At 42.3% G+C, this 213,902-nt stretch overlaps 3 protein-coding genes and 2 pseudogenes across 4 annotated transcripts; 3 read left to right on the forward strand and 2 right to left on the reverse strand.

The window, feature by feature from the left end:
- The first annotated feature begins 2,544 nt into the window (after nucleotides 1–2,544).
- On the forward strand, nucleotides 2,545–69,402 carry Slc5a1 (solute carrier family 5 member 1). The gene is made up of 15 exons (XM_048343370.1): nucleotides 2,545–2,875; nucleotides 11,683–11,754; nucleotides 31,335–31,439; nucleotides 32,869–32,928; nucleotides 34,504–34,608; nucleotides 46,361–46,466; nucleotides 49,124–49,204; nucleotides 51,722–51,942; nucleotides 52,425–52,560; nucleotides 54,788–54,895; nucleotides 58,185–58,335; nucleotides 59,254–59,422; nucleotides 62,219–62,434; nucleotides 65,934–66,042; nucleotides 69,004–69,402. The coding sequence occupies exons 1-15, from the start codon at nucleotides 2,747–2,749 to the stop codon at nucleotides 69,219–69,221; spliced, it is 1,986 nt and encodes a 661-aa protein (XP_048199327.1). The 5' UTR covers nucleotides 2,545–2,746; the 3' UTR covers nucleotides 69,222–69,402.
- Nucleotides 69,403–75,138: 5,736 nt separating this feature from the next.
- LOC125347995 (solute carrier family 5 member 4-like) lies at nucleotides 75,139–128,953 on the reverse strand. Its single transcript, XM_048340934.1, has 15 exons — nucleotides 128,819–128,953; nucleotides 127,653–127,724; nucleotides 125,394–125,498; nucleotides 114,268–114,327; nucleotides 111,223–111,327; nucleotides 107,834–107,939; nucleotides 106,776–106,856; nucleotides 103,990–104,210; nucleotides 100,050–100,185; nucleotides 98,724–98,831; nucleotides 96,615–96,765; nucleotides 91,929–92,097; nucleotides 79,992–80,207; nucleotides 78,541–78,643; nucleotides 75,139–75,353 (listed from the first exon to the last, which is right to left on the reverse strand). Exons 1-15 carry the CDS (start codon nucleotides 128,951–128,953, stop codon nucleotides 75,139–75,141), a joined length of 1,983 nt encoding a protein of 660 aa, XP_048196891.1.
- Nucleotides 128,954–139,059: 10,106 nt separating this feature from the next.
- LOC125347996 (solute carrier family 5 member 4-like) lies at nucleotides 139,060–173,960 on the reverse strand. 2 transcript variants are annotated; one of them, XM_048340936.1, is made up of 15 exons: nucleotides 173,826–173,960; nucleotides 173,087–173,158; nucleotides 170,728–170,832; nucleotides 168,516–168,575; nucleotides 165,518–165,622; nucleotides 159,491–159,596; nucleotides 157,301–157,381; nucleotides 154,372–154,592; nucleotides 151,619–151,754; nucleotides 150,554–150,661; nucleotides 148,815–148,965; nucleotides 147,712–147,880; nucleotides 144,382–144,597; nucleotides 142,531–142,633; nucleotides 139,060–139,274 (listed from the first exon to the last, which is right to left on the reverse strand). In XM_048340936.1, the coding sequence occupies exons 1-15, from the start codon at nucleotides 173,958–173,960 to the stop codon at nucleotides 139,060–139,062; spliced, it is 1,983 nt and encodes a 660-aa protein (XP_048196893.1). The 2 variants fall into 2 exon arrangements, with proteins under 2 accessions (XP_048196893.1, XP_048196894.1); XM_048340937.1 differs by lacking the exon at nucleotides 173,826–173,960 and having other exon boundaries at nucleotides 142,516–142,633.
- Nucleotides 173,961–186,608: 12,648 nt separating this feature from the next.
- LOC125347751 lies at nucleotides 186,609–190,855 on the forward strand (annotated as a pseudogene).
- A 3,825-nt stretch (nucleotides 190,856–194,680) lies between these two features.
- Nucleotides 194,681–196,524, forward strand: LOC125347752 (annotated as a pseudogene).
- Nucleotides 196,525–213,902: the final 17,378 nt, after the last annotated feature.

Raw genomic sequence — 213,902 nt, forward strand, 5'->3', positions numbered from 1 at the left:
ATCGAACTGAGAGCTTCATGTGTAGGAGGCAAGCACTCTTGCCACTAGGCCATATTCCCAGCCCGTATTTTTTGCTTTTGAGGCAAAACCATCCCAGGCTCGTTTTGGACTCTCATTTCAGCCTTCCTAGTGCTGAAATTATAGGCATGAACTAGTATGCCCATGCTTTCTGTGTGTTTTAGAAGGGACTCAAGGCTTAACACAGTTATCTCTTGGTCTCTAAGGGAGACTGATTTTGGAGTCTCCCATGGAGATAAAAATCTGAAGATATTCAAGATTTTCATACAAAATGGTATAATATTTGCACACAATATGCACAGAATCCATGCATACCCTACTGTATATTTTTGATCATTAGGTTTCTTATAATACCTAATACAGTGTAAAGGGCAGGATATAACTGTTATAATTGCATTGTTCTGGGAATAATGAAAAAATGTTTATACTGGATCAGAACAGATGGAGGGTTTTTTTTGTGTGTGTGTAAATAGTTTCCATTAATGATTGGATCTTGCAAATACAGAACCCACAGTTATGGACAGAAGAAAGACCTTGAAGGGGGTGGGGTCTTTCTGTAGTCTCCTAATGGGTCCTCCTACCCTAGTCCCATTTCTTCTTCCTCCTCCTTACAGAGTGTGGGTGTGGAGTGGATAACACTCCTGGGGGGTGGTTAGTCTTCAGGCTGTGGGTAAGATTGTAGGTAGATGGGTAGCTACAATATTATGCTGAATTATTTACTACGGTTAAGATATAGAATCACCTAAGACATATGGCATATACATGTGCACATCTGAAAGAAGCTGGGAGAAGGGCACAGAATGAGTGGAAAATTGGGGACAAATACAGTAGAGGGGGCCCACCAGTTGCAATGGACACTGATGAGAGCAAACCAAGCAACTCAAGGACAGCGGGGAGGAGGGAAGAAATGAGAGAAAAAGAAGAAATAGATTACACTAAGCAAAAGGAAAGAAATGTATATGTATATGTCACCTTATCTGGAAGGAATTGTTTTACTGTTAATAATCATAGCAGTCATAAGCATTGTAGACTAGATTGACAATGTTCATCAAGGGGAAGATTTTTTTTTTTTGGCCAGTCCTGGGCCTTGGACTCAGGGCCTGAGCACTGTCCCTGGCTTCTTCCCGCTCAAGGCTAGCACTCTGCCACTTGAGCCACAGCGCTGCTTCTGGCCGTTTTCTGTATATGTGGTGCTGGGGAATCGAACCTAGGGCCTCGTGTATCCGAGGCAGGCACTCTTGCCACTAGGCTATATCCCCAGCCCGAAGATTTTTTTTTAAATGAAGAAAGCAAGGGGGTGGTAGATTGGGGAGAGGGAAGGAGGGAAAAATGAGGAAGGGGTAACAAGTATGACAAGAAATGTATATGTATTCACTACCTTAAGTATGTAACTATAACCCCTCTGTACATCATCTTGACAATAAACAAAAAGATACAGAATCAGCCCATATGCCCCTCAGTGGGTGACTGGATCAAGAAAATGTGGCACAGATATGTAATGGAATTCTATGCTTCCATTAGAAAGAATGACACTGCCCCATTCATTAGGAAATGAAAAAGACTTCTATTAGGCCAAGTAAGCTAGACCCAAAGAAACATAGGCTGCATGGTTTCCCTTATTTGAAATAACTAGAATATGTCCATAAATCTACAAGTTAATCCAATGGATAGTAAAAGACAAATAATTACACTTAGACATGATTAATTAAACAGCACTCTAAGCGTTCGCACAGTGAGAACAAAGGAGGATATTCTAGGAGGGGATCACAATGGCTCAATAGCTATGTGTGTAGGACCATATAAAATGATGGTTATTGAAATGAACTCCAAGAAATGGAAACAAGAGTGTTTTTTAAAAAATTGCATTGTTTGCAGTTATTTTTTTCCTTCTCTCCCCCCCCCCCCCTTTGGTTTATTCCCTGTTGTCACTGTTTTTGATATCTGTACCCTTTGTCTTGTTTATTAGTTTATCTGACTTGGGGAAGGGAAGGGGAATCACAGAAATGGTGGGACAAAGGGTGAACCAATTCAACAGTGAAACTCACTAGACACTGTGTTGGAAATGAACTTTACAACTTGAGGGGGGAGGGAAGGAGATCAGAGGTGAAAAAAGTGGGAGAAAGTGAGAGAGGGGTAACACTGTTCAAAAAGAAAAGTACTCATTACCTGATTCATGGAACTGTAACCCTTCTTATATCACCTTAACAGTAACATTTAAATTAAAAAGAAATCTCCAAATCCAGAAAAGAAAAGAGATCAAGATCGTACTGAATTTTGTTTCTGCATCAGAGATCAAGAACTTGGACCGATTTCTCAGGAGAAGCCTGCACTCCGTTTAGAGATCCTGGGACTTAGACCAGAGGCAGATGAGAGGTGGCTGACAGCTATCTGGGCCCCTCAGGTGGGAGCCTTTGACAGGGTTTACAGGAGCACTGCGGGGCCTTTGTGCCTGGCCGGCACCACCCCCTGGCAGGCCCCTCCCTGCTGGCTGGCACAGCCTTTACCTGCCCAGCCCCTGCCACCTCTCACCTCCCGCCTGCAGCTCTGCCCAGCTCCTCATTCTGCTCCAGGAGCAGAAGCTGCAGCACAGCCCACAGCTCCCACCTGTTGTCTGGGGTCCTCCCGGTGGGGGTGGGGGAGTGGCGGCTGATCATTATAACAGGGAGGCTGAATAAGGAACTTGCTGGACGGGGCAGACGGGGAGGGACCTGTCACCACCATCTCCGCCATGGACAGCAGCACCTGGAGCCCCACGGCCACCCCTGCACCTATCCCCACTCATGAGCGCATCCGCAATGCCGCTGACATCTCCGTGATTGTCATCTACTTCGTGGTAGTGATGGCCGTCGGACTGTGGGTATGTAGGGGGCCCTGGGACGCGGGGTGAGGGTACCCCCCCACCCTATGGTGGGATGAGGGGAGGGGGCAGCTGGGAGAAGCTGTAGCCTGGCTTAGCTGAAAGGCATTGATGGGTTCTCACAGAGTCCTCATGGAAATGCCTTGGGAAAGCTGAGAGGGGGCTAAGGGTATGGGGTGAAGGAAGCACTATTATTGTTATTAATTTTATTATTGTTGGTAGTGGGGCTTGAACTTAGGGCCTGGGGCACTCTCCGTCCTTGGGTTTTTTTTTTTTTTTCCTCAAGCCTAGAGCTTTACCACTTTGAGTTCATTGGTCCTTAAGGTAAGAACCTTAAGGACTTTGCGGCCCAGGCTGGCTTTGAACTGCCATCCCCAGATATCTCAGCCTCCAGTGTAGCTAAGATTACAGGTGTGAGCCACCAGCGCCTGGCCAAAGTGTTCTTATTTTTGGAGGGGGGCAAGCAAAGGTGAACGGAAGATTTAAGGGTGCTGAGGGGAGCCTGCCAGGAAGGCCCCAGGGGATGTGGAGAACTGGGGAGCAGACTGGCAGGCAGAAGATTGCATAGAAGGGGACAGAGAAGAAGGGGGGCAGATTTCAGGTGAAGGGAGGGTCTCCTTGGGGACCCTCATAGAAACCCAGTTTCCTTTGGGAGAGAAGCAGCTGTAGAGCTAAAAAGTCCCAGCCTCAGCCAGCTATGGAGAATGCTGATCAAGGCCTCAGCGACTTGGTGTTGGATGGGGGATGTCCCAGGGCCTGGGGTTAAGTTAAAGATGGGGAAACTGGGTGGAGTACTAGGAGAAGTAGGAGAAGGAAGCCTTGAAAGTGGCCAGGTGTTGGGGTGGGGGAAATTAGGAGGAAAGAGGGAGAGGGAGAGAGAGAGAGAGAGAGAGAGAGAGAGCAAAGTGCCTGTGTCTCCCTTGGGACTTGGGACATACCAAACCTGAGAAACTTGTTCTCAGTCCAGGGACTTGGAACGCTCATTAATGACAGATAGTGGCACACCCAACCACTAGAAGACAGATGTGAATATTCCAGAGGTTGTCATGGAGGGGAGAGCAGCAGGCAGACAGGTTGCTGGGATGGCCAGCATTGGACTCTCGCTTAGAGGAGAGAAGGGAGGACTTTAACCCATCCACTGCCATGGAACTTATTTTCAAGGATAAAACGATGTGGAAATGTGGAAGTATTCCTTGGACTCTATCAATATTCCCAGCTTTCTTTCTTTCTTTCTTTCTTTCTTTCTTTCTTTCTTTCTTTCTTTCTTTCTTCTTCTTTCTTTCTTTCTTTCTTTCTCTCTTTCTTTCTTTCTTTCTTTCTTTCTCTCTTTCTTTCTTTCTCTCTCTCTTTCTCTCTTTCTTTCTTTCTTTCTTTCTTTCTTTCTTTCTCTTCTTTCTTTCTTTCTTTCTTTCTTTCTTTCTTTCTTTCTTTCTTTCTTTCTTTCTTTCTTTCTTTTTTCCAGTCCAACTCACCAACTCAGGGTCTAAGCACTGGCTTCTTTTTGCTCAAGGCTAGACTCTACCACTTGAGCAACAGTACCACTTCTGGCTTTTTCTATATATGTGGTACTGAGGAATCGAACCCAGGGCTTCATGTATGTGAGGCAAGCACTCTACCACTAGGCCATATTCCCAGCCTTTTCCCAGCTTTCTTGGCATGGTGGAAAATGTCTATCTAGGAACAAGACTATTTGCTCTGTGTGTGTGTGTGTGTGTGTGTGGCCTTGAACTCAAGGTCTGGACACTGTTTCTGAGCTTTTGTGCTCAAGGCTAGTGCTCTGCCACTTGAACCACTTCTAGCTTTTTGGTGGTGCATGGGAGATAAGTCTCACAAACTTTCCTGCCTGGGCTGGCTTTGAACCTTGATCCTCAGATCTCAGCCTCTTGAATAGCTAGGATTATGTGAGTGAGCCATCAGGGCTTGGCAAGAGGAATTACATTTAATAATGGCTTTCACATAGTTTAAGCCAAATGATGTAGAGTCACTATCTGTAGCCTCAGTTTAGCCAAGTGTGAGCTAAGCACTCGCTGTCCTTGAGTTTTTTTGCTCAGATAAGTTAAGTCTGTATTCTTAGGACCTGCCAAGGATATTATGAGAATTTTTAGAGATGGATTAAAAAACCTTTTGTGAACTCTAATGTACAAACCAACCAACCAACCAACCAACAACAACCCAGAACCACTATTGCCAGGCCCTGGTGACTCATGTCTGTCTGCAATCTTAGTTACTTAGGAGGCTTAGATTTGAGGATCACAGTTCAAAGCCAGCTTAGAGAGAAAAAAGTTCATGAAATGCTTATCTCCAGTTAATTAAACAGTAAAAGTGTGGTTAAAGTGGTAGATTGCTGGCCTTGAGGAAAAAAATCAAAATGTGAGGCCCTGAGTTCAAGTTCCAGTACTGACACAAAAATACAGAACAAAGAATAATTGTCATTTACCTTCCAGGGCATGATCTAGAGGCTGAATAATTGTTGTCATTTTAAGTAAAATGGGCAAAAGCAGTCAGCAGTCAGCATCTTCAAACAACACCACTGACAGGGAAGACAGGAATGAATCTCTATTTAACAGATGAAGAAGTTAAAACCCCCAGTGCCTAGGAATTGCCTTAGATTTTGCAATAGATGTCTTGGTCTTGGAGCCCAGGGATTTTGACCCCTATTTTTCTGGATTTATTTTTTGTCAGTTATGTGGCTTGAATTTGGGGCCTGGATGCTGTCCTTGAGCTCTTCAACTCAAGGCTAATCCTCTACCACTTTGAGCTACAGCACCACTTCCAGTTTTCTGGTGGTTCATTAGAGTCTCATGGACTTTCCTACCTGGGCTGGCTTTGAACTGTGATTCTTAGATCTCAGCCTCCTGAGTAGCTAGAATTATAGGCATGAGCAACTGGTGCCTGGCTAATCCCTGGTTTTTAATAGCACCGGGCTCTCTGCCATGTTGCTTCTTCCCTTACTCATTCCAGTTTGTATGTCCTGGAGTCAAGATATGGAGCCATCATTTGCTAACCCATTTTCCAGACAACCACGGATAGTCTTACTCCTCTTAACCAATCTCATTTTTGTTCAATCCTGCTGGTGCTTACTTTTTTTTTTTTTTTTTTACTATGTTTGCACTTTTGAAATATCTGTAAATTGGTACCACTTGTCTTGTTAAACGCTCCTTAACAAGCTGCTAGTATTTGTCTACATTTAATCTTTCTCCATTAGTCAGTGTTTCTGGACCCTGATTATTTAAATGCTGGATTTCTTCTAATCAACAATCCTCATGTATGTATGTATGTATGTATGTATGTATGTATGTAGGTAGGTAGGTTGGTTGTAGGGCTTGAACTTAGGGCCTAGGACTGTCCCTGAGCTCTTTTGCTCAAGGCTAACACTGTACTATTTTGAGCCACAACTCCACTTCCAGTTTTTAAGTGGTTAATTGGAGATAAGAGTCTCATGGGGATTTTTCTTCCTGAGTTAGCTTTGAACCACGATCCTCAGATCTCAGCCTCCTGAGTAGCTAGGATAATAGGCATGAGCCACCAGTGCCCAGTAACAGTCTTCTTTTTTGCCTTTTTAAGGGGGGGGGTGGGGAGAGTGACAGTACTAGGGCTTGGACCCAGGGTCTTGTGTTCTCACTTGACTTTTTTACTCAAAGCTGTTGCTCTATCACTTGAGCTATAGCTCTACTTCTCCTGAGTAGCTAGGGCTACAGGTGTGTGCTTCTTCTCCATCTCTGTCTCCTTCTATTCTTCTTCCTCTTCCTTCCTTCTCCTCCCTCTCCTCCTCCTCCTCCTCCTCCTCCTCCTCCTCCTACTCCTCCTCCTCCTCCTCCTCCTCCTCCTCCTCCTCCTCTTCTTCTTCTTCTCCTTCTTCTTCTTCTTCTTCTTCTTCTTCTTCTTCTTCTTCTTCTTCTTCTTCTTCTTCTTCTTCTTCTTCTTCTTCTTCTTCTTCTTCTTCTTCTTCTTCTTCTTCTTCTTCTTCTTCTTCTTCTTCTTCTTCTTCTTCTTCTTCTTCTTCTTCTTCTTCTTCTTCTTCTTCTTCTTCTTCCTCCTGCCTTCCTCTTGCTCCTGTTCTCTTCCTTCTCCTTCTTCTTGTCTGGTCCTGGCTTGAACTCAGGGCCTGGGCTTTGTTCTTGAGCTTTTTTTTTTTTTTTTTGCTCAAGGCCAGTGCTCTATCACTCTATCACAACTCCACGTCTGGTTTTTTGGTGGTTAATGGGAAATAAGAGTATCACAGACTTTCCTGCCAGGGCTGGCTTGGAATAGGGATTCTTAGATCTCAACCTCCAGAGTAGTCAGGGTTACAGGCATGAGCCATCAGCACCCAGCCTGAGCTTATTCGTGCTGAGAGATTTCGTTAAGCTCTCTTGCAATTTCCTTATGGCAGGAGTTGTTAAAAACGATTTCCATGGTCCAAGTCGGACACAGCTTGTTTTTGGATGTCCCACAGCCTTAGAAAAATCTTTTTTTAAAAAACACCTTTAAAGTTATTAAAAATAGGAAAAAACAAAATGAATAGAGAACATGTAGCAGAGATTATGTGAATCCCACAAAACCTGAAGTATTTTCCACAAGGTCCTTTTACTTGTGGCTCAGATGAACGCATACACAGTTGTATTGTTGATGCCTGAATTGTAATGGCTGTAGAATCAATATGAACATTCAATGCCTGTTCTGGAATTGTTTCTGGAGAACTTCAACCTTTTCCTTTGAAAGTGAACATTAGGATCAGAGATGGTGACCAAAAGGCAATCAGATGAATCAGTATCAGAGCTGGGATTCAAATCCAAGCCTTAGGAGGCCAAAGAAGATGCTCTTTATTTATTTTTTATTGGGATACTCTTCACCTTCCTTAAAGAGACTATCTTTTTTTTTTGGGAAAATCTTCTTTTTTTGTTCTTTCTACCCCTGTATTCAAGTGACTATCTCTAAGTTATGTTAAATTCCTTCTTTCCTTACGTGTTCTCATAATGATAGGGGCCTGAAGTTTTATTCTGTCTTCATCCTTACACATGTTGCCTTACACATGTAAAGTGACTTACACATGTCACCTTTATTTATTTTTACATTTTTAAGCTCAGTATTACTTACTTGTACAGGGAATTTCATTTCGGTATGTTTATACATGCAAACAATGAACCTTGGCCAGGCTCAACTCTTTCTCTGTTACTCTCTTCTCCCTTCCACATTCCCTAAATCAAACATCTCTCTTGTGAACCATCTGACAAAGTTATTTCAGTAAGTTATAAACAGACTTCACACGAGTATATCTAGCAGAAATTTTCTCCAGTGGCACAATAAATTCTCATCTTGAGGCAACAGTGACTGACAGGAAGTCCTTCCTAGCACCCAACTCAGACTTGACCTCTATTTTATTTATTTGTTTGTTTATATATGCATTTATGTCAGTCCTGGGCCTTGAACTCTGGGCATGGCATTATCCCTAAGCTTCTTTTGCTCAAGGCTAGCATTTTACCACTTGAGCTGCAACAGCACCGCTTCTGGCTTTTTCTGTGACTCACTGGAGATAAGAGTCTCACAGACCTTCCTACCCAGGCTGGCTTTGAATGGTGATCCTCAGATCTCAGCCTCCTGAGCAGCTAGTATTACAGGTGTGAGCCACCGGCGCCTTGCTCTCCCACTTCATGAATTGGAAGACAATGGTCATACCAGAGTCTTCTCCAGGCCCAATATCTCCTTTTTAACCTGTTCTTGATTTAAACATAGGTTTTAAACTCCGTTTAGCTCCATGATGTTATCATTTCATTAAGAAAAGAAAAAAGAAAGAAAAACCCAAAACACATGAGTCAGTAGTTTTGCAAAAGAAGAGCTCAGGAAGCCCTTAGTCCTTGCCATTTTAGGTCCCTCCTCACCCAGCACTAGGGTGGATCACATCATGATCTTGTCATGATTTGCCGAGGGGGATCTGGAACTTTGGAATTTCCTTTGTATCATTCTTCATCATAAGACAATACCTTTCCAGGCACACTGACTGGGTATTATCAGAGATTAAAAATGTGTAATATGGTAACACAAAGTAAAACAACAGCAACAATAAAGTAAGGGCTTTGAAGGTAGAAATGGAGTTCTCTGGGTGTTCAGAGGAGGGAGATTTTTGTGTTTGGAGGACACAGGGGAGATTTCCCTGGGAGAGTTCAGGTAAACATTCACAAGGAAGATGGGATTTGAGGGTAGGGATGATCTGGACATGTAGAGATGATAAGATGATCATTTTACAGAATACTTCCACCTCCTTACTTTTTGCCCATCCCTAAGACTTTTTTTTGGGTCAGTCATGGGGTTTGAACTCAGGGCCTGGGTTCTGTCCTTGAACATTTCTTCTTAAGGCTAGCAGTCTACCATTTCTGAGCCACAGCTCCACTTCCAGTTTTCTGGTGGTTAATTGGAGAGAAGAGTCTCATGGACTTGCCTGATGGAGCTGGCTTCAAACCTTGATCCTCAGATCTTAGCCTCCTAAGTAGCTAGGATTATAGACATGATCCACCAGCACCTGGGTTTAATTTTTTTCCCTGAATTATTCCAGCTCCACCATCTAAACTCTGCTTTCCCATCTTTCTCCAAGTTTTACATTACTGAAACCAGGTGAGAAATATTTTCATATGGGTCCCAAGCCCACTTTTTCTGTCTTTCCAACCATGACTGGTATTAATCAACCTTCTTGGACTTTAGAATGACCTTTTCCCTGCCAACTTCTGGAAGCTGAGTTCTTACAGTTTATTTCTGTTTCCTCTCTAGCTACCTTCTCTGGATATTTCTTCTTAGATATTTTGATCATCTTGCTATTCCCAGGAAAACTACTACGGAGCTTTCGGCGTATGTCCTGAGGAAGTGACAACCCTGCCAAGCATTCAGAGAGTCCTCAGACATGCCCTTCCTGCTACTTTCTGGGATGCAGGGGTACCCAGCACAATCTGTTGATTGATTGTATGCAGAAAGGTCCTGCTTTATGAAGGACTATGGCCAATAGGGCTTTACGCTCTGAACTCTACCAGATCTGTTACCAGACCTGTTGCAGACATGTTTGCTGAATGAAAAGAGTTTGTTACTGCCTGAAATGCCACCATCAGAAGTGAATTCCTTTGGATCAGTGATGTTCTTTAGCTTCTGTTGTCCCTTTGGAAGATACAAACACCACTGATAGATGCAAATTACCAGTCAGTGATTTTTCAAGAACCTTCTTGAATGCCTGCTAATAACAAGTGTAGTCATTGCTAAAGAGTAGCTAGTGACCAAGAGAGAGGAAGGGGAAGAGGGCAAGAGACCTAAGGCAGAGACATGGTCCCCATTTTGTGCTGGAGCACTGGGCCTGGGCTTGAGTATGACTTGTATCAGCAATAAACTACAGGCTGATGGGTGACAATTCCATTGGCACCATGAGAAATTTTGGTCATCATGTATTGATGATACATGCCATTTTTTTTTCTTCTTCCAAATTTTCAGTGGCTCTCTGTGGCCTGTGAAAAAAGCCTGAGCTGCAGTGTCACTTCTCTGCCTCGCCTCCATTCTTGTGTGACAGCTAGCACCAGCGGCTGACATTCTGCCAACACTCTTACAGTAGTTACAATCATCACAGAGTAAGGATTCCTGCATTCCTACTATACTCTCAGGGTAAAAGCTTTGAATTGGGTTTGAATGTCTGGCCCTCTATGTAATATTTATACCCACCCTTTGCATTCTTATGGCATTTTTCACTTTTTTTTTGTCTGTTGTGAGGCTTTGTACCTGAGCTCTTCAGCTCAAGGCTAGTACTCTAGCACTTGAGCCACAGCACCACTTCTGGTTTTCTGGTGGTAAATTGGAGACAAGAGTCTCATGGACTTTCCTTCCTGGACTGGATTTGAACCTTGATCCTCAGATCTCAGCCTCCTGAGCAGCTAGGATCACAGGTGTAAGAAAAAAATAATAGCACATGGCCATTTGTCATGTTTTTGTTATTAGCTTTGTTGAGATACAATTTATATATCATATAGTTTTTTTTTTTTTGAGGGGATGGTACAGGATATTGAACCGAGGGCCTCATCCATGGTAGGCAAATGCTCAACCACTTGAGCCATGCTACCAGCCCTTCTGCTTTTTCTTTTGCCTTTCAGCTAGGCTTTTGCTCATATTACCTGGGATTGGTTTTCAATTCTCAAACCTCCTGACTCTGCCTTTCAACAGCTGGGATTACAGGCATGTACCACCACATCCAGCCCCATCTAGTACTTTTTTTTTTTTTTTTTTGGCCAGTCCTGGGCCTTGGACTCCGGGCCTGAGCACTGTCCCTGGCTTCTTCCCGCTCAAGGCTAGCACTCCGCCACTTGAGCCACAGCGCCGCTTCTGGCCGTTTTCTGTATATGTGGTGCTGGGGAATCGAACCTAGGGCCTCGTGTATCCGAGGCAGGCACTCTTGCCACTAGGCTATATCCCCAGCCCCCCATCTAGTACTTTTTAAAAGCATGGTATTTCATTAGGTACCTTGATATAGTTGTAAGAATGGCACATAAAGTTTCATTTCCCCTTGTCTGACACATTAATAAACACATTTGGTAGAGTGACCAACTGGCTTGAAGCTCCACAGTAACCCAAGAACAGTGCTAGCTGTCCGACAAACTGTTCAAGACTTCTGAATCTCAGTTTCCTTGTAGGCCCCTGCCTCTTGGAGCTGACTGTTGTTGAGTCTCCAGAAAAATGAGGGCTGTGCAAATGTTTCAGAAGAGAGTGGGTTACAGAAAGTACCAGTGTATAGGGAGGTGTGGCCTTTTGCCAGACAAGGTCACTCTTCTGGTTTTCTATTAAAATTTTGATTCTTTCTTCCCCAGGCTATGTTTTCCACTAACCGAGGAACTGTTGGAGGTTTCTTCTTGGCAGGGCGCAGTATGGTTTGGTGGCCGGTAAGTTTGTTTGTTTTTGAGATGTTTGTTTAACTATGAGACTTCTGTTAGGGACTCATTTTCTTCCTGGTGTTGGGTGATGGTGAGTCTTTCTTCTCACCTGGATACTTGATAATGGGTCCTCTGCTTAGCAAGTCTCCAGTGGATCCTTAATTTCTTTTAATACTTTAAATATGCCCTTCTTGAGGTAAAGCATTTCTTTTTTTGCTTCATTTTATGTAATCTTTTTTTTTTTTGCCATTCCTGGGGCTTGAGCACTGTCCCTGAGCTTCTTTTGCTCAAGGCTAGCACTCTACCACTTGACCCACAGCACCACTTCTGGATTTTTCTGTGTATGTGGTGCTGAGGAATCGAATCGAGGGCTTCATGCATGCCAGGCAAGCACTCCATCACTAAGCCACACCCCCAGCCCCTATTTAATCTATTTTACTTGGCATAATTTCTTACATGCAACTAAAGACATTTTATTTAAAAATGAATAAAACAATTAAAAATAACTAAGATATAGCATTTTAAAATCTCTAAACTCTTAGAAAATGAAAAATATACTTGGTAATAATCCATGACTCAGAGAGAAAAGTTCTTAAAGGGAACTGAAGAAATTTACTGAGCTGAACAAACATGAACATATACACAAATTAAAAATGTCACCATGATGGCAATTTATAGCAGTAGATGCTTGTATTAGAAATTTCAGCTGTTCTCGGTAGAACAGTTGCTAGGGATAACTAGTTAGGTTCCTCTAAATAATATCTTTAAAAAATAAATTTATTGTAAAGGTGATATACAGAAGGGTTACCATTATATAAGTCAGATATTGAGCATATTTCTTTTCAAAGTGTTACCTCTTCCCTCATTTTCTCCCCCCACCCACATCCTTAATTTCTTGTGATAACCTGTTGATAAATAAGGTTTAAAATCATTGAAGGGAGAAATAAAGGCACAGTTTGCAAGATAGGCAGTTTGGAGAAACAAAAAGAACACTTTTGCATGAATCTGGGTTCCCATTTCTCTATCTACAACATGGGATTGAGCCAGACACTGGTGGTTCACACCTGTAATCCTAGCTAGTTAGGAGGCTAAGAGCTGAGGATCAAAGTTTGAAGCCAGCCAGGGCAGACAATTCAGAGTGACTTTGTTTCTAATTAGCCCGCAAAAAGTCAGCTGGAAGCATGACTCAGATGGTAGAGTACCAATTGTGAGTGAAGCAAGCTGAACAAGAGCACAGGTCCTGAGTTCAAGGCCTGGTTAAAAAAAAAAGATTGAATTTTACCTTTTAAGAGTGTTCCAAGGGGCTGGGGATATGGCCTAGTGGCAAGAGTGCTTGCCTCGTATACATGAGGCCCTGGGTTCGATTCCCCAGCACCACATATACAGAAAATGGCCGGAAGGGGCGCTGTGGCTCAAGTGGCAGAGTGCTAGCCTTGAGCAAGAAGAAGCCAGGGACAGTGCTCAGTCCCTGAGTCCAAGCCCCAGGACTGGCCAAAAAAAAAAAAAAAAAAAAAAAGAGTGTTCCAAGAATTGAAGATGCCTTTTGTTTGTTTGTAAGAAGAAAACTCAGGGCCTTGTACTTACTAGGCAGGCACTCAACCACTTAAGCCATTCTTTCAGCCTTCTTTTTTTTCCCAGATAGGGTCTTGTGTTGTTTTCCTGAGCTAGCCTCAAACCATTAGTTGCCTGATTTTTGCCGCCAGAGTTGCTGGGATTACAAGCATAAGTCACCAGCACTAAGCTTGATCCCATTTCATAGACATAGAAGAGGAAACTCAGATTCATCTGAAATTGCTTCAAACCACGATCTTGATCTCAGAATCCCAAGTATCTAGGATTACAGAGATGAGCTGTTAGTATCTGGCTCATTCATGTTTTACTATTTGTGTGTGCTAGTCCTGGGGCTTGAAGTCAGGGCCTGGGCAATGTTCTTGAGCTTTTGTGCTCAAGGCTAATCCTTTACCACTTGAGCTACAGCTCTACTCCCAGTTCAAATGGGGATAAGAGTCTCACAGACATTTCTACCCAGCTGGCTTTGAACTGCGATCCTCACATCTCAGCTTCCTGAGGAACTAGGATTCCAGGTGTGAGCCCCTGTGCCCAGGCCTTGTCTTTTATTCTTGTTAGCTAGGAATACTGGGTGGATGCTGATTTTGGTGGTAAGTCCCTCATGGAGGTCTCCTTTACCCTTTGATGGGTCCAGGCATGTGAAGAGAGGCTTCCTTCTGGTTTTGTGTCATGCTCTAGACTTCGTTACTTTCCTAAAAGCAGATATTGAAGATCCATCTTTGATCTCAAAGTTCAAGGCAAGACTGGGGGCATCCAGAGCTTTCAGTCTGATAAAGAACCACTGGTTCCACAGGCTATTTAAAATGAAGTTGAAATGATGGAAAATAAAAAATAAAATTGACTTCCCTGAGCACATAGCCACATTTCAAGGTAGCACTGCAGATTTTAGATACTGGGCAGTGATGATCTTGACCATTTCTTTATTGTAGCACATTCTATTGCATAGGGCCTTTATATGGGTGGGAAATTTGATGAATTAGAATGGAACAGGAACTTGCCATTTAATTATAGTTTTTAGGATTTAAATGATGATTATTAATTATTATTATTATTATTTTATCGGTCATGGGGTTTGAACTCTGGGCCTGGACTCTGTCTCTGAGCTCTACCACTTGAGCCATAGCACCACTTCTGGTTTTGTGGTGGTTAATTGGAGATAAGAGTCTCATGGACTTTCCTGTTTGGGCTGGCTTTGAATGGCAATCCTCAGATCTCAGCCTCCTGAGTAGCTAGGATTACAGATGTGAGCCACTGGTGCCTGGCAACACATTACATCATGGCCAGCAGTGATATCTTCCTTCTGGTTAGTGCCTGAGTTTGGCTTGCCACTGAGGGTTGGTTGATGAGAGAGATTAACTTTCCCTGAGCAGGTGGGGCTCAGTGGTTTATGTGGGCTTTCCCATGGGTTTTGTTTTCCTTACGCACAGCTCAGGATTGGATTATTCTCACCAATAGAAACACCATTCTTCTTTTGTGTAGAAGTTATTGCTTTCTTATTGAAGGTGACATACAATGCTTCTGCCAGAGGTAGCTTGTGTCATTACATAAATGGTTTCTAAGGCTTGGTCAGGTCTTAGAACCACAGGAGATAAGGTAGGTATACAGTGACTGGTTAGTGGCTAGCAAATGGACTGCTAAGAAATGAGAGGGGAGCATTTCCCTTAAGTTGCCAAGGCAACTTTCCCACTGCAACTCTTTCTGGTAGACAGCTCTTGGCAGCCTCCAGTAATGGAAACGAGTGGTGGGTATCTGAGACCATGACCATTGAGCTGTGTAGATTTAACTGCCAATCTATGGATCATGTAAACTAATTAACACAGCTTACATGAGTGATCTGTTTATACCACTGCAAAATCATCAATTCCAGTGATACACTCTCTACATTTTAAAATAAAACAATGATTTACAGTAGTATGAATGAATCAGTATATATACACAGAAGTTATGTTAATATTTCACTTCTTTTTTTTGTGCTGTCCCTTGGAGATTGAACTCAGTTCTTCAGCACTTTTGTCTGGCTATTTCTGATAAAGATAGATGCTCTCTACCACTTGTGCCATACCACCACTTCCAGTTTTTGTTTTTTGTTTTTGTTTTTTTGGTTAACTGGAGTCTCACAGACTTTTCTGCCTGGCCTAATACTGAATCTCAATCTTTAGGTCTTTAGACTCTTGAATAGCTAAGACGACAGATGTGAGCCACCAGAGCTCACTTTAGTATTTTTTAGAACCAAGCAATGGCAGTCTATAGCATAAGTAGCAATGTTATTTTTTTTAAATTTCTTCATGTGATATATGTCTTCATGGTGATGAGTGTCTTAGACTCAATCAAATATATTTGTTGAACTTGGGGCCTCACACTTGCTTGGCTTTTTTGTATTTATTTATTGCTATTTTTCGCAGTTGTTGCTCTACCACTTAAGTCATGCCTTTAGTCCAGATTTTTTCTGGTTAATTGGAGATAAGAATATCTTTGATTCATCTGCCTGGGCTGGCTTAGAATCTTGATCCTCAGATCTCAGCCTCCCGAGTGGCTAGGATTACAGGTGTCATCATCATACAGGTGTCATTGTTTCCAATGTAGGGGGAGTAGACAGAAAGTTCCAGAAGAGAGTTCCAGGGTATTTATGGGAAGGAAGGAAGGAAGGAAGGAAGGAAGTTCTGGTAGGGCCCTGGGTTGATAACCTGAGGTAGGAAGGACTCCAGAAAAGCAGAGAAACCAGAGAGAGCTTTTCAGAGGAGAGAGGTTGGAGGCAGTAGGCAGTCCTTGATTTGGGGGTGGGGTGGAGGCTATGGCAAAAATCCAGGAGCTCAGGAGAAAGGCCTTGTCCCTAAAGTTATTCTTCAAGAGAGAGGCTGTGCCTTGGACAAAAGTGAGGGGCAGTCTGAGGGGTGGGACAGGGCCTCTGTAGCTGAAATTGCAAGAGGAATGAACTTTGGGTGGGAGGCAGGCACGGAGGCCTTCAGGAGTTTGAGTTGAGCTTGAGTCAAGCAAGCTCCACTGACTACTCACTTGCAACCATGACATGGTGCTGATGTAACCAAGCATTGGCGAGTGGGTCAGGATTTCCCTTGTCTGTGGCTCTGTGGTTTGGCTCCTTGCTCTAAGGAGTTTGGGTGTCATTGGAGGACAATGGGAGTGAAGGAAGATGAGGAAGTTCACAGCAGAGCCGTGTAGGGGAATTCCCCACGCCTTGGCAGCAGGAATGACTAAGAAGCCAGGCCCCAGTCACACATGGGGCCCAGGCCAGAGGAGGGCTGGGCTTCTGGAAGGAGGTTGGTGGTACTTTTACCTTGGCAGAGCTGGCTCCATAGGAATGTCAGGTTTCACAGGACTGAGCCAACCCGCCGATCATCCCCTGACACTCAGAAGCAAGCATTCCAAAGGGCAGAGAGTGGGAACCATGCAGAGAGCCAAAGGATTTGGCCTTGTCCACTTTGTGACCCAGGGTAATTCATTAAAGCACTCTGAATCTCAAGAGAGGCTCTAATGGGAGACAGTCAGATGAGGGGATCACCAAGGCTCTTTTCAGAGCTAAAATGCCAAGATTCTAGCAGGCAGGGCAGGGGCACACATGCAAGAAATGAGTGCAGGCATGACATCTACTCAGTCTCTCAGCAGCAAGGATCTTGAAGAAATAAAGGACTGAGTGTGGTTGTGCATACCTATAATCCCGACACTCAGGATGCTGAAGCAGGAGGATCACTAGTGAGCTGCGTAGTGTCTCAAAGAAAGCAAAACAAAACATAACACACCAAAGTACAACGTCAGAACAAACAGAACCACATGTTTTTCAAAAGCCAGAAATAATTTATTTTCCTTGTTATCAAACAATTATCCAAAAACAACATATTGCTGTGTTTTAGGGTATGGGTCGAGAAACTTTTTTTGCAAATGTCCAGATAGTAAATGTTCCCATCTTTGTAGCTGTGTGATTATGCTCCTTATTCAACTATGCTGATAGGGTGTGAAAATACCCACAGGATGTAGATGAATGTGGTTTGTGTTCTAATGAAATGTTATTTGCAAAAACAGATCTTTTGTTTTTGGTGCTGGTCGTAGGGTTTGGACTCAGATCCTGTGTCCTGAGCACTGTCCCTGAGGTTTTTGGTTTTTTTTTTCCCTCAAGACTAGCCACTCTATCCTTTGAGCCACAGCCCCACTTATGGCCTTTTGGTAGTTAATTGGAGGTAAGAATTTTACAGACTTTCCTGCCCGAGCCAGCTTCAAACCTCAATCCTCAGATCTCAGCCTCCTGAGTAGCTAGGATTACAGGCATGAGCTATAGGCACCTGGCAGATTTGTTGATTTGAAAACACATGTTCCGTCTCAGAGCAGTGCCTGCCAGTAAACTCTCAGATTTCTTCTTTTTTAAAATTCCATGTTCTTTTTTTCTTTCAACTGGAACCTTTTGAAAGATTGTCACACTCCTTACCTGATTGAAGGCTCAGTGTTGTAGCTGTTAAGTACAGTAAAGATGATGATTAACTTCATTGCCAGCCCAAGAACAAAGATAAGGACCCGGCAGGGACTCCTTCTGCTCTTCCAATTGCCTAGGTCTCTTCCTTTTCCTCTTTAAAATGGAAATTTACGAGGCTAGTAGGTGTGGCCTAAAGGTTAACAAGAAAATCAAGAGCTTTTTAAAAATTGTTTAAAAACTCATGCTATACAAAGACCTGGATGGAAATGATCCTTGAGTAAAGAGGCAGCTTTTCGAAGTTTGAAAACTAAACTAACCTTGAGTTTTAAAACCTAAAGAACTGGCCAGGTGCTGGGGGCTCATGCCTGAGATCTTAGCTACACAGGAGGCTGAGATCTGAGGATTGTGATTTGAAGCCAGGCTGGGCAGGAAAGTCCATGAGACTCTTACCTCCAATTAAGCACCCACAAAGCTGGAAATTGAAGAGAGGCTCCAAGTGCATGATAGCCTTGTGGAAAAAACTGAGGGACAGTGCTTAGGGCCTGAGTTTCAGCCTCAGGACTAGCACATGCTTGTGTGTACGTATGTGTTTGCACATACACATGTGTGCACATATACACAACACACCCTAAAAATACGAAAACAGCCATATATGATGGCACTACAGGGCCCAAAGAACATCTTTGGTAGGTCTAAGCTAGGTAGAAGATCATGAAAGCGAAAGGAAGACAGAGACCCAGGGCAAATAGACACAGGAGAGGCAGAAAACAGTAAGGGAGAAAGCTCCAGGAAGAAGTGAGATGGAGAGACCAGTAGTTGCTTATTTAAAAGCCTGGGAGATGTAATTAGTGCCTCTTTTGACACCCTATGCCCTTAGGTCCGCTCCTGTTCCAATGGCTTTCATTTATATGGCTCTATTTGTGTCCTTATTTATCCCAGTGGTCCATTATCAAGGCCTAATACTTTCTATCTTTCTGTGTGTGTGGTGTTTGTGTGTGTGTGTGTGGGAGTGTGCATGTATATATGTTTGTGTGTGCCAGTGCTGGAGCTTGAACTCAGGGTCTCATGCTTTTGGTTGTTTTTTTCACTCAATGTCTGGTGCTCTACCACTTGATCCACGGCTCCACTTCCATTTTTGCTGGTTAATTGTAGATAAGAGTCACATGGGCTTTTCCTCTTGAGCGGCTTTGAGCCTTAATCCTCATCTTTCAGCCTCTTGAGTAGCCAGGATTACAGGCATGAGCCATCAGTGCCTGGTTTCTTCTTTTTGAGACAGTGTCTCAATATATAGCCCAGGTTGGCCTTGAATTCATGATCCTTTTGTTTCAGTCTCCTGAGCTCTTGGATTACAGGTATGTGCCACCACACCTGGGCTGAGGAGCTCCTTTGATTAATGCATAGCCCCTCCTCTATTCCACATATTCTTTGTGTTGTCTAGGCATTAAATGGCTGCTGTGAGCCAGAATTCTGCCATCTTGTTAGTACCAAGTTCCTGGCTTTTCCTTTCCCACTGGCTGCTGTCCTCATATTTTCTAACAGATTAGCACTAATGTGCTCAGAGGAAGCAATAGGTAAATGGCAGTTGATGTTTTCAGTTGATTGGCTCATAGGACGTCTGTGGATTATTCACACGACCAATCCATCTGGGTTTTTCCCTGTCTACCATTTGCATATGGCAGGGTGAGTCACCTGCACCTAGGCGTATCTTTTCAGGTAAATTTCATATTAGAAATGCAGGGAAAATTCAGAACCTAGATTATGAATCCAGCCCGCCTTGGTTTGAGCACCACTCAGCTCCATTCAGTGGTACTGGTGGCCTCCAGTGAGTTACTCTCTCTGTGCCTTAGAGTCCTCAACGACAACAGAGAGACTATTGCACCTACCCCATAGAATTTTGTGTTTGGTGAGGGTGCTGGGGTTTGAACTCGGGGTCTTGTGCTTGCCAAGCAGACACTTTACCACTTGAGCCACACTTTAGCCTTGTGAAGTTGTTTTGAAGATTAAATTAGTTAGTACATGTAACTGCCTCAGGACAGTATATAATTAGTACTCTTCGATTATTATTATTATTACTATTACTTAGTAATTGCTCAGTAATTGCCCGGCCTGGGCAATGTCTCTGAGGTTTTTGCTCAAGGCTAGAGCTCTACCATTTGAGGCACAGCTCCACTGGAATCTTTTTGGTGGCTAATTGGAGATAAGAGTCCTAAAGACTTTCTTTCCTGGGCTGGCGTCGAGCTGAAATCCTTAGAACTCATCCTCCCAAGTAGAGAGGATTACAAGTGTAAGCCACTGGTGTTCTGTTTGGTTATTATTTTTTAAGACAGAGTTTGACTCTATATCCTTGGTCTTAGACTCATGATCTTCTGGTCTCAGACTTCCATGTGTTGGGATTATAAACCTGCACTACAATGCCTGGATTATCACAATCATTATCTCATCTCCAGCTTCTCTCCTGAGCTGTGAACCAAATCATTAATGAATTTGGTTATTCATCCATTTGGTTGTTTTTTATTCTACAACTACATGGGAATTACCTACTATGTGCCAGATTCTGTGGCAAATACTCACGTACATATGTGCATATATCTGTAAATCACTCATTATGTATAATATTGCACATAATACATAATATACATAAAATATAAATATATTACAACAATTATATGAATATGCACAGATATATGTTATAAATACATAATATATAAAATATGTTAAATATTATATAATATAGTATATACTATTACATATAATTATGTGCTACACATCATATATATTATATCACATATAACATGTTATATATATTTATTATATAATATGTAATATATTGTGTGTACTATACATAATACATATGATATGTGCATGTATACACATATAAAACACATTTACATACACATGTACATCTACATACACATGTACATGTAATACACATAATAAATAGAATGCATGTAATATATATTATATAACATATAAGATATAATATGCATTATATCATGTATAATATATATTATATTACATAGATTACCTTATATAGATTACATTACATGTAATATGCTACACTATATTATATGTAGTTATACTTTATTATATATTATTATATATTGCATACTATATCATATATGTTTATATCTATTATTGTCAGAAGGTATCTGGGAGGAAATATATTTGAGTCAAGGGCTGGTGGGTGGGAAGAAGGGTCTTTCTTCACCTACAAAAGCAGGTCAGTGGGGGCCTTTTCTAAGACCTGAAAGAGCAGGAGGAGCTAGGCCGGGCTGAGAACTACTTAATAAAGAGATGGTGGTTTTGTTGCTTTGATCTGATTGACAGGGACGATAGGTGGCAAGTCCTTAGCTTGGCTGAGAGAAGATACCAGGAGTCAGACATATTTATTCAAGCCAAAGGTAGAGTTTTCTTGAAGCAGAAGTGATTCTAAAGCATTTGTGCACACCTGCAGGAGTGTGAGGGTCTGTGTGGCCCGAGGGTCAATCAGGGGTCCTGCGTCCCCAGTCTCAGGCACTTTATTGAGACAGGGTTTCATGACTATGCTAGCGAGCATGCTAGAGATACATCGTTGTGGAGGTTTTCAAGGATTGGGAGAGCATTTCCAGGAATCAGGGGAATGGAGAATAGGTTTACCTAATAAGGCATCCCCAGAGCCTAGATGGAGGTGTGTGCGAGAACCCCCACTGTCATGAGATGCAAATGAGATTTCCAGATCATTCCCGGAGGTAGACAAATCGCTGTTGGGGTGTTGCTGAGGACGGCTGGCCACTGTGGGAAGAAGCAGCTTCAAGTGTAGTCAGCCATCCTATCAGAACAGTGGAGGAACAGGATGCCTTGTAGATGTGCCTGGGTAGAGTTCTGGATCTGTTCCCTGGCTGCTTTGTGGCGTTCATCTTCCCTTTCCACCTGCCTACCCCGATCATGACCACCATGCATTGTGTACAGGGACCATCCATCAAGTTGTACCCCAGACATGTGTATCATTAATTATTCTCTGTCAAAACCAGCAAAGGAGAGGAAGGCCATGTGAGAGCTGGGGCTATTTATAGAATCCAAGCAGAAGAAACAGGAGCCAAAGGCCCCAAGCTAGGAAGGAACTTGATGTAGAAGAACTAAAAATGGATCCAACAGAGGAGAGAGTTAATCTTTCACATTAGCTTCTTTGGTGGGTTGGTGATTCTAAAGACAGGTTAATCTAGAATTGGTGGATAGATTGGTTTAGTCTAGCAACCTTGACCCCTAAATGCCACTGTAAGACCTCACTGGCTTTTAAATTTGTTTGTGTGTGTGCCAAAGATCACTGGGAAAATACCAGTTTGGCAGTGGTTTCCTGGTTTTCTGTCATTTTGGTTCTTGGGGCAGGAAGAGATGTATGTGGAGATCATGACTGAAAGACAGCCATTGTCTATGTGGACAGAGCGGACAGAGTAAACAGAGAAGCAGAGAAAGCTGGAACATAGCTATGTCTAAATATTTACCAGAGTCTCAGAAAATAATCCGATGATACAAACCCCACTTTCTTTTTTTGTCCCAGTCCAGGAAGTTCAGTCTCTGAGATTGAACTGGCAACAGTCAAAGGTTGAACCTTTCCAACACCCTCCTACCCCCTTTAAAAATATACCCTGTTAGCATTTCCCTAGCCTCAGGTCCTCAGCTCCTCCCACTAGCCCCCAGATCCACCTATACCTAATGAAGCACTCCTACTCACTACCTACTTACTTCCCCTTTACCCCCAGAGAGAGAGAGAGAGAGAGAGAGAGAGAGAGAGAGAGAGAGAGAGAGAGAGAGACAGAGAGACAGAGAGACAGAGAGAGACAGAGAGAGACAGAGAGAGACAGAGAGACAGAGACAAAGACAGAGACAGAGACAGAGAGAGAGGCGGCCACCTGGATAAGGTGCAGACGCCATGTAGCTCCCTCTCCTGTGGGAACTATGGCCCCACTAATAAACCTCCTTATGAACCTTCTTCTCCTGTCTGTGATTATCTCCGCATGGTCCCCTGGGATGGCCGGGACATATCCTTTCATACCAGAATAAAGGGAAAGCAAAGCTAATCAAGGTCAAAGACCAAAAAGTATGGTCTTCACAGGGGAGGATTGCGATGTGTAAGTCCTTCAAATAAGGAACTTCTCGCATGTTCAGGAGGGGGAAGGGAGAGGCCAAGGGAAACAGAGAGCAGACTCATGGACAGAGGAAGTGGAGGGGGATGAATCCAGTGTCCATGTGTGAAAATGAATCCAGGGAACTTGAGGGGGGTGGATGGGGTTTGAAGAGATGGGGGAGAATGTTGGAAGGGGGGATGTGACATTGATTAAGACGCTTTGTACTCATAAATTGAGATACTGTATCACTACTTGGAGATAATTTAAAAAAAGAAAAGAAACAAAGGCCAATTCATCAGAGAGTGAAGGAAGAATCTGAAATAAAGTATATAGCCTGGCACATGCTGTTCCTGAGTTATGTCAAATGGGTAGCAGGATCTCACCACACAGTTCCCATTTAGGGAAAGAGGAGAAAATATTCAAGAAGAAGGAGGAAGTTTACTGGTCTGCCCAAGGCCTTTAGTTATCTTTCTGTAGGACCTTAGGAAAGTTATTTTACTCCTCTGATCCTTAATCTCCTCATCTTTACAATGAAGATGAGAATATTACAAACCTTACAGAACTATTGTTGGGCATCAAATAAAACAAAGGCCTAGTCCAGTGCAGGCCACCCATGCCTGTAATCCTAGTTACTCAATAGGCTGAGATCTAGAGGACTGAGGTTTGAAGCCAGCTCAGGCAGAAAAGTCTGGGAGATTTTAGCTCCAAAATAACCATCAAAAAGCTAGACTGGAGGCATGGCTCAAGCAGCAGAGCATCCATGGTGAGCAAGCAAGTTGAATGAGCACAAGGCCTTGGGTTTAAGCTCCTGTACTGACAAAGAAGGAGGAGGAGGAGGAGGAATAACAACTGGTGATTCTCCCCTCTCATTCTCTCAGAACAGGGCTCTCAAAATGTGGTACATCAGCAAAATGACTGGCCTAAGCTCACACATGGCAGAACTAAAATCAGAAGCAGTTTGGAAGGCTCCTAGGATACAAATGAAGGAAAGAAAAGGATTATCTCCAGGCACCGATGGCTCACGCCTATAACCCTAGCTACTCAGTAGGCTGAGATCTGGGCAGATAAGTCTGTGACATTCCATCACTAGTTAATGAGCAAAATGCTGTACTGAAGGCATGGCTCAAGTAGTAGAGCACCAGCAGTGGTTAAAAAAGCCAAGGAAGAATAACACACACACACACACACACACACACACACATACACACACAATGTCAGTGAAATTAGTAGTGCTTTCAAGTATGATTACTGACTAGGGCACTTTAAAACATATCTTTATAATTGACATGGGCTAACTGGGTATGTTTATGGAGAGTGGGTATGACATATCAATACATACAGGTAACATGTAATAAGCAGATCAGGGTAAATATAATACTCAGTTACTTCAATGTTTATTTTTTTGAGTTGTCACTTTCAAAATCCTCCCTAATATCGATTTTGAAATATTCAAAATTTTTTTTCAAATTCATTGGCTGGCTTTGATTTTGAAGTGAGGTCCTGTCAATTTCCTTGGACAATTTTGGTTCCTGGCCCTGGGTTCCTGGTACTGCTTGTGATAGAATGTCTTTCTTTCTTTCTTTTTTTTTTTTTTTTTTTTGGCCAGTCCTGGGCCTTGGACTCAGGGCCTGAGCACTGTCCCTGGCTTCTTCCCGCTCAAGGCTAGCACTCCGCCACTTGAGCCACAGCGCCGCTTCTGGCCGTTTTTCTGTATATGTGGTGCTGGGGAATCGAACCTAGGGCCTCGTGTATCCGAGGCAGGCACTCTTGCCACTAGGCTATCTCCCCAGCCCCAGAATGTCTTTCTTAGAGTGCGAAAGTAAAGATGAGTTACTGTGTAAAACTCCAATCACTTTCCTCTTCAGGGCTTTAATTTTGATTTCATATGAAAATAACAAGATTGTTCTTAATCATCTGCAAGGTAACTGCAACTCTAATAGAGATGGGTGTGATTAAAGTACCCATTTTTTGTTTTTATCGCACAAAATCTAATTGTAGTTAGTATCAGTGACAGTTTCATGTCTTTCTGTGATACCAATACAAACACCTGATTTCCCTGCTGCTTTTGTTCTCAGTGCTTAGGTTCTGCCAGCTGAGTCAGAGAGAGCTCCAGAATTGCTCTTCCAAAGGCTTTAAACAATTGTGTTCTGATTAAAATCACACAAGTCCACCATGAAGCACTGGAAAAAGTGTAACTTGGAAAAGTGTAAAAATAAATTTGTTTTGGGGCTGGGAATATGGCCTAGTGGCAAGAGTGTTTGCCTTGTATACATGAAGCCCTGGGTTCAATTCCCCAGCACCACATATACAGTAAATGACCAGAAGTGGCGCTGTGGCTCAAGTGGCAGAAAGCTAGCCTTGAGCAAAAAGAAGCCAGGGACAGTGCTAAGGCCCTGAGTTCAAGCCCCAGGACTGGCAAAAAAAATTGTTTTATCTTTTTGTGTGTGTGTGGTTAGTCATGGGGCTTGAACTCAGGGCCTGAGCTTTTTTTTTCTCAAGGCTAGGCCTCTACCAATTTGGGTCACAGCTCCCCCACTTTCAGTTTTTTGGTAGTTAATTAGAGATAGTGTCTCATGGACTTTCCTGTCTGGGCTGACTTTGAACGGTGATCATCAGATCTCAGCCTCCTGAGTAGCTAGGATTACAGGCGCAAGCTATGGATTGCCTAGCTCCACTTGTTTTATCTTTAAAAAGAAACACTTATATTTGAGTATTTCTCTACCTATTTATATACACATGTGTATACATACATACACATGTGCATTTAAACACTTTGAAGATCAGGCCGGTATGAAGGCTCAAGCCTGTAATCCTAGCTACTTAAGAAGCAGAGGATCACATAGTTCCAGGTCAGCAAAGGCAAAAAGTTTGAGAGAGTCCATTTCAACCTGTGGCTGGGTATGGTGGTGCAAACCTGCCATCTCAGTGACAGGGGAAGCACAGATAGGTAGATGGTAGTCCAGGATGGCCTTGTCAGAAAGCAACACCGAGTCTCAAAAATGGCTTACACATGGGGGCTGGGAATATGGCCTAGTGGTAAAGTGCTTGCCTTGCATGCATGAAGTCCTGGGTTCGATTCCTAAGCACCACATAAACAGAAAAAGCCGGAAGTGGAGCTGTGGTTCAAGTGGTAGAGTGCTAGCCTTGAGCAAAAAGAAGCCAGGGACAGTGTTCAGGTCCTGAGTTCAAGTCCCAGGACTGGAAAAAACCCCAACCAACCAACCAACCAAACAAACAAAAACCTTACACATAAAAGGCTGTCAATAAAACATGAGGGCAGTGCAAAAACAAAACAAACAAACAAAAAAACCAACCAAAAATCAAAACAAAACCAAAAAACCAATCCCTCCCAACAGTTTGAGGATCATACGGTATATGACTTTATATGTATGTTATGAATTATCATCATCATTATTTTATTATTATTTGGGCAGTACTAGGGTTTGAAGTCAGGACCTTGTGCTTGCCAGGCCTTGAGTTCCATACATGGGTATCGATTGATTCATTTCATCTTCTTTATTAATTTTCTTATTCCTTTTCCCTTTTATTCTATTTTAAATTTTTTATTTTTCTTATGGTTATTATAAAGGTGATGTGCAGAGAGATTACTGTTACATAGGTCAAGTAACAAGTGCATTTCTTTTTGTTTTATTTATTTATTTATTTATTTTGCCAGTCGTGGGGCTTGAACTCAGGGCCTGAGCACTGTCCCTGGCTTCTTTTTCGCTCAAGGCTAGCACTCTACCACTTGAGCCACAGCACCACTTCTGGCTTTTTCTATATATGTGGTGCTGAGGAACTGAACCCAGGGCTTCATGTATACGAGGCAAGTACTCTACCACTAAGCCATATTCCCAGCCCCACAGTGCATTTCTTTTTGGAAAGTGTCACCCCTTCTTCGCTCTCTCCCAGTTTTTCCCTCTCGTCCCCACCCACAAGTTATATAGTTAATTTTCGACATAGTGTCTAGTGAATGCCACTGTTGCATTTCTTCACCATTTGTTCCTGCATCTCTGTGCTCCTCTTCTCTTCTTCCTCTATCTATCTATCTATCTATCTATCTATCTATCTATCTATCTATCTATCTATCTATCTATCTATTTATCTATCTATCTATCTACCAGCCAGTCTTGGGGCTTGGACTCAGTGCCTGGGCACTGTCCCTGGCTTCTTTTTGCTCAAGGCTAGCAGTCTACCACTTGAGCCACAGTGCCAGTTCCAGTTCCAACTATTTCTGTTTATATGGTGCTGAGGAATTGAACCCAGGGTTTCATGCATGCTAGGCAAGCACTCTACCACTGAGCCACATTCCCAGCCACCTTCTTCCTTTTTAAAAACAACTTTAACGAGTTGGATTCTAATTTTGTAGGTTGAGTTAAATACTTTAGTTACATTCATCACCTTTTGCCCTCTCTTTTTGCCTCCCTCCTCCAATGGATGTCTCTATACCCTCTTAAAAAAAAAAACCCATAATAACAAAAACCCAGTTTCTGCTTCACATTCCTGTTTTTTTTTTTTTTTTTTTGTGTGTGTGTGTGTGTGTGTGTGTGTGTGTGTGTGTATGTGTGTGTGTCAGTCCTGGGGCTTGAACTCAGGGCCTGAACGCTGCTCCTGAACTTCTTTTGCTCAAAGTTAGCACTCTACCACTCGACCCACAGCTCCTACTTTCAGCTTTTAGGTAGTTTATTGGAGCAAAGAGTCTCACAGACATTCTTGCCTGGTCTGGCATTGAACCACCATCCTCAGATCTCAGCCTCCTGAGACGCTAGGATTATAGGTGTGAGCCACCTGTGCCTGGATTTTCATTTTCTTTCTGGTCTAGATCCCACATATGAGAAAGCACCTACACTACTGGCTTTTGCATCCTGGAGTCTCAAAAGGAGACTTTGTGTCCTTGAATACATGCTGCCATCCTAAGCGTCCTAAGCACAGTCCTTCCTGGTATGTCCCTACCCTATGCAGCTAGAAGGAACAATGGCAGCTGGGAGGCATTTGGTCACCAGGGGTCCTTATGAGCAGGAGAGAAGTATTTAAAGATTTGCTACCATTTGTCACGCAGAGCCCACTCACATGGAAGGCCCCATCACGGGGCTTCAGTTTGAAGGCTAGAGCAGTGTTTGGGGAGGTGGAGCTTGATGGAGAGGGAGTTCCAGGAAGATGGCAATGGCACCATCAGAAACCGCCAAGGCCAGGTGCTCTTGGCTCTCACCTGCAATTCTAGCTTCTCAGGAGGCTATGATCTGAGGATTACAGTTCAAAACCAGCCTGGTCATGACCGTCTATAAGACATTTATCTTCAATTAGCCACCAAAAGGGGAATAAAAAAGCTGGGAGTGGAACTGTGACTCAAGTGGTAGAGTGCTAACTCTGAGTTCAAGCCCCAGGACCAGCACACACACACACACACACACACACACACACACACACACACACACACACACACACAGATTTTGGGAAACAGCCTCTTTCACTCCAACATTTTTATTTTCTAGATCTTAGCATTCTGACTTTATAGCTAGAAACAGCAGTTCTTCCAAAACAGATAAAAACCAAGTTGAGGAAATGATGACTTTGAATAGCGCCTAAACACTATTATGCATAAGAATCACCAGGCAGCTGTGTGCCAGTGGCTCATACCTATAATCACACACAGGTTTTATACCTGTTTTTTCCCCCCCTCTGGTACTGGGGGTCTTGAACTCAGAGCCTTGCACTCTCATTCAGCTTTCTTGCTTGTGCCTGGTATTCTACCACTATACCTGCAGCCCAGCCTTTGGCTGGTTAATTAGAGATGAAGTCTTACATACTTTTCTGCCTGGCCTGGTTTTGAGCCATTGATGGACCAAGTCTCAGCCTTCTGACTAGTTAAGGTTATAGGCTTGAGTTGCTCACTGGTGCTTGGCTTTTTAAAATTTTCTTGAAGGGTGAAATAATTGCCTTCTTGGGAGAACCTAGAGCAAAGGTTCACCAAGTAGAGTCAACCAGCGAGGTGACAGTCATTACTGATTCATCATCTCCTTTGGGTCCTGCATAACCCTGTCAGGAGAGGAGATGGGACGCCAGCAGGTAAGAGCATTCAGATGGTAAGAGGCCAGGAAAGCATTCTATCTATCTATCTATCTATCTATCTATCTATCTATCTATCTATCTATCTATCTAATATATCATATAGCTCATCTACACACACATATACACACACATACACACATTTTCCCCTCAGTACTGGGGTATGAACTTTGAACTCAGGGCCTTGTACTTGCTTGGAAAGCAATCTCCCACTTGAGTTGCACTACTAGCCCTGCTTTTTGCAGGTTATTTTAGAAATGGAGCCTAGCCTTGAACTACAATCCTCCAGATCTCAGCTTCCTGAGTAGCTAGGATTATAGGCATGAGCCCCTGGTGCCAGTCTCAAATGATTTTTTTTTTAAAGCTGCCTGCTGCCTTTGTAGTAGATAGAATTTTACTTTAAAATCTTGGTGAGTTCTTAGGACTTAAGCCTTTAAGTCTGGGGCTGTCAGAAAGATCATCCGCTAGGTCTCTAGGAGGGATGGTGGCCAGGACAATGACATAACCTCAATGTGTTTTGGGAAGGTAACTGGCTTATGTGGGTGAGTTTGTGGAGGCGACTGATAGAGGGTGAGACTTGAGATCATCCAGTTCTAGTTCTGTCTAGAGCTAGACAGGCAGCCAAGGGTGATGTAGAAAGTGCTAGAAGCCAAAGACTTTGTGAAAGTAGAATCAGGGATCAGGATAAGTGAGAATGTACAGTTCATGCAGTAAAGGGAAGGAAAAGAGAATGTATTCAAGGTGGTACCCTTGAGAGAAATGGACCTTTGCTGATTCCAGAACATTCTAGTACCACAAAACAAACAAACAAACAATCTTCTGGCCCCATTCTGTATCCTTCTCAGAGGATGAGTGGTGGAGGGTGTCAAGGGCCACTTGAGATGTGTTAAAGTCCAACAGTGCCTCCTTCCCCCTGAGGGAAGGCTTGTTGAATTTAAGATTAATCTAATTCAGTTAATCATTTCTGATAATAATGTTCTTAATGGTACAGCATTAAGGTTTAATAATTGATGAAGTGAAAGGTGATAACTTACAAAAGAATGGCTGGGAGCAGGTGGGCTGGTAGCTTTCGGACAGTTTCTTGGAGTAATGTATCTTTTGGGAAATACAGATTTTTGTTTTAGATTTGGACCATGTTAGGGACATTAGAAAAATACACACACGAAAATAAAACAGTGAAATCTCAGGGAATTATGTAGGAAGTAGGTATGGGGAGGAGGGAGAAGAGTAGAGGGGTGCTTTTGATGAGGGTGCATTACATGAATGTATGGAAATACCACAACAAACCCTCCTGTGTGACTAATATGTGCTAACAGAATGTTAAAAAAATTTAAATCAATTAACAGGGAAAAATTAGAAAAATAACTATAAGCTTCCTCCTATATCCTTAACAAAAACAGTAGCCATGATACAGCTGATCCCTAACCTACTATGGTTTAGTTAAGCATAAAGTTCTTCAACCTTATGATGGTGTCAAAGCTTACCAATGCAGCCATTCCATTTTGAGAATAATAAAAAGGATGAAGTATAATTTGTGGCCTTTCACTCAATCAATGATTAAATCTAATGCTGTACTGCTAAGAACATAATTATCATGAGTTACATAACACCTTGCTATAGAACAGACTTGTGTTATATTATTTTTCCCAACTGTGGGCAAATGTATGTGCACTGACAAATCTTAATGTTGGCTAGACTAAGGCCGTGATGTTGGTAGATTAAGTGCATTAAATATACTGTGTGTGTGGGTACTGGGGCTTGAACTCAGGGCCTGGGCACTATCCTCGTGCTTGAGGCTAGTGCTCTATCACTTGAACTACGATCCTACTTCTGGCTTTTTGCTGGTTAACTGGATATAATAGTCTCACCAGCCTTTTTCGGGCTGGGCTGGCTTGCAATCCTCAGATCTCAACCTCTTGAGTCACTTAGGATTACAGGTGTGAGCACCAGTGCCCCGCCTCCATGCCCTTCCGTATGACAAGTGACTGAGGCCCAGGTGTTTCTTTCCAGAGTCTCCTATTTACTGTAAGCCCAACTGGCAGAAGGCCCTAGGCCACAGGCCAGCCGGAGGACATGGAGTTGAACACTTGGGAGTAGCCTTGAGAAGACTTTTATGAGCAGTCCAGTGGGCTAGTGGGGTGGGATGGGCTTCCTCTGTCTTCATTGCTTAGTATGGGGTTCGAAGACTCACTGGTGATTTGCTTTGGGGACACATCCTGCCACCCTGTCTTTAATCCTCTCCTTTTCACTTTCAAGACACCTGTCCCCACCCCCCCACCTGCTTGGGGGAACAAGTGACCCAAACCTATGGCTATCATGTTCAAGTTCCCAGCTTGCCTTGCGCTCTCACATCTCTTCTGGCTTGGGCCTATCCCGAGGGTCCTGGTGAAGCCTAGTGTCCTCCCCTGAGGTTGTGTTTGTGTTTTCAGATCGGAGCCTCTCTGTTCGCCAGTAACATCGGAAGTGGACACTTCGTGGGGCTGGCTGGGACAGGAGCTGCCTCAGGCATAGCCATGGGGGGCTTCGAATGGAATGTGAGTAACAACAGAACCCAGGCATCCTCCTGGTGGAAGGAACCTGTACTAGGCTCTCATTACTACCACAAGATACCTGAGGCGAGCTAATCTTATAAAGGAAAGAAGCGTGTTGAGCACATAGCTTTGGAGATTAAAAGTCCAAACAGCTTGGTGTAGACTCTGACAAAGGGCCCACTGGGCCTCACAACCTCATAGCAGATGACAATGGTGATGCATATATTAGAGGTAGAGAGCACAGCACTCTTATGCAGGGAGCCACAGAAGTTGGGGGAGACCAAACTCAGGCTTTTTGTGTTGGCACTGGGGTTTGAACTGAGGGCCTGGGCCATCCCTTCATGCTTTTTCTCAAGGCTTGCACCTTCCTCGAGGCTGGTTTGCATAAGCAATCCTCTGACCTCAGCCTTCTGAGTAGCTAGGGTTTTACAGGTGTGAGCCACTGTGCCAGGCCGAGGCTCAGACTTTTTATAACAACCCTCCGTCCAGCACTACCCGGCAGGAAGACATCACTACCCTGAGCAGTGCTCTCAATGGCTCAAAGGCCTGCCATTATGCCCCACCTTTTAAAGGACCCCATCACCTCCCACTAGACTAAGGAATAGGTCTGGAAGATGTAAAGCCTTGTGTGGACATGTGTTAAATCAGATCCAAACCACAGTCTTTGAAGTTAGCCAGTTTAGTCAGTAGAGGAGATTGAGATGTTAGGGAACCCTTTAAAACCACCTTGGAGTACAGATGGGGGAGGGCAGATGGAAGTAAGCTCAGAGCCCTACCTCCCTTCTACTACAGTAGCATGAGATAGCCACTCTTATGATCTCTTTTTTTCTCTGGGTGTTAGAAAGACAAAGATCCCAGTACCACTCTAGCCAGTTTGGAAATGTTTACCACCATTTTTCCCCATTATTATTTTTTCTCTGTATGTTATTAATTAATTAATTTTCCAGTGCTGGGACTTGCACTCAGAGCCTGTGGCTCTCTCTTAACCTTTTGACTACCACGGGAGCCACACTTCCCTGCTTCCAGGTCTTTGGGTGATTAATAGGAGATAAGAGTCTTCCAGATTTATCCAAGTGGGCTGGTTGTAGGCTACAATGGAATCCCTAGCTCTCAACCTCCTGAGTCGCTAGGATTTCATGCCTGAGCTATCTGTGCCAGCTCTCCATGGGATTGCACCATTTGTAAACCAGAAAGGAGGCTGAGGTCTGGCTGGCCCCCTGAGGGTTGTGCTGTGTGTGGGCAGCTTGCAAGGTTTCTGTGCGTTACCCCAGGCATCAGAGGCCTTCTCCAGTCTTCACCTAGGGAGCTGTCCTCAGAGCTTCATAAAAGAAAGTTCTGGTTGATTTGCCTCTAGCAGCAAGGGGTCCTTCAGTTGAGCAGGGATGAGTTAAAGTTTCTCCTGATTTGAATCCACCTCTTCTTTTGGTTTCAGGCCCTGATTCTTGTGGTTGTCCTGGGCTGGATTTTTGTCCCCATTTATATTAAGGCTGGGGTAAGTATCTTCTCTCTTGTTCTATTGCCTCCTTGTAAGTACACATATGAGAGGGCAGAGGAAAAAGCCATCTTTTGAGAAAATCCCATAAAAATGGGGTCAAGGAGTGAGAAAAGCGGTAGCTTGGCTTTGGTTGCCAGATTGTAAACGTAGTTTCTTCCGGCTCCAAGCTTGTGTCCAATTGCGTGACTGTGACCTGTAAGATGGTCCTTGAGCAGCCCCTTCTGCTTGGATCCTGTGCTTCTTTGACTTGCTCGTGGTGTAATGGCCTCTAGTCTCTACTCTTAGAAGAGGAGCAGATACAGAAAAAGGATTCCATTTCCCTTTCATTTGTGCATATGAGTAGATCTTATACATTGAGTATGCAGCTGGAACTCAACCATCAAATGCACGATTGGTCCTCTTTCTCTCTGACTTGGACATAGCAGCTCCCGTGTGTAACTTTGCACTTCAGGAGCCAAAGGCTATATGGGGAACACTCAGGCAGGTGCTTCGTCTTCTGCAAGTTCCCAGGTGGCAGATAACACATGTTGCAGTGGGACAAGGGCTAAGCGTGGAGGCAGTGAGACAGGAAGTGAAGTCCTTTGTGGAAAGGACCTAGGAGCACATTTGGGCAGGCCTGTGGCCATATTCCTTCACACTGCCTGAGTGGAGAGTCTTGGCAAAGGTCAAATTCAGCCTTGGCCAACTTGTTTGGTCCACTGGCAGGATATATCCTTGCCTTGTTTGAAGAGGTGATCTGTCTGGTCATCTCTATAATTACATATCATATGTCATATATTACATATAACATGTTTCATATGATGTATGATCATATTTCATATGATGTATTAAATATATTATATCACATATAATGTATGATGCACATAGTATATAATATATTATACATTGCATATTCTATATTATTATGTAGAATATATGATATATAATTCTAATATATATTAAAATGTATGTTATTTCATTATCTACATATGATTTAAATATTACTTAGCTATTTAAATATTAAATTATTTAATCTATTTGACATATATAACATAATAATACAAAGAACATATTGTTTAGCATATATAACACATAATATATAACATATACATACTACATATATGTATATGATACATAACACATAATATAATACATAATAAATGATAAAATAATATAATAAATATGTATGTTTATATACCATGTGCTGTCTCTATATGCTTATTTACATTTGTATTTGTATTTATTTATATTGATGTCCCACCTTCTCCGGGCCTACTTCATTATGTCTGGTCATCTGTTCATTCAGAAGCAGATGTCTTATTGCATACTTTCTGTGTGTTAGGATAACATCAGCTACTTTTCTAGTGGAGTAAGTATGTTCTAGAGAACTGGAAAGCACACACAGGCAGGAAGTTCGGTGCCATCTGGCCGCTTTGCATGCTTTCTGAGCCAACAGGATTAGGAATCCTTCACCACATTTCTATGCCTTGGACACCAGGATGGACCCCATTTTTCTGCCTGCTTGGGCCCTCTGGGAGCCTCTGGCTGGTAGTGACCTGGTCACTGTGGTTGACCCCCCCTCCCCTCATACAGGTGGTGACCATGCCCGAGTATCTGCGGAAGCGGTTTGGAGGCAAGCGGATCCAGATCTACCTTTCCGTTCTGTCTGTGTTGCTCTACATTTTCACCAAGATTTCTGTGAGTACATGGGCGTAGGGGCTGGGACTGTCTGCCTCAGAAGCTGCCCACTCTCACTGGCCAGGAAGCAGGGCCACCCCACCCACAGGCAGCTCTATTGTTCCCACCAACGCAGGTGGTAAACCTTGCTCCCCGGGGTCAGAGTGCAATGTCATGCATCAAGGAGCCAGTGGCCTTCAGTGGAACTGCTTGTTCGCCTCTGCTATGTGGGGTAAAACCCTAACAGGTTTATGCAGGTTTAGTTGGAGCTGTTCTTAACAGAAGATTAAGAGGCAATTAGGCCAGTAGCTCATGCTAATTCTAGCTACTCAGGAGGCTGAGATCTGAGGATCATGGTGGCAGACAAATCCAAGAGATTCTTCTCTCCAATTAACCAGCAAAAAGCCAGAAGTGGAAAATGTGGCTCAAGTGGTAGAGTATCAGCCTTGAGTGTAACAACAACAACTACAACAACAACAACAAGCAATAGCATGAGGTCTTGAGTTCAAGCCACAGTACTAGCAGAAACACACAAAAGAGAAGCAGTTTGGATATCATACAACCCAGCATTCCCCTTACTGAGTGTATAGCCAAAGGAAATGAAATCAGCTTCTCAAAGACATACCTGTAGCTTCTCTATGTTTATGGTAGCATGATTCACAACAGCCAAGATAGGGAATAAACCTAAGTTCATATTAGTACATCCATGGCTAGAGGAAACAATGTGGTTTGTATGCACAATGATGTGCTATTTAGGTTTAAAAAAGAAGGAAATCTTGTCTTGGCAACCATGTGAGTGAACATGGAAGACTTCATATTAAGTGAAACAGGCCAGGCACTAGACAACAAATACCACTTGGCCTAACTTATATGTGGGTTTAAAAGAAGTTGACCTTATAGATATAGAAATTGTGTGATATACCTCAGAGCCTGGCATGATGGGTGGAGGAGGTTGGGGAGATGTTGGTCCATGGGTATAAAATTCCAGAGAGGTAGGAGAAAAATCAATTCAACAGAGTTACTGGGCATCATGGTGATCACAGCTAATAACAAGGGATTATATTTTGAAAGTCATGGAAAATTTCACAAACACACTCACATATACAAGTATGAGACATAATGGATATGTTAATTAGCTCAGTTGAGCTAATTAACACTTTCTGGGCAAGTGATCTATTACTTGAGCCACACTTCCAGTCTGAATCTTTGCTGGTTAATTGGAGACAGAGTCTAGCAAACTTTTCTTTTCTTTTTTTTTTTTTTTTTTTTGGCCAGTCCTGGGGCTTGGACTCAGGGCCTGAGCACTGTCCCTGGCTTCCTTTTGCTCAAGGCTAGCACTCTACCACTTGAACCACAGCGCCACTTCTGGCCTTTTCTGTATATGTGGTGCAGAGGAATCGAACCCAGGGCTTCGTATATACGAGGCAAGCACTCTACCACTAGGCCATATTTCCAGCCTAGTTTTGGTACTCTTAAAAAAAAATGTCTAACCAGTGCCAACACTAAAAGGAACTACTGGAATCGTTTTTTGTTTTTTTATGCTTATTCAGTTACACTTTTTTTTTTTTTTTTTTGGCCAGTCCTGGGCCTTGGACTCAGGGCCTGAGCACTGTCCCTGGCTTCTTTTTGCTCAAGGCTAGCACTCTGCCACTTGAGCCACAGTGCCACTTCTGGCCATTTTCTGTATATGTGGTGCTGGGGAATCGAACCCAGGGCCTCATGTATACAAGGCAAGCACTCTTGCCACTAGGCCATATCCCCAGCCCTCATTTACACTTTCATATTTATATTTTGTTTGAGGGAGGTAGATGTCTTAGTTCAATTTTTCATGTACTTATTGGCCACTTAAAAATTATGTATTTATTATCTTTAAGTAGTTGTACAAAGGAGTTGCCACTCAACATATTAGTTATGAATACAATGCACCTTGATTGATGTCACCCCTTTCATCATTCTCCCCATCCCTCAACTCAATGCCTCCCCTTTATTTTCTTTTTTAAAAATTTTAAGGTGCATTTTATTTACAATGTGAGATAATGCATTACAAATGGATGATGCAGTTACAAACAGTAACTGATAACTTAATTTTCATGAAAAAAGTATACAAATATATTACAAGAAATTCTATATAGTAAACATTAGAAATTGATATAGTAAACATATACTACTTTTTTTCTATGCAATTATTATTGTCATTTAAAGCTTAAATACTGGTTTCAAGTATCCCCTATAAAATACCTCTACTTTATTAAAATACTGGCAATTTTTTTTTGCTGTAAACAAAGATTGATACATTAATAGTAGATTCAGGGTTTTACAGTGACTTTAACCTGCTAGAAATTATTTCACACACATTGAACAACACAGATTGTAGGACTAATGACAGCTTTTGATTAAAGTGGGCATTGTTGCAAGGACACCCCTTTATTTTCTTAATTTCAAAGGCTATGCATTGGATTTTATGGCTGCCTTCTCCCAGCCCTTTCCTTTCTCCATTCATTTATCTTCCTTCTTGACCCCACCTTCTACCTTTCAAGTACCAGTTTCCTGGTATTCACTTTAACATTTGATTGATTGATTGATTGATTATTATTATTATTATTATTATTTTTTGCCAGTCCTGGGCCTTGGACTCAGGGCCTGAGCACTGTCCCTGGCTTCTTCCCGCTCAAGGCTAGCACTCTGCCACTTGAGCCACAGCGCTGCTTCTGGCCGTTTTCTGTATATGTGGTGCTGGGGAATCGAACCTAGGGCCTCGTGTATACGAGGCAGGCACTCTTGCCACTAGGCTATATCCCCAGCCAGATTGATTGATTATTAAGGTGTTGTACAGGGAAGTTACTGCTTCATAAGTCAGGAAATGAGTACATTTCTTTTTGGCAATGTCACCCCTTCTCTGATATTCATTTTGTTAGACTGTGAGTTAGTCTTTCTAAGGAATTACAACATTTGAATTGTCCCATGCAAATACCATATTTTGCTTAATACACTGTGTGCTCTTGAATATAACCTCCTTGTGTTTACTTGTGCATTTACAAATTAGTTATAGCTTCCACATATGAGAGAAAAATGCATCCGTTGTCTCTCTGTGCCTGGCTTATTTCTCTTTACATAATTTTTTTCAAGTCCATCCATTTCTTTGCAAATGATGTAATATTATTCTTCCTAATGGATGAGTACAATTTCATTGTATCTATATTCCATATTTCTACCATCCATTTGTTCATTGAGGGGCACCTGGGCTGTTCCCATACCTTGGCTATGGCAAATAGTACAGCAATTAACATGGTTGTGCAAGTGGCTTTACTGTATTCTGATTTGTAATCTTTTGGGGGAGGTAAGTGTCTTAGTCTATTTTTTTGCTATAATTGAATGTCATATGCTGGGTGATTTATAAAGAATAGAGGTAGAGTTCTGGAAAGTCTAAGAGCAAAGGGCTAGCATCTGATAAAGACCTTCCTGCTGCATCATGACAAAGCTGGAAGTATCACATGGTAGAATGGTGCCAATGTTTGCCAGATGAGATCTCAGTCCTACTCCCTGGGCTGATCACATCGTCCAACCCTAACTACCTCCTAAAGGCTCCATGTACAAACACTTTTGGGAAGTGAGTATTAGAAGAGTTGAAGAAATCAGGTTATGCTGGGCGCAGGTGGCTCATATCTGTACTCCTAACTACTCACAAGGCTGAGGTCTGAGGATCATGGTTCAAAGCCAGCACAGATGGGAAAGTCCATGAGAACCTTCTCTCCAAGGAACCACCAGAAAACTGGAAGTGGCTCTGTGGCTCAAAGTGGTAGAGCACTAGCCTTGAGCAAAAGTGCTCAGGGACAGTACCCAGTCCCTGAGTTCAAACCCCATGACCGATAAACAATAATAACAACAACAACAACAGCAAAAACAAAACCATTTGGTTATGGATTCATAAGAGAGGGAAGGGCATTGACCTAAGAAGAGAACACAATGTAACAGAATGTAAGTAAAAGGCTGGGGCATCATACTAGAAGGAACTGTACACTGGTGAGGGAGCTGTATCTCCATTGGGCTTAAATTTTAATGAGCATGTAGAGCAGCATGCTGGGCTTTCCTTTCTCAGAGGTAAGCACTCTCCAAGTCCACAGTTCAAACTGGGGAAAGTGTTGATTTCAGTTGCCATGGCAAGGGCAGTCTCTTTCCCTGGAGCTGGCATAGGGGTAGTCGTATAATTAAACTAGTGCTCGACCTCTCTTCCTGCCTGCTCCATCACCTCGCCTATTTTTCAGGTTACTGATTAAACTGCATTGGACTTCAGAGTTTCTAGGTAGCTGAGGGGTAGTTTCTTTAGGCTTATATTCTGACTTATTTTCCAGAAGTCTGAGCTCTTCTTACTCCCCTCCTCCTCCTCCTCCTCCTCCTCCTCCTCCTCCTCCTCCTCCTCCTCCTCCTCCTCCTTCTCATTCTCCTTCTTCCTCCTCCTCCTCCTCCTTCTCCTCCTCCTCCTCCTTCTTCTTCTCATTCTCCTTCTTCCTCTTCCTCCTCCTCCTCCTCCTCCTCCTCCTCCTCCTCCTCCTCCTCCTCCTCTTCCTCCTCCTCCTCCTCTTCCTCCTCCTCCTCTTCCTCCTCCTCCTCCTCTTCCTCCTCCTCCTCCTCCTCCTCCTCCTCCTTCCTCCTCCTCCTCCTCCTCCTCCTCCTCCTCCTCCTCCTCCTCCTCCTCCTCCTCCTCCTCCTCCTTCTCCGCCTCCTCCTCCTCCTCCTTTTGCTTCCTGGATTTTGGATTTGAATTGCACATGATTCCCGAGGTTCTTTACTAGGGATTCTGACCATTTCATGTGAAACTGAATCACAGATAGCACCATCTGTTTGCATGTGCACACATTATACATCCACACCTATGCACAAGTAAATGTGACCATGTGTACATATGTATACACATGTGTGTATTTAAACACCAAAGACACTATTGCTCTTATTGTTTTATCTACTTTTTATTGGAACTAGCCTTGAGAGAAAAAACAATCTCAAGGACTGCACCTAGGCTCTCAGTTCAAGCCCCAGGACTGGCACACACAACAAGAAAGGAACCATGTCTACAAAAAGTCACTATACTCAGGGAAATCTGAAGAATGACCTTCATGGATTTAAGTATGATCTTCATTTCATTGATCTTCTTTCTGTTTGAACTCAGGGCCTGGGTGCTGTTCCTGAACCTTTTTTTCCCCCTTCAAAGCTAACACTTGACTACTTGAGCTACAGCTCCATCCAAGTTTTTTTTGTTTGTTTTTTTGTTTTGTTTTTTTGCTGGTTAATTGGAGATAAGAGCCACAAAGCTTTTTCTGCTGCGACTGGATTTCTCTGTAATCCTCAGCTGTCAGCCTCCTGAGTAGCTCCGATGACAGGCATGAGTCATTGGCACTCAGCCCTCATTGTTTTCCAAGTCTTACATTCTCCAAGTACCAACTTAGTTAAATTCAAGACCCCAGGAAAAGTGAGAGCTAGTCAACTGAAACTCACATTATAAGTGAGCTCCCAAGACGAGGAATGGGAAGGACCTGGGAAGGAGCTGAAGAGGGATGTGGGTGCCAATGGGAGAGGCTTTATCCTTGTAAATCAGGCTTGTAAATTCCACTGGCTTGCCATGAGTCGTGGATCAGGAAAGTTAAAAACGAATCCCACTGAATCAGCTGAATTTGTTAGAAGCCCAGTACACAGGAGTACAGGACTCATGGATTAAAGAGAAAACAACCTTGCCAGTTAATAGAGTGCACAAAGATTAATGTGTGTGTGTGTGTGTGTGTGTGTGTGTGTGTGTGTGTGTGTGTGGTTTGTGACGATGAAAGGCCATCGAGACCCATCTCAGGACAGAATATCTGTGATCTGGTGGAGAGTTTTGGCAGAATGTAAAGCTCCAACAGGTGTAGAATTGGTGGAAGACAAAAAGCAAAGGGAAAAATGCAATCATGTGCCTTGAGGGTCGGGCTGGCATGGGGAAGGAGGAGGGAGAACCATGGAAGGAGTGACATGCATCAAGATGTGTTGTCCACAGGAATTGGACTTGTTGAATTGAAATCCCTTGTGTACAACTACTTAAAAGTCAACATCAAATGCAACCAACAACCAAACGAAAACCAAAGGTTGCCATCTTGTGGTCTTGCTCTTTGGCATTCTGAGATCCTGCACACTTCATAAGCTCCTGAATTTGACCCTTGGAAGCTCCTCCTTTATCAAGTTCTGAGAAGCATTTTGTTTTGCAAGATTTCCGTGCACAGTGTATCTCATTCAGATGCGCAGAATCACTTGAGATAAAGCCTCCAGTTTTATGCTTTGCACGTGACAGCTTAAATGTCTCTGTTCATATTCCCCATGAGCGATTATCAGAGATCATGAGGGCAATAAACTTTTATAGCAATTCTGCCGTACATTTGGAAACCTTAGGTCAAGATAAAAAGCTTTGGGTTTTGATGAAAGCTGTTTGCCAGAGATGGCCTGGTTTGTGAAGTCAAAAACATTTCCTACCTGACACTGTATAGAAAATGTTTGCCCAAAGTGTGCTCTCTGGACTCAAGGCACGTTTCAATTTCATTTTAAGGTGGTTTTGCTTAGCAGCATTGGGCAAGTTCCCTTTCCCTGCTCTCCTCTTCTTCCCTCCCTTTATCTTCCCTTCCCACACCTTCCTTCACCTTCCTTCCCCTTTCATTTCCTTCCCTCTCCCCAACCACCCCTTTTCTTCTTTTTCCTCCCCTTCCTTCCTACCTCTTTCTATCTCTTTATTTTCTCTATTTCATCCTTCCTCTTTCCCTCCCTTCCCCCTTTCTCTCTCACTCCTCTTTTCCCAAGGACGACAGGTTAGCTCTTTTATATCAAGACTGGCAGTTTAGCCTTTATTTATTTTTTTTCTTTTTGTCTATCATGGGCTTGAATTCAGGGCCTGAGCATTGTCCCTGCGCTCTTTTGCTCAAAGCTAGTGTTCTACCACTTGGAGCCATAGTGCCACTTCTGGTTTGGGGTTGGTTAATTGGACATGAGAGTCTCACGAACTTTCCTGCCAGAGCTGGCTTTGAACCGGGGTCCTTACTCAGCCTCCTGAGCAGCTAGGATTACAGGTGTGAGCCACCAGTGCCCAGCTCTATCCCCTATTTTTACAAATGAAAAAAATTAACAAAGTATTTCAAACATACAAAAGCACAAGAAAGTAATATAGCAAATGCTCATATCTACCACTCAAAGATTTTTGCAGACCTAAACAATTTAACATTTTTAAAGAGAAATAAAACAACTCAGGTGGCTCGTCTCCCTTCCTTTTTATGTGTGTGTGGGCTTGAGCTAGAGTCTCAAACACCTGCTGAACTATGTCAGTCACAGCTGGTGCTCTGCCACTTGTGCCACACCACTACTTTCCGCTTTTTGCCAGTTAATTGGAGATAGTCTTGCAGAGTTGTCTGTGTGTACTGGAATTTCAGATCGCAGTCTCCTAAATAGCTAGGGTTATAAGTGTGAGCTACTGTGGCTCTGTGTCTCTTCCTCCCCAAGTTCTTCTTCTTTCTTAAGTAATGTGAAAGTTTATTAGCCAAGAAATGTGAAAGAGAAAATAATATGGTGTAGATATGCCATGGGAAGATTGGATTTCAATACATCTTCAGCCATCTTTCTCTATACCTTCCTCCTCCTCCTTCTTCCTCTTCTACTTCCTCTTCCTCCTTTTCATCCTCCTCTTCTTCCTTCTTCTTTTTTGATGTGGATACTGGGGCTTGAACTCAGGGCCTGAGTTTTGTCCCTGAGCTTTTTCACTCTAGTGGTATTCTACCACTTGATCCATACCTCCACTTCTGGATTTTTGCTGGAAACAAAAGTCTCATGGACTTTCCTGCCCTGGTTGGTTTTGAACCATAATCTTCAGATCTGTTTCCTGAGTAGCTAGGAGCTGGGACCCAGCTTTCTAAACTCCTTTTGATCCTAGTTTCCTCTTTCCTAAAAGATGAATACTGCCTTAAACCTGCTATATATTAGTCTATATTTTATGTTCTATGCAGATATATAGTTATGCATCCTTTATGAATATGTTGTATTTTAAAATTTCTGCTCTACTTTTGAAACTTTGAGGAAAATGTATCAATGACGTTTAAGAAGATCTTGAGGTAGAAAAATTACTCATAATCTTATAACTCTAAGCAAACATTTTCATATTTTGGCATTGCCTGTGTACCCAATAGTGCGGATTCTAGAGTTAGAGTGAAAATGTGCAAACCAGCTGGGGGCTTAGCTTAGACGTGGAACATTTGTGTTGCATGTAGAAAACTCTGTGTTAAGTCCCTAACGCTAATCATCAAATACACCTAGAAAGAAAAATTATAGGCTGTTCTCCTCTTACCAGGCTTGAACTCAGGGCTTCAGACTCTCATTTGGCTTGCTTGCCCACAAGCTGGTACCTTACCACATGAGCTGTGCTTCTGGTCAGGCATTTTGCCAGTTAATGGAAGATAGAATCCCAAAAGCTTTTCTGATAGGACTGGCTTCAGAACTCCAGGTCTCAGCCTGGTTTACAGGTGTGAGCCACAAGAGCCTGCCCAGCAAGGGGCTCTTTCTTCCTTTCAGCTGTCCCAGAATCTAGAGCTTTCCTTGCCTACCAGCCTTTCCTACTCCCAGGCATTGGCAGTCCAAAGCCTCTGGAGTCAGGCTTCCTGTGTAAAGATGGGGACATTGAGAAGCAGAGAGAATATATACTTGGCCTCACAGGCCTTAGAGTGCCCAGGCCTGAATCTCAGGTTCTCTGAGCCCCAGTCCTGGGAATGGGGTGTTTCTTTCCCAGTGACTGCCACTCCTCTTACCAGCTAGTGCTGCCTGTCCTTCAGCTGGTGATGACATTTAGTCTCCCAGGGTAAGAGGAGAGGGATGGGGGGGATCTGGGAGAAGTGGAGCAGAGGCGCAGGGTCTTCTGAAGTTCTATCAGAGAGGGGCTCAGACATGAACAAATAAGCATGAAATTGTTATTCTATCAAATACCAGAAGCAGGGGATGGAAGGATGTCTCAATCTCTTTCATATTGCTATCACAATATCAAAGATTGATTAATTTATAAAGCATAGCGATTGATTCCATATAGTTTGGGAAACTGGCAAGTCCAAGGGCATCATTCAAGGCATGAGGGCTGCCTGGCTGAGTCTCACATAGTGAGAGGAAGCTCAAAAGCCCAGGCCTCACTCGCTCTCCTTCCTTCCTTCCTTCTTTCCTTCCTTCCTTCCTTCCTTCCTTCCTTCCTTCCTTCCTTCCTTCCTTCCTTCCTTCCTTCCTTCCTTCCTTCCTTCCTCCCTCTCTTGCTCCCTCTCTTGCTCCCTCCCTCCTTTCTTCCCTCCTTCCCTCCCTGTCTCCCTTCCTCCTTCCCTCTTCTCTTTCTCTTTCTCTCTCCCCACTCTCCTTTCCTTTCCCTTTCCTTTCCTTTCTTTGTACTGATACTGGGGTTGAACTCAAGGACTCAGTGCTGCCTTTTACCTTTTCCTCTCAAGGCTATAGTGCTCTACCATTTGAGCCACAGCTTCACTTTGGGCTCCTTGCTGGAGATTTTGGCTCTTTGGCTCTTAAATGAAGATAGAGCCTCATGGACTTTCCTGCCTGGTGTTCGATCCTCCAATTCCAGATTTTTGAGTAGCTAGATTACTAGTGTGAGCCACCAACACCCATTCTTTCTCTCTCAGAAATCCAGTAATTCTAAATAGGATCCTTAGCTTAATGGTGTCCTTTTATTCTAATAGCATCCAAATACTATGAACAATATGGATTTGGGAACTGAGGTTCCAATGCATGAACTTTTGGGGGTATCCACTAAAACCATAGAGGAAGGAGGGGATGGGAGACCTGAGCCACTGGAGAGCTCTGGGGAGCTGGAGTGGGGCTGAGGAGGAGGATGGATGGAGATTAGACTGGAGCTGTAACAGAGCTGAGTTAAAAAACCCAGGGATTTGAGCCTTTTGCATGCCTTGAAACATATTAGACTTTATGTAACATAAAACCACACTCATCCCATTCAGGGAAAGTCTAGTTTCTTCTCCAGCTGAAGACTTGAAAAAATTCACCATGATGATCCTTGAATACTACCCTTTCCTATGAATCCCGTGGTTATGTTGGAGAGAACATGAAAATTGATTTTGGGAGACCCTTGCGCCCTCTGCTGGTTGATATTAGCAACTGCACCATCCTGCCAAGTGGAAAATTCACTATGCAACAGGGAGAAGATAATGAAAGGATAATGGAAGGATAATGGAGAGCATAATTAATAGGCCCAGGAGCAAAGAGGGAACAAGACCCCTGAGAAGAGAGATCATTTAGAGAGAACCACTTCCGAGCAAGCCTTCCATTCAGAGGGGTCTGGTGATGTTCTGGATGTGTTTGAGTTAAAATGAACTCCCTGTGGGTTGGGAAGAGAACATTTTTAATCGTGCTGAAGTGTCTCTCCACTCCTGGAGTGGTAGTGATTGTGCTGAGTTTTCCACTCGACTCAAAATAATTGAGATTTGCTTTTGGGAATAGATCCAATAAGCCATGTTCCCCAATACCCCCATTGTCTGGGTACCATGTCTCATGCCTGTAATCATAGCTACTGAGAAGACTGAGATCTGAGAATTGAGGTTTAAATCCAGCCAGGGCAGGAAAGTCAGTGAGACTCTTATCTTGAATTAATCAACAAAAAGCTGGCTCAAATGGTAGAATGCCAGCCTTGAGCACAAAATCTCAGAGACAGCACCCAGGTTCTGAGTTCAAGCCCCAGCACCCCCTCCTCTCCTAAACCCCTCCCACCATGGGTGACTACAAGCAACAGTCTATAGGTGGGTTGGAGATAAGGTATTGATTGCTCTTCCTTAGCAAAAAAGCCCTTTTGAATGTGTGTGTGTGTGTGTGTGTGTGTGTGAGAGTGTGTGTGTGTGTGTGTGTGTGTGTGTGCTAGAACTGACACTTGAATTCAGGGTCTTGTACTCTCCCTTGTTTTTTGTTGCTTTCAAGGCTAGTGCTCTATCACTTGAGCCACACCTCCACTTCTGCCTTTTTGCTAGTTAGTTGGAGTTAAGAGTCTTTGATTCCAACCTTGAGTCTCAGATCGTAGCCTCCTTTTCTTTTTGCTCAAGCTAGCACTCTGCCACTTGAGCCACAGTGGCACTTCTGTCAGTTTTCTATATATGTAGTGTTGAGGAATCGAACCCAGGGCTTCAGGTATACAAGGCAAGCACTCTTGCCACTAGGCCATATTCCCAGTCCCAGATCTTAGCCTCCTGAATAGCTAAGATCATAGGCATGATCTTAGCACAGCAACAAAAAGACCTTTACAGTTAATTAAGTTTAGAACCATCCTGTACTACCTTCCTCTTCTAGAGATTTGTAGTCTGTTGTCTATACTAAAGGATCACAGAAGTTGTATATCAAAGAATCTGGCTTACATTGATTAAATCACAGATCTTTTGGGCCATGAATACCTAGTCACATTTTTTGGGCCATTAGTCACCCTCAGTCACACTTGCTTGACAGCTCATGAATAGAGCTCATTGGCCCTTCTTTTTTTTTTTTTTTTTTTTGGCCAGTCCTGGGGCTTGGACTCAGGGCCTGAATACTGTCCCTGGCTTCTTTTTGCTCAAGGCTAGCACTCTGCCACTTGAGCCGCAGCGCCACTTCTGGCCATTTTCTGTATATGTGGTGCTGGGGAATCGAACCCAGGGCCTCATGTATACGAGGCAGACACTCTTGCCACTAGGCCATATCCCCAACCCCTCATTGGCCCTTCTTAACCCTAATGTTACTTCTCTTCTCCTTCTAGGCAGACATCTTCTCTGGAGCTATATTCATCAATATGGCCTTGGGTCTGGATATATACTTGGCTATAGTTATTTTATTAGCAATCACTGGCCTTTACACAATTACAGGTAAGTCCATTCCAATGAATCAGCAGTTCAAGCCCTACTGCTTATGAAGGATAAATGGAACTTATGCAACGTGGTGCCTTTTCTTGAGAAAGAGAGATGTCCTGAAGACACAGCTTTAGAATGAGTGTGTGCTTGTTTTCTACTATAAGTCACATCAATGAATGCTCCTTGAAAGGCCCAGTGGTGCCTCTGGGGTACAGTCAGGATAGCTTTGTGTGTATGTGCATGTGTCTATGTATATGTGTGTATGTGTGTGTGTGTGTGAGAGAGAGAGAGAGAGAGACAGACAGACAGTACTGGGCCTAAACTCAGGGCCTTGTGCTCTTGCTTAGCTTTTTCACAAGGCTGGCATTCTGCCACTTGAGCCACAGCTCACTTCCAGCTTTTTGGTGGTTCACTGGAGATGAGTCTCTTGAATTTGTCTGCCTGACTTGGCTCTAAATCATGATCCTCACATCTCAGCTTCCCGAGTAACTAGGATTACAAGAGTGAGCCATCGGTGCCCAGCTTCAGGGCAGCTTCTTCCAGGAGTTTAGGGAGAGCTTGACTTAGGTGCAGGAAGAAGTGAGAGCGAGGAGTGGGAGCAGGGACAGGGCTGGCACAGGGTGAGGCAGGGTTGTCTAGCAGACATGCTTGGCTGGAGGATGGTGGTCAGCGGGAAGTGGGACGAGTGGTTGTGGGGTGTAAGGCCATTCAAGTAATGCACAGAGGAAACCAGATAGAAGCCTTGGATTCTGTGTGAGAGGGACTGGGAGCCACTCTAGGAGGAGAGAGAGGGGGAATGTCACACAGAGGTTTGAGAGGAAGATTGAAGAGGTGACCAGAGAAGCAATAACATTGAAGGTTTTTTTTGTTGGCTGTGGGGTTTGAACTCAGGGCATGGGCACTTTTTTCATTGAGCTTTTTTTTCCCCTTAAAACTCCGGGATAGTGCTCAACCATTTTGGGCATAGCTCCACTTCCAGCCTTCTGGTGGTTAATTGGAGATTAGAATCTCATGGATTTTTCTACCTGGGCTGGCTTTGAACTGAGATCCTCAGATCTCAGCCTCCTGAGTAGCAAGGATTACAGGTGTGATCCACCAGCACACGTCAAGTGATAGATTTTGTTGTTGTTGTTGTTGGTTGTAGGGCTTCAACTCTGGGCCTGGGTGCTGTCCCTGAGCCTCTTTGTGCTCAAGGCTAGCGCTCCACCTCTTTGAGTCACAGTGATACTACCAGTTTTTGAGTGGTTAGCTGGAGATAAGAGTCTCACAGGACTTTTCTGCCCTGGCTGGTTTCAAACCACAGTCCTCAGATCTCAGCCTCTAAGTAGCTAGGATTATAGGTGTGAGCCTTTGGTGCCTGGCTGGTGAGAGATCTTCTAAAGACAAGTTACTCTGCTTTGTTTAGGAGAGGCAGGATCAGCAATGGAACTTCCTGCTCAATTAGAGACTTACATATTTAAGGGCAAAGAGTTATTGAGATGGTTCTAGAAAAGAAAGAGTGGCTAATTTGTTAATGTCCCCAGGATTCTTCACAGTCAGCCTTTTGCTCTTCCCCTGTCTTCTTTTGGAGATGCATCCTTCTACTATCGAGAACCTATCTCCTTTGACCCATCTCCTGGCTTAAAAGTGTCACCTAAGAGCTGGGCACCAGTGGCTCATGTCTGTAATCCCCACTACTCAGGAGGCTGAGATATGAGAGTTGTGGTTTGAAATCAGCCCAGGAGGAAAGTCTGTGAGACCCTTGTCCCCAATAAACTACCAAAAATATGGAAGTGAAGCTGTGGCTCAAGTGGTAGAGCACTATTCTTGAGCAAAAGAAGTCCAGGGACAACACCTAGACCCCACATTCAAGTCCCAAGACTGGCAATTAACAAAAAGTGTCCACATCAGATTTTTCTCACTCACGAATAAAGAAATGAAGCAAGGTGCTGGTAGCTCATGCCTGTAATCCTAGCTACTTAGGAGGCTGAGATCTGAGGATCACAGTTCAAAGCCAGCCTGGGCTGGAAAGATTGTGAGACTCTTCCAATTAATCACCAGAAAACCAAGAGTGGCCCTGTGGCTTAAAGTGGCTAGAGCACTAGCCTTTAGCTGAAGAGCTCAGGGACAGCACCCAGGCACAGAATTCAAGCCCCATGACTGAAGAAAAAAAAGAAAATAAGAAAATAGAAATAGAGAAATAATCTAAGTGTCAGTGGCCCACAACTGTGAATCCTAGTGACTCAGGAGGCTGGATTCTGAGTATGACAGTTCAAAGCCAGCCAGAGAAGGAAAGTTTATGTATGAGACTCTTATCTCCAGTGAGTCACAAAAAAGCCAGAACTGGAGGTATGACTCAAGTGGTAGAGCACTAGCCTTGAATAGGAAAGCCAAGTGTGAGAGAGTGAGGCCCTGAGTTCAAGCCTCAGAACTGACATTAGAAAATAATAAAGAAATGCTCTTTCTCAGTGGTATCAAAGGCACCTGCATGTAAATGGGAAGCTGGGCACTCTGAGTAGCAAGTACAGCAACAGGATTTGGGAGGGGAAGGAAGGTGAGTGGTGGGTGTGTGGGTTGGTTCTTAGAAGGTGTGCAAGAGGTAGGGGGTAGGGCTGGGGTGTGTGGGAAGAGTAGGTGGGCACAAGGGTCAGCATCCAGGTAAAGTCATCCCTGTTGTCTTATTTCCTGCTCAGGGGGCCTGGCAGCTGTCATTTACACAGACACTTTGCAGACCGCCATCATGCTCGTGGGCTCTTTCATCCTAACTGGATTTGGTAAGTAGGGCTAGGGCAGGGTGAGGAAGAAGAACAGATCTGTGGGGTCCTAGGAAGAGAAAAGCCAGTTCAATTCCTCTGGCTGCCCCAGGCCCAGGCAGTGAACTCCAGTGTTCCTGGCTCCTCCAAGGCCAGTGGGCCAGCCCACATTTGGGGGCTGTGGTGGTGGGCGTGGGCAGCGCCCTCATCCTGGGAGGACTCAGGTTGGGACAGATGCAGGAGCACATTGAGTCCCTGCTGTTCGCTGTAGCTTGGGTCAGTGGCCCCAGGGGAGTCTGTGATATCCTGATTTCTGTCTGCAGAAATGAAGCCAGGAAAAGAAGATTTTTAAAAAAGAGCTAAGCATTGGTGGCTCATGCCTGTAATCCTAGCTACTCAGGAGGCTGAGATCTGAGGATCATGGTTCAAAGCCAGAAAGGGTAGGAAACTGTTTTTGGTCAATTGTGGGGCTTGAACTCTGGGCTAAGGTGTTGTCCCTGAGCTCTTCAGCACTGTCCCTGGCTCCTTTTTGTTTAAGGCTGGTGCTCTACCACTTGAGCCACAGTGCCACTTCTGGTTTTCTGATGGTTAATTGGAGATAGGAATCTGCCTGGACTGGCTTTGATCTGAGATCCTCCGATCTTACGCTTCTAAGTAGCTAGGGTTACAGGCGTGAGCCACTGGCACCTGTCAGCCTGGGACTCTTATCTCCAATTAGCCACCAGAAAACCAGAAGTGGCACTGTGGCTTAAAGTGATAGAGTGCTAGAGTTGAGCAAAAGGCTCAGGGACAGTGCCCAGGCCCCAAGTTCAAGCCCCACAACTGACAAAAAAAAAAAAAAAGAAACCAATAAATATCTATCAAGATAAACATATTTTGATATTTCATTTTCCTTTTTTTCTAAAAGAATAAAATTTTAATTAAAAATGGTTTGAATTTGGGGCTTGGCACTTGCAAGGATTTCTTGCTTTACCACTTGAACTATGCCTCCAGTCTAGTCTTTTGCTGGTTAATTGGAGATGGAATCTGCTAGACTTTTCTTTCCTGTGTTGGCTTCAAGCTATAGTCCTCCAGGTCTTAGCCTCCTGAGTAGCTAGGATTACAAGTGTGAGCCACCTGCACCTAGAATAATTTAAACACTTTCATATTTTAAGATATTTTATATAAATATTCACCAATGTTATATTTTCAGTCTTTAATAATAACTTGTCTACATTGTGATGTTAAATATCTCACTCTTTTATGAATTGATGGTAAAGTGATCATTTCCCCAACAATGCTCTTGTTTGACAAAATTTTAAAACTGGTGTCTTGAACATTCTCATTCCTCAATTTCTTGAAATTTTACTTGTCTATAAAATCCTAAAGACAACTGTGGAAATTCAAGCTCCAGAGATACTTGTCTTGAGAGGATACATAAGTGCCTCTGTGTGTGTGTGTGTCTTGGGGCTTGAACTCAGGGCCTGGGCACTATACCTGAACTGTTTTGCTCAAGGCTAGTATTCAACCCTTCGAGTCACATCTTCACTTCCAGTTTTTTTGGAGGTTAATTTGAGATAATCTCACAGACTTTCCTGCCTGGGCTGGCTTTGAACTACAAACCTCAAATCTCAGCTTCCTGAGTAGCTAGGACTATAGGTGTGAGTCACGGGTACCCAGGTCAAAACACTTTTTATTTGTGGGTACACAAGACCCTTTCTGTGACCTGCAAAGACTCTTACCCACTCACTAGCATTCAGGTTTCTGTAACTTGCATTTGGTTTGTCCTCGTACATCCATCCCAGGGGCCAGCGAGGGGGAGGCTGGCTGACTCACTCAAGGACACCCAGCTGAGAGGTGGCAGGGTTGCCAATTCCTCAGCCTTCCACTGCATTGCTGTGAGACAGCTCTGTGTCCGGGCTCCTGCAGTGTGCAGTTCTAGTCTGTGTTCTGAGTCTAAAAGAGAAGTAAACTGTAGACTCTTTTGCGTCTAAAACCAAAGCCTTCCCTTATTATCATTATTATTTATTTTTTAGTTGGTCTTGAGACTTGAATTCAGGGCCTGGACACTGTCCCTGAGGTATCCCCCTCCCCCCAAAGTTAGTGTTCTACTATTGAGGCTACAGCTTTGCTTCTGATTTTGCATGGTTAATTGGAGATAAGAGTCTCATGATTTTCCTGCCCAGGCTGGTTTTGAACCAGGATCCTCATCTCAGCCTCCTGATGACAAGCCTGAGGCACCAGGGCCAGGCATCAGAATCTTCCTTGAAATAATTAAAACACCTCCCCACTTGTGTGACATTGTTTATAAATGGAACTCTTTTCCCTTCAAGGTGGTGCCTCAAAATAGACCCTAGGAGGGCTGGGCGGGGTTCAGAATCCCATTTGATGGAGAAGAAACCTGAGGCCCAGGATGGGCAGGCAATATGTCCAAGGCCACACAGTAAAAACTCTCTCAGATGTGGAGGGCCTCTTTCAGAAACCCACCAAAGAAACCAGTATATAAAAGAAGAGTTTGGAAGTATTTATCATACTTGTGTTTGTGCCCATGTTCTCTAGCTTTTCACGAAGTGGGAGGGTATGAAGGCTTCATGGAGAAATACATGAACGCCATTCCCACCGTGGTTTCGGATGGAAATCTCACTGTCAAGAAAGAATGCTACACCCCAAGGGAGGACTCCTTCCATATCTTCCGCGATCCCCTCAAGGGAGACATCCCATGGCCCGGACTCATCTTTGGACTAGCCATCCTGGCCTTATGGTACTGGTGCACAGATCAGGTACTGAAGGGGGACAGACATGGTGGAGGGGCTCTCACATGGTTTGTGGGGTTAAGAAAGTTGGGAGAGAGAACCAGGCCCTGATGGCTCACACCTGTAGTCCTAGTTACACAGGAAGCTGAGATCTGAAGATCCAGGTTCAAAGCCAGGTTAGAAAAGTCCTGTGAGACCTTTATCTCCAATTAACCACCAGATAACTGGAGATGGAGCTATGGCTCCAAGTGCTAGAGCACTAGCCTTGAACAAAAGAGCTCAGGGACAGTGCTCAGATCCTGAATTAAAGCCCCATGACCACCACCACCACCACCACCATCACCACCACCAACAAAACATGGGGGAGAAGAGGACTCATGCTCTGTGGATCACTGAGCACATGGGAGTCGCAGGCCAAGGGCGGAGGATGGGGAATCTGGGTGAACTGGGTATAGGCGGGGCAGGACCTCTAGGTTGAACCCCTTCCTCACTTGGCTTCCCTGGGGCAGGTCATTGTACAGCGCTGTCTCTCAGCCAAGAACATGTCCCACGTGAAGGCGGGCTGCATCCTGTGCGGCTACCTGAAGCTGCTGCCCATGTTCCTCATGGTGATGCCAGGAATGATCAGCCGCATTCTCTACACAGGTGACTCCTTCAACTAAAGGCACAGCTATGGCTCCTCCTTCCCTGCCATTTCTCCCTCCTTTCCTTTCTTACTTGTCTTCCTTTTCTCTATGCTTCTGTCTCTCTCTTGAAACTTTGTAAAGTCCTGACATACCTCCAGGTTGCCTCTTCTAGATACAATATTCGCTCAACTGTAGTCCTTCCCCCCCCCCTAATAGGTTCTAGCGGTGTCTAGCATGTTCTTTATAGTTGTAATGTCAAAGGGCCCCGTCAGTCTCTCTGCCTCTGGCTCTGAGCCCTGGTCTCCTGCACTCTCTCTGGGAAGCTGAAAAATGAACCAAGCCTTGTACCTTGCTATCTGGGACGACTGAATCTTCCTTGGTCCTTAGTGACTTTTACAGAGTGGCCATTTGCATGATGATGATGATGATGATGATGATGACGACAATGATGAGGATGACATTAGTCATCATGAGTCAAAATGATTTCATAAGATGTGAAATGATGGTGATGAGACGAGAGCACCCTGAGTGACAGTTGGGTGGGTGCCCATCCACGTGAAGTCAGGACAGCCCAGAGGCCCTGTCCCTGTCATCACTCTTGGCTCTCCTACTCTTCTTCTGGCTATTTGGTTATAAGAAAAATATAGTTACTTTAGGGCTGGGAACATGGCCTAGTGGCAAGAGTGCTTGCCTCGTATACATGAAGCCCTGGGTTCAATTCCCCAGCACCAAATATATAGAAAATGGTCAGAAGTGGCGCTGTGGCTCAAGTGGCTGAGTGTTAGCCTTGAGCAAAAAGAAGCCAGGGACAGTGCTCAGGCCCTGAGTCCAAGGCCCAGGACTGGCCAAAAAAAAAATATATATATATATATATAGTTACTTTATGTATTCTGGACTTTTATATTCATAGATTCAGCCAACTGCACATTGGAAAATATGCAAAAGGGTTTGTGTGTCTACTGAATATGTATATACTTTTGTTGCTGTTGTTTTGTTTTGGTGTCAGTCCTGAAGCTTGAACTTAGGACCTAGGTGTGGTCTCTGGGCGTGTTTTCTCAAGGCTACCACTCTATCACTGAGCCAAAGCTCCTCTTCTGGCTCTTTTTCTTCTGGTTAATTGGAGATAAGAGTCTCCTGGACTTACATGCCTGCACTGGCTGTGAATTGAGATCATCGGCTCTTAGCCTCCTGAGTAGTTAAGATTATAGGCATGAACCACCAGTGCCTGACTTAGACTTTTTTCTTATAATCTTTCACTAAACAATATAACTATTTACAGAGCATTTTATATCCTATTGGGTATTGTTAGTACTTATAAATGATAATTAGTATTTTAAGGAATAAGATGATTTAAAATATATAGGAACACATGCACAGGTTATATACAAGATACTGCTGTTATATTTAAGGGATGTGGGAATCTGAAGACATTGGTTTGCATCTGAGGGGTGTCCTGGAGTCCATCCCCCAGGGACACTGAATGGTAACTGTCTAGCTCACTCAATAGTTCATACTATAATGGCAACTATATATACTTCTTTTTTTTGCCTGTCCTGGGGCTTGAACTCAGGGCCTTGGCTTCTTTTTGCTCAAGGCCAGCACTCTACCACTTAAGCCACAGCGCCACTTCTGACTTTTTCTATATATGTGGTGCTGAGTAATCGAACCCAGGGCTTCATGTATGCGAGGCAAGCAGTCTACCACGAGGCCATATTCCCCAGCCCTACATATACTTATTAATTAAACAGAACAAGAGTGAATCAGTGCTAAATGAAATGTACTTGTAGTACTTATCAAATATTTATTGATCTCAACTGATACATGTTTCTAGAATTTCTCTCTCTCTCTCTCTTTTCTCTCTCTCTCTCTTACACACACAGCCTCAAAATTAGGAGTCAGAAAATCACTGTCATTTTCAGGAGAAGAGAATGCTTACTGTTGAGTTTCAGACAGTTATGTAAGGTTGAAGAATCGTACCTCCTCCCCTCTTACCCTGAGATTTCTTTATTTCCCTTTTCTCCTCTGTCTTGGATGTGCTCTTCCGTCGGAACCTGGGGATATATGAAGACCACAAGGGCAGAGGCATGGTAGGAAAGGGCTTAGCTGGGAGACGAATTCATTGTGGGTATCATTCTGAGGGCCTTGTGCAGGAATGCCTTGTTTGAAGCCTTGTTTCATGAAAGCAAACTTTGGAATTCTTTTCCCAATGTCTGCTTACTGACGTGACTTTTCCTTTGTCTCTCCAGATAAGATTGCCTGTGTCCTCCCCTCTGAATGTGAGAAACATTGTGGCACTAAAGTTGGCTGCACCAACATTGCCTACCCAACCTTGGTGGTGGAACTCATGCCTAATGGTGAGTTTCTCTTGGAAGGCTGGAAGGATCTTTATTGGGAGGCTGATTTGATTTAGGCTCTATCTAGAGTCTCTCTCTTCTCTCTCTCTCCCTACCCCTTCTCTCTGTTTGTCAGTCCTGGGGCTTGAACTTTTACTTAGCTTTTTTGTTGTTACTGTTCAAGGCTCTACCACTTCTGGCTTTTTGGTGATAATTGATTAACTGGAGGTAAGAGTCTCACAGACTTTCCTGCTGGGCTGGCTTGAATAGCAGTCCTCAGATCTCAACCTCCTGAGTAGCCAGGATTACTAGCCTCTAAGCATCACACGGAGAGCCTGGCACTGGCGGCTCACACTTGTAACCCATCCTACTCAGGAGGCTGAGCTGTGAGGATCACAGTTTGAAGCCAGCCCAGGCAGGAAAGCCTATAAGACTTCTTTCCCATTAAGCACCAAAAAAGCTGGAAGTAGAGCTAGTTAATTGGAGCTAAGAGTCTCTTGAGTTAGTCCACCTGGATTGGCTTCAAACCTTGATCCTCAGATCTCAGCCTCCTGAGTAGCTAGGATTATAGGCATGAAATACTTGCTTTCCACTTGAAGCAAAACCATTTCTAAGCAAAGAGTGTTTGTAGGGAAAGCCTTATTCCAGTGTTTTGGGGTTTTGTCCATGTCTTTAGTCAATAGCACTGGACTGTATATACTTGAAAATGACTAAGAGAGATTTTAGGTGTTCTCACTACTAAAAATGATAAATATGTGGTGCTTGCCTGTGTAATCTTAGCACTCAGGAGAGTGAGGTAGAAGGATCAAGAGTTCAAGGCCAGGGACTGGGGATATGGCCTAGTGGCAAGAGTGCCTGCCTCGGATACACGAGGCCCTAGGTTCGATTCCCCAGCACCACATATACAGAAAAACGGCCAGAAGCGGCACTGTGGCTCAAGTGGCAGAGTGCTAGCCTTGAGCGGGAAGAAGCCAGGGACAGTGCTCAGGCCCTGAGTCCAAGGCCCAGGACTGGCCAAAAAAAAAAAAAAAAAAAAAAAAAAAGAGTTCAAGGCCAGCTTGAGCTATATAGCAAGATGCTTTCTAAAAAAATAAACATGTGAGGTAATAGATATATGAATTTAGCCATTCCACATGGGGTGCATATTTCAACACATTATAATTTTATACACACATACACATTATAATTTTAATTCATCAGTTAATAATAAGTAGAGCTCTACAACAGTAGATACTAATATAAAGCTTGAACTAAGCTTCTTATATCCAAGTGAGGTTTACTGGTAGGATAAATTGTCTTCCAGGCTCCTCCAAAGAAATACATGAAAAGCTTGGTATGGTGGCTCCTGCCTAGAATCCTAGCTACTCAGGAGGCTGAGACGGACAGGATCCTGGTTCATGGCCAGCCCAGGCAAAATAACGTTGATAAGACTGCATCACAGTTGATTCAAAAAAAGCTGGGTGCAGTGGTATTTTTCTGTCATTCCAGCTGTGTAGGAAGTGTGAAGAGAAAGTCAAATCTCAGGCTGGCTTGGAGGAAAAAGCTAACTTTTATTTGAAATATAACAGAAACAAGAAGGGCTAGGGCCATAGTGGTAGAGCACCTGCCTTGCAGGTGTAAGACCCTGAGTTCAAACACAGTTACCACCGCTACCTACATACACACACACACACACACACACACACAACACACACACACACACGGATACTATGAGGAAAAGGCAAGATTTTTAGTTCTAGAAGGAAGAAGTTTGAAGCTGTAGGTGAGTAGAATTTCTTACCACAAAGAAGATGATGTCCTCAGTGATTGATTAGTTAGGTCTGAATCTGTCATAGCTGCAGTTTTGGGGTTGATCTGTGGAGGTTACACTTCATGTTTCACACTGAAGAAAAATAACTCCTAATTCAGATTTAAGGGCTATAAGTCTGGTTTGGTTAAGGAAGACTCTAAAGATTAAAAAAATCATAAATATTAACTGTGTACACCTAGAAAAACCTTGAAACTATCACTCAAAAGAATCACACAGGCTATCTGGTCAAGTCTTTAATTTTACAATTGGGGAAACTGAGGCTTATAGGGAGAGAGTGATTTTTTTTTTCTAAGATCCCACAGAAACTTGGTCTGCCATTTGGCTTGCTTCACTTTGCTAAGGCTGGAACTGAGGAATTTGAAGAGGGCAAGGAATCCTTTTTTGGGGGTCTGTGTGCCAGTCCTGGGGCTTAAACTCAGGGCCTGGGTGCTGTCCCTGAGCTTTTTGTTTGAGGCTAGTGCTCTACCACTTGAACCATAGCACCATGTCTGGATTTTGGGTGGTAAGTTGGAGAAAAGAATCTCACAGACTTTTCTGCCCAGAGTTGCCTTCAAACTAGATCCTCTGATACCAGCCTCCTGAGTAGCTCAGAATACAGGTGTGAGTTACCATGCTTTGCTGGGATTTTTGTTTTTGTTTTTAATCACATGTGTAACCTTGAGCAAGCCATTTGTGTTTAAATGATATAAAAATGTGAGTGATGGTTAACTACTGAGTTGGGATGCTTATTAATTAAGGTGGCAATTAGAAAGAGTCACAATGGCTAAAAGGTGTGGCTTGGGTCACAGTGGTCTCTGTAGGGGTGTTTATGTTGTGTCTTGAGATTGGCTCCTTACACTGTGCTGGGGGTAGATCTGTGTGCCCCAGAAAGATGTAGTATGCAGAATACCAGGAAGCTGTGTTTCCACATGCATTACTAGTCTTCCATTCTCACAGACCCTTTGGCTATGATAGCTGGCATTTATTTTTGTTTTTGGTGCTGGTCCTGGTAATTAAACTCATGGCCTGGCTCTGTTCCTGAGTTTTTTTTTTTTTTTTTTTTTGCTCAGGACTAGTAGTCTACTACTTGAGCCCCAGCTCCATTTCTATTTTTTTTTTTTTGCCCGGGGCTTGAACTCAGTGCCTGGGCACTGGCCTTGAGGTCTTTTTCCTCCAGGTTAGCACTCTACTACTTGAGCCACAGCGCCAGTTCCAGCTTTTTCTGTGTACCAAGGAATTGAACCCAGGGCTTTGTACATGCTAGGTAAGCACTTTACCACTAGGACAAACTCCTAGCTCACTTCTGGCTTTTTGATCATTAGTTGAGGATTAAGAGTCCCACCGACTCCTTACCAAGCTGGCTTTGAACCATGATCATTAGATCTTAGCTGCCTTAGTATTCAAGATTACAGATGTAAGCCACCAGGTGCCTAGTTATCTGACATTTGTAATGGTGAATTCCCCCATTGTCTTCTCCCTCCCAGGCAAAGGAATATTTGTCATCCCTCACTTCTTTTCCAGGGCTTCGAGGCCTGATGCTGTCAGTCATGATGGCCTCTCTCATGAGCTCCCTGACCTCCATTTTCAACAGTGCCAGCACCCTCTTCACCATGGACATCTACACCAAGATCCGGAAGAAGGCCTCTGAGAAAGAGCTCATGATTGTGGGAAGGTAAGCGCAGCTTCCTCCTGCTGGGCTCCGTCAAGTACATCATCTCTTCAGGGATTATTAGGACCTGTGGTAAAATGCGGCTGTAGTTCACTGAGAAATTCTCCATGAGGAGCAAGAATGAGAATATGATCTTTGTTTCTATACTCAACTCTCAAAGTGGATTTAAAAAAAAAATTTGGTTTGGCCCTATGAAACTTATTTCCTTTCCATTTTTCCCCCCCCTCCAATCCCCTGGAGTGTGAACTCAAGGCTTTGTGCTTATTCAGCTTACTGTTTGGCTTACACTCTGCTGCTTGAATGAATTTGCTTCTTGTTTTCTCTTACTGTGATTCCACTAGATAGCTATGTATTTGTAAAGGTACACGTATGTGTACTTATTTGCTTGTGACTCTCTCTATATGTGTGTGTGATACATAGTGATAGGCTAATGTATATAGCATTATTTTTCAATTTGTTTTTAAGTTTAAAAAATTACTGCTACTATTTATTATTATTATTATTGTTATTATTATTATTATTATTGTCAGATGTGAAGCTTAAACTCAGGGCCTGGGTGCTATCCCTGAGCTCTTTTGTTCTAGGCTAGCACTCTACTACTTTAAGCTACAGCACCACTTCCAGTTTTCTGGTGGGTAATTGGAGATAAGAGTCTCTCAGTGAGTTTTCTGCCTGGGCTAGCTTCAAACCATGATCCTCAGAGCTCATCCTTCTGAGTAGGTAGGATTACAGATGTGAGCCACCAGTGCCTGGTTTGTTCAAGTTTCTATGCAGGGTCTTGTTATGTTGCTCAGGTTGGCTTCAGACTCACAATCCTTCTGCCTTAGCCTCCTAAGTGTTGGGATTACATGAGTACACAGGAATGTTGTGATTTTTTGTTGCTGCTGCTCTTGATAGTCTGTTGTACTGTTTTGATTTCAGGGTGTTCATTCTTGTGCTCATTGGCATTAGTATTGCCTGGGTTCCGATGGTGCAGTCAGCTCAAAGTGGACAGCTATTTGATTACATCCAGTCCATCACCAGTTACTTGGGACCACCGATTGCGGCTGTCTTCCTGCTTGCTATTTTCTGCAAGAGAGTCAATGAGCCAGTAGGTATCATTCGCATATGTCCAGAAAGGCTAATTTACCACAGAAATTCCTCTGGAGATTTGCATATTCTCTGGGGGTGGGGGTGGGAGATTCTATTTCCTAAATACCTTTTTTGTATGCCAGCACTGGGGCTTGAACTTAGGGCCTAGGTGCTGTCCCTTGGTTTTTCTGCTGAAGGTTGGTGCTCTACTACTTGAACACCAGTTTTGGTTTATTGCTGGTTAATGGAAGGTAAGAGTCTCATGAACTTTCCTGCCTTGGCTGACTTTGAATCTAGATCCTCAGATCGCGGCCTCCTGAGTAGCTATGATTACAGGTATGAACCACTGGCACCCGACTTTCCTAGCAATCTTAAGCAGACATAGATGTGTCACTAAAACTTTGTATGAGAAACTATTGAGAAACCCTGGGTTTCTGTGTTGGAGTTAACTCCCCCAGAGTTAGTAATGGATCTATTTTCTTTCTGATGCTCCTGGTACATTTACTATTGTACATTTTCTATCCAATCTTGCTGATTCTGACCTGAGTCCAAACTTCCCAGCGGCTCAGCAGTGAACTTGACTTTGCTAGCTAGCAGTTTTCCAAATCCACTGAAGGACACAGTCCTAGGAAAGGAAGTAAGATAGAAAGCCAGGGGGTCATAACATATGATACAAAATATATGGAGGAAGCACTGTGAGCCCAATCTGGCAGGGAGAGCTTCTGAGAGGTCGTAGGACTGACTGGAGAGATTTCAAGCTGGAGCAGAAAGAGAATGCAAGGCAGAGAGAACAGCCTGCCCAAATGAGGAACTGGAAGAATAAAAATAAGGCAAGGGGCTCATGAGGAATAGTATTACCAGGATTGAAGGGAGGTGATGTACACGAATAACGAAAGACATAGCTGGCAAGGCAGGCCAAGACTAAAGGTTAAAGAATTTGGGTCAACAAAGGGCACATATTTTTGTGCGCCATGTGAAAGTTAAATCTGAATTTTACATATAGGAATACATATACAGGGTCATAAACATATGCACACAAACAAATTGGCTAACGTATGGCCTACACAGGTATGGATTACAAGGATGCAGCTCCTTTGGTCAATGAACTTACAGTTTAACAAAATGAATACTTGTACAATGTGGGGTGTGTGCGTGTGTGTGCGAGTGTGTGTGTGTGTGTGTCTAGAAGGAAGGCAGACAAACAGAGAGAGGAAAAGTAGGTGAATACAGTCATAATATTCATGGTAATTTTTTTTTCCTGTTGGTTGTGAGGCTTAAACTCAGGTCCTGGGTGCTGTCCCTGAGCCTCTTTGTGCTCAAGGCTGGCGCTCCACCACTTGAGCCATGGCACCACTTCGAGCCATACTATTCAATGTACATATGTGAAAATGAAAATGGAATGAGGGACTTGAGGGGATGAGGGCATTGGGAGAGATGAAGGAGAATGATGAAAGGGGTGACATTGATCAAGATGCTTTGTGTTCATAAACACACAGGTTGAATTGAAGTCCCTTCTACAAAGACTTAAAGATAATAAAAAAAATTAAAAAAGAAGAATATGGGCCAACAGCAGGGGGTGATGGGGACATTTAGTAACATTTGGAAAGACATTTAATTGTTCTAATTCTGATAATGCTATAGGAGTCTAATGGGTAGGGGTTGGGGCTGTACTGGGCATCCTAAATGGCAAAGGATGACACTCCCAAAGAATTGGCCAGTCCAGAGAGAGGGCTGTCATAGAGCAACTCTGGGCTCCACTCTCTGGAGTACAGCAAGTTGGGATTGCAGGGAGACTCTCAGAACTAGTCAGACACCGGCCAAGTATTGAGGGGAATGTCAAAGGCTTTCAGATTTTTCAAGACCTTCTTCAGGATAAAGACCAAAGGAGTAAAAATAGGTTAATTTCCAAAACAGAAAGGAGCCAGGTACTAGTGACTCACGCCTGTAATCTTAGTTACTTAGAAGAAGCTAAGATCTGAGAACCACAGTACAAAGCCAGCTTGGGCAGGAAAGTCTGTGATACTCTTATTTACACACACACTCTCTCTCACACACACAAACACACACATCTCTTCCCCCAAAGCCTGAAGTGGAGCTGTGGCTCAAGTGGTAGAAACTCAGGGACAGCACCCAGGTCCTGAGTTCAAAGCCAAGGATCAGCTCACAAAACAAACAAACAAAAGAAAAAAAATCCAGCACTGGTGGCTTCTCTTAGTAATCTTAGCTGCTGAGAAGGCTGAGATCTAAAAATTGAGGTTAGTGTTTCAAAGTCAGCCCAGGTAGGAAACTGTGAGACTCTTAACTCCAATTAACCACTAGAAAACTGGAAATGAAGCTGTGGCTCAAAGTGGTAGAGCACTAGCCTTGAGCAAAAAAGTTCAGAGACAGTGCCCAGGCTCTGAGTTCAACTGACCCCCTACCTCTGCCCTCACCCCCCAAAAAATAAAGAAAGAAAAGGAAATCCTTAACAAGCTTATTGATACTATTCAAATCAAGTGAAATCAGGATCTTATTGGAAGGAATAACTGTACAGGGGTTGAATGAGAAGTGTGTTTTTCCTCATTACAGTATTTCTAAATGTTATATTCTGTTTGCATGTCTATGTGTGTGTATGTGCTGACAGTAGGGTTTGAATTAGGGCCTCTTGTTCATACTTGACATTTTGACTCTGCTATTCTGGTTTCACAATGGTCTGGAGTCCATTTCCCTTTTCTAATTTATTCCTTTGCCTCTGTCCTAAGGAATGTTAATAGATTAGATGTTTGTTAGCTGTTTATGTATTGGGCATTAGTTAACACAAGGTTTTTGTTCACAGGGAGCCTTTTGGGGACTGATGCTTGGATTTTTGATTGGGATCTCCCGGATGATAACTGAATTTGCCTACGGAACAGGGAGCTGCATGGAGCCCAGCAACTGCCCCACGATTATCTGTGGGGTGCATTACTTGTACTTTGCCATTATCCTCTTTGTCATCAGTATCATCACCGTCTTGGTCATCTCCCTCTTCACCAAGCCCATTCCAGATGTGCACGTGAGTACCCTCTTGGAGACCTTTCCTGCTCATCTCTCATGTTCAGGCCGTGACACTGCTGGGTCGCCATGGCTCCAGGAGACAATCACACAGTTACATGTTCAATGTGGTATCTGCTTGCCATTGGTTTCACGTCGACAGGTGCAGGGCAGGAAACAGGGCATGCCAGCCAGGTAGCATCAGGCTTGTGAAAGTCCTCCCTTGTGAAAGGGCTCTATGGAGGGGCTGGCTAGTCTCTGGATCCAGCCCAGGCACACGTGGAATCAGATCTCATGAGTGGACAAACTCCCCTGACTGGAAGTGTGTGTGTGTGTGTGTGTGTGTGTGTGTGTGTGTGTGTGTGTGTGTTACTGGGGTTTGAACTCAGGGGCTTGAACTTGTTAAGCAAGCACTCTACCACATGAGCCACACACCAGTATTTATTGTGATGGTGCCACGGTCAGAGTTTCCAGAGATCCTAGAAAGGGACCATATTGCCAGGAGCTGATGGCTCACAGGAAGCTACTCAGGAAGCTAAGATCTGAGGATTGTGGTTCAAAGCCAGGCAAGAAAGTCCATAAGACTCTAATATTCAATTAGCTATCAAAAAAGCTGGAAGTGGAGCTGTGGCTCTAGTGGTAGAGCACTAGCCATGAGCAAAAAAAATCCCAAACACTAAACAACAACAAAACCCTAAAAGCTCAGGAACAGTACCCAGGCCCTGAGTTCAAGTCCCAGGACTGATGCATGCATGCACCCACACACACGTGCACATATACACACACAGAAGAAAGAGACCATGTCTACAAAAATCACTATTCTCAGAGAAATCTGAAGTATGGCAACCTCCTCCTCCTCCTCTTCTTCCTCTTTCTCCTTCTCCACCTCTTTCTTTTCCTCCTTCTCTGCCTCTTCTTCCTCCCTCCCCGCCCCAGTGCTCTCCCTCCTCCCCTTCCTCTCTCCCATCTTCCTCCTCCTCCTTCTCCTTCTGTAACTCATTTTCTGTCCCTTAGCTTTTTTCACTCAAGGTTGGCACTCTACCACATGAGCCACAGCTCAGCATTGGCTTTTTTTTGTGGCAAATTGGAAATAAGAGTCTTATGGATTTTACTGCCCCAGCTGACTTCAAACTGCAACCCACAAATCTCAGGCTCCTAAGTAGCTAGTATTGTAGGGGTGAGCCAATGCCATTTAGCTTTTTTAAAAGTTGTATTTATTGATTGATTGATTCATCGATGGATTGATTGCCAGTCCTGGGGCTTGGATTGAGAACCTGAGCACTATCCCTGGCTTCTTTATGCTCAAGGCTAGCACTCTACCACTTGAGCTACAGCACCACATCTACCACATCTGGCTTTTTCTGTTTATGTGGTGCTGAGGAATCGAACCCAGGGCTTCATGCATGCAAGGCAAACACTCTACCACTAAGCTGTATTCCCAGCCCCAAGATTTTTTTTTTATTTTGGCCAGTCTTGGGGCTTGAACTCAGGGCCTGAGCACTGTCCCTGGGTTCTTTTTGATTAAGGCTAGCACTCTACCACTTGAGTATAAGCACCACTTCCGGCTTTTTCTGTTTATGTGGTGCTGAGGAATTGAACCTTGGGCTTTGTGCATGCTAGGCAAACACTCTACCACTAAGCCACATTCCCAGCTCTGGCATTTAGATTTGACTTACTTCTTAACCATTTTTTCCTCAGCTCAGCAACCAAATGATGGTTTTATTGAAGTCTGACATTTTCTTTCTTTCTTTCTTTTTTTTTTTTTTTTTGGCCAGTCCTGGCGCTTGGACTCAGGGCCTGAGCACTGTCCCTGGCTTCTTTTTGCTCAAGGCTAGCACTCTGCCACTTGAGCCACAGCGCCACTTCTGGCCATTTTCTGTATATGTGGTTTTGGGGAATCGAACCCAGGGCTTCATGTATACGAGGTGAGCACTCTTGCCACTAGGCCATATCCCCAGCCCTGACATTTTCTAATAATATGTCTTAGTCTATTTTTTTTACTGCTATTAGAGAACACCACAGGTTGTGTAAGTTACGGACAAAATTATTATTTAGCTTACTGTTCTGGAATCTGGGAAGTTCAATATTAAGTGGTTGTGTCTGGTGAGAGGATTTTTGCAGCACTGAAAAAGAGAGAGAAAGAAAGAAAGAAAGAGAGAGAGAACTTATTGGTAAAGCACTTCCATAATCATTGCATAGTTGCATTGAGAGCAGAGCTCATGAGCTGATTACTTCTTTTTTTTTTTTCCCAGTCCTGGGGATTGGACTCAGGGCCTGAGCACTTGTCCCTGGCTTCTTTTTGCTCAAGGATAGCACTCTGCCACTTGAGCCACAGCACCACTTCTGGCCATTTTCTGTATATGTGGTGCTAGGGAATTGAACCCAGGGCCTCATGTATACAAGACAAGCACTCTTGCCACTAGGCCATATCCCCAGCCCCCTAATTACTTCTTAAAGTTCCCATCTTTTAATACTGTCACAATGGCAGTCCCATTTCAACATGAGTTTGTGAGGGGATAGTGAAAGCATAGCACAATATCAATGTCCAATTGAATCAGACTTTAAGAATTGTGGGTATACTTCTTTAACTCTAAATAGCCCAATAGTTTAGCATTCTTCTATAGCCTTCCCAATCAAAGTAAAGATGACCAATTATAGGCCTATATTATCTTAAGCAGATAGTCTGGTAACCAAAAATGACTTTTTTGTATGTGTGTGTCAGTCTTGGGCCTGTGCTCTGTCTCTGAGCTTTTTTGTCCCAGGTTAGCTGCTCTGCTACTTGAGCCATAGTGCTGCTTCTGGCTCTTTAGGTGGTTAATTGTAGATAAGAGTCATATGGCCTTTGCTGCCCTGCCTGGCTTTACGCTGAGATCCTCAGATCTCAGCCTGCTGAGTAGTAAAGATTAGAGATGTGAGCCACCAGCACTTGGCTCATCCCACCCTTTAAAAAATGATTTTCAAGGGAACAGAGCCAGCAAATTAACCCAAAGTCATATTTATTCTTAGGAAAAGGAAGGGTTTTAGTTAGCACTCTACTCATGTGTACCCAACTGCAAGGCCAAGGGAATTCCTGGGACCTTTAACCTCATTGTTACATTTTTAAGAGCTGTGACAAACCTTCTTGTCAAACAAACAATGCTTTTATAGTTGTAGAATCACAGCTCTCGGCAGTGTTGTCTCTTGGCTGGATGTGGTGTGTGTGTGTGTCTGTGTGTGTGTCTGTGTGGTATAAATACTGGGGCTTGAACTCTCACTTGGCATTTTTTACTCAGGGCTGGCACTTTACTACTTAAGCCATGCTTCTACTGCTGGCTTTTTGCTGGTTAATTGGAGATTACAGACTTTCCTGCCCAGGCTGGCTGTGAACTATGATTCTCAGATCTCAGCTTCCTGAGTAGCTATAACTACAGGCACGAGCTACTAGTGCCTGCCTCTCCTTTTCTTTTCTTGATGCATTATCTCTTTGTTCTCCTAAGACTTTGCTTGGATCTTTCTGGAAAACTCTTATGATCTCTCCACAGCTCTATCGTCTGTGCTGGAGCCTTCGCAACAGCAAAGAGGAGCGTATTGACCTGGATGCAGAGGAGGAAGAGGAGATCGAAGAACCCCCAAAGGAGACCATTGAAATAGGTGATTTCCCCAAGCCATAATAGGTTACTTGGACCACAGCAAGTCTCTATTGAAGCCTTCACTCAATGCCTTCATCAAAGCTCAGGATGGGAGATGAGATGGATAAAAGGGTATGGCGAGGTTCACTCTTAGGCCTGACAAAGTCCAGGGGTCATTCGAGCTTCTGCACCTTCATATTTTACCTTGTTCAGTGAGTCAGTGAGCAGACAAGAAAGTTGCCACCTTGCCAGAGCACAGCTGGGGATAGGGGAAGCGTCAGAGTTCTTCTGACACAGGCGATGCATGGAGAATCGATGGGACTAAAAGGAATTCAGTTCTAATCACAGATCTTGTGTCTTTCCATAGCAGATTTAGAAAGCCTAACAATGATGGTTAGTTGGTGCTCAAAGGCACCTTTATGATCTTTTCTTTTGTGGTGCTCAGGATTGATTTTAGGGCCTAGCACATGTGATCACTGAGTTACACTTTCAGCCCAGTGCTTACTTTAGAAATTCATGCTTTCTTTGTCAGGCACTGGTGGCTCACACCTGAAGTCCTAACTGTTCAAGAGGCTGAGATCTGAGGATCACAGTTTGAAGCCAGCCCAGGCAGGAAAGTCTGTGAGACTCTTATCTCCAATTAGGCATACATACACAAAAAAGCCAGCGGTGGAGCTGTGACTCAAGTAGTAGAGCATTAGCCTGGATCATAAGAGCTATGATATTTGCACCCAGGTCCTGAGGTTAATTAATCCCCAGGACTGATGTGTGCATGCCTGTGCATTCATGCACACACACACACACACACACACACACACACACACACACACACACACACACAAAATCAATGCCTTCTTTAGCTTCAGTGTTGTAACTTTTATTTCCTGCATGGGAGATGGATGGCTGGAACATGAAGAGTTCTGGGAGCTCAAGTTTATGTGCTTTACCTGGTACTGGCATAAAGGGCTTGTCATTCATTCCTGAGGTAGAACAAGTTCTGAATGTGGCCATCAGGCAAGTCATCAGTGGCTAGTTCTGGATTCACTAGATGCCTAGGGATCATTTGATCTTATCACCCCACTGTACAGATGTGTAAGTTGGGGAGACTTTGTGGATGACCTCAACTCTGATAAAATCTGCTCTTTTTTTCCATTTTATTTTTCTTCATTGTTAAAGTGATGTACAGGGGGGTGGTTACAGTTTCATATGTAAGGCAGTGAGGGGCTGGGAATATGGCCTAGTGGCAAAAGTGCTTGCCTCCTATACATAAAGCCCTGGGCTCGATTCCCCAGCACCATATATATATAGAAAACAGCCAGAAGTGGCACTGTGGCTCAAGTGGCAGAGTGCTAGCCTTGAGCAAAAAGAGGCCAGGGCTAGTGCTCAGGCCCTGAGTCCAAGCCCCAGGACTGGCAAAAACAAACAAACATATGTAAGGCAGTGAGTATATTTCTTATCCTTGCTAACAACTTGTCAGTTCCAAAACTTGGAGGAATGTTAAGAGCCATGAGCAGCTGACCATGGTGCTGAAAACAGCCCCTTCCTGCTCTAGAGCAGGCAGGTGTGTGAATATGTATGCCATGCCCCCTACCTCTTTTAACTTCAAATGTATCTTCAGGATGTCAGTGGTTTACACCTGTAATCCTAACTACTCAGGAGGCTGAGATATGAGAATCACAGTTCAATGCCCAGCCCTTCGTTTTCTTTTTTCTTTCTTTCTTTCTCTCCTTCCTTCCTTCTCTCTCTCCTTCCTTCCTTCTTCTCCTCTTTCTTCTTTCTCTTTCTTTCTTTCTTTTGTAAAATCTGAGAAGCATAGAGCAATGGTCTCTTGACATGATGCCAAAATACATAGTAACCTCACTCTCATGTCTAATGAGTGGTAGAGCCCGGAGCTTGAAATCAGGTGTGTCAACCTCCACAGTCACACCTGGGTTCTGAGGAGGGAGCTTGTTCCCTTGGTGGGCACCCATATTGAATGTCAGGGCCTGGTGAGTGGTTTGATTTAGCAGTGTTGATGTACAGCAGCCAGGAAGTGTTGGTCCCATGCTGCTCTGTGTCAGAAGCTATCCTGACCAGCCCTTTCTCACAGGTGGGTTTATCATAAAGGCTTAGAATGGACAGATGTAGCTAGTTCTCTCCTGAGCCATGTGGGCCACCCTGCTTCCTCTGATATAGAGAACAGAAAGGAGTTTGTGGATTTTCCAGGTGGGTTTCTGTATTCTTCATAATTCATAGTTCGCCAGTCCATGGTTAACTCCCCCTTCTCTCTCATCAATTATTATTAGATCTGATTATCCTGTAGAACACATTAGTGCTGATAGAGATAAAACTCAGGCTAGAGAAGAACGATGGAAGGGATGACATTGATCAACATAAATTGTACTCATAAATAGATATGCTGAAATGAAACCCCTTTGTACAACTACTTAAAAACATTAATTAGAAAAAAAACTGGCCAGGCATCAGTGGCTCACACCTGTAACCTTAGCTACTCATGAGGCTGAGATATTCAAAGCCAGTCCAGGCAGGAAAGTCCATGAGACTTATCTCTAATTAAACACCCCAAAAAAGCCATAAGTGAAGCTGTGGTTCAAGTGGTAGTGCACTAGCCTCGAGCATAAAAACTCAGCAGCCAGGCCCTGAGTTCAAGCCCTAGGGCTGGTGCACACTCACGCATTGCACACACATACACACACACAAATCAAAAATCCAAAAAACCATTAACAAACCACAAAACACCCTCAGGCTTGCTGATCAACAGGCTGCGGAGGTCATCTAATGACATTGTCTTCTACCGAAGTTCATTTGAATATGGCCTATATTCCCCTGGATATTTGAGTTGGGAAAAATTTGAATATTTGCAAGTATTTCATTTTGATAGCTGCTCCATGGCGAGTCGTGATAGGCCTGGAAGCTTTTTTTGTTCCTGGTCCCTTTTGCCTTTGTGTCTAATAATCCCTTTTCTACCTTTCCTTGAACAAAGAAGTTCCCCAGGAAAGAAAAGGTTGCTTCCGGCGAGCCTATGACCTGTTCTGTGGGCTGGACCAGGACAAGGGACCCAAGCTGACGAAGGAGGAGGAGGCGGCCATGAAGCTGAAGCTGACGGACACCTCGGAGAAGCCGCTGTGGAGGACGGTGGTGAACATCAACGGCATCATCCTGCTGGCCGTGGCTGTCTTTTGCCATGCTTACTTTGCCTGATTCCTGCTGTGGTTCCCCAGACGCGTGGTTCTTCCTTGACCTCCTTTGACTCCCATTCTGTGGTTTTGAAGGGAAATCAATCTGTTGTAAATTTTTCCTGGTTGGAGAACCATGTACATGTGTAACGATAGGTTAGCTGGAAGAAAAAAAAACACCTCATTTTCCCCCTTTTGTTAACTTATAACTTATGCATTTGAAATGAATGTGCTACGGTCATTTGTGTATGTACATACTGGAGCTGCAGAAGAAAAAGTGGATTTATGTCAATCCAGGAAGAGCCAGACTCAGAAACAGAAGCCTCGTGATCCCCAATCTAAGTTGGTATCAGAGAGACTGAGTTTGTCAGCCCTGTGTGTAATCCTTAAATATTGCGTTTAGAATTTTGCTCTCCTTGGTTCCTGCCACTTTCCCTATCAGATTTCTAATTTCTGATTTCTCTTCTCTTTTCCCATTTCCACTTCCTCCAATCCCTCTCTTCTCTTCCTTCTTTCCATTTTCTTTCTCTTTCTCTCTTCTCTTTTTTTTCTGTCTGTTCTCCCTTCCTCCTGCTTCCCACCCTCCTTACCTTCCTCCCTTCTTCCTTCCTTTTCTCCTTCCTTTTCCTTTTCTCCCCCTTTCCCCACCATCAAATCTTTTCCAAGTTATTTTCCTTCAGAACAAGAAAAGTCAATGTGATAAATCCATGAACATGTGCATGTGGAGGATGGGAGCTTGTCTAGGGCATTTCATTTTGGAAGAAGGAGTCCCTGAAAGAAATGACTTAGCCCAAAGTCTGAGTCTCAGCCTCTTGTCTCAGGCCTGTAGTAGAAGCCCAGGGAATTTTCTGGCCTTCTTAGAAATTACCCATTATATGTTACCCCTGTTGGAGAGTTTATTCATTTTGGCATTTGCTGTGCCTGGAATACCTTTGCCTCTCAGGGAGGTTTGTTGCCTAAATGACTAATAAAGATTTTATTTATAGATAGTTGCCTGATCCTTTGTTAACCATTGTTTTAAATGGTGGCAGAACAGAGTATAGCCTGAGGTGCTCATAATGAGCAGAAGCACATTTTCCAGTGGCAATGCTGCCTCTGGGGTGATATTAATGTTGACATCTGTGCCATGTCAACGTGACAGAGCAAATGAGCCTGCCCATGCATCTGTCATCTCAGTGCGAGTAACATATTCTACAGCCCATCTCAAAAAGATATAGCTAAGCCCGGATATGAGTTTCAGTGGCAAACTGGTAGATTACAGGGTATCTCATAGCTGCATAAAGTCCCTTCAGAATACACATCCAATTATGTAACTGGGGCCCAGTAAATGATATATAGTAATAGAATAATTTTAGATGTGCAGGTGAGAGCTGTCCTATCATATAAGTTAAAGGTAGGAGAAGAATATTGATATTCAGTTCATAGCTGGGTGTCAGTGGCTCATGCTTATAATATTCTAGGTACTCAGGAGTGTGTGACCTGGAGATTTAAAGCTTCACCGAAAGTCTGTGAGACTCTTGTCTTCAAAGGACTAGCAAAATGCTGGACCAGAGGTGTGGCTCAAGTGGTAGAGTGCCACTTGTGAGCAAGAAAACTAGAGTGCAAAGTCTTGAGTTCAAGGGCTGGTACTGACCTTTTTCATGAACACATGAAAAAATGTGTATAGAAATGAAAAAACAAGCTTTAGAGGGCCACAGAGTCCCTTTAAAATGCAGATGCTTATTTAAAATAAATAAGAAATATCTTAAAATGAAAATACAAATGTCCTTATCTACAGAACATAGTGGGTCCTGGAGTCTTTGACTAACCTGAGGTGAACATTGTGACTTTTGGATCTCACTGGAGCCTGCTCTTTCCCAGTGCTGAGAAAACCATCTTTGAAAAGATGCATTGCGGCTTAGGCTTTTCTTGTTCCCCTTCACAAAAGCAAATCATGGGAGAAAAACCATATATGTGCTTGATTGGAGAAGGGGGTTTTATTAGTTCTTCCCATCCACCCCAAGAAAATCTTCCTTAGCCTCTAGATCCTTATTTGGGACATGAAGTTGTTTCAGTGATACGTCATTGTTTTACCAGGTTGAGGAGTATGGGATTAAGGAGGTAGAGAGGAGGGTGTTGGTATTGGCATTGTTTGATTGGTTCCTGGGGATGCAGGTGAATTCAAATGGCCAATTTAAGTCTTGAGAGGAAAAAGCCAATTAAGAGCACAAGGCCCTGGGTTCAAACTGCAGTACCAGCACAAAACAAAACAACCAATAAACTAAGGTGTGTGGAGAGGTTCCAAGGTCCTGTCTGTCTGAAAAGCAGACTTATGAGTCCTGTTATTTTGAAAGTTCAAAATTGAGATCCAGTATTACCATTAATATTCTGTCCCAGCTCCAAAATAAAAAGGGGTTGGGAGGAGAGGGTAAAAAGTTTGTGGGACTATTTTAACCAATACCCTGAGTGTGCAGGTGTGTGTCTGCCATGCCTGTAACACTGCAGTTGTAGGTAGGAAGATTGCAGACCAAAGTTGACCCCAGGGCAAAAACCACAAGATTGTATCTGAAAAATAAGAGAAGACAAGAAGAGTCCACCACTGGTGGCTCATGCCTGTAATCTTTGCAACCCGCGAGGAGGCTGGGATCTGGAGGATTGTGGTTTGAAGCCAGCCTAGGGAGAAAAGAATGTGAGGCTTGTAATAATCAGCAAAACACCAGATTGCCATTGTAGCACAAGTGGTAGAGCACAAGTTGAGCAAGCATGTGGAATTCCAAAGGGCTTCAAATAGCCAAAACAGTCTTACAAAAGGCAAACCAACGTAGCCTGGTACCAGTGGCTTGCACCGTTATCCTCACTACTCAGGAGACTGAGATCTGAGGATTGTGGTTTGAAGTCAGCCTGGGTAGAAAAGTCCCCATTAGACTCTTATCACCAACTAACCACTCAAAAACCAGAAGTGGTGCTGTGGTAGAGTACTAGACTTGAGCAACAGAGCTCAGGGACAAGCCTTGAGTTCAAGCCCCACAACCAACAGCAATAAAAAAGGACAAACACTTCTGATTCCAAAATTTCCCAAAAGTCCAGTGCCCAGTGACTCATACCTGTCATCCTAGCTACTACGGAGGCTGAGATCTGAGGACTGTGGTTCAAAGCCAGCCCAGATAGGAAAGTCTGAGAGACTTATCTCCAATTAATTACTCACACACACAAACAAAGCTGGAAGCTGAGCTGTGGCTCAAGTGGTGGAGCACTAGGCCTGAGCTGAAAAAGCTCAGGGACAGCACCCAGGCCTCCAGTTCAGGCCCAGGCCCAGGCCTGACACAAACAAACAAACAAACGAACAACAACAACAAAACCTTCCCACAAAGCTACAGAAATCAAGACAGTGTTTTAGTGGCTTAAGTATGAACATGCCGATGAATGGAATAGAACAGAGAATTCAGAATCAGATATCTCTGTTTTTAAGACCGATAAAGGAGGGTAGGTAACAATCTTTTCAACGAATAGTTCTGGGACAACTAGATATTCACATGCAAAAAAATCCAGTTGGATCCCTATGCATCATTATGTAAGTATCAAAGACCTAAAGACCTAGTAGAAAGCATGGAAGAAAAATACATGAGATTATACTGGTGGGTCGTGATCTGCTTTAGAAACTCCAAAGGTTCCCCTTTGATCTTTGAGTGGAGGCCCAACCTTCTTGTGGCCTGGCTCATGGGATCCTACAGTACACACTCCTGTTCATCTTCCCACTTCTGTCCTCTTCCATCTTTTCTTTGCTGCTAGTGCTCCAGCTACCTTGCACCACTTCCAGTTCCTTATATGTCCTATATGCGCTCTCCATTTGGGATTTCCCAAACATTTCCTTCTGCCCATTAAAAAAAGGATTTTATTTTTATTTTTATTTTTTTGCTGAGCACCGGTGGCTCACACCTGTAATCCTAGCTACTCAGGAAGCTGAGAACTGAGGATTGTGGTCTGAAGCCAGCTTGGGCAGCCAAGTCCCCAGGGTGGCTCAGAGTGGCAGGGCACTAGCCTTGAGCAAAAATGCTCAGGCACAGTGCCTCACCCTGAGTTCAAATCCCATGACCTACAGGAAAAAAAAGTGATATACTTTTTATGGAAAAAAATTATGTTAGATGAAATTAGGATCATAGAGACACAGGACATATGTTTTTAAAATGTTTCTTTTTAATATTTATTATAAATATATATTTATATATTTATATATATAATATGTATTATATATAAATATATATAATTATAAGTATAGAGGGGTTACAGTTTTATAACTCAGGTAATGAGTACGTTTCTTTTTGGTCAGTGTCACCCCTTTCCTCTCTCTTTTCCAGTTTTTCCCTCCCATCCCCACCCACAAGTTGTCGAGTTCATTTTCAATGTGGGGTCCAGTGAGTACCACTGCTGTATTTGCTCACCTTTGTCTCTCCATACACTATGTCCTGAGGGGTCACTCTCCTTCTTCCCTCCCTCCCTTCCCAGGCCAATGTCAACAAGCTTCCTTGTTCCATTTTCACACTCAAGCATGGACTATTTAGTCAGATTTGCCATCCTTCACCTCTCCATTTAACTCCCCCAGCACTCACCTCACAGAGAGTGCATTCCACTTGCCTTTTTTTGCTAGATGTGAGTTGTGCAGGTTAATTGTTCAGAGGCTTCACCATGGTATCTCATACATATGTATACTGTACTTTAATCAGATTAACTAATATTTGTGTATATGTCTATGTAAATCTTTGTCTTTTAGGTCTAGCATCCACTACTGAGAAAACACATATGGCTTTTGTCTTTCTGAGTCTAGTTTATTTTGCTTAATATGATGGTTCCTCGATCCATTCATTTCCCTGTAAATAATGTAATTCTATTCTTCTTGGGACTGAATAATATCTATAATATATAAATATTAATTATAATTAAATGATATAAACACAATTATATGTCATATTAATATGATGTATTATATATCATATAAATATTACCATATATTAATGTGATATGTAATGTAATATAATATACAAACATATAGAATATGCAATATTATATGATGTATTTATAAATAAATATGTATTTGAAATTTGCTAAGATGGTAGATCTTAAGCATTCTCTTGACATAGAAGAAGGTAAGTCAGGTCATGGATGTATTATCTTTATTGCAGTAATCATTTCACAGTGTTTACCTGTATCAAATCATCATGTTGCCCACCTTAAATATATACAAGCTGTCATTTGCCACTCATGCCTTCACAAATTTAGAAAAAGATTTGGGGCCTCTCCACCTGCTACATGTACTTGTAAGGAGTCACTTTCTTACCTTTATTAATTATCAACATTTAAAAAAATTGACATAAGGGCTGGGAATATGGCCTAGAGGTGGAGTGCTTTCTTCATGTACAGGAAGCCCTGGGTTCGATTCCTCAGCACCACATATATAGAAAAAGCTGGAAGTGGCATTGTGGCTCAAGTGGTAGAGTGCTAGCCTTGAGCAAAAAGAAGCCAGGGACAGTGCTCAGGCCCTGAGTTCAAGGCCCGGGGGTGGGGGGAACAAGCAAAAAAAAAATTGACATAAAGGGATAACAAAAGCAAAAAACAAAATCAAGTCTGAAGTCGTCTCTCTTTTTTTTTCTTTTGGCCAGTCCTGGGCCTTGGACTCAGGGCCTGAGCACTGTCCCTGGCTTCCTTTTGCTCAAGGCTAGCACTCTGCCACCTGAGCCACAGTGCCACTTCTGGCTGTTTTCTGTATCTGTGGTGCTGGGGAATCGAACCCAGGGCCTCATGTATACGAGGCAAGCTCTCTTGCCACTAGGCCATATCCCCAGCCCTGAAGTCGTCTCTTTAGCGTACATGATGGAACGGCTAGTCTTTCTTTGTAATGCAACAAGTGCGGGAATGGAGAAAGTGCTGGGATCCTGGACCCACACTGCGATGCCGAGATAAGAGTTCATTCAGGCAAAGTAACCGTAGTAAAACGCTGCCACGGCCAAGGCGAAGATGGCGTTGGCGTTCGCCACGCTCCTCCACACTGGCTGCTCTGACGTGTCTGTGAGCTTCTTCCTCAGGGCTTCTTCCTCTTCTCTGGCCAGCTTGGGCCCTGTCTTCCGCAAGCCACAGAATAAGTTGTAGCCTCTCTTGAGACATCCACTTGGTTCCTCAGGAGGGTCTGAAACAAGGGAAAATAAGTCATGACAACAGATGGGAAGTCACATAGGGCTGTGAGGATTGACTAGACCACTTAGCAAAGCCAGAGGACTTCTGGGGGAAAATACAGATACATTTGAATATGTAAAAAACAAAAAAGCTGGGCACTGGGTGGCTCATGCCTATAATTCCAGCTTCTCAGGAATCTGACATTTGAGGATTGCGGTGCCACGCCAACTTGGGCAGTCGTCTGTGAAACTCTTAGCTCCAATTAACTACCAAAAAGCTGGAATTGGAGCTGTGTGGTTCAAGTGGTAGAGTGCTAGCTTTGAGCAAAAGAAAAAAGAAAAGCTCAGAGAAAACACCCAGGCCTTGAGTTCAAGCCCCAGGAATAGCACCAAAGAAAAAATTTGCATGGCATAAATCACTAAAATGTGCTGAAGATTTGCACCTGCTAGCCCCAGAGGGTTTTATGTCTTTAATATACAATGGATTTTTAAGACAATAAAGAATAGACCATAAACAACCCCATTTGAACATACTAGAGAGATAAATAAATTGAAACAGAACAGGACATGGGCTTTCTCTTTTTGAGTGTTAAACCCAGGGTCTTGCACTTGTTGAGCAGGTGCTCCGCTGCTGAGTCATGCTTGCAGCCCTGTTTTGTGTCATTTTTTTTTAGATAGAATCTTGTTTTCTGCCAGGGTGAGCTCCAGGCCCATGATCTCTGCCTGTTTTAGGCTTCCTCTTGTTGTTGGGATGATAGACACATGCCCCTGCATTGAACTTCCCTCTCTTTTCTGCCTGGGTCATCCAGGAACCACAATTATTCCAATTTCAGCCTGCCATGCACTTTGGGATGACAGGCGCATGCTACTGCATCCGCCTGTGGGTGGAGAAGGGATCTCACAAGCTTTTAAGAACCGTTAAATTGCAATTCTCCCATTATCAGGCTCTCAAGTAGCTCAGATTACAGGCTTAAGTCATCAGTGCTGGAGGTAAATAGTTTTTAAGATCACTGAAGAAGAGAGAAATTTACATTAAAATGAAACCAAAATATCAGTTTTCATCTATCAGTGTAAAAAATATAAAGGTTTCAGAAAGTACTATGTTAAAGAGTCTGTATAGAACTAGGCACCGGGCTGGGGAGATAGCCTAGTGGCAAGAGTGCCTGCCTCGGATACCCGAGGCCCTAGGTTCGATTCCCCAGCACCACATATACAGAAAACGGTCAGAAGCGGCGCTGTGGCTCAAGTGGCAGAGTGCTAGCCTTGAGCGGGAAGAAGCCAGGGACAGTGCTCAGGCCCTGAGTCCAAGGCCCAGGACTGGCAAAAAAAAAAAAAAAAAAAAAAAAAAAAAAAAAAAAAGAACTAGGCACTGGCAGACTTTGTAACATGGAAAACAGAATTCAGTCCTTACAGAGGGGAATTTGAAATATATAGCAAAATTGTATAGTTAATTCTTTGATCCAACAATCAAACTTCTCAAAATCAGTGCCAAAGGTGTATATTGGCAAAAATACAACAACAACAACAAAAACAACGTACAAGAATATTTTCTGTAGCATTGAAAAATTTAAGGCATACTTCTTTCTTTGAGCCATAGTGCCACTTTTGGATTTTGAGTGATTCATTGGAGGTAAGAGTCTCACAGGAACTTTTCTACCTGGGCTGGCTTTGAACTGTGATCCTCAAATCTCAGCCTTCTGAGTAGCTAGGATTATAGACATGAGTCACTGGTGCCTGGCTTTGCCTAACTTTTAAAACATATTTCTACACTCAGATATTGTGGGGAAAAATCATAGTAAAAATAAGACTATGCTTAGAAAAAATGATTCTTCAAGAGTCTTAGTTACTTGCTTAGAAGAGAAGAGAGGGTAGAAATCAATGATCCCTCCCCCACCAGAACAAACCCAAATAATATAAATGGAAAGGTACACAGATGAGACCTAAAGGTTAATGAAATAAAGAAGTTACTTTGCATCTGTGAATGAAAATAGCAAAATGAAACTCACCGAAAGCTGTTGAATAATAGAGGGTAAAAGGTATGGGAAAAGTGAGAGTAAGAGTGTGTATGTATGTGTGCGTTTGTCAGTCTGTTTCAAGTATTGTATATGCTTGTGTGAAACATTTTAGTAATCCCTCTGGACAAGTGACATACACTTAAAAAATAATAGCAGGAAATAAAACAGTGAGCACCAATGTGAGAGAGGGCAGGGTAGAGACAGTGAAGGCGGTGAATATGGTGAAAACTGTTTGTAAACGTGTGAGAACATGGAACGCTGAAGCTTGCTGAGATAGGTTTGTGAGGGAAGAAGGGATGAGAGAGAGAGAGAGAGAGAGAGAGAGAGACAGACAGACAGAAAGGGTGAATCTGATCAAAGTCTACATGTCAAAATAAAAGCCTAGGCCAAGAGCTGGTGGCTCACACCTGTAATCTTAGCTATTCATAAATCTGAGATCTGAGATCTGAGGAGCACAGCTCCAAGCCAGTCAGGACAGGAAAGGCCATGAGACTTATCTCCAATAAACCACGTAGAAAAAGCAGGAAGTGCAGCTGTGGATAAAGTGGTAGAGCACTAGCCTTCAGCAAAGAAATTCAGGGACAGTTCTGAGTTCAAGCTCCAGGACTGACACATAAACAGATAAATAACTAAATAAGCAAATAAAATAGACAAATACATAAGCAAACAAATGTCTCTCATACCACTAATTGATGCTTATTAAAGTGTAGGAAAAAAGAAAAGTAGTATAATCATAAAAGTAACAAGTGAAAAAATTTGAATTTTTTTTTTTTTGCCAGTCCTGGTGCTTGAACCCAGTGCCTGACCTTGTCCCTGGCTTCCTTTCGCTCAAAGCTAGCACTCTACCACTTGAGTCACAGGACCACTTCCAGCTTTTTCTGTTGATGTGGTACTGAGGAATCAAACCCAGGGCTTCATACATGCTAGGCAAGCACTCTACCACTAAGCCACATTCCTAGATCCACAGAGGTATTTCTACAAATGATTTACTTTGTGCTGGATCATGGTGTGAGGCCAGCTCAGGGGAAAAAGTTCATGAGATTCTATCCAAACAGAAAAAGCTGGGCAACCATGGTGTAGACCTGCCATCCCATCTATGGTGGAAGGGATAAATAGAGACATCATGGCCCAGAGGCCCATGATGGCATAAAAGCTATGAAAACCAAAATGTAAGCCAGGTTATTACCTTCCTCAATACCATCAGCAGCTTCTTCCTCCTTTTTCTCTTCAGTGTCCCAATCGATTCGTTCCTCTGTACTGTTCCGAAGAGTCCAGCACAGGCGATACAACTGACCAGAGATCATGCATAGTACATTAGTGAAGAGCAAATGTGCCCAATAATTGAATGGTAATTTAGTTATATATTTATAAAATTAAACTGGACCACAGAGTATGGATCATAAGGAAAAGACTTTCCTCAACTCTTCTCATGTACCAAGCATTTACCAATGCACTAAGCATTTAAAATAATTACTGTTTGTTTGTTTGTTTGTTTGTTTTTGGTCATGGGGCTTGAACTCTGGGGCTGGGCACTGTCCCTGAGCTCTTCAGCTCAAGGAGCCACAGCACCACTTCCAGTTTTCTGGAGGTTAATTGGAGATAAGACTCTCACAGACTTTTCTGCTTGGGATGGCTTTGAACCATGGGGTATAGAGTGCTAGTTTAGTATATGGGTACGAATGTGTCATCATGATAACTAGCCATTTTATCTGTTCTTTATGTTGGATGCCTTTAAATTTTAGTTGCTTTTCCCTTGTTCTTTATGAAACACATAATAAGTTGTTGTGGACTAACTGAAGTTAATACTCCTCTGTAATCTATTTTGGTTATCTGTTATCTGAACTCCTTCCCACTTGCCTATCTTCCAGTAACTATCATTTTTAAATTAGCTTCCTATGTATCGATCCATCGATCCATCGATCCATCGATCGATCGATCTATCAATCCATCCATCCATCCATCATCTATCTATCAGTTCTGTCGATTGAATTTAGGGCCTGGTCACTGTGTCTTTGCTTTTTTTGCTCAAAGCTTAATCTCTACCATTTGAGCTATAGCTCCACTTTGGGTATTTTTTTGGTGATTAACTGGAGATAAGAGTCTCCTAGACTTTTCTGCCCAGGCTGGCTTCAAACTATGATCCTCATACCTTCAGCCTCCTGAGTAGCTAGAATTGCAGGCCACCAGCACCCTGATGGCACATTTTTTTTTCTTTTGTCAGTCATGGGGTTTAAACTCAGGGCCTGGGTGCTGTCCCTGAGTTATTTTGCTCAAGGCAAGTGCTCCACCACTTTGAGCCACACTTCCTCTTCTTATGGTTAATTGGAGATAAGAGTCTCCCAGACTTTCCTGTCTGGACTGGCTATGAGCCATGATCCTCAGAACTCAGCCTCCTGAGTAGCTAAGATTACAGGCATGAGCTGCTGAAACCTGGCTTTGGCATACTTATTAGTTCACTGTTGCTTCTCACATACCAGGCACAAATTGTCCAGTGGATTGACTGGATTCTGATCCCTTAGGATCTTCTAACTCTGAGAGTGCCATGGCCATTGACCTGTGACTCCCATATCAGTTGCAGCTTTGGAAGATGAATAACTCTGACTTCCTTACAAGCATCTTGTCATAGTTTGTACTCACATGTACATCGGGGATGGGTTTTGTTAGGAGAGAGACTCCCAAGATGACTAGCACGGACACAGAAAAGATAATGATGGCAAAGTACAGGTAGTGCACTCCACAGATAATCTTGGGGCAGTTACTGGCAGCCAAGCAAGTCCCCGTTCCATAGGAGAATTCTGCAATCATGCGAATCAGGCCCATGGCAAGTCCGACCATTAGACCCCAGAATGCTCCCTGTAAAAAGAGACAAGGATAAAGGCAGAGTGTTTAGGAAAGATGAGAAAATCATTCTGGTAAGTGACAGTAATCACCTCACCTGCTTTCTCAGTTAAGGATTAAGTGGTGGTGGATCTCAGACAAGTTTCTCCAATAAGGAAAGTGGTTGCCTCTGGTGCCCACACACTACTCTTGTACTATTCTCTGGTTCCAGTATCCAACTGTCAACCGCTACCTAGGCTGAAGGGTTTCCTGGCTTTTTGTTTTGTAGATAGATTAAAAACTTGTGATTTTTATGCATGGATGTATGTATATATGTCTGTACATGTGTACATATATAGGTATTTACTTAGTGCCAGACCTGATGTTTGAACTGAGGGCCTGGGCATTGTCCCTGAGCTTTTGTGCTCAAAGATACCTCTCTGAGCCATAAGGTCATTTCCAGCTTTTTGGTAGTTAATTGGAGGTAAGAGTCTCATGGAATTTCCTGCCTGAGTTGGCTTTGAATGATAATCCTCAGATCTCAGCCTTCTGGAAAATTAGGATTACAGGTGTGAGAAACCAATGCCTGGAGATTAAAATTTTTGTTTGTTTGTTTGTTTGTGTGTGTGTGTGTGTGTGTGTGTGTGTGTGTGTGTGTGTGTGTGTGTGTGTGTGTGTTGGTTTGAGGGCTTGAGCTCAGGGCCTGGATACCGCTGTCCCTTAGCTTTTTTCCTCAAGGCTAATGCTTTATCAATGGAGCCACAGCTCCACTCTGGATTTTTTGATGGTAAATTGGATATGAATCTGACTGGGCTTTGATTCTCAGATCTCAACTTTTCAAGTAGCTAGGATTTTATGTCTAAGACATTGACATTGGTGCATGGTCTCCCTGATATGTGGTTGTTGGAGGGGGTGGCGAGAACAGTAGAGATCATGTCTGGAAAATAACAAACTTCTTTTCAAATGCTATTTCTACATGTTTTGGTCAGCGACTTTACATCATGTCTCTAAAACCAAACAATTACTAAATAAACATAAAAGGTCTAGGATAGACCTGCCAGGAGCACAATAGCTCAACAGCTACATACATATGAGTATATAAGATGAGGCTAAGCAAAATGAACTCCAAGAAATGGAACAGGAGGATTTTACTGTTGTCATTATGTTTAATGTACTAGGTGAATTTCCTTTGATGTACCCCCTGTGGTCCCTGTATATGATTCTGGTACACTAGATATTGTATATATGCTTATATGAACTGGGGAAGGGAAAGAAAAATGAAGGAGGGTGTAACAAATATGACAAGAAATGTACTCAATACCTTACTATGTAACTATACCCTCTCTGTACATCACCTTATCAATAAAATTTAATTAAAAAAAGACATTGGTGCCTGGTTTTTGTGATTTATTTAGTAGAATTAATAGACTTCTATGATTTGTTATACAACTTGCCAAGGTAAATAGTTTTGAGAGGTCTATGAAGTCTGATAATTAAGCATATTTATTTTCTCTGAGAAATGATGGTGGTTGGGATTGGAGGTGTGGCTCAGTTAGTAGCATGCTAGCTGATGAGGGAAAGCATCAGGTGCTAAGTTTGAGTCTTGGTCTCAGACCTTAAAAAAAAAAAGAAGAAACTATGGTGTCTGGAAACGTGTGTCCTTTTTGTGCCTTGTATAAAATGCTATGTTTTATGCAAACAATACTGCATGGAGATTAAGTGTATAACTTTGTTGAAGGAATTCACGCGCTATGAAAGCACATACATCAGAAATTATGCTACACTTGTTACCTCATCAGAAAGTCATCATAATAAGGCTCACATCTAGGAATAATGAAGGGATTAAATATACATGGCCAACAACAATCAACTATTTATAGATTAATTAATTGACCTATTGCAAATTGCTATTGCAATTAGCTGTCTTTGTATGGTAGATTTTCTTCTCAGCATTTCATATATGTTACTACTTTTAGTCCTCACAGCAAACTCATAGGTAGGATTATCTACCTATATAGGTAGGACTACTGCAATCGTTTTCTTTTTAAAATTTTTATTGACAAACTGATGTACAGAGAAGTTACAGTTTCATACGTTAGGCATTGAATACATTTCTTGTACTGTTTGTTACCTCATCCATCATTCCCCCCTTCCCTTCCCCCTTCCCCTTTCCCCCCATGAGTTGTTCAGTTCATTTACACCAGTTTTGCAAGTATTGCTTTTGTAGTTGTTTGTATTTTTTTTTACTCTATATACCACTGTTTACCAGTATACATGGTTTCCAATATACTCAGATAAGATGCAGAGATAGTGTAGGTACAACCACAGGAAGGGGATACAAGAGGATCATCAATAATAAAAGCTACAGTTACACATAGCACATTGACAGTAGTTACAACAATGATATAACAATTGTTTCCATAACATGGAGTTCATTTCACTTAGCATCATCTTATGTGTTCATAAGGGTATAGCTATTGGGCTCTTGTGATATTCTGCTGTGACTAGCCTAAACCTGTGCTAATTATTCCCTATAAGGGAGACCATAGAGTCCATGTTTCTTTGGGTCTGGCTCACTTCACTTAGTATAACTTTTTCCAAGTCCTTCCATTTCCTTACAAATGGGTCAATGTCATTCGTTCTGATAGAGGCATAAAATTCCATTGTGTATATGTACCACGTTTTCCTGATCCATTCGTCTACTAAGGTACATCTGGGTTGGTTCCAGATTCTAGCTATGACTATGACAAATTGTGCTGCGATGAACATTGTTGTGCTGGTGGCTTTAGTGTGATTTTGTTTATGGTCTTATGGATAGATACCCAAAAGTGGGGCTGCTGGGTCATAGGGGAGCTCTATGTTTAGCCTTCTGAGGAATCTCCATACTGCTTGCCAGAGTGGCTGAACCAGTTTACATTCCCACCAACAATGAAATAGGGTTCCCTTTTGGCCACAGCCCCTCCAACAATTGTTATTGTTGGTTTTCTTTGTTTTTGTTTTTGGCCAGTCCTGGGCCTTGAACTCAGGGCCTGAGCACTGTCTCTGGCTTCTTTTTGCTCAGGGCTACACTCTGTCACTTGAGCCACAGCGCCACTTCTGCCATTTTCTATATATGTGGTGCTGAGGAATCGAACCCAGGGCTTCATCTATACAAGGCAAGCACTCTTGCCACTAGGCCATATTCCCAGCCCGGTTTTCTTGATATAGGACATTCTTACTGGGGTGAGATGGAATCTCAATGTTGTTTTGATTTGCATTTCTTTTATGGACAGTGATGTAGAAAACCATTCTCATTTCCTCCTCAGAGAAGTCTCTTTTTAATTCTTTAGCCCACTTGATGAAGGGGCTATTGGTTCTTTGAGGATTTGTTTTGGAAGAATGTATTTTTTTAAGTTCTGCATATATTTTAGATACGAGGCCTTTGTCCGTTGTATGGCCAGTAAAGATCTTTTCCCAATCTGTGGGCTTTCTGTTTATCTTGCGAGCTATGTCCTTTGAACTGCAGAAGCTCTGCAGTTTGATGCAGTCCCATTTGTCCAACCTTTCTTTGATTTGTAGCCTTTCTGGGTCTTTGTTAAGGAAGTTCCGTCCTGTGCCAAGGAGCCCAAGTGTTTCTCCTACTCCTTCCGTTAGTGTTTTCAGGGTATCTGTTTTGATTTCGAGGTCTTTGATCCATTTGGAATTGATTTTGGTACAGGGTGATATATAAGGATCTAGTTTTAGTTTGTTGCATGTGTTGAACCAGTTTTGCCAGCACCATTTGTTAAAGAGGCTGTCTTTCTTCCATCCTATTTTTTTAAGCTCCTTTATCAAAGATCAAGTAGACGTAGTTCTGTGGGTTCATTTCTGAGTCTTCAATTCTGTTCCATTGGTCTTCAGGCCTGTTTCGGTGCCAATACCAAGCTGTTTTTTTTTTTTTTTTTTTTATTACTATAGCTTTATAATACAGCTTGAAGTTGGGTATTGTAATTCCTCCAGCACTGTTCTTTCTGCTTAGGATTGTTTTTGCTATTCTGGGTCTTTCATTGTTCCATATGAATTTCTGGATTGCTTCCTCTATTTCATTAAAAAATGGTGTTGGAATATTAATGGGCATTGCATTGAATTTGTAGATAGCCTTTGGCAATATTGCTATTTTGATTATATTAATCCTCCCAATCCAGGAACATGGGAGGTTTTTCCATTTCCTTAGTTCTGCCTTAATTTCATTTTTCATGTTTTTAAAGTTCTCATCATAGAGGTCTTTCACTTCTTTGGTTAAGGTTATTCCTAGGTACTTTATGTTTTTTGAGGCTATTGCAAATGGAATTGCTTTCCTGATTTTAGCCTTGGCATTTGGGTCATTAGCATATAGAAATGCCATTGATTTTTGAGGGTTTATTTTATATCCTGCAACTTTGCCAAAGTTTTGGATCAGCTCTAGTAGCTTGGGAGTAGAGTCTATGGGGTTCTTTAGGTATAGGATCATGTCATCCGTGAAGAGAGAAAGTTTAACTTCATCTTTTCCTTTTTGGATCCCCTTTATATTTTCTTCTTGCCTAATTGCTCTGGCTAGGAATTCTAGTACTATGTTGAAGAGAAGGAGAGAGAGTGGACATCCCTGTCTTGTTTCTGATTTTAAAGGGCTTTAAAGGGCTTTAGTTTTTCACCATTTAAAGTTATGCTTGCTGTTGGTTTGTCATAAACTGCCTTGATTATATTCAGGAATGTTCCCTGGAATCCAAGTTTTTCCAGGGCTTTTAGCATAAATGGGTGCTGGATTTTATGAAACGCTTTTTCTGCATCCAGTGATATAACCATGTGGTTCTTTACCTTGCTCCGGTGTTGATGTGGTGGATTACATTAATTGACTTGCGTATATTGAACCAACTTTGCATCCCTGGGATGAATCCAGTTTTTTGTTTTTTTTTAAAAGTTTTTATTATCAAACTGATGTACAGAGAGGTTACAGTTTCATACGTTAGGCATTGGATACATTTCTTGCACTGTTTGTTATCTTGTCCCTCATACCCCCCTCTCCCCTCCCCCTTACCCTTTCCCCCCCTGAGGTGTTCAGTTCATTTACACCAAACAGTTTTGCAAGTATTGCTTTTGTAGTTGTTTCTCTTTTTTTTACCCTGTGTCTCTCAATTTTGGTATTCCCTTTCAATTTCCTAGTTCTAATACCAGTATACACGGTTTCCAATATACTCAGATAAGATTACAGAGATAGTGTAGATACAATCACAGGAAGGTGATACAAGAACATCATCAATAGTAGAAGCTACAGACACACATGGGACATTGAAAGTAGTTACAACTGTGATATAACAATCATTTCCATAACATGGAGTTCATTTCACTTAGCATCATCTTATGTCATCATAACGGTATAGCTATTGGGCTCTTGTGATATTCTGCTGTGACTTGCCTAAACCTGTGCTAATTATTCCCAATAAGGGAGACCATAGAGTCCATGTTTCTTTGGGTCTGGCTCACTTCACTTAGTATAATTTTTTCCAAGTCCTTCCATTTCCTTACAAATGGGGCAATGTCATTCTTTCTGATAGAGGCATACAATTCCATTGTGTATATGTACCACATTTTCCTGATCCATTCGTCTACGGAGGGGCATCCGGGTTGGTTCCAGATTTTCCCTATGACAAATTGTGCTGCAATGAACATTGTTGTGCTGGTGGCTTTACTGTGATTTTGTTTGTGTTTTTTTGGATAGATACCCAAAAGTGGAGTTACTGGGTCATAGGGGAGTTCTACATTTAGCCTTCTGAGGAATCTCCATACTGCTTGCCAGAGTGGCTGAACCAGTTTACATTCCCACCAACAATGAAGTAGGGTTCCCTTTTGGCCACATCCCCTCCAACAATTGTTATTGTTAGTTTTCTTGATATATGACATTCTTACTGGGGTGAGATGGAATCTCAATGTTGTTTTGATTTGCATTTCTTTTATTGCCAGTGATGTAGAGCACTTTTTAATATGTCTCTTGGCCATTCTCATTTCCTCATCAGAGAAGTCTCTTTGTAAGTGTTTAGCCCACTTGATGAGGGGGCTATTGGTTCTTTGCAGTTTTGTTTTGGAAGAAGGTGATTTTTTTAGTTCTGCATATATTTTAGAGATGAGGCCTTTGTCTGTTGAATGTCTGGTAAAGATCTTCTCCCAGTCTGTGGGCTTTCTGTTTATCTTGCGAGCTATGTCCTTTGCCGTGCAGAAGCTCTGAAGTTTGATGCAGTCCCATTTGTCCAACCTTTCTTTGATTTGTAGCCTTTCTGGGTCTTTGTTAAGGAAGTCCGTCCTGCGCCAAGGAGCCCAAGTGTTTCTCCTACTCCTTCCTTTAGTGTTTTTAGGGTGTCTGTTTTGATTTCGAGGTCTTTAATCCATTTGGAATTGATTTTGGTGCAGGGTGATATATAAGGATCTAGTTTTAGTTTGTTGCATGTGTTGAGCCAGTTTTTCCAGCACAATTTGTTAAAGAGGCTATCTTTCTTCCAAACTATTGTTTTAGCCCCTTTATCAAAGATTAAGTAGGCGTAGTTCTGTCGTTCATTCCCGGGTCTTCAATTCTGTTCCATTGGTCTTCAGGCCTGTTCCTGGGATGAATCCAGTTTGATCATGGTGTATGATTTTTTTTTTTTTTGATGACCTGTTGAATTCGATTGGCCAGAATTTTGTTGAGAATTTTTGCATCTGTGTTATCAGGGAAATTGGTCTATATTTCTCTTTCCGTGATGAGTCCCTGCCTGGTTTTGGGATGAGGGTTATACTGGCTTCATAGAATGTATCTGGCAGTGAACGTTCTCTTTCAATTTCATTGAAGAGTTTGAGAAATATTGGTGTGAGTTATGTTTTGAAGGCCTTGTAGAATTCTGCTGTGAATCCGTCTGGACCTGGGCTTTTCTTGGTGGGAGATCACTTATTGCCATTTCTATTTCAATGCTGGATATGGGTCTGTTTAGAAGGTTTAAATCTTCATGGTTGAGTTTGGGGATATCAATTTTTTCTAGGAAATCATCCATTTCTTCCAAGTTCTCGAATTTGTTGGCATAAAGGTTTTCAAAATAGTCCCTTATTGTGTTCTGAATTTTGGTTATTTCTGTGGTGATGTTACCTGTTTCATCTCTGATCTTGTTTATTTGAGTGTGTTGCCTTTGTTTTTTGGTCAGGTTTGCTAGGGGTCTGTCTATTTTGCTGATTTTTTCAAAGAACCAACTCTTTGTTGATTCCTTCGGTGGTTGTTTTTTTTTTTTGCCTCTAATTCATTTAATTTTGATTTGATTTTAACTATTTGCTCCCATTTATTGACTTGGGGTTTGGCTTGTTGTTCTCTTTTTAGGAGATTAAGGTGCTTTCTTAAATTATTGAGTTGCTGTTTCTCCAGTTTGTTAATGTAGGCACTCAGAGATATAAATTTTCCTCTGAGTACTGCCTTTGCTGTGTCCCAAAGGAGCTAGTATTTTGTGTACTCATCTTGGTTGAATTCCATAAACATTTGAATTTCTGTTTTAATTTCCTCAATGACCCACTGATGGTTCAGCAGTGTGTTGTTTAGTCTCTATGAATTGTAGGATTTTTGCGGTGGCTGTTTGAGTTGAGCTCTAATTTTATTCCATTGTGGTCTGAGAGAATGCAGGTAATGTTTCAATACTTCTGAATTTGTACAGATTTTCTTTGTGCCCTAAGATGTGTTCTATTTTGGACAACGGTCCATGTGCTGCTGAAAAGAATGTGTATTCTGTTGTTGCTGGATGGAATATTCTGTAGATGTCTGTTAAGTCTAATTGGTCTATAAAATTGTTTAGTTCTGTGGTTCCTTTGTTCAGTTTTTGGCATGTTGATCTGTCCAGAGGTGACAGTGGAGTGTTAAAGTCCCCAACTATAAATGTGTTTGGGTCTATGAGTGCTTTTAGAGTCAATAGTGTTTGTTTGATGAAGTTGGGGGCTCCCATATTTGGTGTATAGATATTTAGGATGGTTATATCTTTCTGTAGGAGAGATCCTTTTATTAGTATGTAGTAACCTTTGTCTCTTCTTACCTTTTTAAATTTGAAGTCAATTTTGTCTGATACTAGGATTGCAACTCCAGCCTGCTTATGGGGGTCATTTGCTTGGTAGATTTGATTCCAGCCTTTCACTTTTAGAAGATGTTTACTTTTGCTGGATAGATGTGTCTCTTGGAGGCAGCAGAAAGATGGATCTTGATTTTTGATCCATCTTATGAGCCTATTGTTTGATTGGAGAATTAAGTCCATTAATGTTGAGAGTTAAGTTTGGGAGATGATAATTTGTCCCTTTCATTATAGCTATCTTGTTAAAAGCTGTGTCTTCCCAATTCTTGATCTAATATTCTGGTTTTCTATTTAGGGTGCATTTCTCGGTCTGTATTGTGATCTTGATTATTTTCCCTGTATAGTACATCGTTGAGGATTTTCTGTAAAGCTGGTTTGGTGGAGCTATATTGTTTCAGTTTTTCCTTACTGTGGAAGACTTTTATTTGACCTTTGGCTATGAATGAGAGTTTGGCTGGGTACAGTATTCTTGGTTGGTAGTTATTTTTATTTAGGGTTTGGTATACTCATTCCAGACTCTCCTTGCTTTCATGGTCTCTGCTGAGAAATCTGGGAGTAATTCTGATTGGTTTTCCTTTATATGTGATTATTTTCTTCTCCCTAACAGCTTTAAGGATTCTTTCCTTGGACTCTATTAATCCTGTTTTGATCACAATGTGTCTATGGGATGTCCTATTCTGGTCAGGTCGGTTTAGGCTTCTAAATGCTTCTTGTATCTGTATAGGCCTATTATTCTGGATATTTGGGAAGTTCTTGGCTAATATTCTGTTAAATAGGTTGCCTATTCCATTAACTTCTTTCTCTAGGTTTTCCTCATACCTATTAGCCTTAAATTGGGCTTCCTGATTGTGTCTTGGAGCTCCTGGAGTGATCTGTTTTGTTGACTGGATTGGTTTTGTATTGATTTTTGATCTTTCTTTATAGCTTCTAGGGAATCTTCAGCTCCTGAGATTCAATCCTCTGCTTCAGCTAGTCAGGACTGTAGGCTAGCTACTTGATTTCGAATCTCTTTTCCTTCTGACTGGTCTTTCCTGATGATTTCCATGTCCTTGGTATAATTATCTCTTAGGTCATGCATGGACTTCTTTACTTCATTAACTTCATTAATTTGGTTTTGAGTGCTGTCTCTCAAATCTTTTAGCTGGGTAGCTATCTTTTCATTTGACTCTTGAAGTTCATTTATCTTTCTATTTGTGGAGGCCATGAAATAGTCTATTACTTTATGGAAGGATTGATGTATTGATTCAAACTTTTCATTTATCATGTTTATCAGTAAACTTTGTAGGGTATTTTGAGGGTTCTATTTTATGTCTTTGATTGACTGCTCTGCTTCCTGCTTGTTTTGAGTGGGAGATAAGACTCCATTGTTTACCATCTTTCTTGTGTTTCTTCTGCCCATTTGGATTGGGAATGCCAATCTACAAGGACCTGTGAGCACTGTTTAAGATCCAAAGCAGACCTTACCAAGCACTGTTGTGTAAATCTTAGAAATTCACTATTATATACAGATACCTTGTATACCTGATTATAAAATTAGATTTGGTGTACCTAAAGAATACAATTTCAATATAACAACTAATCCTGAGCCCTGTTTTCAGTAGTTACTTATTTACTGTTACAACCCTATGAGCAATTTTTGTTCTTATATTAAGTTCTTTTTGGACTGGCTTTCTCTATGAACCCTTTTGATTCACTCTGATTGAGCAGGGATAGCCTCTATCCAATAACCAGGGGTAAATGGAATCTGGAGGTCCTGAAAGTAAATCAGGAGGGTAGGTTAGAGGTAGAGAAGAGAATAGAGTAAAATGTATGGGGCGAGGTGATGATTTTGGTTTAGTTTCAGTGGCGTGGAAATGTGGAGAAGAGTAGAATCAGTAGAAAGAACAGGTTAAAATTATAGACAATGGAGAGTTAGCAGAAAAGAGTGAAGGTTTTTTCACTGGAAAGAAATTTTAAAGAAAGAGAATGTGAAGAGAGAAACAAAGAAAAAATACTGGAAGACAAATGCACAAAACAGAGAAAAATTATTTAAAAAAAAATTTAAAAAAACCTGATAAAACAAACAAATAAAAATGGAAAACAAGAAACCAACGAAGTCTCAGAAATGAAAAAAAAAAAAAAAGAAGTTTAAAAAATGGAGTCTTCCTTGTTTGGGTGGGCTTTCTTTAGTCTCTGGCTTCCTTGTGATGGTCTGCAGTCTATTTTGCTGCTTGGCTGGTTTGACTTGCTTTCAGTTTTCTGGGGTGGATCTGCTTTGACCCTCTCCCCGTTAGTGAAATCCTGGGGCTATGTGGTTTGCACAGCTTGCAGGTAGGCCTTGGGTGTCCTCTGTAGATGGGGAATGTGAACAGTCTTGGGAACCGTGGCTCCTCCCGTCTGCTTTGGGGCTGCTGCCTTTAATGCCTGGCTTTGAATAGGCTGTGGACTCAGCAGGGCGGGGCGCCTCTGGCCTGGTTTACCTGGCTGAGAGTCGCTTGCCTGGGGAAGGTTCCTCCCTCCTGGGTGGGGCAGCCTCCTTGGTGGAGTTGGCTATGGAATTCAGCTCAGTTTGGGGCTGGGAATTGGGCTTCCTCTGTGATGGGACTGTTTATCTGTCTCAGGAACTGTTTGTTCTCCTGTCTGGTTGTTCAGTGCCACTGGTAGCTGCTCGCCGCTTTCAGTTTTAATTTAGAAATTCTGGCAGGCAGGGTGGGGCACCTCTGGCTGTGTTCACCTGAGTGTGTGAGCTGGGGCCAGGACGAGCCTCCTGCCTGGGCAGGGGTCGTTCTCCTGGGCAGAGCTGGCTCTCACTGATTGGTCCCTCTTGCCCTTTTCAAAGATGGCCCCTTTGTCCTCACTTTCCCTAGCCCTGCTTTAGTTCCAGTCTGGTCTGACTCTATGCCAGTGTCAAAGATGGCGCTTTGCTCTGGCAGTGGGGGAAAGGCTACCTCCCAGAAGCTGCTCTGTGGGTGTGAGTGAGAATGTCTTTTGTGGGGTACTCATGCTTTCTCTGCGAATTCAGCCTGTCCGTGCTCAGCCTGCGATCTGCATCTGTCTGCTGCTGTCTGGAGGATTTCTCCCTGGTCACCGCTGTGTGCTTTAGGTGTGCAGAGTGTGGGGCTCTGTGTCAGCGCTGGCACTGACGTGGTGGCTGGACACCGCCCGGAGCTCAAATCTGTGTTTTCAGGCCAGCACAGTCGATTTTTCCTTCCTGGCCAGAATCCCTGTATTGTTATAACTTACTTGGGCTGTCTTTCTAGGAGTAAAAGTTTCACTGGAGTAGTAAAACTGTGATGTTGGAGGGAGCTCAGCTTGGGCTCTGCTGCTCCTCCGCCCTCTTCCCGGAAGTCTTTGAAATCATTTTCATTAAACAGAAAGTGAGGTTATTTGTTTTAGAATATCATATGGTTATGTGGTAGAGGCATCATTCAGCCTGATAACTTATTTCCTGAACTTGCTGTGTTCCTCAGTACTGTCCTGACTATAGACATAATATTTTGGAAGAAACAAAGGGTTTGTAGGCATAGAGAATATAAATGGAAAGTATCCTCACTCTTTAGTAAGAACGAGGAATTGTGGCGACCACAGCTGAAACTGAGATAGGACTTAAATTGCAAAGGTAGGGCAGGAAGTATGTAGGTGGCTTCCTTAGTGGGAAAGAGAAAAAGTTCCTTTTTCTCACTCCAGCAAGGAAAGTTCCCCAGTTTTCACCTACCTGTTCATTGACTCTTTTGCAGAAGATGGCAAGCAGAAAGACAGCTGCAATGGGAGGTCCGAGGTAGCTAGAAATTGCTTCTGTGTAATGGATCAGCTGCCCACCTTGAGAGACCTCTACTAAGGGGACCCAGAGGATGCTGGTGACAATTAATACAATGACAAATACCCTGGGAAGAAAGCAAAATGACTTCAGTATGAAACAGAAACATTACAGGTACCTCTACTGGGCTTTAGTTTGCAAATTTATTTGGTGCCAGCCATTGGTTTCAAAACAAAAATCAAACTCCTTGACTTGACATGATGGGCTTTGCTAAGGGATTATCTGTGAGTATAAAAGAATTACTTGAGCCAGGCATCAGTGGCTCACACCTCTAGTCCTAGCTACTCAGGAGGCTGAGTAGTAATCTGGAGAGTTGTGGTTTATAGCCAGCTTGGGAATAAGACTTAATCTCCAAAATAACCAGTAGAAATGCCTGACTGGAGGGGTGGCTCAAGTGATAGAGCACCATCTAAGCAAGCAAACTGCTGAAGTGCTTAGGCTAGTCACAGCAGATGATCACAAGAGCCCAATAGCTATACCCTTATGAACACATAAGATGATGCTAAGTGAAATGAACTCCATGTTATGGAAATGACTGTTATATCATGGTTGTAATTACTTTCAACATATGATGTGAAACCATAGCTTCTATTATTGATGACCCTCTTGTATCCTCTTCCTGTGGTTGTACCTGCACTATCTCTGTATCTTATCTGAGTATATTGGAAATCATGTATAGTGGTATTAGAACTAGGAAACTGAAAGGGAATACCAAAATTGAGAAACACAAGGTAAAAAGCCAAACGACTACAAAAGCAATACTTGCAAAACTGTTTGGTGTAAATCAATTGAACAACTCATGGGGAGAAAGGGAAAGGGAGAGGGGGAAGAGGGGAATGAGGGAGGAGGTAACAAACAGTGCAAGAAATGTATCTAATGCCTAACGTATGAAACTGTAACCTCTCTGTACATCAGTTTGACAATAAAAAAACAACAACAAACTGCTGAAGTGCAAGATCCTGAGTTCAAACTCTGGTACCAGGAACACAAATCATGGTAACTTCATCTGTGATATTAAATGCTCACTCATAAAACAGCTCAAATGTTGTCTACTAGCAACATATATTCTTAGAAATAAACAAAATGTTGGTTTTATTAGTGAGCAATTATTTGAACAAAGAAGAAAACAGATGCCCATTTTTGCCTTTTCCTTGCTTAAGGGACACTAAGTTTGTTTTAATAGGTAAGAATTAAACAACTTTATATATTGCAGCATGTTGGATGAATTGACAAGAAACAGTAATCTGTGCACTTATCTCTCCTAATACTCCATAGCACAGGTTAAAACATTGGCTAGTGGAAACCTGGTGCTAGTGGTTCATGCCTGTAATCCTAACTACTTAGGAGGCTGAGATCTGAACATTGAGGTTCAAAGTCAGCCTGGGCAGGAAAGTCAATGAGACATTTATCTCCAATTAACGAGCATAGAAAGCCAAAAGTGGAGTTGTGGCTCATGTTGTAGAGAGCCAGCCTTGAGTGCAAAAGCTACAGGACAAGGCTGAGACCCTGAGTTCAAGCCCCAGTACTGGCACAAAAAATACTGGCTGGTGGTAAAAGACTATTAGAAGACCCTAGGGTCCAAGAAACATTACTTATTCAATTTTCCTTCCTTTGCTTTCCTTCCTTCCTTCTTCTCTTTCTTCTTACTTTTCCAAATGGCAGTGTCTTCTGTGTTTGTTGTATAAAGAAATGAAAACAATAGTTCACTAGACTGAGTAGAAGATCATTATCCGAAACACAGATGTGGTAGTAGGGAGGTTAGAGGAATGAGCCTCAGAAGACTGAGGCACAGGTATCTCAATTAAACTTGCAAAAATCTCTACAGCCTTCCAACAACGGATGCTACACAACATGGAAAGGCTTAACCACACACCTAACACACAGCAGTCACACAGATCAATACTCCCCTTCCTCTCATCATCATTATTGTCATCATCATCATCGAGAAGACACTAGCTTACTACAGCTCACTCAATTGCTTTCATTCAGATCATGTGTAGAATAAAATCTGAAGACTTGCTATGTTGTAAATGGGCCTCTGGCTACCTAAGCTCAGTTTCCTACCACTTTCTTCCAAGTGTAAACTCTGCCCTTTGTTGTCAACCAAAACACCATGACCTGGGGCTCATTTTCTTCTTTCCTCCTGGGCTCTGCTCAAAGCCACCTCTTCAGGAGGATTTTCTGGGCACCTACATTAAGTCCCTACCATCCTTCCAATCCGCTTTATTTTTCTTCCTAACCTTTATTGTTACCAGAGGTAGCATGCATTTATTGCCTTTTTATGCCCACAAAGGCATAAATTCTGTGTAGGTTTTCTCTCACTCCATATTTCTGTTATGGGAGATAATACGCCATTTAATAAGAGAAGACAAAGAAAAGTCATCAATTTGTCATTAACATTTAAAGAAGATTTATGTCCAAGATCATTAGTAGGACTACTTTATCTTGAGCCTCTTGAATACCAGCTAGCACTTTCTCCAGCATAGCAGCAAAGATGTGTATTCTTCCTACAGCATTTTTTTTAGAGTCAAGATCTTCAAAGTCAAGTCCTTTTGCATTCCCCACTCCAAGTGTTTCATTTACTAGAGCAAAATCTTTAAAAAAGGAGGGATTTGTGGAGGGAGGTTGGGGGAAAATAATGAAAAGGGTGAACATAGTCAAGATGCAATGTACTTAGAAACTGATTCGTTGAGTGGTAACCCCTTTGTGCAATTACTTAAAGATAATAAAAATATTTAAAAAGATATGTTTTTCTTAAAACCAACTTTATAAGAAAGCTGATAATACCCTTTCAAGATGGGCATGTTAGGGTTTGAATTCAAGGCCTCAGGCTTGCTAGGTAGGCACTCTACTGCTTGAGCCACAACTCCAGCCCTTTTTGTTCTGGTTACTTTTTAATTTTTTGATTTTTTTTCCAGTTCTGGGGCTTGAACTCTGGGCCAGGGTACTTTCCCTGAGCTCTTTTTGCTCAAGTCTAGCACTCTACCACTTTGAGCCATAGCACCGTTTTTGGCTTTTTCTGTGATTAATTGGAGATAAGAGTCTCATGGACTTTCTTGCCTGAACTGGCTTCAAACCATGATCCTCAGATCCCAGCCTCCTAAGTAGCTAGGATTACAGGTGTGCGCCATCCCCACCCAGCTATTCTGGTTACTTTTGAAATAGGGTTTGATGGGAATCTGCTTTGTTCTCATCACTCCATGCTGCTCCTATGGCCCACTGGGCCCCTCCCCGGGCCGGGGGCTCCCTGGTTCTCAAGAAAACCTCACCCCTGCCCTTATCTGAAAGTGCAGGACGGTTGGTGTCTACCACAAAACCCCAAACAGGACAATTCATACAATAAATTCCTAACAGGACAGTGCAAAAAGAAATGCCAAAGAAGAGTCTCACTCTAGAATGTATAAGAACCTACTCCCCCTCTTTGTTTCTCCAGTCTTGCTTGGTGTTACATGGAGTCCCTTTGCAGCCGTGATGAAAGCCTGCTCTGGTCTGCTGAGGGCTCTCTGCCTTCTTTCTCTCCTTTCATCTGCTTGATCGTTCCTAACACTCAGTTTCCTAACAGGGTTTGGCTCCTAGGCTGGTGGATGGCTATCCTCTCACCATGGCTAGAATGACAGAGGTGCACTCAGCACTCTTTTCTATAGACACAAAGTGCTGTGTCCTTGAATGCGATTGCTTCTCTCCTGGAATGGCTGAGGCTTTGGCGTCCCGGTTTCTCCCACACAGTGAGTGAGATTTCATTTAAAAGGGAGGAGAGTGGGGCTTCAGTTTCTTTTCTACCTGTTTGTGAGGTCCTGGAATGAATTTGAAGTGCTATGCCACAAGTAAACAGCAACACATTTTCATTATTAAAAATATTGCACGCATTATCAAAATATGCTGGTGAATTTGAAAGTATAGGAATAGAAAAGATCCATTTAGAAATGTATAGAGAGAAAGCATCAGTCTACTGTATACTCTGCTAAGAGTAGATGGGAGTTGTGTACTTTATGAAAACGTGATTGGAGGCAGTAAGGTGAGAAGTCTAAATAATTTAAAAAAGAAAAACACCAGAGTCTGGGCAGTGCAATCTATGCTTGCAATCCTACCTACTCAGGAGGTTGAGATCTGAGGCTCATTATGCGAAGCCAGCCAGGGAAGGAAAGTCCGTGAGAATCTTATCTCCAATGACTCACTGAAAAGCCAGAAGTGGAGCTGTGACTCAAATGGTAGAGTGCCAACCATGAGTGGAAAAAGGTGAATGGGAGCTCAAGGCCCTGAGTTTAAACTTTAGTACAAACACATATAAAGAAAATGAAAAGAAAGAAGGAAGGAAAGAGGAAGAGATAGAAAGAATGGAAGGAAGAAAGAAAAAAGACAGAAAGATATATAATCAGAGGCACCTGAAAGTCTGACAAAACAATTATTTCATGAAAAATATGTCTTTATGTGGAGAGATAAGTGCAACTAAATGCCTTTTGTCTTCACTTCCCCTGTTGTAGAACTCCACGATTATTCTCACTGAAGGCAGAGTTGGGAGCTCTAGATCAGTTGTGCCTTTGTACTTCTCCCAGGAGTTCTAGTTAGAGATTCGGATTTGCTCACCGTCCAGCTATCAGGAGCTCTCTCTCGGATGCCTTCTTCCGCACCTTGGTGTAGAGGTCTATGGTGAAGAGGGTGCTGGCACTGTTGAAGATGGAGGTCAGGGAGCTCATGAGAGAGGCCAACATGACTGACAACATCAGGCCTCGCAGCCCTGGAGCCAGGAAAGGGTGCAAGTGTTGGTTAGGGACTGGGTGCCATGATCTTTGAGGGCCAGACCAAGCCAGAGAATTCCTCAGTGATACTACGTGTCATTTGAAACATTGGTTAACCAAGGTGCCCATCAATACACAATAGTATATAGATTTTGCTACACATTTCCTGATGATCAGCTGAGAATTTAAATCACAAATACAAACTTGGAGGGCTTCAGCTGGAACCCTGTTGAGAATCAGTCGTGTCATCTTTATGGAAGATTTCTTTGCTTCGCAAAGACTCACAGAAGCTGAGAAGAAGAGACCAAGTCAGCATTTCTGCCAAGGAAGTCTTGGATAGGGCAAAGCCAAGAGATAGTTTTGTTTTTGTTTTAGTGGTACTGGGGTTTGAACTCATGGCCTCATGCTTGCTAGGCAAGTACTTTGCCAACAAGCCATGCTTTCAGTCCTTTTCTGCAGAAGTTATTATTATTTATTGTTTTGAGAGGTCCAATTGGAAGTCTTTATTGGAGGGCTGGTGACTGCAGGTGAACTCCTGCCTCAAAGACCTGCTGCCCCATGGACTATACTTAACAACGTTAGAAAACTGAGCCATGAGAGTAGCAGAGGAAAGAAAGAGAAGCAAAACAATACCAACAAATCAACTCCAATGGAGAGATGGACACCATAGGGACTGGAGGAGAGCCAGGAGACAGTAGGCATGGTGTCTATTTTCTTTTCTTTCTTTCTTTATAAAGATAGGGTCTCACTTCCTGCCTAGACTCATGCCTAGGCTGTGAACTTCTTGCTTTTGACATTGCACTAAAGCTACTAGACAGGCATGTACCATTATGCCCACTTTTGTGGAGATGGAATGTCATGGACTTTCCTGCTCAGGTTGATGTGGAACCAGGAGCCCACCATATTCAGCTTCCCATGTAGCTAAGATGATGACAGGCATATACCCAGAGCCCAGCTATTGGTTGAAGAGGGGGTCTCATGAACTTTTCTGTCTGGCCTGGCCTCAAACCACAATCCTCTTCATCTCAGTCTCCTAAAGTAGCTAGGATTACAGGTGTGAGCCACCAGTGTCCTGCTAAAGCCAAGAGTTTTGAACCATTATAGAACGTTCAGACTCCAGTTTCCCCTGTCTATTAGTAATGGCTCTGAACCTTCTAGAACAGAGAAGGATGGGGGGCATAGCTGCTGTCATGCTTGTGTGTAATGTTTATTTCATCCGCTAAAAATTCACGTGTGTCACGGCAATGTTAACTACTGTTTCTGAGCTCTGTGCTTTGCTCTGCTTCTGTTTTCCACAGCAATGGTCGCCTCCTGTCATCCTAACAACTTACTTATTTCATAAACATAGTTTATTTTCTATCTCATGAAGTCGAATGTGAGTTGCAAGAGGTAAGGTATTTTTCCCTCATGCATTGGTGTTTCTAAGGACCCAAGCTGACACATAATCAATACCTTGAGATCTGTGACTTGAGGAGGACTGGGTGACAGAAAGCAAGTTACTTGAACTCTAAGCTTTGGAGTGTATGTTTGTGGCAATACAAATATTTTCTTGGCAAGCAGACCATCCAAACGTACTTGATTAACTTGGAAGTCAGCCTAGAACCTGAAGGAATGGGGACTCTTCTGCCAGAATCTGCATCTATATGACTGTTATCTTGTCAAAGTTCCTCAAGAATACCAGTTTATTCAGTGGCTCACGTCTATAATCCTAGCCACTCAGGAGGCTGAGATCTGAGGATCGCAGTTTGAAGCCAACTCTGGGTAGGAAGGTTCACGAGCTTCTTATCTCCAGTTAACCATCAAAAAACTAGAAGTGGCACTGTGACTCAAAGTGGAAGAGGGCTAGTTTTGAGCAAAACAACTCAGGGACAACACCCAGGTCCCTGAATTCAAGGCCCTGGACTGGGGATAAAAAGAAATGTATTGATCTGGCCTCTAGGGTTATACATGAACTTACCAGCTGGCATGAGTTCCAGCACCAGTGTTGGGTATGCATAGTTAGTGCAGCCAACATCCACACCGCAGTGTTTCACACATTCAGAAGGCACGACACAAGCCACCATATCTGAGGACAGATGTAGAGATGAGTTCAGCGAGCAGTACAACCATGGAGAGAAATAGATGAAGAAGTGGATGAATAACATGGGTATGAGGAAACATAGTTGCCTCGAGATGTGAGATTGAAATTGGTAATTGATATGATAGATTGGGTCTCTCTTTGTGCAGAAGATGACCTAAGCATCTCACTGCCATAGAACTTCATGTTCTGACTCTTGGAGCAGAACTGTCCCTTGGGATATGGTCCAACTTTAGAGCAAACAGAAGCTGCTGATTTCATCCTCTGAGATCACTACACATCAGCACAAAACAAAACAGCAGCAGTTACAACAGGAAGTTAGGTGACCAGTCAAAGTCAACCCACTATTTTCTGCATTCATGAAGCAAGGTCATGTGTCATGGTCAATTGATGTGACTCTTCCATGTATTTTTCATAAAGGGGATTCACGCAATTTTGGTTTTTGTTTTGGAGCTTGCACTCAGGGCCTGGGTGCTATTCCTTAGCTTTTTATCCTCAAGGTTGGCTTCTACCACTTGAACAACAGCTCTACTTCCCGCTTTTTGGTGGTTAATTGGAGTTAAGAGTCTCTCGATCATTTTCTGCCAGGGCTGGCTTTGAATCATGATTCTTAGATCTCATACTCAAAGATGTCACCATGCTCAACCAGGATACCTCACCCTACCTCATTCGCCAAATTCTCTCTCATCCCACAGTGCTCTTCTTCACAGCCTCAAAATGTCCTTAAATTAAATTAGCAAGCAAAACAAGACCCACAAGTCTCAAATGCCCATAGGCAGAATAAGAGAGATAAGGAAATGGTAGGAAATGGGCCAAAATTGTCCTGCCTCTCACCTCCCCTGCATAAAGTATTCCCTCAGCCTGTAATGTTGTTTTTCTTGCCATCGCAATGGGTTTAATACAAAGTCAAGTTTTAAATGAGACTTGAAAATACTTCTCAAGCTGGTAGCCAGTGGCTCACACCTAGCTACTCAAGAGGCTGAGATCCGAGGACCTCGACTTAAAAGTTCACGAGACTTTATCTCCAATTAATCACCAGAAGTAGAATTATGGCTTCGAGTGGCAGCGTGCCAGCCTGGAGTGAAAAATCAGGGACAGTGCCCGGTCCATGAGTTCAAGCAATAGTTGTGGAGCGCACGAGCACACACACATACCCCTTCTCAGATTTCAAGCATAAAGGGGAGGAGCTATGGATTCAGAGCTTGCCTGTGTAGAGAATGCGGCTGATCATTCCTGGCATCACCATGAGGAACATGGGCAGCAGCTTCAGGTAGCCGCACAGGATACAGGCAGCCTTCACGTGGGACATGTTCTTGCCACACAAGCAGCGCTGTACAATGACCTGCCAGGAAAGCATGATTGAAAGAGGGTGAGCATGCCATTTCAGGGATTCGTACTCTAATAACAAATACTGCGGTGAGCCAGAAAGTAATGGGCTTTAGAGTAAGACCATAATTTGCATTAATCCTTTTATACAGCATTTCCTCTCTCTTTTTTTTGATGAGGATATGATAATTATAGAAAGTGATTTCATGTGCTATATCCTATTATTCTCCTCTTTTTATGTGTGTGTGTGCTGGTCCTAGGGCTTGAACTCAGGGCCTGGGTGCTGTCCCTGAGGGTTTTTTTGCTCAAGGCTAAGTAAGTGTCTAACCCTTCAGCAACAGCTCCACTTCCTGCTTTGCTTTTCTTAGAAAGTATTTTTGGTGGTTAATTGGACATAAGAGTCTCACAGACTTTCCCACCCGGGCTGGCTTTGAACTGCAATCCTCCCATCTCAGCCTACTAAGTAGCTAGGAATAACAGGTGTGAGCCACAGGCACTGGCTTTTCTCTCCTAAGAACAATTACAATGGGTTTGATTCTTTTATTTTCATATGTGGGAAGTATTTTCTAAATACTTTGATCGCATTCACCCCACAATTCCTGTACTAAAAAAAAAAGATACTATTCTGCATAAGAGGCATGGCTCAAGTGGTAGAGTGCCTACCTGGTAAACACAGGCCTTAAGTCCTGAGTTCCAACTCTTGTACTACAAAGAAGAAATAGGATCCCTCTCCTCACCCTCCCCACTGCTGTTGGTTCCCACCTGGAACAATCTTCAAACACTTATGCCATTCATTATTTTTAGGTCTACATTATGTGTAGGAGAGAAAACATAGGACATTTGTTTTGCTCAGTCTGTTTTGTTTCACTTAATGTGATGATTTCTAGTTCTCATTTTCCTGCAAACAGCATAATTTTGTTCTTCTTAAAGACTGAATGATACTATATTGAATAATACTACATGGATAATACTAAACACACACACACACATACACACACATTCAGCTGATGAACATCTAGGCTGACTCCATAGTGTGGCAATTGTGAATAATGCTACATTCATAATTTTTGGAGTGGTACAGCATTATTGTTTAGTAGTTCTATTAAAAATTGTTTTTTGTCCAGTACTTTTTTTTTTTTGGGGGGGGAGGCATTCCTGGGGCTTGAACTCAGGGCTTGGACATTGTCCTTGAGCTTTTGTGCTCAAGACTAGTGCTCTACCACTTGAGCCCTAACTCCATTTCTGGCTTTTTGGTGGTTAATTGGAGATAAGAATCTCATAGACTTTTCTGCCCAGACTAGCTTTCACTTGAGATTCTCAGGTCTGTCTGCTGAGTAGCTAGAATTAAAGGCATGAGCCACCAGCATCTAGCAAAATAAGCTAATTTTGTATGAGATGAGAAAGAATAACATAAATTATCTCCTTTCTTTCTCTCTTTTGTCTTCTTCCTGCTCCCTGCCTTCTTTTTTTTCCTTTTCTTTTCTCTTTTTCTTCTTCCTCCCTTCCTTCCCTATTTTCTTGTCTTTTTTTTCATTAAAAAGTCTTAAATCCAAAGGCAGGAAAACTGGAGGATGAAGTAGAGCAAAGAGCTGAGGAGATGGAAAACTGGAAGCAAAGGCAAGAAGACGAGATTCGAGCATGGGGGCAAATGCGGGTAATCAGCATTTGGGAGGCTGGGGCAGAAATAGCCTTAGTCCAAGGCCAGCCTGGATTACAGAGTGAGAGCTTTTCTTTGTTTGTAATTTGAGACAATGTTCTGTTAGCCCAAGTCGAATGTGCAACCCTCCTTCCTAAACTTGGCAGAGTGCTGGGAGTATAGTCCTGTGATACCACACTGCCTAAAAACAAAGCAAAGCAAAGCAGAAGAAAGCAAAGCCCAAACACAAATTGGACGCACCTAAAACAACAACAACCAAACTCTCAAATTATCCAGAGTAATGGCTACCAGATTAAATAGGATCACAGTCATACATTGCAAAGGATAAAAATAGATCCACAGCATAGGAGATTGTGGTGAAAATTTCAAATTCAGAGGACAAAGGAAACACAAGCTGCCAGAGAGAAACTGAAACTATACCCCAAAGGATTAAGAATAACCACGTTTCTCATCTTAGACTCCAGAAGACAATAGATCCAAGACTTCCAACATAATGAGAAATGCGGCTGTGGCTAAACTAATAACTAAGGAAAGTTAAGAGTAAAGAAGGACATGTTTAGACTTGCAAATTCAAAAAACAATCTACATCCTGATGGGATCTATCTAAGGAAATGACTAGGAGGCTTGTTTACCCTTAAAGAAAGAACAAATGAAGAAATAAAATAACCTGAGATGAAGACAAAGGAGATACAACCTAGGACTGTAGCAAAAGAATCTCAAAGGTTGTAGTGAAGGGCGTTTTGGGTGAGGATGACAACCTGTCATAGTCAGAGAGCAAAGCTCTGTGAGTGACTGAGAAAAGGAATTAGGAAGAGTACTTGATGCATTTGTAAGTGTTGAGAGTAGACTTTTTGGCAATTTGTAGAGGATTTGGTGCCTTGTAAGAATAATTACTGCTCAGATGCTGGTGGCTCATTCTTGTAATCCCAGCTGAGGCTGGGATCTGAGGATCAGATCATAGTTTGAAGCCAGCGTGGCAGGAAAGTCTGTGAGACTCTTATCTCCAGAAAACTATTCAGGAAGCAGTGTCGCACAAGTGGTAGAGTGCTAGCCTTGAGCAAAAGAAGCTCAGGGACAGTGTCCAGGCCCTGAGTTCAAACCCCAGGACTGACACAATCACAAAAAGAAAGATTGCTAAGCAATACTAAAATGGAGGATGATGAATCATTAATTCCATGGAAAAGAGAAAGCTAAAGAAAAAAAAAAATCAGTCGAAGAATGTCCTTGTAGCTCAACAATTACCTTTATGTGGGCCTTAAAATGATAGCATTCAATGTTGATCTCTGTCTTTAAGACTATAATCCTATTGGGAAGGCTGAGAAATGTGAATTTTGCTTTGGTGGCATTGGGAATGAGAAGTTGAAAGACCTGAATTATCTATCGTCATGAGGGGCCATAACATTTTTCTTAAATTTGGATAACCAAGAGGAAGGAATGAGTCATTTGAATCACTTGGGTGCACGTTCAGGAGCATATTCAGATTGAAGGTATTTGGGTTAGGGTATGAGAATGTTGATTTGTAGTGAAGTTTAAGGTAATGTCCTGCTATACTGATAATCCACACATCAGACTTTGAATTGTAGGATTAATAGAGTAGAATTAAATATCAAAGTACTTAAAGCAACAAGAAAAGTTTGCTTCTGAAGGTAGAGAGTGGGATAGTAGGCAGGTAGCTATGTTTTATAACAAGCATTGTAAACATGTTTGACTCTTTGAATGTTGGTGTGTACAAGCTAATTGTGTGTGTGTGTGTGTGCACACGCCCATGTGCATATGTGCTGGTTCTAGGCCTTGAACTCTGGGCCTGGGTGCTGTCCCTGAGACTTTTTTGTTTGTTTGTTTGAAGCTAGCACTTGAGCCATAGCTCCACTTCTGAATTTTGGTGGTTAATTGTTGATAAGAGTCTCATGGAGTTTTCTGCCGGAGCTGGCTTCAAACCATGATCCTCAGATCGAAGTGGTCTGAGTAGTTAGGATTCCAAGTGTGAGCCATTGGCACGCAGAGAAATGAGTGGATTTTGTATGAGATGAGAAAGAACAACATAAATTATTCCTTCCTTCCCTCCTTCCCTCCTTTCCTTCCTTCCTTTCTGCCCACCTCCTTTCTTCCTTCCTCTCTTTCTGACACACACATGCACACACGTGCACACACACATTCTTTTACCTGGTCTGTGCACCAGTACCATACAGCTGTAATGACCATCCCAAATACAGTTCCTGGCCATGGGATATCTCCAGTGGTAGCATCCCGGAAAATGTGGAAGGAGTCCTCCTGTGGAGTGTAGCACCTGGGGCTGATTGTCAGGTTGTCCCCCGCAACTACTGATGGGATGGCATTCATGTACTTCTCTGCAAAGCTCTCATAGCCTCCAACTTCAATGAATGCTAAGAAGACATTATATAAAATAAAGCATCAGGAAAATCTAAGGCATCTAATATGTTTGATTACTCCTTTGTGTTAAGGGGTGCATAAAAGCACCCCATTAGTCTGGCCAAATTCTTAGTGACCGTTTCCCACAATCTAGGACCTCGTTAGCATTGTCCATGGTAACAGACTGGCTTTCACAAAGTATACAAAACAACTATTTTTTTCTCTTTATATCCTTTAAATTTTTGGTTTCATGTCTAGCAAAAATTTGTGGCAAAAATATAGCTGTCAGTTAAGGTTGGCACTGGTGGCTAACACTTACAAGTGTTAGCTACTCAGGAGGCTGAGATCTGAGGATTGTCCAGGCAGGAACTTCTTAAGACTCTTATCTCCAATTAACCATTAAAAAAAGCCAGAAGTGGAGTTGTGGCACAAGTGGTAGAGCACTAGCCTTGAGCACAAAAGCAATATATATATATATATATATGTATATATATATGTATATATGTGTATACTCACACACACACACATATATATATATATTCAACAGACTGATAGTGCTGTCTCTGCCATCCAGAGCAGAGTCAAAGCTGATGGTAGCTCACAGAGCAATCCTAATAGAATCAGTCACCTTCAACCCCAATTTTTGGAAAGAAATGGAAAGCAAAGGCCTTAGATCTTGGCTGGTCTGACCTTACTCACAATTTGATTCTCAGGTGTCAAACTTTATTTTAACTATTAGAATGTTGGGACGATAAAAGGGAGAAATTGGAGAAAGCAGATTTGATTTGATGAGGAGAAAAGGCCAATCACATGTGCACAAAAGTTATAGTTGATTTTAGAAAGGCCAGTCATCTGGGGCTGACTTAGTTTCATACAATACAATTTTTATTAGAGTATCATATAGTTTTAAAGTTAACATTCTTTATTACTACTACTACTACTATTAATTAGTACTGGTAATGGGGCTTGAACTCAGGGCCTGGAACTGTCCCTTATCTCTTTGCTCAAAGCTGGCCACTCTACCACTAAAGCCACATAGCTCCACTTTCTTCCTCTTCATTATTAAATTGAGCACATACATTTCCTCAAGTATCATGCTGGGATTATGTGAAAAATGAATGTAACAGGCCGGACAATATAAGGGATTTGCTTTTATTAGGTAAAAATGATTCATAACAAAATACATGGAAGACCATGGATATAAAAATGTCTCAGGCCTGGGAATATGGCCTCGTGGTAAAGTGCTGGTTTTGTATACATGAAGCCCTGGGTTCGATTCCTCAGCACCACATATATAGAAAAAGCCAGAAGTGGCGCTGTGGCTCAAGTGGCAGAGTGCTAGCCTTGAGCAAAAAAAAAAAAAAAAAAAAAAAGAAGAAGAAGAAGAAGAAGCCAGGGACAGTGCTCAGTCCCTGAGTTCAAGCCCCAGGACTGGCAAAACAACAAAACCAAACAAACAAGAATGCCTGTCTCTTGATCCAAAAAGTAAGAGAAGTGAGACTGAGGAGAATCCAAGGGAGTTAACTCTGAAGTCAGAGGTTCATTGTCAAAGAAAAATGAATAAGATTAGCACAGAAGTTGTATATGACTAGACAGAATGTACACAGGAACTGGTTCATTGGAACTGGTCTCCAGAATATTATACAATGGAAATTTTCTGTTTTTATTAGTGTTCTCCCCCCCCCAAAAAAAAATCTCGCTCACTTAGCTTTATCTTAGATACTTGGATATTGATCAACAAAAGAACTCAAATTTGATAGGGTCATATGGTGAATGACATCCCTACTGTGTGGCACCAACCATCATTGTGGATTTGCAGTTATTTCAGTTTTTGCTTCATCCATCTTCAAGTTATGTGATTAGGTGCATGTATATTCAGTTTTGCTGTATTTAGTCATGCTCAAGTAGATGGAGCATATTGGGAACAGTCCAGGAGAGAGATGTTTATTTTCACCCTCTACCCTTTCTACTATATTAATGATCTATTCAAAGATAAACGCACAGCAGAGTAAAAAAAAAATAACAAATTGCTTGCTAGCAAGACTTAAGAAATGGAACTAGCTAATGATACAGATAACTGAGAGTCACAATGGAAAATCTAATCTATGCTTATGTATTTTAAAAAAAGGTTGAATAATATATTTTAATGGATTTCCACCCCAAGCTGCCACAATTAGATTTCAGATGTCTAATTTTTTCCAGATATTAAAATTTTCATTTTACAAAATTGTATATAACTTAAAAGTTTTTGTTGTGCTTTGGGTCCAATGCACCAATATTTCTGTAAAGCTATTAACCACATGGTATTGATTTTATCCATTCTGAACACTTAAGGATATTAATGTTAAACAAGAAGACACTTTATGTAAGTAATTCTTATTTTCCAAACAAATAATATCCTGTACTATTTCTTTGTGAGGAGGTAGCAAAGCAAGAAAAAAAAAGCCAGGCAGTTTATTTCAATGATGGGAATTAGGTAAATGCTAGGAAAATGTGACTCAGTAGAGTTGAGAGCAATGGTCGGAAGTAGCCAGGGAGAAATTGTTATCTAGAGGTTTGTCCAGGTTGTCATTTCTTACCAAATACCATGAGGATAAAAGATCCAGTCAGCATGATGAAGGCCTGGAGTGTGTCTGTGTAAATCACTGAGGCCAAGCCCCCTATGAAGAGAAAGAAAAGGACCAGGGAATTTTTTAATCCATGTGAACCCATGTATCTTCTGTCATGTCTGGGATGTCCTTCTTCAAATCATCTAAATAAGTCAAGGGAAAACACATCAAAAGCTCCTGAGCCACAAGCTTGTCTTGACATCATTATCTCCTCAGCACGTGTGTCTTTCATGGATTCTTCTATTTCCTTTGTCTTGTTCTGAATTAGTTTTGGTTACAGTGGGGTTTCATTGTGTGTGTGTGTTTGTCTGTGTGTGTGTGTGTGTGTGTGTGTGTGTGTGTTTTCAGTCAGAATATTCAGTGCATAGCCTAGAACCTAGGTAAATTGAGGGAGAGACACATGCTATGTTGAATTGTAACCCCCTTTGTATGATTATTCAAAGATAATAAAAGTATAATTAGAAACAAAATATTCCTTAGAGGCAGGGGCAAAATTTTAATAGGAAAGTTCTTGAAAAAAAATCCCTCAATTTCAGGGGAGGCTGGAGTGAAGAACAGAGGGAAAAGCATGAAACCAGTTGACCCACAATCCTGACTTGGTTTGCATTTATTAATACTAGCAGAATTAAAAAGTCAGATATAACTTGAGAGTATGAGTAGGGTAGGGAAAGATGGAAGAGAATGAGAAGGGGTGAGTGACATTGATCAAGACTGTACTGTACTGATTCATTGAATTTCAGTTCATTGTACCACTACCTAAAGATAATAAAAACTATGAAAACAAAAGGCTCCCTCCATTTCCTCCATTGAGCATAGCAACCTGAGCAAAATCATTAGTAATTTTGCAAAGCCATTTTTCACTCCAGCATTGGGAACATGTCATTATCTTGTGAATTGAATACTAGAGTTAGTAATTTATTATGTTTTCTGCAGTGTAGTGTGTGTGTGTGTGTGTGTGTGTGTGTGTGTGTGTGTATGTGTGATAGCAGCAGAAGACAACAATTGGGGAAAACACACAGCAGACTTACCTGTGATGGTATAAACAGCAGTGATAGCCAGAAGGATGAAGATGGCTAGGTAAAGGTCCAATCCCAAAGCCAGCTTTATGAATATTGCACCAGAGAATATGTCTGCCTAAACAGGGACCAGTCAGAATGGGAAAGAAAGATGCATTTGAGATCTCTGGGTTCTCCTCTTCAACAGTGGTGCTCATGCCTATGCTCTTCTTTTCCTGGTACATTCTTATTCATCATTCAAGACTCCACATATCACTCCCTATAGCAAGATCTTCCATAAAGCTTCAAATAGCAGTTGTCATTCTCTTCTGTATATCCATAGCTGTTAGCTCATTGCTCAATTGAGTTGCTTATTAAATGAAGTGATACATCCTGAGGGTGCTGTTCATACCATGAAGCTTAGAGAGGCTAAATGCATATAGGAAGCCTCTTGACTGGGATGAAGCATTAAGTATATTCTGAAAATTTATATTCTTGTTTGCCTATGAGGATGTTTATCTATCTGTCTATCTATCTATCTATCTATCTATCTATCTATCTATCTATCTATCTATCTATCTATCTATCTATCTATCTCTGTAGGCAGCATTGGGGTTTGAATTTAAGGCCTTATGCTTGCTAGGTAGGCATTCTTGAAGAACCATGCCCCTTGCCAACATTAGAACATTTTTGGAGCCGGGCACCCACGGCTCACACCTGTTATTCTTAGTACTCAAAAGGCTAAGAGCTGAGGATCACAGTTCAAAGCCAGCCTGGGCAGGAAGTCTATGAGATGCTTATCTTTAACCATCAGAAAACTGGAAGTGGTGCTGTGGCTCAAAGTGGCAGAGCGCTAGCCTTGAGTGCAAAAGCTCTAGCACCCAGGCCCTGAGTTCAAGCCCCATGACTGACCAAAAAAAAAAAAAAAAAAAAGAAAAGACAAAAACAGAAAACTTTTTTTGGTCAACTATATCAGGATTGAATTATTTACATAAGTCAATTTGAGGACTCTTGTAGGTCAATTCTGATATAACACGAACATTACAGTATGTGTAATAATCCCATGCAAACCAGTGACGAGTGGCAATTCAGGAGTTCATATTAATCACATAGCTTGGCGGATGAGGGAGTGGTGACCCTTGCCCTCAGCATGCTGAATGCTTGCTGGTAACTAATGGAGGGAGTTCTGAAATTAGAAACCCATCATTTGGCAATCACCATAGCCTTTAACTGCCTTAGTATGTGTTTGTGCGCCTTAGAGCCACAAAGCTATAGAGGTCAGAGACAGAGAACTGGGAGATTGTCAAGTCCAACTCATTTGGGAGACATGTAAGCACAAAAGCCATGGCACTCCAGGGGCTCCTCTGCTTCTAATCTGTCTATCTGGGGGACTGCTGGAGAGACCACTTCCATTTCCACCTAGCAGAGAGCAGGGCCTCTCCAGCCTGTGCACAAAATGTCTCCAGTGTTTGTTTGTCCATATACTCAGTTCCAGATAGTATTTCAGTGTATTTGTATATATTGTCCCAGAGGCTAATTATTTCACGTGAGGCATTTTAATGTCTTGTTTTTGTTTTATTTTTTGCCAGTTCTGGGGCTTGCACTCAGGGCCTGAGCACTGTTCCTGGCTTCTTTTTGCTCAAGACTAGCACTCTTGAGTCACAGCACCACTTCCGGCTTTTTCTATATATGTGGTGCTGAGGACTCAAACCCAGGGCTTCATGTATATGAGGCTAGCACTTTACCACTAGGCCATATTTCCAGCCATTCTAATCTCTTATCACTTTGTTGTAGGGTGAATTCCTGTGGCTCAGGAATCTTTGATACCTTAACACAGAGGTTAATAACGAGTGCCTGCTTAAAAATGCTCACTTTGCATATGGAAAGTTCATGGCATCCCTTGGAAGCAGTTGATTGACTTGCAACAAGGACTTCCCTTCTCCTCCCCCTCCTGCCCCCCCTACCGCCTCCAAACAGAAAAGCAGTTAGTGAGGGCTAGCTTTTTCCCTCGTGAACATTGGGACTGCTAGCCTGGACTGTAAACTTGGGGAGATTATTTTCTTAGTCACTGTTATTTCTTGTTTTCTTCAGATGCTATTGAAACTTCATGTGCTGCTGAAGTTCATATCTTCTTTCATCACTAATTTTCTCCAAGGAATGATAATAGTAAAAATTTTTGTGCCAGTACTGAGAGTCAAACTCAGGGCCTTATGCTCACTTGGTTTTTTGTTTTTTCTTCTCCCAAGGCTGGTGTTCCTCCATTCCTGGCTTTTTGGTGGTTAATTAGAACTAAGAGTCTCCTGTACTTTCCTGCCTGGGCTGGCTTTGAAATGATCCTCAGATCTTAGCCTCCTGAGTAGCTAAGATTAAAGGTGTAAACCAACAGCCCTCAGCAGCTTAGGAATAATTAGTTTAATATTTATTTATGACACTGTTTTACAGGGAATCATTTTACATAAAATAGGATGACTTTTAGCTCAGATATTTGAGACTCAAATGGAAAATGTGGAAAAGGCAAAAGGAGGAAGTAGGGCTATGATTCAAGTAGTAGGGTGCCAGCCTTCAGTGAAAAAGTTCAGCAATTTAAAGAGGCCCTGGGGCTGGAAATGTGGTAGAGTGCTTGCCTAGCATGTATGAAGCCCTGGCTTCCATTCCTCAGTACCACATACAGAGAAAAAGCTGGAAATAGCCCTGTGGCTCAAGTGGTAGAGAACTAGTCTTGAGCATAGAGACGTTCAGGGATAAGTACCCAGGCCCTGAGTTCAAAACCCAGGACCAGCAAAAAAAAAAAAAAAAAGCAAAAAAAAAAGGCCGGCGCACTCACGTGCATGCACACCCACACACACACTGAAATAAAAAAGGCAAGAGAAATCCTTTTTACTACCAAGTAATCATTATTACTTGAATAGTTCTGTTCTATTCTATCTGTATATGCACTTTTTTTTTGTCTGTCCTGGGATTTGAACACAGGTCGTGGGCACCGTCCCTGAGCTCTTTTGCTCAAGGCTAGCACTCTACCACTTTGAGCCACAGTGCCACTTCTGGTTTTCTGGTGGTTAATTGGAAGAAAGAGTCTACGGACTTTCGTGCCCGGGCTGGTTTTGAACCTCGATCCTAAGATTTCGGCCTCCTGAGTAGGTAGGATTATAGGCATGAGCCACCAGCCTCTATTTTTATACAGAGAGTAGATTTATACTTTAAAAGCTCTCATTACTTGGAGGTTTATTACACGATGAATGCAGGGCTCCCGAGCTCTTTTCCTTATTGGAACTTGATAAAGAGATCACAGGGAACTTAAGACATCTGTGTGCTTTGACCCTGTTTATGCTGTGAATGGCCTACATATCTAGTCTCTGTTCTTAGCATGCTGGCCTTATCTGGCAAATTCTCAACACTACAAGACCAGGAGGTACCAAACTCACTGAGATTTTCAAAGCCACACAGGCAAAGAGAGAGAGAATGGATAGGTAGATCTGGAGTCGTTTCCCGCCAAACCTCTTCTTGAGATATTCTGGCATGGTCATCACCTGCAGGCAGATAGAGACAGAATTTCACCTTCAGAGCCAAGGACATCCAATATTTGCTAAGCAACTCTGAACAGTTAAGCAGGATGCTTGGCACTGCTGGAGGAAATGGACAATAACAGCAGGGTTCCTTGGTAAGAGTGGTAAGTCTGCAAAGATCAGAGCCAGTAGTGGCAGAATGGCCATCTTGGAATCTCTTCCTGCCTGTGATAATGACTACATATTGTGATCTGTGGCAGATGATCATCTCTGAATCTTCTTCCTCAAAGTGTGTGTTTACTATGAAAATACAGGTAGGACTTGTGTCACAGCTCAAGTGGTAAAGTACTTGCCTTGCAAGTGCCAGGCTCTGAGTTCAGTCTCTAGTACCACAAAAAGAAAAGCAAAGAAAAGTACTTGTAAACTAGCCACACCACCACCAAATGCCTAAAACTCAATAAATGTGTGTGTGTGTGTGTGTGTGTGTGTGTGTGTGTGCATGTGTGCGCATGCACGCATGTGTCAGTACTGGGGCTTGAACTCAGGGCCTGGATACTGTCTGTTAGCTTTTTTGCGCAAGGCTAGCACTCTCCCAGTTGAGCCAACACTCCACTTCTGTATTTATAGTGGTTAATTGGAGATAATAGTCTCCCAGACTTTTCTGCCCTGGCTGAATTTGAACCTCAATCTTCAACGATCCTCAAAAAATCTCAGCCTCTTTAGTAGCTAGGATTACAGGTGTGAGCCACAGGTGCCTGGCCAATAAATTCTTTCTTTTTCTTTTTGCTAGTAATATTGGAATCTAATGAAAAATAGTATTACTTATAAATAACAAACCAAGATAAGAGTTGCACAATAAATAGATACATACATTATAAATATATACTGAGTATGTATTAATATAAGTGTCTGTTGAAAAGAGGATTATATTAGCCCTCCTTATCATTTTGCTTTTGTGCTTGTACTGAGGCTTGAATTCAGAGCCTTGAATTCTTTTCTTTTTCTTGGTACTGAGGATTGAACCCAGCACATTGCACTTGAGAGGCAAGTGTTTTGCCACTGAGTTACATACTGAAACCTGACATCCTTGCTTAGCTCTTTGAGTCAAGCTGATTCTCTACTACTTGAGTCACACCTCCATTCTCAACATGAACTCCCTGTTTAGAGAAAAATTTCGTTATTGAAATATAAGGCTAACTGTAGACTGAATAGCAGAAGTGCAGCTTTCTGATTGCTTCAGAGCAAATCATGCTTGTGTTCAGTCTTCTCCAGTTGATAAAAGGATGTTACTAGATTGATATAACTCTTACCAAAATCAAGAAGGGGAACTTTTGGTAGCTCAACAACTAAGAGTGACCCCTGAGAGATGGTAACCACCTCAGAGAACAAACATGTGAGTTCTGTGATATGAGCCCTTGAGCCAAAGATAGCATCTTCCCACAGAGCTTCAGGTCTGGAACTAAAAGGGCTACCCAATGAGCAAATGGTGAATATAAAATGTCCTGTAGTAGCATAAAAACAGCAGAATGAAATCCACTAAAAACTTTTAAAAAGGAATGTATGGGAGGGCGGAAGAGTAGAGACTAATACTAAGGGTATACATTTGATAAGTATGTATGCATGTATCACAACAAACTCTCCCTGTGTTAATTTATGCTAATTAAAAAAGAGACATTTCAGGGAAGACTTCAAAAACTCTATGCCAGAAACTGAAGTATGAGATTAATGCATCTGTGTGGAACTAAAGAACAATGAAAACAACAACAACAATAAATAACAACCCCCGCCCCTGGAAATGAGACTGCTTTGGATTTTATTTGTCTCCCAAAGGGAGCACACTAGAAGTTTTTAGAAGCTTGATTTCCTGTCTGATGATATTATAGTAAGGTGGAATTTAAGACATGGCAATTAGGGAGGGAATAAGGCTTTTCTTGAGGGAATGAGGTAGGTCTCAAAGGAGTGTGTTAGGTCTCTTGCTTATGCAGGACTAGATTAGAATTTTATTAGAGTGGATTGTTCTAAAGTAAATTTGGCAAATGCTCTTTCACTTGAGCAATGTCCCCGGATCCTTTTGCTTTTACTTTGTTTTTCAGATAGAGTCTCACTACCTTTGCCTCGGCTGGCTCCACATCATGATTTTTTTGTCTCTGCCTGCAGAATAGCTGGAATTACAAAAATATGCCACAATGTTGGGCCCTACAACATACCTTTAAAATCACCCGGAATCCTACCTATACCAGAAGATCTACCTACATTTCCCACTGCCCCCATTTCTCTATTTTACTGCCTCTGATTTTTGTTTTGTTTTGATTTTGTGCTGGTCCTGGGGCTTGAACTCAGGGCCTGGGCATTGTCACTGAGCTTTTGTGCTCAAGACTAATGTTCTACCACTTTGAACCACAGCACCATTTTTGGCTTTTCTTGGTGGCTAATTACAGATAAGAATCCCACAGACTTTCTTGCCCAGGCTGGCTATGAACCATGATCTTCAGATCTCAGCTCCTGAGAAGCTAGGATTACAGGTATGAGCCTCCAGCACCTGACTTTACATCCTCTGTTTTAACTATAATTCTGTTTTACCTCTAAGTAAAGCTTTTATCTATTGTTTTATTGACTCTTCTGGCATTACCTAACTTTATCACCTGTAGAAGTGAGTCTTAAGGTTTACATCAGATCACTGCTGTGAAGCTTTTCTCAAAAAAGCTAGAAAATGCCAGCCTCAAGATTCCTACATCAGGTTAACATCTACCCCCATGGTCATTACGCCCGAGCCATCACTGGTTTCCCCTTGGCATGGTCATATTCTGTACTGGGAGATCCTCTAGGCAGAGAATTTGTCTTAGCATTAGGACTGGTGAGAGTTGGAAATCCAGGTTTTATAACTGAGCAGAATGAGCAAAGGAAGAAACAAATGCCTGACAGATACATTTGAAATATTTCCCCAGAATACTTGTGGATACTCACCCCTGCTTTGATGTAGATAGGGACAAAGAACCATCCTAGAACCAGCAACAGCAGCAAAGACTATAAAGAAACCAAGCATGAAATTAAGGAGGTTTGGCTCCAAGGCCTAATTATTTCATGACCACTGAGTCTGAAAAGTGTACTAGGACATCCTCATCCTTGTCCTATTTAACACGCATGACTCCTAAACAACTCTGGCTTCCTTTCCTGTGTCTCTATGATTCAGAGGCTGCCATTTTCCCAGGCTTAGAATGTGTGGTTAAAATTGGTCAGAAGAGAGAGAGAGGAAGATGGCACCGTCATAATAGGGCACCCCAACTCACTCCAACCGAATAGTGAGCTGAGAACTCCAGCACCCAACACCCCATCAAGAGTTCAGCAAACCCAACAACCAGAAGCAACAGAAAAACACAGGAAACAAAAAAGAACAAAAAAAGAAGAGCCTATAACCTGCACGGAGCTGGAAAATCTCCAGGGTACCCCCCCCCCCCCCCCGCACCTGCCGATCCGGGCTCGAACAGGACCAGGCTGGGAAAGGGGACCTGGTGCCGGTAAATGGGACCACAGACCGTCAGCAACCAGAGAAGTAACAGCCGAAAAGTCACACCAGGAGTGCAGAGCCCAGACAACAGGAACTCCACAGGCCCCAGATGGAGCAGACCGACCGAGACAGACAGCAGCATGGGACGGAATGGCTGGGAACAGACAACAACAGTAGGGGAACCGGGCGGCGCAGACAGGGAGAGCTGGATGGGGAGAGCCATGACTGCCACCACCAAACGACCGATCGCCACACCCCAGCACCCCAGCCCTGAAAAGCCCACAGCAGTGCAGGACACACACACAATCCAGGACCAGTAAGTTCTCCATTACCCCCTCCACCCCAACGGGAGACCAGCTCTAGCAGAGACCCAAACCCTACAAAGAAGTTAGAACTCCCTCCCTACCCCAAGGGAACAAAGGAGCCCCATATCTGGCAGCTCTAGGACCTTACAGCCTCTGGGAGGACACGGGAGCTAGCAGAGGCAGAGCAGCGCCCAACAAAGTAACCGGGAAACACCTTAGTCAGGCATCCCCCCAAAGCCCCAGCTGAGGAGCCTGAACCTGGCTGCACCAGCCCCCCCCCCGCCCCCCCAGCAGGGGCCTGGGGACTGGTAGGCCTTGGAACACCACCTGAGGTGCCCTAGTTTGCGTGGACTTTTTGAACAACAGTCACAGACTTGCTGGTGTGCAATACCCACCCAGCACGAACACCTGGGCCCGAACACACACCCCTCTCACAGAGGAGGCGCAGAGAGTCTATGGGCACCAACCCGTGCCCAGACACTTGAACCTGCTGGGGTCCACACATACCGCCCCCCACAGCAGACTCGCGAAAGGGCACAAGCACCCTCCAACAACTTGGGGCAGCATGCCCCCAAAGGAAGCACTAGAGTGCACATGCACGTGCCCACCAGAGGGCCAGGGTGGGCCAGCATGCTAGACCTCCAGCAGGAGGATCTACTGCCCAACCCCCAGTGGGAGTGCACAAGCGGGCAAGCTGCCCCCTCAGCAGCAACACCAGCTCTGATAGGCGCCCTCCGCACAGGTGGGCAGGGCAACTGAGTGGCAGTGCCCACTCTGATAGGCGCACTCTGCAAGGTGGGCAGGGCCCCACAGCGGCAGTGCCCACTCTGATAGGCGCACTCCGCACAGGTGGGTGGGCCACCCCTCAACAGCAACACCTGCTCTGACAGGAGCAATACACACAGGTGGGAGAGCCACCTCTCAGCGGCAATTCTCAGTCTGAGAGGTGAGCTCCTCTAACCACGGTACCAAGTGGGAAGAGAATCAAAGAAGAGAAAAGCCTCCATGACACGCTGAATCAGCGACCTGCATACCCCCATCAGGGGCACACTAGGGTCAGCACAACACAGTGGCAGGGCACAGTCCTGCAGAGAAAGACAAAGAGCCTATCCACCCCCAAGAGCAGTGAGGGTGACCACCCCAGCAACAACCGAGATGGTCACGTTCACCCACTGGGCAGTAAGGTTCAACAGCCAAACTCAAACCCAGAGCCAGGACACAAACAAGTCTCCATTGACGGACCAGCAGGACCAAAAAGCCAAGCCAAGGTCGCCACCTACAGGTTCAGATCTCCAGATGTGCAAATCACAAAGAAATATTACAAATTTCATGGAAGGTCAAGCCAACTCGCCAGCTCCAAAAAGTAGTACGACTGAAGAGGAGATGGAGAATAAAAAAACAACTGAGGCTAAGATAGCAGAAATGACAGAAAGACTCAGGAACAATTTCAGAAAACAATTTCAGGAGTTGAGAATGGAAGTCTTGAAGGACCTTCAGGAAGTCAAGAAAGAAATGGAAGCAAAAATGGATACAGTGCACTCCTCTGTTAAAGAAGACCTTAACATCCTGAGAAGTGAAATGCATGAAAAAAATAGATTTAAAATACAACTCTTTAAAGGAAGAAATTTCCACCATCAGAGCTGATCTGGCAACCATAAATAGCTCACTGACATCCATAAACTCGAAGCCACATCACAAAGAATTGGTGATATTGAATCCCGAATCTCTCTTTTGGATGACAATGCAGCTGATAAGGACCAGAAAATTACTGCACTCCAAGAAACGGTTAAACTCCAGGGCAGACTAATCCAGGAGCTAGTGGACAAAGACAAGAGATATAAACTGCACATAATTGGAATAGATGAAGGAGCCAAATACCAGAGCAGAGGGCTACAACATATTTTCAATAGAGTTATTGAAGAAAACTTCCTCAATCTCACAAGGGACCTCACCCAAGTAACTGAAGCCTATAGGAACCCTGGCAGACCAGACCCTAGAAAATCCTTGCCCAGGCACATAATAATCAAGACTTCAGATCTCAAGAATAAAGAGCAAATTTTGAATGCAGCCAAAATGAAGAAAGCTATATTACAATGGAGAAAGGATCGGGATAACAGCTGACCTCTCCACACAAACCTACAACACACGAAGAGCGTGGAAGAACACAATCCAAGCTCTCCAGGCCAACAATTGCCAACCCAAAATTAGATATCCAGCAAAACTAGAATTCACCTTTGAGGGAAAAACAAGATCTTTCCATAGCAAAGAGAAGCTAAAGGAGTATGTGAACAAAAAACCAGCCTTACAGCGAATTCTAAGAGGGAAACCCCACCCAACAGAAAACCTACAGGGCCCCCAGACAGAAACAGAAAGAAACTACAATAGCCATAGCCCAACAGAAAGAGCAGCTCAATAAAGAAAAGAAAAAAAGGAGAGAAAAAACAGCCTAACGGGAAAATGGAAGGGAAAAAACCACTCTTATCCATGATCTCTTTGAATATAAATGGTATAAACTCTTCAATAAAGAGGAGTAGACTGACAGAGTGGATCCGTAAACAAAAAGTTGCCATCTGTTGTCTTCAAGAGACCCATCTTACAGCAAGGGACAAAAACAGGCTCCAAATGAAAGGATGGAGCAAGATCTTCCAAGCAAATGCACCTACCAAAACGGCAGGAGTAGCCATCCTGATTTCAGACAAGCTGGACTTCTCATTAAAATCAACTCAAAAAGACAAAGAGGGGACTATATTTTAATACAAGGAAAAATCCAGAATCAAGACATCACAGTGATGAATTTTTACTCACCAAACAAAAGAGGCCCTACATATGTCAAGCAAATTCTCACAGAACTACAGAACAAGATAGACCCAAACACAATCACAGTGGGAGACTTTAATACTCCACTCTCTCCAAGAGACAGATCCAACACCCAGAGGATTAACAAGGGAGCGGAAGACCTAAGTAACACCATATCCCAAATGGATCTGATAGATCTGTACAGAGTCTTTCACTCTACAGAGACCCAATACACATTCTTCTCAGCAGCCCATGGAACATACTCCAAAATAGATCATGTCATAGCCCACACAAAGAACCTCAGCAAATACAAAAGTATTGACGTCATCCCATGTATTATATCTGACCACAGTGGAATCAAGGTAACCCTCAATAACAAAGGATACCACAGAGGCTATACAAATACTTGGAGGCTAAACCCCTCACTGTTATCTAACACTTGGGCCACAGACCAAATTAAGGATGAAATTAACAAATTCATAAGCCACAATGACAATGAAAATACATCACAAAGAAACCTATGGGATACAGCTAAGGAAGTACTGAGGGGCAAGATCATTTCCCTCAGCACTCACATTAAAAGAATGGAAGCAGAGCAGGTGAATAACCTCACGATGAAACTAAAACAACTGGAGAAACAAGAAACCATCGAATCTAAAATAACTAGGAGGAGAGAGATCACAAAGATTAAAGAAGAGATAAATCTGATTGAAAATAGAAAGACCATTCAACAAATAAATAAAACTAAAAGCTGGTTCTTTGAGAAAATAAATAAAATTGACAGACCCCTCGCAAGACTAACAAAGAAAGAAGAGAAGAGACTCATATACGTAAAATCAGGGACTCCATTGGAAAAATTACAACAAATACACATGATATTCAAACAATCATAAGGAACTATTTCCAGAACCTCTACTCACTAAAAAACAATAATTTTACAGAAATGGATCAATTCCTAGAGAAGTATAAACTCCCCAACTGAACCAAAAAGAAATAAATCAACTAAATAAACCAATAACTTACAGTGAGATACAGGGGGTAATCAAGAGGCTCCCAACAAAGAAAAGCCCAGGGCCAGATGGATTCACCAGTGAATTCTATAAAACCTTTAGTGAGGAGCTAATACCAATACTCCTCAAACTCTTCTGTGAAATAAAAACAGAGGGAGAAATCCCAAACTCGTTCTATGAAGTGAATATTATACTCATCCCCAAACCAGGCAAAGACCCAACAAAAAAAGAGAACTACAGACCAATATCACTAATGAACACAGACGCAAAGCTCCACAATAAAATATTAGCTAACAGGATCCAGAAACTGATCAAGAAAATTATACATCATGACCAAGTAAGCTTCATCCCACAGTCACAAGGATGGTTCAACATCTGTAAATCAATCAATGTAATTTACCACATAAACAAAACTAAAATCAAGAATCACATTGTTATCTCAGTCGATGCCCAAAAAGCCTTTGACAAAATACAACATCCATACTTATTAAAAGCTCTGGAGAGAACAGGAATAGATGGAACATTCCTTAAAACAATAAAAGCCATATACAACAGACCAACTGCTAATAACATATTAAATGGGGAGGAACTAAAATCATTCCCCCTAAACTCAGGAACAAGACAAGGATGCCCACTCTCCCCACTTCTTTTCAACATAGTGTTGGAATCCCTAGCCATAGCAATAAGGCAAGAGGAGGGCATCAAAGGGCTCCACATCGGCAAAGAAGAAATCAAGCTATCCCTATTCGCACATGACATGATCTTATATCTGAAGGACCCAAAAAAAACTCATCCCCAAACTCCTACACCTAATAAACCATTTTGGCAAGGTAGCAGGATACAAAATCAATCCACAAAAGTCAGCAGCTTTTCTGTACACCAGCAATGTAAGCAGAAAAGGAAATTATGGAAATAATTAATTACCTAGGGATCAACCTAACTAAAGATGTGAAGGACCTATTTAATGAGAACTATAATCTAATAAGAGAAATCAAAGAAGACACAAGGAGATGGAAAGACCTCCCATGCTCATGGGTAGGCAGAATCAATATAGTGAAAATGGCCATATTGTCCAAATTGTTATACAAATTCAATGCAATCCCCATCAAGATCCCAGCTACATTCTTCACTGAAACAGAGAAACCAACCCATAAATTCGTATGGAACAGCAAAAGACCTAGAATAGCCAAAGCAATTCTAGGCAAAAAAAGCAGTGCAGGAGGTATCACAATACCAGACTTCAAGCTCTACTATAGAGCCATCATAACAAAAACAGCCTGGTATTGGTATAAAACAGACCTGAAGACCAATGGAATAGAACTGAAGATCCAGAAATAAAACCGCACTCTTACAGTCAGCTGATATTTGACAAGGAGCTAAAGACATACAATGGAAAAAACAGAGCCTCTTCAACTACTGGTGTTGGGAAAACTGGCCAGCCATATGCAGAAAACTCAAAGTAGACCCTAGCCTATCACCATGCACCAAGATCAACTCAAAATGGATCAAGGACCTCAATATCAGACCTGAATCATTGAAACTACTGAAGGACAGAGTAGGAAAGACACTAGAACTTATAGGTACAGGAAGGAACTTCCTGAATAGAGTCCCAGGGACACAACAGATAGGGGAGAGACTCGACAAATGGAATTACTACAAAATAAAAAGTTTCTGCACAGCTAAGGACATAGCCATCAATATAGAAAGACAGCCAACCGTATGGGAAAGGATCTTTACCAGCACAGCAACAGACAAAGGCCAATATCCGTCATCCACAGAGAACTAAAAAAAAACTAACCCCCTCAAAGCCCAATAAACCAATTATGAAATGGGCAAAGGAGCTAAAGAGAGACTTCACAGGAGAAGAGATAAAAATGGCAAAGAAACCCATGAGGAAATGTTCAACATCCCTGGCAGTAAAGGAAATGCAAATAAAAACAACCCTGAGATACCACCTCACTCCAGTTAGAATGGCCTATACTCTGAACTCAGGCAACAACAAATGCTGGAGGGGGTGTGGGGAAAGAGGAACCCTTCTCCATTGTTGGTGGGAGTGCAAATTAGTACAACCACTTTGGAGAACAGTATGGAGGTTCCTCAAAAAGCTCAACATAGACATACCCTATGACCCAGCCATACCACTTCTAGGCATCTATCCTGAACAACAGGTCCCAAGATATCAAAAAGACATCTGCACTTCCATGTTTATCGCTGCATAATTCACAATAGCCAAAATATGGAAACAACCCAGATGCCCCTCCGTAGATGAATGGATCAAAAAAATATGGTTACCTATACACAATGGAATACTACATAGCGATTAGAAATGGTAAAATATTGGTATTCGCAGGGAAATGGTCAGAACTTGAACAAATAATGTTGAGCGAGACAAGCCTAGAACACAGAAAACAAAGGGGCATGATCTCCTTGATATATGACTGTTAAGGTCGGGGGAGGGGGAGACAGTAGAGACCAGGTCTGCGAAACCAAAAACTTCTTGTCAAATGGTATTTCCCACAGGTTTAGGTCAGTGACCCTACATTATGTAACTAAAACCAACTCAACTACTCAACATATAAAGGCCAAAAATAGACCTCTCAGTGGATCACAATAGCTCAAAAGCTATGTACGTATGTTCATATAAGACAAGGATAAGTAAACTCTATTGTTGACGTTACGTTTAAAGTCCTAGGTGAATTTCCTTTGGCGTAGGCCACATGGCTACTGTGTATGTTTTTGGTACACTGTGTAATGTATATATGTCTACCTGATCTAGGGAAGGGAAAGAAAAACAGGGTGTAAGATATCACAAGAAATGTATACACTGCCCTATTATGTAACTGTATCCCTTTTGCACAACACCTTGTCAAAAATTTTGTTTAATTAATAAATAAATTTAAAAAATGGTCAGAAGAAGTGGGTGGCTCATGCCTGTAATCCTAGATACTCAGGATGCTGAGATCTGAGGATCATAATTTGAAGCCAGTTTGGGCAGGAAAGTCCCTGAAACTCTTAGTCCAATTTGCCACCAAAAATAAATAAATAGCTAGAAATAGAGCTTTGGCTCAAGTGGTAGAGCTCTAGCTTTGGACAAAAGAAACTCAGGGATGGAGCTCAGGGCCTAAGTTCAAGCTCCAGGACCAGCACAAAACAAAACAAATGGTCAGAAGAGCTAGGTGCTGGTTGCTCACACCTACTCTCTCCTGAGAGCAACTCAGGATCTGAGATCTGAGAATGGCGGAACAGAGTCAAAGCTGGCCTACAAATCCATATGACTTGGATAGCCAATTAACCAGCAAAATGGTAGAAATGGAGAATGGTTCAGGTAGCAGAGAATCAGCCATGACTCAAGTGAGAGTCTGAGGTGCAGAGTTGAAGCCCTGGGACTGGCACACACAAAAAGTTAGTAAGTAAACAAACTAATAAATAAACAAGAATATTTTGGGTGGTGGGAGATCTGATTGGTATATATTATATGTAATATGGAGAGAGAATAACAAAACACATTAAATGATTAAAAATAAAACAGGAAGGGAGAAGACGGATACAAGAGTAATGGGGTTGGTGGCACGTATGATGAAAATACATTGTATGCCTGTATGGAAGTATCACAATAAATCCTACTGTAAAATTGAAAGAAAACTCCAAGTACCCTTTAAGGCTTGTCCAATGGCAATGATAGTCATATAATATTGGAATGCAAGCTTTACAAAAAGTCGCCACATGTGACTTCTGTGGTCCTCACAATGAGTGGGCAGTTATTGTGGTGGGATTTGGGCCTCCTAGAGATTAAGGAAGCCCAAGGCCAAAGGCAAAATGAGAAGAAGCAGCATTATCTGTAGCCTGGTAATGATGCTTATTAAGCAATAGGTCAGGCCATTCTTTCCGTTATACCTTTGGAAGCTGTTTTTATTCTTGAGTCCATAGTACTGTATAAACAAATCTCAGGCCATAGGGCATATCTGGCCTTTGGATAGATGCATAGTGAAGTAGCAAAATGAAAAATTCAACAAGAAAAGGGCAAAAGAATTTGTGATGACCCCAGGCCAGTTCTTGAGTCCATCCAGGGATGATACGTTTACATGTTTGTTATGACTCAACTTTCTTGCACATAAGCATCTTCTTCTTTGCTGATATGCATGCCATGATGTGATATTAGCTACTCTGGAGGCTGAGATTGGGAGGGTCATAGATTGAGGCTGGTCCAGGCAAAAAGTCTATAAGGGACCCCCCCCCACCCCCCAATTCTCAACTAATAGCTCAGTGAGGTGGTGCATGCCTATCATCTCAGCTACATGGAAGACTGAGATGGAGGAAGTTTGAGGTTTCAAGCTAGCTAGGACAAAAAAGTTCTTGAAACGTCATGTCAATGGGAGAAACTACCTGGTGGTACACACTTGTCACCCCAATTACTTGGAGAAAGCCTCACATAGGAAGCTTATGGCTGGTGTGGAGGTACAGGTAAAAAGTAAGACCCTACCTCAAGAATTATGAGTGAGACGGAGAGACAGTAGAGACCAAGTCTGTGAACACTGTATATGTTCTTGATACATTGTATATTGCATATGTGTCTACCTGACCTAGACAAGGGATGGAAAAACAGGTCGTAAGATATCACACACGGCCCTACTATGTAACTGCACCCTCTTTGCACAACACCTTGTAAAAAAATTTATGTTCAATTAATAAAAAAAATAAATAAATTAAAAAAAAAGAATTATGAGTGTAAAAAATGGTCTTAGAATGCTTATAAATCTACAAGTTAGCACACTGCATGGTAAAATACAAAACCACAAAACACTGGGGCATAATAAATTATACAAGTCGCTTCACACCCAGTAAGACCAAAGGAGGACACTCTTAGGAGAGGAACACAAAAGCACAATGCCTCTGGTCATATGAAATAATATTTCTTGAAATGAACTCCTGGAAATGGAAGCAAAAGCTTTTTTTTCCTTTTTGCTGTTTCTGATTTCTTTCCTTTTTGTCTTATTTGTTCATTTATCTGACTTTGGGAGGGTCAGTGGGGAGTGGGCCCAGAAATGAGAAGACAAAGTGTGAACAAAGGCAGCAGTGGTCCTCACTAGGTGCTACACTGTCAATGAACTGTACAACTTGTGGGTGGGAACGGGAGGAAAAACTGGGAGAAAGCAAGGGATGGGGCGACGTTATTCAAAAAGAAATGTACTCTTTACCTGACTTATAAAATTGTAACCCTTCTGTACATCACCTTTACAATAACAACAAAAATGCATAGAAACGGCCTTAGAGGTATAGTCCAATAGTACAGTACCCCTATAACACCACAAATAAAAGAAATAAGAAGGAAATAAAAGATCCAAAAGTGATGCTGTGGCTCCAATGCTAGAGTGCTAGCCTTGGGCACAAAGAGGCTCAGGGACAGTGGCCAGGCCCTGAGTTCAAGCCCAATGACCGTCAAAAAACAAAACAAAACAAAGAGATTTAAAAAAAAAATCTCAGGCTACTCAAGAACAAGAACTATGCCACCCTCACTACATGCTTAGCCCCGCACTCAGTGATAGGATGACATAAATGTACGAGTGGAAGTTTCCAGTCCACAAAGAACTTAGGATCTGATCAGAACAACAAAAGGTCTGCTGGTGAAATGGTGACAGAACAATTTGGAACTGAATTACGATCTTGTAGATTCTTCTTACTCAACTAATTCACTCCTTTAGTCTCCTTTCACTTCCGAGGTCATGCTCACATGGACAGTTTCTACTTCCTGGTATATCAGCACCAGGAAGCTCCTTGGATTTGTTCCTAGCCCCTACCCACAGCTGCGTCATGAATATACCTTCTATGTGATCTCTCAGTGCATCTGAATACTTCTTTCCTTCCTTCCTTCCTTCCTTTCTTTTTTCCTTTTCCTTCCTCCCTGCTTCCCTCTCTTCCTCTCTCCTTTCCTCTCCCCCCTCCCCTCCCTCCTTTCCTCCCTCCTTCCTTCCTCTTTTCTAAAATTTGGTGATACTGGGGTTTTGAAGTTAGGGCCTTGGGATATGGTTTTCTTTTTATTAATAAAAACATTTTGTATTACCTTTAAGTAGTTGTACAAAGGGGTTACCATTTAACAAGTCCATTTATAAGTACAATGTATCATGACCTATATGACTCCTTTCATTGTTCTCCTGTGTTATAGTTTGATTAAAGTATATGGATTTTTTTTTAATGTGCCAGTACTGGGACTTGAACTCAGGGTCTGAGTGCTGTTCTGTCCCTTCACTTTTTTTGCTCAAAGCTGGCACTCTGCCACTTGAGCCCCAGCTCCACTTCTGGTTTTTTGGTAGCGAATTGGAAATTGGAGGCTCATGGACTTTTCTTCCCCTGGGGTGGCTTTGAACCATGATCCTCTGATCTCAACCTCCTGAGTGGTTAGGATTAGCAGCATGGGCTACTAGTATCCTGCTCTGGATATGGGTTTAATGTAAAGGAAGAGGCCTTGATGCCACTTACATGAGATTCAAAGGCTGCCACAGCAATCCCAGAAGCTGCCCCAGTCCCAGCCAGACCCACAAAATGGCCACTGCCGATGTTACTGGCGAAGAGAGAGGCTCCCATCTGGAAGACAAGAGAAGAAACTATGCTTAGAACCAAATCAGACTTTTGGAATACGGATAGATGTTGATGTGTTCCAATCACAACTTTTTTGAGCAAGAGTTAGGAAATTAGGGTTCATAGCTAACTGAAACCTCTCACCAGTTTTTGTGTGGCCCATAAATAAAGTGTTGTGGGTTTCCCCCCTATTTTTAAATGATTACAAAATAATGGTGGATTATATTTTATGAAGTATAAAAATGTGAGATTAAACAAAAATGAAAATTTAATACCCATAAATAATTCTATTGGAATTCAACTGTGTTTCTTGTTTTTGCATATTGATGGTGCATTATTTGTGCTGCAATGGTTGGGTTGTGGGGTCCAGTTGACTTGATGGCTGATAAAGCCTTAAAATATTTACAAGTTGGCTTTTTATAGGAAAACTTGAATTTTGCCATAGGAGAACATTGGTGATTCTACTTATTCTGTAGGTTGAGTCTATCCTTGGCTAAATTCTGCCAGATCTCCTATCAGATCTTATCTTTTGAATTAGCCACTTTGGACCCTAAAGTTGTGTAGCAGAGAATTCCCTCTGTTATCCAAGTTTTGAGACTTTTATTCCCTGTTTCACTGCATATTCTATCTTTAAGATTCACAGAGGAGAGAACTTCTTGGAATGGGCATCGGTCTGGGAAAGCAAAATTGAAGTGAGACCCTACAGTGTTTCTTTTGTCACTACCTGTAAAGCCCACCATAAAACTGATTCATTTGGTGATACTGGGGCTTGAACTCAGGGCCGGTGCTTGCTAGGCAGGTGGTGCTCTATCATTTTAGCTACTCTGCCAATCTCCTTCATTTTTTTTCTTTCGTTACCTTTTGAATGGCATCTTACTTTTTTCCTAGTGATGACCTGTGCCACAGTCCCCCTATCTATATGCTTCCTACATAGCTGGGATGACAGGTAGGCTGCTATCTCACACAGCCTTTTGTGGTTGAGATGAGAGTCTTCTGCGCATTTTTGTCTGGCCTAGCCAGATCCTCTCAAATTGGCCTCCTGAAATGACTCCTAGGATTACAGGTACTACTACCTGTAAAATACCTTCTTCTATTCAGATACTTGGGGCTAGAAGGAATGGAGTTGGTTTGTGGCTTTGGGATTGGTTGACACTGGCTTGTTTCATAAATAAACAAAGAAGGCAATGTATGTTTGATTGGATGCCCCAAATAAATATCCATTTTGAGTATGCAGTTGGTCAGATCCAATCATCCTGTCCAGGTTGTTTCCCAAACTCCTTTGTATTTCATTTAGATAAGTGAGGAGATACAGAATTGACTGAAAAGACATGGTATTCTTAGCACAATTCAAGAGTCTCAAAGCTCATGGAGGAAGTTATAGCCTTTACTTCAGTAGAAACATGGTGGAAGGACCACATAGGCAAACTCAAGTGTCCCAAGAGGATCACCATGGATACAATCATAGGGAAACTCTATCATTAGCACGTGTACAATGCATGTTATAGATATGCTAGATAACCATTTAGGGCAAAGTTCCTGAGATCTGGAAGAGAGCCAGACAGTCAAGGAAGGAAGCAGAAAGTGGAGGTTACCAGATAAGAAGAATGACATTAGTTCAGCAATGGGAGCCAAGAAGAAACGTGTGGATCTCATAAGCCAGGGCAGAAAAGAAAAGACATGACACAATTGACCCTTAAAGGGGTTGGAGGCATGGCTCAGTTGGTAGAGCACTAGGCAATGAGCCCAAACGTCAGGTACCAAGTTGAGTCCCAGTCTCAGATCTAAAAAAAAAAAGAAGCTAAGACAGAATATTTCGTGAGAGGATCAGAGGAAAACCATGAATAGAGCTCAACCAAACCAGTCTTCAATTGGTAATACTAGTTTTTCTGGAATGACAGGTCATAGCCATGAAGTAAATGATTTATGTAAAGAGCCACCTAGCAAGTAGGTAACAAATCTACAAAGTATCCACATTGGGGTTGGAAGCATGGTTCAGTTGGTAGAGTGCTCACCAAGGAGCAAAGCCTTGGTATGGAGTTCAAGTCCCAGTCTTGCAACAACAATAACAACAAAACAAAACAAAAAAAGCACCCATCTCTCCAATGCTCTTATGCACAAACACATGCAGAATATTTATCTGTGGAAAATGGACCTACTTACAGGCCACCAGGCTATGTCTCGACCAGCCAGGAAGAAGCCTCTGACAGTATCTCGGTTGGTCTTCAGCATTGCCTAAGAAGAAAGGAAGACATGAGAATCAGGCCAACCACCATCACCATTATGAACCAATAACAAGACTCATAGCTTCCCTGGGGTCAGGCTGGGGTGCTGGCACTTGGTGAGTGTTTTAACACTCCTATAGAGAGAAATGTTTACCTAGATATTCTGCTACTTAAAAAATTTTTTGTACCAATTCTGGGGCTTGAACTCAGAGCCTGGGTGCTGTTCTTTTTGCTTAAGGTTGGTGCTCTACCGCTTGAGCCACAGCTCCACTTCTGGATTTTAGTGAAGATTGGAGTCTCACAGACTTCCCTGAAAAGGCTAGTTTATAACCACAGTCCTCAGATCTTGGCCTCTTCAGTAGCTAGGATTACAGGTGTGGCCACCGGTGCCTGGCTTATGCTTATGATATGGTAGAAAAGAATAGGTTTCATTATGGCATTTCTACACATATTTCCAAAGCGCATTTCTACACATATGTCCAAAGTGCTTTGATCCTATTCACACCCCTCCTGTTCCTCTCAGGCCCTTCTCCCCAAATAGTCCTCTCTCCATTTAAGCTCATGTCCTGCACTAATTTTCGATGGACTTAAATATTACAGTTTTATAGCAACTCAGAGCTGGAAGGACTTCAATACACCACAAAACAGCTGTTTATTTCCATACATGAAAACATCATGATGTTTCACTAAAGCTGTCCTTGGAAACATATTTACAGCCTCAAACCCATTATTCAAAGAACAAAGAGAAAGAATGAACGAACTCTAAATGAGTTAGGTACTTAAAAGGAAATAAACAAACAATAGAGGGCATGAGAATATGGAAAATATCATTTTTGTTCATTCTGCTGGGTGCTGGAGAGACTAAGCAGAGTGAGTGTAGTTCTGGCATTGTCTCCGTTCAAATGATGGGGTTGCTAGGTGAACCCCAGTTTACTCAGTGTAAGTGTTATTAATGTAATACACCAGGAAATTATTTGGAGAGAAAAGCAATGACATTTGTGAGAAATGCTGATGCCACCTCCATTTCTTCTGCAACACCTCTCCCCCCTCACAACACTTTACCCAGCCCTGGTGCCCACCCCGAAAGCCTAGAGTCCCACATACCCACAGCCCGACAGCCATCACCACTATGAAATAGATGACAACGACAGAGATGTCAGCAGCATTTTGGATGCGCGCTGACAAGGCAGGCAGCTCTGGGATTCCAGAACTGGTGCTGGGGCTTACTGCGCTGTCCATGGCTCTGGATGGTTCTCTCCCCAACTCAAGGTGACTCATTAATATAAGCACTGGATTAATGATTAGCCCCAGCCAGGTCAGGCGAGATAGCAAAGCCAGGACCTGGGCAGGGAGACTTTTAAACCTCTTCTAAATCCAAGCTCTGAAACACTGGCCCCCAAATGGTTAGTGTCAGCTCTGATGGAGTGTAGAAACTGGAGAGGGGACAGAAATAGGATGATATTGAGAGCTAGAAAGTGGGTGGACAGGAGGGGTGGAAAGGTAAGATATTGAAGGAGATTTGACCAGTTTCAGAAAGGATGACAAAGAGGGAGGGAAAAATATAGAAGTGGAGGGAAGAGGAAAGAGATGGGTCAGAGTGTGATGGTTCTTTACAAAGTAGATAAGATTCCTCACACATACATACATATACATATATGTGTAACTATGCATACATACCTATGCATATATATTCATGCATATGTATATATATGGATATTCATATGTATATGTATGTGCATATATGTATATATGCATGGGTGTGTGCATATATACATATACACATATATACATATATATTTTTGTGTGGGGTGTGTGTGTGTGCTGAGGGCTTGGGTGCTGTCCCTGACTTTTTGTGCTCAAGATTGGTGCTCTATTAGTTGAGCCACAGCTCCACTTCTGGCTTTTGGTAGTTAATTGGAGTCAAGAGTCTCAGACTTTCATGCCCAAGATCCTCAGATCTTAGCCTCTTGAGTAGCTATATATGAGCCACCAATACCCAGGGGACTCCTGATACTAACACACACACACACACACACACACACACACACACGTACATGATAAATTATATAGGACTCTAGACTTTCATACTCTGAGGTCAAAGGAAGATATGCATAGGAGTATTTGACTAAAGCTCAATATCTATGTGCATATAGTCATATAAAATAACATTTTATGAAATGAACACCAAGAAAAGGAAATGAGATATCTTTTAGTTGCCATTGTTGCTGTTACTAGTTTCTTTTCCTTTTTAGTTTGTATTTGGGAGGGTAAGGGGCCATCACAGAGAAGGTGGAGCAAAGGGTGAACAAGTACAACAGTGGTACTCACTAGACAGTATGAGAAAATGAACTTTACATCTCATGGGTATGGATGGGAGGGAAAAACAGGGAGCAAGTGAGAGAAGGGGGAGATATGGTTCAAAAAGAATTGTACTCATTACCTGATTCACATAACTGTAACTTCTCTGTATGTCAACTCTACCATAACCATACAAATAAATTAAAAATAAACATTTAAAAGATGATGAGAAAATATTTTAATTGTTGCATTTCAAGGGCTCCCAAGTCATCCATTTGTTTGGAACAGGTAGTCTGAGTGGACACACAGGACCTTGGTAACTCATGCATGAAGGTGATATGGCTCTGACAGGACCAGGGATGAGGGATGAGGACAGGGCTCTGTTAGAAATGTTGATAATGAGCAAGTCAACCTAAAGTCATGTGATGTTGATTCTCATGAGTAAAGACCCTTGACACTGAAAACAACCTGCTTGACATTGAGACTAAAACCCTGACCTCCTCACCTCCCATATTTGGTGTATAAAACATATACAACCATGTTATTATCATTTTTATCCATTGTAAGTGCACAATTCTGTAGCAGCATTTACAGTGTTGTGACACCATCATTCCAGAACTTTTCATATTCCAACTTCTGTGTCCAAGAAACCTCTCTAACTTTCCCTCTCTAAGTCTCTATCCTACTTTCTGTCTCTTTGAATTTATCTATTCTTTAGAACCCCATAAGGTGAAATTATACACTAATGGTCATTTGGCATATGGCCTATGCATGTGGTATGTTTTCAAGGTTCCATGTGTTGTGGGGTCCACATATTGACATGCAATGAGACACTCAGATTAGAAATTTTTTTAAAAAGGATTTTATTGAGTAAGAAAATACTGGAGTGCCAGGACTGCAGGTTGGGATCTCAAGATGCAGTCTCGGGCCATCTCGGAAGGCTGCTTATATATCCAAAAATGACAGGAATTTTCCCTTTAGCTTAACTATAGGGGCTTTTTACTTCTGAGAGGTGTCGGTCACAACAAACAGGTCAGGGCGTCTTGATCTTCACTGGAAATCATCTAACAACCAGGTGGCTAAACAGGATGAAACTCTCTGGGGTGGGGAGTGTTACAGGTGTGATCAATACAGAACAAAATAAGTTCAAAGCGTGTTGGGTAAATACAACTACGTAACTTCACAGCAGGGGCCAGCTTCAGAAAAGTTTTACATTGAACAATACAGAGCAGTAAAAGAAAAGTTTTACATTGAACACTACAGAACAATATTAGCAATAGTTGTTGAAAGCCAGCATAGCAACAGACTAGTTATCTTCATCATCTCACATGTTGTAGCATATAGTAGAATTACGTTAATCTCCAAGGTTGAATAATAGAACATTGCATGCATATATTATATTTTATCTATTCATTCATCTCTGCAAGTACATTGGGATTGTACATTAGTCAGCATTTTGTTACTTTAATACAATTCCTAAGATAAGATAACTTAATAAGGAAGAGAATTATTTAGCCCACACTTTTGGAATTTGAAAGTCCAAATGGTAGGGCCTAGGCTCTGGACTCATGATGGATGATGACCGGCAGAGTGTAAGTTAGAGAGAGACCATGTTTTGGCTGGCCACCATGGCTCATGCCTATTATCTCAGCTACAATAATAGTTGGGAATTCAATACCACATTTTCCCATGGTAAGTGAATCACGTAGACAAGATCAAGAGGAAATATAAAAATCCAACAATCTTATAGACCAAATGGACTCCAAAGATATTTTAAAAGTACACAGGCACCAGTGGCTCAGGAGGCGGAGATCTGAGGATTCATGGTTCAAAGCCATCTCAGTGTTTGCAAACTGCTGTGGCCGGGAGCAAAACAATGATGGAGACTGGACTGTGGAACTGGTTTCGGGGTGCCAGGGGACCTGCTGCCTGACTCCAGCAACAGATTCAGAGGGTCTCATGAACAGGGCTTTTATTTTTGTTTTTAAATTTTATTGACAAGGTAATGTACAGAGGGGGTACAGTTACAATAAGGTAGTGAGTACATTTCTTGTCATATTTGTTATACCCTTCCTCATTTTTCTTTCCCTTCCCTAGTTCAGATAAGCATATATACAATATCTAATGTACCAAAATCATATACAGTAACCACATGGGGTACGCCAAAGGAAATTCACCTAGTACATTAAATGTTACAACAATAGAATCCTCCTGTTTCCATCTCTTAGAGTTCATTTTGCTTAGCCTCATCTTATACAATCATATGTATATATCTGTTGAGCTCTTGCGATCCTCTGATAGGTCCATCCTAGACCTTTTTATGCTTATTCAGTAATTGTTTGGTTTTAGAGACATGATGTAAAGTCGCTGACCAAAACATGTGGAAATACCATTTGAAAAGAAGTTTGTTATTTTACAGATCTGGTCTCTACTGTTGCCCCCTCAAAAAAAGAACCCCACATATCAGGGAGACCATGTGCCTTTGTTCTCTGTGCTCTAGACTTGTCTAACTTAACATTGTTTATTCGAGCTCTGATCATTTCCCTGCAAATATCATTATTTTATCATTTCTAGTCACTGTGTAGTATTTCATTGTGTACAGGTACCACATTTTTTTGTATCCATTCATCTGTAGTGGGGCATCTGGGTTGTTTCTGTAGTGCCAGAATCCAAATACCCCAAAGACCACCGAGACCGGGATCGATGCAAGAGCAAAGGTGCCGTTTATTATCAAATGCACATTTTGGCCAATGTGCTCTCTAGAGGCAGCTGAGAGATGAGGCCCTGAGGAAGGGGATTACACACTTTTTATACAGGTGAACAAACAACTTTGGGAACTTTCCATGTTGACAGCCATTCTATTGGTTGACCTTGAGTAATGTCTGATATTTTCAAACCTGGTTGGTTAGGGGCAATCTTTACATTTCAAGACAGCAATGGTTTATTCCTGGCTAGGTCAGCTTACCTATCTGTTCCTTGCAGCTTTCCCCCTATCTGTTGCTTGGTCGGTTACTGGGTGGGCACATAGTTGTGTTTTTTTCCCAGTAGCTATGTTTTTAACTTCTCGGAGTCAGCTCTAACATGGTTGCTTCTTTTCCAAAATGGAGTCACTTTGGTCTCACAGTTTTCATATTTTGGCTATTGTGAATTGTGCAGCAATAAACATGGATGTGCAGATGTCTTTATGGTATCCTGGGACCCTTTGTTCAGGATAGATGCCTAGGAGTGATATGGTTGGGTCATAGGGTATGTCTATGCTGAGCTTTTTGAGGAACCTCCATATTGTTCTCCAGAGTGGTTGTATTAATTTGCACTCCCACCAACAGTGGAGAAGGGTTCCTCTTTCTCCACATCCCCTCCAGCATTTGTTGTTGCCTGAGTTCAGAGTATAGGCCATTCTAACTGGAGTGAGGTGGTATCTCAGGGTTGTTTTTATTTGCATTTCCTTTACTGCCAGGGATGTTGAACATTTCCTCATCTGTTTCTTTGCCATTTTTATTTCTTCTCCTGTGAAGTATCTCCTTACCTCCTTTGCCCATTTAATAATTGGTTTACTGGGTTTGGAGGGGCTTAGTTTTTTTGAGTTCTCCGTAGATGACGGATATTAGGCCTTTGTTGCTGTGTTGGTGAAGATCCTTTCCCATATGGTTGGCTGTCTTTCTAGTTTAGTGGCTATGTCTTTAGCTGTGCAGAACCTTTTTATTTTGTAGTAGTCCCATTTGTCGAGTCTCTCCCCTATCTGTTGTAGGGCTTTTATTAATCATCAAATAGGGGAATACGTGCAGAAAGCAAGGTAGCAGTCTCTTAGAAGTTATGGACACCAGAACTGGGGGGCGGGGGGAGGGACGACAATCCTAGGATTGGTGGCTTCCAGAAAACAGGAGGTGATGGTGAGCAGCAAACAAGCACAATTTGGTTAGGCTCCTACCTGGATCCAAGGTCTGGGGAAGTTTGGAAGCTGAATTGTTTACACCTAGGGTGGAACCTGTGGCCTTTGTAATGCTAAGAGCAAGAGATCTTTCTCAGGCCACTTTCAGCCTTCTGAGAGTCAGAGAATGGTGTTCCAATTCTCTTTGGCAGACCTCATGGCTCCTCACTTTGGGTTCCCACATCTCAGGGAAGAAAAGTCTGTGAGACTCAAATCCAATTACCAAAAGAAAACAGGAAGTAGCTCTGTGGCTCAAGGTGGCAGAGCACTAGTCTTGAGCAAAACAGCTCAAGGACAGCACCCAGGCCTGGAGTTCAAGCCCCATGACCGACAAAAAAGATACTTAAAGCAATGGGTCATACACACACACGCACACACATATATATGATTGTATATATACATATACATATATGTGTATACTTTGCATCTGATGTGCCAGACCGACGACGCCCCCATAAACCACCAAGGAGCCGATCTGATGCAAGGACAGATTGAGCCAGTCCCATAACGGTCCATGGCAGTGGCCATGCGGTCTTGAGCCCGCGCCCCCCCAACCTCCCGCTTTCTTGGTCCGCAGGGTTTTTATTGACAATAGGGTAGGGGGAGGGATAACCATGACAATGGCTTGTGATTGGGTGGGAATTCACCGGCTTACACTTGACTGGCTGGTTAGTTTGCGGGCAAGCTCTGTCTCTGACTCCTTGGCTAGGGGTGTGCTCATTTTTCATAAGGGAGTGGTTGTGGGATAGGGAAGGGGGTGGGGGCACTATTGTTTACTGGGAGAGGGAATCTTCCCAGGCTTCTGAGCAGGGGGGCTGGGGAGATAGTGGGGATGGAGTCAGCTTCTGCCCTCTTTTGCTGGCCAGATCTGACTTCCACATCACACATCAGCCCATGAGACAGTGGTATAGAATAGACTATATGCTGTGTCACAAAACAGGTCTTAATAAATTAACAAAAAAAAACCCACCAGGGCTGGGGATATGGCCTAGTGGCAAGAGAGCTTGCCTCGTATACATGAGGCCCTGGGTTCGATTCCCCAGCACCACATATACAGAAAATGGCCAGAAGTGGCGCTGTGGCTCAAGTGTCAGAGTGCTAGCCTTGAGCAAAAGGAAGCCAGGGACAGTGCTCAGGCCCTGAGTCCAAGGCCCAGGACAAAAAAACCCACCAAATCATATAATGTGTGGTTTTTTTCTAAACATATTGGCATCAAATAGGAAACCAAAAACAAGAGAAACAAGAAATCAAGAACTTTAGACATAGTGTAAACATATGGAAGCTAAAGAATGTGCTCTTGAAGGACTAAGCTACAGGCTATGCTAGAAGGCTATGCTAAGGAGGAAGATGAGTGATTCTGAGTAGTTTTCCTCATGTGTATTGGTCTTTTGTATATCTTTCTTTTGAGAAAACTCCAATCACATCATTTGTTCATCCTTTACTTGGGTTTGTTTGTTGTTAATTTTTTAAGTTCTTTCTATGTTCTGGAGCTTACTGATGAATCTTATAGGGACTCTCTCTGTTTCTTTCTTGTATAGAACCTCTTAGTTTAATGAAGTTCCATTGTTTTCTTATTTATTTATTTTTACTCATGCTTTTAAGGTCTTATCACACACACACAAAAAATCACTGCCAGAAATCATGTCTGTGAGTGTTTCCCCTATGTCATCCTCTAGTGTATTTTTGTTTGTCTGTTTTTTAGGCCGCATACTTAGCTGTTCCATGCATTCTGGTTGTTTTGTTTGTTTTTAATGTATGGTGAGAGAAAGAGCTGGTTCCATTGCTCTTTGTATGGATATTCAGCCTTTTTTCCCATCTATCTGTATTGTGGCCTCTTGGTTAAAGTTCAATTGTTTGTGGATGCATGGGTTTATTTCTGGGCTCTCTATTCTGTTCAGCCAAAGCATTTCCTCTTCCTGAAACTAGAGTTTTTATAACCCAGTCTCAAGCTTCAGGAGATTCACCTGTCTGGTCCATCCACTTTCCCCCATCCTCACCCAAACAAAGAGACATGGTGAAGGACAGAGAAATGAGGTTTATTATATGACACAGGCATGCACAGAAAAATAGCACTTCAGCTATCTTTAGGGGTACAGGCATGAGCTTTAGGTTTTATAGACAAAAGAAATGAGGCAAAGGGAGAGAGGTAGACATAATTATTAAACATTAATTGTCAGCGTATGGCATATCTGATTATAATTCCTGTCCTTGTTCTGAGAGGAGTTCTGGAGAAGTGTTTGGTTTTTTTTTTTTTGGGGGGGGATCACTTTCCTATAGAAGCTGATGCTAGGTTACAGGGTAAGGGTGTGTGTGTGTGTGTGTGTGTGTGTGTGTGTGTGTGTGTGTGTGTGTCCAAAAGCTGGCAATTCTGAACTAAAAAAAGTGTTATGAATAAGCCATGCACAAATATACACACAAATAGCCACTGTGAATAGAATAGGCACAGAGCTACTTAGAAATTTCATTTTTTAACAAATGGAAAATTTGAAATGAATGCTAACAATTGTTTGAAAACTTCAAATATGTATGTGTGTGTATATATATATGCACACAATTTATATATGTGTATATATACATATATATGAAGTCAGTTTAATTCTAAATGTTGCAATTTTAAAATATTCTGAGTTGGCCAAAAAACAAAAAGGAAATAAAGCCTTGCTGAGTGCTGGTGGCTCATGCCTGTAATCCTAGCTACTCAGGAGCCTGAGATCTAAGGATTGAGGTTCAAATCCATCCTTGGGCAGGAATGTCTGTGAGACTCTTATCTCCAATTAACCACCAGAAAACCAGAAGTGGTGCTGTGCTTCAAAGTGGAAGGGCACTAGCCTTGAGAAAAAAAGCTCAGGGACAGCACCCAGGCCCTGAGTTCAAGCCCCATGACCACCACCAACAGAAAGCCTTTAACTTAGAAACCAATTGTGACCAAAGAGTTTTATCTTCAGCAGTACACAGGTAGGAGAACCTATAGTAGCACTAGTCTCCTAAATACATTGAATGTTCTAGAAGGTCTATACCCAAGGGAAAGACAGAGAACATTAGTCAAATCTTCACTTGATTACTAACCCCTGATCACATGTAATCCAATCAAGAACAAAATCGAAACAGAGACATGAATCATTCATGTATTGCTTTCCTTTTTCTGTTCATATCTTTCTTACAGAATCTAAATGGAAGAAATTTTCATTTACTTTTTTAAGTCTAAAAAATCATTCTCTTAATTAAAACATTCAGAATATCTAATAGAAGTTTTCCTAATAAAACAACAAATTTATCAAGAGTTTCTTACCTAGAAGTAAACGGTATTTTAAATGTACAATTCACTATTATTTTTGGCTGTATAATGCTTAACATCTCAAGTGTCTTTTTGATAGGTAGGAGTGCTATCTGCAGAGTTAGTATGTTTTTGCTTCTCTCTCTCTCTCTCTCTCTCTCTCTCTCTCTCTCTCTCTCTCTCTCTCTCTCTCTCTCTCTCTCCTACTAGGGGTTGAACTCAGGGCCTCACACTTGCTTAGCTGGTATTCTGCCACTTGATCCATGCTTCCAGCCCTGCTTTTTTTGCTGGAGATGATTATTTTTGGAGATGGTATCTAGTACCTACTATGCTTTTCTGTCTAGGTTGACACTGAACAATGATCCTTCATATTTAAGCCTCATAATAATACTATAGGCATGAGCCACTGGTGCCCAGCCTTCTTTCTCCTCCTCCTCCCCTCCCCCAGTTCTGGGCTTGAACTCAGGGCTTGAGCATTGTCCCTAAGCCTTTTTGTGCTCAAGGCTAGTGCTCTACCATGCGAGCCACAGTGCCACTTCTGGTCTTTTATGTATATGTGGTTACTAAGGAATTGAACCCAGGGCTTTTTTTTTTTTTTTAAATTAAGGCATCCATTTGTTTCACTGAAGAGTTAAACACTGGGATCTACATACTAAATACTAGACCGTAAGATTTTTTTTGGAAAGACACATATGGAAGTATGGAAATGTGGATTTCTGGTTCTAGTTCTAACACTGACACATGTGTAAAACTTACATAAGTCCCAGAGCTCCTTTAAGATGGATAATTCATTTAGAAAGTTACAGATTTCCATTAATGAAAAGATAAAAAAATATTTTTAGGTGATCTGTTCTTGTCACACTTAAGTTCTATTTCACTGTGGGGGATGTACTAAAGATAGATGCATTAGTACATTACAAATAATTATAAAGGCAGATACATAAGGAAGTTTGCCCCTCCTGAGAAAGCGTCCTGGGTCATGTGCACAGGGGGAGAGGGCTGGATTATTTTTGCAGGTATGTGATGGTAATTCACAGGCACCTCATACAACATCCAGTGGCTACCACATCTGCATAGGAAGTCAATTGAAAAGAGAGATGTTGCTCAAGGGGTACAAATTTCCAGAGACAAGAGGAATGAATTCTGGACATTTAGTGCTATACTTAAATATACTTCTTGTATATTTCCAGGGAGCTAAGTGAGAAGATCTTAAGGTTGTCAGTATAAACGACAAAAGACAACCATATGCGCAGATGGGATGTATTTAATTTGATCAAGACATTCATCTCCAATTCAATTATTACATTTTAGTCCTCAAACATTATATATATATACACACACACACACATATATACACACTTAGATAGAGCTAAAAAGAAGTGTGTTTGTGTGTGTGTGTTTCAGTCCTAGGGCTTAAACTCAGGGCCTGGGAGCTGTTCTTGATGTCTTTTTGTTTGTTTGCTCAAGGTGATTATTTTACCATTTGAGCCACAGCTCTATTTCCAGCTTTTTGGTGGTCAATTGGAGGTCAGAATCTCACAGACTTTCCTGCCCAGGCTGGCTTTGAATTGTCATCCTCAGGTCTCAGCCTCCTGAACAGCTATGATTATAGGCATGAGCCATCGGTGCTCAGCTGGAAAGAAGTTTGACCTATTTTCCAGAAAGCAATAAATTATAAATATATATACATAGATAGATAGATAGATGTGAACTAGCTGTCTATCTATCCACCTACCTATCTATCAATCTGGATGTAATTTGGGTATTTTTTTTTTGCAATCAATTGAAGCTGATAAAATGATTCACTGCTGAGCCAGTGTTGTAGTGGCTGAGACAGAGCCACTTTCAAGCAAAGTAGGTGTAGACAAAAACTGTCACAGCCAGGAGGAGGATGGCATTGATGTTTACTATGTTCCTCCACAGTGGCTGCTCTGACGTGTCTGTAAGCTTCTTCTTCAGGGCTTCTTCCTCTTCTTTGGTCAGCTTGGGTCCTGTCTTCTGCAAGCCACAGAATAGGTTATAGCTTCTCTTGAGACACCCATGGGGTTTCTCGGAAGGGTCTGAAACGAAGAAGCATAAACCATTGCAAAGATGGCAAATGGAAATCTGTGTCAAAGGAAAGAAAGATCACACTCATAAACATCAAATAGAAAATTTTGCATCTAACAAAGTTAAAAGTAGTAAAACCTCAGGCACTAGTGGCTTATGCCTGTGATCTTAGCTACTCAGGAGGCTGAGATCAGAGGATCATGATTTGAAGCCAGCCTAGGCAGGAAAGTCTGTGAGACTATGGAATTGTCACTAAAATGGAAGAAGATGAGTCTTGAGTGCAAAAGCTCAGGGACAGAGCCCATGCCTGGAGTTCAAGCCCCAGGACTGCATGCACCCCCCCCCCCCCACATATACATACAAAAGTAGTGAAAAAGGAGGGAAACAATGGGATATTATATCACAAAGCATTTAATATTCTCAGTATTTAATGTTTTTCTTAAAGAAGGAAAGACCATTGGCAACTCCATGTAAATATACTAGAGAGATTAAGAAACAGTTAAAAGAAAAAGAGAGATATTTCTTAAGATAACTTGGAAAGGAGACATTTAAATTAGACCTACGTTGAGGCCAGGCATTGGGCGCTCATGCCTGCAATCCTAGCTACTCAGGAGCCTGAGATCTGAGGATTGAAGATGAAAACCAGCCTGGGTAGGAAAGTCTGTGTGTCCTTTATCTCCAGTTAGGAACCAAACAAGCTGGAAGTGGAGCTGTGGCTCAAGTGGTAGAGTGCTACTTTGACTGAAAAAGCTGAAGGACAGAGCCAAGGCCCTGAGTTCAAGCCCCAGGGCCAGCACAAAAACACTCCCCCCAATACTTCCCAATCTCATCTGTAAGTGGCAAACTTCAGACATGTTTAATATGTTACGTTAGTGAGTCATTATGAAAGTAGAAACTTACACACATTGTTGCTAGAAAGTATGATTTTAATCTTATGGAAGGAGAGTTGAGAATAAATAAGAATTGTGTGTGCATTAGCCCTTTAACCTTATACATTTGTTCAAATCTATCTCAATGATATACTGGTTTATATGCAAAGCAAATTATAATGCAAAGCTATTTGTTGCTACATTGGAAAATTTAAAGCATATCTCTCAAGTCAAATATTTATGAAAAATTATAAAGGAAGTAAGATAATCCTTAGAAATAAATGGTAAAGAAAATTACATAAAATAAATATGTGAGTTGCAGCCCAAGTACTACTTTAAAAGAAATATATATATATATATACACATATATATATCCTTTGTTCTTAAAGAAGACTGAAATGAAGCAGCTGAAAATTAAAGAGAGAATATTCAACCTAAATTAAAAACTGTATCCAACAGAATAAGCCCAATAATGCAGGTGGGAATATAGACAAAGAGAACAAAAGTAATGAGATAGAATAGTGAGATAATAACAAGAGAAGCCAAAAGTTCTTTGGAGGGGCTGGGGATATAGCCTAGTGGCAAGAGTGCCTGCCTCGGATACACGAGGCCCTAGGTTCGATTCCCCAGCACCACATATACAGAAAATGGCCAGAAGCCGCGCTGTGGCTCAAGTGGCAGAGTGCTAGCCTTGAGCGGGAAGAAGCCAGGGACAGTGCTCAGGCCCTGAGTCCAAGGCCCACGACTGGCCAAAAAAAAAAAAAAAGTTCTTTGGAAAGAGTAGAGTAATGTGATTTTGGTAAGATTTCTGAAGAAACAGGAGAAATCAGAAAAATGAAGGGAAATACAGGTACAGAAATAGAAGAAAGCTAAAGGGAGGAAAAACAATATGAAAATATATTTAAACTATGTATAGAATGAACACAAGTCAACAAATATAGTATCTTCTAGGACTGATTCATGGATATATGGAAATGCTGAATGGCCATTATTTAAATTTGATTAGTATTTAAGAAACTTCTCTTTTGTACTTTCTCTCACACACAGAGTACATGAATGCATTACTGGCACAATACTAAAATTTTAATGGAGATATCAATCTCATTGTAATATTCCCGTAAAACATAGGCTAATGGATAATTTAGTCTGTAAAATAAGTCACTGATTTAACACTAAAACCAAGTACAAAAGGGGGACATCATAGGATATTTTAATGCAAGGCACTCTGCTTATACAACTCAAGAGGTAAATGATGTCGATCCTTTCTTCAGTTTGAAGAAAATCAACCAAACCAAGCCACTGGTGAGCAGTTCACCACAACAAATCCTGACCTACTAGAGCTTTTCAGTGGTTTAGAAATCAATTAGACAGTCAAGGTTATAGTGATGGCTTCTAGGGGAAGTTTTCATGAAGGAAGTGCAATTAGGACCTAGTTAATGGATCATTGTTTTCTCTTGAATGAGAGGTAGAAAAATTCTACAGAGAATGGCATTATGTGGAGAAATTAAGGAATATTCCTACCTGGAACTGGAGAGTGAATAGGAGAGGATAATGAGAAATGAGATTCTAGAGGTTGGGCCACAGGACTTCAGCACAACCAACAAAGATTGCTTTATTAAGAACGAACGACCAATCAAGACTGATTTATTGCTAATGAATGAGCAATCAAGAGTGATTTGTTGAGCACAATATGTGAGTAAGAACTGGAGAGTTGGGCCAAGTACTGGAGGCTCATGTGTCTAATCTTAGCTATTCAAGAGGCTGACATCTGAGGACTGAAATTTGAAGCCAGCCCAGGCAGATAAGTTTGAGAGACTCTTATCACCCATTAGCCAGCAAAAAGCTGGATGTGGAGGTGTGGCTCAAGTGGTAAAGCACCAGTCTTGAGTGAAAGAACTAAAAGAGGGTATAAGGCCCTGAGTTCAAGCCCCAGCTTGCACGAGCAGATGTGTGCATGCATGTGTGCACACACACACAAAGTAACTGTTAATTCAGCTAGCACAGTTTCATGGATGGATGATTGGAGGATGAACAAATGGACAGGCAGCGAATAACTGGATTTCATTTTCATATGTCTTGGTTGCTGAGGAGGTAAAATTTGAAAGGTTTTTTTTTTTTTTGGTCAGTCCTGGGGCTTGAATTTACTGTCTTTGAGCTTTTTTGCTCAAGGTTAAACTACAGCTCCACTTCTGGATGTTTAATGGTTAATTGGAAATAAGAGTCTCATGAACTTTCCTGTCCAGGTTTGATTTGAACTGTGATCCTCAGATCTTAGCCTCCTGAGTAGCTCAGATTACTAGCACTGAGCCACTAGCACTGAGTAAAATTGCAATTTTAATTTGTTACACATATAATGGCTTTTTAAAAAGGTGAATTTAATAACATAAAAACACATCACCATCTTCAATAGGATCATCAACTTCGTCTTGTCTTTTCTCTTCTGCATCTATATCAATTCTTTCTTCTGTACTATTCCGAAGAGCCCAGCACAAACGATACAACTGACCCCAGAAAACAGACAAGGTTATAAGGGATGGGGAAATACAATGTTCCAGTGCTACCCACTGAGCCACTGAGCGTTGAATGGAAAGACACAAGAATGAATCATAGTTTCCAAAGAAAGCATGGAAATGCTAATTTCATATAACAATAAAAATAATTTGTGGTTAACTTGTAGGAAAGAAATATGCCTCAAGGACCCTGAGACTATTTAATTAATTTATCTTCTGAAATTCTGTGAGGTTTGAACTTGCAGAGACTATGCACCCTTTTCTTATACTACAGTTTTACTATAGTATATACTATACTTTTACTTCCTAACTGTACTAAGTTCTTTGAATTTCCAGCTCATTTTCCAATATTTATTTATTTATTTATTTATTTATTTATTTATTTATTTATTTTTGCCAGTCAAGACGCAGGGCCTGAGCACTGTCCTTGGCTTCTTTTATGCTTTTTATTTTTTGCTCAAGACTAGAATTCCACCCCCTTAGCCACAGCACCACTTCTGGCTTTTTCTGTTTATGTGGCGCTGAGGAATCAAACCCAGGACTTCATGCATGCTAGGCAAGTACTCTATCATGAAGACACATTCCCAGCCTCCAATCCTTTACTTTTAATTCAAGAGTACTAGGTGAAAAATTGTTGCTTGGTTCATGCTTGAGTGATAATTTCCTAGGACATTCTTGTTAGGTCAACCCCTCTCCCCCTTATTTACCTGCCAGAAACCACTAGTCACCGGAGTCAACAATGGACCCGCTGTGGTCCCACCTCCCGATTTCCCTGTATAATCTGGCTCAGCATGAGTCTCCTTTCTCTCTTTTTTTTCTCTTCTCCTTCCCCTCTGTCTCCCCGCCCCTCCATCTTGTGTGGGCTGGCAGTTCGCTCTCCTTCCAATAAACTCTTTTCTGCCACCATGTGGTCGGGTTCCTAGCTCTGATTTCATTACAATGATTTCGTTTACCTGACACTTGTGTATTAGTTTAGGCTTTAGAAAGAAAGGAAGTAATGATAATAATTACTATTATATAATAATGCATATTTATATAATAATTATACAATATATGATCATTATTATATTGCATATAATAGATACAATGTTATTAATATAATTTACATATTATAATAATTAGTATATACTAATATCGTGCATATTAATAGAATATATCATGTGTATTGATATATAGTTGTATTTATTTAATAGTTGTGATTATGTAATATATAATATAATTATGATTGTGTTAATATTTAATACTTATGATTAGTGCTGGTACTGGGGCTTGAACTCAGCACATGGGCAGTGTTCCTTTACTTTTTCTCTCAAGGGTGGTGTTCTATCTCTTGAGTCAAGAACTCCACTTCTGGCTTATTGGTAGTTAATTGGAGGTAAGACTCAGACTTTTTCTGCCTTGGCTGGCTTTGAGCTGCCATCTTCCTATCTCAGCCTTTTTTTTTTGCCAGTTCTGGCGCTTGGACTCAGGGCCTGAGCACTGTCCCTGGCTTCTTTTTGCTCAAGGCTAGCACTCTACCACTTGAGCCACAGCGCCACTTCTGGCCATTTTCTATATATGTGGTGCTGGGGAATCGAACCCTGGGCTTCAGGTATACGAGGCAAGCACTCTTGCCACTAGGCCATATTCCCAGCCTTATCTCAGCCTTTTGAGTAGCTAGAATTACAGGCATAAGCCACCAGCTCCTGACTAGAAACTCCGTTTTTGAAATGGGCCTTCAGCCATTATGCATTACTCACGTGTACATCAGGAATTGGTTTTGTGAGGAAGGACACTGCCAGGACCACCACTGAGGTCACACAGAAGAGGATGATGCCAAAGTACATGTAGTGCACTCCACAGATAATCTTGGGACAGTTACTGGCAACCAGGCAAGTCCCCGTCCCATAGGCAAACTCCGTGATCATACGGGTAAGGCCTATCACAAGTCCAGACAGCAGTCCCCAGAAGGCTCCCTGCCAAAGGAGCACCAACAAAATCCATGTTTAGAAAGCATGATTGCATTATTTGAGTCACCTTTACCATCCCGCCTGTCTTCTCCAGGGACAGGTCCCTGGCTGACTATGACCATAAGCTTTTCATAGGAAGGCAGGGACACTTAAAGGCACTGTCTCTGACCAAACCTGCAGTTTTAAATTTTATTTTATTATTTTTATCATATATAGATTTTAAAACTAGTGATTTATGTTCTAGAATGAATAGAACTATGACTGTCATGATACCATTTTTCATGTCTGGGAATAGGTAGTTCTGACAGGTTTATTAAACTCAATTGAAAGCATTTATTTTATCTAAGAAAATTTAATGGGAACATGGTTTGGAAACGAGTGTCCCCTGTTCTCTCACCTCAGGTGCTGTGTTTTAGGAAAGTATCTTGAGTGGAAATTAGGAATATGAGCTTTGGATGGAGAAAGACTGGGCCCGAATCCCACTTATTAATTCAGACACGGCAAGCACTCAGGTAGTAACTTCTCTTTACCTGTTCTTCAGCAGAAAGGTAGGCTAACAAAACCAACAGAAGCCAGGCACAGGTGTCTCTCACATCTATAATTCTAGCTATTCAGAAAACCAAGATCTGAGGATTGAAATTCAAAGCCAGCACAGGCAGGAATATCCATGAGACTCTTATCTCCAATAAAATACCAAAAAAAAAGCCAGAAGTAGAGCTGTGGCTCAAGTAGTAGAACACAAAAGCTCAAAGACATTGTCCAGGCCCAGAGTTCAAGTCCCAGGACTGGCACCAAAACAAGCCAAAAAGAACCCCAAAACAAATAACACCACACCAAACCTAACAGGAATGATGAAAGGATTAAACATAAATGGCCCGTGCCAATTAATCAATTCTTTGTATCATAATAGAAACAAACATGTTTGAGCCATTATTGGTGAGGCAGATTTTCTTCTATGAATTTTACATTTTTCACCTCATTCAGTTCCCATCAGGTAGGTGCAATAATTGCTTTCATATTATAGTCGTGATTTACTTAAGGCCACAAGACATGGTAGAGCAATAATTGGAACATGGAAATCTATGTCCCCAATAGGTTTTCTCAGCACTGTACCATGAATGCATATGATTTATGAGAGATATAAAGGCTTTCTTATGAGTATGGGTTGTCTATTTCCACACTTTTGTGAGGAAAAGAAATCATAGCTTATCATAATCTAATTTAAAATGGGCCTTGGGTTGTGTATACATCCAATGGAAAGAATGTACTGTTTGTTTTGTTTTGTTTTGTTGGTCATGGGGCTTGAACTCAGGGCATGGGAGCTGTCCCTGAGCTCTTTTGTTCAAGGCTAGCACTACGCCAGTTTGAGCCACAGCTTCACTCTGGTTTTGTTGTGTTTAATTGGAGGTAAAAGAATGTCACAGACTTTCCTGCCTGGGATGACTTTGAGCCACCATCCTTACATCTCAGCCTCCTGAGTAGCTAGGATTACAGGCATGAGCCACCAGTGCCTGGCTTGTTTGTTTGTTTTTGATAGTACTGGTTATTGTGCTAGGCAAGTGCTCTACCACTTGAGATGATGTCTTGCTAACTTTTGCTCAGACTGGCCTTGCAAAATGGTCTTCTCAATCTTTGCTTTCTGAGTAGCTTGGATTATAGGTGTAAGCCATTATTCCTGGTTCTACAAATGTATTTTTTTTTTAAGGTTTCAACTTAACATTTATTGTACTCACTGCAGGACACCGCTAAACCATCAGACTTACAAAGCTGAAAGCACATTTCCTAGGAGAGAACAGTAATTTACTCAAAGTAACCACTGAAGATTCGAGGATGGATATTTTTCAAGTGTCATTCATCAAGTTTGAAAACAAGTGGCCTAAAATGTTTTTGCACCATATTATCCAGCCCTTGGTTATTTTCTGCCATTTTCCCAACTCTGTACTTTGTCCTGTTACATTTGTAACACTTCACTGTCTCTAGTTCACCTGTCTTCCCACGCCCAAGTGTGAAATCCAAAGATCTGTTATTTTACTTTTTGTTGGTCATGGGGCTTGAACCTGGGACCTGGGTGCTGTCTCTGAGCATTTCTGCTCAAAACAGGTGCTCTACCACTTTGAGCCAGAGCATCACTTCCAGTTTTCTAGTGGTTTATTGGAGTCTCAGGAACTTTCTTGCCTGGGCTGGCTTTGAATTGTGATCCTCAGATCTCAGTCTCCTGAGCAGCTAGGATTATGGGTATGAGCCACTGGCACCCAGCTTAGATCCAATTTATAATACCATCAAGTTTATAGATGTTCTCCTTATTGTTACTGAAAATTTTAATACTTAAATGTTTAATTGGAAACTGTTGGTTAGAATACAGTCACAATTAAACCATTAATATTTTCCAGGGAATATTTAATAATAAACAGGGTAGGTAACATATCCTTATCTAATGCTAATTTTACACCGCTGGAAATCAAAACAAAACCTACTGCTCCTTGGACCTGCTTTATGTGTATATACTCAGTACAATGTAAAAAAATACTGTAACTACAATTTTACAATGTCATAATTTAAATAGGTGTCAAGTATCCTTTTTTTCAGATTCCTTTGAAAATCATTTGAAGCTTGGAAAAAAGTTTCATATCTGTCTTCTTCAGCTTCATCCTGTAGTCAAGATTCAGATAGTGGAGGCTTCCATTCAACCTTTTAGAGAGGACATATTCTTTTTAATGGTGTCCCACTACATTTCCTAGGTTGGTACAGATCTCCTGAGCTCAAGTTATTTTCCCTCTATAGGCTCTTGACTAGCTGACACTACAAGCACGTCTGTCATACTCAGGTGAAGAAAGTATTATCCTATCCAAGGAGAAGATATGTATCGGGCTGTGCATGTGGCTTAGTGGTGGAGAGCTTGCGTGGCATGTGGGAAGCCCTGGGTTTGATTCCTCAGTACTACATAAACAGAAAAAAAATGCAGAAAGTGGTGCTGTGGCTCAAGTGATAGGGCACTATCCTTGAGTACAGAGAGGCTCAGAGACAGTGCCCAGGCCCTGAGTTCAAGCCCTAGGACTGGCCCCCCAAAAGATATATATTGGTTTCTCATTCTGACAGAGAAAAAAATTTTTTTTCACTCACCGGTTCATTGACTCTTTTACAAAAGACACCAAGCAGGAAAACTGTTGCAAGTGGTGGCCCGAGGTAGCTGGAGATTGATCCTAGGTAATGGAAGAGTTGTCCCTTTTGAAATACCTGTACTAATGGGACCCACAGAAGGCCAATGACAAGTAGAACAAGGATAAAGAGCCTGGCAAAAAAAACACACAACACCAAAAAATAAAACACAATGATTTAAGTAGGAAGCAAAAGCATTGTGGGTACTTCCACTCTGCTTTCTTAAATTCTTTGTTTGCACTGGTACTGGTGCTTGAACTCAGGACTTGTCACCCTTACTTGCTCAAGGCTGGTGCTCTACCACTTGAACTACACCTTTACTTTGAGCATTTTCCTTGATAAGACTTTCCCATTTTTCTTTGTCTCTCTTTTTCCTTCCCTCCCTCCCTCCCTCCCTCCCTCCCTCCCTCCCTCCCTCCCTCCCTCCCTTCCTTCCTTCCTCCTTTCTTCCTTCCTTCTTTCCCATCCCTTCCTATCTCCCCCTTCTCCCTCTTTTTTTCCTTCCTTCCTTCCTTCCTTCCTTCCTTCCTTCCTTCCTTCCTTCCTTCCTTCCTTCCTTCCTTCTTCTCTTTCTTTCTTTCTTTCTTTCTTTCTTTCTTTCTTTCTTTCTTTCTTTCTTTCTTTCTTTCTTTCTTTCTTTCTTTCTTTCTTTCTTTCTCTCTTTCTCTCTTTCTTTCTTCTTTCTTTCCTTCTTCCCTCTCTCTTTCTGTTTCTGTCCTGGGGCTTGATCTCAGGGCCTGGATTGATGCTGTCCCTGACATTTTTTGCTCAAAGCTGGCATTCTATCACCTGAGAAGGAGAAGGGAAAAGAGTAGGATAAGAAAGAGTAATAGATGGAGTGAATATGATTAAAGTATACTATATATGTATGTATATATATGTCACTATTAAACTCTTTACTTTGCACAATGTGACATACACTGATTTAAAAAATATGGCCTCGGTTTTTGTATCTGGAAAGGAAAGAGCTGAATTAAGGCCTCTGAAAAGTCCCTTTTCCCAGTGTAGAACTTTTAGCTCACTGTCACTGAAATCAGAGACTAGTTAGAAATTTTGGATTCTCTCACCGTCCAGCTATCAGGAGCTCTCTCTCAGATGCCTTCTTCCTCACATTAGTGTAGATGTTCATAGTGAAGACAGTGCTGGCACTGTTGAAGATGGAAGTCAGGGAGCTCATGAGAGAGGCCAACATGACGGACAGCATCAGGCCTCGAAGCCCTGGAGCCAGGAAAGGGAGTGAGTATCGGTTAGGGTATGCATGCCATGATCTATGAGTACTTTGTTAAACCAGAGTACTGTACCATTCAAAGATAGGAGGGTCCTATGCAGCCTGGACCAGATATTGTCATTATCAATATCTATCTAGATATCCAATTTTTCTGGTGATTTAAGAATAATTCAGTAGAGATTTAGTTCTAAATATTAACCTGGAGGTCATTTTCTGGACAGTAATTTTGGAAAAGAATTCATTATTCTCTCTCTCTCTCAACTCTTAGAGACTTAGAGAATTGGAGAGGAAGGGATCTGATAGGTGACAGAGCCTTTGATGGGGGAAAGCTGAGATTTTAAAATATTATGGAATCTTCACTAGAGTTCCTTCTGCCCATTAGTAAGGATCTTAATCTGGGAGAGAGTAGGCTGGGGTGTGTGCTATGTTATGGTTGTAAGTCATTCTTCATTCTGAAAATGCTCATGGGTGCCAAGGGGAAGAGAGACTACAGAAGTGGTAGCTAACTATCGAGGGCCATAAGATATAAGATCACCTGGTCATTCTTTTTTTTTGGCCAGTCCTGGGGCTTGAACTCAGGGCCTGAGCACTGTCCCTGCCTTCTTTTTGCTCGAGGCTAGCACTCTGCCACTTGAGCCACAGCGCCACTTATGGCCGTTTTCTATATATGTGGTGCTGGGGAATCAAACCAAGGGCTTCATGTATAGGAGGCAAGCACTCTTACCACCAGGCCATATTCCCAGCCCCCACCTGGTCATTCTTGAGCTGTGCACACAGTTCTTATTTTCTCTGTCCATCAGGAATCCTAACTATTTCATAGGTGTGGTTATTTTCTATCTTTCAAAAAACTGCAATGTGCCAGGCCCTGGTATCTCACACCTTAGCTACTCAGAAGGCTGAGATCTGAGAATTACAGTCTAAAGTCAGCCAGGGCAGGAAAGTCCAAGAGATTCTTATTTCCAATTAACTACCAGAAAACTGGAAGCAGAGCTGTGTATGGCTCAAAGTGGTAGAGTGCAAGCCTTGAGCCAAAGTGCTCAGGGACAACACCAAGGCCCTGAGTTCAAGCCCTACAACTGAAAAAAAATAAAAACAAAACAAACCACAATGTAGTTCCAAAGAGGAAGAGCATTTCTATTCATGTCACTGACCTTTTCTAAGGAACAAAACCCATGCCTGAAAAAACAGTAGGCTCTTAATAGCTAGCTATAAATCAAATAGGTTGAAATATAGTGTTTGGATATCACTACACTAATGGAAACAAGGCCAATAGTGAAACTGTAGTCCTCTGAATTTATGCATTTGTGGCCATACAATTCATTCACTGAGAAAGAGTTCATTTATAAGGTTTTGACAGAGTTGGTCATCAGCCTTAAATCAGAAGGAATATTTTTCAATAGAAATTGCTCATCTCTATAATCTCTAGTCCCATCATAGAGCCATAGTCTTATGGAGGATGTTCAAGAAATATTTAAATTAATGAAAGTAAGAACTTCCAAGGATTATTCCACAATCCTTCCTTATGGTTTATCTATAGGCTTGGCCTTCAAATCTGTCTGAACCTGGACATATACTAACCATCAGGCATGAGTTCCATCACCAGCGTTGGGTAGGCATAGTTACTGCAGCCGACTTCATTGCCACAGTGTTTCTCACATTCAGAAGGTATGACACAGGCCACCTTATCTGAGGAGAGATGCTGAAGTGAGTTCAGTGAGCAGGACTCAACCAAATACAATCCATACACACATTGGAGATGAGAGGTAAGAGCCTATGTGGAAATTTGATTTCTTTTTCAAATTTTTATTATCAAACTGATGTACAGAGAGGTGGAAATTTGATTTTGAACTTGGAATTTGATACCATGGATCGTGTCATTCTTTTCTCAGAATGGAATCTCCAGAATGTCTTATAGCTTCTCTTGTACCTGCTCACTATTTATCTCTGCATTCTCTACTGTTATAACCAACACTAAAATACTGCAATAAGAAATTATATCGGTCACTTAGTGGCCATTTTGGAATTTATTTGAAATAAACTTATGCCTACTTGAGAAAGCCTAGTGAATCCAGTATTATCTGATGGATTTGCTCAATAGAAATAAGTTCCTGGACTAACCAGAGAAAGTCACTTATCTATCCTTCCACCTTTTATAATAAAGAAGGTACAGTTGTAGTTCATCTGACCTGGCTCAGAAATTAATGCTCCCCAAATAATTTGATTCCCAACATAGAAATTCAATAGATGTCCTAGAGGGACCAAAAAGTAAGAATGCATCTCACAGATCATCAAAGATGTCACTGAGCCTGATCACAATAACTCACATTTTCTCAATTCCACTCCATCCTGCCATGCTCTTTGATTGTATTCTCTGGATGCTCTTGCATTAAAGTCATTTATGGAATTAGGGACCACCATTTCAAATGTCTGTGTAACAGGTAAGGAGTGTAAAAGGGATATGGAAATGGCCAAAATAAGCCAAATGTTCTTGCCTCTGACATTGTACAAGTGTCTCCCTCCATCAGTAATTTTGCTTTCAATTCTGTTCCCAAAGGGTTTTCTAGTCTATCAGGGTTTTCCTACATCTTAAATATCACCAAGGATTCAAGCATAAAGGGGAGGAGCTATGGACTCAGAGCTTGCCTGTGTAGAGAATGCGGCTGATCATTCCTGGCATCACCATGAGGAACATGGGCAGCAGCTTCAGGTAGCCGCACAGGATGCAGGCGGCCTTCACGTGGGACATGTTCTTTCCTGATAGGCAGCGCTGCACAATAACCTGCCAGGAAAACATCACGTATTTATGGACAAAAAGATCAGCCCGTGATTTCAAAGAAGTTGAAGGTCCCTTTGGGGTTTTTATTATTTTACAATTAGTATTGAAGTCATCATGGTTAGTGGAAAATAACCAGGTTTTGGAGTACGATTGGGATTTGAATGATTATTCTTCCCCTTCCTTCCTTCCTTCCTTCCTTCCTTCCTTCCTTCCTTCCTTCCTTCCTTCCTTCCTTCCTTCCTTCCTTTTTATTATTTTTTGATGGTCCTTGGGCTTGAACTCTGGGCCTGTGCACTGTCCTTCAGCTTCTATTGCTCAATGCTAGAGCTCTACCACTCGAGCCACAGTGGCACTTCTGTTTTTGTTTTTGTTTTTGTTTTTGAGTAATTATTGGAGATAAGGGTCTCGCAGACTTTCCTGCTTGGGCTGGTTTGAACTGTGATCCTCAGATCTTAACCTCCTAAGTAGCTAGTATTGGTGTTTCTCAGATTTCTTGTTACTGTCATGTTTTTTTCTATTTAAAAATTTGTAGGTGTTTGTTTGATATAAATTGCTTTTGAAGAACTGCTTTGGTCCCAAAATATTTGAGTATGTTGTGTTTCCATTTTCCCTTGGTTCAGGAAATAGTTAAAATTTGCCAGATGCTGATGGCTCATGCCTGTAATCTTAGCTGCTCAGGAGGCTGAGATCTGAAGAACATGATTCAAAGCCCAGGCAGGAAAGTCTATGAGACTCTTATGTCCAATTTTTGACCCTCGTGGATGATTTCCAATGACCTCTCTTCAAGCTTGTTCTTTGTATTGCTGGATCTATCTTTTCTTTTTGAGTCCCATTATTGCATTTTATTAGTTTTTATTTTTCTGGTTAATTTGTAGCTGTTTTGTTCCCCCTCTTCCCCTTTGTCGCCATTCCTTATGGTTTGATGATTCTCTATAGCCATATGCTATGAGTCATTTAAAACATCTTTTGTTGAATGATGTCCATTTGATATCTTTTTTCTAAAGTTCTCAGTTTATTCAATACATTGATATATTGTTCTTTTTTTAATATCAGTGAGTTTCTTTTCTTCCTTCTTTCCTTCTTTTTTTTTTTTTGGCATAAGACCAGGACTTGAACCCAATACCTGACATATTTCCTCATTGGCTAACATTCTGCCAACTGAGCCATGACTCTAACCCTCAGTATAAAGAATTATAGCTGCCATTTTGAATTCTGTGTCAGGTAAATTCCATATCTCCATTTCATTAGGTTTTATTTCTGGGAAATTTTCTTGTTCTTTCATTTGAAATATATTTTCTAGAGTCTCTATATATTTTTTGCTCTCTGTGTGGGTTTTTGTACATTAAAGAAAAGAGCCATTTGTCCAAGTCTTGGTAGATTGTTCTTATGTAAGAGTTATTCTTCCTCAATCTCCAAACCAGAATCTAGGTACCTATTAACTCTTTCTGTTTGTCCTACTTGCCATCTTTGTTCTTACTGGATCCTATGAAATTATTGTATAAATTATTGTTATTAACCACAGGGAGACAGACAGAGGTCAGTCTCATGGGATGCCTCCTGAGAAGCTTGGATTTTGGATATTTATTACATTTCTTTATTTCCTTGCAAGTAGCTGAGAACCAGTTTCTCTTTCCTTCTTTCTTTATTTTCCCCTGTATAGTACATTGAGAAAAGGGACTATTCAGTACTCCTGTTGAACCTGGGGGGACAGTTGCTGAATATTTGAAAGTTACCTTTGTTTGCTTTATGGATTAAGAAATTTTAGCAGAGCTCTCTCTTCTCCCAGAGGCTCTGTTGGCATTAGAAGCAAGTACCTTAGGAAATCTTTGCCTTCATTGGGAAAAGATTGTAGACATCAGGGGCATTCAATATGCTCAGAAACTACTTCAAGAAAGAATCTTCAATTCTTACAGCAAGCTAGGAAAATGATGAAGCGAATACCCAATCTCCTGTTCAAGTAGCAATAAGCCTCAGAAGCTTTTTGGGGGGGAGGGGAATGGAGAGTCATCTGGTCTAAAGTTATGACTGAAATAAGTCAGGAAACATGTGCAGGAAAGATCTGATTTTCCTAACAGTCAGAGAGAGGTCTTCAGCCTTCCTCTAATGAGAAATTTTAGTAATCTGTCATTACAAGCAAGCCAGGAGAGACAGCACAGAAGATGCCATCCCTCTTGTTCTTGCTGGCAGAGGTCTCTAAACTCTTGCCAGAGAGAGGTTGTAGGGCTGGATTGTCTTTGGGGAAAGCTGGGGAAGAAATCACAGGGAGCATCATTATTCCTGTTTAGGTTTATTCCTGCTTTTTTTTTTTTTTTTTCTTCCTAGGATAGGCTCCCGATACTAACTTGTTAGAGACAAGAACCTTTGGGAGCTATGCTGAGAAAGGATGTAGCCAAACACTTTGGGGGTGGGAGCAGGTAATCTGGGCTGATTTGGGGAGTTGCAGCATCTGGAAGGACTCACATAGTGGAAAACACAAAGGAGTTGTTTTCTGTAACAGCTTTATAGTCATGCTTGACCCTTTAAATGACATGTATGTGCATGAAATAGGAGCCAGATGTTTTTCTGTGGAACCAGACAAAGCAACATGAGCATATCCACACAGACAAATATATATTCTCACCTGATCTGCACACCAGTAGTACAGAGCTATAATGCTCATTCCAAACATCATTCCTGGCCAAGGAATATCTCCAGTGATAGGATCACGGAAAAGGTGGAAGGAGTCCTCCTGAGGAGTGTAGCATCTGGGGTTGATTGTCAGATTGTCCCCTTCAATTACAGTTGGGATGGCATTCATGTACTTCTCTGTAAAGCTCTCATAGCCTCCAACCTCAGCAAATGCTGAAAGACATCAAATACAATAAAATGTGTTATGGAAATTCAAAGCACTTGTGTTTGATGATTATTCCTTTATAGTGGATATGTGTAGCACTTCACATTAGCCTTGTCCAATCTTCAGTGATCTTTTCTCATGACCCATACCTTCCTAGGACGTCATTAACATCAGCCAGATTGACTTTCCCAAAGTACATATAGTAAAAGCAATATCTAAATTTTTTTCCTTATGATACCCTGTAGGGAACTCTGAAGCTGACCTGTGAGACTTGGAAAAGGTTTGAGAGGTTGAAATGCTACCTTGACAGTACTTGGAATGCTGAGAATTGGTCATGGCAGGGTTAAAACAGACAGCTCTGGAGTGGGTTGAGAGACTGGAGTGTCATTCCCTTTCTTAGTGCTGGAAGGGCTGAGAGTTAGACCTTGAAATCTAGATAAAGCTAGATACATGTTTGGATTTTGCCTGGGTTACAGTCTTTACTCTCATAACAATAAAGGAGCCAGTTATTCTCACAAAGTCTGCTTTGTCTCTGATTGTAATAACAATATGGATTTTTGGGAGTCACTCCTGGGGCTTGAACTCAGAGCCTAGGCACTGTCCTTGAGCTTCTTTTTGCTCCAGGCTAGCAATCTACCACTTGAGCCACAGCACTACTTCCAGCGTTTTCTGTTTATGTGGTGCTGAGGAATGAAACCTGGGGCTTCATGTATGCTAGGCAAGCATGCTACCACTAAGCCACATTCACAGACTAGATCTTTGTTTTTTGCACGTACCCATAGTCACCTTCCCTATACTAAACCTAATAAATAAGCTTGCTCAGTGGAAGCCAGTGAGCACTGGCCCTCCACCCCCACCCCTCTCTCTTGTCATTTTTTCAGCTACAGTATCCTGTTGTGCTGCCTTGGGTTGTGGTTAGCAACAATATCCTATATAATTTTGGTTTTGTGTCTAGCTGTATGGTAAAAATATAACATATTGTCATTGCTGTCTCACAACCCTCCAGAGTAAAGACAAAGCCGTGTGCGAGCTCACAGAGTAATCCTAAAGGAATCAGTCGCCAAACACCCCACTCCTCTGAAAAGGACAGGGAACAATGTCCTCCTCAGAGCTTGGCTGGTTTGACCTTATAACCTGGTTTTAGGTGCATTACATTCTGCAAATGTTAAAATAAAACAGAAACAGGGAAGGTATGGAAGAGAAATTAAAGACAATAGTTTAAGCATGATGAAGGGAGAGGGTGTGATTCAGCTCACAGTGGTTCTGGAAAGGCTAGTCATCTGTACACAGGAAGTACAGTTGGTATTAGAAAGAGGACCCTGGGGTTCAAGTGAAGCCAAATTCATCAGAATGGCCACAATGACTGTAGGGCTGAGATTGACTCATTTAATTATTCATTATGTCATTGATCATGTACCATGTACCAAACATTGTGCTGAGATTATACACAGTGGATTTTCAAGACAGGATATTACCTTATACCACCAGCATAAGAAAATTTCTTCTTCCAGAAAACATTTGTGAAACCATATTTGGAATGTGACTGCACTGAGCTAGCCACTTATAATATGTTCAGACACAGTAAACATGGCTAGGCAACCAGGAAAGTAAATTTGAGTTTATTTAATTTTACTTAAAGTAGCATCGTTTGTGGTTGACGGTATCTATATTGTGTGGACATCACTCCCTGTGGTCGCACATGTGTTGTCTTTGTATTTCTAAAAGATTTTGACTCATGTTGCATTCAAGCTCTGTGGTTAGGTACATGCATGTTAAGAATTGTTTTATTCATTGATACCTGAATGAAGCATGACTCTACAGGACAGGGAAAAAACTGTATTTCCATCTTATATCCTTTTTATTGTGTTTATGATTTCCTATACAGAGATAAATAAGCACTATAAAAAGAAGATTAAAAAGTAGACAGATGGATATTGCTTTTTGTCATGATTTAAGAGACCGAAGTGAGAGCCATCAGGAAAAATCTAATAGTATGCTTGTTTGTTTCAACAATAGATTGAGTAATCTATTTTACTCAATTGATAGTTTATTCAATAATATATCTTGGAATTATGCATTTATTTGAAGACAGTTATAATGAAGTTGATATTATTATCTAAGTGTTTCCTAAACTATATAAAACTTCATCATGAAAATTCTACAAAGATGAAGGATTTCTATGCTTTGAATCCAATGAAGAAATATTTGTATAAACCAACCCAATAGAACCAATTTTGTCCATGCCAAACACAAAGAAATTAAGGTTGGAAAAATAATTTGAGTAATAATTTTCCTTTCATTTTTAACATGTCCATTTATTTATAGAATGCATCTTGATCATAATCCCTTCTGTCATTCTCTCCTTTCCAAACTAGTTTTATCAAGCATTCTTGTTCCATTTTCATCATATGTATATATTTTAATTTTACTATATTCATCCCTTTTCTCTCTCCATTTGTTTTCCCTCTCTCACTAGTATCTACAGCTCGGACAAGACATGATTTAATTTCTTAATGTTTAGGTGTGGGTTTTTTTTTTGCTAAAGTGAATAGCTTTCTCACAGAATTCTTCTTCCTCCAATTCTGCATACTGAAATATTAAAGGAACCAGGCAGACATTTCTACTATGTGAATTATACATATGGTGGGGGAAATGTGACCTGAATACAACTGGGAGGCAGCACTGGGGAGCAGACAGCAAGAAACATCTCACTTACCAAATCCTGTGAGAATCAAAGAGCCAATGATCATGATGGCAGCCTGGAGAGTATCTGTATAAATCACTGAGGCCAAGCCCCCTGTGGAGAGAAAAACAATAGACCAAGACATTTTACTCTGGTGTCCTGATTTATCTGCTTTCATCTTGGGATTCTTCTCTATCCCAATGATTAGGTCATTAGAAAGCATACCTACAAATTTTGTACTGGCATAATTATCCCTTTAGTATTTATGTTATTTCATGGATTTTCTCTTTCCCTTGGCTTGCCTCTAGTAAGAGTTTCTGTGAATTTTAGTGGAGCTCTATCTTTGTGTGTTTTTGAATATTAGATAAGGGAAAAGTGCAAATTTTTGGTATCATAGAAGTTTGTTATAACAATGGCTCATTTGGCACAGTATATGTGCTCAATAAGTTTAGCCAACTGATTTTATTTCAGTGTTGGGCCCTATTTTATTGTGCTTTTTGTTGTTGTTTTTATTTATTTACTTTTGCTGGTCCTAGGCCTTGAACTCTGTCCCTAAGCTCCTTTTGTGCAAGACTAGCATTCTACCATTTGAGCTACAGTACCACTTTCAGCTTTTTCTGAATGGCTAGGATTACAAGTGTGAGCCACTGGTGCCTGGCTGCACCCTATTTTTGTTTTAGTAGATGAATATCAGAACTAATTATTGACTTGTGTTTTGTAACAATGTTATAAAAGAAAGAAAGAAAAAAGTTCTCATCTGGGGGCAGCTCAAATCTATAACCCTAATTACTTGAGAAAAGCAGGTGGGGAGATTGAGGTTCAAGGCCAGCTTGGGTATAAAAGTTCTCAAGACTTCATTTCTCTCAGTGTTCGTATGCAATCACACACAACTGTTATCCCAGTTAAAGGAGAAGCACAATGGCTATGAGCAGTGTTGTGCACTGTTATCTCCAGCAACATGGGAAGCACACGTAGAAGGATCATAGTTCAGACTGGCCTGGACATTAAGTGAGATGCTATCTCAAAAACCGTGGTAGCAAAAAGGGGGTGGGGCTGTGATTCAAGTGATAAGAGTATTGGGTCCAGCAAGTTCAAGGCCCTGAGTCCAATTCCTAGTACTACAAAAAGTATTCAAATCTTTCAGCTCTAAACTCATTAGATTCTCAGCAAGAAAGGTATTTCTTTTGTGAGAGTCATGAAAAAAAACAAGAATGATCTGGAAAGCAGAGGAATAGGCCCCTATCTCTCATTTTATCTGAAACATATGTTCAAAAGCATAAAAATAGTTTCAGAACTAAGTCCTGGCAAAGAGGCTCATGCTTATAATCACAGCTACTCAGAAGGCTGAGAACAGGAAAATGGTTAGCTTGAGGAAAAGTTAGTGAGACCTTACTTCAATCACTAAGCTGGGCATGGTGTTGTATGCTTCTAATCCCAGCTACATGGGAGGCTATAGGTAGGAGAATTGCAGTCTAAGGCTGACTGTGGGGAAAAATGCAAGCCCTTATCTGAATAATAACTAAATTAAAAAGGACTGGGGTCTAGCTCAAGTGGTAGAGTGCTTTCCTTGAAAGGGCTTGAGTACAAACCCTAGCATTGCCAAAAATAAATAAGGGGCTCTTTTAATTATTAAAGCTATTATTTGCTTTATCTCTTCCAACCTTCCTGGAATAAAATATATATGATAATTAAAAATTCATGAAAAACAAATTATTATTAATTAATATGCACGAGACATGACACGCACATACCCAATTACGAAAGTCTGCTAGGACGGTTACACACACACATCTTTCTTCACAATCATAGGGCTCAACTCTTCCCTTTCATGTGTGCCAATCATGGTTCTCTCCTATGTCCTGCATCATGTGTTCATTTGAGCCTGCCCTTGCATTTTCTAGTCTCATATCTGACATGCTCTTTCATGGTCAACTCTCCACATATGATACACAGAATTTAAAATGACAATTTAGGTACCAAACCCACAGCTGAACTAAACTGATAAAGTTTCCTACTCCATCCAATATATCATTTTCTCCAGTCAAGCCCACTCACTTCTAACATTGAGGATTCGACCATGTTTCTGCCAGTTGTGTTTCTGGTCCTGGACCTGATTCTTATGATGGGAATGAAATGATATCTTTATCTAGGCAATGGCAAGGCAAACAATGAGATTACCATTCACAGGTTGGAATGAGATTATCAGAAGACAGCATCACTCACCTGTAATGGTATAAACAGCAGTGATAGCCAACAGGATGAAGATGGCCAGGTAAAGGTCCAGTCCAAAGGCCAACTGGATGAATATGGCTCCAGAGAATATGTTGGACTACAAGGAGAAAAGGTAGGAAAGAAATAGGTGCCAGGCTCTTTTTTCTTTACTTCCATGTCTATTTTCCTTTCTTTTCTAGATAGATTTCTTCAAACACTTTGGAACTTTATTTAGATGGACCCACAACAATATCTCCCATAAACAACACTTTACTCACTCTTCTTGTACTCTAAAAGAAGCTAGTTCACTGCTCAATCAAGGCATTTATTGAAAGAGGTGACGCAACCCAAGAACTCTTTCAGTACACATGATTTGGAGAGGCTCAATAATCACTTACAATAACTCTCTTGACGTGGGAGTTGAAAAATGCATTTTTCTTTCTAGAACTTTTCTATTGTTATTATAAAGCTGATATACAGAAGGGTTACAATTTTTAAGTCAGGTAAAGAGTACATTTCTTTTTGAACAATGTCACACCATTTTCCTCACTCACTCCCAGTTTTTCACTTCCATCCATACCCATAAATTGTAGAGTCATTTTCAATGTAGTATCCAGTGAGTACCAGTGCTGCATTTCTTTGTTTTTTCCCCCTCTATTTCTGTGCCTCCCCTTACACTTCCAAAGACATATAAATCAACAAATAGAAAAAAGAAAAGACAGCAAAAAAGAACAAATCTCTTGTTTTCATTTCCTGGAGTTCATTTCAATAAATAGTGTTTTGTATGATCAGATGCACATAGGCATTGTGCCTTTCTGTTCCTCTCCCAAGAGTATCCAAAAATGTATCCTTGAAATTAAAAATTTTGTCCTAAATGAGTTTTAGGATTATGAATACTTTCCATGTCCTATAACCACATAAAAGGATTATGTCTTTTTCAAAAGATGATTTTTCTCTTTTCTGGAAAACTTGAACTACCAAGGATTTTTTTTCCTACCTGGAATTTACACATACCCTTCTCAATTATAAGAAGTCTTTAAAGTTCCTGTAAGGTGAGTATTGCTGTTTATAGTTATTTTGCATCCAAGGAGACTAAGGCTCAGTGAATTTATCCTAGGTCATCCAGGTAGAAAGTGGATCTATGCAGTTTGATCCCAGGTTCACACTATTAAACACCTTGTTATACTGCAACGGTGGGACTTTTCTTAATAAAATACATTAAGAAACACTTGGATATATAGACAAATCATCTGGGAAGATAATGATTGTAATGGCATCATTTTGAACTTCCATAAGTAAACAGAGGTAAACAAAGGCATTATAGTCAAATAAATAGATTATAGGCAAACAAATGGATAAATAGATTCATGAATAGATTAGTATGAGAGAAGTTGGAGTGATTTTTGCCTTTGGTAGCATGCTGAATGCTGACCTGTAACTAGGAAGGAATTCTGAAATTGGAAAATTGTCATTTAGCAACCATCACAGCAAAAACTGGATTAGGTGAAAATCATCTGGGAATGCTAAATCTGGTGAGAAATTTTAAAGAGGAATAAGGTATTGGGATGACAAAGTATCTTATCATAGACTTATTATTAGTTTCACAGGGGAGAGTAGTTACAGTAGAAATTGGGCCAAATCTTTACCAGATGATCAAAATTAATATTACCTCTAATAATGAATGCCTCCCATATGGGATATATTGAACAGAACACAACTTTCTTTACCTATTATTCTAGCCAAGAATGTGAGACACAAATCCAATCATTAGGGAACATCAGACAAATCTCAAATGAAGATTAGAAGCTTGACAACTAAATGTAATCCCTGACTCTAAGCTGCACCCAGTACTGGAGAAGACGTGAAAATGGGCATTGCTGAATCAATGGACACATTTAGGAATAGATATCAATTAGTTAAAACTATTTCACCAATGTTACTTGGATTAAAATGGATAGTTTTGTTGTGATTTTGCAAGAAACTACACCTATCCCTAAAAACATGAATAAGCTAGTTTTTGATTAGTATTTTATTATTTTGCAACTATCTTAATAAAGATCAGACCAGGTAAAAATCACAGGGTTAGATAAAATCGTAGATGAATGTCAAGTCTGGGAGTACATTTACATAAAATTGCTGGGGGATAAAGGGAGATGGTATATATTACAATTTCAAATTGTTAAAATGAGAGAGAGACAGAGAAAAGAACAAAAAGGAAGAGGATGAATGAAGAGAAAGGGAGTAGGAGAAAGAGGGAGGGGAAGCAGATGGAGCAGGGAGAAAGGGGCAGAAGCCAAAAAATATATTGGTGCATCATTCATGTTCTAGGGCAATGAAAATGAGTAACTGCACCAATAATATGATAAATCTCACAAACACAACCCTGAATAAAGCGAGGTTGGAAGCAAAATATATTCTTTGGTTATGCTGTTATTAAGTTCAAGAGATTTTTTTTTTTAAACAAAAAGATAGGTTTATTGGGGACGTAAAAAGTGACCAAAAGGGGCTGGGGATATAGCCTAGTGGCAAGAGTGCCTGCCTCGGATACACGAGGCCCTAGGTTCGATTCCCCAGCACCACATATACAGAAAACGGCCAGAAGCGGCGCTGTGGCTCAAGTGGCAGAGTGCTAGCCTTGAGCGGGAAGAAGCCAGGGACAGTGCTCAGGCCCTGAGTCCAAGGCCCACGACTGGCCAAAAAAAAAAAAAAGTGACCAAAAGGGAACCGACCGGCCTTGGTCCCAGCCGAGAATCGGGAACCGAGACTGCCGACCACTTGTGCAGGATCAGGGACCAGACTTGGGAGCTGGATCCGCCCGCACGTGTGCAGCCCAGACTCGGGAGCTGGGACCATGTGTCCGTGTGGCCTTCCAGCCGGGTTATAATGCGAACATCACAGTCAAACTTGCCACACGCAGGTGGCCAATGAAGATACAACACTTACAGAGCATGCTAGGCGCCACGCAGGTGGCCAATAGAGTTACAGTCTGTCTCATAGTATCTACTTGAACCAACCTATCATTCTAGTTAGAATTGGTGCATGGATTTGGCCGGGCTCACATGATGCAGGTGGATACGCCTACTCATAGGAGGGCACAGGTTTAATGAGTTCAAGAGATTCTTAATGAAAAAAATTATGTAAGGGTGATGTACAGAGGGGCTATAGTTACATAAGTAAGGTAATGAGTAAATTTCTTGTTGCACATTGTTATCCCCTCAGGAGATTCTTATCTCCAATAAACTACCTCCCAGAAAAGCTGGAAGTGGAGCTCTGTCTCAAGTGGTAGAGTGATACCCTTGAGAAAAAAGAATCTCAGGGACATGGAAGTGGTGCCATGGCTCAAGTGGTGGAGAGGTAGCCTTGAGCTGAAGAGCTCAGAGACAGTGCCCAGGCCCTGAGTTCAAGCCCCAGGACAGGTTCAAAAACATCTTTCTAACACAAAGAAATGGTAAGTATCTAGAAGATGAGTATGCCAGTTACCCTGATTTTTATTTTATTTATTTATTTATTATTTTTTTTTGCCAGTCCTGGGGCTTGGACTCAGGGCCTGAGCACTGTCCCTGGCTTCTTCCCGCTCAAGGCTAGCACTCTGCCACTTGAGCCACAGCGCCGCTTCTGGCCGTTTTCTGTATATGTGGTGCTGGGGAATCGAACCTAGGGCCTCGTGTATCCGAGGCAGGCACTCTTGCCACTAGGCTATCTCCCCAGCCCCTGATTTTTATTTTTAAAGAGGTATATACAGTATCAAAATATCACACGTATTTCATAAACATATATACATATATTTGCCAGCTCTGGTGCTTAAACTCTGGTCCAAAGCACTTTCACTGAGCTCCTTTTGTGCAAGGCTAGCTCTCTAACACTTGAGCCACAGCCCCACTTCTGGCTTTTTTGGTGGCTTTTTCTGTGATTGGAGATTACAGTCTCACAGACTTTCATGCCTGGGCTGGCTTCAAGCTGTGATCCTCAGATCTCAGCCTCCTGAGTAGCTAGAATTACAGCCATGAGCAATCAGCACTTGGCTACATACTATTATATATTAATTAAAAACAATTACAAAGAAAAAAACTAAATTATCTTATTATAAATTCCTTGACTCTTATTTTGTAAGTGACCATCAAGATATTAAATAGATGGTTTAAAATTTATCTGTAGGGGCTGGGGATATAGCCTAGTGGCAAGAGTGCCTGCCTCGGATACACGAGGCCCTAGGTTCGATTCCCCAGCACCACATATACAGAAAACGGCCAGAAGCGGCGCTGTGGCTCAAGTGGCAGAGTGCTAGCCTTGAGCGGGAAGAAGCCAGGGACAGTGCTCAGGCCCTGAGTCCAAGGCCCAGGACTGGCCAAAAGAAAAAAAAAAAAATTTATCTGTAAGTAGCTTATATATCAGTGACCATTTTATTGTGGCAAATAAAATATTGTGGCACAAAACTTGTAACTTACACTGTTTTTGAATGTTCAGTATGATGGCATGAATAAAATCACAATAGTGAAAATATTTCCCATTATAAAGATTAAGTACAATGACAAAGGATTTTTGTTGTTGTTGTTGCTATAAAGGACGGTATTGGACTAACTTCCAGTATCTGAATGGAACCCTAGATTAGATAATAGCTTGGATCAAAGTTAATTTCCTGATTTTAAATTTTGCAATGTGGTTTTCTAAAGAAGATCATTATCTTTCTGAACATAAAATAAAATATTTAGGAATCAAGGGACAACATACCTACTGCTGGAAGTTGAATGTCCCCCAATTACTTTTTTTCCTACAACCTAAGATATAAATAGCTCCTCCAAATATGCCATTCTAATTTCATAGTGTTATCTAATAACTAACCACTACAGAATCTGCTATCACAGTGTAAAAGTACATCATCGAGTCTAAGATTAATCATATCATCCTCAAGCATAAACATGCAGGCAAGAATGGATTCCTGCTGTGCTATCTATTGTTCCACACAGCACAGATCCTGAATGACACTTTCTCTCTAAGAAGTATGAGCTCCCACAACCTCTATGGCTGCTGTCAATCTGCCAGAGCTAGAGAGCAGCTGGGAGATTACCAAGTAAAGCTCAGTTGGAAACACAAGTGTACATACAGTTCATGTGCTGTACAGCTCATGTGTATAGCTCATGGGTCCATGTGCTTTACTTGGTCTCCTCTAGATTTTTTTCTCCCACATTTTAATTAGCATCAATTAAATGTACAGGAGATTTCATTTTGACCTGTCCATGTATGCATGCAATGTACTTTGATCAGATTTGTTCCTTTGTCACTCTTATAGCGCCTCCTTTCCAAAACCAATCTCAGTGAGCTTCGTTGTTGTAGCTGGTTAACTTCCAATAGCAATGACTCAGCTTAACAGATTAAACAAAAGTAAAAATTCCCCCTTTATTTTTCCTCTTAGGAACATTGAGACCTCTGTGTGGATTGTAAGCTGTTATAAACTATTGTAAACTACTTTGTAAACTGAGTGACATAATTGTTTTCAACACGAATGCAGAAGGAGCAATAACATTTTTTTTCTTGTTTCCTACCCATGCTATTAAATCTTCATCATTTTTTCTGCCTTATTCCTGATCATTTCCTAGGAATGGTAACTTTAAAAAATGTTAACTTCTTTAAAAACATTTTTATTTTATATTGTGCTTGAACTCAGGGCCTGGGAACTGTTGCTTTTGCTCATGGCTCGCAGTCTACCACTTGAACCATACCCCACTGGGTTGGTTTTGAACTATGATCCCCAGATCTAAGCTTCCTTGAGTGTCTGATAGGTGTGAGCTACTGGCACCCAACTCTGACTTCATTTAACATTTAACTGTGATATCTTTTTTATTGAGGGATTCTTAGACAAAATAGGGTAAACTTAAGAAAAGTCATTCTCTTTTGTCTAATTAGTATTTTATATAGAGATCCTAGGGAATTTAAGCCATGCAAACGGCTTCAGATTACTGTCTTTACAAAGACTATTGTACATTTCCTGATTTCAGCTGTCTGGTCCAAGTTTTGGGAGCTAAAATACCATGAGGTACTCACTGAGATTTGCATGACCATAAGCATGACCAGGGAGAGGATGGAGAGGTAGATCTGGAGTCGCTTCCCACCAAACCTCTTCTTGAGATATTCTGGCATGGTCATTATCTACAGGCAGACAAGAATACAACCTCAGAATCGAGCATTGTCACATTGTCACTATGGACAGTTAAGCACTATTCTTGGCATGTTAGGCATAATCAAGAGAGAAAGACATGGCCCCATGGGTAGAACGAGAAAGAACTAGAATGTATATAAGCACTGGGGGCAGATCCTCTTGATGATTTCCTAGCTCCAATATTTACTATATGAATGATCTTTAGAAAGTGGAGGTTTAACATATACGTAGATCTTCAATGCCTCCCACTACACTATTTTGTTATATACATCAACAAATAATTTTTATTACTTTCACCACATTGCAGTCATTAAAAGTAATATTACTTATAAAAAACAAACCTCAATTAGGTCACCCAATAAATTGATAATGAAATAAATTCAATTATACACATATAGTATCTACAGGAGTTTCTTTTTGGAAAGGAGAGAGATATGTGAATTTCCACCCCTTTTTTTTTTATATTGGGGCTTTCATTCCTGAAGTATGAGACTGAACATCTTGATCCCACCAAATCCCATGGCAATGATCTAAAGTCAAAATATGTCATTAAAAGGAAAGCAGATTAAAAAAAAAAGGAAACCTTCCAGGCTGGTTATGAAAAACAGGAAGAGAAGGTGTGCAATTGGCGTGCCACAGACGCTATTGACACAGACAAATTGAAACCAGGTGTTACGCATCTGGATAATGGGAAGAAGATGCCAATGGCATCTTAAAATTCTCTGAAGCTGTTTCTCCCATCATAGGCCAGAGATCTAGGAGGACCAAATGTTTTCAGGCAATGGACCTATGGTACTGTCTTATGTATTTGCTGCCTAGGGGAAGCTCAGGATTCTGTTTTACACAGTGCAGAGTGCAATGATCTGCCAGCATAGCAGGGGTTCCAATGGGGCCAAGCACACTCCACGCTCTCACTCTACAAAGAGCAAGTGGCAGACTTTGATGGCATCTGTATGTTACCACTGCTGAAGATAAACAGAATCAAAGACTTATGGAGTCATGGGCATTTCCATGGTGATTACCATGGAAGGCCTGAAAAAGGCCAGGCACCACTACATCACTCCTGGGACAGTGCCTAGTGGAGTTGTGCAAATGGAACTCCAGCAGACAACCAAGAAAAGTGAGAGTGATTGGCAGCATGCAACATTAGCCTGGAAAAGCTGCAAGTGCTAGGCTCTAAGTCCTGAGAGTTACTGTATAAACTGAGCCCAACAAAGTAATAAGAATGGTGCTTTCCAAAGCCTTTGGGTGTGTCTGGGGGGATGTGTGTGGGGAGGACATTCGTGTTCTAGCCCAGTATCCACAGGACTCCTGAGATGGTTTAGCCCTCAGGCTTAGTATTTGCTGTGCTGTGTTTTGATATTGATGAGATCTATGATCCTTTTGGGAGATGCTATGTCTCTCTTTTGGAATAGTAATGTATAACCGATAATTGTCTCACCGTTTTATCAGAGAAAGAACGTATTTTTACTAAGTCATAGCTAGAAAGTTTCCAGTGGAGTTTCACCTGTGACTTTGGACTTGGACTTGTGAATTGATGATGGAATAAGTTGAGGCTTGGAGATGATTGCCAGAGAGAACACAATTTAGATTGTGAGATAGACATGAATTTTACAGTGTAGTCACAGGCCTATGGTTTGAATATCAAAAAGATCAGTGAGGCTCACATTTTGTCCAGAGTGAAGAATAGATATCAAGTGACCATTAGAAGAAGACAATTGAATAATGATTACTTAATGAATGGATTATCCTAATGAATAGTTTTATTCCACTGTCACAGGAGTGGGTTCTTGAGAGGATGGGTTGTATAGGGCAAGGCCATTCCATATTTTCTGGCATGCCACCATTTTCTTTTCTGCTTCTTCAACATATGCAACAGTGGCTATAGTCAAGGCAATGCTGGCACTGTGCTCTTTAATCTTCAGAACTGCGTACTGAATAAACCTCTTTTCTTTATGAAGTATCAGATGGTAAGATTTTGTAACAGCAATACAATGAACTAAAATCAAATTGCAAAGGCACAAAACTCCCATTTCCAAAGTGAATTTTGTGATTTATTCTTATCCACCACCTAGATTCCTTCTGGAATCTCTTGCTCTACTGGAGGAGGCCTCAGGTTTCCAGGCTCTTGAACTTCAGACCTTAGAGTGTATAATAATGCTTCTTTAGTAACTTCCTTTGTTATTTGCTATCAAGTCTGTTTTTTTTTTTATCTTACTTAGTCCCAGAAGCAACTCCTTTACTTTTCTTTTTCTTTCCTCTAGAACCATAAATTATTTTCTAAACCTTTTCATGGATCACCTGCTCAATCCATTCTCACCCTGACATCTAAGCTGAGCTTCCTAAACTACAGGTCTCATTATGAATCTTAAGTGCGTGAAAGCCTGTATTTATCATATCTGACAGAATGCACGACACAGCTTTGAAATCTAGAATGTATAGGTCTTTTCCCTGCATCGACAGACCCTCCTCCATCTCCCACCACTCTTCTTCCATATATTCCCCATATGCAAAGTCCTTTCACAATTTCAACTTCATTATGTTTTAGGTAAGGTTTTTCTATCTTTGGAGGTGACAGGAATCTCTCAAAGATGAAGCCAGGATACGTTTGAGGATCTTTCCTTGAAGAACATAAGGGGTCCAAGATGCAGGATTTTTATATCACAATGCTCATTATGCAAGATCACTACAGATTTCTCACCTGACCATAGCCATAGTGTACACTGCAAGCCTTTCCAAGGAAGGGATTTGCTTGATTGTGAATTCTTAGCAACAGGCCAAGTAAAGGCTGAGTACTCATGTTTGATTATTAAAAGTTCATGGATAAAGGAATGCCTGGAGGTAGGCTTGAGAGGCTGCCCCTGAGTACATGTAGATACTCACCCCTGCCTTAATGTAGATGGGGACAAAGAACCACCCTAGGACCAGCACCAGCACCAAGGCCTACAAGAAACCAATGAAAGAGGGTGAGATGAAAGAGACTTGCTTGTAGGACTTATTAGATCTCATAGTCTAGAGAAAAGTTGTCTTAGACCCTATCCTGTTGAATACTTAAGATCCTCAGTTAGTTGTTGATTTCTTTCCTTTGTGTCTATGATTCAGAGGCAACCATTTTCTGTGGTTTAGGATGTGATCAAAGATATGTGGGAAAGCATGTGGAACAAAATTGATCTGAGTCCAGTTGGGCCATTGGAAAATCATCCAAAGAAATCAGAAAGGACTCTGGTGATAGAAGATTCTCAGTGCTTATCATATCTTTCTAATGAGAAAGTAATGATAAAAAATAAAACTTATCATTTAATATCTAACATTTACTGAGTTTTTACATGACATGTATTACAGATGCCATTTTAATAACCAAGTGAAGCAAACACTATTCTTATTTTACAGGAGTGAAAAGTGAGCATCACAGAGATTAAGGAAGCCCAAGGTTATAGGCTTTACAAAGAACCAGCTGAGCTATCTGTGCCTGGTAATCACAGCCACCTGGGGCATAGATCACTTTGATGGTGACTCTAGAAGCAGAGTCCATAGGTCTGGCAAAATGAAACTCTCACTATGGAGCCTATAAGGAGTCTAGTATACACTAGAGCTCCTGGTATTACTCAAGTGGAATCAAGGACAAATCCTCAAGATATTTATGGTGACTTGAGGTCACTTCCTGTGTTTACCCAATGATGATCTATTTAAATTTGTTTTCCCAGTGAAGCATCTTCTTCTGATTGATATGCACTATCATGTTGACACACAATGTCCCTCCCCCAAATGCCATCACTAAAACAAGGATGGTAGAAAAGAATAGACAAAAACTACCAGTTACTCAAGAACCATTTACAATACTCTGACTGTGTGCCCTGCCACATGATAGGTAATATGCTGATCTGAGTGCAAGATGGGACAGGTTCCTTTCCTTTCCAAACTTAGGGTATGATGAAAAGCAGATGGCTTTTGTGAAACCATAGCCAAACAATTAGAAACCCAGTCACAAGAGTTTTATCTGTTGTATCTCAAAACATTTACTGCTGCCTCCACTGTTGATGTTTTGATCAGTTTGACAGTTTCTAATTAGCCATTTGGCATCAGTACCAAGAGTCTCCCTTGACACTGCTAGGTCTATGTAGGATTTATTCCCACAGGATCCTTCAATATACTGTGCATCATTTTCTTCTCATGCATTCTATACTGTAGTGGAATGCATATTTTTCACCCACTGGAAGGTAAATTTCTCCAAAGAAAGGAACTATTGGATTTACATGAAAAATATTCCTTGTTACCTAGTTTATGTCTGGACACAATGTCCAGAAAGGATAGAGATCTCAAACTGTCAAAGGGGACCAAGTGAAAGTGGACATTGAGCCATAGAGAAAATGACATTTTGGGTACAAGAATTACTGGAGAAATGGCAAGAAGTTAATAACAAGCCTGGTATGGCTCAGGTAGGAAAGGGCAAACAAAACATTAACTAAGAGAAAGACAAATAAAAATCAAACCAAGCCAGGCCCTGATGGCTCATGGTTATAAATGCTAGCTACTCAGGCTGAGATCTGAAGTTTGTGGTTCAAAGCCAGCCCGGGCAGGACAAAGGCAGCCTCCTAGAGTCTTTTTATGTTCAAGGAACCACCAAAAATCTGGAAGTGGAGCTGTGGTTCAAGTGGTAGAATATTAGCCTTGAGTGAAAAAGCTAAGGGATAGCACCTGGGCCCTGAGTTCAAGCCCTAGTATTTGAGAAATAAAATCCAAACTGAAGAAAAGAACAGAACCAGACACTGGGGGCTCACACCTGTAATCCTAGCTAATCAGGAGGCTGAGATCTGAGGATCACAGTCCAAAGCCAGTCTAGGCAAGAGAGTCCATTAGACTCTTATCTCCAATTAACCACCTGAAAAACAGAAGTGGCACTGTGGCTCAAAGTAGAGCACTAACCTTGAGCTCAAGAGCTCGGAGATAGTGCTCAGACTCTGAGTTCCAATTCCATGACTGACTTAAAAAAAGAGAAAGAGAGAACAGATATATGTCTTAGAAAAGTCTGGGTCTGATTTGGTCCAAATATCTTGATGTGGCTCAATTTAGAGTAAAAGTCCTTTGCATTACTTACATTCCATTCATTTGCTACAACAGCTATTCCAGTAGCTGCCCCAGTCCCAGCCAGTCCTACAAAGTGGCCACTGCCTATGTTACTGGCAAAGAGAGAGGCTCCCATCTGGAAGGCAACAGAAGAAATTACTGTTATAGTTAAGTGATTCAAATTAGACTTAATGCAAATGGAGAGATATGAAGGGGACACAAATCACTACTGTTTTAGAGTGGGAGCCAGCAAGCCATGTTCTGTGGAAGAAATCTAGAATATCACCACTTTTGAATGTGGACCATATGTGAAGGATGTTTGTGGGGGGAAAAGATCTGAATAGCCAAAATTAGTTTTAAAAATTTAATGAGTGTAGCTAAAATATGAAACCAACCCAGAGGCCCATCAGTAGATAAATGGATCTAGAAAATGTGGTATATATACACAACAGACTTCGATGTTTCTATCAGAAAGAATGGCATTGCCCCATTCATAAGAAAATGGAAAGACTTAGAAAAAATCATATTAAGTGAAGTGAGCCAGGCCCAAAGCAACATAGACTCTATGGTCTCCCTCTTTGATAGTAATTAGTATATATCTAGGATAGTCCTAGCAGATGAGCAATAGCTCAATAGTTATGTACATACGATCACATAAGATGACACTAAGTGAAATGATCACCAAAATATGGAAACAAGTGGTTTATCACTGACGTTATTATTCTTAATGTACTATGTGAAATTATTTATTTTTTATTCTGTTCATCTTCCCTATGATTTAGCCCCTGTTGTCACTGTGTTTGATTCTGGTATCCTTAGTATTTTATATATGTTTGTCTGAATTAGGGAAGGGAAGGGGAAACATTAAAATGTTGAGTCAAAGTGTAAAAGTCGAACCAATGCAACAGCAATACTTACAAAGCCATATGTTGTAAACTAACTGTACAACTCAGGGGGGATGGGAAGGAGGGAAGGTGGGAGAAAAATGAGGGAGAGGGTAACAAGTTGGACAAGAAATGTTCTGTCTAATGTGTGTAACTGTAACCCCTCTGTACATCACCTGGACAATAATTTTTTTAATCTAATGAGTGATTAAATTTTGTGAAATGTGAAAATGTAGAATTAAGTGAAATGTCAATTTCGGCATCGAGTGGGTCTAGGGAAAGGGAGTAGATAGAATGGAGACTATGACAGAAGGAGGAGACTCTGATCCAGAAGCACTGGCCATTTACATGGACATGTTAAATTGTATCCTCCTGATACAAGCTTTCGAAGTTCAGAAAATAAAAGATTTTTTTTTAAAACAAGCATGTTCATTGGTTTTACATATTGACTATAGGTGCTTTTGTAATGCAATGTAAAAGCTATATATTTGAAAATTTATATAAACTTTAAACCCTAGAGTACTTAAAATCATGCTTCTTAAAAAAGAAAAAACACTGATATCTGCTTTTGAAGTACATTAATACATCTACCAATATGTTCTGAGTTGAGCTTATCTTTGGTCAAAAACTATCAGACATACCATGCTCCGGTGGCTCACACTTGTCAGCAGCAATAGGACATTATTCTCATTTATCTCCCTTTCCACCATATTGTCTGCTGTTAAAGACTCACAGATCAAGAGAGATCCCTTGAGTGAGTTATGAATGGAGTACCAGCTGTGAAAGAACAGAATAAGGGCCTGGGACCCAATGATGCTTCATATATTCCAATGTTTAGTTCTGTCATATTCATTTTTTTTCTGTTCAGCTAGTTGGGAGGGATATTGAGATTGTTTGAGTGCCTACTAGAAAGTAAGCTTCTCAAAAACTTGGGATTGGTTGAGACTTGCATGTTCCACAAGATAGTACACAAAGGCAATGTCTGAATTTTCCAAATAAAATTTGAGTTGGCAGTTGGTCTGCTCCCCTCCCCTCCCCTCCTCTCCCCTCTCCTCTCTCTTTTGTGGGTCTTGAACTCAGGACCTGGGCATTGTCTCTGAACTTTTTTGCTCAAGGCTAGTGCTCTACCACTTGAGCCATGGCTCTACTTCCTGCTTTTTTGGTGCTTAACTGGAAATAAGAGTCTTACAGAATTTCCTGCCTGGGCTGGTTTCTCAGCTTCCTGAGTAACCAGGATTATAGGCATGAGCCATTGGCTCCCAGCAAAAGTTGGTTATTTCTTTTCTACTGGCCAGGTCAATTCTGAAGCTCAATTTTCTTTTGCACTATGTACACATGCAAGATCTATGAAAGAATCATTGAGGATCCACAACATCCAATTCACTCTTTAGGTTTACAGAGGAAGATGCAGCCTCATCTCAAACATTTCTATAAACACACGTGTGCACGTTTGGATGCACAAGCACACACTTTATTAATTTATCTCCAGGAAAGTGGTCTACTTACTGGCCACCAGGAGACATCTCGACCAGCCAGGAAGAAACCTCCAACAGTGCCTCGGTTGGTCTTCAGCATGGCCTGAGCAGAAAGACATGTGAGAATTAAGGTGTCACTGCAGCTGCACTCACAGGATTTACATGGTACTCCAGTCACTGTGGTGAACATGCTGACAGAGGTGACTTTGTGGCACTCCCCCAGAGAACAAGTCTTTTCCAAAAACTGTGATAATCATCAATTTTTAAAGAAATTTAAAATCATAGTTTTATTAAGAAAAAAAACAAAACTCAGAGTTGGAAGGAGTTCAAGAGATGTTATTGTGAAAAGCTGGTCTTGATTTTATTTATAAAAACAGTGTGAGGTAACCCTAATGCTGTGCTCAGATGAAGATTTGGAGCATCGAAACCCCTATTCAAAAGACTGGATGCAATACAAATAAATGATTTAATTATCCGACCTGCAAAGTCAGAAAAGAAACAAACAATAAAGGGAAAATAAAGAAAATGAGCTAACAAAAATGTTTTGTTCACTTGGCTTGGTACAAAAGATTCCAAATATATTAAATAAACTGAGAGTTTTCCAGTCCTGGCTCTGTTTAAATGATGAATTAATTCTCTCAGCAAAGTATTACTTATGTCACACACCAGGAAATGGTTCAGATAGAAACACAATGGCACCCATGAAAATTGCCAAGACACTTCAACCCAACCCTGATGCCCACCCAAAAACTGATTTGAATCCTACATACCCATATTCCAACAGCTATCACGACTATGAAATAGATGATAATGACAGAGATGTCAGCAGCACTTTGGATGCGTTTTGGCAATGCAGGGGTCTCTGGGGTCTCAGTGACAGTGCTGGGGCTTAATGTGCTGGCCATGGTGGCAGGTGGTGGAGATCCCATCCCGAGAATGGCTCTTCTTTATAGAAGCACAGGGTTAATGATCAGCCTTCGGCAGGTGTGCATGTGAGATATCAGGACTGAGTCCAGGCACGTGGACTTTTAAACTTCTCTTGGCAACTGAGACCTTGGCCTTCCAGCACTTCATATTGCCCTCTGTAGTGCATTGGAATGAAATGCATCCCAGAAATAGAACACAAACTGAAAGTGAACATGGAATTGGGATAGAGTGCACCAATGGAGATCTGATCAGTTTAGTTGGGTCTATGGGGAAATAGTGAGAGACAAGAAAGGGAGAAGACTAGAGGGATGCGATCAAGGAAGGATGGATGAAAGGTAGACTTCCTTACAGAATAGAGAAGATCCTCCATCAACCGTTTTATTATTTGAAAATAAAATTACTCATTCACTTAAAGGTTTCCCCAAATACAGCATTTACTAGGAACAGATAGTTGAAAAAAACTCCACATGATACATCAGGACAACGACACTTCATTCGAGAAAGGAAAGTGGCTCTACACCTACCATTTTAACATTTAAGTGTGCAATACAGTGGCATGGTAGTAAGTACAACTGCAATTACCACCTTCCAATTTTGGAACTTTTCCATTATCCCACACCAAATTCCTTAAGTATGATTGATATACATATTACAATACATTACAATAGATGTATAATATATACAATATATTATACATTACTATATATTTACACACACAATGTATTTTCTTTTTTTTTTTTTTCTTTTTTTTTTTTTTGGCCAGTCCTGGGCCTTGGACTCAGGGCCTGAGCACTGTCCCTGGCTTCTTCCCGCTCAAGGCTAGCACTCTGCCACTTGAGCCACAGCGCCGCTTCTGGCCGTTTTCTGTATATGTGGTGCTGGGGAATTGAACCTAGGGCCTCGTGTATCCGAGGCAGGCACTCTTGCCACTAGGCTATATCCCCAGCCCCAACACACACAATGTATTTTCTCTCCAGCCTCTGGTAAGTCTTTTGCCTTCTATCCTCATGAATTTGTCTATTCTAAGAACCTGACACAGCAGGAATCATACAATGTCAAAGAATGCTTTCCTTTTGTGCATTATTTTACTTTAGTTGATGCCAATCTAGAGTTCATGAGAGGAGGAGTGAAGGAAGTAAAATCAGATACAAAAGAGCAGCCTATAGGTCTATGCTTATTGCAGCACTACTTGCAATCACTAAGGTATGCAATCAGTAGAGGTGCCCATCAACAGATGAACAAGCAAGGAATATATGGGATAGCTGCCCAACGGGGCATGATCGGTCATGCTATGTTGAAAAGGCCCAGGACTGTACATAGACTCCTTTCTTTTGCCAGTCAGGGGGCTTGGACTCAGGACCTGAGCACTGTCCCTGGTTTCTTTTTGCTGAAGAAGTGGTATTCTACCACTTGAGCCACAGCACCACTTCCAGCTTTTTCTATATATGTGGTGCTGAAGAATCAAACCCAGGGCTTCATGTATGCAAGGCAAGCACTCTACCACTAAAGCCATATTCCTAGCCCCTGTGGATAGACTCTTGTGTCAAAGATCTACAGACCTAAATCAAGCCCAAACCAAGCTTTTAAAGACAATGGCCACATGTTTGGGTGGAGCCCAAACTTCAGCAAAACACTGTACATAAAAACAGCACCAAGATTAAGGCTCCTTTGGGGCTAAACAACATGATACATCTACATATTCCCCAAAGCAGGGCTCTTCTTCATCCACCCATTCAAAGGATGGCTTGTGGGCTGGGGATATGGCCTAGTGGCGAGAGAGCTTGCCTTGTATACATTAGGCCCTGGGTTTGATTCCCCAGCACCACATATACAAAAAATGGCCAGAAGTGGCACTGTGGCTCAAGTGGTAGAGTGCTAGCCTTGAGCAAAACGGAAGCCAGGGATAGTGCTCAGGCCCTGAGTCCAAGGCCCAGGACTGGCAAAAAAAAAAACACAAAAAAACAAAAAACAAAGGATGGCTTGTCTCACCTCCAGACTCTGGAAGCTGGGGGGATAGCCTCCATCACCTGGCTGGGCACCAGGATGGCTGTGAACTTCAAATGTAGAGACACAGCATGGGGATGAGGCAAGTGAGGGTGCTGAGGTTGGTGACATACTTCTAGGAGCAACAGGAGTTGGAATTTCCATTTCCAAACTAACTCTCTCCTTTCCTGCCCCAAATACATCACTGCTACTTCTCCTGGTCACTCAGCGGTTGACTTCAACAGCAGCAAAGAAGAAACCAGTAGAGTGCATGTAATTCATTTCCTCTCTCACTTCTTTTCTTTTCATTGCTTGTTACTCGGAATTGAAGTCAGACTGCTAGGAATGGAGGCAGGCACCCAGTCCTTGCATTTCAGATTCTTTTTATTTATTTATTTATTTTTTTTGGCCAGTCCTGGGCCTTGGACTCAGGGCCTGAGCACTGTCCCTGGCTTCTTCCCGCTCAAGGCTAGCACTCTGCCACTTGAGCCACAGCGCCGCTTCTGGCCGTTTTCTGTATATGTGGTGCTGGGGAATCGAACCTAGGGCCTCGTGTATTTGAGGCAGGCACTCTTGCCACTAGGCTATATCCCCAGCCCCGCATTTCAGATTCTTGAGGAGGCTCCCTGGCTTTTTTCTAGTGGAGGTGGACTAAGATCTTGTGCTTCCAGAGTAGCTGTGACAACTGGTGGCATCCTGCTCCTAGGTTTATATGCTGGAGATTCCCTAGTGGCAGTTTAGGGTGGTCTCCAGCTGTGATAATCCTGTCTCAGCCTCCCTAGTAGATTCTTAGTGTGAGCCATTCTGCCAGGCTTTTTCATTTCCTGTTCATCCTGCCTCTTTCTTGTTAGCTATTCTCTTCTCTTTTCTCCAGTTTTGATAATTTTCCTCCTCAAATACTTGATTTTGTACAGGCAATTGACACACACACACGCATACGTGCACACACACACACACACATCTTAGGATTTTTTTTTTTTTTTTTTTTTTTTTGGCCAGTCCTGGGCCTTGGACTCAGGGCCTGAGCACTGTCCCTGGCTTCTTCCCGCTCAAGGCTGCTAGCACTCTGCCACTTGAGCCACAGCGCCGCTTCTGGCCGTTTTCTGTATATGTGGTGCTGGGGAATCGAACCTAGGGCCTCGTGTATCCGAGGCAGGCACTCTTTGCCACTAGGCTATATCCCGAGCCCCACATCTTAGGATTTTAAAGGAAAGGACAGGCCCCATGTAATGGGTCCTCAGGTTATGTTTCTTATTGTGCAAAGACAACAGAATGTCTTTCAGCAGCTGGAGTTGGTCAAGACCTTACTGGACCACACAGACTTATTTATTATTGTCCTGTGGTCCATGATTGTACAAGCATTGTTGTGTGACACTTCAATATAGATAGGTCTACCATATCTATAAAATTCCTCCTGCCCATATATTATTTATTTAGAATTGCTCTGGTTTCTGCACCCAGAATGCACTAATGAATTGACCTAACAAACTTGCATTCCTGATAGGCAGGGGTTAGAAGGGTTGAGTCTCACCTGCTGCAGGGGGACCCAAGGAAGTCAGGTTCTGCTGAAAGCAGCCAGTTTAGACATATTTGGGTGTATGCAAACATGCCAACTGTGTACCTTCCAGATGTCAGCACTTTCTCATTCCTCAGATTCCTTTGGAAGACTGACATCTTCAGTGATGAGGAAGAGTGCTGAAGCCAGCCGGCAGCGAAAAGGGAATCTTGACTGAGGTGGGGGGGGCGAGGATTAAAGAAAAGGAAAAATACAAGACAAGAGAAAAAAGACAAGAGGCAAAGATGGGGTATGGGAGGTCTGCAGCTCAAGATTGTAACTCAAGTCTGCAACCATGTTTATTCTTAACTTCCAGTTTATATGCAGTTTGAAAACCAGGAAATCGCATAGGCTTAAAATTCCAGAACACAAAAAGGCTTGGAGTTAGCAATACCTGACGATAGCTAAGACAGGATGAGGTTAGTTAACATAAGAATGGACTCATGGCAGACATAGTGAAGCATTTCCGATTTTCCGTTAAGCTATGTCCTTGCATGTCCTTGAAAACATAGCCAGAGGTCAGAATGAGATTAGCTGCTGGCTGGGCTCCCAACAGAAGAGGAGAAACATGATGAGTTTATAGGCATAGTTCTAGTAGAAAGCAAGTAAGGACTCAAAATTATGCATTGATTACATAATTTTTCTTTTTTTTTTTTTTTTTGGTACCTCAAGAAACAGCAGCTGGGGCTGAGGATATGGCCTAGTGGCAAGAGTGCTTGCCTCGTGTACATGAGGCCCTGGGTTCAATTCCCCAGCACCACATATACAGAAAACAGCCAGAAGTGGCGCTGTGGCTCAAGTGGCAGAGTGCTAGCCTTGAGCAAAAAAGAAGCCAGGGACAGTTCTCAGGCCCTGAGTCCAAGCCCCAGGACTGGCAAAAAAAAAAAAAAAAAGAAAAGAAACAGTAGCTGCCTGGTACTAGTGGTTCATGCCTATAATCCTAGCTACTTAAGAGGCTGAGATCTGAGGACCTCAGATCTTGGGCAACAAAGTCCATAAGACATCTCCAATTAACTAGAAAAAGAAGAAGAAGAAAAAAGAGGAAGAGGAGGAAAAGGAGAAGTAGAGGAAGAGGAAGAAGGAGGAAGAAGAGGAGGAGGAGCAAAAGCAACAGTAGCAGAAAAAGAAGAAGGAGAAGAAAGGATGAGGAGGAGGAGGAGGAAGAATTAGAAGACAAAGAAGAAGAAGTGAAAGACTAGGATGACTCCATCTTGAAACTGCAACCATCTTGTTGTTTGGGTTAAGCTAAGAATAAACCAATTGGCCATAAAATTCCATTTCTCGGATGGACCAACAGGTTCGGGAATGTTCCAGCTACTTTGACCACCCTGGAATGTCGTCAGACCAATTTTAGAGAACCCCTAGCCCCGAGTCAATCAGATTTGTCCTCACACCCCAACCCTGCACCTGGCTCATGTCAATTAGATTTGTCCTCACACCCCAACCCTGCATCTGGTTCATGTCAATCAGATTTGTCCTCACACCCCAATCCTGCCTGCACCTGGTTTATGTAACTTTGTGATTTTTTCCTTTAAATACCCATGTAAAACTCTGCTCTCGGCCTTCCTCCTAACCTCCGCTGCGTCGAAGTGTAGGATGAGGTCCAGGCTGCAGCTCGCCTGAATAAAGCCTTGCTTTTGCATTTCGGAATGTCTCTCAGTGGTCTTCTTGGTGGTCTCCTTGTGACATGGGCATAACAGAAGAAGGAGGAGGAGGAGAAGGTGGAAGAGTAATGGACTTATGACTTAAGTCATAGAGCCTAGCCTTGAGCAAAGAAGCTCAGGACAGTTCCCAGGCACTGAGTTTAAGACCTAGGACAGGTGCACACACACAGTATGCGCACACACACAGAGAAAGAAATGCAGCAAAACTAAGTAGAGCCCAGATTGACTGCTGGTGTATGTAAGCATGCATATGAAAATAGGAGAGGTCACAATCTCCAGGCCATTAAGATTGTTGCAGGAAGAGATGTCTATCCTGTAGGCTCTGCTGCTGAGTGCCTGCCCCTTCAGCAGGTGAAATTACAAGGAGAGCCTGTAGGAGCTGGAAGGGCTACTAAGTGCCTGTTTTAAGAGGAGGCCTCTCATGTGCCCTTTGTGAAGATGCCGAAAGTGTGGTTCAGCTCTTGTACTGAGGATCTGTCCTGCCTTCCTAACTCCCCAAAGTCAATAGCCTTATGGCCAGAGATTCTCTCGATGTGTGAGACATTAGTAAATAATCCTGCCATTCCCATTTAGGGCCCCTGGGAAGTAAAGTGACCAGAGAAAAGAGCCAAGGAACCTTTGAGTGCCGCCAAGAGTGGGCTCCGTCTCCCAGCAGAAAGGCCTGGTACTCCTACAGAGCGATGTAGTGTATGACACGGGTGATAGAGACCTGACTGCTTCTCTGTAGTTGTGGAGGCCACAGTCAAAAACGTAATCTTTGTCACTTGTTTTATGTGATAATTCCAAGTCAAACATGGATCAATGTAAGGACCTCATTTGAAAGTACATACTATTCCACATTCGTTCATCAGGAATCTGGGAGCCTGAAGCTCCTCTAGTCCACAGGCATGGAGATGTCTTGATAACAGTATGGATCCAGGATAAAACAGCCACCTTCTGTTATATCCCGAGAGCAAGAGAAATCCATGGAGGCATAACTAAAGGTGGGAAGGGGTTTTATTTACAAAGGAACTTTATTTGCAGCCTAAAATTCAGAACCAGAAGAGCCCTCCACCTCCAAATACTGGCCTGTGACTACCTGGTCCTGGGCAACCAGAACCAGAACCCAGAACCAAGACCAGTCCTGACCAAACCTCCCTTCCTTAACCTCCAACAGCTTCAACCTCCAAACCCCTTGAGGAGCGAGCTTCCTTCTATTCCTCCTTCCTGCAGGCCTTGCTTCTCCTCAGGTCTCAGGCCTCCTCACAGGCCTTAGGCTTCTCTGTAAGCCTTGGGCCTCAGGGTTCTCCTCAGACCTCAGGCTTCAAACCTCTCCACAAACCTCAGGCTTCAGACTTCCCCACAGGCCACAGGCTCCTCTATGCTCTCTGCAGGCCAGTTCCTTTCTGTTCTTCTGGCAGGCACCACCTACTTTCCTCCCTCCTTCCTCTCCTCTTCTCCTCCTCCCTTTTTTTCCTCTTTCAAAGGGGAATGCACACACACACACACACACACACACACACACACTACAGTGGCACTAAAGCCAGTGTGGGGCAGGGCTTCCTTGGCTGCCCTTCCCACATTCTTGATGGTGCAGCAGCCCAATGCCATGTCCCCTCCTCGGGGGCAGTGACAACAGCAGGGACAGGACTTCCTGTCCCACTGGCTATTACACCTTCCAGGTCACTATTTCCTATGCTTGACATTAGGGGTTCACCGGCATGACATGGCTAAAGTTCCAGAGCCCATCACATCTGCAACCCTTTTTATATAAACTTGGTTTACTGGGGCTGAGTACTTTCTAGGCCTGATGGAGGAAGCGAATTTCAAGACTCAAACATTTCCTGGGCCCAATCTTGAATAGTTTTGAACACCGGCGCTTGTAGTTTGCTTTTCATTTGTCTTCATTTCTCCACGAGGAAATGATAAGGATCCACCTTCTCTCTCCAGAAGGCTGACCCTGTCCTCAAAAAGGACTGAGAAGAAGTGAGCACAAAGCTTTGCAAACTGTCCCTGAGAGTTCGGTGTCCCAATGCTACTCTCAGAGCAAAATTGCCCTGGTGGTCAAGGCAAGGCAGTCTAGAAGGGCTTTTTCTTCCTAGTTATAATTTTGTATTGAATAAGTATTTGTTTGTAAAATAAATAAATAAATAAATAAAAGGGAAGTCTTGAATTTATGAAAAAAGGATGCCAAAGCCAGCTGAGTTCAGGAGAAAGCTGTAGAGGGCAGGGGCAGGGGTTGAGCCAAGGCAGGCACATGGGAGGGGGAGTCCTGGCAGAACTCTGGGAAACTCTCCAAAGGAAAGGCTGAGGAAAGCAGGTTCTACCCAGGGTGGGCTGAAGATGACGACCCGCAGGTTCCAGGGAGGAGGGACCAAGGGACAGGCCACGGGCAACGAGTAGGAAGGTGGGGTGGAGCTAGGGCTCCAGGTCGCTGGGCCACGAATGCCACAGAGCCCGGGGGAGGGGGGATGCCCAGTAAAGAACAGGCTCAGAGGCTTCCATGCCCGGACGTCTTTCTCCCCATCTCAGGAAACCTCCACCTCTCCCTACCCCAACCCTTCTGTCGCCTCACTGTGTCCCTCACTCTCCTGACACCCCTGTCTCCCCTGATCCTTCTCCCCCTCTTAGTCCCCTGCCCGACACCCCTACTCCCAAGCCCCACCCCTCGCTGGGTCACAGGCCTACTCATCCCCACAGCCTCCCTTCCTCCCACCTCCCAATCCCGGGGCACGTCCGGTCCTGGACTCCCGTCCACTCCACCAAGATCTCGCGAGATTTCGCATGAGCGCCCGCAAACTGCTGAGTCATCCTCGGGTTCCTCGGGCTACAGCAGCCATAGCCGAGGCCTGGAGGACGCCTGGCGAGGCGCGGTGGGGAAGACACGGTAAATTCAAGCAGCGCCCTCGTCTCCTTCCCGGTGCCCACCCCGCCCTGGGTTCCCAGTTTTCCACCCGAAAGTGGGCTGTGGCCTTGCGGGGTGAAGCCAAGCGCACCCGCGGCCCACGTGAGCCGGCGGCCCGGCCCTGGGAAGGCGGCCACGGCCAGGGGTGTTGGAGCCAGGGGTGTTGGATGCCGTCCTTCAGCGATCCGGGGCCTCGGGGCGGGACGGGGTGCTGTCCTCTGTGGGCAGGGTATGGGTTTGAAACGGGGTGTCTCTCCTGGGGACCCTGCCTCTGCGCAGGCCTGGGGGTGGAGGCCGCCCTCAGAGGCTCGGGGTCCCAGAGCAGGGAGCGGGGAGAAGTGACGCGGGGCGGGACGGGGGTCAGCGACCCTCAGGGGAGGGTCACTTGTCACCAGCTCAGGTCTGTCACTCACATGGACCTCAAACTCAGCGAAGAGAAACGGGTGCTGAAGGCTCGGAATGTGGCCTAGTGGTAGAGTGCTTGACTTATATACATTGTTATGCCAAGTCGAGAAACGACGAGACGCAGACATTCCAAAATGCAAAAGCAAGGCAAGAATTTATTCAAGCGAGCCCTAGCTTGGGGCCTTGTCCTACCCACGGACACAGCGGAGGTTAGGAGGCAGCCTTGAGCTGCGATTACACAGAGCTTATGAAGGCAAAAGACAAAGTTACAGCAATCAGGTGTTTAAGCAAGCAAAATTACGGGTACAAATCTGATTGACTCAGGGTTCGAAGCATTCTAGGGGAAGTTAGAGTTAAGCATTCCCAGGCGTTTAGAGTTCTTGACCGGCTGGGCCCTAATAAGCTTGCCCTGGGTTTGCTCAGACAACAAAATGGGGGCTGCCTGGAAATGGGGTTTACTTCAACTTCTTCATTCCCCTTTCAACATAAAGCCCTGGGTTCAATTCCTCAGCACCACATATATAGAAAAAAGCCAGAAGTGGCGCTGTGGCTCAGGAGGTAGAGTGCTAGCCTTGAGCCAAAAGAAGTCAGGGACAGTGCTCAGGCCCTGAGTCCAAGCCCCAAGACTGGGGGCGAGGGAGTCTTGGAGCTGGGTGTTTGTGGCCCACACTTGTATTTCTAGCTGCTCAGGAAGCTGAGATAGGAGGATTGCAATTCACAGGAAAATCCGACTCCTATCTTTAACCACCCAAAAGCTAGAGGGATGTGAGCTGGGAATGCTGGGAATGTGGCATGCATGAAGCCCTGGGTTCAATTTTTCAGCACCACATGTATAGAAAAGGCTGGAAATGGCACTTTCGCTCAATGGTAGAGTGTTAGCCTTGAGAAACAAGAAGCCAGGGACAGTGCTCAGGCCCTGAGTTCAAGCCCCAAGACTAGCCAGAAAAAGGGGGAAAAAGCTCAGGGATAGTGGCTAGGTCCTGAGTCCAAGCCCCAGGACTGGCAGGCATGCAAGTGCACTGCTCACACAGGAGAGTTGGGCTGGATGTGGTATAGAACACTTAGAGTGTAGGACTTGGAAAGATAGAGAGTTCAAGGCTAGCCTGGTCTACATAGATATTTTGTGTCAAAATTAATCAATCAGTTAAATGAGGAGAGTCCTCCTGAGGTCAGGATGGAGTCTGCAGAGCTCAGTTTCCTCTGCAATTCTCCCAGGCCTACATTCCATAACCATATGTGTTAAAACCCAGTTTCCTTGCTTTTGGAGCATTTTCTTATTGCTGTCAGACTCGTGTGGAAGCTGGTGACTGGCAGGACAGGACATCGTGAGAAAGAAATATTGGAGTACTGGAGTGCAGTCTGAGTTGAGCTGGTGTGGAAGAAGTTATCAGGTAAGATGGTCCCCAATCATCTCAGTTACCTGGATATCACCTGTTAATGCTGATCTTTGTCATTGAGTAGCTAAAGAGACTCTCCATCCTGATGCATTTCTTAGGGAAGTAGGAAAAGTCTTTATTTTCCTAAATCATTTTTTTCCATTTTGCACAAATGTATTCTCTTGCTGTTTTGCAAGAAGGATCACTTAGCTGGGCAGTGTGGCTCATGCATGTTATCCTAACCACTTATGAGATGGGGACTGGGAGAGTGACAGAGACCATTTCAGCTAGTATACTGAGGATTGTTGTGTATGCCTATTATCTCAGCTACACAAGAGGCCCAGGTAGGAGGACTGCAGTCTGAGGTTAGCCTAGGACAATAACATGAGACCATACCTGAAAAATAACTAAGGGCTAAGCCTTAGCTCAAATGGAACAGTACCTGCTTCACAAACATGACATCCTGACTTCAAATCAGTTTTTTAGGAAGCAGCTCTAGTGTGTTGAGGACCCCATACTCAAGCTGTGGTCACATTCACAATGTCTGTTTATTATGCTAATTTGACTTGTTGGGGGTCAGTGGACCTGAGGTGGTCAGTCCTGGAAAACTGGTTTATCTTGGTTCACTCTCAGGTTATACATTTTCAACTACTCTAGCCTCTCATATCAGGTGGGATACACCTTGGCCTTGAATGGTTTCTGTGGTGTGTGGACACTGTAGGTCAGCAAGATGAGGTTGAAAAGCTCAGGATATTTTTGTTTACTTATCCACAATGAAGCCATCATTGTCAACCATCAGTTTTTGGAACTTCCATTTTTTCTTTCCTTTTCTTTTTTTCTTTCCTGTTCCCCTTTTCCCTGTTTCTCTTTTCTTTTTATTGATTTATTTTTGATGATTCATGAGTTTGAACTCAAAGCCTGCTGCTTCTTGGTAGGCAAGCAATGTACCACTTGAGCTATATGCCCCCTTAGTCCTTTTGCTTTTTGTTTTTCAGGTAGGGTTTGTGATTTTTCCCAAGCCAGTCTTGGACCATGGTTAAATATCACTGGGAGGCTTCAGTAGTTGAAAATATGTACCTGTACTTCTTCAGTATCCAGGATTATAGATGTGCACATTCTTGTTCAACTTGCTTTGTTTGTATTCTTCCCTTTTGGAGTAGTAGTAGGCTTTGAATTTGTGTTCTGTACTTGGTAGGCAGGTACTCTTTTGCTAAGCCATATCTCCAGTTCTTTTTATGAAATGGTTATTTTGAAATATTGTCTTTGTTTTTTCTGTGTCCACATTTGGACCTGGATTTGCCTTTGTTTTTTGTTATTGTTTTTGTTTTGTATCCCATCACAACTGGGATGATAGCCATGTGCCATCACACTTCCTTAGGGATGGAGTCTCCTGGACATTTTTTCATGGGCAGGCCTGTAACTGTGATCCCTCCCAGTCTCGGCCCAACATTGAAGACTAAAGAAAAATAGTTCACTATTCTAATGGAATTTAGTTTTCATAGCACTAGAAAAATATACATTATACTTTTTAGATGCTTAATCAAAATCAACACACATGCAGATTCGCTTTTTCTTGTGTCACCAAGATTTAAATGAGGCAGTCACATTGCAATGTTTATATTGCCAGCCTATACAATAGTTTTAGAAGGTTGCACAGGTTGCATTGATGCTTCTAATAGTAAATGAGTGGAAATCAATAAAGCGAAAACCAGACACCAAATAGTCACTTTAATCCTTGAAGCAAGGATCTTTGGGAAAAGTGTTAAGTTTTTCTTCCTACTTTATGGAAAAATCAGGACCAGTGTTCATAAAAAGGTAAAAAATGTCTATATCCTTTTCAAGTTAGGATATAAAGTGGATAAAATTTTTGGAATCTTAAAATTCTTTCTCTAGTCTCTATTTAAGAAGATACTCATCCATATATAATGCCATAAAGTAAAACAACGTTCATAAGTAGACTTCATTTGACACAGAGGCCATAAATATTTCTTCTGTGTACCTAATGCTTCTATATAGAGGCGCAGCTGTAGGACATAGACTTCTGGTTTGTCTCCCTGTTTCCAGGACCATTAGAACTGCTGAATCTTTCTCTAGGCTTTTAGGTTAAAAACAGGTTTTTGTTTTGTTTGGTTGGTTAGGTTTTCTTAGCTGTAGTGCTCAATTCTTGTTGAGTTTTTGCCTTGATGAAATCCATTTGTACAATTAATTTATGCTATAATTTTAAAACGTTAAATAAGTTTCTCTCAATCCCTGTGGGATTATTACACATAAAACTTACATGAGTTTTAAGTTCTACTTAGATCATATCCCCAAGTTAACTCCTCTGTATAAGCAGGTATTTTGACATTCAGAAATAAACAGATCCCAAACAGTTCTAATAAAGAAGTATTTCAGAGAAGTATAATTTCAAACTTTTCCTCTAAAACAGGCCATTTCAGCTTTTATGCTCTTGGTACTTGCTTTCCAGGAGGACTGGAATTAGAGTTGTGAGTAGATGTAGGATGATGACAGTGGTTATATTGCTGCCTCCTCATCACTGGGCCAGCAGAGATATGAGTGTGTTTTTTGGCCAGAGTACAGAATGGAATTTCAGTAAACAGATCTCCACTTTTGCTACACCAATGACATTGGGATTGAGTTGGTCATTCAGAAGGGGTGAGGCGAGAAGATGAAGTTACTCATGCTTGGGCTAAGAAGACTTTCTTGTTGCATGAATGTTTTCTCAGCATTTTTTTTGCAACAGTTTCATCAAGAAGACCATGTGTGACCCATCGAGACTCCTGGAGCTGGCTGAGCAGAGCCTGCTGAAGGATGAGGCCTTAGCCATTGCTGCTCTGGAAGAGCTGCCTGTGGAGCTCTTTCCATCTCTGTTCACAGCAGCCTATGCTGGGAGACACAATGAGGTCCTGAAGGCGATTGTCCAGGCTTGGCCCTTTGCCTGCCTTCCTCTGGGGACTCTGATGAAGGAATGGCAGCCTCACCAGGAGGCCTTCCAAGCTGTGCTCAGAGGGCTGGATACACTTCTTACTCAAGAGGTTCGCCCTAGGTGAGGAAGACTCAGCAGCTTGGGAATATGAGAATGACAGATGGTGTCAGAGGTATGGAGAGCATGGCCTTTGGAGGGTGCTGGTAAAGAAGCAATTACTGATATCTCTTAGAATAAGCTATCAGGTCATGCATAGGGGACTTAAGGAACATGTCTGCCCTCCTTCCCAGTGGCACATAAAGTTATAGGAAACAGAGGCTGGGGATATAGTTCAGAGTGGTAGAGCCCTTCCCTAGCACTTGTGAGGTCTGGTGTTCAACCCCAGATGGGTAGACAAACATACACCAGGGAGGATCTAAGGGCAAAGTTATCCTTCTAGAAGAAATGTCCAGAGGAAAAAGCAGAATCCAAATAGAGGTGTGAACAGCAACTAATGACTAGGTTTTTGAGTAGAAGTTCAAGTTAGACACTTTATGTTTGCCTGTATTCTGAGACTCTTTTTATTTTGAATTAATCACTTGTTTTCACCACAGGAAATGGAAACTGCAAGTTCTGGATTTACGCCAGAAAACTCCTCAAGACTTAGAAACTTTATGGACTAGAACCAGGGATGGTCTGTGCTTACTGCCAGAGGCTGCCCAGCCACTGATGAAGAAGCAAAAAGTAGGTGATTCTGGAAGGGGAGTGAAACAACCCTTGGCTCCTGTGCAGGTGCTCATAGACCTGTACCTCAATAAAGGAAGCCATGATGAGTTGCTCACTTCCCTTATTGAGAAGGTCAAGCAAAGGAAAGGTTTACTGTATCTAAGCTGCAAGAAGCTGAGGATTTTTGAAGTACCCTTGCAGAATATTAAGATGATCCTGAAGATGGTACAGCTGGACTCTGTCCAAGATTTGGAAGTGAGCTTTACCTGGAAACTGCCAATTTTTGGGAAGTTTGCTTCTCATCTGGGCCAGATGCATAATCTGCGCAGACTCATCCTGTCCCACATCCAGATATCTCCCGGTACCTCCTCAGAGGATGAAGAACAGTGTGTCAACCAGCTAAGCACTCAGTTCCTCTGTCTGCATCACCTCCAGGAGCTGCATTTGGAATCTCTCGTCTTCCTTCAAGGCCGCCTGCACAATGTGCTCAGGTAAGAGATAGCACAAGTCATGTTTATTTCAAGAATGAGTGTCTATTCTGTGCCAATCGCAAGCAATATGATCCTGGATGTCAAGAAATTGTCTTGTTCCTATGTATGATGTCTGTCACCAGACTGCTCTTGAAAAGGCTAGAGGTTATCTTAGTCCCTTTCCTTTTTTGTTGCTAATAGTAGAAAAGAAAAGGCTACGCACATCATTTCTAAGTTGGGGTTTTGTTGTGTTTTTGTTTTTTTCCCCCTATCAGTTGTGGGGCTTAACTCAGAGCCTGTGTGCTGTGCCCAAGCTCTTTTGCTCAACTAGTACTCTACCACTTGAGCTACAGTGCCATTTCTGTTTCTCTGGTGGTTAATTAGAGATGAGTCCTGTGGACTTTCTTGCTCAGAATGGCATCCAGTTGTGATTCTCAGATCTCAGCCTCCTGGGTAGCTCAGATTACAGGTGTGGATCACCAGCACCTGGCTCTGTTATTTTTATAATAATTATTTTGTTTCTCAGTTCTAGTCCAAGACAAATAGGCTGCACCCAGTTATAGCCTTTTTTTCTGGCAGAGTCCTAAAGCAATATAGAATGTCCTGACTAAAGAGACTTAAGAGATATAACCAAACTGGATGTGGTGCAAACCAAACTTGTCATTCCAGCATTTGTGACGCTTGGTAGGAGAGTGCCCTTGAGGCTAGCCTGGGCTACATAGTGAGACTGTGGCTCAGAAAGTAAAAAAAGCAAAAAGTCAATAAAGAAAGGGGAGGAGATAGATAGACAAGGATAGACACAGACAGATCCATGTAAACCTAGTCAAACCAGTTTTTTTTTTTTTTTTTTTTTTTGGCCAGTCCTGGGCCTTGGACTCAGGGCCTGAGCACTGTCCCTGGCTTCTTCCCGCACAAGGCTAGAACTCTGCCACTTGAGCCACAGCGCCACTTCTGGCCGTTTTCTGTATATGTGGTGCTGGGGAATCGAACCTAGGGCCTCGTGTATCCGAGGCAGGCACTCTTGCCACTAGGCTATATCCCCAGCCCCCAAACCAGTTTTTTTTAATAGAGAATTTTCCCTTGAGATAGCCCATTGATCCATTAATTGAAAGATTGGATTAATTCATTCCTGAAAGTACAGCCTTAATCATCCCTTTGAACATCCCACATGAACTTCTTTAATATAGCATTATGAGGGCTCCATTTCAATATGAATTTGGGGAAGAATGGACCATCTTCAGTTATAAACCAGGATAGATGGTATTGTTGGCAGTGACTGCTTGCTAGGAAACTATTGGGGAGTTGGGTTTGCAAATTCTTTTTTTTTTGGCCAGTCCTGGGCATTGGACTCAGGGCCTGAGCACTGTCCCTGGCTTCCTTTTTGCTCAAGGCTAGCACTCTGCCACTTGAGCCATAGCGCCACTTCTGGCCGTTTTCTGTATATGTGGGGCTGGGGAATTGAACCCAGGGCCTCATGTATACGAGGCAAGCTCTCTTGCCACTAGGCCATATCCCCAGCCCTGCAAATTCTTCTTTAATAATTGAGTTTAAATTTAGAAGATCATAACTAAGATGGAGAGCATTGAAGAAAGTAAATCACTTCAAGTATTGAGTTTTAGATGAGACCCTACCCTCAACCAGCATTGTCAGCATGAGCGTCTTCCTTCAAATCGTCCTCAAATTTCTTGTGTGTAGTGTTGTTTTGAACTCCATATAAGGGAGTAGGTGGGAAATGCATGATTCTGGAGGTAAAGGGCGTGAGGAATTGTCAACAATTATAGGTGGTTTGCTGATAACACAAGGACCTGAGGTTGGTGCCTGTCAGCTGGAAGGGCCCTTTAGATGCTGCTGACCTCCCAGGTTTGTCCTTCCTAAAAACATTTTCTAGTAGCATCATTGTGTAAAGCCATCCACATGACTTGCTGACACACTGGCTGGAAGGAAGTCTGAGTTGTGATGAGAAGATTTTCTTCTTTAATTTTCCCCTAATTTATAATTGAAAGTATTTCCAGATGTGTCTCTGAAACCAAAATAAACTAATGCCCCCAAGACATAGGCTCAGGCTTTTTTCAGAGTATGTTCCATAGTCATCTTGTTTAGCACCCAGATCCCTAAACTGTGTGTGTTTTTCTCTGCTCAGAAGATAAACAAAAGGAGAGTTAGACATTTCATTCCCTTGACCCAGCTCACAATGTCGGAAGGACTTTGCCTAACCTTGGACTTCCTTGAATGCCTCTTTACAATATGTTATATTAGAGACTGACTATCATTAAGAATAGGTCTTCCCCACTGGCTGCCACCCCACCACCACTAGTTCCCAGCACTAACTGTTTTGTCTCTCCTCAGATGCCTGGTGAGCCCCTTGAAGATTCTTTCGGTCACCAGTTGCCTGCTTCTGGAATCAGACTTGATGAATCTGTCCCAGTGCCCCAACACCAGGCAGCTGATGGAACTGAATCTTAACAGGGTCAGCCTGAGTAATGTAATTTCTGAGAGCATTGGAGCTCTGCTGAAGAGTGTGTCTGCCACCCTCCAGAACCTGAGCTTAAATGAATGTGGCATCATAGACTCTCAACTCACTGCCATTCTACCTGCCATATGCCAATGCTCTCAGCTTACAGTCTTCACCTTTTCTGGGAACCCTGTCTCCATGTCTGTTCTGGAAAGCCTTCCACATCATACCATTGGACTGACCAAGCTAAGACGTGTGCGTTATCCTGCCCCACGTGAGAGTTATGAGAATGCTGATGATATCAACCACCTGGGGATGCTTGCTCACCTACAAGCCAGGCTGATGCAGGTGCTGCGTGAGTTAGGGCATAACAACGTGGAGTGGCTTGGTGCCAACTCTTGTCCCCATTGTGACTGGCCTTTGTATGACCCATAACCCAACCTGTGCCCCTAATAGCTGCTTGCTTAGCTGGGCACATGTATCTACAGTTACTTTTTGGGCACATGGAAGCTGAAATTCTGAGCATAAAAAAGTACATCTGAACAGAGCACAGAAGCCACAGTTTCAAATAATGACTCAGGGTGAACAGGAAAAGGAAAGGGGATCAGGAATGGAAGGCAGACATTGACTTAGGGATTTGGGATCCTTGGAAGACATATCCTATAGAATTAAAAATATGAATCTGAATTTGTAGAGTGGGATTTGGGGGAGGGAGATATGTGGGAATTGTTCCTGTATGGATGATTCTAAAGAAATGGCCATTCAATTAAAAGGCAAGAACCTTAATGTAAACCATTTTGTATATTGTGTGATAGTTGAACCTGCTTTTGCTGTTTAGGATATGTGGATTTTCTGAAGTTGAGCATTCATAAAAGAATTTACTGAAATAAATGATAAGGAGAAATAGGTTTATTAGGATACTATTACAGAGAAATTCAGGGAAGCTAGGCAGAGTGTAGTGCTGCTGCACCAAATGAGGAAGGAGCAGGTTTCTGTGGGCTTTTTTCTGATTATCTTTATGGGCCTTGCTTATTGGTCATCAATTAGAGTTAGTCTCAAAAGGGACCATCTCACCAACTTGGCCTCTTACTTTTTGCCTTTCATCTGGCCCATTTCATGAGCTTGGCTTTCTCCCATATTTGGTTTGACCCTGGGTATTTTTCTGTCTGACACTACTCCTTAAGGGAAAACTTTTTTTTTATTCCCACTGATAAAAGAAGAAAACCAACACTGGCTTTAGTGGTGTGCATGTCTCACGTGTAGCTGCTTTAAGCTGAGTAGGGTCTTCCAGATGCCTCTCCCCAACTACTTGCTGATTGGCAGAGGCTAATTAGGGAGCAGTCCACAAAGCCAAGGCAGAAGCCAACTGGATTTGTGGAAGTCAAATTTTATGGATGCCTGGTCCACAGGACTAAGAGACACTGAAGATCACACAGTTTGGGATGCTATAGCATGGTATGTAACTTTGGCCTGGAGACATGAAAAAATACATCTGGTTAGAAGGTTAAAGTAAAAAAGGAACAAAATAGATAAGAGGTCCCTCCCATGAACAAGTGCCCAGGATAACCAAGACCAAGTATTTTCCATGAAATTTAATGGATCTTCTTAATCTAGTTTGCTCATAGGAACCTATTATTGCTGTGTGATTGTCCATCTACTAAATAAGAAACAAGGGTATTAGTCAAAGTCTAGTGAGCAGCATGGCTTCTGGGAATAAGTCACACTTCCGTGGAAACTGCTTATCCAAGTGTGTGAAAACCAGTAGAGTATTTTCCCATATAGTGTGCCCAAAGAGGCTGTCTCAAGATGTTTCCCAAGACATGTAAAGGAAACATCTGCCTCCAAGTTGGGACAGTGACAACAATGTTTTATACAAGTCTTAATTTAGTAAGCAAAGAGTTTGGCACTAGACAGTGTAGCAGCAACTGCATTTAATGAAGGTACCAACTTCTAAGAAGCTCCTGTTTGGTTTGGCTCTAAGACCAGTGCAGAATTGATGTACACCCTGTTGTATACCACCTCCTAGTGTTCAAAGAGCAGAACTGATTCTGCTAACTCCTGATAGCACAGAGAAAATCAGACTCTGGGAAAGTTGTTTCTATGTACTCAACTGGCCTAAACAAAAACTGTCAGGCCATGGAAAGGTTGGCTACATGTTGCTGCATTCTGGCATATTCTCACACAGAACAGCTAACTAGAGGCTTTCTGCAAGATGGAGTTATTCTTTATTATTAGTATTGCCTTTAGTTGTACAGAGGGATTTCAAGTCAGGATGTCAGTGTGTCTTGGTCAATATCACCACTTTTATAATTCTCAGTCTCTCCCAAACCCACGGATCCCCTCCATTTTCCTAGTTTTTTTCATATATATTGTATATAATGACTGTATTCTCCCATGCTTCCTCTCTTCATTTGTCTAACCCTTCAGTTTAACTTGTCCCACTCCATATACCTCAGGTACCAGGCTTACTACAATTCTTTTCCAGTAATGGGATTTAAACTCAGGGCCTGAGAGCTGTCCCTGAGCTTTTGTGCCCAGCTCTGCTATTCATTCTGTTAGACTATAAGTGAGTTGTTCAAAGGAGTTATGCCACTGGAATTTTCCCCTTCATATACCATACTTTATGCATATGACCCTGTTTATGTTTACATACATATTTATAAATTAGACTTAAACATATAAAAATATATGTCCTTTGTCTCTCTAGTCCTGACTTCATAACATTTATATAATATTTGACATGATACTACTTCACACAATACTTAACATAATAAAACTTACTTTATTTTTTTCAGGTTTTATGTATTTACAAATGATGTAATATAGAAAGGATGCTTCTTGATGGGTGAGTAAAATTCACGTGTGTGTGTGTGTGTGTTTATTGTCTTCCTATCATCTATCTTTCATCTCACACTTTGATCCATTTGTCCACTGAGGGGTTCTGTTTCCATACCTTGAATATTGCAATAAGGGAACATAATGGTACACATGGCTTTACTATATCCTTGAAATCTTGTGATTTCAGGATTAGCATCAGTGAATCATAGGGTAGTTGTATTTGTTTGAGGAGTCTATAAACTGGTTTCCACTGTGGTTCTTTCTAAGATTCAGAGGACTAGTCTCTCCGTGTCCTCCAGACACCTCAGCAGCATGCCCTGCTGGAGTCAGATCCTACCACATTGTACAAGTCTCTTCAGAGTCCCCAACCATTTTCATCACACCCAATGGAAAGGCCCTGCCTCGTGATTAAAGTGTCCACTGTACCTTCTCTGTAGTCCTTGACATCTAGTCATTGCTTTTCGGCCTCTGTTGTTTTATGTCTTCTTGGTACTTCATTTGGCATTGTAGGTGCATCCACATTATAATGGTTCACAGCTAAATACTATTTATTGCATGCATCGTACATACATTTTATTGTTTTGTTAAACACTTGGGTCCTTGGCTCACTGTGGCTACCTTGTTATTACCATTTATTACTATTACTAATATACATGCCTCTGGTCCTAGACAGTAAGAAAGCTGAGATACAAAGGATTGTGGCTGGAGGCTAGCCTGGGCTCACTAGACACCATCTCCAAAATAATCAGCAAAAGGCAAGGTAGAGGTGAGGTCAAAGGAGTCTTAAAGCAACAATAGAGAAACCTTCCCATGCCCTAGGACATAAATCTCCACAGAGACATCTTTTGGTAGGCAGTTACCAAGTACATAATCCAAGGAGGGGAAGATGTTGAGGAAAATCCCACCACCTCCAATAACATCTCACATTTATGTGCACGCACCCTTGGATCGGGCATCATTTGGTAACAGGGTCGCTTCCAGGCTCCCAGGGAAATAATACCTAGCCTGTGTAATGCACATGACCTAAAGTTCTTACCTGGATTCAATTGCTAAGATTAAAAAAAAAAAAATCCCTAAACGTCTACCTCAGAAAACGAATGACAGGAGTAGTCTTGGGGCAGGGGTGCGCGTTCGCAGCTCGCCGGGGAAGATCGGCAGTGGTGAGAGTGGGTTCAGGAGAGCCTGAGAGCGTGGCGCGGCGCAGTGGGAGAAAGTGGCCATCTGGAGGACGATGGCGGCTACTTGGGGCGGAGTGGAAGAGTTTTTGGCTTTGCGTGCGTGCGTGCCTTGGAGAACTGAGCTCGCTTTGGGCTAGCTTGGTTCTGCCCGGAGCCTCCCCTCCACCCGGCGCGCCGAGTTCGCCGTCCCAAGCCAGCGCGCGAGCTACGTGGAGAGCATTCCGGATCCGCGCCCCGCGCCCGGAGCCGCCCCCGGCTGCCCATGGCGACGCGGGTGCTATGAGCGCCAGCCTGGGACCCGTGCCCCAGCCGCCGGCCCCGCAGGACGAGCCGGTGTTCGCGCAGCTCAAGCTGGCGCTGGACGCCGCAAACCCGGCCCACGACGCGGCGCTCTCGTGGGCAAGGAATTGAAGCACCCACACCACCACCACCCGCAGGCGCAGCCCGCGCCCCCACAGCCGGCGCTGCTGCCCGCCGCCGGCCCGTGACTGCCTGCCAAGGAGCTGGTCCAGACAAGATGTGAAATGGAGAAGTATCTGTCGCTTCAGCTTCCTCCAGTTCCAATAATTCCAGAGCATAAAAAGTATAGACGAGCCAGTGCCTCAGTGGTAGACCAGTTCTTCACTGACAGTGAAGGGTTACCTTACAGTATCAGCATGAACGTCTTCCTCCTAGACAGCACTCACCTGAGAACTGGCCTCTACAAATCCCAGAGATCACGACAGAACCGGTTACCATTTTCAGCCACCAGAGTGAAACGACCGCCCCTCCTCCGGCCCCGACCCAGGCCCTCCCCGAGTTCACCAGTATATTCACCTCACATCAGACCGCAGCTCCAGAGGTGAGCAATATTTTCATCAAACAAACAAGAACTTCCCACTCTAGACATTCATCTGTCTGTCCCTTCCCAGCAGGGCCCACCTGTACCAGCTACTGAATACACCGGATCTAGACATGCCCAGTTCTACAAACCAGACAGCAGTAATGGACACCCTTAACGTTTCTATGTCAGCCGCCATGGCAGGTCTTAGCACACACAGCTCTGCTGTTCCGCAGACTGCAGTGAAACAGTTCCAGGGCATGCCCCATGCACATACACAATGCCAAGTCAGTTTCTTCCCCAACAGGCCACTTACTTTCCCCCATCACCACCCTGCTCAGAGCCTGGAAATCCCGATAGACAAGCAGAGATGCTCCAGAATTTAACCCCACCTCCATCCTATGCTGCTACAATTGCTTCTAAACTGGCAATTCACAATCCAAATATCCCCGCCAACCTGCCAGTTAATTCACAAAACATCCAACCTGTCAGATACAACAGAGGCTTCAAAAATGTTTACACATGGAAACGTACCTACATCAAAAAGCGTAAAATCAGTTGCTGTTTTGCTTCTTTTTTCCCTCTTATTTTTGCATTGTGGTTATTTGCTATGCAAATAATGGAGAAAACAGCTGTATAGTTGTAGAATTTTTTTTGACAGACTGAGATGTTTATATATTAATGACAATTCTTTTTGGAAAATAAAAAAATGCCTAAAAGATTAAAAAAAAGAAAAGAAAAGAAAATGAATGACAGTAATGGCTTGGAATTCACTAAGAACACATTTGCCCTATCCCTCCACCAGGTCCTTTGGGGGAACTAGGATGATACAGGGGAGCAGTCAGTAGATTGACAATCTAGTGGTACATTTTTCTAACCTATCTGTATAGGGGAATTTCAAAATGCACATCCAACACCAGGCTAGTAGCAAGTACTATATGATATTGATATATATGGCAGAAGCTATTTGAAGGTCCTAGACAAAAGACAAAGCTCCCTCTGGAGACAGCAGGAGGCCCAGGCAGAGAGTCTGAGAAGGGTCTCCTGGCAAGAAAGGTCAGAGAAGCCATGAAAACACATGTGTGGCATCACCTAGTACTTGGAGAGGTGTAGACAAGGCATGCTGGAAAATACTGGCAATATGACCCTGTGATTCCATGTCTAGATATTGAACCAGGAGAAAAAAAAAACCCAAACTTTCCCATACAACCTGAGCGTGGATGTTTTAGCTGCTTTATTTTTATCCCTTAGATATAGAACTTCTGAAGATCTCCCCTGTTTGGTGAGCTTGCTATTGTTTTCCAGGAGTTCTAGGAACAAGAAAAGGCTACTTTCAGCAGATGGCCATGGATGGAACAAGGGAGCTTTAAATACCTTCCTAGGTGATAATGTAATTAATGTTAAGATAAAGATTTCCCTCTACTTCTCTCCCTAGCCCTCCCCTCAGATCATCATGTGGCAGAATGCAAGTCACCCCTGAATAACGTATATATTACCTGTGCCACAAGAATCCACAAAAACAGCTTCTCTCACTTTGCAATCAATTCTATTAGTTTGCATCACATTTCCATTTGTTGCTTGATATGAAGCCGTGTGTTCACACATTGAACTTTCTCTGGACTGTCAGGTGTAAAAATCACATTTCTTAAAGAAAAACAGTGGCCACCATCATGACTCTAGGACAACAAGGGGGTCATTCTGTAGTACATGAGACTTTCTGTAGTACATGAGACTTTCCAACAAGTGGATGTGCCCTTCCTGGACATATCTATGAGTCATTAGTTCATGCCTTCCTTGACACAATTAACTTTGAGGTGCAGCCCTGAGGTAAGACAGGTTGATTAGTGGCAGGGATTCTCTTAGTTGACATGGTCAAGCTAAGATGCTCTGGGAGGTTGGTCATGAGGTCATTCTACTACCTCAATCCAGTAGTCTGCTAAAGGGAGAGTCTGAAGGCAGCAACATCTGCTGAGGTCTGTGTGCCCTGGCCAGGGGCCATGTTTTTTCCCTAGGGCAGAGGAAGAGTAGGCCAACAAGGAAGCAGAAGGGAAAGAGGAGGAAGATAGCTTTCTCCTGCTGGAGCAGTCCGTGATGCTGGGCGTCTCCGGGAGGTGGACTAGCTGGTGGTCCAGGTTGGCAAGTGCAGCTGGCCCTGCTGCACCATGGCTGGGCCTTACCTCCCCATGCGTGCCCCCCAGGGCCTCTGCTGCAGCCCCCGAGTCCAGGGGCAGCTATAGAAGACTAGACCTATTACCCTGCAAACATCGGGCACCCTGCCTCTGACCTGGTCCCAGGAGGAAGAGGTCGCCAACAGCATCTGGAAAGGAAGAAGCTATATCTGTCTGGAGTGTGACAGGTTGCACAGCAGGGAAGCCAAGCTGTGGGAGAAAACATAAAAGCATGGAGAAATGCACCCAGTTAGGGTGCTTGCAAGCCATGTGAGAATTTCCCTGGCCACCCAGGACCTAGGACCTTGAATAATAAACTGGGAGAACTATGGCAGCTACTTGGATCAACTAGTAGCCGAGTTAGTGCTTGGGGGTATCCTATGCTTGAGTGTTTAAAGGCAGGGCTCGGAGGGACGGAAATGGCAAAGGCTAACAATACTTGAATAGTTAATGATATGAATTTTTTTTAGGAATGTTTCATGACCAGACCAGATGGTCTGCCTTGCCATCAGACGCTTTAGAGGAGTTTTCTTCCTCGAGCCCTTCGTGTTCCAAGGACATTGGCAGTTTTTTGCCAAGACTGAGGTAACCACAGGTCAGAGAATCACTCCACCGCAATTCCCTCTTTATTTTTTCTCTGCAGCCACCTCATGTGCAAGCTTAAGTGCAGTGAGCAAAATATCAGAAGATTCATTTTTAGCAAAGCATCTTATTACTCCAAGGATGCAATGGTATTCTAAGGCAAAAATACATAAGTATTAAGGCAATAAAATCACTTCCTACACTGTGTGTAATACTTTGTCACCATTCCCTTGGGTCTAGTCCTTCTAAGGTCTTGGCTAGTCCCTGGGCTATCTCATCGACAGAAGAGGCATTCGGTAATTCTTTTTGAAAAGCCTCAAAAACCTCCCTGTACAAACTTTGTTCACTTAGAGAACCATTCATGATGGCTCCATCTATAAGCATTTGTATATTGTTCCATTCATATTCTGAGGCATTATATTTATAAGGTGTTACATGGACATGACTTGAGTTCCAATCACAGGTCAAAATAAGTCATCACTATAATGCCAGATATTTCTGTCCAAGCCAAAGCACTCCTCCGTTAATGGCTTCTACCTCATCTTGAAGATGTGCATTTAATTCCAACTGATGTTGCCATAATTTATGGGAGTCCTGATACCATTGCACCATAAAATCATGAATTTGTACACATCGTCGCAATATGGCTCTGGATACTGCTGTGGTAGTAGCAATGGCGATCAGTCCGATCCGTCCTGCAACAATTAGTCCAAGTGTGCAATGGCTCCTCTTCAGCAGCTGCTTAAAAAAGCATATTACTAGTCTTTGTACAGGTCCTCTAGCCCAGGGACAATGCATGTGAACAGGCACCCAAAGTGAATGTCTCTGGGTCAAAATCATAATTCTATCTTGACTAAAATTAAAAGTGACATTGTTATTTAGCAAGTATACAGCTTGCAGTTAGTACAGGATGATTAACTACAACTGTAGGGCCAACCATTAAAACTAGTAGGAAATGAACACGAGCAGAAAGATTATAGGACTGTATAACGGTAAAATTGTAAGAAGCTGAAGATTTTTTAGTTCCAACATAAGTTTCATTGGCTATCATTACAGGGGCAAGAAAGGTGGTTTTCATAAATGACACGAGGGAGGAAACAGCATATTATCATGGGCGAGAGCAGGCAAGGGGAGGCATCACTAAAACCTGCTCCAAACCATTCTAAAAGCTGCTTAGCAGAAATGGCATTAGACATATTTATAGAGAAAGTGGGGTCACAAGATGAGTTATACTCGGTGAAGTTTTGTAATCACACACCAAAAGGTCCCCAGTCATACCAAATATGTTGGGATGTATTCCATATGGTAGGAAACATTTCTCGGCAATTTTCCCAATGCCTTTCAGTAAAATTTAAGTTCAGATAAGTAAAAGAGTCACATTTAGGCAGACCAACGGGTAGAACGATTATCTATCTTATAAGTATGGGACCCTACAGACCAAGAAGACTTTCTAATCAACCGAGTTCTACTAGAATTATATGATCCTCCGTGCTGAATCCAATATTGATATCGAAAGGGATAACATGGGGAATGGCCCAGACAGATAGCTTCAGAGAACTGAGAGTAAGAGAAAAGATGTCCTTCTTCCAAAGGAAAGATTGGAATACTGGACGCATAAGGGGAGAAAGTAAGTCAGGAATAGATGTAGAAACAGAAACAGGAACTTCTGTCCATAAGTATGGACACAATAAAGGAGGGCTGGAAATATGGGCCCAATACGTTACCTCTGGCGTGGCCTTGGCGGTGGAAGTACAGGTTATTAAGGCACACATAGCCAGGAAGAGATGTTCCAGGGTTAACGCCTTTTTAGAAGATAACACCACATGTTGAGCCTTGTTGGATAGTGCTTTTACCTGTCCCCAAGTAGGTAGAGGAGCTTTCTTTCCTTTTTGAGGTCTCTTATGGATGCTAAGAGCAGCCATAGTCTGAATTGGAATGGCCTCATCACCCAGCTGAGGACATCTCACCCAGGTCTTGATGCGCAAGGGTGTTTGTTGCTGGATCCACAGGAGCAGGTGCTAGAAGGGTCGGCCATCTTCTGCAGAAACATAAGCATACCCTCGGCCCTGGGTTATTAACTTGCCGGGAGCCAAAACAGCTGTCAGGATGTAACTTAAAGAAACTACAAAACTTCACTGATAAGGATGTCTGGTGCTGGCTGTCAGGATGTAACATAAAGAAACTATAAAACTTAACTGATAAGAAAATCTGGCACTGTTTGTCATGCTCTAACAAGAAGACACTATAAGTCTTAGCTGATGAGAATGTTTGATGCTTTTACAACCTTGCCTGTTAAGCCTAACATCTTGTCTAGTTTTAATTAACAACCTTGTGAACTTTACCCAGTCCTTGTCCTGAGAAAGACCATCCCATGGTTCTGTAACCTAGCAACCTAATGACCCTGTCTACGTGAGTTACCCTTTGCTGATTACTATATAAGCTGCCCTGCGAAAATAAAGTTTGAGACCTTGATCAGAATCCTGTCTTGGTCTCCCTCCTTGTGTCAGGTTTGTCTCTCATTCAGGTCAATTCCCCCTCGGGCTCCTGTTGACGAAACCCCGTGGGCCGGGGCACAGGCTCATGCTTTGTTGGACAGGCTTCAACCCATCCTGAAAAGGTGTCTGCAAAAACTAGCAAATATTTGTAATTTCTGTGAAATCTACATGCCTGGCCTATTCCCACAGAGGCGAGCTCCTTTAGTAACTTGTTGATTGGGGGCATTGGTAAGCTGACAGGCCTTGCAATTTTTAACAATATCTTCAATAAGTTGATCTCCTTGTCTAATTTTCACTTTGGAGTGTTGGAGCAAGTCCTGCATTTTTTGGGTTCCCATGTGAGAAGCTCAGTGGATTCTCTTAAGGATCCCCTTACCCAGCCCTTGTGGCAGGATAAGTTTCCCTTCACAAGTTTTCCACCAGTCATTGTTTCCTTCTCTGTCCAGGGGTTTTGTGGGCCATGGGAATTTTCTTTATCCACTCCAAGCCTTCTTGGGAATACTGTGGCACAGGAGGCAAAGCTCATGGCCCTGTGTCTACTAAAGTTTGTTCCCAGGAACTCCGACTTGTCTGGCTGATTTAGGCACAGGGATTTTCAGCAAAGTCTACGTGTATCTGACAACCAACGCATGCTCTCTTTTAATATGAAGCCCAGATGGGTGACTTCAGGTTTACAAATTTGTGCCTTTTAACATTCTAGTTTGTAAAAGCATTTTCCTGACTGGCTGGGGAACTGGTCTCTGATGACCTAAAAAGTTACCTTTGCAGGCCTTTAACAGATCTCAATAAGGACACAATCTCAGGTCTACAAGCTTTCTTTCCTAAACAGATGTATCAGCTTAAAATTCTCACTGCCAGTGAAGGCTTTGAGTAAATGCGGGGGGTTGAGATTTTAATCTATCCTCTCATTTGACAAACTTACCCTTACTAACCACTATCACAGATGACTGGCAAGTTCCTGCCCAGTAGACAGACATGGGCATTGGAAAGGCATGCTTATGAACTATTCTTGTAGGACTTCCCGGCTTTGATTAACTTTTGAAAGGCCAAACAGGAGTGACTCTAGGATCTTACACCATCTCTGCCATCCAAGCAGCGGCTTACTGCCTCTGGATGGTCCATCACTTTTGTCCCAGGAGGAGTGACTTTCCACTGGATTTGGACTCAGGGCCTGAGCGCTGTCCTCCAGCTCAAGACTAGCACCCTACCACTTTGAGCTCCACACCACTCCGTTCCCAGCACTCTGCTGGCTGATTAGAGACAAGTCTCTCACAGGGACCTTTCTCTTCCTTTCTCTTCCCCGGGCTGGCTTCGAACCGCAGATTTCAGATCAGTGAATCTTACAAGAGGCCACTTTACTCCAATTAGAAGCAACAAGGTGGTCCACACAGAAGTAGTTTTTTGTTTGTTCGTTTTTTTGCCAGGCCTGGGCCTTGGACTCAGGGCCTGAGCACTGTCTTCTTTTTGCTCAAGGCTAGCACTCTGCCACTTGAGTTACAGCGCCACTTCTGGCCATTTTCTGTATATGTGGTGCCCGGGAATCGAACCCAGGGTTTCATATATACGAGGCAAGTGCTCTTGCCACTAGGCTATATCCCCAGCCCCGACAGAAGTAGTTTTTAAGCATGCTCTTACCTGGAACTTATTAAGGGCCAGTATTAGATATTGACAAACTTGTAGGAATCACCTGTGCTTCTCTGTGGGCCTGCTGGAACTGTTACAAAAACCTACAAAGAAGCTGGAATGGCAATTAAACATTTGGTAGCCATAATTCTCCTTTTCTCACTTTGCAATAATTATTTAGGACAATTTTACTTCCAAATTTCTTATCTAGAAATGTATTCTTGATTTCCAAAGCCTTTTTAACACTAACACAACACTTTAGCTTCCATCTGCTTTGGAAAAACTGAAGCTCACAGGCATTCTGAAACCAGGTGCTGCCCTTTGCCTATGGGCTGCTTGTTTTAAAAGAGCCTCTTTTTTTTTCTTCAGTCGCAGTTACTGCATGGCATGAAGACCTTTGAATTTTTCCTTAATGCAAGAATTACAATTAGAAATACTTATCCATTCAGCTTTCCAATATATTAGTGAGAAACATTGGCCCATTTTGCCATTTCTTCCTATATACATAGAGTTAATGAGAGTTTACTTCTATCCCCATTAGTTTAGTGTGTATAAATATATATATATATATCCTTTTAAATCCAAATTTCTGACACTTAGCTGATTTTTTAAAATTTTAATTAAAGAACCCTGAGAAATCCTTTTTTAACTCTAGTTCCTCTTTAAAACAATGCAATAATACCTGTAAGCATTTGGTAATGCCCAAACTTGATGACCATTTGAATTTAAACTTAAACTTAGCTTTGCATCATACTGCAGTCTTGAACATGTTCACACTCACACATGCACACACACACAATTTTCAAAAGATCTTAAAGCGCACTGAATAAGTATCGGCCGTACATTTTAAGACAAAAACCTTTAACAAATGATTTTAGCATTCTCCAGCCTCATTTTCCAGGGCTTGATAGTTTTAGTAATACATTTTTAGTCTTAGTAAAACATTTTAGCACACCAAACAATTTTCTGCTTAAGAAGGCTGGGTGGGGGTCCCCTAGAGTCCTTTTTTGCAGACACTCTCACTGATTGATTGTGGGCTGTCACCTGTACATCTTTCCAGTGAGCTAAAGTCAAGTCCAGGGGAGTGGAAGGAACGTTCCCTATCATCCGTTTGTCAGTCAGGCACAGTGCAAGAAAGAAACACACAAAAATAATCACAGGCACAAAGACCAGACAACACTTACAGACTTAGGGAGTCGCGGCTTACAGGTTCGACTGTGTCTCTCCTGCCCCTGTGAGGGGGCAGACCACACAGTCTCACTGTGTCTCTCCTGCCCCTGTGAGGGGGCAGACCACACAGTCTCACTGTGTCTCTCCTGTCCCTGTGAGGGGGCAGACCACACAAGTCTTGAGGCTCTCTCTCTCCCATTCCTGTGTGGGAGCGGACCAGACAACCCCAAATATAGAGTGGACTGGATGGGCGCCCATTAGAAGGGCCTCCCGGTCCTGTCCTTCAGGTTCAGGGTGGTAGTGGGAAGCCTGAGCCCACTGTGGAGGGCTTGAGGTGTTCCCCCAAGTCCTCCAGGACTGCCCATACGAGTGTGTCCACTCCAGCTGGTCCTTCACTACCTACAGGTTCAGATTCAGGCAGCTGGCCAAAACAGAAAACAAAACTACAAATCACACAGACACACAGAATGAACAGCGCTATTTTCTTACCTTCAGAGTCTGGGGTCTCGGGGGTCTCTGGGGCCATCCCGGACGAAACCCCAAATGTTGTGCCAAGTCGCGAAACGACCACCAAGGTGGCCACCGAGACTCAGACGTTCCAAAATGCAAAAGCAAGGCAAGGCTTTATTTAAGCGAGCTGCAACTTGGGCCATGTCCTACCCACCCACACAGCGGAGGTTGGGAGGAAGCCCTGAGCTGTGATTACACAGGGCTTATAAAGGCAAATAACAAAGTTACAATAGTCAGGTGTTCAAGCAAGCAAGATTAGGACACAGGTACAAATCTGATTGGCTCAGGGCTCAAGGCATTCTGGGGGCAGTCAGAGTTCTAGACCGACTGGGCCCTAATGGGCTTGTCCTGGGTTTGCTGACAGGGCCTACTTATCTCAGGTTCCCGTGGTAAAGTGGGGTTCACGTGGTAAAGTGGGATTCATGTGGTAAAGTGGGGCCTGACTTCAAAGCCTGGCACTTCAGTACGGGAGGTGCGCAGCTCAAGATTGTAACTCAAGACTGCAGCCATGTATTATTCTTAACTTCCAGCTTATATGCAGTTTAGGAACCAGGGAATAGCATAGGATTAACTAAGGTTTAAGAAAACAGGAAAGCCCTGAAACTGGTAAATAACAACAGGCAGTAAAACAAGATAAGGTTGCGTGGTTCATATAAAACAGACTTGTGGGAACAATAAAAAATCTCAGGATTTGTACTGTCGAAGTAAACCATGTCCTTCCATGACCTTGAGATAACTACACAAGCCAGAGGTGAGGATGGACTTTATTGTTGGCTCCCTACACAGCAGCTAGCGGGACTTGGTTGAGGATTGGCATGGACCGGACCAGTCAGACTATGGGCGGAGCAGCTAGCCTGACAGGACCGGTGGGAGGAGGAGAGGAGGTGGTGACCAGTTGGTGAGGAGCAACGAGGCGGACCAGTCCGGTCGAAGGATGGCCGGAGCAGTGAGCTGGACCGGACTGGTCGAAGTAGGTGACAAGTAGGTGAGGAGTGGCGAGGTGGACCGGACCAGTTGGAGGATGGGCGGAGCAGCAAGCGGGACAGGACCAGTCGGAGGAGGTGAGGACAGGTGGCGAGTAGGTGAGGAGTGGCGAGGTGGACCGGTCTGGTGGAAGGATGGGCGGAGCAGCAAGTCTGACCGGCTTGAGGAGCGGTGAGGTGAACTGGAGCAGTGGGAGGATGGGCGGAGCAGGGAGCCGAACTGGTCCAGTCGGAGGATGGGCGGAGCAGCGAGCCGAACTGGACCAGTCGGAGGAGGTGAGGACAGGTGGCGAGTAGGTGAGGAGTGGCGAGGTGGACCGGTCTGGTGGAAGGATGGGCGGAGCAGCAAGTCTGACCGGCTTGAGGAGAGGTGAGGTGAACTGGAGCAGTGGGAGGATGGGCGGAGCAGGGAGCCGAACTGGTCCAGTCGGAGGATGGGCGGAGCAGCGAGCCGAACTGGACCAGTCGGAGGAGGTGAGGACAGGTGGCGAGTAGGTGAGGAGTGGCGAGGTGGACCGGTCTGGTGGAAGGATGGGCGGAGCAGCAAGTCTGACCGGCTTGAGGAGCGGTGAGGTGAACTGGAGCAGTGGGAGGATGGGCGGAGCAGGGAGCCGAACTGGTCCAGTCGGAGGATGGGCGGAGCAGCGAGCCGAACTGGACCAGTCGGAGGAGGTGAGGACAGGTGGCGAGTAGGTGAGGAGTGGCGAGGTGGACCGGTCTGGTGGAAGGATGGGCGGAGCAGCAGGTCTGACCGGGTTGAGGAGTGGTGAGGTGTACTGGAGCAGTGGGAGGATGGGCGGAGCAGCAAGCCGGACGGGTCGGGTTGGAGGAGGTGAGGATCAGGTGGGGAGCGGGGAGGGTCGGAGGATGGGCGGAGCAGTGAGCCAGTCCAGACTGGTCACAGGAGAGGAGGTGTTGAGGTGCATTGTGGCGGACCCGACCGGTCGGAAGAGGAAGAGGTGAGGTGCAGTGAGGCGGACCGGACCGGTGGGAAGAGGTGAGGAGCAGGTGAGGAGCAGCGAGGTAGTTGGGACTGGTAGGTGGAGGAGCCGAGAGGCCAGCTGGTCCGGACCTGCCGGAGGAGCAGAGCGGTGAATGGTGATGATAGCCAACTTGGGCAGGGCCCACTGTGCTCAGTCAGCATCCTAGCTTCTGTCCCTCACACATACTCTAGGGCCCATCGTTCCAGGTTAATGTCGGAAAGTCACCAGGCTTTACTTACCTCCCTTCTCCTTAGGATCACTTTGTATTTCGTCTAAAGAATTTCTTGTTTGGACCTTTAGATGTCTCGGGAGCAGGGTCAGGTCTTTGGGTGTTAGTGATTCTTCTTATGGAAGACGGTGATGGCTCTCCCTGTGCCTCTGTATCCCAGACATATACATAAGTTATATATGTAGGTGTCTATTAACATCCTTTGTCCTGTCACCGTAATAATCTAGTCTAGAATTGAAATCCTCAATACAAAGGTAGAAATCTTCTAAAGCCTAACTCTCTGGAAATGATTACAGGAGGAATTTTTTGGCTAGGCTTTGACTTTCTGCAAACTACAAAACTCTTCCTAATGTTAGTGATTGTGTGACGGGTCTAGGGTGGATGTGTGTGTCAAGGCATGTTTCTCTTTCCTCTCCAGATAGAGGAGCTTTTACAATGAGCTGAAATGTCGCATCCTGTCATCCACCCCTGAGAGATTTAAATGAGGTAGAGTCACAAAGAGGAGAACAACGAAAGTGATGTTAATGAGACTGATCTGGGAAGACCAAAGTGGAAAAAAAAAAACATGGTCTCCAGGTTCAAATATGTATGATAGAGTTGTGCCCAGCAGATTCCATCACAGATGAATTCCCCAAGCCAAACATGAAACTTGCAGTGCATAATCCTCATGGAGTGCTTATAACCTGCAGCATAAAATTTGGGGTGTGGCAATGGCAGAGGCAGAGAAGACCAGTTTGGGGAAAGATCATCTTTAGGTCAAAATGCAAAGCACACTCAGAACCAACAGTCACACACCATTTTACCACTAAAATGTAAAAACAACAACCCAGAAACCTCAACATTTGCTATTTGTTTCTGATTTCTTTTGTCCTTTCTCATCCTCCCAAGCAGAGAGTAGAACCTCACTGCTCCTGAAAACTCTCCTATTGGAACTAACGTGCAACACAGTTCCCTACCCACAATTTGACCATCAGTAGAGAAATCTTCCTATTCCAGTACTCATATCTGGGAGAAAATCAGCAGAGTGGTTCACTCATCTCTGACAACACCAGGTAAAGGCACATTCCATAAAGACTGGCTTTGTTTTCACTCTCACCCAGGATTGCTGCCTAGAGCCTGAATGCCAATAGTTCTGTCCTAGCAAAATCATTGCTTTTCATCTAAGACCCACTCCTCCTTCCTAGCACAACCCAAAATGAGACTTTTCTAAACTGAAGCCCAGGGGATACTTCCTCAGAAATTGGTGAGTACGTACCCCTGTCACTTGCATTCGGTGCCTGTAATGATACAAACAAGAGTATTGTAAGGATTAGAATAGGCTTTTGACTTTACACTGGTCAGTTTTCTCTCACTAGCTTAGACAACCAGATAGAGAATATTGTTTGAAGCAATGGTCGCAGCCAAAGCTGCTTCCCAGTAGAAAAGGCAAGAGTGCTTCCCTTGAGCATGTACTTTTCATGTATGTTTTGATTGTCAAATACATTATCCTGAATTCAAGGAGGAACATGGATGCTGAGGGAAATGCTTCTACTATGCATTTTATAATGGGGACTTTGACTGTCCTGGGCAATCGCTATAATTTTGGAAGTGATTCTTACTCAAGATCACCCCACTACAGAAATTACATTTTTCAACAAATAATGTCTACGGTCAATCATTCTAAGGTTGAGTGAAAGTAGAGCTTCATTGCTACTATTTAAGACACAGAAAGGTGCTCTTACGAAATAATTTTGCTGTGGTGCTGCTGTTGCAGGATCTAGGAGGAAACAGAGTAAGTGTCAGTATGTTGGCAATTGAGCTTTCTTGCTGTGGACTTGGGGATGGAGTGTATGGCAGTGGGTGTATAACAGACATGGGCTGAGCTGTTGCTGCAGGAGAGCAAGTAGTGCACCCAAAATGTGGTCAGAGGCACAATAGGAGCCAATGAAGAGGCCTGTCACTCTTCACATGTTTGAAAACTCATCTAATGTGGTAATGTGTTCATGACATTTCTAAAGTCTAAAGTCATTGACGAGCACCAAGTTTTCTTACAGGCAGGAGTGGGGAAACTTCTGTCGAGAGCCATCTGGCAATTGATAACATCATTCTTGGGCCACACAAAATTATCAGGATGTGTACATGTTTGCACATGTACCAAATGGTTTCTCTGGCTTTATGTATGGTCTGGGGGTTGGATATTTCCCATTATTGCTGGCAGATTTCTCATTTGATGAAAAACCATTACCCATGAAGTAGACTTCCTCCCAGTAAATATATTTATCTAAACCTTCTGTTGCTAATCTTATCCAAATAATCAGATATAGATTTGACAATGTTGAAATACAACAGTTAAGTATTGCCTCTCTATTGTCATTCATGGGGCTTAAACTCCGTGCCTGGGCACTGTCACTAAACTCTTTGCTCAAGGCTAGTGCTTTACCACTTTGAGCCCTAGCCACTTCCATTTTCCTAGTGTTTAAATTGGAGGTCAGAGTCTCAAAGTATTTCATGCCTGGGTTGTTTTTTGAACTACAAACCCAACCTCTCAGCCACCTAAGTAGCTAGCATTACAGGCATAAGCTCCCAGTGCCCAGCTTCTTTCCTCTTTCTGTCTTTGTCTCAGCATTGTACACATACTCTATTGTTTCTGTGATTTTCAGATGTACACAGTAATTGTGGGGATTTTTTTTGGTTGTTTTGGTTTGAACTCAGGCAAGCATTTTACCAGGTGAGCTACATATCCCCAACTCTTTTACTGTAATTATTTTTTCAGGTAGGGTCTGCACCACAATGTCCAACATTTTTGTTGAAATGAAGTCTTGCTGGATTTTTTTCTTCTTAAACAGTACTCTTCCTTTTTTGTGTAAGAAGACAACAGGAAATGGGAAAAAAATGAAACTTGGAATCCTTTAGTTTGTATCAAATATACATGTTATATGATAAAGGTATGGAGAATCCCACATTATACACACTGGTCCAATGAGAGTTTATTCTTTCCTCCTGCCCATTCCAAATCTTCCCAGTTGCACTACCTTGTTTACCAAGACCAATTGGTTCTGCTTAAATTGTGACTCTGTTTATCAGTTGATAGGATTCACACATCATTAAATGAAGCTTTAGTGCACTAAAGATTTAAGTATAGGAAAATTATATTACATGATTAATTTTAGGTAAAAATATAATAATATCTTAAAATATTTAAAAATGCAGATACTTTCCCAACTAAAAATGACCATACATCAAATGGTATGTTTCCTTCAATCCTACCATTTCTGTATCACTTTGAGTCCACTGATTGGGTGGATTTGTCAAATCACAGTAAGCTAGCTCATCGTGGAGGTGAGGAATGAGCTAGGGACTAATGTTCTTTACCCAGATGTTTGAGACTCACAATAGTAACATGAATATCCTAACAACAAAATAAGTGTCCAGAATTTGAGCATGCTGTGCACCCTAAAAAGTTTAGCCAAATGTTATGCGTTTGGCTCAGTCTGTAAAGACAGCATTCTAGAACTTACAGGTGTGGGCCATATTGTCCCTACAGAGTCACTTGCACCCCTCCAAGATTTATGAAGTGGTCAGAAACATCAGGGTACATTAGTGGTATTTCATATGACAAAGTTTATGTGAAAATCTGTTATTACCCTGGCATATGTAATAATACAAAGAAAGCTCAACTGATGACTAGTGACTCTTAAGGATAGCCTCCTCACATGGGAATGGTAAGGTCTCTGCCCTAGGGTTAGGGAGCCCATTAGAAAGTCCTAAAATTCATTTCATAAGCTATGAGCAATGCCAGAGGTATACTCAAAAGGGCTCATGTTTTGTCCTTCAATGTACTGATTCAGGATCTTGAGTCATGAATATTGGTTTGAAACCAAACCAAACTCCAGGCACAAATCTGGTGTGGACTGGATACTCAGTGCAAGTAGGAATGTGTTTGTGATGGATCTTTAGGAAGTTATTCAGGCACTTTTGCTGAGTAAGACACAAATAAGTCCTAAGAAAGCCCAAAATATCACACATATAAATAGTTACATATAGGTTCATACTCATGAAGCACAGAATCACATCAAAGCTCCAGTAGTCTTCATATATAATACTTCAAATGAACAGATAGCAACACAACTGATGCAGCAACTAAAGTACCAGTCTTTATCCAAAGTATCAAACTTTTATCCAACCCCTATACTATACTGGTTTCTTCTGGGGCCATAGAATTTGGGTGACATTTTAAGAGAGAAGTTACTAAATTTACCATATGCATCTTAGCATCTATGTTGTTTCATCATAAAGTCAAGAACACTTACCATCTTCCACTTCTTCCTCTTCAGAAATAGTAAACTAAAGAAACAAAGATTTTGTGAGCACATTGTTGTCTTTTGACTTATTTTCACATGGTTTTAGTTCTCTTCATGAGTAATGAAAACAACAACAAGAGGAGAAACTCTGGCAAGATAGAGTGCCCATTGTAAAGCAAATGGCATATCTAAACTTATGAGCTTTCCTGGATTACCAATGATTCACCTCAAGTTTGATCATCAAATCATTTTTTTATGTCAGTTCTGGGGCTTAAATTGGAGCTGTGTGCTATTCTTGAGCTTGTATGCTAAAGGCTAGCACCCTATCACTTGAATTACAGCCCCACTTTTGGATGGCATTTTTGGTGGTTAATTGTATAACAGTCTCACTCCTGCCCTGGAGTTTTCAACCGTGCTTCTCAGCTCTCATCCTCCTGGGTTGCTAGGAATACAAATATGAGATTCCTGTGCCCAGCTAGATCATGAGTTCTTAACTACTTGATCCAATTAAGACTCGCCGTTTTGAAAACAAGAGGACGGCAAGCATATAAGGTTTATAATAGCATGCTGCATTTGTAATCAGTTGGTACAGGTCTGTTTTTCTATCATTCCAGAAAACACATTGAAACGTTCACATTGAATATGTTCACACCTTTAGTGTTTCTATAGTTAATATTGGTGGTCCTCAAACCCAGGATTTGAACTCAGGGCCTCATACTTGTCTTTTACTACTTAAGCCCCATCAGAAGCCCTTTTTGATGAAATGCAAATAAAAACAACCCTGAGATACCACCTCCCTCAGGTTAGAATGGCCTATACTCTGAACTCAGGCAACAGCAAATGCTGGAGGGGATGCAGAGAAAGAAGAACCCTTCGCCACTGTTGGTGGGAGTGTCAACTAGTACAACCACTCTGGAGAACAGTATGGAGGTTCCTCAAAAAACACAGCATAGACATACCCTATGGCCCAGCCATACCACTCCTAGGCATCCATTCTGAACAGCAGGGTCCAGGATACCACAAAGACACCTTCACATCCATGTTTATTGCTGCACAATTCACAATAGCCAAAATATGGAAACAATCTAGATGCCACACTACAGATGAATGGATCCAAAATATGTGGTACCTGTACACAATGGAATACTATATAGCAATGAGAAAAGATAAAATAATGGCATTCGCAGGGAAGTGGTCAGATCTTGAACAAATAATGTTGAGCGAGACAAGCTTAGAACACAGAGAACAAGGGTGCCTGGTCTCCCTGATATGTGGTTGTTGGGGGGTGGGGGAGAACAGTAGAGATCATGTCTGTAAAATGACAAACTTCTTTTCAAATGGTATTTTCACATGTTTTGGTCAGTGACTTTACAGTATGTCTCTAAAACCAAACAATTACTAAATAAACATAAAAAGGTCTAGGATAGACCTATCAGAGGATGGAACACAAGAGCTCCACAGTTACATACATAGGATAATGTAAGATGAGGCTAAGCAATATGAACTCCAAGAGATGGAAACAGGTGTATTCTATTGTAGTCATTTTGTTTAATGTACTAGGTGAATTTCCTTTGGCATACCCCATGTGGTTACTGTATATGATTTTGGTACACTGGATATTGTATGTATGCTTATCTGAACTAGGGAAGGGAAAGAAAAATGAGGGAAGGTGTAACAAATAAGACAAGAAATGTACTCACTCCCTTATTATATAACTGTACCCCACCCCTGTACATCACCTTGTCAATAAAATTTAATCAAAATTAAGTGAAACAAAAAGGGCTTCTTTTATTGTTATTTTTGTTTTTCTAACTAGGGTCTTGCTTTTTGCCTGGGCTTGCCTAGACAATTTTGCAGTTATACTTCCCAAGTAGATGACAAAATAGGCACATACCACCACAACCAGCCAGCTATCCTTTTACTGGCTGGATGACATTTCATGAATGTTTTGTATGGAAGGCTTAGAAACAGTCTCCTCATCTCAGCTCCCAGAGTAGCCAGGATTACACACCAGTGTGTTTTACTAGTTTGTGTTTTAATTGCTTGTCTTAATTTAAAAGGATAAAGAAATGTTGCCTTACTAGTCGTCGTAGGTAAAATTCTTCCGAGCTGTCATCGTCAAAATCTTCATCAAATTCATCAGAATCTTCATGAAATGCTATCGTTCTTGAACATTTCGGAGAGACTAGGAACACAGTTTATTATTATTAATGCTACACAAAATTTACTCAGAGAGGAGGGCATTTATCTGAAAAGTGTAAATAGAACTGTTGGCATTTTCCTCAAATGAAAGGAGAAACTAAGGAGAGGTCGGAAAGAAAAGCAAACTGGTCCCGAGTCATTTTCTTAACGGCGATAAACTAACAAGAAATAATCTGTACATGGAACAGAGTCTCATTGTTCCTGTTGATTTCTCAGGATCTTAGACATAAAACCAATAAAACAATTTGAACTATCCTTTATGATGAACAGCAATTAATACAAACTGAGGATAATGAACGGTCATGACTGTGACCCAAAAGCTTTCAAATGAATACTAGTCTTGGAGTGACATGAGTGAACACAACAGAAAACAGTCAAAATTTCACTCCTATTCAATACATTTTAAGTTTGATCCATTTTAGTTCAGAATTTGGGAAATTCACTGAAGCTTTGTATTTATTCAGTTTAGGAAGGTATTAAGCAAGAAAACAATTGTCTGCACTCAGTAAAAGCAGCCAGCTTTGTTGCATTTTTACCTTGAGGCAGCACCATGTGCTCTGTGATTCTATGGTTGGAATTAAAAGTGGGAATCACATTCATGGTGCAAACAAAAACTTTCACACCAAGTGAATGGGAGCAGAATGACAAGGGAGCTAACTCATAGACTATTTCCAGGACAATCATTATTTGTTCTGTCTGACTGATCTATATTAATCTTTCTTTGAAACAAATCAAACTTCCTTAGTGGAAACAAAATAAAACTTCCTTAGTGAAAACAAACCATAATTTTAAACTGAGATTTGATACAAATAATTGTATGAAATGCTTTTCCTTGGAGTGATGGATAAATATTGGGACAAATATCAAATGGGATGCATGAAAAACAAAGGGTGGGTTCTGATAGATGTGTTTTTCTTGTACATAGCTCTTCTTGTGCAGGACTTTCAATATATATAACAAGGCACAGAACATGATTAGATTCTCTGTACTGGAGATGTCCTAATAAACTCAATTCCAATGGACACTGAAGGAAGCTTCGGGTAGAATTCTAAAAAGGCCAAGGGTGGAAGCACTTCCCAACACCAAAACTGAGTTTTTAACACACAGCAAGATCAATGGGCTGACCTAACTTGCATCTCCATTTATCAGTGGTTAGGATTGGCAAAGAGACTCTTGGACTTGATTTTAGGAAAACATCCTATTATACTACCTCATTAATGTTAGGTAAAAATATAATAATAATATCCTAAATATTTAAAAATACTGATACCTTGCCAACTAACAATGACTATACATCAAACAGTACGCTTCCTTCAATCAGTCCATTTCTATGCTACTTTGTGTGTCCACTGACTTGGTGTGTGTACCAAATCACAGTAATATAGCTCCTCATGGAGGAGAAGCATGATGGGTTTCTTTACCCAGATGCTTGAGACTTA

Source organism: Perognathus longimembris, chromosome 3 (genome assembly GCF_023159225.1).
Source record: "Perognathus longimembris pacificus isolate PPM17 chromosome 3, ASM2315922v1, whole genome shotgun sequence".
NCBI lineage: Eukaryota > Metazoa > Chordata > Mammalia > Rodentia > Heteromyidae > Perognathus > Perognathus longimembris.

Bases quoted from the DNA above. Each gene is read 5' to 3' on its own strand.
- Slc5a1 (XM_048343370.1), top strand. From the start codon at position 2,747: ATGGACAGCAGCACCTGGAGCCCCACGGCCACCCCTGCACCTATCCCC. The intron at 32,929-34,503 runs GTAAGTATCTTC...CCCCTCATACAG, and splicing joins CCATTTATATTAAGGCTGGG to GTGGTGACCATGCCCGAGTA. The intron at 52,561-54,787 runs GTGACTCCTTCA...TTGTCTCTCCAG, and splicing joins CAGCCGCATTCTCTACACAG to ATAAGATTGCCTGTGTCCTC.
- LOC125347995 (XM_048340934.1), bottom strand. From the start codon at position 128,953: ATGGACAGCGCAGTAAGCCCCAGCACCAGTTCTGGAATCCCAGAGCTG. The intron at 125,499-127,652 runs GTAAGTAGGTCC...CTTGTCTTCCAG, and splicing joins GAGACATAGCCTGGTGGCCT to ATGGGAGCCTCTCTCTTCGC. The intron at 80,208-91,928 runs GTAGGTGAAAAC...CTCTTTTTACAG, and splicing joins GCAAAAGAGTCAATGAACAG to GGAGCATTCTGGGGTCTAAT.
- LOC125347996 (XM_048340936.1), bottom strand. From the start codon at position 173,960: ATGGCCAGCACATTAAGCCCCAGCACTGTCACTGAGACCCCAGAGACC. The intron at 154,593-157,300 runs GTAAGTGAGATG...GATGTCTTTCAG, and splicing joins TTTGATTCTCACAGGATTTG to CATTTGCTGAGGTTGGAGGC. The intron at 147,881-148,814 runs GTGAGAGAATCC...TTTTTTTGCCAG, and splicing joins GAGCTCCTGATAGCTGGACG to GCTCTTTATCCTTGTTCTAC.